Raw genomic sequence first — 288,358 nt, 5'->3', positions numbered from 1 at the left:
AAATGAGAGATGCTAGCACATACAAAGCGCTTCCAATATGAAAGGTAGCGTTCAGCATTTCTAATTACTTTTTCCAGTTACTCCTTAACAGGTTAAGAAATAGATGCTAAATGTCTTGATCAAGAACATTGGGTGAGTAAGGTAGGAAGTCACTACATAAACCCAATCTTCATGCTCCAAAGACCATATTTCAATTGCTATGTCTTGTACTTCTTGATATTCGCAGAACCTGCTATAGGATTTAGTAAATATTTGAGGAAAAAAATAAAAATATGATGTAGTCAAGTGTGTGTATCATTACGTCAAAATAAAACATCACTATTATATATAACTATAATGCACTAGAAACAACTTCAAAACAGAAATTACTGCCAACAAAATTGGGAAGAGGAGAAACACAGCTCCCCTCTTTTTCAGAGAAAAGAATGATCCGATAATAAACAATGACAAATACCAGAGAAAATACAGAAAGGAAAAAAAAATCTACCTGTACTCTCTGGAGACTAAACAAAACAGTAAAATTTGAAAGGTTATCAAAACTTGGGTGAAGAAACTAAAAGGAGTTTTCAATGTCTGCTCCCATAGCTTGAGGACAAACCGCAGTCATGACGTGATAAAATGTATTAGGGTGGCTAATTTTCTGAGAGAAAGCCTTCCATCTTGGTCACCTAAGGAGCAGAACAATGGAGTCTGGGAAATCCAGTCACCAGAAAGTGAGGGGCTAACCTCAGATGGTAGAAATCTAAAGAAGAAGGGTTCCAGATGATGGGTAAGAATTCTAAAATACATGTGCTGGTTCCACTCAAAGATTCACATAAAACTTAAAGAACTCGTCTGAGATCTAAATTTTCACCACAGTTGAGACAGGCTTTCTAGTCTGAGCGTAGCCAAGGTAAGTGCCTGCTAATGAATACTCTTTAGAGAATTAAAACAGTATACAAATTCCCAACATATAAACACACAATGTGCAGGACATAATCCAAAATTACTCAAAGAATGAGGAACCAAGAACATGTGAACCATTCTCATAGGAAAAGACAAACATCGGAAGTCAACCACCAAATGACCCTATTCTGGGGGTTATCAGACAATGACTTTAAAGAAGCTGTTATAATGCTCTATAAGATGAGAGAAAAAAAATGCTTTAATGCATCAGAAGAAAGGATAGATTTCTCAGCAAAGAAACAAAATAAAGAATGAACCTAAACACCTGAAATGAAATTCATGGAAAAAGCTTAAAACCATAAATGGAAATATCAAAGGCAGTATTCGGTCAACTTAAAAATTAATCAATACATAAATTTCTTCCAATCTAAAGAAGAGTGAGAAATAATGCAGAAAGCCTCCAGTACTGGGAAAAATCTTGAAATCTCTAGAATATGCATTCTTTTAGTCCAAAAAAAGAAAAGAAAAGAGAGACTTGAGAAGGAAAAACTATTTAAAGAAAGAACAGCTGAAAACATCCAAATATGGTAAATGAAATACACAGTGATTTCCACAGATTCAAGAACCTCAGGAAACACTAAACAGTGAAAGTATGAAGAAAACCACATCTAGCATGTCATAGTCAAACTGCTGAAACCAAACATAAAGAGAAAAAAACTAAAGTCAACCAGAAAATAAGCATATAGTGGAAGAAAAGAACAAGGAACACAGCATAATTTATTTGGTTAAAAGAAAGCTGTCATCCTGGAATTCTATGTCCTTTAAGAATGAAGGTGAAAAAGCTACTTTAGTATAAAATAAACTAAGGGAATTCACAACCAGATCGACACTAAAAGATAAGCTTGCTAAAAGGGCATTTCTTTTTTCAGACTGAATGAATTTAATTGCAGAGATAAACACAGACCTTTAAGAAAGAATGAAAAGTGCCCCCAAAGAATCAACATTTGGTAAATTTTTAAAATGAATCTTAATGTTTTTTAAAATACACAAAAATACTTCATGCAAATATAGTAGTATATTCTTGCAATATATTTGCCATGTGATCCAGCCCCCCATCTCCTAGATGTTTACCCAAGAAATGTAAAAACATGTCTAATCAAAGACCTGCCCCAAAATGTTCTTTGCCCACAATATTAACAATAATAAAAACTGTTATTCCCTTTATTAACAATAATAAAAACTGGATGCATGTGAAGCCCCAGTCAACAGGTGGCTGGACAAAGGGTAGTATATTCTTACAGTGAACTACTACTCCGCAATGAAAGAGAACAAATATCTGATACATGGAACTACATGGAGGAATATAAAAACACTTTACTAAGCAAAAGAAGCTACACATGAAGGGTACATATGGTGATTCTATTTATATAGAACCCTAGAAAAGGCAAACTGATCTACAATGTCAGAAGCGGTACCTAGAGCAGAGGCACAGGGAAGACTGGACTGTGAAAAGTCCTGAGGAAACATTTCAGGGTGGTGGGAATGTTCTATAACTTGACAATGGGACCCCTGGTGTCAAAATTTATCTAGGTCTGAAGTGCTTTAAATTACTGTAGGTATTGCATATAAAATATACTTCAATGAAGTTAATAAAAATTTTTCAACTAAAATAAAAGTAGGAAGAAATGAGTTGAGTCTAAGAGAGTATATATGAGAGAGATGGTTAAAATGAAAATTACTGGGATAAATACAATGCTGTGGCTTACATGGGGCCTTAAGACCAAATAAAGTGTATTTGCGGAAGGCAAACTCTTACATTCCTCAAAAGATAATCTCACATTTGACTGCTACATACTTTTAGGTCAATGCTTTTCTTGCACTTCTAACCCATATTTGTCTACGAATAACTGCTGACTCAGGATAAAATTCCTTGTACAAAAATATCCGGAAGTCAAAAAACTCTTGGAGATTTAATCACAAATTGCATCATAATTGTAGTTAATGTCACCTCAATAAAATTATGTTGGATGAGTTAATTTGCTTAGCTGACAAAATGACTTGACTGAAAAGCACAGAGTACTGAGATTTTTAAAAATTAGCTATACCATCTCCTCTAGCAATTGTACTTCCTGTTTATTAATTAAAAAATAATGAAACCATCTCTGGAAGCACATTTACAAGTTCAGCACATCTGTCCACCATTAGCTTTGAATCTAATGGAAAGATGAAAACAGCAAGCAGCTAACTTAGCAGGAAGATTTTGCTCTTTAATATTAATATTCTTTTACTCTCTGAAGTGCTCCAAGGTTTGATCCAACTACACAAATGAAAAAGAATTTGGACTGAATCTGAATTAAATTTTTATTAGAAAATTTTTGAACCATTTCAATCATTCAGTTTTATTAAAAATCCTCCCCTATTTCCTACTTTAGGAACACTAGAAGAGAAGGGTGTTTGGACTACTGCAGGGTAAACTGTGCTTTCTAAAATAGAAGGAAGAAAATGAAAGAGAGAACAGGCTAGGGAAGGAGGCAGAGGAGGAGAAGGAAAGAGAAGAAAGAGTGAGTTTTAAATATTTCCTTCTTATAATTGTGTCTTCAGTAAGTCCCTCACGATAGAGTCAGAGTAAATGTAACTAGTATATGTCTTATGGGATTTATAAACTTATTTTGAAAGAAAACATTAATAATAGGATCAAAATGGGGAGGTATTGTTGTGATTTATGTGACTTTTCAAGGCTACATAGAACTATCTGAACCTAAAATATAGAAAAGATACATTTGACTAGAGACTCCAAATTTAATAAAATAAAATAAGCATACAGAAACCCTGGTAAACAAGAAGTGACTTAGTAAATAGTTACATCCCCATCACAATATGCATCCTTCTTAGACCTTTTGGCTGGTCTTGCACAAAGTTAGAGTTTCCCTTAATGAAGGAATGGTGAACACCCCTTCAATTAAAGGAAGTCAAGGAAGGACTCCAGAGGAAAAGAAAATGGTTCCAGCCTCCAGAGTTAATTCTCATACTTGTTTCTCAATATCACCTCCTAACTCAGTGAAGAGTTCCAACATTCATTCCATTGCCCAAACCCACAACCTGTGAGCAGCAATCTATCAATAAATGGGATGCCATCGAGTTCAAAAGCTTCTGCACAAAAAAGGAAATGATTGAGAGTGAAGGGAGAGCCTACAGGATGGAGAAAAAATGTTGCCAGCTACTCCTCTGACAGGGAATTAATATCTAGAATATATTAAAAACTTGATGCCAAAAAAACAAATTGCCTACTTAATATATGAGCGAAAGAATTAAACAGAAACTTAAAAAAAAAAGAACTTCTCTCTCACTCTTGACAACAAAGCATTCACAGATCTCTTTGATCCTTTATATAAAATAGTGCTTGATCTGAATGCCCCACTGTCACTTTCCAAGTACTGGTTCCCATTATGGCTCCCTAGACCAATGTAATACCCTTCCTCCAATCTTATGTGGATGCCTCTGATCCACTCTTGCCTTGACAGCCAGAACAACTTCTAAAACGCAATTCTAGCTGATCTTCGGCCAATAATACCCATGCTGCCTACCATTGTTTTAAGTCTTTATGGTTAATACTGTGCTACCTGCTCAATATCAAGCATCATCCTGACAGCTGAGCCTTTCACTCCTTAAAATCATTCTCTTACTCAAAATTTATTACTTCTAGGATATAGTCCAAACTGCTTGGCAATGTAAAGAAGTAATCCTAAAATATTATTATTTTTTTTTATTATTTTAACTCCATTTCCTCTTAATGCCGGTTTTAAACTATGGCCAAGTTTTGCAATCACTTATTTTGCATTAGGGATTTTGCTTAGAGTAAATTAGAAACTGAAATGTTTTATAAATGTCTAAATCTTTTGGAGAAATTTAATTATATCAGACCACCTGGAAGATGAGGAGGATAGAGAAAATGATGGTGTTAAGAGAAATAATTAAGGACATTGGGATAAAATAGAGACGTTCATGAACAACAGACCCCCCATACCCCACAGCTCAACCATGAGCAGAAAGATGGAGAGACCTTAGATAGCAAGGCAAATGGACTACCCAAGGAATCTAATTCCTACACACTCGCCTTCCCACCTTAGCAATGATTCCCACGGGTGACTACAAACACAGATTTGCAAGAACAACAACAAAAACAAAAGTCTAGAATAATGTGTTTCCGTGATAATCACTGTGAGCAGATACCTCATCCCTACAGGGCCTTGAGAACACAGAAATCTCCAAGAATAACAAGAATGATGCCTTTCTCACAAGCTACTAAAGTGTTCAATCATGGCAATAGTTACTATTTATCAGTCCAGGAGCTGACAAGCTTTTTTTATAAAGGGCCAGACAGTAAATATTTAGCCCTAAATTGTCACCAGTACAGTCTTATCAGTGCCATTCAACTCTGCTGTCATAGCACAAAATAATCAAAGACAATGTGTAAATGAATGGATACCTCAGTGTTCCAATACAACTTTATTTATAAGAACAGCAGTGGGCCAGTTTGATCCAAAAGCCATAATTTGTCACCCCTAGCCTAGCACATTTAACAAAAGCTTACTGAGGTCAAAGATCATGTTTCCTAAACTAGCAAAAATTTATGGGAATTTACCAACTCTGAAAGGCTAAGCATTAGGTTTATAATAAACCTAAATACGAGAAAATCGGTGCTTTAATATAGCTTGGATTCTAGTAAGTGTGAGACACAGTAAATAAAATCAATATCTGAGAAGAATCATTATTATCCACCAATGAGCAATGTTCTACTGCCCAGCACTGTATTTAGTACCCAGGAAGTACTGAATATATATTTGCTGAAAGAATCTGCCTGACACTTTAAAGTCTTTGTCTAACCGTTGGCTTTCTTCTAAGTAGCCAGAGGACTAAGGTGCTGAGGCTTTCAGAAGGAAGCAGAGGCAAGCCCTAGAGTGGTTCCCTCCAACACTCATCATTTAGTGGAGCCACAAGTAGCTCCTGCATCCAGCTCCCACCAGAGGAGTGGGAAGGACCAGGGGCTGAAATACATCTTTAGTGTAAGTGATTCTGCCAGGACACTGTGCCCTCTGCTAAAATTACAGGGAATGAAATGCTCCTGTGGTAGGCTGAATGATGGCTCCACAAAACGTCCACCTCTTACCTCAGAAAATGGAAAGATCTGCCATGTTCTTGGATAGGCATAATTAACATAGTCAAAATGGCTATACTACCAAAAGCAATATATACATTCAATGAAATCCCCATCAAAATACCAATGATGTTCTTCACAGAACTACAAAAAGAAAGTTCTAAAATTCATGTGGAAGAATAAAAATAAGAAGAAACCTGGAATAGCCAACACAATTCTGAACAAGAAAAGTGATGCAGGAGGCATCACAACATTCAATCTCAAATTACACTACACGGATATAGCATCAAAAACAGCATGGTATTGGCATCAAAATAGACATAAAGACCAATAGAATAGAAGACACAAGAACAAATCCAAATTTTTATATCTATCTGATACTTCACAAAGGTGCCAAAAATATATGTGGAGAAAAGACAGCCTTCCTAATAAATGGTGCTGGGAAAACTGGATGTTCATATGTGGAAGAATGAATTTATATCCCTATCTTTCACCATGCACAATAACCAAATCAAAATGGACCAAAGACTTAGAAACCTTGCAACTGCTAGAAGAAAACATAGGGTCACTCTATCATATAGGTACAGGCACTGACTTCTGCAATAAAACCTCTAATGCCCAAAAACGTAAAACCAAGGATCTATAAGTTGGATGCCATCAAATTAAAAAGCTTCTGCATAAAAAAAGAAAATGATTGAGAGTGAAGAGAGAGCTTTTCAGAATGGGAGAAAAATGCTGTCAGCTACTCCTCTGACAGGGTATTAATATCCAGAATATGTTAAAAACTTGATGCCAAAAAAAAAACAAATTGCCTACTTGATATATGAGCAAAAGAATTAAACAGAAACTTTTAAAAAGAAGAAACACTAATGACCAAGAAGTATATTTTTTAAAAATATGAAGAAATGTTCAACATCTCAAGCAATTAGGAAAATGTAAATCAAAACTACACTAAAATTTTATTTCACAATTGTCAGAATGGCCCTTATCAAGAAAACAAATAGTAATAAATCTGGCAAGGATTTTGTTGGTGGAGTTGCAAAGGAGTACAACCACTCTGGAAAACAGCTTGGAGATTCTTCAGAAAACAAGGAATGAAACCACCCCATGACCCAGCTATCCATTTATCTATTATGTATATACAGTGAAGTTTTACTCACCCATAATGAAGAATGAAATAATGGCATTTGCAAGTTAATGTACAGAAATGGAGAAAATCTCACTAAATGTAATAAGCCAGACCCAGAGAATCAAGGGTCAAATATTTCCTCTCATATATGGATACTAAGGCAAAACCAAGGACAGGAAGTGGTTAGGGAGGGGATGGGAAAACATAAAGAAACAGGGAAGACCAGAGGAGCAGAAGAAGGAGGACAAGAGCGAGGGAGGGAGAAAGAAAAAGGGGGAAATTAATGTAATTAATTTAACAAAATTATGTTATATTTATATATAAAGGTACCAAAGGGGAATTTCATATATATATATATATATATATATATATATATATATATGAGAAAAGAAGTTTAGTAGAGGAGGGAGAATGGAGGGGAGGAAAAGTGTAGGGGGGAGGATAGGACTTAGTATCAAATTCTTTGCATGTATGATTTTTCCAGAATGAACCCAATTACTATATATAATTATGATGACTTAATTTTTTAAAAAGGGGGAAAAATGTTGTTTACCTCTTCATTCCCTGAATCCGTGAATGTGTTATTCTTCATAGCAAAAAGGACTCTGCTTAGGGCTGAGATTGTGGCTCTGCGATAGAGCGCTTGCCTCTCACGGGTGGGACCAGGGTTAGATCCTCAGCACCGCTTAAAAATAAAGGCATTGTATTGTGTCCATCTACACCTAAAACAAAATATAAAAAAAAAAAGACTCTGCAGTTGTGGTTAAATATTTTGAGACTGGGAGACTTTACTAGATTATCCAAGTAGGTCCAACATAACCACAAAGGTCTTTATAATAGGGTTGCAGGAGGGTAAGAGTAGGAAGCAGAGGGAGAAGAAGAGGGAGAAGAAGTTAAAGGGATGATTTGAAGATACTAAAAGCAGCCAGGAGTCAAGAGTTGTAAATGGTCTCCATAAACTAGAAAAGGTAAGGCATTTATTCTCCACTAGAACCTAAGAAAGGAACTGATACCCTGCTGACATCTTGATTTTTGCCTCATAAGACTCATTTCAGACTTATGACCTCAAAATCTGTAAGATGATAAATTTGTGTAGCTTTAAGATATGAAACTTCATTACACTGGCAGTAGGAAATTAATATATTCCCTCACTCCTGATCTGGCACAGCTGAAGAGGCCTGCAGGGCCTTTAAATTTTGCTGTAAATGCCTTAGAAACCTTGCAACTGCTAGAAGAAAACATAGGATCACGCTATCATATAGGTACAGGCACTGACTTCTGCAATAAAACCAGATTTGATACTGCAGCCCCCTCCAAGAGACAGCCAGGCAGAGAGGTTACTGAAGATGGCCCAGGATTGTTCTCCAATCTGCTCTTTTCTTCTCTCTTAATGAACTTTCTCCAGCTGCTCTACCAAACCCAGCCAGGGTTCTGCAGGAATCTTCTACTCACTATCTCTGTATCCAGACTTGACTATCTCCTGGCCAGCAGGTCTTCCTGTGTTCTTGATGGGAAGGTGTTCCAAGGAATATAACTGACCACCCAGGACAGAGAAAACACACCTGTGTCAATTGTAAAATTTTAGATACAAGGAAAAGAACACTTAGAAGGTGATGATGGTGAGGTCTGTAGCTGAACAGGCCTCCTCATCTGGATGTAAAGAAGAGTCCCTATGGCTCTGCTTCTCTCTTCTTTCATCACTGAAATGACAGCTTTTTCTTTAGTGTAGGCATTAGCTTGCAGATCCTCAGAAAGGAACTAGATGGCTTTCTAAGGGGCCATTTGCTGTGCCAAGATGTGTGAGTCGCATACTCAGGACTAAGAGAAGATTTTCCTTAATGGAATTAAGGTTCTTTCTACCACTGGACTCATAGCATTGAGACTTTCTGTGCCAGACTTCTTTCCACAAAATCTTGAGAAGCCTCTATAATTTACAGGTCCAGCTTGACTGGTAAGGTCAAGATTGTCTTCAAATGAAGGAGAGACATAGAATCCCTACTACTCCCAGGTTCATATTCTTTTTAATTGGCTTTATTTATATAAACCTAAGCCTGTATCATTTTAGCTGGATTTATTCTTTGAAACTTTGATTCTTTTTGTGTTAACTCTTAGAGTGTATTTGTAGTGCCTTGGTTTATTTCATCTCTTTATTGTTATTTATATTGCTTTATTGAGAGTTTGCTTGGAGAGTCTAGCAGCAGAGCACAGCTACACTTATACCCTTGACTGAAGAAGGGCCCTCCTCTACTGGAAAAAATTTAGGTGGTCTTCTTGCAAGGAGCACACATCAGGTGGGATGCACATGGAGTAAGGGAGGAAGAAGATACCCACCTAGCAGCCAGATTAGCTGAATCAACTTGGTGATATTAACAGGGTGACAAATGTGGCAACCAGTTCACCCTCACATTCTTTATATTGCTTTCTTACCCCTGTTCTTCCCAGGGCATGTTCAGGATTCAGATGTACTTGTTTGGTTCTCTTTTTACTTTAATTTTTATTTTTTTCCAGTCAATTTCTTCATCTTATCTTTTCTAGTTATCTAAGTTATATAATTGGAAAGCACAAATCTTAATCTTCAGAAATACTCCAGAGTCTAAGCAAGAGAAGTCAAATATTTTCCCCAACAGGGACCTACCACTTTGTCTCTGGGCAATTTTTAGATGTCAGTAAAAATTGCTAGGGATGCAGCTCAATACTAGAGTGCATGCTTAGCGTGTGTGTAAGGCCGTGGTTTCAATCTCCATCTCAAAAAATAATAATAATAAATTAAATAAATAAATAGCAGTCTGCTCTAGGTCTTGGAACTAAAACAAATACAATAGAATTTCTCTGAGCATTAGAGGCTAACATCCCCCTGTTGGTGGGAGAGAATCCTGATTTGTATTAGAAAAAAAGAGTAATATCATATAATAGCCCTGTGCACTTACCCCACGGTTGCTCTTGGGGAGCTCAAAGTCAGCAAAAAGCACTTCTGAGGCTTACAGTCATGGAAGCCTTCTGGGAGGAGTCTATCCTACTACTACTTTACATAAACTGGCTTGCTGACCAACAGTTGAGGAGGGGTTTTATTTCCTTATAATATAATGCAATTTTATTACATTGACCTCTATAACAGATCAACTTTAAAAACTATTTTTTGTTGTTGGTTTATTGTGATACCAGGGATTGAACTCAAGGGCACTCAACCACTGAGCCGCATCCCCAGTCCCAACTTTAAAAACTATTTTAAATCTATTTTTTTTAAAGTTGCAATGCATCTATGTACATTAAATTTTAAAGCTCCTTTACACATAACAGGAATACTTAAAGATGAGCAGTATATTCTTGGAAAATATATCCAGTTCTAGTGCTATGTCACTGGTGCTTCGGAACCTTATTTTTTTTTTACATAATCTTAGTTTTTATTTTTTTCATAAAATTCTCTACAAGCTTCAAAATCAATATTTATAGTTAACAGATATGATATTAATAACTATGCTTGACTGTTTTAGTAGACCATTATAATATTTAATGAGAGACTATTCTCTGTACAGGTGTTAAGTTTACCAGAAAACTCAAAGCAATTTCTGTTAAATGGAGGACTTTAGCATTTTTTAATATTATTTGGTTAAATTCAGCCCAAATATGCCCAAATTCACCCTGTATTTCCTCTATTTAAAATATCTTTATCTAATAAAATAATTTACAAAGCATCAATTATTAAAATAGTTTTCTCAATAATTTTCTTCATTGTGTCACCAAATTTAAATGCTACAAAATTATAGGTCTCTTTGTTTTCATTCTGTCCTAGAACAGAATACAAATATACCTAATTAACATTAGGAGATCCATCAAAAGATTTGCTAAATCAGGGGCTAGGGATATAGCTTAGCTGGTAGCATACTTACCTCTCATCCTCTCATGCACAAGGCCCTGGGTTCAATCCCCAGCACCACCAAAAAAAAAAAGAAAAAAGAAGAAGAAGAAGAATCTTCCCTAAATCAAGGTATTCTTAACTTCCCATTTGGGGTATTGAGTCCTTGGCCAAGATTAAAACTGCAAGTTTTAATCTCTCAGCACTGTAAAACCACCAAGAGCTGGGCTTCCCTCCTCAACTTTTTTAGATGCAGCTTTCACTCACCTTCTGCTCCTCTCTACCTGGCCATTTAGTATAGCAAATGCCAAGAGAAGAAAAGCCATCAGAATGCTTGCACTACCCAGTAAGTTTCCCTTCCCTCTCGGGTCTTGGCACCTGAAGTCCTGACTGCCTTAATAGCAACCTGATTATTGAAACAGATTTGTCAAATGTTTCCAATTTTTCTAGTGTTTTCTGTAGGAAGATTGGTCAGTTGTAAGTTAATCATCATAGTCTAGGACCTAAACCTAAGAAAAAAGCATGCATTACTGATAGGCAGAGACTGAAGGTTAGAGAAGTCTTAAGCACAGCTCTGGAGGCCAGGAAGTTCATGGTACTTGTTATGGTTTAGATATGAGGTATCCTCCAAAAGCACATATGTGAGACAACTAAAGAATGTTCAAAGACGAAATCATTAGATTATGAGAGTTGTAACCTAATTCATGGATTAATCCACTGGTGGATTAACTGGATGGGTTAATCCAGTTAATCCAGACAAGTTCAAAAACCATCCATAAGCAAATAGGGTATGGTTGGAGGAAGTAGGTCACTGAGGAAGTAGGCCTTTGGGATTTATACTTCATACTTGTGGAATAGCATAAAGCAGAGAGTGGAATTCTCTCTCTGCTTTCTTGTTCCCATGTCCTAAGTTGCTTCCCTCCATGCCCTTTCACCATGATGCTAAGCATCATCTTGGACCAAGAGCTATGGAGTTGGCCAACCATGGACTTAACTTCTGGAGCTGTCATCCAAAATAGATTTTATTTTTCTCCTATACATTGTTCTTATCGGGTCGTTTGATCACAGTAACACAAAAGCTAACTAAAATGTTATTTATCCTTATACCTATAGGAAAGTAGATTCTAATCAGGCTTAAGTATGTGGGAAGGAGCACTGAGATCCCTTGATTAATTTTTCTCAGCTTCTATACCACACCCAGCCAGGGTTCTGCAGGACTATCTCCCCTTTCACTCCCCACTTCTGCATCCACCTTGAATTGCCCCAGGCCAGCTGTACTTCCTGTGTCCTTGATAAGAAACCACTGTTCTTGGATACCCTTCCCCTCCGCAGCTCAATACTCCCAAACAACCCAGAGAATGGGTCCAGGGGATATAACTGACCACCCAGAGCAGATCGAACACACTGGAAGCATCTAGACAACATAGACAAGTTCAAAAACCAGACTGTTTTAGCTGAAGAAAATTTGGGGCAGGGCACAAAAAGTTTAAAATAGATTAGTTGGCAGCATGTAAGAGTAATCTCTCAATCCTCTCCTCACAACAACTCTGAATATTGTCCCCACACAACAGATGAAGAATAGCATTTTGAGATGATAAAAATTCTTGCGTAGGGCTGAGTGTCTAGCTTAGTGGCAGAGCTTTTGCCTAGCATGCACAAGGCCTTGGGTTCATACCTTTCACTACAAAAACAAACATGGCTAATTATCAGTAGCACTAAAATTAAAACTTGGACCACCGGACCCCAAATGGGTTTTCATTACCCCATAGTCACCTACATTGATGAAGACAACATGACTTTCAGGCACTAAAAAACAGATGATTCTACTCTCCTCTCTATTGGACAAGCATTACCCAACATCTACCCTGAGTCAATAGATGGTAAAGAGAAAAAGAAGGTGACCTAGGACAGAACTCAAGGGAACACCAACATTTAGGGGCATGCAAGAAGCTAGGTGAGCATTAGAAGAATACAATGTCCTCAGCTGGATGAAGTCAGTGGCCAGATGCAGAAGCCAGTGAATGAACCCTATCACTACTACCAGATCCTCCAGGATCTTGGACATATGTGGTATAGCAGGCACATATTTCCTTCTCACGCAGTGACTCAGTTTTTTTCTGCAGGAAATAATCTAAAGAAACAAACAGATTACCCTCATGAGCTTAAAGCAGGAGTCTGTAAACACAGTCACATTCATTCTCTTATAATGACAGAGATTAGTAGTTACAACAGAGATAGGTTTAAGCTAGGCCCACAAAGCCCAAAACATGTATTACTATCAGATCTGTATAGGAAGAGTTTGCCAACCCCACCCAGACAAAAACATTGTAGGAGGAAATACGTATTCCTTGGATGATACAATCTAACTAATCCACATGACTCCTAGCACTCTTTAGGACACAAATAAATGAGATTTTATATAAGTAAATAGGAGAAGGAAAAAATGGAAAGGATATATGGGCAAGTTCTGACGGATAGATTCAAGGAAGAAGCTACAAGCAGCTAAGGATAAAGAATGGAGGGGGAGATATAGCTTAAGGTTTAGAAAGTTCCAAGTAACAAAATTCTATTCAACAACTCCAGAAGAATTCACACGTACCTCACAGGTGCTAAGGAAAGGAAGTCACACCTTTCTCAAGAAGGGAGGAATCCTGACTTAGACCTTGAGAAACCAAAGTTGTACTACTACTCCTTCCAGGATGGCAGTCATTTATTTAATCTTCTCCTTCTGTGTCTATTTCCCTCTTCTGTCTCCTCTGTTCTCCTTCTCCTCCTTCTAAATATACATCTCCTCCATATTCGTCTTCTTTTTATTCATGTCTCCCTCTCCTTCTCTCCTTCCCTCTCTCCTTACTGCTGGTCTCCTGTTTAACGAAAACATAACAAGAAACCACAGTTCTGGCGCTATCTAACTTCCTAACTCTCCACAACAACTGATACTTGTTTCTATAACAAATCCCAATTCCTGGAAGAAAAAAAATTGCTTCAGTTTGGTGCAGGTGGTCCCTCATCATGCTTATCCTGGCTCTCCTGCCCTTTCTCTGCTTTGTTCTGTACCCCAGGGCCAGGCCCCACAGGAAGTGTTTCCCAAGCTCTCCTGACAGCTGCCTCTGGTGAGTCCAGCTAATGGAGATGGGGAAGCCAAGGAAACAGAAAGCTAGGTAATTTTCCCTTCCTGCTCTGTCTTGAGTGGCATCTCAAGTAGGGGATATATCTTCCCATGGTCCCATTTAGTGCTGTCAGGCCTTCTGTGTCTGGTAACCCCTGTTTCTGGCCTCAGGTAATTCTATCTACTCCCTTGGTCCCTTTCAGCCTGGGGGGTATAGTAATGACTTCTTGCTATTGTGAATCTCTGGGTTGCCTGACTGCCCTCTTAGGCTTCACAGCCTAATCTATCCTGGTCAATCTCAACAGAGTCACCAATCAGCTGGGATGGTACCAAAACATTGTCCTCTTGACAGTCTTTAGTGGGGTATAGAAGAGGAGACAAACTGACAAATGTTCTCTACTCCTGATGCAAGAGATGCAGAGATAAGGGAAGTCACACACTGGCAGGGATCCTAACCCAGCATTGAGGACACTGGAGAAAAAAAGTCTTTGTCCCCCATTTTCTTTCAGCCACCTTGACCTTGGTCAATCTAGCAAGGTAAATTTAAGGCTACTCAGTGTCAAAGTTTCCCCAAGGCTAACATAAATGTAGACCAATTATTCATCTGGTTGAACTAGAAAACAAATCATTCTTTGTCAAATGCAAAGTTGTTATTTTCTTAAGCACAGAAGAGAAACAGGCAAAGCCTGTGAATGGTGAGTGGACCTATATATCTCAAGTGTGAAACTTCATTTGGTGGAAATGTCAAATACTTGTGAGTTTATAGCTCATTAAGTCCATCTGTACCATGCTTCAATGAATGGAGTTTTATTTTCAGGGTAAATGCACACTTGTTTCTAATGATCCTCACAACACAAAATAAGGCCGGACTCAAGTACCACAACCATGGAATAATCAATGAGAGTCAGAAAAACTCACCTCCACCTCCAGTTTTTGCAAGTTATTTTACTGTCCACTTAAGCTCTAAATCCCATACTGGGAGGATTACTTATATTTACAGTTCCCTTTCAAGGAACAAAGAACTCTTTTCAGGACACTTAAGGCTCATAAAATGGAGGATAAGGACAAAGCTGGCCATTCCGACATTCAGAGGAAAAAATGTGTTGAAAAAATTAAAAACATTCCCATAGTTATCTAAGTATAATGAGCCATAGTGGACTGAGTGACCCATTTTTTGTGGCAATCTCTGAGTAAAAAAGTGGAGAATTGATGAAATACTTTAAAAGGGACTGTGCTCCACAACAACAACAACAACTAAAGATTACAGAGCTTTTTAGTAGATTGTAGCTTCACCTGGTGCCCCCAATTCACGTTTTCAGCTGGATACAGATTTGAGTGACTGAGCCTCTAAGCACGTTCTTTAGGCAGGGCCTCCATCTAGTGGTTCACCCTAGAAATTAAACTGCAGCCTTTACTAAACACTTTTTCCTTTCATAAACTTTATAAAAATATAAAAATAAAGCTTCCTGGGATAGCCTGACAGAGGGAAATCTCTCTCCCAAACCCCCAAATCCTGATTCTCCATTGCCAAGAGAAGCAAAAAACTTAACCACTAGATTTTGCCATACACTCTCCATTTATGGAAACCTAATATCCAGTGTGTTTCTTTGCACATAAAAGAAAAATGTGATTTCTAATCATCAAAAGGAACAAAGCTGTGTATGTGGTATGTGTTGGGTTGGTTTATGCTTTGGAAGAGCTTAGTTGTGGAATTAGAGAGGACAATGGCAATTGCTAAAGTTGAAGGCATAAGATCCATATCAGGAAGAACCAATGAAGGTTTGTTGGACAATGAGATAAAAGCAGATGCACAATCTTACAAGGGAGGAACAGTGTGGTACCCCCAAAGGACCAGGAAGAACAATGTGGTCAAAATGAGACAAATATCAGATGGGATATGTATATCATTTATGGTCCTGAACAAGTGATCTCAGGAGAGTTCTGCTGCTGCCAGCATGCAGCCTTGAACAAGTTCTTCTCCATTTGAACAGTCTTTATCACTGTATCTTAAAGCCCCTTTGGACAAAGATTCCCCCCAGGGACATTCTTCTTCTATTTACATGAAATTTCATACACAATCTTGATGGTTTAAGGACATCCCCAAAGCCCATTCCTGATCTCTAGATTCATTATTACATAGAAAATAGGCCTGTGACCATTCTTAGATTGGTGAAGCTTCCTCCATTCTTTAAGTTTCCCTTGCTTCTACTTTAAATGTCTTGCAGTGTCTTCTCTGTGCTCTCATACACTATTGGAAGGTGTTGATTCTGTTTTCTCCATCATTGTTCATTTTCCCTTGTGTTTTCCATTACTCATTTGACTCCTTTTCTCTCCATCTACAATTTTTCATTTGACATGTTCCTTTTCAACCACACTAAGGACAAACAAATTATTTGCTCTTAGCAAACAAAATAAGGAAAATATTTATGCCCATAAAGAGAGAATCAAAAACTATGATACAGGACAGCAGATGAGTGATAGTGTATAGGAAGGGAATTATTTTTAAAAAAATGTGATGATGTGAAAATAGAACAGAGGTGCAGAGAGACACCAGATCAAGAAAGACAGTTTGATTTTAAGGACAGCAGCTTTCAGCTTTGGGGAGGTTACCGCACATGTTCAAGTATTAGAAATCTTGTTAGCATAGGTGAATTTGTGGCAGCATATTTTTTCCTCAAAGATGAACAAAACAAACTCATGTTAAAATGGGACTTGGCATTCCACCCATTGAAGGTGTGTCCCCTCCCCTTGAGTTTGAGTGGTCTGTGACTCATTCATGACCAATACATTGCAATAGAAATAAATTCCAAAACTAGGTTAGAAATTTAGGGGACCCTCTGTCTTGCCCAAGTGAAGGCTTGCACTGGGAGCATTATTTACCTTATAAGCCCTGCTGTGAGGAAGCTGGCTAGTTCACACAAACAGGCCACACACAGAAGCCCTGCCTCTGCCTCCTGAGCTACAGGGATCACAGTCTTGTGCCACCCCCACTGATTCAGCTGCCAATAACTGATACAACATAAAAGACCCAAGAACATGGCCAGGCATGGTGGCACATGCCTATAATCCCTGTAGCTCAGGAGGCAGAGGCAGGAGAATTGCACGTTCAAAGCCAGCCTCAGCAACTTAGTGAGATCCTGTGTCAAAATAAAATAAAATAAAGGCTGGGCATGAGGCTCAAGGGTTGAGAGAACCTGTGTTCAATCTCTGGTATTAAAAAAAAAAAAAAGAACCATCCAATTGAGCCTTATTCCATATCACTAACCCAGAAAACCCAGAGAAATGATGAAACAATCATTGCCATTATAAACCACTTAGCTTGGGGATAATTTGTTATACAGCAATAGGTAATTGAAACATAATAAAAATTTTAAAACTAGTCTGAAATCTTTAAAATGTAATCATCACTACAGATTCATTGTGTCTTGCATGGTCTATAAAAATATTCTCAATTTCTTCCTGGGATTCCCCATAGCAGGGCTCCCTTTCGAAGAAGCTCAAACTCCACGAAACACTCTTTCTTTGGTCCTGGTTGATGTCCTTTTCCCAGCAATATACACTGCCAACAATATCTCCCTGACCAACTCAGCGCAGTGCTTCATTTATCAAACACTAACTCAATAGCGGGACTATTTGGAATCCAAATCCAGTGGCTCACCCAGCACCCAGATATTGGTTTCCAATACAATTCTCCAATGAAAGGAACCAGGGCCCCTTGGAAAAATGGCTGCTTCAGGGTGGGGAATGATGATCACAGGGCATCATTCAATGCCAGAAACCAAGAAAGTGCTCAAAGGGCAAAAAATGGTCAAAGATACTCAGGAGTCAGCCTGAAAGAACTCCCATGGGTCAAAGCAGAGAAAATTTGAACAGCAAAATAATATTGTATCTGAGTATTATCCAAAGTACAAAAAGGTCATGAGTCCCCCTTTTATAGACAAGTTAAATAATAACACAATGAATAACAATAATTGTTTTTATATATTATTGTGTTCTAAAGTGTTCAAAACACTTTGTCTATGTTATTTTAATTCTTATAGCACCCTATGAGATATATACTATTTTTATCATTACTTTACAGCTGAGGAACACAAGGCTTGACATGTCAAAGCACAAATTAAAAAAAAAAAGATACCATTTGTACAGCATATTGAAGGTACTGGCAAGTGTAAGAAACCATCTGGGGGTCAGAGTGAGTGGGCACTGGCCACTTGGGGCCCTATTCAGTCATTCAAAGAATTGAAGGAGCTGGGTGTAGTGGGACACACCTGTAATCTCAACAGCTTGGGAGGCTGAGGCAGGAGGATCACAAGTTCCTTTTGCCAGTCTCAGCAAAAGCAAGGCGCTAAGTAACTCAGTGAGACCCTGTGTCTAAATAAAATACAAAACTGGGCTGGGGATGTGGTTCAGTGGACAAATACTCCTGAGTTCAATCCCCAGTACTCCCCCCAAAAGAGTTGAAGGTAAAGGTATTAGTGAACTGTTTTAAAACACATAAAGAAGCTCTGATACCATTCCCTAAATGTTCCACAGCCTAGGCGAAATCTAGATTTATCTGGCACCAAAATTTGACCTCTCGAGTTCTCTACTCTAAAATCAAAATAGTAAATGCCAGAACTATGATAATATTAAGATTATACAATCATATTAAGATTCAATGTAGAGTATCAGAAATTGTAGAGTCTGTCAGTGCCCCAAAGAATATCGAGTTGGTAACTTATTAAGAGTAAAGTATCTGCCCAAGCAAGAGACCCAGGACCAACTTGCTCAATGGAGAGATATAAAGCCTCTCAAGCAGAACCCAGCCAATCCAAACTCTCTGTTCCAAGAATTTTAGCTGAGTTCCACTTCTAAGAAAAGAAACACACGAGGGAATAAGGTGAATTCATTTTCCTTGAACTAAAACAACATCCAGAAGGTTTCTGGGGTCAGAACAAACTCAAAGTCCAGCATCCAACCCCCTCCCTCCTCACATGTCGTTACAATAAAGAATAATAACACTGAGAAAGAGCAGAAAACAGTACAGAGAGGAAGTCAGGGGGGGGAATATTCACTACCTAACACCTGCTATGTGCTAAGAACTGTGCAGGACACCATCCAGCACCATTTTATTGCTTTTCCTACATTTTCAGAAAAGTATCAGTAACCTCATTTTATGCATGAACCCAAGGTTCAGAGAGGCACAATAATTTACCTAGGGTCACTCAGTTAATAAATGATGAGAGAGTACTGGAGTCCAGTCATAACTGGCTCCAAAACCCAAGTGTGTCCTTGTAAAACCACAACCAAGGAAAGACACTTAAGGATGTAGGCAGATCCCGAAGCTCCAGGGAGGCCTATATCCTAAAGAGAGTGATCCAGAAAGCACCTCGTGGTTCAATGCTGGAATACAGGTCCCAAACTCCATGTTTATAAGAAGGGATCAATCCACAAAGAGAAGCAGATGACACATCCTTCCAAGTACAGTGTGTAAAACAGCAGAAAATAGCTCAGGAAGGATAATCAGAAATCAGTCATGAAGGCTGGGTTACAGAGGCAGACTTCCTGTCTTGGGGAGCAGAAAATGAGTTTCATCAATTTCTCATTCCTCGTGATTCCGTGGATCAGGAATTCAGGTATGGCTTAGATGAGAGGTCCTTCTGCTTCACATGGCATAGCTGGAGTTACCCACGTGACGACACCCACTGGTAGCTAGGTCTGGCTGAATGAGTCAAAAATGCTCTGCTCACCTGTGTAACTCCTGTAGGCTCCTCTCTTTGGCTCCCTTTCTCTAGGTGCTCTTTCTTTAAGTCTAATTTAGGCATCATCTCAGAACAGCAACCTCAGGATGGTCAGAACCTTTTTTTGTTTGTTTATTTGTTTGGGGGGTTTTGTTTTTTCTTTAAACTAATTTTAGACTTAGGGGAAAATTACAAAAAAATAGTACAGAGAGTTCCTGTATGCTCATTACCCATATTCCCTAACGTTAACATGTTAGACACCTTACTTCATCATCAATCCAAGAAATTAGCACAGTACAATACCATTAGGTAACTTAGATTTCCTACCAAATTTTAACTACGAATGATCTATTTCTCTCTCAAGGTCCTCTTCATGATCACACATTTGTATTTAGTAGTTATTTCTCCTTAGTCTCCTCCAGTGGACAGCAGTCCAAGAACTTCCATAGTTTTCCATGGTCTTGACATTTTTGACTGGTATTTATCTGTCATTTTTGTAGAACTTCTCTCAGTTTGGTTCTGACATTTTGTCTTAACCAGAATGAGGCTATGGTCTGACTGTTCACATGATGCGTGCCTTCTGAGAGAGGTGAGGGAGTTTCCTCTCCTCCTGCAGCTTGAATGAAGACACTTGAGTTGCATTCTCTTGGTCAAAGCAAGGAATCCAGACAGCCCAAAGTCAAGACTCTCTCTCTCTCTCTCTCTCTCTCTGAATGTGAGAATGAGATCAACCTCCAGGAATAGGAGCAATCGATGGTGTCCATCTTGGAAGATTTTCTATTACCACTGGGTTTTCAAAATACTTTAAAACCCACTTAACAAGATAACTAAGAAATCTGGAAACCTGCCACTACCACACATATTATTTTTAATTATATGAAGCTTGAAATAGCCCTTAAGGGCCAATAGTTCCTGCTCTGCCTACTTCAGGGAGCGTGACAGGCACCGAGTGTGACAGACAGCAATTCACTGAAGAAGAAGAAAACCGCCAGGAGAAGTATGGTTAGCCAATAGCTTCCAGCTGCCACATTTTAATGATCTGCTATTAACATTCATGCCAGGGCCATACCCCCTCCTCCCACCAGCACCACAGGTTGTTTCTTCCCAGCAGCTGAGCGCCGAACTAGAACCAAACCATTTGTGCATGTCACAGGATTCCTCTAATGAGCAGGAGCTCCTTAATAGCCAAGCAGTTCCTACCCAATTCTCCTTTCTCCTCTTGTCTTTTCCTGAGTGTCAGACCTGCACTGGACTTGAAGGCTTTCCCTGCCTATTTCTGCTCCCTCTCCCCTTCATTTTTATGCATTTTGTTTTCTAAAGTTTCATTTTATTTTTACTATTTTTTTTCATTTGATGATTTTTTTTATTAGAGCTTTATAGTTATCATAGTACTTTACGTTCATCCTGACAAACTCATATATGCATGGAATTCAATTTAATTGGGCACATTTACAGAGTACAAAATGTTGACTTGATACATAGATACATTGAGAAATGACCGAATTAGACTAATTAGCATATCTATAACCCTAAGTATTTATCATATTTTAGTGAGAAATTTTTTAAAATCCTCCCTATTAGCAATTTTAAAATGTATAATGCATTATTATTGACAATAGTCATCATGCTACACTATTCTACATCAAAATTATGACTCCTAACTTTAGTTTAGTACCCAGTGACCAACTTCTTTTCATCTCTCCCTTCCCTCTGCTTTCTCCAGCCTCTGGTAGTCACTTAACTTTTTTGGCTTTCACATGTGAGTAGATCATATGGTATTTATCTTCTGTGCTTGGCTTATTTCACCTAACATAATGACCTCTAGGTTCATCCATGTTGTCAAAAATGACAGAGTTTCCCATTTTTTAAATCAGAGTCATCTTCCATTCTGTAGATATAATACATTTTTTAATTCTTTCATCTGTTGCTAGACACTTGGGTTGTTTCTAAACCTGTATACTCATCACCTTGGCTATCATGAACAATGCTGCAATGAACATAGGAGGGCTGATACCCCTTCCGTATACTGATTTCAATTCCTTTGGGGATATAGCCAGAAGTGAAGTTGGCGGATCATATGATAATTAGTTTTTTGAAGAAGCTTCATACTATTTCCAAAATGACTGCACCAATTTACAATTCTACAAGGATTCCCTTTCCTCCATCTCCTCAGCAACACTTGCTATCTTTCATCTTTTTGATAATAGTCAATCTAACAGGTGTGGGGTGAAATCTCATTGTGGTTTTCATTTGCATTTCTCTGATGAATAGAGATGTTGGGCATTTTTTTTTCATATATCTTCCTCTTTATCTTTCATAGGCATTTCCCTCAATAAATCTCACACTTTTAATTTCATCTTAGCATTTGCAGCCAGGAGGACCTCATGTGGTACACAAGGATATCTTGAGGATCAAATAAAATTATGGATATAAACATCTTTTGAAAACCATGGAGTGAGAAGTATTATTATTTAAAGAATGCAAGCACAAATTGTTTTGAGTAAGTAGCCTACTAAAACTCATCACCCTGTTCATTAATTAATACAAATATCCTCAACTATACCCTGAAGTTTTTCTAAATGTTGTATCAAATAGTCTCCAACGTAACGTAAATTTGTATTGAATTGAAAGAGATTTCCATTAGAAAGAGACTTTAGTTCTTCAAGGGATAATGTTTAGTTACCTTGGATATCTAGAAGTCTTTTGTGTTTAATTCTCCCCATGGAATACCACATTTTCTAGGAATTTGGCGAAAGCTGGCTATTTAGATTAGAAATCTTGACCATGAAGTCCCCACCAAGAGCTCCTGAGATGATAAATTTCCTTCCGCCCCTTTTGATTGTAATAATCCACAAAGCAGGAATCCCCTACCTGTTGCCTCTTCTGTGTATCCACTAAATTTCTTCTAGCTACCATCCAATCTATTCTACACTCAGCATCAAGGACCACCCTTCCTCTGTTAATTAGCTTAATTAGCACATTGAGGTAAAGTCAAAATGTTTTAAGATACTTGATCTGATGATAGGCTACCACTTGCCACCTCACCCTGACCCCTGCAATACACACACACACCCTGTCTGTTTCAGCTATCTTTCACAATCTTTGAGAGGCATATTTTTCTAGTTTCACACCTTTGAGTCAAGACTCATCTGAAAATCAACGTAGAATAGATCATAGTTGCACCTAATTGTTTTGGCTTTACATGAACAAACATGAAAAACGCCAGCTTCAAAACTGCCAGAATGGGTGTTAGCTGGAAAGAAAATACTAGAAACAACTTTGGACCACCTTTTAACCCCTGGAATCGAATAGTTGTGGGGAGGTCGTGGGGGGACCTTAAGCAACATTACCCAAATGGGGATCAAGAGTAAGCTACTTCCACATGCTCACACAATGAGTTTAAGATCTCAGCCCCAGTGGTTTTTCATTCTTCCGCTAATTATTTTAAGAAATGCTGAGTCTCTGATGCTCTCAACCATGTTGCGTGGAAATGCATGATGTAATTATCTCTGAATCAAAAAGCCCTTCAGAAGAATTTGACTCTAAAAGAGAAGTTTCGGTATACTGAAAGCAAATTACATATATGTTTATCTTGCTATGTTTATTTTGCTACATTTGATAGTGTGTTATATGATTTTTTAAAAGTATGTCCAATTCAGAATAAAATGCTCTTTCAGAAAGAATTAAACTCTAAATGATGAAAAAAAAAACAATTGTGCTATAGTTTGACTGGCAGTAGCTTTTTTCTTCTTAGGTGTGTATGATATAAGGCAAATCTTAAAATCAATGGTGTCTCAAAGTAGAATAAACAAAGCAGAACCATTTCATTCTTTTGCTCTCTCTGAAGTCTGAACTTGCATGTGTTCTGCTCTCCTTCCATAGAACACATTTGTCTCTCCTCTTTGCCTGATTAACTCCCACCCAGCCGCTGGGTTTGGCTTAATTATCGCTTCTAAGCGGTGTTCCCTATCCCCTCACCCCCACCCTCAAACCATATGAGTGACTCCTGCTTTGTACTCCACAGCGCCCCATACTTCAGCTACCACAATTATCCTTTACTGTAACTGCCTGTTTAATTTTCTGTCTCCCCCACAGGCTGTAAACTCCTTAGAAACCAGGAACTTGTCTGTCTTGTTCACATCATGCCTGGCAAAGTTGGCAATCAGGAGATATTCACTTGTCAATGAATACATTAAATGAATATGGGTCTCTATTGCACAGCATATGGAAAAACTTGTGTGATTTTTGAATGGCAACCCAATAAGAATTTTTTTCTCATGGATGAGTAAACTGAGACCTAGACAGTAACAGATTAATTAGTGACAGAGTCCAAACTAAAATTTCTCAGGGTTTTAGGTAATAATGTTATGCCTGACATTTATTTAGCAATTACTAGGTAACTGCCACTGTTCTGACCTGGGTATGTAGACCATCTCAATTATCACAACTCTTTTAGGTGAATATTGTGAGTATCCCCATTTTATCAAAAGGAAAATTGAGGTACAAAAAGATATTAGAATTTCCTAAAGTAATAGATGTAATAAATTGTGCAACTGGCATGTAAACCCAGGGAAACTCCAGAATTTTCACCCTTAACCACATTGTGACAGATGCTGGTAAGTTAAGTCCAAATATTTATCAATAGTAAATACTAGTAGTCACTAGCAAATCACTTCTTAAGAATGTGTTTTCAAGCTGATCCAAGACAAATAGCTTTATTTGTTGGATATTGATGCTAACAGAACCAGAAGTAAGACCAATACAGTTGAAACAATACCATAAGATTAAGAGACCTGGGTTCTATACAGTCCAGTCTTTGAGTGGGTACATAATCCTAGGTGAATACTTTCCTAGCCCTTCATTTCTTTACTAGTTTAAAAAAAAAAAAAAAAAAGGTCAGGTAATGCAAATGAACTCTTACAATCCTTTGATAGTGTTTGTCACCTTATCTCAAAGCAATTAACAGGTACACCAAGTGGGGAGAAATCATCTACGCCAAATATTGAATTTGAGGATGTAACTTAAACTCCAGTGTTTGTTCTACAAAATTCAAATAATGTTTGGCAAGGTGAAGGGCTCTTGATCCTCCACCTGAAAGCTAGCCTTTCAAATCCCAGCCATCGACTTTTTTTCCTTTCCTTCTATTGACACTATTTGCCTTGGTGGGGAGAGGGAAGCCCAGACTTGTGTTGACAGAGTCTGACTGTTGGGGAAAAGTACATACCTGGAGGGTGAATGGTGTTTAACAAGAAATAAGGCATCAGTCTGCGCCTGACTCATTCCAAGCTTGGCCTCCCTCTGCCATTGCTTTGTTCCAACACTAGATCAGAGGCTCATGTGGAAACTTGCTGAAGTCAAATATCACAAAACTCCAGCCCAGCTATGCTGGGGAGAAAATCAAGACTCTCGCCAGATGAGTGTTGGAGCCAAAGCTACTGAGAAGAGCTAGAGAATCAGACCAGGCCTCTTGGTAGTTATCAGCCCTAGCACTGAACCCTAACCATTCCTCATTCTTCGGGGTTGCTGAGATTATTCTTATTTATGCAAACCTTTTAGAGAGTGCTTTTCTAATAGGCAGTGGTACACATTCTCTTTTCTGCACCTGGTAGGAGGTGAAAGGTTATAAGCTATTCCCAAGCTGTGCCTGAAAAGCTATATTCCTGTTCCAAAGTCATTAAATATTTTCAGGCTTCATGATGGTAGTCAAAGCTACACAAAGCCATTCACTCAAATTAAACTCTTAAAGGTTAAGTTCCCTTGCCTATAGAACAAAAAAAATAAAGTCCACACTTAAGGATTCAATAAGCTAGCAAGTGCATGTGGCACAGTATGCTTAATAAGAGGGCACTCTTTCATGATTCCTTTCAAGAAGCTCACCTAAGGTCAGCCATTTTTACACCTTCTACAACCAACCAAATTTGGGGAGGAAGTTCTCATACGAAAATATTTTCTGAAGATTGTCTTTCTAAGGCTTACAACAATTCTTCACATAATTAGAATTTTAAAAGTATTAATGGATAGATGGATATGAGAGAAACAGATAAATTATATTGCCTATGAAGTATACATTCATTCAACAAACATTTAAGAACACCAGACTTTGAAAAAGGTAATAACTGCTTCTTTGGGGGGATATATGACCACTGAGCCACATCCCTAGCTGTATTTTGTGTTTTATTTAGAGACAGGGCCTCACTGAGTTGCTTGGCACCGCGCTTTTGCTGAGGCTGGCTTTGAACTTGAAATCCTCTTGCCTCAACCTCCCCGAGCTGCTGGAATTAGAGGCGTATGCCACCGCTCCCAGTTTAATTGCTTCTTTCTAAAAGCACTTTTGGCTTTCTTCATTTTACTCAGTGAAGAGTCAAGAATCTGTATTTTCCTCTTATAGGTGGTAGTGACCATCAAAAAGAGAAACATGGTGGGTGTTATAAAACCACAGTCCTCAATATCAAATAAGCCTGGGTTTGAGCCCTAGGTCTAATAACAGTAGCATCTCCTTGAGAAAATTAAATTTTTGTATTTCATTCACCTTATCTGTAACATGGGAATAACATGCCAATCTAAGTATACCAAACTAAGTAGTACCTAATAAGGTACTCATTATATATGCTGTCTAACATTCAGTGTAACATTCTCAGTGAGTGATTATCAGGATCATTAGAGTTTTTAATTATTTTTTAAGGTCATATAGCTGAAATAACAGAATGGGGATTAACTTTTTGCTTGCTGACTTCCAATATTTTCTGCAAACAGTTTTCAAACATTTCAAAGCAACAAAGTCTCTCCTTAAAGAAGCAATCACATAATATGGCACATCAGCATGTAACAAAGGAGAACTGCCCTTATTAGAATTGGGAGAGGGGGACTAAAAAGCCTTCTGTCCACTCTTCTTGGCCACAGATAAATGTGGCTCACACACCCCACTCCACTTACTACCAAGTCAGATGCGTGCAATTATCATTGCCTGTGATTCCCCAGGGACTAGAGCTCACCAAGTTAAGAGGACAGCTGGGCACCAGTGCTTCCATGTGCCCTGTTGTTGGTGCCATATGTTCCCTCTCCTGTTTGTCTTCTCTTGTTCCTTATTTCCCAGCAACCTATTGGGGCATTGACCAGCTACCTTTTCCTGATTCACAAACCCATTGACTTTATCAGTTCCAGACTCTTTTCTAGGACCTGGTTCACAGAGGGTCACCTGACTTCTCATCCACTGCTGCCCTTAGACAATTAAGTCTACCACTGCTTGCCCATGCCATGCAAAACACTCCAGCCCCTTCTTGGTTCCCTCTGATCTTTCAAGAGAGAAAATTATGAATACTATTGACAAAAATTCTAGATCATTTCTCATGTCACATTTTTTTCAGGGCTAGATCACTGTGGTTCAAAGGTCCAAACCCATCTGTGCCTTTATCTCCACCATATGGTTGGGAGTATACATCAGCCAACCGTATCATATTTACACATATGTGCCTCTGTACAGAACTGAGCTGGTCAGAGGCTCAAGTTCAAGGTTTTAAATTTTAAAACCCAACTGAATCTTTATTCTTGTCAGCACTTTTCTCAGAACTTTGTATTGAAGGTTATTGAGTGCTCACAGGTCTAATTAGATTCCCATTTAGCTTCCATTCCCTAACTATTTCCCTCCAAAGATCAATAAGAAAGAGAATTTACTGATGAAGTAGATGTCTGTGGTCATTCCCTGGAGAACTAGGACCTGGAAGATAGGCCTATGCTCCTCCAGGTCCTGAGCTCAGAATTCTTTCCCTGCCTTTTCTCTATGAGATCCTACTGGCCCTCAAGGCTTGCCACAAATCCCTTCTCTACCTGAAGGTTTCCATGGTCCCTGTTGGCATGAGTTGTCACCTCTGGAACACATAGCATTTACTTTTTCATTCATTTGTGTCACTTATTTCATTCTACCTCATGTTCCAAGAAGTTGTTTATAACAGATCAGTCTTTCCCATGAGACTAGGAAAAACTCCAAAGCTAGGAGCCTAGTTTATTCGTTTCTGACTCCCCACTACCTGCTTCACTCAGCCAGCCTCTATCATCATGCTTTGGAAATCATGGTGCATAATGTATGTATATGTATTGGTCAGCTTGAAGTGTTCAAAGGTATTAGAAATTCCAGGAACACTGGACATTGTCTGGGCCTTCTAAAGAATGAATGGAAAACACTTTGCCAAGAGCAGGAAGAAACTCATCAAAGCAGCATCATCTTTGGCCTGCCTGGGGCTGCACTTGTTTTCCTGTTTTTCTCTCATTTTTAATTACGATCAAGCTGCCCTGTGAGTTTCCTTTTTCTCCTACCGGAACACACTGTTAGTGAGCTTTGGGTGTTGGTCCAAATATTGATTCAGGAAGTGCTGCTCAGCAATTCTGAGCTTTGGTTCCAGGCATGCTGAGGGATTCCAACACCCTAAGCCAATATTGAGACTTCATTAAAAGTTCTTGCTTCTCCCAGAAGGCCTGGTGAGGCATAGGGGAGAAAGCACAAGGTGCAGAGACTAAAGATGCCACTCAAATTTTAGACTTGCCACTTGCTTCTTATCTGGCTTTATGCAAGTTGCTTAACCTCTTTGAACCTCAGCTTATTCATCTCTAAACTAGCATCAGTAAGGTTTGAGTTCATGTGAAAAAAGTAAGCCTGAAAATATTTTTTGAGTCTGAATTTTTGGAAAGTGAAGGTGCTATCTCATCAGGCAATTCTGTCTGCTAGAGAAACAAATGTGTTTCTTCCAGGAAGAGGAAGTGCCAAAGCCCAGTTCGGGGTGAAGGATAAGTAAATACTACTAAAGGACATCTGGAAAGAAAAGGTCAGTTATTGTGTCCTCTAGGAACTCACCACAAACAAGTGATCAGAGACTGGGAAGTGTGTCGTTTTGTAAATAGGTTGCTGCTCTCTTCCCACTCTTGCTCCAAGATTCATTGTCAGGTTCGCTTTAAGAATAGAAACTCCAAGCAAAAAGGAGTCCTGCCTCTGGGCACCTCTGCAGAGACTGCCATGTTGCTATTGGCTCCCCTGCCAAGGATATTCTGTCAAGTTCAATTATGGGAGCCCCAAACAATGAGCCTGTGTTACCATCCAGCATTTCTTCACTTGCCACATGCAAGCAGGGCAGGAGAGCCAGCAGCCAGCAGCTGTGTTTACAACTTCCCAGCATCCTCATTAATTAACGAATTCGTTCTGGGCGTATTGCTCACTCTGAGTAAGCTTTTGAGGGCATGGGATGACTACAGGTTATGCCGACAGGACAGCCAGGCAGCGTCTGAGCGCTGTTCTTGATTGGGGGGAGTCCAGGGCATGTCCTGGGAATGGGAGAAAGGGTGGCTGAGAGAATATAAAGCCAGAGTTATGCACAAGGGAAAACTATTACCTTCTCCCACTCGGTACCTAATCAAGTTTAAAGAGACTCTCAGTTTTAGTGTTCATGACTTTGAAGACATTGGCTCCCAAATTACGAATGTGCAACACATTTCAGATCAAATGCCAAAGGGGCCCTGAAGATATGATTCAAAATTATAACTACTTCCTCTGAAATGTCACTTATTCCATGAATTGTAAAATGACCCAATAAGCCTGATCAGAATGATGTAAAGAAGTAGCTACCAGATCCCATGGCGATTCCATTGGAGAAAAGAATGCTCTCTTATTTTCTAATAAGTCCTACTTCATAATAGCCTCCATTCTCGGAAAGCCCTAAAATGGGAAACAGGGGAATTGAACTAGAAAACAATCTCAGTATTTACGGTCTTATTCTCTGGAAACAAAACTGTCTGTTTGTGTAATGACAAATGGATTATATCCTCAAACCAGGCTGTTCTGTGTGACTGGAGTCCAACAAAAATAATGTAAGGGAAGAGAAGCATCATCAATATATTCATGAAGTCTTTTAAAGTTGCCATTATTTTAAAAGTCTTTGTGTGTGTGTGTGTGTGTGTGTGTGTGTGTGTGTGTGTGTGTTTTAATAAGACTATTTCTGTCTTCTGAGTGTAATTGTTCTATCAAGAGAAATAACCTTCTGCAATATGGAATGTTTACTAAGCACAATAGAACCCAAAGTTTTGCTTTCTACTTTGATTATATCACCAACCAGCTGTGTAACCTTGACTAATCCTTTTCTCCTCTAGTCCTCACTTTTCTCATCTGCAAAAGGGTAATAAGGATAACTGGCCTGGATTTGGGGATGTTGATTTCACAGGGATGATGGATGGGAATTTTTTACTTAAAATATGAAAGATGAAGATAATAATGAAAATTATATTCTAGGGCAGAGTTACTGCTTTCTTTCTTATAAGACTCCTTTTTGATAATACTCCTGTGGAACTCTTTGTTTCAAAACATATTTTTTAAAAGAATGTTTAATTTTGTCCCACTCTGTTTGGTAGATGGCAGCCAGTGTTTGAGAGTTCCATCGAACTCTGATTTACAAAAGACAGAAAAGGAATATCAACCTTTAAAAAATGTTATTTAAAATAAGAAAAAGTAAAGAAAATGTTAGCCTAATAAAGGAATATGAATGAGCATTTTATGAAGTAGAGCAAATACCAAATAATAATAATTCAACGTGACACCAGATTGAGTGTCTGGAAAGAAAACTCGGGATCCAGTTCACACCTAAAGAGCACAGACACCCCTGAGGGATTATACTGACAGATTCCTAGCATAACTTAAACTTGACATTTAAGTGAGTGAAATCACCATCTTCCTATGGAGCCACAGAATTTTACTAAATGGTATTTTCTTTATATCTGACAAAGAACAAAATACACAATTAAAAACCATTTATGAAAGGCATTTTGTCAAGTTAAAGAAGCCAGTCTCAACAGACTACCCACTGTGTGCTTCTATTTATACGACATTATAAAAAACCTCAGCGATTGAGAATACATGGTGGTCAACCGGGGTAAGGACGGAGGAAGATGTGTCTATAGAGGGAGAGCAGGAGAGAGGAGTTTTGTTTTGCTTTGCTTTGTTTGTTTGTTTACTTGTTTGAGTTATTGAGCTGTTCTGCATCTTGATTGTAATGTGGCTCCCCACATCTATACACATGTTAAAAATTATGGAACTGTACACACAGAACTGTATTAATGTCTCAGGTTTGGGTTATTATAAAAATGGTCATTCAGTAGGTCTGAGATGGGGCCTGAAGGTCTGCGTTTCTGTAAACTTGTCCTTGCTTCTGTAGCTACAGAGAACACGGAAGAATCTGTAAGCTTTGCAGAATTTCATTCATTTAGAGCAATTATGGTAAATATGTGGCATCATGCCAACTGCCTCTCTCCTGCATCCATAGCAGAGATCACTGATTGTTCAAACATGAGTTCCTCCTGAGCCCCAAAATGGAATGCTTCAGAGGGCCACTGCTGCTTGGCAGAGATGGTTATGCTGTTAGGCTCTTCATCAGCATTACAAAGAAATGCACTTAGAAAAAAAAAACACAGGCCTTGGAGTCTTGTCTCAGAAAACTCTGTGTGTCCTAGAAAAATGGAACATATATCTTACCTTCCAAAGATAAGTAAACTCGTCTTTCTGATTAGGCTGAAAATTACTTGAAGGCAGGGACATACATCTACTTCCATTAGTAACTCTCTTCTTGCCACTTTGAGCCTCAGTTTCTTCATCGATAGATAAACATAATTGTACTCTCTCATGAGGTTGTTGTGTGAATTTATAAGATAATAAATATGGAGCACTTAGAATAGTGTCCTGTGTAGAGTAAGACTCAGTATTTGGTTACTGTCATCATTATTCCCCCAATAATGACCAACATGGTCCCACTCGTAGTGGATGCTCAAAGCATACTGCTATAGGAAGCCAAGACACAGAGTGGAACAAGCACTGAATTGGGAACCGAAAAATGTAGGTCACAGAGTCATTCCAGTCCCTCTACCTCTGAGTACTTTCATTTCTTCTTAGGTATAAGAAAAAAACTAAATAATTTTTGTGGTTAATTTCAGCTGAGACATTCTTAGATACAGACACCATGACATAAAACTACTGTGAAGCATCCCAAAATTTTTTTAAAAATCTGCATAGAATCCTGAATTGAGGATAGAAATCTATAAAGAATCCAGTTGCGAGCAAAAGAAAAAGGACATTTCCGACATCCAGTGTAAGTGAGAATTGAGTTCTCAACCACCATTTGAGTTACTGGTTTTCTGCCACTGGAGGGCGAACTGTGCTTGGTTGTAAAATCTTCTAGGTTTTAACTCTTGCTCAATTTGAGTCAGTTGCTTTGGAATCAGAGAATCAGAGAAACCATCTCCTTCATTTGTCAGGGTTGATAGCTGAAGAGGCAGAGTCCAGAAAGAGAAAAGTTTACTTAATCTGCCTGACGATATTTCTGTTCCTCCCTAGTATTAGCCCCCGTCAGAAGCTCATGCCACATTCTCTCTTCACTCATTTCGAGTCCATCTCTTCTCCTCACTCCTGGTTTCTTCAAGTTCCCTTGTCATTTTCACAAACCTCCATCAGAAAGTAAAGACTGGTTCTTTTGAATGTGACCCTAGCATGCTAAATGGACTTAGCTCACGGGCAGCCAATACCCATTTAGGGGGCTCAGGTAGATCTGTTGAATTCTTGGTCTGGGATGTGGATGGTGCAAAAGATATAAGAAATGGTGTTTTCCAGTCAGACAATTTTCAGCAAAACCCTAGTTGTCCTTAACTTGGAGAAAAGGGGGTGATCAATGGAAATGAACCATACTCTCTTCCTTTAAAAGGCTCCCAGACTAATTAGTATAACAAATATAGAATGAATGGGAGGGGATTCAGAGAATGAAACACTTTGAAGAAAAATATAGACTTATTCTCTCTTGCTACATGTAATCAATTGCCTGAAGTTCTATTGTTTAATTAGGAAGGTTTTTCCCAACATAGAAAGAATGAGTTTTGTAATCAATTATTCATATCTGCTATGAGCACACAATGGAGTAGGATATGTATATCTTTACCAACCCCGATTTCCACTCCACACCTACATGTTTTTGTTGTTGTTGTTGTTGTTGTTGTTGTTTTTCCATTTGGGAAAGCCAAGGCACACATAAGGAAAGGAACCTAGTCAAGATCACCCACCTGAGAGATAAGAGGTGAGTTTTTTTGCATTTGTTTTATAGATGCTATAAAAATGGAATCATGCTGTTTGCACTCTTCTGAAATTTTCACTAAAGTTTTATTTCAAAACTTTTCAAAGTTTATTCGCTTTATTACTATGCAGTAATCCATTGTGTGAATATGCCACAATTTACGTATCCATTCTAGTGTTGGTAAATATATTTTAATCATTTCCCATTTTTAATTAAGAATAATTTTGCAACGAATTTTAATGTTTCGGTAAATACTAGAGCAGTGGTTCTCAACCCAGGGCAATTTTCCCACTTGCGAAACTTTTGACAATATCCAGACATGATTTGGGTCATCATCCTTAGGGCGCCACTGGAGAAGGGGAGCAAAGGGCTATTATTGGCAAGGGGCTAGCAGGCAGTGTGCTGCCAGTCTACAATACACAGGAAGACCCTACATAGGCCAGAATTATCCCAGCCAAACTGTCAAGAGTGCTGAGTTTATGAAACCATGCTCAAGAGCATAATCAGGTGAAAATGCTGAGTTATAAGCACGTCCAGTTTCAAATTTATAAGATGGTGTCAAATTGCCAAGTTGATTGTACCAATTTTTGCACCATTCAGCACTTTGTCTCATTTTTCCATATTTTATCCTCTTTTTAAACATCTTACTGGCTAAACCAACTGGAACAAAATGGGTAGACTATACTGTTGACTACCAATGATACTGAACTACTGTCATATGTATGTTGGCCATCTATGTTTCCTCTTTTGTGAATTGCCTGTTCATGTCATTCTCTTAATTTTTTTAACTCTTCACATCTGTAATTCCGTTAGTTTATTGATGTAGTTCATATAAATTTTAGGGGTTACTTTTCTATTTTATATATTAATCACAATTACTTGTGTCATAAATATATTCCTGATATTACTCTTATCTTTTTAAGGATACCTTTTGAAGAAGAGATTGTTAATTTTAATAGTAATGTGATTCAATTTATCTCTTCATTTTAAGTACTTTGTGACTCTTGTTTAATAAACCCCTTCAGACCTTGAAATCACATGGATCTTCTTCCATATTTTATTCTTAAAGTTTTAAGGTTTTTTCCTTTCACGTTTAATGCTACTGGGAATTGTATAAACTAATGCTACCTGGAATTGATATAAACTATGGCCCGAGGTAAAATGGAATCTTTCAAAGCTGTCCTGAAACAACTTCTCAAGGCCAATTGAAAGCTCTTTCCCTAGGACAGATAAGCCGTGGGCTTTACTCAAGGACATCAGGGTAAAGAGAATCTGTGATCTCCTCTCCCAGCTCTGTCAGAGGGCTCACTAAATTGCATGTTGTAAGAAATGAAAACACTGACCCCAGATCATCTCTCCAACCTTCTATAACCACTTAGTGCCTTGGCTGCTCTCTAGACCCTGCCAACTCAGGACCTTTCTCTCCAGTCTAGAAAATGAGCCCACGGGAAAGTACTAGAAACTTACCACTCCCAACCCAACAACTCCCACTTTCTTAAAGAACTACAGACAGAGAAGAAAGAATGTTAATGGTAAAACTCCAGGCATGGATAAGGGGAGTTGAGAAGGACTGTCCAGACCTATTTAGAAAGAACAGGAAGCAGCTTGCTATGTGTAAGAGGGGAGGCCCAGTTCACTATAGGTCTTGTGGCTGTAAAGGAGAATGTGACAGATCAGCCTGGTTCCATTCCACTGTCCTCTGTGGCTCCCACAGCCCAGTTTTCAATAGCTGGTCTGGTAGCCAGAACCACTGGTGAATATAAGATCAATGGTGTGATTTGCTGGTAGCACAGCTTGAAATCAGCCATCATTCTATCATTCGCAGCACAGAATGGACAAACATCACAAATGCAGCCTTATCCCTCCTCCCAGGGCCTGCTGTTAAACATTTACCAGCGCACCACTGAAAACCCTCTCATCCTACCTATCCAGTGCCTCCAACTGCCATGTTTGCTCAGATAATCTCTGTTCATGGGACTACCTCAAGTCCAAATGTGGTTTGTGTCCCCTTATTTAGCCTTAGATCCTTCAAGGCACAAACTGAAGTCATTTTTCCCCCTCGAACAGGTAGAATATAGCTCCCAAGCCTTATGTTTTCTTCTACTTACATAGAAGGAGTGGCCTTTCCATTCAATTCTGCCCTGGACCTTGCCTCCTTTATCTCTGGGACACTGTGACTAGCATACCTAGGAGCTTGGAATAATTAACTCTGAAGAGGAAGTGTTTATCTGAGGGGCGCTTATCCTCCTCCCAGAATAATTCTGAACTGTATTATAATAGGTGATATATGATATATTTTTTTTCTTTTTCTTTTTTTTTTTGGTTGGTTGTTTTGTTCATGCTATGTTTTATGGTTGTTTGCTTATTTTTAAGGTAATTTATTCAAACATGTGTATTTTGGTGAAAAGAACATCTGAGACAGATGTGATTCTCATCCTTAACCACTAACTCATTCTGCAGTCTTGAAACCCCTTTCTGTCTGTGTCTCAATTTCCTTAATTATCAAGTGAGAAGTTAGTTTAAATCAATGGTTTTGCCCTGATTTTGGACAGTAAAAAAAAAAAAAAAACCCTTTTATAGAATGCCAACTTGTGCCCAATTCCAACAATTGAAAGAGAAAAATGGATAATGCTAGGGCTAAAGGAAAAGCTGAGTTAAGGGTTTGAAAAGGAAATCAAAAAAGTTTACTGAAAACACTGGGAATGTAACAATATGTTTAAAAAAAAATGTATTTTCCAGAATTCTTTCTAGCAATACAGCACATTTTTGAAAGGAACAGTATTCATAATTATAAGCGAAGGAGGTGAGCTCTGGATTTCTCCAGTACACATTAACAGCCAACATTGCTAAACTACTTTCTAAGTTGCATGAGGCCTATGACTTAAAGTTTTCTTTGACTACACCAGTTTGCAAGTTTGAGGCCAGAGCAGAATCACTCATGAAAACAGAGGAGAGGCTAAACATTATGTCTAGGGCTTTCTTCCCCAAAGACATGGCCCTCTCTCATCTCTGAACGATGAACGAAAATGTAAAAATATTTTATTTTTCAAGAGATGTAACATTATGAGCCTATCTAAGATGCTCCAGACCGTGATCCAGCTCTGGTTGATTGGAGGCCATAAAGGTAGGTACTTTACCTCTTCAGTTCTCTATTTCCCTGACCACCCTTGATGTACTTCTTCTGATCCTTAGGGCTTCACACTACCCAAGTTGAAAAATACCAAGTTTCCCCAGATTCTCTATTGCAACTTCTTCTTAGCCTAAACCACCATAGTTTCTTTCTTGCCTGAACCACTATTGTAATGGCTTTGTAACGCATCTACCTGTTCAATCTTTGTGCCTTTCAGTCTATTCTCCACATTTTCCTCAGTCTGTCTCTTTGAATCTTGATCACAATATTTTTTTTTTATTTAAACCCTCCAAGGGTTTTCTACTGCACTTGAAACAAAATCCAAGGCCCTTATTATCAGTTCCCAAACCTCTAATTGATCTACCCTTTCCTATTTCTTCTAACAAATTATCTACCATTCTCTTCCCCTCTGTAAGTTCATCCACAAGGACTTTCTTTCCCTTTCTTAAACTTTCTGTGGTCTTTGGGTTTCAGTGTCCTGAGCCAGGTACATTACCCCAGATCTGTATGTGGCTGACTCCCTCGTATCTCAGTATGAAGGTCATCTTCTCATACAGGTCCTCCTTGATTAACAGTAAAATTCCACCAATCCCCACTCCCACAAGGCATTCTCTATCAAGCACTCTGTTTTATTTTCTCCCCATTCCTTATCACTAACTGAAGTTATATTATTAATTGCCATTCACTTGTTTCTTGTCTGCATTTTCCTCTTAAGAATTAAGTGTTATAAGGTCAGAGACCCTGTCTGTTTTGTTCTAATCTGTGTCTCCAGCATCTAGTACAATGCTTGGCACATGATAGATGCTCAATAAATATTTGTTGAGCAAATGAATGAATTTAATGTTGTTGATATAGTATCTTGCTGTGAATGGAGGCACCAGGGCTCAATCATGATTATCGGGGATTTTCATATTTCTTATTGCTGTTATCCTCCCACTGAGAGGGTTCTTCTTGGTATTTATATTTCTATCCCCTGAAAGAAATGTTAATGGCACCCTGGACTGACTTTAAAAATTCAGAGAAACTCAATTTACCTTACACTGCAAATAAAACTCATTTGCCTTTTTTTTCCCCCTTCCTTTATAGAACACCAAAAGGATCTGAGATTTAATCAAACACAATGATTTATTCTCCATAAATGAAGCTCCTCTGCTCAGAGAGCTCCAGCATGTATTCTTTTCTCCACAACATATTCTCCCACTTCAGGGCTGCAAGCTTCTCTCTGTGTGACCTGTGCTGTGTTCTCCTTCTACTTCTCAAACTATGCATGTGTGTCCCTAGCATTCTGCAGCAATTGCCAGAAATCTTTTAATCTTCTTTGGATATCAACTCCTGTTCTATTTTAGTCCTCAGCTTCCCCCTCCCCCAATTTCAGAAGAAGCCTAAATTGAGCAAAGCAGGTTTGGTTTGTATATTTTCAAGTTCACCTAAAAGGAAATCTTGGTGCAAATCAGATTAGAAGATGATAATCTTCTTTCCTCACTCTAAAAGAAAACCCCAGTGCCTGGTTGTGACTCTAAGAGCAAGATCTGGCTTTTAATCCTAATACAACCTTTAGTCCCCTGAAGATCTCTTTGTTTATCAGCTTTTAAAACACATTGTTAAAATGGAATGAATCTAACCTAACATTCCGATTTACATATACAAATATGCCACAGTGAATTTCACCATCATGTGTATCCACAGATGCTAATTAAAAAAAAATTTTAAAACTAGAAGTAAATAGCAGAAAGATCAGTAGATGGAAGGGAACAGTGGATGGGAGGAAAGGAGGAGAAGAGGAAGTACTGGGAATTGTATTAGAACAAATTATATTCCATACTTTTGTAATTATGTCAAAATGAATTCTATTGTCATGTATAACTAAAAAGAAACCAAAAAAATATTTAAAAACACAAATAAATAACAAAGAAAGTGCCATAAAACTTTACTGTGACTATAAGGACAATATACTCTGCCCGATGCACATTGTTCTTGATTATGCAAAAAAAAAGTTTCCTTAATTTTTTCTCTTCCTCAATTATGAAGCACTTTGATAAGAACATTGTGTTCTGTGTAAAAGGTCCATTAGGGCATCTTGGCAGTCCCAACATTGCCCCAAGTCTCTCCCCACTACACTAATAACCTCGATAGGTTGGAAAGTGCTTTGAAACAGCCCTTAACCTGGGTGTGGTGGCTCATACCTATAATCCAGCAGCTCTGGAGGCTGAAGCAGGAGGATCATGAGTTCAAAGTAGCCTCAGCAACTTAACAAGACCCTAAGCAACTTGGCAAGAGACCCATCTTAAAATAAAATACAAAGTGGGCTGGAGATGTGGCACAGTGGTTAAGTGTCCCTGGATTTGATCCCTGGTACCAAAACAAAAGCAAAACAAAAAACAAAGAATAAAACCCAGCCTCCTACACTAAAAACCTACATTAGACCCTTAATAGTTGCCTAAATATGCCTTAAAACATTTGTAATTCCTTAACTTTGAGACTATCCATGGCAGATAAATGTATATTTAACCTTGCAATGAAATCCTTGTCTTACTTCATCCCCAAAGTTGTAATGGACCACTACCTTCTCTTTGAAATATTTTCCCTGTGGTTTCCATGTGTGTGGCTTTCACTTAGTTTGTTTTAATCGGCTCCACCTCATCCCCCATACTGATAAATATTGGAATCTTCAAAGCATGACGCTGAGTACTTTTTCTTCTCACTGGACATTTCGACCTGCAAAACCCAAAGGTACTTCAAAAATCATGCATTTGCCAATGACTCTAATAATTATATCTCTATTCCAGATAGTTCATTTGATCTTTTTTTAAATTTTTATTTATTTATTTATTTTAACTTATACAAGACAGTAGAATGTATTTTGACATATCATACATACAATGAAGTATAACTTCCCATTTTGGCGGTTGTATATGATGCTGAGCTACATGGATCATGTATTCATATAAGAACGTAAGAAAGTTATGGTTGATTCATCCTATTCTTTCCTATTCCTATCTCTCCTCCCTTCCCTTCACTCCCTTTGTCTAATCCAGTGAACTTCTCTTCTTTCCTTCCCCCACCCCCACTTATTGTGAGTTAACATTCACATATCAGGGAGAACACTCAGCCTTTGATTTTGGGGGATTACCTTATTTCACTTAGCATGATAGTTTCCAGTTTCAGCCATTTGCTAGCAAATACCATAATTTCATTCTTCTGAATAAATAATGACTTGAGTAATATTCCATTGTGTATATGTACCACATTTTCTTTATCCATTCATCTGTTGAAGAGCACCTAGGTTGGTTCCATAGTTTAGCTATTGTGAATTAAGCTGCTATAAAAGTTGATATGGCCATGTCACTATAGCATGCTGATTTTAAGTCCTTTGAGTATATGCTGAGAAGTAGGGATAACTGGGTGAAATGGTGCTCATTCCAAGTTTTCTGAGGAATCTCCATACTGCTTTCTAGAGTGGTTGCACCATTTTGCAGTCCCCCCAGCAACGTATGAGTGTATCTTTTCCCCCACATCCTTGCCAACATTTATTGCTATTTATATTCTTCACAATTGCCATTCTGACTGGAGTGAGATGAAATCTCAGTGTGGTTTTAATTTTCATTTCTCTAATTGCTAGAGATGTTGAACATTTTTTCATATATTTGTTGATCAATTGTATTTCCTCTGTAAAATTCAGCTCCTTAGCACATTATTGATGGGGTTATTTGTTTTGTTGCTGTTATTGTTGTTTTTTGTTTGTTTTTTTGTTTTTTTTTTTGAGTTCTTTATATATCCTGAGATTAATGTTCTATCTGACATGCAGGTGGCAAACATTTTCTCCAATTCTGTGGGCTACCTCTTCATGTTTTTGATTACTTCCTTTTCTGTGAAGAAGCTTTTTGGTTTGATACCATCCCATTTACTGATTATTGATTTTACTTCTTGTTCTTAATTTTAGAAATCCTCATTGGTTTGTACACCCAGTTCGATTCCATTTAGCCAAAGTACCTTATCCATATAGGTATGTGTATTTGTATATGCAGTTTTGTGCCATGGGCAAGCTACTTTAATTTATGACCCTGAGTTTTCTCATCTGAAATAGTCTTTGTGAAGCATTTGGTATAGAAAGCCCTTAAGTTGATAGTCATTATTAGGAAAAAGGAAGATAAGATTCATAACTAAATCTCCCTCTTTATATGTTACCTACTTTCTCCACATTCAAGAAGATCTCACTTTGCTATTACTAACAGTCAAGATTTTAGGTTTGTGAGTACTGTATAAATCTCCTTTTCCCACTCACAACTTTGTCCTCTCCAAAATAGGCATTCAGGGTTGGGCAGTGGTTAAGAAGTCACCTGGTCACGGTAGCGTACACCCAAAATCCTAGCTCAAGAGGCTGAGATAGAAGGACCACAGGTTCAAGGCCAGATTCAGCAATTTAGTGAAGCCCTAAACAACTTGCTGAGACCTTGTCTCAAAATAAAAAGGGCTGGGAATGTGGCTCAGGGCAAAGCATGCCTGGGTTCAATCCCTGGTACCAAAAGAAGAAGAAAACTACTCATTCTGCTATAAGACCATGCTTTGATGCCTTGCAAACGTCCTCTTTGGGGACATAAATGCTTTTAAAACCGCATGTTGTTATCTCAAGGCCTGGCTCCTGAGTTTTAGATAAGCAGGGACTTTTCATCAGTCTCCATTCTGCTCATGGTAAACATCACTTCTTTCAAAGGGTGCCCTGTTTCTCTTGCAGTGCTCCATACAAGTCAGGTATTCAATCAAAAAGCCCTGACACTGCCACAAAGAAGGATGACTCTGGAAGGGATTTTCCACATTACATCAGATTTGAAGGTCAAAGGTCAACTTGGACAACTTAGACCCTCCATCAATAATTTCATCCAGGACAGAATCATCAATTCCCTTCATCTCAACCAAGACCTCTGTTCAGTATGTTGGAGACTGAGCCAATGCCCTTGGTTGATCCGACATTCTTTCCTTTACTAGGTTACCCTCAACACATCATGGGCCAGTAGGATTTAAGGAAAGTTGGGGAGTTTCCAGCTATACGTACAAAACAATTTTTTTACAGTATGAGAGATAAAAATCAGGGGAGAGGTAGGACTCTGTGGAAAAATTTATTGAGCGTTTTTAAGGAGTCATGGTTAAGAGGTTCAAATGTCTCCAGCAGGAGCCCAGGGGAAAAAAATCACCTGGATATTCCTTGGTGTTCCATAATTAACTTAAGCATCAGATCTGTGTAAACAAATCAGTCATAAAACAACAAAAGGTAAAGAATGACCCTTCCATTTTTAGCAACATGAAAGATTTATGCTCGAAGATTATGGTCCATTGACCAAACAACATAACCCTATCAGAAATTTTTTAATATAATGATTATGTCACTCCTGTCTTTATTGCTCATTTTAAAACAGCAGAGTTTATAAAACACCTGGTCAATATGTAAAACGCTACAAAACCAGTCAATAAAAACTCTGTACCAAAAGAATCTCTGGTAAATCTGGTTTCAGTTATTGGGGAGCAACAGGTGCACACATGTGAAATGAAACAAATGTAGTCTGTGACTTTGGAGGAATTGAAATCAGAGATATTTAGGGAAAACCATTTGTCATCTGCACAGCAAGACTGGTGCAACACGTGCCACTTGGGATTCATTCTGTGTTGGTGACAACATGAGAGAGATGGGGAGTGTTACCAGGAGATTTCTGTCCTAACAAGATTACTGCTTCCCTGAATCTTGTTTGTGTGTTCATGTGTTGTTTTAAATTGATCTAAGGAAAAGAAAAATGATTTTTTAAATGCTTTTATTTGTTAAAAAAAAAAAAGAAAGAAAGAAAATTTTACTTTACAGAGCTCTTCCATATCTCTTCTTATTTCATCTCCTTTCCAAGACCTAGCTGAAGACCTGTTTGTGAACTGAAAGACCTAAAAAGCAAGTAAGGCTCCTGGTTTGGGATTGGCCCAATATGGCCACCTGTCATGGCTAGAGTTTTGTGTCTCTTCAGTTACCTTCTACATGATCCCAAAGAAAGGAAAACAGAGTTACAAACAGAATTTAATGTTTTTATGAGGTTGCTGTAAGTAACATTTTGTTTCTAATAGATTATGCAGAGAGACAGAAAGTATCCTCAAAAAATATTCTGGAATAGAGCTAGAGGTTTAGCTCAGTGTTAGAGCACTTGCCTAACATTTAGGAGGCCCTAGGTTCAAATGCCCAGCATCACAAAGAAAAACAATAATAAAGTCAAAACTATTCTCAAATATTCTCAAAATGTTTTCTGAATACTGAAAATTTGTCTCAATTATTCTGAAGCAAGAAGCCTTTGCTTCAGAAGAGGAGTTGGAGAAACACGTTCAAATTTTCAATTTCCCTTATTTATTCCTTCACCTCTTCCCCTTTGATTTGTCCTTTATTTTGTAATAGCCAAATCTCTAAGTTGTTAGATTTTTAACTATAATATATTTTTTCAGAACTGTACTGTTAGTTTATCTTTATGCATAACATTTAATTTCTGAAAAATAAGGTCACATTATTTATTTAATATTCTAAATAATAGTTTTTAATGCAAATAGGAAAATGTGAATCATTTTTTTAAAGTTTTTTTCCAAAATCAATCTTCATTTTTTTTACATTCCAGAGCAGAAAAGATGAAATATGCTATTAATTTTGCATTATGAGATGATTATCATTACTGGTTAACTCTCTGTTTTATTCTTAACTCCCCAGTTTCCACATGAACCCTCACACAACAGGATAAATCTGTATCCTCAATTTTACCTTTAAGAAGTAAATAATGGGGCTGGAGATATAGCTTAGTTTGATAGAGTGCTTGCCTCTCATGCACAGGCCCTGAGTTCAATCCCCAGCACCAAAAAAAAAAAAAAAAAGAAGAAGAAGAAGAAGTAAATAATGCAGACACAGGCAACCAAGTTTTATCTCAACCCTCTTTTCTTGCTTTCCAAAGGCAGCAGAAACAGATAATAAAGAGGAGAGGGTAACAGAAACCTTTCCAGAAAATCAGATGTGCTCACAATGTTCCCCCTTCAAAACCCCCATCTCTATCCACAGCCAAGAAAACAGCCAACCCTTTAAAGAAGAATTCAGAGGCTCCACACTCTCTCTTCTTTCTCTGTTCCATTGCCCATCCTGCGTTTTGCTCCAGCCACACCAGGCTGCTAGTGCCTCTCCAGACACATTCAGCTTTTTCATGGCCAATTCTCTCACCATTCAGTGGGCTTCTTGTGCACAAGGGCTGGTCTTGTTAGCACAGTCATAACTGCAGGATATGTGAATTTAACCAACCTCAAATTGAAAATATTTAGAAAAAAATATCACATCAGTACTGAACATACATAGAATTTTTTCTTTTCATTATTCCCTAAATATGCAGTATAACATGTAAATCATGAAGCATTTACATTGCATTGGGCATTAGAATTAATTGAAAGTACACAGGATAATTACATGGTTACATGCAAATGCTGCACCATTTTGTGCAAGCTTATGCACATTTTAGTCTCCAAGTGGGTCCTGGAAACATACCCCATGGATAACAAATGGTGACTGCATTACTATTCTCACCAGCTTGCACAACACCTTACTCAATCTCATGAATGTTTACCAAAATGAAATTCCTGAACAGTATTCAAAGTCTCCAAATTTGTCAGTTTTTTCAACCTACTTCCTATTAGAAAGTTAAGACCTCTCTGTGCCGGTTAAAGTATGGAGAAATGCCCACTCTTGGAGAAAGTGTAAGTTAGTATAACTTTTCTAAAGAGGAACTTAAGCATATATTTTCAGAAGTGACCTGGAAGTTCCACTTCTGAAAACTCATCCTGGAGAAATAATCCTTATACAAATAAGCAGGTTTACCACAGCAATGTTTACAATATCAAATCATAAAAAAACAATCAAAATTCTCAACAACAGGGGACTCATTAAGAGATAACAACTCATCTGTCCAATGGAATGAGAGCATGTGCTCAATAAATGTGGAACCAGGAAAGGACAAGTGAAGTAGAAGTACTCACAGCCTTGGAAAGATGATGAGGTTATATTAAGAAGTAAAAACCTTAGTCTGCATAATATCCACCATTTTTTGAAACAAAAGAAATGTGTTTTATTAATAGAAAATATTCAAAAGAACATGTGATTACGTTTAATTACTTGAGTCACTATGAAATTTTAAAAAAGTAATAAGATACTGTAAAGTCAGATAAACACTAGATTGTAATAGGAGCATATCAAACAGCCCTGGGCAAGCTTTCCTCCTCTGAGCAAAGCAATCAGGAAAAAGGCCAATAGCCTCATGTGTCATAGTTTGCAAACCATTGAAAATTCTTGGCCATGTCAGTGGGCCAACCCAGGCACATGCTAGAAGACTTCCCACCATGTACATGATATCCCCATTGCATAAGCAATAATTGTCCTTATATCAACTAATGCATTTTTTTAGAGAACTGAAATTTTATTGCTTTTTTTTTCAGAACTTTTCTGACTGCACCCATCTCACCACCCACATTCTCAGCTCATTCTATTCCATCAAAGGGAGAATCAACTGTTTTCTGATATCTTATCCCCCATTCTCATCTCGACAGAGTTAGTTTGAAACCCATTCATCAACCAGAAAAATCTCAACTGGTACATCTTAAAAACATACAGAGAAAGATAAACAGAAAACTTAATTACAATTTCTTGGACATTTCAACCCCCAGTGAGCTTTCAAAGTCCATTTTCGGTCGTTATTGGGTAGCTTCATTGATTCACTACTGACCAGTCACCCCATGGCTGAAAACAGAGCTATGGTCTTGAAGAATGCAGATGTTATCACTGAGAAGGTGAAGGGGCTGGAAGACAGCTGGTTGCTTTTACAGGGACTGATGTATCTGGAAGGAAAATCAGCCTGGCTTCTGAATATAAACAGGAATTAGTAAAGTAGAAGTAGAACAAATAAGCACAGTGATTGAGAGACCTTTCCCAAAGAGCAGGGCCCTGTGAAAGAGTGGGGAAAACACTCTCAGTCCTCCCTGAGCTTTCCAAAGACTCGGAGTCAGAAGGAGTGCGGGCTTTGGAGCTGACAAACCCAATTTAGAATACTGGTTCGGCCACCCATAATGGAATGTGCTAGGCAAGTTACAATATTCTCTGTAGATCTTTTTTTTTTTTTTTTTTCTGCTGGGAAAATGGGTGCAATAATGTCTACCTCCCAGAATCATTAGGAATAATTCAAGCTAATACAGAAAGTTAAAATGCCCAGCCCACTGTGAACACTAAATAAATGACGATGTCTTTATTTGAGGAAAGGAACAGAAGTCAGGTGGGATGTAGGGAACATTTTTAAAGAAAAAGATTTCTCAATATTCTTTTAACTCCAGCAGAACAGCCAGCATCCAACAGGCAGAATAGGAAGGGCCAGTTAAGCTCACACTGTCTTCACCCAGCTAGAGGTCAATGTTAATCCAATCTTTCTGGGGAAGAAAACAGGGTCCTATTTTTAGAGACTCTGTCTGCTTCTCTAGTCTCACGCTCTTTGTTGTCTTTTCTTACAATTTCCAGAATGGATTCAGCATCATGGGTAAGTGTCCTCCACGTCCCCAGAAAATTTAATCAAACCCCCACTGGTAGCTGTGGTTTGAGGGATTTTGAGGCATAGATTTAAAAAATAAAGGAGGAAGGGATTGAAGAGAACAAGAATTACCAGTTAGAACTGGCATTCTTCACGGATGGTGCATTTGAGTTATTGGCGTTTAATCATAAACCCATCATTTGGAGATGCAAAACTCATTGATGTTCATGGGCTTGACAGTTTGCATCAGACCCACTCACTCCCTGACAAATGAGAGCTCACTTGCTTGAATGAGGCAAGCAGGGAACCAAGGATGTTTCCAGGACCCTCCCTCATTTCCCATCCCCTTGCATACTAGGAAAAACTCTCTCTCTCTCTCTCTCTCTCTCTCTCTCTCTCTCTCTCTCTCTCTCTCTCTGTCTCAATCTCTCTCTTCCCTCTCCTCTCTCTCCCTCTCTTTCTCTCTCTCTTCACTTTCTTCTCTGCCCCTCTGTCTCTATCTCTGTCCCTCTGTCCTCTCTATTATCTCTCTCTGTTGTCTCTCTCTCTCCCTCTCTCCCTTCCTCTCTCTCTCCCCCTCTCTCTTACACACACACACACACACACACACACACACACACACACAGAGCCACAGTTCCCCATGAGAATGATAAAAGCAATGGTTAAAGCAAAGTGACAAACAGCCTTCCTGAAGCAAAAGGCTCATTGGCCTGGAAGGAATCACAGACATCATGTCCCCTATCTGTCTGATAAGATTTCATCTAAAATCCTTCCCGGCTGAGTGGAGATCAGGCCAGTCCAAAGGATCACCAGAAAATCGATCCCCACACACTCATTCATTCACTCACTGCAACGGATAATAATAGTAGAGGCCAATATTTATTTAGCCCCACCCCCACCCCCCGCTATGCTTAATAAAACAGCATATCAAAATAAAACCGCTTGGACAAAGCAGGCAAGGTGCATAGAACTTAAGGCTTTCCATAGGAGGAAGACATCAAAGAAATAACTAGAAAGAAAAGTACATAATCCATTCTCTTGGAAGGTGAAGGAGAGGTTCAGAGAGCTCTTTGAGTGTCCCACATGGAAACCCAACTGCACCCAAGGAAGATGCATGTGTTCAAGAACTAAAGGAAGCCAGGGTGCTCAGAGCGGGTAGTGCAAGAATCTAGAAAGGTGGGTAGGGCTGACCACACACGGGTCTTACAGAGCATATAGGACTTTAGCCTTGATCTTGGAAAAGTGGGGAACATATCCATGGAATAATATCTTAAAATAAGTCAGAGAGCACAGGATTCATGCACATCTGCTTCACCAGAACATAAGCCTCTAGGGTCTACGGCTGCAACTGAGTCTCCCTTAAAGCTAAATAGTGTCACCCGGAGATTACATTCTATATGCATCCCCATGCCAGACACCCTTTCTCAGAGGCTCTATTAGTCTACAACCATTTGAATCTGTCACATTTATTAAATCCTCCCCACCACCACTTTCACCCCACACTTGGTGCTTTGTTGGCAGCTGGGGAAAGGCAAGTAGTCAAACGAGACATGGATGAATAAGCAAATCCAAGGCAAAATAATATGGGTGCTACAAAGAGGTACTGCAAAGCAGTCATGAAAGGCAGTAGGGTTTGACAGAAAGAAACAGGAACTTGGACCCTGGGTGAAGTGGTCACTGTGCCACTTACCAGCCCTGTGACCTTGGGAAGACACCTCTGTGGATCTGTAGTGTTGTGTGTAGAAAGACTTTTGAGAAATTTATCTTGGATTTTTAAATTAATAACCATTTATTAAAGTTATAAAGTTAAAAATATTTTCTCCCTGGGTTTTAAATTTAGCTTACAAATCTTACTCTTCTATCTATAACTAGAGCAAATTTAACCATCCTTGTTAATCACTTTTAAAGGAATCTCAGCCAGTGTTTGGCTACATTGGCTACATTAAATTTTAAAATGCATTTATAAATTAAATTTTGTTTTAAGGACATTTACTGTCTGTTCAACAAACATCTTCAAACACTTAATCTAATAAATTATGTTTATAAATATGCTCAACATGAATTTCCAGTTAGAGTTTTGTCTCAGTAGTTTGTTAGTTACACATTTTGAAGAGTAACACAAATATCATCTTAAGAGGTCAGGTTCTCTAAAGTGTTACAAATACATAGAAATACAAAACATAGCCTAATTCTTAATACAAAAATATTTACATTATGGTTTTGATTATGTTAAACATTTGTGTATATATATTCTAATATTTAAAATTTATATCTTAAGAAATTTAAAATGTTTACCAAGGGGGAAAAAAAGGACAATCACTGTTTACAGAAATGACCATGCAACAAATTATTTGATTAAGGCTTCCTGGGAGATGCTTTCTACAAAAACTAAGATAACTATTAAATCATCCAAAGAGATGTGGGAAGTTGTCGTCTCAGCATTCTTGGTGTTTCTAATTATCAAAGATTTTAATGACTTTGACGTGACACACCAAGCTCTCTTTTAGAAGTTACATAAACCATTCTATAACTTCAAAAGGGGAATGCCACATCTTCGAATGTAAGTTATGTAAAACCCTTTATTGTTCTGTCTTCTTCCTAATGTCTGAAACTACAGCCCAGCTTGATTTCTGAATTAGACTACATATTTTCTTTGGTTCCTAAGATCTCTGCATGTCTCTTCCATCGAAGTTTATAGATTTTGAATGTAATACAATCCGAAAATAGATGAATGTCTTTTCAGTGTAACTCTAAATAACTTTGGCCTTAATGGAACTCCACCTTGTTTGACTACTGAATTTTGGATATCAAACGTGACTTTAACTTGTAATCACAATTTATGAAGTCACAATTTATGAAGTCAATCTACATACAACCTCTTGTCTCTGAAGCCCTAAATTTAGTGCCATAGAGTTGCTGAGAATTGAGAAAATGCACACAAAAGTCACTTGTGAGCCATAAAACACCATAAAAATAATGGGGCTGGGGTTGTGACTCAGTGGTAGAGCACTTGCCTGGCATGTGTGAGGCACTGGGTTCAATTCTCAGCACCACATATCAGTAAATGAATAAAATAAAGGTCCAACAACCACTAAAAAATACATATATAAAAAAACAAATAGTAGTGTCTGTCAGACAGTAAAGCATGGAATAGGCATTTAGATAGATAGATAGATAGATAGATAGATAGATAGATAGATAGATAATAGGCAGTCATTAAAGAGAGGAAGATGCTATGATTTGAGTGTACTATGAGAACAAGTGAAAATTAGTGATTAGTTCCAGCTGGGCCTACAAGGAAATAGTCACTGAATATGGAGCGTTTGGACGAAACTTGACAAAGGTATAGGATTTTAATTGACAGGCAGTAATGCTGGGAAGCCAGCAAAAGTCCATTTGGAAATATTTACAGCATTCAGCATAAAGCTAGCATTCACTTTCAGGAAAGGGTCAGGGTTTCTCACAGCATGCAATATTCTTCCATCCACCACCTTTCTGGCTCTCCTACACGTCTCATTTCCTACATTTTTTAAAAAAATATTTTTCTTTAGTTGTAGATGGACACAATCTCTTTATTTTATTTATTTATTTTTATGTGGTGCTGAGGATCGATCCCAGTGCCTCATGCATGTAAGGCAAGAGCTCTGTCACTGAGCCCCAACCCCAGCCCCTCATTTCCTACATGTTAATACAGTTTTATTTCCATGTCTTTACAGCCTAGGAATTCTTCTACCAAGTAGAAAACTCTGACAGCAAGACTGCCATAGGTCAGCAACTAAGTGGAAATATTCTGCATTCATTTATATCATAGGTGGTGTTCATAGGTCTAAGGAAGCTCAATTGCCTACATTTACAAAAGAAGGCAAAAAAATGGGTGCTTGGGAGTTCCCTGAACACTGGCTAGTACGGGACTCACTCACTGCAGGCTTCTTTTTAGAGTGATCAGGCAAGGAGCTGCCATTGTTCTGGGGGATACCCTAAATTCCTCAACAGGAAAGTCATTTCTCTAGGGCTATCCAGTTTCCTTAGAGAACAAGACTTCAATTGGCTTGCCTTGGGGATAGGCACCGAGCTGCCCGGAGTTCCAGTGCAAGGCGGAGACCACCTGTTCCAAACAGACTTTCCATTAAAACCTTTCTTTTCAACACCACTTCTTAGGCCTACTCCTTATCTACCTATGTATTTTTATGTGGTGCTGAGGAGCGAACCCAGGGCCTCACACGTGTAAGGCGAGCGCTCTACCGCTAAGCCACCACCCCAGCTCTCTGTATTTTTTTCATTTCCTGATCTTTGTCCAGGTTCTGCATGAGCCCCCTTCTCAGCTGAGAGGTCTAGGCTTTGGCTTCCTTCCTTGTATCTTGGTCTCTCTTACACCTTCCAGAAGCATGTTCTCATTCTGCCCAGAGATTGCCTGTCAGATGCTTTCCCCTCCCTCAACTCTTAGCTCAAATACCACCCCCTCAGGACAGTCTCCACATCTAAAGTAGCTCCATCCCCGACCTCTTCTTCATATGGCATTTACCATGGTCATTTATATCTCGTCATTCATTCGGTTATCTTTATCCCCTCAGCAGAATTCAAGTTCCAGGAGAGTACAGATCTTGTCTGTCAAATTCTATATTGTGGCATCAGACATTAGGCATTTGGTAAACAGTGGGGCTTTCAATAAATATTGGTTGAATGCATAAAATCACCCATTTATTTGTTTAACAACTATTTATTAGAAGTGTATTAGGTGCCAGGAATTGATTGTGTCTATAAAGAATTTCAGTTACTTATGAAAATTACCATATGAATAAAGTAGTGCCTTCCTGCTCCTCTACACTTCCTGCCTCCAATGCCTCTATTTCTACACACACACACACACACACACACACACACACACACACACAGGCAGGCTCTGCCTTTGCTGCCTTATGGCTGGTCCAAAAAAACAAAGATGGAGTGACCCTGTGCCCATAGCCAACTGCAGTCCAAAGCAGACCCTGGCTTCCAGCCACACAATGGAAGCCGCAGGCTTCCTGGGCCCAGCCTCGTAAATATTCAGCTGTAATAAAAGCCACGGTCCAGTGAGCAATTAGAGAAAAAGACCCAGGTGTCACTGGAGAGGGAGGTTCTTATTTACAGGAACACATGGGGCCTGGCAAGGATGCAGCCCTCCTCCTTGGCCTTGACTTTATCACAGCAAACAGGCCTGACCCAGAGCTTTCCTCCAGACACTTGCAGCTGGCTGGAAAATGAGCATGATAGTAAACACATGTTTCTTTGCTTGTGACCTGACAAATCAGATTACCTGCCTCAGACACACGCAGGGGCTTTATGGTGAGGCAATTTGGAAATTAAGCTCTGAATGTACAACTGGCTTATTGTTGTTGTTTGTTGGGGTCTAAAATTACTCAGAATGCCTCGCAGTCACGTGGAACAGAATGTCTCTTATTTTATTGTCCCCTCTTCCAAAGGAGCTAACACCAGCCTTGTTCTTGTCAAGGAGCCCAAACATTATCATTCAAAGGCTGTATTTACAAACGGAGTGGGGTGGCCATAAAACTGATGACCTTGCTGCTTCTGGAATCTCATAAAAAGTTTCCAAGCTGCTCCTCCCCAGAGCAAATAAGGGTGTTGCAGTTGCTGGTCCCCTGGCAGGGTTCCAGCTGGGGCTATTACATTCCTCCCTCATAAACTTTCCTCTGAGCTCCAAATACAGACTTGTCTGCTTGTCCGGGTGGTTAACATGGGAGGTGCTGCTGCATTTCGAGCATTTAAACCCAGAGGCAGGGTCTGTACAGAAGGAAAAACAGGGAGAGAGAAAAGACGCAACCTCGATTGAGACGCTGTTATGTGCAGGGCTCTGTGCAAAAAATTTTTCATCGATTTCTAATTCAAGCTCAGTGACTGATTCATAGGCTAGTTCTCAGTGGAGGCTTTAACCTACATTCCATGTATTGAAGGGTGGAAAGTATATGCCAGCTAAGTGCGGAATTTTTCTTGGAGCCACAGCAAACATTATTTATTAAGTGTGTGCGTGCTTGCATGCGTCCGTGTGTGTGTGTGTGTGTGTGGTTTCCCAACAGCCTTGGCAATAGAGGTGACCAGGTGATACAGAGGAGGGTGATGAGAGGCAGTGGCACAAAAATATGGGTAGGGCTTCCAGGGATCTATTGTTTTACTGATAAAAAGAACGAGGCTTAACTGGCAGGTGTCTTTTACCCTTTCCCCTCTTGATTCTTTGGATGCGGATGTGGAGCTTAGAAAGTCAGTACCTATCCTATGATCAAAAGGGTGAAAGGTGGTAAAACAGGAAACATGTCACATGGAGGCCTCCTGGAGATGCTCCCTCAAGCCCATTCTGTCTGAGACAGCCTTCTTGTTACCATGAAAACTAAGCCCCTTCTTTGTAGTAGAAAGAGACTAAGGGCACTGCCATGGTCCCCATCTACCGGTGGTGATGTATGCACCACTCCCTTTGAATACAGGTGGGCCCTGTGACTGGCTTTTAACAATAGAAATAGCAAAGGTGATGGAAGATCACAGCTGTGATGACATCATGCCGTATAAGTCCTTATCTGAGAGCAGAATTATCCTAGAAATTCTCCTTGCCAATGAGAAGGGAGGCTTCTAGGTGCTGAGAGTGGCCTTCGGGAGCTGAGGATGAGCCTGTAGTCAACAAGAAGCTGTGGTTGTCCATCTCACCGCTGCAAGGAGATACGTTCTGCCAACAACCTGCACCAGCCTGGAAGTGAATTCTTCCCCATCCAGGCCTCCAGATGACAATGCAGCCCTGCTGACACATTCATTGTGCTGAGCCTGTGAGACTCGGAGCAGAGGAATCCATTAAACCATGCTCAGACTCTTGATGCAGAGAAATCTTGACATAATCAATGCACAATGCTTCAAACCACTAAGTCTGGGGCAGTTTGCAATGAAGCAATAAAACACTAATATACTCCTTCACACTACTCTAGTCATCTTTCTGTTATGTGCAGCCAAAATGATACATAGTTGGTGGATACACAGGTGACCATCTAGGAAGACCTCAAAAAAAAAGTGTTGGGGGATGGGAATTGATGTCCAGAGCAGGTGAAAGAACAGGGATTGTTAGCTGTTGAAGAGGAAGTTGATGGATTGGGTTTTTCTCCAAGTAGAAATGAGTATTTTTATTTGAAAGGCTTTTAGCTGCTTCCCAAAAAATATCATAGGCGATTAAAGAGTGGAATAGAGAATAATTTGTTAAATAACGGTTTGAGGTAAGTCTTTGACCTAAGGCAGTAGAGCAGACTATATAGTCCTCTTTTTAAAATTGTAAGTTTTGCTAGATATAGTTTTTAATCTGAAAATAAAAATACCATCTGGCATCTCTTTGCACCCTGTGCAAAGTACTGCATCAAGTCCTTCACTCTGATTGTCTCTTTAAACTCCTACAAGGCAGGAAGGAGTATTACTCCCACATGATAGATGAGAAAACTGAGATTCTGAGAAGTTCAGTGCAGGCCAGTAGGGGGCAGAATTCAAATGCAGGTAGTCTGTCTCCTTTTCCTAGGTGTTTCAACTATGTTGCTTATTCAGTTATAAAAGATGGAAAATAGAAGAAAATAGTCATAAGAAAGGGGAGGAAACTCTTTCCCAGACTGCAAGCACCTAGAAACAACCAGAAATAACCTTTTGATACATTTCCCAGCAAGAGAAATTAAACTAAATATACAAATGTGTGTCTTGCACGTTTGTTCAAGACACACATTTGTATATTTAGTTTAATTTCCTGCAAAGTTCCTGCAAGCACTGGCAGTCTCACAGTTCATTGTCTGGATGTACCATAATTTACTAAGTTCTTCCCCTAATACCAGACAATTTAAGATGCTTTCTATTTAGGACTATTATAAATAAAGCTACACTTAGTGTCTTTGTGCATAAAGTGCTCGGTTTGGTTTGGTTTTCCGCATTTTGAGTTTCCACCTTAGGACAGAATCCCCGAGGTGGTATGATTGAATCATAAAGGATCTGTACACTTAAGGGTACTGACACTCCATGCCTTGCTTGGCTGTAGTTCAAAGATGCCACCATGAGACTCTGGAGACAAAGAAGAAAGACCTTTATCTCATGAACAGGAAAGAACTTTTCCATGAACATTCCTGTGGATTAGTCTCTTCCAAAGAGACATGAGGTGCTATTTACCTTTGAGGGCCAGATTTTTATTGTCGTGTGGAATATAGTGCTTCTTCCAGAGGTTATAAAATTCAAACCTAGTATTTGGTAAACTTCCTTCGTGTTTATGTGTTATGAACTCTCACAGCCATAGCCTCAGCCCTTTTCATATGTTCCTAAATAAACCTGGGACCTGCACATTGCCTTCCTGAGTGAGTAGACCCATCCTGCTCACCTAGCCTGCTGGTTCTCATTGGTACCCACCACAAGCCCCATTTGTTTTTCCCTCAAGTGCTCAAAAGAACAAAAAAGTATTTAACCTCATAAATACAAAAATATGATATGTGTTTTTTTAAGAGAGAAAATAACTTTGAAAATATTTTCATTATGATGGCTAAATGTCCCAGGAAAACCAGTTCCATTTTCTGCTGATCTGTTTTAAGTTAGGATAGTAGTCTAGATATTAAAATGAAAAGAGACTTTAGGACACTTGACAATAAAATAACTAGCATTTGCTGAACCCTGACTGGGTACCAGGATCTCAGCTAAGTACTTCACAAGAATTGTCCCCATTTTATAAATGGGGGAAATGGAAGGAGAGAGAAATAAGAAGTCATACAGCCTTTTGATTTACCATTAAAATTGAAAGAAGGGGCTGGGGATATAGCTCAGTTGGTAGAGTGCCTGCCCCGCATGCACAAGGCCCTGGGTTCAATCCCCAGCACCAGAGGGGGGAAAAAAAACACTGAAAGAAATCTGAGGTTTTAAACCCTGCTCCAGAACTATAGAGACCATTGTGGGGCAAGGGCTATGCAATAAAAGAAAACCAGGGTGAAAAGCTGCTGTGCACTCACTTTTCTTCCTCTATAAAAGTAAGCAGAACAGTGGTGCTCCAATAATATCCATGTTCTAACCCCCAGGGCCTGAGATGTGTTGTTAATTTACATGACAAAAGATATTTTGCAGATATGATTAAATTTTTTAAGGCACTGAGGTCGGGTGTGGTAGTGCATGTCCGTAATCCCCGTGGCTCAGGAGACGGAGGGAGGCAAGAGGATCCAGAGTTCAAAACCAGCCTCAACAACTTAGGGAAGTCCTAAACAAGTCAGTGAGACCCTGTCTCTAAATGAAATTTTAAAGAGGTGAGGTGGGGGCTAGGGATGTGGCTCAGTGGTAAATCATCTCTGGGTGGGGGCTAGGGATGTGGCTCAGTGGTAAATCATCTCTGGGAATCAAAAAATAAAATAAAAGAACCCTGAGATGGGGAGATTACCCAGAATTATTCAAGTGAGTCCTATGTAACCATACAGGTCCTTAAAAGTGAGGAACACCCACCTCGTGGGCTGATGTGATCTGTAGTTCCAGCTACTTGGGAGGCTGAGACAGGAGGATTCTTTGAGTCTAGGCTTTTGGGGCCAGCCTGGGCAACACAGGAGACGGGTCTTATAAAAAGTGAAGAGAGCGCTTCCCAGCTATGGGCTGAGGAACATGTGATGATGGCAGAATGATTAGAGAGATGCACCTTTCCAACTTTGGAGATGGAGGGAAGGTCATGGGCCTCTGGAAATTAAAAAAGACAAAGAAATGGATGATACCATAGAGCCTCCAGCAAGGAATCTTGGTGAATCTTCCCTGCCAACACCTTGATTCTCACCCAGCAAGACTCATTTGTCCTCTAACCTACAAGACTATAATGTAATAAATCTGTGTTGTTTTAAGCCACTAAAATTGCAATGGCTTGTTATTACAGCAATAGCAAACTAGTGTACCCCTGCCTCAGTCCAAAGACCTCCACAATTATATGTCTGAGATTGTCCTTTAGTGTGATATTTCAACTGAGAAAGAACCAAAGGGGACTTTTCCTTTAAAAAAAAAAAAAGTTGGAAACTATTTCTTCTTTTTTTTTTCATTACTAAAGAAAAACATTTTTGCTCCAAGAGAGGATGTGTTTTCCCATCATCAAAGAGTGACAGGGCAACCTGCCTAGTGTTTTCTCCACTGTAGCCCATACAGTGCCCAGAAATCTCCTCTGAGCCAGGTCTGTAACTCTGGGCTATGCCATGTGATCCAGCACAAAATATTTGACAGAAAATTTTGTCACTTAGTCATTCAACAATATCCACCGTGATCGATTAGATGCTACAGCAAGTATTAGACTTGAAGGACTGAATGCAACCCTGGGCTCACTGGTGGTGGAGGCGGGTGGGGGAATTCCGACAGACACTTCAGAGAAATTCGAGCTATTATATGCAGGATGGGAAAGATCACAGAGAGTCCTGGTGTCAAAGAGAGGGTTTTCTAGAGCAAATGACACCTAGGCCTAAGGGTAGGTGAAAGTTGACGAGACATGGAAGACAAAGAAGAATGTTTTGTGCAGTAAGAATAGCAATGCAAGGATAGAAGAAAAGAAAGAGATGACTTCCACACGTTGAGAATGGAGGGAAGGATGGGTTCAAATGGAAGGTGGTGGGGAAAGGTCAGACTGGAGAAGTAAGCTCTGGTGGACACCAGGGGCCTGGCCAGCTAAGTTTAAAATTCACCTGAGTTTACCATCTGCAAATACCAATGACAATGAGAAGCCATGGGGGGGTCTTCCTACACGAGGACAGAAAATGGACACAATAAATATCAGCTGATTTGGAATTTATTTAATTTATGTAGTTAAAATGTATACAAAATGCAGTGGGAAGCAAGGAGGAGGGACTGGTCCTCTCTGCTTGAAAGGGATGGGAAAGTTCACAGAGAGGGTAAGGTTGACCTGGCCCTTGAAGGATCAGCACAGCAAAGGGCATGTTAAATAATTTCATTTCCTCTGCAATCTTCTATTAGCCTACAGGAGAGTTTTTAGAATGGTCACATCCCTAAAGAGCTTCACACCTTGGAAATCCTGCAAATTCACACCTCTACCCCTGGGTTTATATATTAGTGATGTGTCATAGAACTATGCTGGATGCACTTCCTAAAGGTATGTGGTAGAGACCACCCCCTTGCTCCCCCACACCTTTTCTTCCTTAACAACAGAGTATCAGTCTACTCAAGACGACAAGGTACATAGATCTGCGGGAGCTGAAGCCTGCTTGGTCTAAGTCAGTCATGGCTGTTTCATTCACATTTGCCAGACACACTGTCCCAGGCTTCCTTGCAGCTAATGATGTTCAAGTGACCCAGTTCTGATCAATAGTATTCTGATCCATTAGATGTAAGTCATCCAGGAAGGCTGTGTGCCTTCATTGACTAAATGATAGTCATTCCAGGAAAGGGATATTTGCCACTCTACATCCACATACCCTGCCGCCTTCCTACCTTTGAATACTATTGTGGTGTCTGAAGATGCAGCAGGCGTTTTGTAGTCATGGGTCAATCAACCAAGGGATCAATGACCTATGTAAATACAGAGAATAGGAAAGTGCACAAGGAGTCAATGATAGTTGAGCTGCTCTTCTCACTTTTTTACCTGCAGATTTCCTGTTTTATAACATAACCATCTTGATGGCTTAGGTCACTATTAGGTTTGGGGGTATTTATTCACTTGTGGCTGAATAAATCCTAAATTATATAAGTGTTTTCAAAAAGAGGACAATTTTCTTTCTCATCATAATTATGAAACTCAAAGACTATTAACTAGTCATAAAAAGATCCAAGATCATGTTCCCCCCAATTATGAAAGCCTAAAACTTTCTTCCTTCAATCTTCTCTTCCTAATGATGATTTTTCCTTGTCTGGGAGGAAAGATTTGGTCCTCTGATTTCATGCCCCCAAACATCACCCATTGCTTCAATACCCTGTGCTTTGGGGCAGGCCCTTGTTCATGGTGGTCCTGCTAGAGGGCCAGGCTGGTTAGGAAGGTTAAACTTGTCAAAAATCAGAGTCAGATATTTCTTGGCAACTGCAAAGGTAAGCTGTCACCAGCCCTGTCAACAGTCACAGCAGAAAGAGAGCTATTTATGCATCTAAGACCTTCATGAGTCACAGTCTAAACATTCTGCAAACCCTCCCCTGGCAAGTCGTACCCTGCCCTGGTCTCTGGGGAGAGTGCTTCCCACCCAGCACCACTTCAACACAACAGACTCTTGGCTTTTGGCTGTCTGATCTTTGGGCTGCACAAGTGGTCATGTTATTAATGACTCTGAGTCACCACATAGGGCATTCCATCTGGAGTGTGTGTGTGTGTGTGTGTGTAAAGAGGAGAATGTTGGAGGCCTACTGTGTACCAGACAAAAAGTGGGCCTTCCTGGCCAATGCCTCTGCTTTAATGTACAACTTTTAAACTATCACCATTTCTTGCACGACACGGTCTCAGATCTCTCTCTCTCTGCCTCTTGGCCATCCCTTCTTTTAAGACCCTTTTGTTTGTCAGTGTCAATCAAGGCTCAGATAACTGACCCATAAACCAAGTGGGTCTTCCTAGTGCTGAGAGTGAGGAAGGTACAAGAGCAAGGGCTCTGATTTGTTTTAAATTTTGAATGTGAGTTCTCCACTGGCCATTTTCAACATTGTTTTAAATGTCTGCTCATTCCTAACACACACAGCAAAAGTCACTGTCTCCTCTGGAGTAAGGAAATGCCTAAGCCTTTCTGGCACAATTCATCGAAAGCGGTACTCCTCACCGACTCCTCACAAGTGTGGACATAGTTTAGTTGCTACTTCTTTCGGGAAGTCTTCCCTGATTACATCAAATGGTGATCCTTTTATGAGTCCTATCACACCTGCTACTTCCTCAATGCTGGTAGTTCAGTCACCCCCGATGAGACTGCAGGTCAATGAAAGGAAGGTCCATCTCTGGTCAGCAATGTCTACAGCATATAGTAGGCAGTTCTTTGAGTGAATGAGATAGAAGGAAGAGCTCACCCTTTACAATCTTCTACAACTGGAAAGATCTCAAAAAAAAAAAAAAGCCTCAGGCCCCTAGAAAAAATGGGGACAGAACTGATCAAAGGGCTGTTTCTCATGTCCTATTATTCTGTGGCCCTGACAACAGCAATATCTTAAGGACATGGATCAAGTCTTACACTTGTCTATCCAATCACAGGGAATCTAACCATCCTACTTACCTCTAAGTGGCCTTGACAGCAGAGTTTGACATGTTCTTTTGAGATGACAACTCACAAGACCTTAAGTGAAATGTTGCAGAGGACGTTGGGACAGACAGCCTTCCTCCACAGTGCTGGAATAAATGTCATAGAACATGGGTCGGTGAGTATTAAAAGGAAGACCTCTTGATGGGCAAGAGAAGATTGAGTCAAAAGAAGAGAGTGAAAGCCTTAAGGTTCTGTCCTAAAATGCCATTAGTTGTCCTTAAATGTCCTGTGTGTGAGAGACCCTGAATGGTGCTAATCTAGGATCATAGAGCCTAACCCCAAGAAATCTGTGCCCTCTTGAAATCCTAACACTAGTTGGGGAAACCGTCCCCAGGGGCAGGTGACCAAAGTCGGCAGATGGAGAGGAGGCACAGCAGCCATGTGTAAGGACCTCCAAGCAGACAGGAGGCAAGAGCAAATTGTTACCACTTAGATCATCAGAGCCTTCCAGGACCCCGCCAGGGGAAAGTCAGACATGGATGTAGGAAGCTTAGGAGCCCAAAAACATGCTGAGAGAGGAAGCCACAAGGTGTCAGGCATAAATGGTCCAGACCTCCTAATTTCTGGCTATTTGACCATCAATTAGTCATTCCCAAATCCTGAACCACAGCTGCTTCATTGAGAAGGTGAAAAAATAGGCCCCAATATTATAGGCTTGCTGTAAAGGGCCGAGGAGATCGTATGCTTACTGTTTATGAGCAATACAAGTCACAGTGTGTCTACAATACATGCAACAACTTTTTATCCCAAGCTAAGTAGGGACCAAGAACCAAAGTCAGTTTCCCTTCCTGTAAATTATTACCCTCTTACCTGAGTGTTTGCTGCCAGTCTGGTGTGGCCAGGGAATTCCAGATTCTGTCTGACTATCCTCCAAGGCCTAAAATGCCACCTGACTTTAAATCACTTTGCACTCTCACACACCATGTATCTATCCTCTTGCCCACAAATAGGTTATACATATCCACTACCTGGGGTATCTAGAACTTGGATCTTGACCATCTCAGCATCTAATCTAGCTTTTAAGATTTTATGTACAATCCCAATCCCTCCTGACTTCACTGGACTTTGCATTTGGATTCTCAAATATATGACTCCAAACAACCCCCATGGACCTCCTGAGTTTATCTGCTGATGTCCCTAGATTTAAGCTTCCTTCAAAGGAAGTCTTTGTCGGATCCTCAAATCCTCAACCGATGCCACCAAACACCCCAAGTTCAGACACCCAGCATGAAAAATGGCACCCAGGAAAGTGTCCGACAGCTAGTGGCCTCTTGTTTCACATTTACTTCCTCAGCTCATCACTTGAATGGCCTGGGACCCTAAGCTGTTCTAACATAGGTAACAGCCCTCTGCCTTAGACCAAAGGACAAGAAAATTGCTCATTGCTAGTTGGCAAGTGCATGTGGAAATGAATTGTTAACACTGTCAACCACGCTGACCTGAAAACCCTTTCAACATAAAATGCAGCCTATCAGAAGAATCCAGAGGATAAACATATCCCAATCCAGTTTCAGGATGTGATTGACCCCAAATAAACTAATTTTCTTAGGTTCATGATAAAAAGGGAGAAGCTTGTCCTATGCCAGACATTATTCTCATGTAAGCCACCCAACATCCTGTGACCTTCAAGGTTCCATTTTTGTGGTGAGTTGTGAAACTCAGCAGATTAGCAATTTGTCCCCACAGTTACACACTAAGTGGTCAGATGGATTCAAGTCCATCCCTGCCTCCAGGCCCAGAGTCTCTCTGCATTATCTATTCCAATAAGAACCATCAAAGTGTCAAGCTGACCTTCTTGGGGACAGTTACCATAGACATAAGACATCGCCCTTGTAGCCGTTCTCCCCTTTTCTCCCCACTAAAGGCTGCAGTGGTGCTGGCCAGCTACCAAGCAACTGAGATATATTCTTTTGACAGCAAAAGGCAGCACAACACACTCATTAAATCTGCCTCCAAAGCCAGGCAGACTGTGTTCAAATCCTGGCTCCACCACTGACCAGGCTGTATGACCTTGGACAAGGTGTTCAGATTTTCTATGCCTCAGCATCCTCATCTATAAAGTGGGGGAAATAATAGTAATCCATCTCAGGTGTGGCTGTGAAGATTGACAGTGTTCATGAAGGGCTGACACATGTCAAGGCCTCCATAAGTTTTAGCTACCAATGTTACAAGTCGATCTGATAACAACTGGACAGGGGCTTTTTTTTTTTCCTCTGTCTCATTAAGCAGAGGGCACCGAGACAGAACAGTTAATATCTTGACCACCATCACACTGCTCCCCAGAGGCAAGGCCAGGATTAGAACAAAAGTCTCCCTACTCCTCATCCGGGGCTCTCTGGCCTCCAGCTCACTGATGTTGATGCAACGCGTCATCTCCTCTCCCTGAAGTTCACCCTGTCACATGAACCACAAAGAAGTCACCGCAAACATCCATTTATTTATAAACCCACAATGTTAACCTCTTCACTTAAAAGCCACTTGGAAACTTGCTGGTTAAAAGCATTTCAGATTCTGTCAGAGAAACAAGTCCACACTGACATCTTGTCTCCATATGCCTTTGAAAACCTGTTCAGAGTCCCCTAATCCCTCACCCAGGAACGTTCCTAGGCTCTCCATTCTTCTAAGGCTTCCAAGGCTGGGTGTGGGTACTCTCTGAAAGCTCTCTCCTTTGCAAAAATTCTCCGTGCTTTGAGTCATGCCAAAACCAGAGGGAAAGGAATGCTGCCAACAGCTTCAACATTTACATAAGCTCTTAATCAGCCCTCCAGTTCATTACAATGGGACATATCAGTTTCACTGCTGTCCAGGCAAAGGAATGGGATCTCCCTCTGAGTCTGCTGTTTCGCCTTAGAGAATGTACAGGGACCTTTGAGAAGCATGCTCTCCAAGTCTTACTTAATTCTAAGAAACAGGTTCCAGCTTCTCCCTCTCTAGGAGTTTGATCGAGGGCCGTGCCTGGGTTTATCCATTCATTTAGCAAACGTTTATTGGCTTCTGATCATCACGATAAGTGCTGGGGATCAAATAGCAAGTAAAAAAAGATGTGACCCCTAACTTCATGGAGTTTATAGTCTAATGACTGACAGATAAAAATCAAAATAAAGGGTCCTTTGGGTATGGTATAGAAGGGGGAAATAAGTTGGACGTTATCTGACGTTGAGGGAAGCCTTGCCCTAATAAATGATGATTCATCTGTGATCTGTAAGTTTGCAGGCAGAAACCTCTAGGCAGCGTGTGGTACAAACCAGGCTCAACAATGCAGGGAGAAGACACCAGGGAGCCAATCACATCTTTATTGTAGAGCAACAGAAAACTGCAGAGCAGTTGGGGTCACAGTATCTAAGGGCATCATCTTCCAGGTTGTTATAAAATATTTTCCCTTGTATTATGTTTATGTCTCTTTAATCTCTTACCAACAGTATAATAACTGTCATTTTTTCTAGCATTATGTCTTTTATGCTCTTTACTCTCCATATATTATCTCAGTCAATCCTCAACCAACCCTATAAAAAATGTGCCATCATTATACTCATTTTACAGATTAGAAGAGTGAAACTCAAAAAAGGCGCATAGTTTTCCCAAGACTACACAGATGAGATGAGATTGGAATCCTCACATCTCTTATTCTAAAGTCCAATTTTTTTTTTATTTGTTCTAATTAGTTATACACAACAGCAGAGTATATTTCGATACATTGTACACAAATGAAGTACAAATTCTTATTCCTCTGGCTGTACAAAATGCAGAAGCTCACTGTTCATGCAATCATGCATGTACATAGGGTAATAACAATGTCCAACTCATTCCAACAACATCTTTCTTACCTCCACACCCTCTCCCCTCCCCTCATTTCCCTCTGTCCAATCCAAAGTTCCTCCATTCTTCCCTACCCTACACATACAATTATGGATAAGCATCCACTTATCAGAGACAACACTTGGCCTTTGGTTTTTGAGGATTGGCTTATTTTGATTAGCATTATATTCTCCAGCTCCATCCATTTACCTGCAAATACCATAATTTCATTCTTCTTTAAGGCTGAGTAATATTCCACTGTGTATAGATACCATGTTTTCATTATCCTTTCATCTGTTGAAGGGCATATAGGTTGGTTCCACAGCTTAGCTATTGTGAATTGAGCTGCTATAAATATTGAAGTGGCAGTGTCACTGTAGTATGCTGATTTTAAGTCCTTTGGGTATAAACCAAGGAGTGGGATATCTGGGTCAAATGGTGGTTCCATTCCAAGTTTTCTGAGGAATCTCCATACTGCTTTCCAGAGTGGCTGCACTCATTTGCAATCCCACCAGCAATGAATGAGTGTACTAGGTCCAAATTTGTAATAATTCAATGTTAAAAGCTTCCTGCAGGCAGGAGGGGACATTTCTGATTTTGTTTGAATAGCTAGTGCCCTGACCCATGGTGACTAGAGGTGTCTGTACCAGACTTGCTCACTTCTCCAAACCTCCTGTCCCCCCACTCCCTACCTATTCATAGATGACACCTCTTAGGCACTTACTGAATACCAAGTAAGGGTCTCAGCCCTTCACACTCATGAGCCCATTTGAATCTCTAACCAACCTATGAGGTAACAACTGTTACTTTCAGTCTTTCCATTTTATGAGAAAGAAACTCAATTATAGAAAGGTTTATGGTTTGGCTGAGGATACAAAGTAACAAGCGGCCCAGCAAGGACAGAACCCGGGCAGGCTGGATGCACAGCTGACTCGACCACTAGAGGTGTTTTTTGACCCAGCCACTTGGGCCTCTTTATATTTCTTGGAAAACACGCCTGCTTTTTCCCCTCCAGCCTTCATGAATGCCAGTGTTTCTCCCTAAGCATTCTCCCACCCCCATCATCCATCCTCATCCTCCAGGACCCTTGGAGAAGATCAACTGCCCATCCTAAGTGTGTCCCATCACCTGGCTTCCCCTCCCTGGCATTCTGCATATAAATCACCAATTTCACGTGCTGGGTTGCTGCCTGCCTCTCACGATTGACTGGAAACTGCTAGAGCAGGGTCCAAGCTGCCCAGGCCCTGTCGCCTCCAGGGCTCAATCATTATGAAACGAGGAGATAATTCTATAAATAAATATTGAATAAAAAAATATATATTGAATAATTCTTTTTGGCACCCCCATGGGTTTGGCACATAGAAGGTCCCATTCAATGCTTCTAAATGAATAACTGAGAATTATTTTTTTCCTTGTGGTCCTTTTTTTTTTTTTTCTCTCTCTGTTTTCAAAGCCCCAAGAAAAATGACATAAAAACATAGTTTAAGCACTGATTGGTTTAAAGAAAGGGTAAAGAGCTGAGTATCCAGATTTTTCTTCCAACTTCAGTTGGGGGTGGGTGTAGAATAACCTGCTTGGACCTTCAGATCTCTGAGCCGTCTGAGTCATGGCCACCTGAAGCTGGGAGCCTACAGCAGCAGATCCACCCGGGGGCTCTGCTGAGTGTGCAGGAGGCCCTGAGACGGAGCACAGCACGGAAGCTGGCGTGAGCTGTGATTGTTCCTGAGCCGCGGGGACAGTGGCTGCTCTGGGCACTTCAGGAAGTACTTGCTCCAAGAGGCCCTTCCAGCTATTGTTGCCAGGGCCAAGCATGCTGGGCTGGCACTGGGCAGGACGGTCTGCCCTCCCCAAGCTAAGGGACTGTCCAGGGCACTGAGGGCAGGAAGGTGAAGGGGCCGGGTGGGGGTGAGGGGTGGCAAGGGGGATGTGAACCAGGAAGGAGTCTTGAGTTCAGTTTTCTCTTTTCTTCAGCTGTTAACGCCGGGAGCTGCCCGCCTCTGGGTTTATTTCTGTCTCCTCGGGCCACGCATCGCCCTGATGGATGGTAACTCAGATGCCACTGAGGAGATCCCCATCTGGGCCAGCAAGAATTTTCCAATGCTGTGAGAGGGACAGAGGTTTTGGAGTTGCAGCCCCTGGGCTGGAATAGTGGCTTAGCCTCCATGTGTGCCCTTGGACACCTCTGAATCTGCTCTTCCTCTTCCTCTTCCATAAAAAAGGAATGATAACCAGCTTGAGAAGTTATGAGGATGAGATAAGCTAAGATTGATGAACCTGTCCGGTAGACAATGGCAGTGGGAAAATGCTGGCTTCCGCCCTCCTCCTGAGCAGCTGGACAAGGGAGGGGAGCCTGTGGGGAGGTGCTGGGGCAGCAGATGTCACATTTCCCGGTGTTCCTCCCCATCTCAGGCTGCATGGCCTGGGCACTGAGCCACTGCAGCCTGAATGCTCCTGACAGCTGCCTTGCTCCTCTGTGTGGCCTTGCCCATGACTCCTGGTTGAACCTAGAAAAGCCTCTGCTTTGCTCTAGTGAGAAAAAAAAAAATAACCAAGAATGATGTAATGCATGTCTTTCAAGGCCACCAGCCGTGGAGCAAGGCCAGGCTTCTAGATTGGCACCCCCAATCCATGCCAAGCTTGCAAACCAATCCCCTCCTGTCCCTTGAATCTTGGAAACTTCAGTGCCACTTCTTTACCTGGCTGAAGCTCTGTCACCCCTTTGGCTCTTAAATGAGGCCAAGCCCTGCCACCAAGGTGCAAAATCAGTCAGGAGCAGTAGAAGAGTTCTTAGATAGTTGGTCCTTGCACACCAGCCATTAGTAATAATAATCAGCAATTGCTGAGCATAACTTGCCAGAGGCTGTTCTAAGCTCTTTACATGAACTCAATCTTCACAAACACAGTCTGAGGGCAATACCATTCATATCCCCATTTTATCAAAGAGTTAACTGAGTCTTAGAGAGTTTAGTCAATGACCAAGGTCACAGAATTGACGAATTGCAGGTAAGATTTAAGCCCATCTCTTATCTGGTGTCTTTGGTTTTCCCACAATGCAATAGGCCCTCGCACCAAAAGAAACTGGCAGCCTGGATTCTGTCCCAGAGACGCTGCAAAGTAGAACTTCCCATTCTAAACACACCTTTTAAGACCCCAAACCAAGTTCAGAGAGCAAAATAGGAATCTGAGTGCTCTTCAAAGGGAGAGAAGGCTAGATGTAGTCACCCTTCCCCTCCTGTGCACTACAGGTATTTTCCTGGACTCTTTTGTGTCCCTCTCCAGTCCTCATCTATAAAAGGAGAAAATAAAATTAATTTGGCTTCAGATGAGCTCCCTTGCAATCCTGGCATTCCAAGGCCCTATGAAGAAAATACCATTTATGGAGATTCTCCTCGGGTCCAGAGACTGTGCTACATATTTCATATAATCATGGCCAGCATTGAGGAAGCACTGACTCTTTGCCAGACTCTACTGTAAGTACTTCCCACCCTATATTATCTCATTTAATCCTCAAATAGCACTCAGAGGAAGGTATTATTGTCCTCTTTCCATTATGTTTTGGATCTAAAATGTCCCCCTAAGGCCATGTGTTACAAGCTTGGTTACCAACCTGTGGCATTATTGGGAAGTGAGAGAAACTTTGTAAGGTGGGATCTTGTTGGAGGAGATGGGTCACTGAGGGCATGTCCTTGAAGGGTGTATCTTGTCCCCAGCCTTTCTCCCCAACCCTATCTTTCTCTCTTTCTTTCTCTCTCTCTGCTTTCCAGCTACCGTGAGGTAAGCAGCTCTGCTCCACCAAGTACTCTCCACCATGATGTTCTTCCTCCCTCAAAGTCACTCCCACATTGGGCCGAGTAACCATGAGCCAAAATTAATCTCTCCTCCTTTAAGTTGATTGTCTCTGGTATTTTGTCATAGCAAGGGAAAACTGACTAATACTCCCCCTCCCTCACAGCAATTGAAGGCTGAGAATGACAGTATGAGTCCATCCAAAATCATCCCGCCAGTAAGTGAGGTTTCTGGGGCTCGAATCCAGATTTGTCTAACTCCACAACCCAGGCTTTTAATCACCGTATCATTTACAGTGCCTCTTCAATGTCAGGCAAGGACCCACGCCAGGAGCAGGCCGTGTTGGTTTTTGTTTGCCCACTGGCCATCCATCTGCAGTTGCTTTTTTTCCATTCCAATAATCAATCACAGTGTGACTTAAATGGGTCAGGGAAAAGGAGTCCCCGGCTGCCAGGCAGAGCTGTAGCAGCCCACTGCCCTTCCTGTTGGCCCCGCAACAAGATCAGCAAGAGTCCTACCTTTGAAAATAAACCGATCTGGTTGGGGGCAGCCTCCCCGCCTTATTTATTTAGTCATGGCTCCCCAAGGCTAAACTGCTGGCCTGGCAGCTCTGAGTATTTTCTCTGAACGGAGAAGCCAAACTCCAAGTGCTCAGGGTGAACAGGTTGGGAAATCTGAGAACCACACAGACATCAGGGAAAATTCCGTGAGCGGTTGCCTGCCGTGAAAGGACGATGTGGCCCTAAATTCACTCTCCCAGGGATAATTTGGAAGCTGTTCTTTTTCTCCGACTCCTCTCCCTTTCCAAACTAAGAAACCAGGAAATTTTAGGAGGCATCCCAGCCTGAAGGAGAGGGCTCTTCCAGGATGGCGAGTGGAAGGGGATATGCCCAAGGTATATTTGAATCTCAAGGGAGTGGGTCACAGAAGTCACTGACCAGTGTGCCAGGGCCAGTCTTGCTGGCTCAGGAACAGATCCTGCTAATCCTGTGGGCTGAACAGCCCCAGCTGACTGCAGGATGGGGTCAGAGATGGAGTTCTTCCCAGTCGGGGAAGAGGTATCCAGCCTGATGGTCAGGGAGAGCTGTGGAAGCACAGTTCTTGGAAGAGCCGTCCAGAAGCAGGCAGTTTGAATTGAAAGAAACTTCCCATAAAAATACCTTTCGGTGAGGTCACTCACCTTGTGCGTTCACTCCCTGGAAACAATCTCTTCCATTCATTCAGAACCTTCTCAGACTACCAACTGAATTTTTTAAAATAAATAAATAAATAAATAAAAACAGTGATTTCTGAATCAAAACCACAAATATATCCACTTTAGAAAGCAGTGTGGGCGTGTCAAGCATTCCATGGCTTGCCCACGGGCGGACTAGCCTTGACACCTCAAGTTTTCTTTCAACTGTACAGCAACATATCTATCACTTGGTATGTGTTGACTGGCCTTCACTCGTACTGGTATGGTCTTATTTCTGGGCCCTCGGGGAATCTGGAGTGACAAGGGTCTGATTTCAAACCCCAGCTCAGCCATTTTTTATTTCTTCAGTACCCTAAACAAATCACTGGTGTTTCCTGGGCCTTGACTTTCCCAACTACAAAATGGGACTGGTAGTAGTACTTACCTCAAGAAACTATTATAAGACTCAAAACGTGTATAGGAAACATCGGGCTCACAGCGAGGGCAGAAGAAACTTAATTCTCTCCCCACCACCCTTTCTTCTCACATTGGACAAAGGAAATACTACAGTAATGAAAGACAAAAGAGAAAAAAAATTTCTTGCCCAAATCTCATTTCACTTGAGATTTACTATATTCCATCAGTTTTGAAGTCCTACCACCTATCCCCAAAATACCCATCCACTGGCCCCTATACTAAGAAGATGTCTGTAAGTTTTCCCCTCCCAGGGACTCTCAGGGTGGCTCCTTAAATGCACACCAGGGCAAGGATATGAGTTGGGAAATCCCTGTACACAGTGTGCGTGTAGCCTTCACACAGATGTCTCTGTCCATTGCTATCTTAGTGACACCGGGGTCAGTAATGGTGACATCTTACTCCTGGATGCCACATCCTCTTTGGATGACCATTGCATTCTTTCTCAAAGAACATCCTATCTATTTCTGCCCAACTCCATCTCTTACCCCAAGAAAGACATTAATACCACAAAGAAAGACATCTTTTAGCAAACATAAGTGAGCATTCAGTCTCTGAAGTGAAGCAGCCTCAGTTTGAAATGTGGCTTCTTGAGAATTTATTAAAATCCGTCATTAAAATATTTAGCACTGAACCTGGAACATAGTAAACACATGGTATACAACTGTGTTTTTATGTCCCGGCCATTAAAGATTTATGCACCATTTACATTTGAAAAGGAAGCATATTTTTACAACCCCTCCACCAAAATAGAAGAAGGAGGAGGAGGAGGAGGAAGAGGAGGAGGAGGAAGAAGAGGAAGAGGAGGAGGAGGAGGAAGAGGAGGAGGAAGGAAGGAAGGAAGGAAGGAAGGAAGGAAGGAAGGAAGGATAGGAATGATAAATTTTAAAAAGGAAAAGTTTCTAACACTTTTTTAAAGAAAAGCACATGGGTCTCTTAGGTTCTTCTCTAGGAGCTGTATATAAATTCTTACTCAACCCTCATCAGACCCTGTAGACTAAATATTTCCCCACTGGAGGGGCAAAGAGAGTGACCATTTGAGAACAGACTACCTAAGTCTGAACTCCGATTTGGCCACTGAGCTACATGACCTGGGGCAGGTCATTTAACCTGGGCAAATTTCTTTGTCCAATAAAATGAGCACAATGGTAGTCAAAAGGATTAAATTAGTTAATATATACAAAGCAGTAAGAGTGTAATGCAAGCAGTAAAACTTGCATTACACTCTTAGGCAATTATTACCTTTTACAGAAGTTAAAACAGAGGTTCAAAGAGGTCAATTCATCTAAGCTTAGAGGCTGCCTGGTAAATGGCAGGAGCAGAATTTAATTCCAGGTCAATGTGATTCCAAAGTCAAAGAAAGGTTTATTACATTACTCTTTCTCACCTTCCTGGCTAAAATATATATGTGTGTGATGTGTGTGTGTGTGTGTGTGTGTGTGTGTGTATGTTATATTAAAATATTTTATATATATAAATAAAATATTTTATTATATATATTTATATTATATATATATTCCCCCCCCCCAGGATTTCTTTTCTAGGCAGAAAATATGAAAGCAAAAAAAAAGGGGGGGAGTCTAGGCATGAGAGAGAGTAGTGGTTTTTCTGCCAGAATTAAGAAACATAGAAAAAGAGAATGGGTTTGGGGGGAAAGGTAGTCAATTACATATGGCATCAGAAGCCACCTCTGCAAATAAAACACTGTTTTAGGTCATATTGCTGCCTGTGAGTGTAGCTGGCATTCACGCTAGCTTGAAAACCCTCTTTTGGGAGAGTTCCAGAGAGGCTGTTTAAGTTCTGTGGAGGGAGGGGAGGAGTTGGGGCGGCGTGTGTTTTGTGGAGCTGGTTTTCCTGTACACAGACCCTCCCTGGGGTCCAGCCCCCGGGGAGGCATGGTTCCAAAGTACTAAAGCAAATATGCTCACACTTCTGCCAGGCACAGTGCCTTCAGCTCACAGAACAGGAGACCCTGGAGCCCAGGAACAATGCAAACCTGAGAGGCAGCAGGCCGCGAGGCCCAGTGTGAGATATTTACTCAAAGACTTACTTGGGACCATCATGGGCCGTGGGATCAGCAGTGATTAATTTTTCTCTTTAGTGTTTGCTTGAGCATTGAGCATATATGGCTTTGGTGATTAGAGATGAAGTTGGAACAACACAGTCGAACAACTGCTTGCGGTCATCTCTGGGGTGTGGGATGATGGGTGATTTGTGTGGCTGCTTTTTTTTTCTTTGTGTGTTTTCTGTTTTACCACATCTCCTTTGAACATGTAATGCGTTAAGGTTTAAAAGAAAGAAGAACAAACATCATTAAAACCCAAACAAGAGTGATTTCACGTGAGCCTGAGCTCTGGCCTCTCTGGCTCCTGTTACGACATGTCGGAGACAGAATTAGGTAAAGTCCTCCCTCAGCGAAGCAGGAACAACCTTCTGGAAAGAGTAGCTGCTTTCCTAGGGTGTCATGCACAGGCAATTCATTCCCCCTAACAACCCTAAACTGAGAATTGACAGCATTTTTAAAAATTATTGTTGCTGTTCAACTCACTGGCCAGATTATTTTTTACTGCATTAAAAAAAAAAAAAAAAAAGTGTTTCCACCTGATTCAAATTCATGTTGTGTCAATTAGTTCCATTCTTCAAACCAGGAAGGAAATGTTCATGTTCCCTGGAGAAATCTTTGAGGGCTATTGATTCAAATGTGTACATATATGAGCTTCTCGGGGGTATAATTTCTGCCAGGAACGAAGAGACTGGGCCAAAGTCAGTGCTTTTATTTTTGCGGGTTTTTTTTTTTTTCTTTTTTTGGTGGGGGTGGGGTGCAGTTGTGAAAATCAAGAAGAACAGTGTGACAATTAGAATCTAATGGTAAAATCCGGCACAAAAGGAGCCTAAAAAAATGGCTCTTTGTATCCCTCTCCTTTTCCACATGAGAAAGCTAAAACCCAGAGAAGTTCTGTAATTTACCCATTTCACATAGCTATAGGAAAAGAGAAACAAGATTAGAAGTCAATTTTCCCAATTTGGGGCCTGGCCCACATTGAGTTCCATCCGCTTTGGCTTTGGGTGCAGGGAGGTATGTGTGTCTTATCCGGTTCATTACAAAGGCCTTGACATTTAAAGGATCAAACATTTGGGTGATGCCCTGGGAGTATGCCTTCAAAGATAGTTCTCTCAAAAGAGGTGGATCAAAGAAGGCCAGTGGCAAGAGGGGTCTGTATCGGTCACAGTGCTTTCAACTGCCCGCAGCAGAGGAGCTGACTCAGACTGGGGCAAGTCATCAAGGGGATCTTGTTGAAAGTGCAGGGGTATGGCCACCTTCAGGGGACACTGTTCTCAGCATCTAAACTAAACCACCAATAATTCTGTTTCTACCACCTCCTTGCTCTGCCTCGGGTGATGTCTTCCTTCCCCTCTAGCCTGGGCTCAGAAGCTCACAGGACAAATCATGTTCCTTTCCTGAACTCAATTCTCTGGCCTGGAAAACCAAGAGTCAGTAACTAAATGAAGCTTTGGAGCTCTCCCATCTCTGACAGTGTTTCTTACCATGTGTGGATGTGTGTGGATGGCTGGCGGGTTCTTTGTCTCACAAATTCAAAGAATGAAATCCACAGACACTGGGGCAAAAGCAAAGTAGCAGGATTGGTTACAGTAATAGAAAGAAAGAAAGCAGAGAGGGTTGCCAAGGGGTATCTGTTGCATAGGGGTTTTCATGGGCTTGATCTGTCCCTGTATAGGATAATATCTGTCCCTATATAGGTAAATATAGGATTCAGAAAGGGGACCCAATCAACTCTATTTTGTCTTCTTAGCAAGTCTAGAAAAAAAAAGTGATTTTTTAAGCCTTAATAAGGCTTAAAAAGGGTGGGGGTGAGGATCTATTGACATAAGAGACAGTACTTTTTTGTGGTTGGTCTTATCTAGAGGTTATTAAGGAACTGTCCTTTGGGCTGGGGATAGCTAGAGTCAGAAGCTTGATTTTCCCATCTCTTTTCCTCCTTTCCTTCTCCACAACCCTTTTCCTAGCTGCCTATGGGTGGTCTTCTCTTTTCTGTCTTACTACAGCCATACAGAATGACCACCTAGGATGTGTACTCCAACTGCGTTGCTACTCCTGGCCCAGCTTCACTAAATCACAGTCTCCTGGTAATATAGGGACCTGTGGTTGGAACAAGCAGACCCAAAAGGTCCTCGTGCTTAGTAAAGTTTGATAAGCATTTGTTCCCAAGGCAAGGGAGCCCTGAATGGGGGCAAACCACACCTGCTGAGCCAAGTATTGCTGGAGAGTTAAGAATGGCTTTTAGGTTTTCAAAAGATTGTCCAGAAAAGCAAAACAAAACACAAAACACCAAGAAGACTGTGAAGCAGAGACCTTAAATGGCCTGCAAAGCCTCAAATACTTACTATCAGGTGTTTTTTTTTTTAACATCTATTTTTAAATTGTAGGTGGACACATATCTTTATTTTATTTTTATGTGGTGCTGAGGATCAGACCCAGTGTCTCATGCGTGCTAGGCGTGCGCTCCACCACTTGAGCCACAACCCCACCCCTACTATCAGGTTCTTTAGAAAAAAAAGTTTGCCAACCTCTTGCCTAGAATATTGAGGTGACTGGATGGTGAAAGAAAAGCAGAGGGTGGGGGCTGGGGTCGTGGCTCAGTGGTAGAGCATTCCCCTAGCACGTGCGAGGCCTTGGGTTGGATCCACAGCACCACATATAAATAAATAAAATAAAGATACGGTGTCCAATTACAACTAAAAAAAAATAATAATAAATACTTAAAAAAGAAGAAGAAGAAGAAGAAAAGCAGAGGGTGAATCTGAACAATTTATAGGCCTGATGAGGCCAAGAATTCCTGGGAACAGGAGTTTTCAATGTTCTATCAGCTCCCTGGAGAATCAAACAAACAAAAAAATAAAATGTCTTCAGTTGTGGAATTTTGTTTAAAACCCATTTTTCCCCCCTAGGGACCTCCTGGGGTCTACCCAATATCTAAGATTAGCATAGAAGCCAGCAGCAAGGCTAGAAAGATTCAGGAAGGACGGGTGGGGTTAGCACTATCTCTTTGCCCTGAAAGCCACCAGCCAGTTCTCATCGGTATCAAGAGCACTTTCAAGGACCAGCCTGTTGTGGCTCTTTTTTAAGCCTTCCCTCCAGCCACACTGGTCAGCTAAAGATAGGGTTCTCAGCAGGCCAAACTGGGCCCAAAGGGTAATTTCCCAGGCATTTGACAGGAAAAGATCACAGTCATTAACAGACCGTGAATGAGAAAAAAATCTATGGTAGAAGCAAGAGTGGGCAAGACTGGCTTTGGGAGTCCTGTTCCCCAGTTCTGACATTAGGCCTGCACTCTCTAAAAAGGTAACTACTACCTTCATGTGGTTATGTATATTTAAATTCATAAAATTAAGTAAAATTTAAAATTTAATATCTCCATCACAATAGACACCCTAGCTGTCACCAGTTAACTCACTACCTGCAGGAGACCTGTGGCCATCACACCAAAATAAGCAGACACAAAATATTTCCACTAGCAGAGACAACTCTCCTAGACAGCACTGCTGCAGGCAACCGTCTGACCTCCTGTTTGGACCCATCCTCTGTCTGTCTTCCCACCATGCAGTGTCCTCATTATTTTAGACTCCAATGATTTGGGAACAATTTTCTCAATTGCAAATGGCCATAATAATTTATCTGTTGACATCGTCAGGATCACAGAAGCTAGTGCAGATAAAACAATTAGCACAAAATGTGGTGCATAGAAATGGCTCAGTAAACAGCTTTTTCTGCTACTGTGCACAAAATCTCATAGCCTGTTGTTGCTAATACTCTCATCTTCCTCTAAACAAATGGTTCTCAAACTCTAGCATGCCTGAGAATCACCTGCAGGGTTGGTTATACTCCAGAAACCTGGGTCCTTCCTCCACATTTTGTGATTCAGTAGGTCTTGGGGTGGAGCTTAATAATCTGCATTTCTACAGGTTCCTAGGTCTTACAGATGAGGCAGTTTCAGGAGACACCTTTGAGAGCTGCTTCTCTGGGAGGCTATTCATAAGCCACCACTGTTTCCTTTGCAAATGTGTCCTTTCCTGAACATACCATGTTAACTTATTCCCCCGGCCTCCAAATGAGCAATCTCTCTACTTTTGAGACCCCCCCCACCCCTTTGCCAATTTTCCAACCCTAACTCAGACTGCTAAGACTGGCCAACAGCATCCTGTGTTGGTGGTTCCTTTCTCTCTGCTGCCTCTGACACTTCACTTTGTTGTTTGTTTGCTGTAGCATAACAGTCATTTGTTTCCCTGTCTGTGTTTCTCAATTGTAGGAGGTGTTCCACTGATGGTACCTGAGGCAATCTTTTGTGGTACATCAATAATTTTTGATGGTACAAAGAGAAACAAGCAACAGTAAACCACATGGCAAGGAAATTATTGTTTTCATTTCTCTCCAGACTCTACTGATTACATCGGGAGAAAACCTCAGTCTAAAGCTAATGTGACTTTACTCCCTTACTCATAACCCACCAGCTCAGAGCCTGAGTCAGGTATCATCATCATCAACATCAGCATCATCATCATCAAAACAGTGGTAGCTTAACTCCACATAGGGTTTTCTGGGTACCTGGCAGTGTTCTCAATGCTTTACATACATTTGCATACATTAATTCACTTAATTATGGTTGTGAGGACAACCCTATGAAGTAGACAGAATGAGTCATTATTCCCAATTTATAGATAGAGAAACTGAGGCACAGAGAGGTTTTATAACTTACAGTCACGTGGCTGGGAAGAATCAGGATTCCAGCTGCATTTGTCTACTTATTATTGCTGTAATATCTGAGTAAAGCAACTTAAAGTAGAAAAAGTTCATTTGGTTATATGGTTCCAGAGGTTTCAGTCCACACTTGGCTGACTCCATTGCTATGGGCCTATGGCCAGGTAGAATAAGATGATAGGGAGCACATGGTAGAACAAAGCTGCTCACCTCAGAGTGGCCAGGAAGCAGGGAGAAAGAGAGGCTAGAGAAAAAAACCATACCATTCAAGACCTTGTCCAAATTCTCCAACGAGGCCCTACCTGCTAAAGTTTCCACCACTTCCCAAAAAGCCCATTAAGTTATGAACCCATAAAAGGATTAATCCATTTATAAGGTTAGAACTTTCACGATCCAATCATTTCCCAAAGCCTCCAGCTCTCAATTCTGCTGAATTAGGGTCATCCATACTTTCCACACAGGAGCCTTTGGGGAACATTGCAGACTCAAACCATGACACCAACCTAGCAGAATATTCAGGGATGTGCTCTTCACCATGGTGACACTGAGCTAGTGTTTAACAACATGATTTTGTTTTCATGTGATTTATTTTTACCCTCATCTTATATTTTTGGTGTCTTAGTCCATTTGGTCTACTACTAAAAAAATTCTATAAACTCAATAGTTATAGAAAACAGGACTTTATTTCTCATAGTTCTGAAGGCTGAAAAGTCCAAGATCAAGGCATTAGCAGATTCAGTGCCTGGTGGAGGCCCGGCGCCGTTCATAAATGGCACCTTCTCACAGTATCCTCATGTGGTGGGAGAGACAAGCCAGCTTGTGAGGTCTCTTTTATAAGGTCATTAATCCCAATCATAAAGGCTCAACCCTTCTGGCCTAATCACCTTCCAAAGGTCCTGATTTCTAATGCCATCACGTGAGGGTTAGGATTCCACATATGAATTTGATAGCGTGGGTTGAGGGGCCACAAACATTTAAACCATAGCATGCTTTCTATGTAATTGGTAATAAAAAGTTTATTTTTCTTTTCTACCTTTTTTCTTTTACCTGAATTAACGTATGGTTTTAAAAAAAAATGAAAAGAAATTAAGTACATCATAGTTGCAGAGCTTGTTCTTGGACTTAATCGCATGAGGGAGATATGTACCTGACTGATGCTTAGAATATCTAATTTAAGTGGTCCAGAAGCTTCTCGAGGGCAGGTTCTTATTTGAGCCAGTCAGGCTCCAACTAGGGGACAGAGGACCTATGCAAAGTCTTAATTGGGAAGAGTGCAAGGAAGGCAGTATTTACAGAGCTGTGGGCAGGCAAGGCAAAGAAAGGGCCAAGATAGTGAATTGCTAGCAACTAGCTACAGAAGTAGTCTGTTACCATCAGTAAGGGACAAAGGGGAAAAAATGATTTCACCAGATCATGAGGAAGAGTTATAGCCAGCTGTTATAGCAGAACGGGGATCATTCAACAGAAGCTGCAGCCAGATCAAGCCAGCTACAGAAGGGGAGAGCCAGTCTGTTTCTGTTCCAGTCCTCCATTCTCCTTTCTCCCAACACCTGCTATGGATGGAGTCCAACCGGAGGTCAGAAGGCAAAAGAGCCTGGGACGCCATCCATAAAGATCAGCCTCAAAGCAGCCCCAAGGAAAACAGGAATGGATCTGAAGTGGCCAGCAGAGGAAAAACGAGCACAATAGCTAAGGCAGCATGGTACACAAGAGGGAGGGTGCTTCTAGTAAGGGCTCAGCACACATTTGTTCCTTGGAACTGAACTCAACCAAATGGAGAAATTGATTGCAAGAAAAAGGTGCTGCATATAAAGACAACTGGACCCTGGACCTCTAGGGTTTCACTTCCAGCTTATCTGAGCCAGTGAATCATCAGATTTCACTGCCCTCTTGGGATTTGAGTCACACATGTGCGGGAGGAGCTGTGTTGCTGGTGCATGTAAAGGGTTTCAAGCTGTAATTATATCCTCCACCTCCTCAGAGTGTCTAGACTAGATTGCAAGAGCTAAAAAAAAAAAAAAAAAAAACTGCAGCAGCTTTCAGTGGCCCTTTGAACCAGTAAGAATTCCTTCTGGGGGCCCTTTTCTCAAGTCCACAGAAGAAAATCCCCAGAAACATCAGCAGCCTCTGCTCAAAGGATGAAGATAAAAAGGGAATGAAGGCACCTCCTTTAAAAGTCTCAATAGGAAAGAGTCCTATCAAGAACTGGCAGTCAAAACATGAAGGAATTCTGCTGGTGATCCCCAGGACAAGTTTTTATGTGACTTAGCATTAGCAATATTACTTTTGTTTATAGCACACATATTGTGTGCTGAACACTAGAGTAAGCACTATATATAAATATATGTGTGTATGTGTGTGTGTGTGTGTATGTGTGTATAGTAGCATTGAATCTCTACAATATCCCTATGAAGTATCAATAATCTTATTTTTAAAAAGAAAAATTATGCTTAGAAAAGTAAAGAGAACATAGTTTCAGCTATAGTTGATTAAACATTTGATATGTGCCTGGTACTATTTTAGGTGATTTTTTTTGGGGGGGTGAGGGTACCAGGTATTGAACTCAGGGGCACTCGACCACTAAGCCACATCCCCAGCCCTATTTTGTATTTTATTTAGAGACAGTGTCTCACTGAGTTGCTTAGCGCCTTGCTTTTGCCGAGGCTGGCTTTGAACTCTTGATCCTCCGGTCTCAGCCTCCCGAGCCGCTGGGATTACAGGCATGCATCACTGCATCTGGCCATCTTAGGTGATTTTATTAGGGCTAGGTATCACAGAGATTCGTGAAGTGACGCTCATGGGTCTCTCTGGGTGCCCAAGATCCTTACTGGGAACCCACAAAGTAAAAAGACTATTTATAGTAACACTAAGCCATCATTTGCCTTCCTATTCCGTTTATATTAGGACTGATGGTCTGAAAGAAAAGTTGGAAAAAGCTGTCGGCACTATTGTAGGAAGCAAGATGGCACAGAAAGTACACCAGTGGTCATAGATTTCTTCAATGCCACCCACTTGGAGTAGAAAAAAGTGGCAGTTCACTTATGTACATCTTTGATGAAGAAGAATAATTACTAATTTTATTCCATCTCAACCCTTGAGCACACCTCTTTGTAAGATTCTGCATGAGGAAATCAGGAAGAACTCACAATGCACTTCTACACATGTCTAAGTGCCACGATTGTCTTGAGGAGAGACCCCTGCATGATTGTTGAGTTGCAATCAAACCAAAGTCTTCATAGATCACCATTGTACTTGACAGAACAAATGAGAAACCATAGCACCTAGGTTTGGTGGTTGACAGTGAAACTGTGAAACTAAGTGAAACTGTTACTTCCAGAAAAACTACTGACAATGTCTCTTGTTAATCATAACATTTGAGATTTTAAGTAAAAATTACAAATTTGGAAAATATATTTGTCACTGTTAACTTGCTGACTTCCCAATACTTGAAGATTTTCTGAGCTGGATTGTTCAATTCCATTGCCTAGAAAAGGGTGAAGGCAAGACCTGAGTTTGATCTCCAGCACTGAAAAACAAAACAAAACAAACAAACAAAGAAAAAACCCACAGAGACAAAAAAAAAAAATCTGTGACTTTTGATAATATATAAAGAAATGTATCAACATTTGGAGAATCTGCACAATTCCATAAACCACTATTTTCCAAATGTCCAATATGTCTTGTTACTAAATCATGCACATGTAAATCATGGCTTCAAAGTAAAAATTAGCCCATGGATTTTCAAATAACATAGTATAAATTTTCATTAGAATGATTTCAGATTCCACAATACAAATAACTTTTTAAAAGCTAGTGTGTAATTTCCAATATAGCATCAAGAAGTCTATAAAATATAGTTTCTTTTTTCCAACTACAGATATGAATGAAGCTAACTTGTTTTCTTAACTGCCACCAAAACAATATATGGCAACACATTACATTCCAAAGAGATTATGAGAAATCTGTCTTCTATTAAGTCACACATGAAAAAGATTTACAAAAATGTCACTTTTTTACTATGATTTTTTTAAACTCATAGTTATTTACGTGAAAACTGTTAATTATGTAAAATATAGTCAGCTCATTATTATTTTTAAATAAATTTAATAATAAGCTATTTAAAAATTTCTCAGTTGTAATTTCTGGTATAATCATCATTAATTAACAGAGCCTATATTTTAAAATAGAAATCCTTGAGATCCTCAATAACATTTTAAGAGTATAAAAGGGTCTTAGAGCCAAAATCTTTGAGAGACACCATTGTGTCAGAACCTCAGTGGGACAATGAAATTCCAGAGCTAAGAGCGTTTCAAGGACCCAGAAAATATATAAGACTCAGGCAGAAAAATAGTTGCTGGCTCCAGAATTACAAAAGAAAACAATAAAAATTAAAATTAATAAATGTCTGATTAAATGTCTACAAAAAAGGCACCAACATGCCTACTTCATTAACTGTTCAAGTTTGTATTCATAGAGATTTCATTACATCTAATGCAGTTTATTGGATCAGTTTTCTCAACTTTAATTTCTCACAAATCTCTTAAAGAACACACAGTGATTGTCGGGAACTCTTAGCCAATCATAAACTAAATGAAAGTTACATAGAGCCAAATAATTTCTAAAACACAAACATCAAAATCCTTACAAAAATTTTAGAATGAAAAAGTATATGTAAGGTAGAATATGGGTACAGTTAGTAGGCTTGATAATGTTTTGTAGAGTTGAGCCTCCAAAAATTGGAATATGTAGGGGACACGAAGGCCCAGCTTTAAGCACAGCATCTCATTTCCTTTAAATTATTCCCCTCTTGAGAAACATTTTGGTGAAAGGAGATATCTTCACTAGGCTAGGAGATGTCTTCACCAGGAGAAGCATTTCCCCCACCTATGGCAGGACCCAGGGGAAGAGAAACACATAATGAAAATACAATAAGTGGGTCAGAAGAGCAAGAAAAATCATAAGAGAAAGAGAAGCCAGATGCTGTTCTTTGGGTCTGAACAATGGCACAGCTGGCCGGGCCTAGGTCTCCTAGACAGAGAGGTTAGCACAGTACTCAAACCCAGACTCTCAGTGTGATGCTTAAGCAAGGCAGGGCTGATAGCTTAGAAGAGCCCTGGGCAACCCAGGAGGGGAAGAAAAAATTTGAAAGCGAGGGCTGGGAGTGCCTTCCAAAGGTGGCTGGCTTGAGGCAGACTCACCCAGCAGAGCTCCCACCTGTTCTGGTCAGCCCTTGCCCTGGCTCCAAGTGCCCAGGATTGCAGAGGCCTCTCTTGACTTTCTTGTTGAGGGAGGACAGATTCACTTTCATTTTCTGGAGCTGTCTAGTCTACTAAATAAATAAAACTAGAAAAATGGAAAAAAAAAAAAAAAACAGAATTATAAAGCATGCAATTTATTTGAAACATTTAACAAATCAATGTTTTCAGAATGCCCACACATGCAAAACCACAATACAATAGCATTGCTCAATTGACGATATAATTTCAAGATATATGAAAAGCAAATAGTGCGTTGTGAATACACTGTGTACACAATGGCCAGGCAAGGAGTCCAAACTGTAGAGCTCTATGGATGCTCCAGAAACTGGAGTGAATCTGTGCTCTCCTGACAGAGGAGATCTGATTTTGATGCAATAAAAGCTAGAGCAATGTGTGATTAATAATAATGGAAATTATTATTTCTTGAATATTTATCAAGAACTGATAACTTTACTTGTATCTTTTACTTAAAAAAAATAAGGTGAATGCATTTATAGCAGAAACTATAGAAAAATCAGATGAGGAAGAAAAGTAATGAGGAAGAAAGTAATTTACCTGTGACACTGCGGCAGTCATGTTAGTGAAGCTCTGTGTCTCAATGTTATCATTTTAAGATAAGAACAAAAGTTCAAAAAAAGTATTTTATTGCCAAATTGCCTTGTTAAGACACCTCCTGTTTCTGATACCACCACCAGGTTGATTGCACCATTAGCTTTCATTCCTTGTATTGATACCAGCATGTTTTCATGCAAACGTCTGGCTTCTGAACCAAAGTAAAAGAGACTGACACTCCACTATGATTTTTGATTTTTGTAACACTTATTGAATTTGGTGATATTTGGTGAATATCAAGTTGTTGTTTTAAAAAAATACTAGCTGATAGAAAAAAAAAATGTACTTCTCTCCACTACAAATTCATGTTTTTCCTTTACCCTCCCAATTTATATAATTTATGTAATTTCTGGAGACTTGCCATCTTCTCCAGGTCCACTCTATCACACTGAAGGAGGGATCAAACCAATCTATTTTCTTTGCTTTCTGTCCAATTCCTGTTGAGTAAGGCTACTACCCCTTTCTCCTACACCCTCCCCAGAAGGCAAATATGCATCTCTTGGCAGCTGCTCCTTTTGAAAATGGTTCATGAGGCTGACACCTCTTGGTATTGTTATTTCAGTTGATCCAGTTGTGAATAAGGCATCAGATGCTCTTTCTCTGAACATTTAACCTCTGATCACTGAAAACCCCTGATCATGTGGATGATATCTCTGGCAAGAATTCTCTCCCATCTGCTTCTAGTTCAGAGCTGGCCTTTGACAGCCCTGCGTCTCACACCATGACTCTAAATGGGTGTGGAAACTGCTTGGGTTTCTAGCAAGTTGAGTAGGTCCAAAGAGAGCTATTTACTATTCCTAGCAAGAATTAGGAGGGATTTTTCTGTCTCACCATTGTGTAGACTTAAGCTTATCACCAATTTTTACAGAGCAAGTGTGTCTGGTTTGACATAAAAGAGGCTCTGTTATCAGGAACAAAGGCCTTTTAAAATGATTTTGCTCCAAAGGAACACAGTAGTTTTAAAGATTGAAACAGCTGGTGTTTCCATACTTCCTCTGAGGCTATCATAAAAAAAGACGTGTCTTAACCTTACTATTTCTTCATCCACTCTTTTTAGCTGAAGCTATCACTATTTCCACTCTCCTGCTCTATGTTGGGTATTGAACCCAGGCGTGCTGAACAAATGCTTTTTATTTTGAGGCAGGGTCTCATTAAGTTGCTGATGCTGACCTCGAACTTGCAATCCTCCTGCATCCGCCTCCCATATAGCTGGGTTATAGGCATATGCCACCATGCCTGGTGTGCCTTGCTCAAAGCCATCAATTCTTGAATAGAAAACAATAGCTTCCTAATTCATATCCCTTCCTCCACTAGTGTTCCTTGCTGTCTTACCTCTACTTGCTTCCAGACTGATCTTTTGGAAATACAAATCTGAGAACCACCACTGCCCTTGCTCAACTAGCTACATTAGTTCTTTGTTGTTTATAGGAGAAAAGACAAGTTTCTTAACAAATATCCAAGGCTTTCCAGAACCCCCCTTACCCATCAGCCTCCATCCCACACCTAACCATCTTACACTCTCCAGATCATTCTATGCTCTCTGGCCTCTTAAGAAGCTATAGTGGCAAATTCTACAAGGACCAAGCCAATAACCAGTGTGAAAACTGGAGGAGATAAGACAATAGAAACTGATGGAGTCTAGAAACCAAATTCTCTCCGACCCTGTGGGACAAACCCACCATAGCATATTATAAATTTACCCGATGGTGACAATTGAAGACTCACCCTACCTTTCCACTCGTGCTACTCCAGGTGCTTGGAAGGGCCTCCTGTGCTCCTCCCCATTCCTACCTCTTCACTCAGGGCATTATTTATGTCACAGAGCTCAGTTCCAGAGATGTTTCCTTCAAAACTGTTTTTGTGGTAGCAAGAGTGGGTCAGGTGTCCTGTAGCTCTCACAGCTGTCTCCAGTCCCTCTGCAGCAGTGGCAATCACCCTGTTGCTTATCTGACGCTGTGCTTGCCTCACTCCTCCACTAGACCAGACTTCTCTACTGAAAGTGAATGGCCTACTCCTCCCTGAGTAAGTGCACAGAACATGTGCTTACTGTGGACCTGTGTTCTGTATTTCCAGGACTCCTCTTCCCTTTTCCTGGAAGTAGCCACTGCTATCCTCCTTTTGGAATTGTCCTTCCTCTGCTCTTTTTGGTCTAGGCAAAGCTGAGAACCAGACTACTCCACCTCCACCTAGAGGAGAGCATCTGACCCAAGATGAACCAATCAAATTAGGTTATGCAGGGATGAGCAGAGTTCAAAAAGAGAATGAACTATGTCATCTGGTGGTGCTCTCTAAAGGATTCTATTCTTAAGGTTTTTATACAAGTGCTCTTTTGCTCTGTAACAAGTAATCCCAAAATTTAGTGACATAAAATAATATCCACTTATTTATCTCAAAATTCTGAGGGTCCAAAATTTGGACTTTTCTAAGCAGGATATTTCTCCTGGTCTTAGAGGGATTTACACTTAACATCTGTAATTGGCTGTAGGTGAACTGGAGGCTGGCTGGTCTAGAGTGGCCTCTGCTAGGATTTGCTGTTTTTCATGATGTCTCATCTTCCAAAATTCTAGCCTAAGCTTATTTGCATGCAGCTGGGCAGGGTTCCCAGAAAGGGAGTAGAAACACACAAGGCCTGTTGAGGCCCAGGCTTGAACTTGGCCTGTCGTCATTTCCATTGCATTCCATTGGTCAAAGCAAGCCACGGGATCATCCCAGTTCAAGGAGGTGAGAAGTAGGCTTTTCTCCTTTATGAGAGGAGCTACTACAGTCCTGTCGCAAAGAGTGTGGACATCAAGGGGGTGGAAAAGCACAGTCAAGTCTGCAAACTATCACAGTTTGTTATTCAGTTGCCTTTTCACAATGTATTCCTTTGTAATTAAAAGTTAATCTAAGCTTCTATTATTTGCATTTTAAAAAACGTAATGTGTACCTGCTGGGGAACAAATGAATGAATGAATTGATAGATAAATAAGAACATGATCCAAAGAGTCAAACTTCATTCAGGGGAGAGGCAGGAAGGGAGTCAGATAGAAAGGTGACAGACATCATCAGGGGGTGAAGGAGGTGCAGAGCATGCTACATGCTGACTGCCTGTGAGCATCTCAGAAATTAGGATACCACTTCCCTTCTGGCTTCCTGACTCACCCTATGGTAACAGCCCCCAATAGCTTCAAATTGCTTTAAAAGCCAGACATGGAACAATAAGCCGATCAGTTGGAACTGCTCTCTTGTCACTAGTTAAATGGAATTTGAGACCTTAACTGGTGTTTATATTAGGTGACCATCCTCAGGTGGTATTAATGCAGCCAAATATGATAGTCCAAATTGGCTTAAATTCAAGACTTAACTTTTTAAGAAAAGATATTATAAGCAAGCAAAGGTCTTAAAGCTGAAGAAATTCTAAGATATGGTCCAGCATTTCCCAATTGTGGTACTTCTCACCCCCATTCCAACATCTTTCCAATGAAAGTCTCCATTCCCTAAGGGCCAATTCCCAGAAGAAAAAAGAAACTAAGATACATGATGAAATAAGACTAAAGTAGAAATGAATGATATCTAACATGCTTCATTTTAGAAGATAATTTACAACTTTGGAGAGAAAATTTCTTAACTCAGAAAAATCTTCTGTATGCAGAATCCTAGAAAATATGAAGGTGACATTTCTCGGGAACTACTGGCAATTTCATTTTGTGGAATCGGTGATGGTATATATAATGAAAAATAGCGTCTGATTATAAATATGACATTATATTTTTGTGATATTTAGAATTTTCATACCCTTGAAAAATATGGTTACCTTGGTTTCCAAAAAAGTTCTAGATGCTAATCATTGTGATAAGTTCTAATAAAGAAATTTTGATGAAAATGGAAACTTCTTAAAGTTTTTGCTATCTTAAGCCCAACATGTGGGTTTTAGGCAGTACCCTCGAATAAAGCAGAGCTCCTTCAGTTCCATGAGCATTTCTCACCATCTGTAAACCACAAAGCCATCACTCATGGTGCTGAGATTCACATCTTTGTGGGTGAGACAAGAAGGAGCCATATCTGCTCTCACCAAGTCTCAGGCTTGGGCATGTGCCAGCATGGCCAGATAGGATCTCCAGGGCTGAGCAAGATGGTGTGATGTTCCCTATGTGGGAGGCCTCCCAGGGAGGAGAGTGGTGACCTCACTGGGAAAATGAAAACGGTTCAATAGAGAACACTTATCTTGGAAATGATCTGCCTGAATTTGAGGCCAGTGGAGGGATTGTATTTCCAACACCCTTTCAAAGAGAAAAGTTATTTTCTGTTAATCTTGTATTGGAGAGAAATCCTACAGCACCACTTCTTGACTGAGAGGTCATGATTCAGAGAAAAAGGATCTCAACTCCAGCTCTTTCTAAAGACACATCAAGGGAATCAGCCCTTAAAAGAACCAGTTATATAAAACTTTTTTATTTCCCCCAAAATCAGAGCAGAGTGTACTCCTGGGAAGTACATCTCTGGGGAGGAACCAGCCACACAAATCACCTCAACCTTTGACCTCTGATATTTTCCTCCTGGCTTAGTTTCTTTTACTCTGCTTATGACTGAATACCCCAGAGCAGGTAATGTATAATGAACACAATCTATTTCTCAGGTTTCTGGAGTCTGGGAAGGTTTAAGGGTCTGACATCTGGTGACAGTATTTGCTGCATTAGTCCCAGAGCAGAAGACAAAGGGCAAGAGAGATTCACATGAGGGGAACAAAGTTGAACCCAACTTTTTATTAGGGACCCACTCCCCAATAATGGAATTAATCCATGCATGAGGGCAGAGCCCTCGCAATTTAATCACCTCTCAAAGTTCCCACCTTGCAACACTATTTTCAACCATGAACTTTGGGAGACACATTCAAACCTTAGAACCTTCCCTTCTGGGATGTCTCTCGTGATTATTTCCAGTGCTGCCTGTAGCGTCAACATGTCCCTGACACTGCAGTCTAAATGAAGACAAAGAAACTAAGGTTAGACATTTCACAAGAGCCTAAGGTACAGAAACACAGTCGGAAGATAAACCCAGAAAGTGTGGAAGCAAACAGATTTCCAATTCCTCCGCGATTGATCTTTGATTCTATTCTATCCTGAGCCTTATTCTTGCCTAAAGAGCAAAGAGTTGCTTTTCTTAGTCCCCAGCCCTTGGCTTTATATGTCTCCGGATTAGGAATATTAAATCTAGTGGTAAGCAGGCTGGTGGGAATGTGTTATTCCACCACCATTAATGCAACTTAATCACCTCTTCAAGTGATATTTATGGAAAATTAATGTAGCCAGACACATTAGTGGGGAACATCAGAGAACTATCATCTCTTCTCTGTTTCCTTTTAACAGGTTTGGCTGCAAGGCCAATTAGCAGAGGGATATAACTAGGAGGACCCTAGACAGTGTTGTTTGACCAAAAAAAGAAAAAAAGAAAAGAAAAAAAATAAAGTAAAATGCCACTAGGAAAAAAAAGAAAAAAAAAGAAAGGAAAATAAAAATAAATAAGAAAGCCAAAGTATTCTTAGACTTTATTTGAAGTCTTCTCTCTTCCCCTAAATTTCTCAGCTGTTGCAGGCTACAGATAGTTTTGCCCACAAATTAATCAACAGCATTTTGTCTTCCACAACAGACCCAAGGTCTATGTGTTTCACAAACATCTATGGAGATGACAAACTTTAAAAGTCTCCTAACTCCCTCTTTGTTTTCAGAGCTAGAAAACTCATTGCCAAATTTGCCATGGACCTCCCACACACACACCACCATCATCTTGGTAGTTGTACAGGCTTTTCAGGTATCAATTTCTGAATTCTAACTTTACCCCTGGCTCTTTTCCCTACTTCCTTTCCTCTCTTAATTCTCTTTTAACAAATTTTGTTCTATTCCCAATTAAGTGCTTTTTATTACAGCCTCCAATTCAATTTTTTTAAACCAATTCAATATCAGAAAAATTATCTAAAGCTTAAATTTACTGGATATTCTCCCAGTGCCGTGCTAGTCTTGGCAATCTATTATCTGGGCTATTTTACACCTCTGTTGGGACAGAGGTTAGCTTAGATAATTTTGTACAGTAGAGTTGGAAAATTTTCATTCCCATGGAACAGATAATCTCATAATTATGGCTTATGGCCCTCTTGGACAATAACCAGTTGATATCTAACATAGCACTTTTATCCTAATATTGGATACCTACCTTCTCAAATGTTCTTTGGACGGGTTTCAGTATTTTACAATTCCCTTCAGTAATTAATGAGCTAAGTGTAATTTTGATACATCTTATACTTGTATGAATATAATATAATGTATGGAAAAAAAATGAAACTTCTGGGAAATGTACCTTAATAGCAGATTCGAAAAATAAATGGGCAACATTACATAGTTGTCAAAAATCCATAAAACTTTTCTTCAGAGAGAATAAACCTGAAATGTGTGCAGATTAAAAGTAAATCTTTTAGAAGTTAGAGATATCTCAAATGGAATGCAGAAGGTGACAAAATAATTAACTGTACTGCCAAAGCATGAAACAAGACTCCCTGAAGAAGGAAGGGAGGGCAGGTAACCCAAGTAACTTTGGAAATGAGCAGAGTCTGGAAGACTAAAGGAAAATGGAACTTACATAGTGCTGGATTCTAACTAACAAAGTTGTTAACCAAGGGGGTATGGGTTGGCAATTCTACAACCATTGTACATGTAAACCAGGACTCACAATTAAGTAAAGGAATGGCAGAGAGTAGGATCCAGGTTTCTTACTTTTGGACACAACCTACAACTAACTAAGAAGAAGGGGCCTGAATTAGAATTAGACATGGGGTATTAATTCATATCAGGCTTAATATAAATATAGATGGTTCCATATAGAAATCTTAATAAATATATGGGTTAGCATACACATGTGTACTATTTCCTCACCCAGTTTAAAGAGACTAGAAGCAACAACACCCTAGTAGCAATGAGAAACCTTGCACCCAGATCCTAGTTCCTAACACTAATCTCCAATTAAAAGAGCCAGGGTTTCTTACAAAAATGACTGGTTTTAGAATTGGGGCAGAAATTATACAAACTAAGTCTTATAGTTCCAGAAAACCAATGAAATAAATAATACAAAATGATAGGGCTGTGTAAAAGGGACACAGGAGCCAAGTGAACTCACAAAACTGGAAAAACTTGAGCAACAAAATAAGTAAAGGACTACTGGATTATCACCCAAAGTATAAAATAAATATATAAATGATCAAATAAACAAATAAATGAAAGAAAATAAGACAAATAATGTATGCAAAAGAATTCTAAATAATGCATATAGATGCTCTGCCTTCAAGGAGGTGGAACATTACTCCCCACTCCTTAAATAATATTCTTAGATATATAACAGTATGAAAAGGGTGGGGAAGTGGCAAGGAACTTTACAGTGGAGGCCAGGGTAAGATGTCAATATCTAAGGACATAAATTGTGTTGATAATATGCACCCTTTATTTGACATGGTAAGAATAGCACTTAGCATCTGTATTCTTCCTACCAAAAAAAATCATAACCCCAATCTAATCATAAGAAAAATATCAGACAAAAATACCATCTGACAGAAGGAGACATAGCAAGTAAAAGTGTATTGCATTTGGTTTGTAGCCTGAATGGAATCCCAGAACAGAATAAGGATACTGGATTAAAACTAAGAAAATCTTTATAGATAACAGAATTTAATTAATAATAATGTATCAATATTGATTCACTAATTATGATAAATATAATAATATAAGATGTTAATAATGAGGAAAGCTGGGTGTGTGGTGTGAGAAACTATGTTCTATCTTTATGATTTTTGTAAAACTTCTTTAAAATACTAAAACCACTATAAAACAAAACATTTAAGTAAATCAATAGATGCATTAAAATAATCAAGTAGAGATACATTCTACAAAGTGTCTGTCATTGCCACGAAAAACAAAGTAACACTCAGAAACTGTCCCAGATCCGAGAATTAAGGAAACATGACGGCTTAACACCATGTGATAATCTGGATTGAACCATGGGACCAAAAAGACACTAGTAGAAAAAGTGGTGAAATACAAATGAAGTCTGTGGTTTAGTTGACAATATTGTACCAATATCTGTTTCTTAGTTCTGACAAATATTCCATGATTTTTTAAGGTGTTAGGGAAAGGTGGGTGAAGATATGTGAGAACCCTGATGCTAGCTTTCCAACTTTTCTGCAAATCTGCAATTATTTGGAAGTTAAAAGTTTCAAAACATAATTTTGGCTAGGTACTATATGGTTCCAACTGTATGACATTCTGAAAAAGGCTGAAAGTGAATGGCCTACTCCTCCCTGAGTAAGTGCACAGAACATGTGCTTACTGTGGACCTGTGTTCTGTATTTCCAGGACTCCTCTTCCCTTTTCCTGGAAGTAGCCACTGCTACCCTCCTTTTGGAATTGTCCTTCCTCTGCTCTTTTTGGTCTAGGCAAAGCTGAGAACCAGACTACTCCACCTCCACCTAGAGGAGAACATCTGACCCAAGATGAACCAATCAAATAATGTTATGCAGGAATGAGCAGAGTTCAAAAAGAGAATGAACTATGTCATCTGGTGGTGCTCTCTAAAGGATTCTATTCTTAAGGTTTTTATACAAGTGCTCTTTTGCTGTGTAACAAATAATCCCAAAATTTAGTGACATAAAATAATATCCACTTATTTATCTCAAAATCTGGGAACAGCAGAGAACAGGGAAGGATGAATGAACAGAGCACAGACATTTTTAGAGGAGTGAAAATATTCTGTATGATAGTGTAATGATGGATATGTGCCATTATATATTGGTCCAAACCCACAGAATGTATACTACCAAGACTGAACTCTAAGGTACACCATGAACTTTGGGTCGTTATGATGAGTCTATGTAGGGTACCTCTCTGGAGGGGTATAATGATAACAGAGGAGATTCTGCATGCATAGGACCCATGAGTATATTGGAAATCTGTGTGCTTTCCTTTCAATTTTGCTGTGAACCTAAAACTGCTGTACAAAATGAAATCTATTTTAAAAGTGACATTTTAAAAGATAGATCAACCCAAGGAATAGCAGACATGTATGCACTAAAAGTATAACACTGCCATTTTCCCAGTGGAAATATGAAATTGCCATCATGGAAATGAATGGGTTATTAAGGAAGAAATGACCACTAAGAACTTAAAGAAGACTGCACAAGTCATAGTGATTCCCCAGTGGAAATGGAAAGGTATAAGAATTCAGACAATAAATAATACATTAGCAATTTTTCTGTGTGCACTTCCAGTAAAAGCTCAGAGAATTCTGCTTTTCTTTGAACTCTTAGTGGCCAAATATACCCTCCTAACATTCTCAACAAAAGTGATCTATGTGATCTATTCCAGGCATTGGGTGTCAGAGATAGGAACTTAACCATTGAGATCTCCTTCCTACATGGTCCAGTCATCTGCTCCCTCTATATGCAGGAGGCCTGGGAGCTATTCCCTCATGAGCATAACAAGCTTTATATCCTGGACATTGAGAAGGCCAGTCTCTACTGTGTAGCCATAAATAGCAGAGATTCTGCAGAGGAGGGAAGAGCTTCTGATCCTTGCTGGGCTGAGCTACTCCTCCAGGCTTTTCCCAAGGTAGCTAGAAAGAGATTTCCTGGAATTATTTATGCGGATCCCAGGAGGTCAGCCAGAGTTCTCAGTCCTGATAGTCATTCATTCCTCCTCTAATAACAATGCCATATGCCATTTCAAAAGTGCTACTCACACATACTGAAGACCTGTGCCAACTACAAAGGGAGGTGATGAAGAATAGGGAGTAGATTCAGAAAAAATTAATGATGATGATGATGATGATGATGGGATAATATGCATTTCTAACAGGTCAAGCCCTATGCTACATGCACTCACTCATTTAATCCTTAGAATAACAAAATGAGGTTGATTTTATTTATCTCCACTTTACATGTGAGGAATCGACTTCTCGCTTCAGCAGGCTGAAAATCATAATAGCTTGTCTAAGGTCAAATCAGAAACATAAAAATGATCAGGAACATGGCTTTTGAAATCCAGCAGACCTAGAATCAAAGACTTATTCTGTCTCAAATTAGCTAGGTACCCTTGGACAACTAGTTTCCCCTCTTTATCAAGTGGTCAATAAAATCAGCATGACTTTATTGAGTGTCTTGGCCCATTAATAATGTCTGCCATGAGTGTGGGGATGAGAGCTTCCTTGCATGTTGCCCAGAACCTGCCAGATGTGCTCAGTGTCTTACAGGTATGAACTCATTGTATTCTCACAACACAACATGAAATAAGGACTTATTTTCTCCATTTACCTGATGAGGAAACAGAAGTTCAGAAAAACTTAACCCACTTCTTGAGTGTTCCAGCCACAGTTTGAGCTCATTTCTGACTGTCCTCCTGCCCTGAGTCTTACCAACTCTGCTCCACCCACTCAACATTACAGAAATTACAAAATGAGTTCAATACTTTCCAGATAATATCTTTTTTTTCATTTCAATGAGGCCCGATCCAAAAGATTGTCTTAAATTATGCAGATTTCAGGCTGAGGAGTTCCCAGCTGGATTAAAGGGGGCTTTTCATCACTGATAGTGGGATTGCTGGTAGCAGGCACCTTGGACAGCAGAGAGCCTTCCGTGTAGGAGGCTAGGATACATTTGGGGCGCAAAGGAAGTGTGGAGAGAGATGGGAGAGAAGAAGGAAGGCACCAGAAGCCCGAAGGCCTAGGAAAGAGGTTCTTTGGGATTTGGAAACAAACCTACAATTTACCCAATTAACCTGCCGTTGGCCCAGCCCCTATCAAGAAGGTAATGCCTTCTGAACCTCGGAGAAATTTAGAGCAAGGACAAGAAGGCTAAATAGATTCCAGCCCCAGAATCAACCCGGATTATTGGTAGTAGCTGCCAGAAGACAGAGTTGTATTAAGAAGAATCATGATTCTTCTGCCCAAGTTTGGCTGGGGGTGGGGGCGGGGGATTCTTGGCCTTTTAGTAATGTCTACCACAGTGAGGCAATAGGAGGAATCACACTCTTAACCAGAATTTGCCACTCCTGCTCAGGGAATGTCACAACCTGAACATATTCTGTGGGATAAGTTAACTGGATTCAGATTGAACTATGGAGCCAAAATGTCCCAATGGCACCCTGCTTCCGCCTCCCCTCAAAAACAAGGGCAAAACACCATTGACAGCAAAAAAGGACCTAATTTGAATTTCTTTGGTTTTAATTATTTTGAAAAGAGAAGCAGGCCACCAATGCCAAGACCCTTTAAGAAGAACTAAAAACCAAAGAGACTTGGGCCAGCTGGAGGGGGCGGAGGGGTACTTCCAGCCAATTAGCCTTCCTTTGTGACATGGCCACCCTTTATCCCACCCTCCTCCGGAAGCCTTAATAACACTCGTGTCAACAGGACCTCAGAAGAGGGGAAAAAGCGGTGAGCCAAACCTCAAGAGTGAGAAAGGAGAAAAAATGCAAAATGTGGAATTTCAGCCCCAAACTGGACCCCTGACTGGCTTAACTGCTGTCATTATTTTTTATAGATCCCTCACTGGGCTTCCCTAACCACCAGAAATGAGGCCTCAGAGCTCTAGGGGCCTGGTCTTCCCTCTGCACTTCCTCGCCCAACAGGCCAGTCCACCATCTCAAAGCTTATAGTCTTCTGCCTTCAACTTCCCCAAGTGGGTTAAACTTTCCATGGCTAGACTATTAAAGGGAAAGCAAGCCTACTGTTTCCTTTAATGAGCAGCTTTTATAGGGTGCCAAATGCCCTTTAAGGATCCCAGAAGCCCAAAGCAGTCTCCTGGGTTCCAGAAACCTCAGCCTAACTCAGAGGCAGCAGGAGGCAGAGACATAGACCCAGAACCAGTCAAATTAGTCTTCAGGGAATCTGCTTGATTCAGGCTGCGAGAGAGCTATGAGGTACTGGCTTTACCATTAATACTGATCCCCAGGCTCTGCTAGGTCCTTTCAGGGATAGACTCCATTTCTCCAGGGCTGTGGCCCCAGAGAAGGTAGAGCAGGAAACTTCTACCACCTTCTTCTAAACAAGGTGGAATCTATTCAATGGAAAGTCATGTTGTTCTGTTGAGCACCCAAATTGACTCAGATATGTGAAAATGGATAAGAGACAGAGTTTGAAACCAGGGGAAAAGAGAATGGCTCCACCTAATAGAATTATAAAAATGTGGAGTTTGAGGAACCATCCAGGACACAAGGTGAAAGTGATCCAGAGAGGAGAGAACCTGAAGTTAGGGTAAAGCCTTCAATGCAGTGTCTTGAAGCTGTGGGCTCTAGAAACAGGAGTGCCTGATGCTCAAGTTCAAGTTCTCTGCTTTTTTGCAAGTATTCTTCTACCTCCCAACAATATCTCAGATTTTCAATACAATCTGGTGTGAGTGTGTGTGTGTGTGTGTGTGTGTGTGTGTGTGTGTGTGTGTGGAGAGAGAGAGAGAGAGAGAGAGAGAGAGAAAGAACCCAAATGAACTTTATTTGCCTAGGGCTCAAGAAAAAGGCAAATTCAGAAAAGACCTGAGTTTCACTTCTGGGTCAGTCTGAAAAACAAAATAGTGTGTTCTGGCAAATGCAGATTGCAGGGGTTAGGGACCAGGATGACACTGGGTTCAACCCTTAAGAATTGATCCAATCTCCTAGTGACTTTCCCACTTCATTATAAATGGAAAGTGAATTGAATCGGAAATTGAATTGTAAGTGAATTGATCCAATCTCCTTCTCCCTTTCACCTTTTCTGTATGTTGTAGAAAAATTAGGACATTACTAAAACAGTAAAGAGTACAAATTTAGAATTTAAACAATATGGGTCAGAATTCCAGATCCATTTTACTGGCTGTGTATTTCTAAACCTGAGTTTCCAGATGTTTATTCAATGAGAATAAACAACATGTTTCATTTAATGGTCATTCCCTGTAAAGGATGAGTGAGATCCTCCAGGTGATATGTCTGATTGGCATGTAGTGGCACTCCCTGAGTGGTGTTTGCTTTTGTTCCTGTTAGTGGTGACCATGATGGCAGTGGCCACTCTGACAATGACAATGCCTAATCGCAGAGCACCTAAGGTTAGGGGAAAGGAAGAAGGGCTGGTCAAACAGAGTTTGAGACAGAAGGAAATAAATTCTGCAACTCTTCTCTACTGATCTTCATTGGCCTAAGCAGTGAGCTTGTCACTGAGATGTGAAGATTGTTTCTAATCATGATTTGCCTATGTGTTCTAACACAAGCACCATTTCACATTGGCCAAGTTTACTTGAACTATGGAAATGAAGGCATTTGGTGAATTGAGTTTCTACAAAGAGTAAAGTGAATGATGAACCCTGTCTAAAACATTATCACATCAAAGGTGCTGAGATGGCTTTAAACTCCTGTGTCACCCAATTCTCTTTCGTTCCAGGTACATGCTTTTTCTTCTACATATATATTTCATGTATATTTTTCTTCCATTTATTCTTTTCAAATTTGAATGCAGTTAATTTCTACCTTTTTACCCTCAGTGTACCTTTTTGGATGAAACACCAATCCTGGTACCTGTGGCCCATCTCCTTCTGACATAACTGCTTTGTGCTTCCTCCTCTGGTCCGTTTACCTTAGCAGAGACTTGAATGGAATTCAGCATGCACACGTTCCCAGGTTATCTTTGTCTAGGGTCCATCATTTTGTTTTTAGTCTGAAAAATAATACCTCCCCCAAGCTATAGGAGCCAAAAGGAATTTATTTCCTTCAAAGAAGTTTCAGGAGATCCTGTCTTGCTGGCTTAGACAAATCCAGCTTGCTGACATGTATTGTCTCCTTGTCTCCCCTCACACTACAGCCAGGTTTTTAAAAGAGGGTTTAACATGAAACTGAGATGTTCCAGTTTCACTTTTTTCCATCTCACCCTCAGCACAAAAGCCCTACCTTGGAAAATGAGAGTGCAAATTGTTTAGTTAATCATAGGATTTCAGATCTTTCCAGGGGCCTCTAAGGAAAATGAAAACAAGAATCAAGGCTTAAAGACAACTCTGGATACTAAAAGGGAAAGGCCCTTGAGGCCAAAGGAAAAAACAATTGGCTTTAAAAAAATAAATAAAATATGAGTGACAAACTCTTTTGAGAGGGGAAAAAAAAAGTAGCCTATTTCATGGCATGATTGGCACGACATTGATAAATGTTCTTTTTACTGTCTAAAGCCCTTTCTAGGAGATTAATTTCTTTAAAAACAAACCTTCTCAATACTCCATCATCACTAGAGTATTTCAGCATGTTTTTGCTAGCTATTAATCTTACTATTTGTTCTCTCCCTTGAAACTAGGTGGGAAACCTCATTTTACACAATGATGTGGGGGGGGGGGAAGGCTTTCAAATCAGACCTGGTTTTGGAATCACAACTCTGTTATCCAAACTTTATTATGTTTTATTTTCCCCATATGTAAAATAAGAAAATGCCTACACGTGGAGTTGTTTTAAGGATTAAATGAGAAACCATATTTATGATAGTAGCTAACACTTGTTATATGGAAAGTGCTTTAGATATGTTGATTTATTTAATCCCCCTATAATCAATCCCATGTGGCCCATGCTATTATCAACTTCCTTTTGCAGATTAAAAAAAAATAGACACAAAATAAGCAACTTGTTCAAGTTTAAACACCAATTGTCAGAGAGTGCAATGGAATGAAAGCCCCTCAAGATCATATCTCAAAATCTTAACTCTCAAGGTGGCAGAATGGGGAAATGAGACCTTTGGAAGGTGATCAGCTCTTGATGGTACACCCCTCAAGAGTTGGAAGAGCAATCTGTCACCTCTCCCACCACATCAGGACACAGCAAGACAGTGCTCTAAAGGCAGTGGACCCCCACCAGGCACTGAATCTGCCAGCACCTTGATTTTGGACTTCCTAGGTTTCATACCAGTAAGAAACAAATTTCTGCTATTCATAAGCTGTCCACTTTAAGGTGTATTTATTACAGCAGCTCAAACAAACTAAGACATGGAGGCAGTCATGTTCAAAGGGGAAATTGAAAATGTTAATAAAAGTGGGAACAGAATTAAGGAAACAGGGATAGAAAGAGATCCAGGGACTACATACTAGAGTCTTTATCGCCTTTTAGCCATCAGGGACAATGGGAAAGACTGAAACCAAGTGATAGCTGTACGTATGGGGATGGTGGTTAGGTAGAGAAACCTTCTACTGCTCAGACCACAGCTCAACAGGAAAAGAGGAAAATCAAAATCCTAATTCCTCTCCCACCCTATAATCTGCTGCCAGTACTTCCCATTTATCAGACTCAACTAGAAGTCAGAAATCAAGGGAGCCCAGCTGACAGTGCATATATTTAGAGGTCAATATCAGAGAGCACAGAGTAAAGCTGAGAACAGACCAGAAAGGGGTCATGGAGAAAACCTAAAAGATGGTAGAGAGAGGATTCAAACGCAGACTTTTGACCACTAGCTCCATTGTCTCTTGAAGGTAACTGAGGTGCTGACTTTTCTCCTTCACATCTGCAAAGCCCAGAGGTCTCAACTCCTTGTCTACCTTAAAAGCTAACCAACCACCCTCTCACTGAAAGTCATGACTTTCAGCAGGAGAATTCAGGACACAAGAAGTACACTCAGGCCACCTAAAAGAGATTTATTCCCAAGCAGCTCCTCCTGTTTCTAGCCACTGAATGCCCGTTCCTCCCCTCCCCTTACAGTCCACATTCAGAAGTTCTGGGATTTTGTATCATCTCCTTTTTCTCCACTTTCTTTTCCTTTTCTTTCTTCTTCTTCTTTTTTTTTTGTTTGTTTTTGCTTTTGTTTTTACAATCCTGGGGATTAAAATCGGAGCCTCATACATGCCAGGCAAGTACTCCACCACTGAGCTCCATCCCCAATGGCTTTTATTTTATTTATTTCGACATAGTCTACCTTGCTAAATTGCCCAGGTTTACATTGAACATGTAATCCTCCTGCCTCAGTTTCCTGAGTAGATGGGATTACAGGAGTGCAGCACCACACCTGGCCCTTGCAATGGAACCTAGGGCTTCCTACATGCTGGGCAAGCACTCTAACACTGAGCTACATTCCCAGTCTTTATATTTTTTTTTTTTTGAGGTCTCGCTAAATTGCTTAGGCTGGCCTTGAATTTTCAGTGCTTCTGTCTCAGCTTTCCAAGTAGTTGGGACTATAGCTGTGCACCACTGCACTCAGCTCCCACTTTCTTTTTATTTTTCTTTTTTTTTTTTTTTTGGTGGTGCTGGGGACTGAACCCAGGGCCTTGTTCATGCAAAGCAAGTACATTACCAACTGAGCTATATTCCCAGCCCTCAGCCCCCCACTTTCAATACAAAGAATGTTCTTTATTTCTAACCCTGGGCCTGACCTGACCTGCCACTCCCAGGCCCCAGAGGCTTCCTTTCACATAAGAATGGATGTAAGAAAAGAAAATTTCAGCAAAGGGTATCTCTCTCCAGAGAGAAGTCTCACATCATCTACCTAGAAAACGCACATTCTCTATCAATGTCTATCTGTACATGGCATAGTACTTCCATGAAAGAGAGCTCATGAAATAGACAATGCATTATTACTGTTATTAGTATTGTTAGTGTTAATTATTATCAATATGATTAGTATTATTATTACTATTATTAGTATCCTTGTCACTTTGTCAAGCTTAGAATCACTGTGAAGAATTATGAAATTCCAAAAGAGCAAATCCCAGGCAAGAGAACATGCTTCTATGGGAACATCCAAAGTGCTCCCTGGAAGCAGCACAGCCACCTCTGACACCATAAAGCATTTCAGCTCAGCCTCCTCGACACAGCTTTTGCCAACATTCCTGGGACTGCTCTTCTCCAGGATCACTCTCCTAGGCACCTTCGACCACAAGGAGATTTTTTTTTTCTTTTCTTTTTGACAAGTTACAGATGTTCTTCCTTTCCTGAGAAACACCCCAATGCATATTATTTTTCATAATGCTGAGTCTCATGCCATGAAAATTGTATTCCTGGCTTTGGGTTAGCATGATATAAGAAACTTGAATAACCGTGACCAATGCAGGGATAATCTCTTGTTTTTTAAGTTTTAAACAGACATTTTTGACATTGCCCATAAGTCTCTGACTCTTTCAGACATTTGTCTAAACTGAAATTCATTTTCCTGTCCAAATATATAGCAAGTTCAACTTTATTCCCATTACTTCACCTTCCTTTGCCTCTATAATCTATCAAATGTATTACACAAAGAAGACATCCAAGGCAACAGGGACCTGATTGCAGACCTTTAATTCTTGATCAATTAAGTTATTTTTATTGTATATATTTAAAGTATATACAATGTTTTGGTATACATCTACACAGTGAAATGATTACTACAGTCAAGCAAATAACATATCCATGACCTTACACAGTTACCATTCCCTCTTCTTATTTTATTAAATAGCCGTTCACAATTTTCTTGCTTTAACTAGTAAAGTTTGCATAAGTGGGCATGACAACAGAAAAAGGGAATGAAGATAACATCACAGAGGTGAGGTGTCATGAAATTAGTGGCCAAGCCTCACTGTGGAAATATAGACATTGCTTTCCATTTGCAAATTTTCAGTGAGTAACTTTGGGGTAATCCATGGCTCTGTCCAATTGTCCCCTCACCACTGTCATCTAAATTTGAGCTCCCACTATGTCATCTTGAACTATCTCTTATACTGAGACCTCTTAAGTGTGACCTGCCCTTACTATGCCTCCACTCAGTGCTCCACAGAACTCCTGCTCTGCTGCTTGGAATATGTGGATTGCTCAGTCACTCTGCCTCATGCACAAACCTGGCAAGGTAAGGGAGCTAGCACTCCAGTAGGGGTGACCTTGGACCAATGGGTGACAGGAATTGAATAATTCAGAGTTATCTTTCCTACCTGACCTCTTAGAGAATCTCCGGATGGCTATAGAATTTATCAGCATCTTCTACATCTTGCCTCTTTTCTTATCTGACATTTCTTAGTTGATCTCCACTTCTGTTCTTTTGATCAACCTCCCCAAACGTACTACCTACCACACGCCCTCATTTCCATCTTGGATTTGTAGAGGAACCCAGGCTGTCACTGCCTTCTCATTTTCCCCTGCTATCCTTTTGAATCTTCTATAGACTGTTCTACAGAGTCAATCTTCTAAAATATAAACTACACTATGTCATCCCCTTGTTCAAAAACTTCTAACAACTTTCATTACACTCATTAAAAATCCAGGCCCTTTCAATAGCTCCCAGGGCTCAGCCAATCTGTCCACCGGTCCTCTCTGACCCTGTTTTAATTTCCTACATATCATGTACCACCACAAGACATTATCTTGTGTATTTGTTCATCTGTTTGTGGACCATGGTTGGAAAGCATTCTCCATGACAGCAGAGACTCATCCATGTTAGGTATCATCATCTCCTCAGTGCTGAACTCAGAGCCTGACCTTAGGTAGGCATCAAGAAATATAGGTTGAATGGGGCACATGATTTTCATTATGCACATGCCAGAACCAACATTATATCAGACAAGAGGAAAGAAAATCTTGTTGTCAGCTTCTTTGTTTGAGTGGCTTTATGATATGTTTATCCAACAATGGGTGATAAATGTGATAAAAATGGCTAACAAGTCTGTGCCAATAATGGTCTTGGGGAGGATAGAAAAACAAAAGCCATTCCTCTTGATCAAAAGCTAGATGTAATCAAGGCTGGATTTGCCCGGGGATATTTAGCTTTATGACTCTAGACTTAAAGCTATGAAAACATCAGTACTATTGAAATGTGTGCAGGCAAAATTACTATATTATTGTGAGTAAGTGGTCCGCAATCCTCAATCCTCTATTTTCTCTTTGAAATAATTATTTTTAGAGTGATTTATATAAAGAGGCTCCTCAAGAATGCAATGATAACAACTATAGGACAGTTCACACCCCTGCCCAATGAATGAGCTACCTCTCATCTAAAAAGAAAATTTTTCCTTCGCATACAAAGGGAGGAGCACACCATGGCAAAGTACTCAGAAATCACAGCTTTTTTTTTTTTTAAACAGGGCTTTATTTTTAAAAGGAGGTAGAGAACTTTGAAAAGTATCCCTGTTAAGGCCATGATTATTAAATAAGAATGGTCAACAACTCCAAAGGGTCATTGGGCATATATTTGGCAGCCACCAGGGTGGCCAGCCCCCAGGTGTAACCCCAGATCTGTCACTGACCAGCTATGTGAGCCCAAATCAGCTCAATCTTTATGTTAAACTCTCTTGAGGGCCAGGGCAGACTCGTTCATGTTTATCTTTAACATCCACCACTGCTTGGCACCAAGGAAATGCCTGGTCACAAGCACTGAATGAGTAGGTTGGCAGGACTAGGAGGGGTAAAATTTGTACTCTAAAAAAGTTAGTGCAACTTTTAGCAAGAATCATGATAAATTATTTCATCATTCTTTTTGAAAATACCATTTGTAAGCACCTTGTTTGCCTTCCCTGGCTAGATTACCTTCTGGTTTCAGTGGCCAAAATGATGCTTGTTAGGGTGTTTTGATTATTATTTGAAATTAGAAATGAATCTCATTCAGTCATTTTATATATATTTGTAATGAATTGGATGGACATTGTGATGTGATTTGGGTTTGACGTCCCCTTGAAAACTAAAGACAGTTTGATGACAATTCATAGAAAAAGAATTGGGTGTTGAATTGGGTGATGTAAACAAATAACTGTAGACAAGTTACTTGCTCTTTCTGAGCTTCAGAATTTACATTTGTGAGTTGCAGGCTTTGGGAGGTGGGTGATCTTTTCCCAGTCAAACAGTGACTATCGTAAGCACCAGGATGTTTGGGGAGACATCAGGGGATGTGTCCATTTGGTTTGTCTGGAGGTCTTGGAGGAAGCAAGGAAAGAGGTTATACATCTATAAGCTATTTCCAAATATAGAAAATGTACCCAAATTTAATGTCTTAAAATAACAATATATTGTTATATTTCCCAGTCGGTGAGTGGATTGGTGTGGTTGGGTGGCTCACTTGCTCCAGGTAGTGGATCGGAGGTCACTCAAATGCTGCATTCACCTGTGAGCTCAGTTGAGGTAGGAATTGTCCAAGTTGGCTCTCATCCTTCTGGGTCTTTCCACATGATCTTGCTTCACTCAGCCATCTATCTTGAGCTCCTTTTAGTAAGGATCCAAGATTCCAAGAGGAACCTTTTCCAAGAGGATATAAGTGCTTATTAAAACTCTGACTGCATCACATCATTATGTTCCCTTCGGCTAAAGCAAGTCCCTTGGCCAAGTTCAGAATCAAGAGAGGGGATGAGGACTACACAAGGGCATAAACACCAGGGAGTATGGCCCCTAGTAAAAGCAAGAAGTGCCAAATAGGCACAGTACTTTGCAGAGTATGATGTTTCCACAAAGTTTGATCATCATCTCCCAAAGAAAGAAACTGCTTCCTAGTTCCCCAGATTCTGCCAGGCCATTGGAGGTTGTTCCAACTGGGTACAACAACTTCTTGAACTCATTAGCATCTCCACCTCCCCAGAAACACACCCATGACATAAATGAAAATTTCATCATTCCAGGAGTTATCTGGCATTTCTTCACACATGAAATTTTTGCCACCATGTATCAGATTCACTGCAATAATCTTGTGGACCAACAAGGGAAGCTACATGTCTGAATGGCTAAAAGAAGACTCAAACAATGAAATTTTAATTTAGCCTCTGGGAAGTTACAATAGCAAATATTTATTGAGTCCCTACAATGTATCCAGAACTGTACTAAGCAATTAGAATACAAGTATAACAAAACTTCAATACATCAAACTATGACCAAAGAAGTCTTAATTTTTGGCATTACATACTAGTAACAGAAACAGCAATTATTACTGGGATTACTGCTACTATTGGGACTATTTTACTTACGAAAAAACTGTATTGTGTATTTTATATGTACTAATGAATTTAAGCTCACAGCAATCCTATAAGGAAAATGTTAGCATAGCCATTTTATAAATGAGCAACTAAGCAACTTTTTAAGATCACTCAAGAAATTAGAGGCAAAGGTAGAATTCAAATGTGTCATAATTTGTCCAGCCAACAAATATTTACTGAAGGCTTTCTATGTGCTAGATTCTGAATTTTAATTTTATATTTTCACCTGCTCCATGTCCAACAGCAGCTTCTCAAACACACACTTAGAGGAGTTCCAAAGAGAGTGGATGATAGATACTGAGGGTCAGGGATGACCACAGTGAAGTGAGTTTCTACCCTTAATCAAAAGGTGAGTCTCTGGGATCCACCATCACAAAGCACCAGCCTTTGCCTTGTGAAAAGTTACATATGGCCTACTCTCCTCTATGAACACTCAACTCTTGACCTTCCTGACTTGGGGCTCCTGCTGTCCCTGCTATTGTTGCCAATTATGTGGTTAGGTCCTGCTGCGACTTGACTTTCTTTGGCTTTACTGACATCTTCTTGCATCATCACTTTCACCATCACATTGATTAACTTCAACAACTCCAGCGTTGTTGATGACTATAGGTCAGGTCTTGGGGATAAAGATGGAGAGAGATGCCTAAGGATCCTATATTCAGTTAAGTTTTGGAAATGAGAAACCTTGTCCAGAATTCTGAATCTGTAAGCATTTCAAACACTCTTCACAATATTCTCCTGACTTTATTATGGAGTTATAAATGAACAATCAGTTATCTTGGAGAGAGTATAAAAACGTCAGATTAGTCTTGAGTGTATATTCACAGTAAGATGCAACAGCCCTAAGGCCTTCAAGCATTCTCCCTAAATGAGATTTTCTTGAGATTTGGCCCTTGCAGTTGTGTCTAGATGAAACACTGGCCATCTTTATAAGAAAAAACTAAGGAAAAATACAAGGCTGGAAAGAGTCATGCAAAAGAGACAATAAAGTCTAATAGGAATTCAGAGGAGACATAGACTAGCTGGGTGGCCTGTCCCTAATAAACATCAGTGGGAGCTGGACAGCTGCCTAGGAGTGGGAAGTGAGGACTGAGATGAATAATTGAATGAAAAAATAGGGGAAGAGTATTAAGTTCTTCTCCACATGGGATCCCCATGAGAAGGGATGCATTTCTAAGATGGAGTAAGTGGCTGTTTGTTGGTTTCATTTGAAGAAGACAAACAGACCCTTCTTCCTGGTCTTCCTACAAAAATTCTTGCAAAGCCCTATTACTGTGAATTAAATGTCCACTAATGAGCCACTCCTCGTAATTCAGGAGTTTAAAAAGTTTGAAAACACACACACACACACACACACACACACACACTCTAAGGCATTGACACCCAGAAACTTACCAAATGTCATCCTGATATATGTCTTTTTTAATGGGGCTTTCCTAGATGATTGAGCAATGAGTGATATCTTCCTTCTTTATATTTTTTCTGAAATTTATCAACTTTTATGATGATCGATATCACTTTTAGGCCCAGTACAGTGGCACATGTCTGTAATCCCAGTAGCTCAGGAGGCTGAGACAGGAAGATCACAAGTTCAAGGCCAGCCTCAGCAACTTAGTGAGGCCCTATGAAACTTAGTGAGATACTGTCTTAAAATAAAAAACTAAAAGGGCTGGTTTTGTGACTCAGTGGTAAAGTGACCATGGGTTAAATCTCTAGTATTTTATATATATATATATAAAATACTATATATATATTTTATATATATATATATAGAGAGAGAGAGAGAGAGAGAGAGAGAGAGATAGATATAGATATAGATATCTCTCTCTCTCTCTCTCTCTCTATATATATATATATATATATATATATATATATATATATATCAGGGTCTCTTAGTGCATATATAAATATATATGCTTTAGAGTATGAGGAAATGGAAATTAGGGTAGGTTAAGCTTTGCTGAATGTCGTGAGAGTTAAAGAGAAGGTAAAGTTAAAAGTTGTAGTGGAAACACCGTGAAAACAAGCAAGGTACCCGAGGACAAAAAAAAAAAAAAAGGTAAAGGCACAAGGAAATTTTTTAAATAAACAACTTTACAGATTTCACATTTATTTCCCCTAAGAATAATCTTCAGAGAAAAATAGTGCTATTGAAAGAAAGGAAGCATAAACCTGGAAATGGGATCTAAGTATAATTTTAAGTCCTCTGAGAGATTGAGATACAAGAGGGTTGGGCTGGGAGAGTCACTCAGTACTAGAGTGCTTGTCTAGCATGTACAAGGCCCTGGGTTTGATCCTCAGCATCACCAAGAAAATGGGGAAAGCAGACAGAAGGAGTTGATTCTGCAAATCCCAAAATGATTGTATGTCTCCTACTACCTACAAAGCATCTCTTGATCCCTATTTTTTTGAGAAAACAAAGCTTCTTAATAAAATGTACTGATTTTTACCAGAAGAATATAAGTATTCTTTTCTTCTTTTTCTCTTTTGGTGCTGGGGATAGCAAGAATTCTTATAATCGTATGGTTTTCATTATAAATGTGAAAAACACATATTTCAAAAATGGAGAAGAAAATTTGCTCATAATTTGGCATTGTACTTTTTCCATACATAGCAGAATCAGTACATTGCTGAATAGTCTTCATGATCACCATTTCAATGTACCATAATTTGCAATTTTCGTTTTTAAAATATTGAGTACATAAAGTGAAACATCCACTTGAAAATGTCATCTAGACAACTCCAAAAAACTTTGTTTTCTGGTTGAAGCATCCAACTCTTTGCTCTCTAGTCAATGCGAGGGTCTCTGTAATTTTTACTATGGGCTCATTCTATCATCAATTTCTGAAGAAAGGAGTTCTTCCAGCTTTCTAGGGGCATCCAACATATTTGTAAATTGGATGAGAGCATTCATTTGCATGTTTATCAAATTTATAAACGCCCCACAAGATGGGATGCATAACCATTATGGTAGATGACAGATTATGAAAATCAAAAGAATTCAATAGCCTGCAAGAACAATAGGATGAATCAAACAGTATCTCGTTTTAGATGGTAAGAGCTGAGAGAACTGGGATGTTTAGACTCAAGAAAAGAAACCTTAGAAAGGACAAGATAATACTCTGCAAATATCTGAGGGGTGTTCATTTTGAAAAGCAAATTCCCAAGAGAACTGTGATAAGAAATAACCATGACCGTAACCTTTAAATGAAAAACTTACTTCATAAAAATGAAGCTGTCAGAGTATTTGCCTAGCATCAGCAAGGCCCTGGACTCAAGCCCCATCACACACATTCGCACACCAAAAAAAAAAAAAAAAATGACAGATTGTATGTTACAAAGTAAACCATCAAAGGGACTGGAATAAAGGTTAGGAAGAGCAACCGCCACATACAGATGGTTAGGAAAATCTTTTCAGAGAGGTGACACTTTAACTTGAGACCTAAAGGATGAAGGGGACCAGGTTATATAAATAATAATGGAGTGTTCCATACAAATATCTGAGGCCAAAAACAAACAAAAAAGAACATATATGTGTCCTAAAATCTAAAAGAAGGTGAGTGGTACTGGAGCATGGTGTGTGTGTGTGTGTGTGTGTGTGTGTGTGTGTGTGTGTGAACAGATTGTGAGAGAGAAAGAGTGACTGACAGAGAAAGGGGCAGAAAGTTGAGCCTTGCAGGCACAGTAAGGAGTGTGGATTTTAATCCAAAGGCAACAATATGCTATAAAAACTTAGGCAGCAGCTTACACTTGACGGTTATTGCAGAAAGATCACTCTGGCTTTAGCAGTAGAGAATGGCTTAGAGAAAGACTGACATAGAGGCAGAAAGACCAGACAGGAAACAATTCAGTGATCCAGGTTAGAGAAGATGGCAGTTTGAGCCAGATGGTAGCAGTAGAGATAGAAAGAGATGGAAATAGATCCAGGATGGAATCCTGGGAGGGAGTGTGTTCCAAGTGCCCGGCAGAGTTCAGTTAGGGCTGGGACAATCACTTCTCAACAGGATCTACAGGGGGTTCCAATCTCTTAAAGCCCTTTCTGATTTCATGACTCTTGGAGACAGGGAAGAGATTCTAGGAAAGACATTGGTGTGAACAAAACCCCTCGTGGGTTTGAGGCATTATTCCCATTGATTCACAAGCACAAGCCCTACTTTTTCTGAAAATTTCAGCAATGAAAGACACTAGGTTGGACCAAATTCCTCCAAAGAGTTAATTACTGGCCCGTCCCCAGGAGGACTGGACTGAAACAGGAGCATGTGGAAGGCATCAAGCTTACAACGTGAACATGAGCAGCACTAATGGGAGCGGTCCACTGCCAGGCACCGTCCCCATAATGCTACAAATTAGCCAGAGCCTCAGGAATCTCGGTTCTGCAGCTGCTGAACAGATGTGTGCTCAGCTCTAGGATGGATGGAAGCAGAGAAAGGAGGTCTGAGCATAAAGAAGGTCCCGGTCAGACAAGGCATCCTAGCGTTTAAGAAGATGGCCACCGTTCCTGTCTCCACAGTATAACCAGAAAGATCTTTTCAAAATGAAAACGTGATCACATCCTGATTCTTCTCCCCGACCTTGAACCCTGCGGTGGCTTAGCATTGTTTTTAGGATGAAGACCCAAATCTCTGGGGTCAGGGAGGAGGTTCTGTAAGCAAAGTGAGCCTATGTCCTGGTTTGCTCAGGAGAGCTCAAGTGTATGTCTATGTTGGTAGTCATTGAGAGCCCCTCATTTTACTCTCACAAGTGTCCAAGTTTAGACAATAAATTCTGTGGTTGCCTTACCTATAGAGTCCCACGTGGTCTTTCAGTTGCTGATCACTCCAACCTTATCTCCTACCATGCTCTGAGCTGCAGCCCTCTAAAGCTTCTCCTGGTTCCTCCAAATCTCCACCATCCTCCTGCTATGGGGGGCTTGACCTAAGTTACCCTCTCTGGCTGCAAAGCGCTTACACAGCCCCCACTTTCGCCTCCATTGTGCCTCCTTCAGGCCCTCCCCTCAGGAGCTCTCCCTTAGGCTCTCCCTTAGCTCCAAGGATGTTCCTCTCCTCCACAGCATGTGTCTTAGTGGGTTCTGAGATTTTTTTTTGTTTGTGTTTTGTCTTCACATGTATTTAAGTGGTTCTTTGATCAATGTTGAATTATCCTTCACATTTGAATGAAGGCAGTGACTATCTCTTCTTTACCGTGGAAAGTTGGATTACCAAAAAAAAATTTGACTTAATGAATGAACAAATTAATGATGGAAAATAAATAACTGATTAATTACTGGCTACTCCTGATTGAAAAAAACAACCCTACATATTAGTGAATTAAAGAAACGGTGGGAGGTGACCTGATAGAGATCTTTATATGTTTATTTATAACATACATAAAATATATTTGTATTGTAGTCTTGAAGTAAGTATTGATTTCCATAATGGTTATCCCTTAAAACTGGGCTCTTGTCCCAAACACATGATAAGAATTCAGTGTATTTTTAAAACTTTTTGGGACTCGTCTGAAAAAAATCTCAGTAGTTTCTAACTCAATAATGGCAAGATTTTAATTTTTGGAAAAGCAAATGGCTTTGGGTGCCATGTCTGATAAATAAGTTTGATACCAGGCCAGAAAGGGTTGGTCATGTCAAAAATAAGGTGAAACTTTAAAGAGAACAGATATTCCTCTTATCTCCTAAACGAAGCAAGTCTAAACACTCTCTGAGCCCTGGCAGGAAATATGGAAGAAAGAGGCAAGTTTTAATGTGACCACTTTGAAAGATAAAGTTTCTCTGGTTGTTAAAAATATGTGAGGAAAATCAACCTCCAGTAACAAATTCCTCTGACTGGCAATCCCACATCCCAGCTGGGTGGTGTTTTCCCCTTGTAAAGTGCTTTCCCAAAATTGATCAGAGACAATCTTTTCCAACAACTGAAACATGAATTCTAAGAGACTTTGCTATTTTCATTTTGGAGAACAAGGCTAATGGGGTTGAGGAGGTAGAGAAGCAGAATCTGAGCTCACATAGAATCATGGGTCATGAAGCCTTTAGAGAAATCTAACACCATCCAGGACTAAGGATGACAGAAAAAATAAATGCCATCTCTCCAATCCAGCCCCAAAACAGGTTCTGTTTTGAGTAGACACCTCTTCAAGAGCCCACCTGTTTGTGCTCCCTCACCCCAAATTTGCCAGGGCTGCCCCAGGATTGACAAACAATATCTGGCTCTGCAATTCCCTTAGAACTACCAAAATATTCACTTTGTGTGTTCCAGGTGGGACAAGAAAATAAAAAATATTTCCTGAGCTCCATCTTAAATATGCAAGGGCCAAGTATAAGGAGCCACAGAGCCTATGGCTTGGGATCATGTGATCTGCTTCATAGCCTTCAAACATAGTAGGAAGGATAGAGAATGAACATGCTGGGGGCTCTGGTAAGGTTGTACCTCAAGGGGTCCTCACTTTTCCACTTTGAACTGTCTTGTGTTGAACTTAATTTCAATTTCAGAATATTAGTGCAATTCATTGGTCTAAAAAGATTTGCCTCCTGTTAGCACTCGTATTTGAGGGGGAGGGGATGGCAGAGATTAAACTCAGGGGCACTTGACCAATAACCCACATCCCGAGACCTATTTTGTATTTTATTTAGAGACAGGGTCTCACTGAGTTGCTTAGCACCTCACTTTTGCTGAGGCTGGTTGTGAACTCGTGATCCTCCTGCCTTAGCCTCCCCAGCCACTGGGATTACAGGCAGGCACCACTGCGCTCAGCTCCGTGCTAGTACTGTAATTGGCTTTCTACTTCCAGCTTAGAACACAAGTCATTTCACCTGACTGGAGCACTATCAAGGGTGTTGAAAATTCAGTCTGATTGTGGCTGGAGGCAGCATGACCAGAAAGACAACCAAGACTGAGAAGTCAGAGATCAGACCAAGATTGTAGGGCCTGATCTTAGAACCAGCACCAATCTTGGAATTACTCAAAATATGCCAGGTTTCTTACATATTCTGGAAATTAATCCTTGTTGGATGACTAGTTTGCAAATATTTGTAGAGAAAGGGGAACTCTTAAAACATTGTTAGTGAGAATGTAAATTGGTTTAGTCATTATGGAAAACAATATGGGCTCCTCAAAAAACTACGAGTAGAACTACCATATGACCTATTAGTCCTACTACTGGCTTTCCTCTGGCAATATCCTCTGGATATATATATTCCAGGGAAGTGAAAACAGTATGTTAAAGAGACATCTGATCTTACGTGTTTATTGTAGCACAATTCACAATAGCCAAAGTATGGTATAAACTACATGTCAATCATTAGATAAGTGGACAATGTATATGTGTGTGTGTATATATATTACATTATATATGGACAAAGAAATATATATAAATATATAGAGATATATAATGGGTAAAGAATATATATATATATATATATATATATATATATATATATATATATAAAATGGAACATTACTTAGCCATTAAAAAATAATGAAATTCTGTCATTTGTAACCATATTGGCTTTATGTTAAGTGAAACAAGTCAGAAACAGAAAGACAAATACATCATATCCTCTCTTATATGTGAAAGCTAAAATATTGATCTCAGAGAAGTAGAGAATAGCATAGTGGTTATCAGAAGCTGAGAAGGGTGTGGAGGAGGGAGAAATGATGAGAGGGTGGGTTAAATGTTATAGAGGAGCAGTTGTAAAGGAGTAGTAGTTTCTAATCTTCACTAGCATAATAGAATAACTGGAGTTGACAATTAATTTAATATTTCAAAATAGTTAGAATACAAAGAACTAATGAATGTCTTCATTGACAGATATGCCCATGACCAGGTTCTGATCACACATTATATATATATATATATACATACATACATACATATATATATGTATGTATGTATATATATATATATATATATATATATAATAAAATATATATTTATATATATATTTATTTTAATTGTACATATTCATGAGATGTATTACATTATAATTAAAATAAATATATTAAAATTCCTGTTGATCAAAATGTTCCCAGATATCTAGTATCAGGGCCATGGATTGTACAGGAATCTTTTTCCCAGTTCTGGACAGTGGCATCATATAAAGGCAAGTGATATTTATTGCTCCAGCTTGTGGATTCATTTTTGTTCCATCTCTAAAAAAGACCAGCATCTCCCATGGCATTGATCAAACTCAGGACCGACACAAGTAATTATCCATACTGAGACAGTTTTGAAAGTGAAATTGACACTGTTAATCATTTTTCTGGGAAATGGATATTGACCTATTTCCTGTCTTAGGAAATACTAGACTGGGTCACCCTTCTTTGTAACAGATATATTCCCAGTTGATGACCTCCAGCTCATTCTGTGTTTCCCAGGGAAGGAAAACAGCAGAAAGATACCCCTGTCTGAGCCAACTGAAACTGACATGTCCTCAGGCTGGCGTCTTGGCAACATGCAACTGGTTCTGAAACCACACACCACATCACCTACTATTATTTGATAAACAAGAAGAGACCTGATATTTATCAAGACAGCCAGACATTTGCCTCCGTGACTCAACGTCTTAGGGAAAGCCACCACCTCCCCATCTAGTTATCCAAACCTCACTTCTCCACCCCTCACTGCATCTATTTTCTAAAGGAGTGGAAAGGCTTCTATAACCATGCTGAAGGGAAGTATCTGTAGATACAGGGGCTTAAAGATTTAATGACAGATTTTCAAAGGATTGTTTTTAAGATGATCAATGCTTTAGTGGTGCTTCTCACACTTGACTGTCTATAAGAATCGTGCAGGATCTTGTTAACATGCAAATTGTGTTTCAGGAGGTCTGGGGCAGGGCTTGTGCTTCTCTCTTCTAACAAGCTCCCATAATGATCAATGGGCCACCTTTCAAGTAGAACTAGGTCTCAAGCATTTAGTTGAAAGGCTAATGATAGTTTAGATAACTATGGTGCTAATGAAATGAGGGAAATTATGCTGGCTGACTCTGTTCCCCAAAGATAAGGTGGTGGGAGAAAAAAGAATAGAGGGGGAGAATATAGAGGAAAGAGATCAAAAGAAAAGTGGGAAGGGAAAGAAAACAAGAAAGGGAAGAGGAGGAAAGTCAAGAGAGAAGAATGAAGAGAAAATAAAAATACACTAATTAGGGGTTGAAGAAAATAAATAAGGGTCAAGTGGTTTCTCTGGCTCAGTGAGACAAGCCAGTTCCATCATCATTGCCATTAGCACAGGAAGAAGGTATTTCCATTTCTAAAAGTCCATTGCAAAACAAAAACACAAAAACTCGAGTTCCTTCATTTTTACAATTGTTGACCAAACACTTAGACCCATAAAATGCCATGAACGTCTATAAAGATTATTGAGTCTTCTGTTCCAGTGACTTTCAAACTTTTTGCCCATATCTCACTTGAGAAATACACTTTATACTGTCACTCCATATGCACACACACTCTCTCCTCAAATGTGCAAAAAGATATTTCCAGTTAAATTCAGTGTCATACTCTAACCTACTCATTTTTCAATCCATCAAACTACAGTTCCAACAAGTGCAGGTTGGAGGCTGGTTGGTACCCAGATAACCTCCACTCCTACCCACTCCACCACTATTTGAAAACACAAATGCCATAAATGAACTTAAAGACAAGGTATCAAACAATTTGGATTATGTTGAGGGGTAAGATTTTTTAAAATATTGATAGTTTCCCTGTCTTATTTTATGCTTCATCATCTCCAGCCCCCACCATCCAAGCAATCGAGATATCCATGTTTGTTGTCTTCGAGAAGGGATGAGACTGTGCAGAAAAGTAGAAATCATTTCTGGATACTTCCCTAACTCTGATTTCCAAAGGCCCAAACCATTAAGGGAATATATAGAGTTTAACCACAAAGGTTAACTGTGTTGGAAGACAGACATCTCAACCCCCAGGTGAGGGTGAAGTGAGGAGATGAGAGACAAGAAGGAGTGAATGGCAGGAGGGGTACAGAGGGCTCCAGAAGGAAGAGTCCCGCGCCTTCTTTCCTATATAGGATCTCAAGGAAACACCTGAACCCAGAGACTACAAGGAATACCCCCCAAAGAGAATAGCAACAGGGTGCAAGATGTGTGCAGACAGATGGGTCCCTTCTAGCCTTGCCCTATGACCCAGAGAAGTATCTAAGAGGTGGCAAATAGCTCTGAACCTAAGGGCAAGGCAGATAGGAAGAGAGGATGTCTCTGCAACAGTCAAGGTACATGGAAAACCAGGCAAGGCCCAGATGGCTCCAGATGAAGGTCCCAGGGACTTGGCTAGTTGTAAGCTCACTCAGAATTTAGACACAATGTTGAAGAAAGTGAGGGATACCCACAGCAGCTCAGATTTAGTTTCTAACCCACAAACAAATCAATAATCCAGAAAACATTAACATGTAACCTCGCTCGCCTGGCATGCGTTTGATCCTCAGCACCACATACAAGCAAAGATGTTGTGCCCGCAGAAAACTTAAAAATAAATAAATAAATAAATATTAAAAAATTCTCTCTCTCTCAAAAAAAAATATGCGAAAGTTAACAGGTATCCACCAAGAAAGTGTTATTTCCCCCTACTTTGGGGGGACACAAACATTCATTCCATTAGCAGTACTTAACAAATCATCCCCAAACCTAGTGCTTCGAGGCACTTGTTACTAACGCTGTCGGTTCTGTGGTCTGAGATCTGCCCGTGGTTCTCATTTGGAGTCTCCCGTGCAGTTGCAGGGCTGTGTCAGCTGGATGTCCAAATGGTTCATTCATATGCCAACAGCTGACTGTCAGCTGGAACCTCAGCTGGGACTGTCAACTGGATTGCTTACATGTAGCTTCTTCAGTGACCGGGGCTTTGCACAGTGTAGCAGACATGGCAATTATGGCACTTGTATTCCAAGGTAAAGTGGCCCCAGAGCAAGTGTTCCAGAGGGCCCAGGTGACATTTCCTGTATTAGATGCAGATCCTTGATGAGATTCAGACTCTTGTTTTTTTGTTTGTCTTTGTTTTGCTTTTGCTTTTTCAATACCGGTGATGAAGCTCAGGGCTTCACATATGCTAGGCAATCAATCTACCACTGAGGTACATCCCTAACCCTTTTAATTTTCTTTTGAGACAGAGTCTGATCAACTTGTCCAGGCTGACCTTGAATTTGTGATTTCCCTGCTTCAGCCTCTCAAATTGCTTGGATTACATTTATGCGTCACTATGCCCAACTTGGCATCCTCTTTGGCTGATATTGTTTTATGACGTCAGAAAGATTTCCATTTCAAAAAAAAAAAACAATGGAAATAAATAGCCCTTAAGGATTAACAAAAATTTCATTTACTCCAAAACCAGGATAGGTAACTGGAGTACAAAAATAAATATCTGATTTGCTCAAATGCTTGCTTTTTCTTTTCTTTCCCCCTTATTTTTCCTTCTCTTTTCTTCCTCCACTCTCTCCCTTTCTTTTTCCTAGAATATAAGAAAATATCTTTAGCTTTTTTAAAGTGCTTTTTTACAAGCACTCTAATAAAACAAAAGCACTACATTCTTGTTCAGAAGTTTCCTGAGCTGAGGAGTAAGTACCCATTGCAGTAGCATGATCAGACTCCTGCAGGAAGGTCAGATTGTATCTCAATGATGACTCAAACCCCCTAGGAAGCAAAGCAGCAAGAAGGCCAGAACCAGGGATTTGAAGTCTGACAGACCCCGAGTGGGTTCCTGTGCCATTCACCTGTTAAGGTTCCAATCAGAGGGTTGCTCCTCAGGCTTTAATGGGAAAACTGAACTCCTATGAAGGCTGTTAGTCTGCAGAGTCTGATTCTGTAGTTTGGGGGTGAAGCCTGAGAATCTGCATTCTGACAGGCTCCCAGGTGATAACCAATGCCGCTGGACTATGAAACATACCTGGAGAGCCAGCCTCTAACATGCACAGGGGCCACTGTTTCTAGTCTTTAAAAAAGAGTCAATCCTCTGCAAGTTTTTCCTTTATGGAATGTGTTCTCCCGATTCAATCATCAGTACATCGAGTGACCCTGTCACTGCCTTACTGATCCTTTTGAGTTGAAAATGTTTCCCGGTAACTTTATAATAAATGGCATCAGTGACTTCCTTGGCCACAGGGTATTTATGGTAACTCACTCTAAGTAATGCTGTGTGTGGAAAAAGAGACCTGGCACTGCCCAGTGCAAAGAGCAGGCAGCACGAGTGTTTGGAAGCCCACCAAGAAGCAATATTCTTGTCTCTGTCCAAGAGAAGCCAAGCTTTGACCACAGAGCAGAAGCCTGGGTGGCCTTTTGGGTTTCTAGTCTGCATCAGAGGCGAAAAAAAAATTATGATAATTAGCCCCCACAACATGCTTTCAAGGGAGGAATTATTAGACCCATGTTATAGGTGGAGAAACTAGAGACATGGGGAAGTTATTTTGCTCATCCAAGGCCACCCAAGGTGCCAGGAATGAAAATGAGGTTAAGAACCAAAAATATGGGGCCATCTGTCCCCAGCCTTGAGACATTTTCTATGAGGAATGTGTGTGTATACACTAGTAGAAAAGTCTGTATTGAAAGTGAAGGGTAGAAAAGCACAGAAGGGCTCTCAGTAAACTATTTTGTTATTGATTTTACTTTGCTGCAATTTTTGAACTTACTCATTTAACATAAGTCCTTTTCACAGGTCTTCTTTCTTTCTTTTTTTTTTTTTTGCCGGGGGAGGGGTACTGGGAATTGAACTCAGGGGCACTCGACCACTGAGCCACACCCCAGCCCTATTTTGTATTTTATTTAGAGACAGGGTCTCACTGAGTTGCTTAGTGCCTTGCTGTTGCTTAGGTTGGCTTTGAAATCAAAATACTTCTGTCTCAGCCTCCCAAACTTCTGGGATTACAGACGTGTGCCACCGCACCCGGCTAGGACTTATTTCATGAGTGCCTTTTATTGTTATGTATAGACACATTATTTAACTTCCTTGTGCCTCAGTTTTCTCACCTACAGGAACTTCAGCAGAGGCCAGTGTGTGGCAGCATTATAGAAGCATTAGTTGTTATTTTCCTAGCAGACAGGGCAAACCATCTCTCAATCATGACCCAAATTTGTACCTGGCAGGAGCCACAAGTTTTCTGTGATACTGAGTGGTGCTGAACTCAAGAGTAGGCTTAAAAAGTGATTTCCTGTCTGAATCCCAAAATTCTCTGAACCGCAACTCCCTTCCCAAGTTTCTTACTGTGTAGGCATACCCCTCTAACTTTTCCAGAATGAATATTCATCCTTAAATACATGAGGTGCCTAGCTCTAGGAATATTTTCTGATTATCATGATTTCCTCATATTTTGTCATCTTCAAAATGACTACATAAACATCATCTCATGTAAACCTTACAGCAAGCCATTAGATGAAGAATGCAGAATACTTTTTTGAGATGGGGTCTTGCTATGTTGCCCAGGCTGGCCTGGAACTCCTTCACTGGCTCAAGTGATTCCCTAGCCTCAGCCTCCCTTGTAGTGGGCCTACAGGCATGTGACACAGTGCCACACTTGAAGGCAGAATCTATTATATGAATGAAGAAACTGAGATCCTCTGAAATAAAGTAATTCCCTTGAGGTCATACTGATGAATAATAATAGTTACTACTACTAACATTTTAAAGACTTAGTATGAGTCATGAAATGGTTGATAATCTACCATTTTTAATCTATCAAAAAAAAATTAATTTCATATTGTTCAACCAAAATGCTAAGTGTATGTCATTTAATCTTCATATCAATCCATCCATTTTATCAGGGGGGACAAAGGCTCAGAATTGAAGACACGTGCCTATGGTCAATCAGTGGAGCCAAGATTCAAGTCCAGGCTCATGTGACTCCAAAATCCACACATGTAGCAACTCTAGATTACATGGTCTTTCTATCATATGGCCAGAGTTTGTTTAGCTACCCGATTCCCTGATTGTTGATGCAACATTTTTAGTATTAAAATTATGGAATTTTTACACTCCCTTGACATAATAACCACCTAAGGAAGAACAGATTATCCCCATATTAAATATGAAAAAGTTAAGGCCAGGAAAGGTTTAATGACTTGATCCATGTCACATAGCTAGTAAGTGTTGGAGTTGTGATTCAAACCAGGTCTGTACACCTTCAGTTTGGGCTCTTGACCATTACACCACTATCCTCAAATCTCCTGGGAATCTCTTAAAACTTTCAAAGCTTTCCCAAACCAAATCACAATCACTCATAGAGGAACACAGAAATGGGGAGTTTCTCAAACTCTGCAGGTAATCCCACGTGCAAAGGAGCTTAGGAACCACGGTTCTCACTACATCCCTTCGCACGCCAACCTACTACCTCTTCTACCACTTCCCACTTACGATGTCTGGCCTAAGGTCTCTGCTGAAGGTTAAACCCCAAAGTAGTTACCCTAATCATGTTTTATGCAGTGAATTCTTATTTCCCAGACATGAATTCTGCAGAAAACTCACAGCAGCAAGCAAACTAAGCCACAGCAGTAGGACAATCACAGTATCTTCCAATTGAGAACAGTCAGCTATAAGTGAGGCTGATATGGAAAAGATCTTATCAAAGGAGACCCTCAGCTCTCCCAGGTGTGGGTCTTAGTAGGTCACCTTAGTAGGTAACCCAGCGGAGTCTAGCTGGGGAGAAGGCAGAAGGCTCTAGCCAGCCTTGCTGAGTGGGGTGGACTTGATTACCATTCACATTGACCATGTCAGGGTCACAACTGTGCTACTTAAGGTAAGCAGGGAGGTGTGCATTCCCTCCAACTGTGTCCAGGCACCCACCAGCTTGGAATACTTCTTCATCTTTATAGACTTATTTTTGAAAATATGTTTCTTTGATTCCTGCAAGCCAAACCCATGGAAAAATAACGGAAACCAAATGCCAGGGAAATGGAGCCAAGGCAAACATGTTGAGCCCTGAAATAACAGGAGATAGTGTGGTCACGCCTGACCTTCTGAACTGTGCTATGGGTTGAAGCAAAAACAGCTCTCCCTGCCGCTTAAGGGGTGCACGGTAATAGTTCATTTATAATGTGAAAGAGTTTGGGTTTAGAGAGATTGCCTTGTAAAACTGTAGGGACTCAGCCCAAGGGCCAGAAATAATATCATTTTGAGGTATGTTTTTGGAAAAAAAATGAGCACCCTTCACCTCTGTGATCTACATAAACCCAGAATCATCTGATCTTTATCTGTTAAATGATGAATATCTAAGACCTCTAGAGTTTTTACAAATGTTTCTTTTCTAATCACATCATATTTCAGAGCCGTCTCATGTTAGAGGTCCACAGTCGGCAACATGTAAACACAGAAGGGCCCAGATAAAAAAGTAAAATGATGACCCAGGGTCAAAAGGGAGTATGGAACAGGCTCCTGGTTTTCATACTAACCAGTTCAACCCCCAGCAATGTGGCAGCAGCATCAGACCCCCTGGGGTTTGCCAGCACTTAAATTCCTATGAGACACCAGTAGCTGCATTCTTGGACACACAAAGCAAGTCACCAAGAGGAATTTGTTCCATGTTAACATTACCAAGAAAAGACCACAAGCTACAAAGTTCACACAAACGAAGACTGGTTCCCATAGAAGAGATGCTTGTATTAAGATTACTGCCAACTTGTTCTAAGAATGAAATTCTCATTTTCATGTTGCGTTTTTCAGATAACAACCTTTTCCTTTAATTGCATTATTTAATGCATACCTAGAAGACATTCTTTTTCTTTCTGAAAGAGAAAAAAACACACCATAAAATTAGTTTTGTTGTAGTTATTGAGGGGAAAAGTACTCTATATATGAAATAATAGCAGAAGCCTAGTAGATTTACTATGTGTTGCAGCACACAAAAGCTTAGCCGTCTTTCATGAATAAACATATGTAGTTCTCACAAACAGTAATTGCCATTATTATCCAGAGATTTTATTTTTTAATGGAGTTATATTTATCAGTCTTTTTGTCTATGCTTTCTTTGGTTTAAGAACTTTTTTTTTAACTCCTCCAAATAATAAAAATCTCTGGTAGTATGTTTTTCCTGCCAGCTTTACATATTCAATTTTCAAACTAAGGTTTATAATTTATTTGGAAATTACTTTGGTTTGGTATGTGAGGTCACAGTCTAATGTATGTTTTTCCAATGGATAACCAATTTTTCTAGTATTGCTTGTTCCCAAGACCACCATCCTTTCCAGAGTGGTTGTGTCACACCTATCATCTGTCATGTTTGGTTATCATGTGGATTATCTTCTGGGCTCTGTTCTGTCTATTCTGGTCTTAACACCCACAATCTTAATTATGAGAGTTTTATAGTAACTTCATATTTAGTAGGACAATTCCAACACCCAACTTCTCTCTTTTTTTTTAATTAATCTATACCTTTTCATAGCAATTTTAGGTTCATCTGGTTAAGTTCCATGAAAACTATTTGGAATTTTTTGTAGGTAACTGGAGGAATCGATATCTTCTTAATAACAAGTCACAACATCATTGAATATGGTATATTCCTCCATTTCTTTAGCCTTTCTTTTGTAATTCATTTAGAAATGATTTTTATAAAGGTCTAGTACATTATTTCATACGTATTCCTAAATGCATTGATTTTTATGCTTATGTGATGGTATGTATTTAAATTTTATTTTATTTTTCCAATTGTTGAATATTGTTCATTAATAATTTTTCCAGAAATCTTGCTGAACTTTATTAGTCCTAATAAATCATCTTGAGTTTTTTATGGACATCATTATATTGCCTGTGAATGAAAAATGATAGGTTTGTCTTCTTAAATTATGTTTTCTTTTTCCCATTGACAGAAGGAATCTTTGTTTTGTTCTTGATTTTAAAGAAAAAAGTTTTAACATCATATCCTTTAAAATGTTTATAGTAGGTTTTCAATAGATATAATATCTTTCTATTCCTATTTTGCTCAGAGCTTGCTCAAAAAAGCTTTAATCATAAGTAGTTACTGAGTTTGATCACTTGCTGTTGAGAAAATTCCATGGCTTTTCTTTAATAGTTTTAATGTCCAACCATCTTTACTTTCTTACGTTAAATCAAAATTTAATACACTTATTAATTTTCTAATCTTTGGTTTACTTATGCATTTGTAATAAGTAAGTTTTGTTTGTAATCTTTCTTTCTGAGTTAGAGAATATTCCTTTATTTTCTATCCTTCAGTAAAGTTGGCACCAGCATGGTATTAGCTGTTCCTTGAATGTTCAGCCAAATTCATCTGGGCCCAGTTAATGGTTGTTTCCTTTTTTGTAATTGATTAGAGTTCTATTCTTGTTTCTATTACTTCCTTTATTTTAATCCTTTAATTGTAGATGAACACAATACCTTTATTTTACATATTTATTTTTATGTGGTGCTGAGGATCGAACCCAGTGCCTCACAGTGCTAGGCAAGCGCTCTACCACTGAGCAACATCCCTACCCTCTATTACTTCTTGAGATAGTTTTGATAAGTCACATTTTCCTGTGACATTGATCATTTCTGCTTTTTCAAACATTTTGCCATATCATCTGTATGGCACCATAGCTATGACCCCTTTTTCATATGTAATATAATTTGTGATTATTGACCCTTCTTTCAGAAAGTTTGGCTACACATTTGTCTATCTTATTCATTTCTTCAAAGAATTCCAGTGGGCATTGTTTGTGCTGCATTCAGCTTCTCTGGGGCCCTTTTACTCTTTTTTGCAAATTCAGGGTAGTTTTGCTTCTAATCAACAACACGTAAAACTCAGCTTCGGAGGACTGACCTCAGGCTACTGGAGCCACTTTGCCCACCTATGCAGATAACTGACATCTGTGGGAATATGGAAGCCCCTGAGTGGAATGTGTCTCATGTGTACCTCTTACTTCAGAAATCCACTGTAGAATAAGGATCAAACTTTTATCTGTGGGACCTGGTCTGAAAGGGCATCCTTGCTGGGCTTCTTTTGCCCTGACCACCTTTGACTATCCCCTTCCATGCTTCTCCACGGAACATTTTCTTAATACATTGAGTAGTTATTCATTTTTCATCTCAGAGTCTCATTCTGAGAAACCTAACAAAAAAGCAGTTTTATTTCTTATTTTTATTCTCTATATTGTGTTTTATTTTCTATTACAGTTTTATTAATGCATCTCTTTATTCTTTTTCCCACTGTTGGCGGGATATTTTCTTGAATGAGATGGTTAGCTTCTTACTTTTCTTTCTCTTTTTTCCTAATATAATCATTTAACAGCATAATTATTTTAAATACAAGCTGTGACATGTTAAATTTTCATTATTTTAAATGAAAATATTTCCTCATTTTCACAATTATTTTTTCTTTATGATAATCATTAGTTCTGGTCCTGCACTAATTAGTGTTTTTTTAGTCTTGTCCCTATCATCTTAAAGTCAGCCATGGGAATGGATGTGTTTGAGCCAATAGAACATGAGTAGGATATGATATTTAGGACAGAAAACATAAGATCCACATGCCATCTCTTCACCACTGCAACTGGTAATATGCCAGAAGGCCTTATCCACCAGTGTGGGGCCCAACAGGAAGAAAACATGGGATGGAGTTCCAAATGACTTAGACTGGAATTATACTATGAATGGGAAATAAACCTTCATTGCTTTAAGATGCCAAGATATTTCAGGCCTATATGTTATTGCAGCATAACTTATCCTGACAGTTGTACTGACCAAATAATCTTTAGAAGTATCTTTTCTTTTTAATCTTTAAGTGTAGAGAGTAATTTCAAGCACTTTTTTCAAGTTCGCATTTATTGGAGTGTAGTCAGAGAATATATTCTGTATGTTACTGAATGTTTGGTATCTGATGAGATTTCCTTTGTATTATAACAAGCAATCAGGTTTTTTTTTATTCCATATGTGTAAATTAGATTAAGCTATTTAACAGGTTGATTTGAACTTTCATATCCTTATTAACTTTTTAAATTTGTTCTAATTAGTTATACATGACAGTAGAATGCATTTTGACACATCATACCTAAATGGACCTGTAGATCAATGGTACAGAATAGAAGACACAGAGACAAACCCACATAAATACAGTTATCTCATATTAGACAAAGACACCAAAAACATACATTGAAGAAAAGGTACTCTCTTCAACAAATGGTGCTGGGAAAACTGGAAATCCATATGTAGCAAAATGAAATTAAACCCCTAACTCTCACCCTGCACAAAAATCAACTCAAAGTGGATCAAAGACTTAGGCACTAAAACAGAGACCCTGCACCTAACAGAAGAAAAAGTAGGCCCAAATCTCCACCATGTTGGCTTAGGAACTGACTTCTTAACAAGACTGTTTATTAACTTTTTATGTTTTAATCTATATTTGCAAAGAGAGTTTTTTAAAACCCACTATGTACAGATTTTTAAATTTCTCTTTATAGTCCAATTGATTCCTGTTTTAAATACATTTAAAGTCATAATATTAAGTACATGCTAGTGGCAAATTGCTTATAGTAAATGGCCTTCATTATCCCTAAGAATGCATTTTTATTTTAAACTCTATTGGTCAGAGTGGTTACTTCTGTAAGGTGCTCCAAAGTTATCACTCCCTGGGCTATCACTGGCCCAAAGTAAATTTTTAATATTAATTTCTCAGCTCGGGAGTTGTAGTAGCTAGTGGTTCCAGGGCCATGCACATGATTTAAAATCAAGTTCCAAAAATATGTAAGATATAACTAACTTCCTTTTCATTTCATTTTCATGGATGGTAGATTTTCTTTCTAGTCACCTTTTAGTGGAGGCCTAACCTGCTGACAGTTTCAACTTATGAAGGAATCTCAGTTTCAACTCTTCCCCTCAGGGTGGTCCACAGCCTCTCCTTCCACCCCTACTCCTAGCCAGAGCATAAGCTCAGCTCACTTTCTTTCTCCTTGGTTTTCAAAGCCTCCTCCATCTCCTTCTTCTCTTTCTCCTTTTCCTTCTCCTCCTTTTCTCTGCTCCTGGGGACTCTATTAGTACTTTTTAAAAGGAGTTTCACAGTGAGAGATAATTTTACATTATCTGGTACCAGCATGCCTGGAAGTTGTCTTAATTATATTTTTATAACTGCATGTCACTAATGCTTTTGTCTTTCTGAGCAAAAAGATCAGCAAGGTGAAAGCAGGATTTTGATAGGAAGTAGGAAGCAGATAAGGGCACTATGTTCTTGTTCTTGGGAAGATATTTTTTAGTCTGCCTACTCTAATTAAGATGATAATCACCATTACACACACACACACACACACACACACACACAGTTTTATTTTGTCCTTATTTCTCTATTTATCTTCTTCAGGGAGAGAAAACTCTGGGAGCTTAGAAGGTTAATCATAAATGATATGATAATAATAACAGCATTGTGATAAGAGTTGGCATTTATTAACATTTAAATAAGCCAGGGCCTGAGCAAAGATCTTTGCACAAATTCTTTCATTGAAGCCTAAAGACCCTGTGAGTTTCTGGATCTGACAAATGCTAAGCAACTTACTCAGGTTCATACACCTAGGAAGTGGCAGAGATCCAACCTCTGTCAACTGAAGCCAGAGTATGCACTGGCCTGTACTCTCTCTTGAATATTCCAGTTTAAATATTTAGGTTCTCATTCTTTACTTACCACCCCAATGTCTCCATCCCCACACATAAGATCCACTTAGTTGTTTACTCTCTTCTCTTGTTACAAAGCAGAGGGATATTATGTAAATACAAATTTCTGGAGGCTAACTCCTGACTTTGCTGCAGAGCCCAGCTCAGAGGACACCTCCCCCAGGAGGCTTTCCCGGATGCCTGCAGGCTGGTTAGGTGTTGCTTCTCATGGCTCCTAGAAGTGCACTATGCCACAAGTACTTAATTCTATGAATCTCTCCTTGTCTTTGAGCTATATCTGAGGGTGGATTCAGTCTGTTTCTTGTTCTTCTCTGTTGTTTCAGTCAGCTTTGTGCTGCCATGACCAAAAGACCTGACAAAAACAACGAAGAGGAGGAAATGTTTATTTTGGCTTACAGTTTCAGAGGTCTCAGTTCTTAGATGGCCAGCTCCGTCGCTCTTCCACCATAGAGTGTCATGGTGGAAGGGCATGGAGGAGGAAAGCAGCTCAGAACCTGGCTAACAGGAAAGGGGTGGTGGGGTGTGCATGCTCTGATCACTAGGGCAAAATAAAAAAACCCAAACACCCCCCACCCCATGATCCACCTCCTGCATCCACTCCCCACCCACTTACATTTACCACCCAGTTAATCTTCATTACTGGATTAATACACAGATTCGATTACGCCTCTTATAACTTACTATGTTTACCTCTAGACTTTCTTGTATTGTCTTACACGTGAGCTTTTGGTAGACACCTCATATCTAAACCACAGTATTTGAGTCCCAAACATGTAATACAAATCCTGATACATGGAGGGCCTGTGTCACACTTTTTTTTTTTTCTTTTTGGTACTGAGTATTGAACCCAGAGACACTATCACTGAGCCACTTCCCCAGACTTTTTTATTTTTTTATTTTGAGATAGGGCCTCATATTGCCCAGTTGGCCTCCAACTTATAATGCTCCTGCCTCAGCCTCCCAAATTGCTGGGATTACATGTGTCTGCACCCAGCTCACATGGTTAACCTTTGATGAATAAATGAATGTATGAGTCAACAAATTAATAAATATTATCTTTCATGGATAATAGAGAAAAACTAAATTTATTTCCAAGAATAGAGATGTTTCTTTATTAGTCTTAAAACATACTAATTTATTCTACTTGTGATCTGAAAATATGCAACAAATCTCTCTGGAGATTCATATTTTTCTGATAATGTGTCTGTTTCAAAATTGCTAAAGTGTCACAGAACAAGAACAAATACATCTAGGGCCCTGCAACCTTATTCAGCTCACATATTCCTAGGCCTGAGGAGATCTCTCGCTAGTGAGTCCAGTCTAACTCTGTGCCTTCCCTCTAGGCATAAGGAACATTCTGTTTGCCTTGTGCTCAAGCACTGTGCTCTCCCGTTGTGACAGCGGGACAAGATGTTGCTTCCTCTGTGGGTGGCCACTCTGGGAAACCCTGTAAATTTATTGCAAACTGATGCATTTATTCCCAAAGCAGTAATTTGGGTGTCTTTTTATTCCCTCTGTTCCAAAAGGATATTTTCAATGGGAATGTCCATTTAAAAAAAAAGTGTAACCAATCTAGGCACAGGTACAAATCCACGTACTAGGGCTATGCTAGAAGGAGACTTCATTTCTCCTACATTAAAGGTGATGGACTAGCTTGCTTTCTCAGAAATAGCACAGAGATGTCTCAGTCACCTGGCTCCTATTAAACCGTGCCATGTTCATGGGCCAAAATGTTGCTGGATCTATTCCCCTCTTGAAAAAAAGAAAAACCACATATACTCAGGAACACAGTTCTTTTTAATTAGCCCCAGATGGGATTTGTTAGTATGCCTCCTCCCATTCCATAATAAATCCTTATAATTAAATAACAGATACTTGTTATTCTTGTGCATGCAGAAGCCAGAAGCAGCTTTTCTCGGCAGAGAAAAGTGGGGAATTGGAGAGCTGAGAGGAAAGAGAGCAGCCAGGGGGTCGGGTTTTATACTTAGAGGAAATTGGGAGGCTGTGTGCAAGGTGGACACAGCAATGCCCATCTGGGGAGTCTTCCTGATCCTAGATGTCTACTCTGCTGGTTGATGGGAGAAAAGAAGGCTATGTAGGCTTCAGTTATACCCACTTACCTCACTTTGAACCCTGTCTCTCCAACGAAGTAGTTATGTGATGCTAAACCAATTATCCAACCTCTCTGAACTTCAGTTTGCTCATCTGTAAAATAAGAAGAATTCTTCCTACATCACAGGATTGTTATGTTGAATTAGAAATCTGTTAAGCCCTAGGCATGGTACCTGGAACATAATACATAGATATAATAATCACATGTAATCAGAGTGATTATTACTGTTATTAACAGAGAACAGTACTAGTACTATATAATGAGGGAGATGTGTGATGTGAAGTTGTGTTAAGGGACCCACAGACCAAAGCAGTTTTCTTATCCATGATCTTATCATGATGCCTATCCTCTCCCACCCCCCCACTATAAAACCATTACCTAAGGGCCACCTGGAAACACTTATTTAACAGAATTTTAAAATAATGGTGCAGAGGCAGGCAGATAAAACAAGGACTATCCATACATTATGAAAGATTTACTAAGGAGACCAGAACCTATTAGCAGCCATGGTCACATTGGATAAAACCAGCTGTTGAGAGAACTCTATTATCCAAACTTGAATGAGGGAAGAGGCAATGTATGGCCCGAGGCATAGAGATATACTGCACAGGGTAGCCTGAAGGGTAAGATCACCCATGGCTTAGCACAGGAAGGGTAGAGAGATTTAAATGGGGGATAGAAAAAGGAGGAATAAAGACCAACTTGGCCAGTTTTAAATTTTTTCATTAGTTAAGAACTAAAGAAAGAAAAGAAATATTTTAGAAATTGGAGCTATTACTAAAATTGCTATTGAATAATCTGGTTGTGTGAAAAATTCATGAGTAATCATGAATCCTTATCCTGCATTTTGCTTAAGGATTAAGTAAAAAAGAAATGCAGGAAATTGTAAACCCCTGTAATCAAGCAGGGTAGTCTTTATGAGCAGTGATTGCCCTACTTCATCTTGGCTCGTAGAATTTCTGGCAACGCAGCTTTGAACCTGGCATCAAGTTGATTCTTCAAGTCAGGAGTTGAAGGCTTACTCTGCTGCAGGAGGCAATGCCACAACACAGAGAACCCCATGTCCTGGGCTTGAATCTCAAGTCATTTACCCAACAGTGTGTTCTGTCTATAGTCTATTTGAGACAAGGGAATTGCCTCCCATGAATAAAACTGGGCTAGTGGACACAACACCAGAGAGACAACTCCAACTCAGTATTAGGAAAGACATCCTAACCCTCAAAACTGTTCTATGAGAAAATATATAAGTACAAAATCCAAATCACCAAATGTATGTCAAGCAAAGGCAACTTACAGAAACACAAATACTAAAGAGGAAATGTGACTCATTGAGTTTAAAGTTCACTTTCAATTTTTCAGTCCTATAAAGGAGAACATGTAACCTTCAACTACAATGAACTTAAAGTTTAACCAAGAAAACAAACTGTGGACATAATGACGGATCCAAAGCTACAGAAAATGAGCCAAATCAATGGTCTAAAAACAGTACAGAAATTCCAAAAGGCAGCTGTCCTAAAAATATTTGATGAAAACCTGAAATTTCTCCACACTTAAAGAAGTTTCACTCTTTTGCAAAAGCAATTGGATTGGGTTCCTGGAGGTGAGAAGAAAGATTAAATAAATCTGGAGCCAAAATATGGGGGATGGGGTGTGAAGTTCGGTGGTAGAGAGCTTGCCTTGTATGCATGAGGCCTTAGGTTCAATAACCAGTACTGGGGAAAAAAAAAAAAAAGCAGGGTGGGAGGAGAAAAAGAAGAAGAAAAATTGGCACACAGACTCTCATGCAGTCCCCATAATGTTCCTGCTTAAATGTAATACAGAGCATAATGCTTGCCAACAATAAATAACCATGAATAAACAGTTGCTTGGCAATTTCATGAGAAAAACCAGATCCGTTTAATTCTGTTCTCTGTATGTCTGTGCTCTAGAGATCTAGTCTCAATATTTTGATTTGCAATACATTAGAATTCATTTGCAATGACTTAGAATTCAAAGACACGGCTTACCAATTAATTATTAATTCAAAAGACACAATCTGTGACCTCATGATTTTCTATGGGCTTTGAAATCATTACTTATTCATCCTTCATTTCTGAGAGTGTTAGAGGATCAGATTAGAAAAGGAATTCTTCATCCAACTAACATTATGCATCAGCCTGAAATGGGAAATAGAGGTACATTACGTAGGGCCTGCCACTCAGTGTAGTCTAAAGACCAGCTGCAACGGGCATCATCTGGGAGAGCCTCAGCAATGCAGAATCTCAGCTCCTCCATCTCCAACCTCACTCCCAGACCTACTGAATCAGAATCTGCATTTTAACTAGATCCCCAGTGATCCCTGTACGTATTCAAATTTGAGAAGTTCAAAACTAAGCAACAGTGACTCTGTTGCCCACCTTCAAACCTTCACCACCTCAAAGCCTTTAAGAAGCAGCAGCAGTTTCTGGGGGGGGGGGTGGGAAAAAAAGAAGAGAAAATTACTCAGATTGTAATCATTCATGGAATCACTGATTAAGGTGTTTGTCTTAATCAGTGTCCTGTTTGTCCTGTTGCTAACATGGTACAGCCATGTTTAACATGGGCTGGCAGAGCCTTCTGCTGTTGTGACCCAAATCAGCTGATTAGTCTCAGTTAGTTACTAGACTTTGGGGGAATGGAGAGGAGAGCCTTAGACCCAAGTCTGGGCAAGGAAAAGCAGCTGTTTCTCATAAACTGCAATGAACAAGCCTAGGAGGGCTTCAGCATTGGTAACCTGAAAACTCCTGCCTTTCTGTCAACAGAGAGAAATCCCTTCCTGCTGTGGTGATGTTGGAGATACCAAAAGCTGCAGTGGAAGCTCAAGCCTGAATTTAGCCGCGAAGGGGAACTTTAGGGGCATCCAGGTTTGAGGAATATACCAAACAAAGTATTTCCTAGAAAACTTGCTCAATTCAAAAAGACCCTTGATTACAGGAAATGACATGGATTTCACAACAGCTTCTCAGGAGGAGTGGCCAATGCTTCTTTAAATGCAATGCAGATATATCCCTATATTCCAAAAAGTTAAATAAAGTGAGGGCAAGGTTTGTGGGAGTATATCTTAAAATCAGGAAAACTTGGTAGATTAATGCTTTGACAATTTCACTGGCCAGTTTGCTAATGTATATTAGCAATTTAGTTTTTACATGGCTTCCTGCAAATGCATGTTAAAAAAAAAATGATAAGTGATAGAGTGCCAGGGATCCCAGCAGCCTGCAGCAGGGCCCGGAGATCCAGGCCAACTGATTCGCATGGCCTGCCCTGCGGCTACAGAAGGCGTGGCGCCTCAGTGAAGCCATTAATTGGCAAGCAGGGAGGTTAGGGAAGGCCATTAGGTGGAATCCCACCAGCCAAGCCCACACGGACCCTTGGGCCGAGCACGGGTTCTCAGAAGGGGAAGGAAGCGGTACAGTCCCATCCCCCACAGCGGACACCCCGCCGAGGCAGTCAGCGGCCACCATCCGGGAAAGCTGAAGGATACACCGCAACTCTCCTTCAGAGTGCGACATCAAAACAGGTCGGTGTCATTCAGCTCACCCCCCAGACAGCGGGAATTCGCATAAAATCTCTCCTAGGCTTGCCGGGAGAGGGAGTATCAAGCTGAGCCTCCATACAGGCTAGGGGGAAACCAGAGACACCTGACCTCCAACCCCTCCTCCCAGTAGCAGCCAAAAGGAAACCTGGCTAGCCAGCGCTGGGGGAGGGGCAAGCAGAAAAAATCAAAGTGATAGAGTGCCAGGGATCCCAGCAGCCTGCAGCAGGGCCCGGAGATCCAGGCCAACTGATTCGCATGGCCTGCCCTGCGGCTACAGAAGGCGTGGCGCCTCAGAGAAGCCATTAATTGGCAAGCAGGGAGGTCAGGGAAGGCCATTAGGTGGAATCCCGCCAGCCAAGCCCACCGCCCACGCCCGGAACAGGCCCAGCGATCTGCCAGCATTGTAGTCACGACACCCCAATTGGAATAGGGACAGAGCAGAGCCGCCTTCCACTCCCGGAACAGGCCCAGAGAGCCGCCAGCGTGGTAGACACGTCACCCCAATTGGAGTAGGGGCACAGCCGCCGCCCGCACCTGCAAGGGAGACTTTTCAAGTATACAAGAGCAACATAAATAGGGGGTAAATTTCAAAACACAACAGTTGCACCAAGCAGAAAGAAACACGAGCAGTATGAAAAGACGAGGAAAGAAAGGACCACAAGCAATGCAGGTCAACTCAAATTTAGAAGAGGTAATAGCTGCAACAGATGGAATATCAGATAAAGAGTTCAGGATATATATGCTTCAGATGATCTGGAGTCTCAAGGAAGACATGAGACAGCAAAATCAGACAATGAAAGATCACATTGACAAACAAATCCAGGAAGTAAAAGATCAATTTCACAGGGAGATAGAGGTAATAAAAAACAAACAAATTGAAATTCTAGAAATGCAGGAAACAATAAACCAACTTAAAAACTCAATTGAGAATACTACCAGCAGAGTAGATCACTTAGAAGAGAGAACATCAGACAATGAAGACAAAGTATTTCAACTGGAAAAGAACATAGACAGCTCAGCAAGTCTGCTAAGAAACCATGAGCAGAACATCCAAGAATTATGGGACAATATCAAAAGACCAAATTTAAGAGTCATTGGGATACAGGAAGGCACAGAGCTCCATTCCAAAGGAATAAACAGTCTATTCAGTGAAATAATACGAGAAAACTTCCCAGAATTGAAGATTGAGACAGAATCCCAAATCCTAGAAGCCTACAGGACGCCGAATGTGCAAAATCATAAGAGATCCACACCTAGACACATTATAATGAAGATGTCCAACATACAGAATAAGGAGAGAATTTTAAAAGCTGCAAGAGAAAGAAAGCAGATTACATTTAGGGGTAAACCAATCAGGATAACAGCTGATCTCTCAACACAGACTCTGAAAGCTAGAAGATCCTGGAATAACATATTTCAAACACTGAAAGACAATGGGCTCCAACCAAGAATCGTGTATCCGGCAAAATTAAGCTTCAGGTTAGAAGATGAAATTAAAACCTTCCACAATAAACAAAAGTTAAAAGAATTCGCAGCTAGAAAACCATCTCTTCAAAAAATCCTTGGCAAAACATTACAGGAAGAGGAAATGGAAAACAACATTGAAAACCAACAATGGGAGGTAGGACAGTAAAGGGGGGAAAGTAGTCAAAGAGGATAACAAATCAGGTTTAGTAACATCAATAAACAAATATGGATAGAAGAACAAACCATATCTCAATAATAACCCTAAATGTTAATGGCTTAAACTCACCAATTAAGAGACACAGGCTAGTAGAATGGATCAAAAAACAAGACCCAACAATATGCTGTCTACAGGAGACGCATTTGATAGGAAAAGATATACATAGACTGAAGGTGAAAGGTTGGGAAAAATCATATCACTCATATGGACCGCGGAAACAAGCAGGAGTGTCCATACTCATATCTAATAAAATAGATTTCAAGCCAAAGCTAATCAAAAGGGATATAGAAGGACACTTCATACTGCTCAAGGGAACCATACACCAACAAGACATAACAATCATAAATATATATGCCCCAAATAATGGTGCAGCTGTATTCATCAAGCAAACTCTTCTCAAGTTCAAGAGTCTAATAGACCAACATACAATAATCATGGGAGACTTCAACACACCTCTCTCACCAATGGACAGATCTTCCAAACAAAAGTTAAATAAGGAAACTATAGAACTCAATAACACAATTAACAACCTAGACTTAATTGACATATATAGACTATACCACCCAACATCAAGTAGCTACACTTTTTTCTCAGCAGCACATGGAACCTTCTCAAAAATAGACCATATACTATGTCACAGGGCAACTCTTAGACAATACAAAGGGGTAGAGATAATACCATGCATCTTATCTGATCATAATGGAATGAAACTGAAAATCAATGATAAAAGAAGAAAGGAAAAAGCAAGCATCACCTGGAGAATGAACAATAGGTTGCTGAGTGATCAATGGGTTTTAGAAGACATCAAGGAGGAAATTAAAAAATTCCTAGAGTTAAATGAAAACACAGACACAACATATCGGAATCTATGGGACACATTGAAAGCAGTTCTAAGAGGAAAATTCATTGCTTGGAGTTCATTCCTCAAAAAAAGAAAAAACCAACAAATAAATGATCTCATACTTCATCTCAAAATCCTAGAAAAAGAAGAGCAAAACAACAGCAAAAGAAGTAGAAGGCAAGAAATAATTAAAATCAGAGCTGAAATTAATGAAATTGAAACAAAAGAAACAATTGAAAAAATTGACAAAACTAAAAGCTGGTTATTTGAAAAAATAAATAAAATTGACAGACCCTTAGCCATGCTAACGAAGAGAAGAAGAGAGAGAACCCAAATTACTAGCATACGGGATGAAAAAGACAATATCACAACAGACACTTCAGAAATACAGAAGATAATCAGAAATTACTTTGAATCCTTATACTCCAATAAAATAGAAGATAGTGAAGGCATAGATAAATTCCTTGAGTCTTATGATCTGCCCAGATTGAGCCAGGAGGATATAGACAACCTAAACAGACCAATAACAATAGAGGAAATAGAAGAAACCATCAAAAGACTACCAACTAAGAAAAGCCCAGGACCGGATGGGTATACAGCAGAGTTTTACAAAACCTTTAAAGAGGAACTAACACCAATACTTTTCAAGCTATTTCAGGAAATAGAAAAAGAGGGAGAACTTCCAAATTCATTCTACGAGGCCAACATCACCCTGATTCCGAAACCAGACAAAGACACATCAAAGAAGGAAAACTACAGACCAATATCTCTAATGAACCTTGACGCAAAAATCCTCAATAAAATTCTGGCGAATCGGATTCAAATACATATCAAAAAAATTATACATCATGATCAAGTAGGATTCATCCCTGGGATGCAAGGCTGGTTTAATATACGGAAATCAATAAATGTTATTCACCACATCAATAGACTTAAAAATAAGAACCATATGATCATCTCAATAGATGCAGAAAAAGCATTCGACAAAGTACAGCATCCCTTTATGTTCAAAACGCTAGAAAAATTAGGGATAACAGGATCATACCTCAACATTGTAAAAGCAATCTATGATAAGCCACAGGCCAGCATCATTCTGAATGGAGAAAAATTGAAGGCATTCCCTCTAAGATCTGGTACAAGACAGGGATGCCCTCTCTCACCACTTCTGTTCAACATAGTCCTCGAAACACTGGCCAGAGCAATTAGACAGTCAAAAGAAATTAAAGGCATAAAAATAGGAAAAGAAGAACTTAAATTATCACTATTTGCAGATGATATGATTCTATACCTAGCAGACCCAAAAGGGTCTACAAAGAAGCTATTAGAGCTAATAAATGAATTCAGCAAAGTGGCAGGATATAAGATCAACACGCATAAATCAAAGGCATTCCTGTATATGAGCGACAAATCCTCTGAAACGGAAATGAGGACAACTACTCCATTCACAATATCCCCCCAAAAAATAAAATACTTGGGAATCAACCTAACAAAAGAGGTGAAAGATTTATACAATGAAAATTACAGAACCCTAAAGAAAGACATAGAAGAAGACCTTAGAAGATGGAAAAACATACCCTGCTCATGGATAGGCAGAACTAACATCATCAAAATGGCAATATTACCAAAAGTTCTCTATAAGTTCAATGCAATGCCAATCAAAATCCCAACAGCATATCTTGTAGAAATAGATAAAAGAATCATGAAATTCATATGGAATAATAAAAGACCCAGAATAGCAAAAACAATGCTAAGCAGGAAGTGTGAATCAGGCGGTATAGCGATACCAGACTTCAAACTATACTACAGAGCAATAGTAACAAAAACAGCATGGTACTGGTACCAAAACAGGCGGGTGGACCAATGGTACAGAATAGAGGACACAGTAACCAATCCACAAAACTACAACTATCTTATTTTTGATAAAGGGGCTAAAAGCATGCAATGGAGGAAGGATAGCATCTTCAACAAATGGTGCTGGGAAAACTGGAAATCCATTTGCACCAAAATGAATCTGAATCCCTATCTCTCGCCGTGCACAAAAGTTAACTCAAAATGGATCAAGGAGCTTGATATTAAATCAGAGACACGGCATCTGATAGAAGAAAAAGTTGGTTATGATCTACACGCTGTGGGATCGGGCTCCAAATTCCTCAATAGGACACCCATAGCGCTAGAGTTAACAAATAGAATCAACAAATGGGACTTACTCAAACTAAAAAGTTTTTTCTCAGCAAAAGAAACAATAAGAGAGATAAATAGGGAGCCTACATCCTGGGAACAAATCTTTACTCCACACACTTCAGATAGAGCCCTAATAACCAGAATATACAAAGAACTCAAAAAATTAGACAATAAGATAACAAATAACCCAATCAATAAATGGGCCAAGGACCTGAACAGACACTTCTCAGAGGAGGACATACAATCAATCAACAAGTACATGAAAAAATGCTCACCATCGCTAGCAGTCAGAGAAATGCAAATCAAAACTACCCTAAGATACCATCTCACTCCAGTAAGACTGGCAGCCATTAGGAAGTCAAACAACAATAAGTGCTGGAGAGGATGCGGGGAAAAGGGCACTCTTGTTCATTGCTGGTGGGACTGCAAATTGGTGCAGCCAATTTGGAAAGCAGTATGGAGATTTCTCGGAAAGCTGGGAATGGAACCACCATTTGACCCAGCTATTCCCCTTCTCGGTCTATTCCCTAAAGCCCTAACAAGAGCATGCTACAGGGACACTGCTACATCGATGTTCATAGCAGCTCAATTCACGATAGCAAGACTGTGGAACCAGCCTAGATGCCCTTCAATAGATGAATGGATAAAAAAAATGTGGCATTTATACACTATGGAGTATTACTCTGCATTAAAAAATGACAAAATTATAGAATTTGGAGGGAAATGGATGGCATTAGAGCAGATTATGCTAAGTGAAGCTAGTCAATCTTTAAAAAACAAATACCAAATGACTCCTTTGATATAAGGGGTGTAAACAAGGACAGGGTAGGGACGAAGAGCTTGAGAAGAATATTTACAGTAAACAGGGATGAGAGGTGGGAGGGAAAGGGAGTGAGAAGGGAAATTGCATGGAAATGGAAGGCGATCCTCAGGGTTATACAAAATGTCATATAAGAGGTAAGGAGGGGTAAGTCAAGAGAATACAAATGGAAGACATGATTTACAGTAGAAGGGGTAGAGAGAGAAAAGGGGAGGGGAGGGGAGGGGAGGGGAGGGGGGATAGTAGACAATAGGACAGACAGCAGAATACATCAGACACTAGAAAGGCAATATGTCAATCAATGGAAGGGTAACTGATGTGATACAGCAATTTGTATACGGGGTAAAAGCGGGAGTTCATAATCCACTTGAATCAAACCGTGTAATATGATGTATTAAGAACTATGTAATGTTATGAACGACCAATAAAAAAAAAAAGAGAAAAAAAAATAAAAATTTATATATGAAAAAAAAAAATGATGTTCATTGTTTTCTGCAGACACTCGTTTGACTACAGGACTGAAACACAACCCTAAGAGCTATATGGAAGAGAAACATCAAGGCTCCAATTTTTCCTAATAAACTTGGGTCGAAAATTGGATAAATGTTAAGAATTTGTGAGCCTACAGAACTTTGCCTTTCATGATGTAGGTCCTGAGTCTAGGCACCGAATGTTCCACACTTAACGAAGAAACCCCAACAAGACCGTGGGTTTGTATGTGAAACAGGATGTTGTTCTGAATCAGAGAGAGAAACCAAAACCCAAGTGCTACCAATACTGTTCTCAAAATACACAATGAATCCATAACATTCTGATTGCCTGACATACAAATTGAGAACATTTCACCCTGTTACACCACCTCCTTGGGACCATTCTGGCATCCCTGGTATTAAGTCACAATTCCTTTCACTCTAACCCTAGCATGAGAAAAAGCACACCAGTTAAGAACTTCAGACGGCACCATTAGGAAACCCAAAGCCAACATTAGATAAAGTTCTTCTCCATCCTGCCTGGGTACAAAAATCTTCAAACAACATTTCCATGGGTCAGATTTTATAATGAATTATTTTTGCTACAAGAAAAGTAATTTCTTCCTAGGAAGCCCTTATGGATAGTTGAGTTTTCTCCTCCCCCTGCGCTCCCCCCCCACACGTTAAAATTGATTTAACATAAACATTAAGATCTCCTATGAACTAAATTTACCATAGAGAAAATTATAAAGAGGAATCCTGTGGGCTAATTAGTGGAAAAATCTGCCACAAGGAACTGTGATCATATTTTCTTTTTTTTTATATGTTTATATAAATTTTAAAAATTCTAAATGGGTATTTATAAAATGCAATTTTTTAAAGAAGTAATTCTTTTTTATTTATTTCTTACATACATGACAATAGTTTAATCCATTACATTCATAATTATCCATTCACAGCACAGTTTTTCGTAACTCTGTATATAAAGTATGTTCATGCCAAATTATGCCATTATACATGAGCGCTCTTTTTTTTGCATTACAATTCTTAATACACCTTTATACCACAATTTGTCATATCTCTGTTTGTATATAAGGTATGTTGACACCAAATTCACATCTTCATACATGTATTTTGTATAATGATGACCATCACCTTCTTTCATTGAGGCCTCAAGCTTTCAAGAATAGACATCTTTGACTTCTCTTTCCCCTGAGTCCTAAAGCTCCCTCTAGTGGCCAAGAATATACACCAAGTACAGGTATGGAGAGCACACATGTTCTAAAGCCTCTTGTTTTTAGGTAACACCTTGTTTCTACAGCATTTGCACATAGATCTGACTTTTTAATACAAAAACTTTATGAACTATGGTTTACTCCCATTTCAAAGTTAAATAAACTGAGGCTGAGATGAGGCCGAGTCTTGTACAAGGTCATGTAGTTGGTGACAAGAAACTAGGGCTGGAGACTAGACTTGGTGACCCACACCCAGGAAGGTGTTCTGCAGCTCTGTCTCATGTCCTACAGTAAGTATGCAAAGCTGTACATGAATATTCTCATTGATGCTACTACTCTTTTCACCTTCATAGAAGCACTTTCAAGATGAGAATTATGAAGCCATATTTAGCAAATGTTTCCATACAATATTAAGGAAATTCATGCACTACCTTAAAAGATAGCTACTGACTGCCCTACCCTACCCACACCCTGCCACCAGGACACATCAACATTTACTAGATACAATCTTCACACACCAAGAACCCAAAGAAGTTGAACTTTGAAGTTCTTTACTCTTTCCCTTAATTACAATGTTTTCCATGCCTATGTAGTTATTCCTTCAGCCCATTATCCAGAGTATTTAAAAGGATTAAACAAATTAGTATATATTTGCTAACATTTAAGAAAAAGCTAGTGGATATTGCCACCAAGGCATTCTAGCATTCCCACAGGCATGCCTAGGATTAGTGGCAAACTGGGATGTTTCTAGGAAAGTAGCAATTTGGAAGCTTTTTTTTTTTTTTTTTTTCCAAATGTAAGAGCACACCACAGTCTAACTGGCTGGCTCAGTGAAATGCCTAAAGAAGCAACATAGTGAATACAGAAGAGGTTTTCTCAGTGAACAAAAGCCAGTACTGTCTCCAAATTCTTACTCTTTTCATTCTGGCATTTCCAATGGCTTTGGAAAAGCCACAATGAGCAGCCATGGCTTACTAATTCACATAAGCCTCTTTCACGACAGTTCCATGAGGATTGGTACCACATCTACATTGTTCAGTCACATTTCAAACACCCAACACTGCCTCTGGCAGTAGTGTACATTCCAAATGTTTAAAGAATGACTGTGTCAACGGTCCTTATTGAGCCAGCCCCTCTGGGAACCTGCTCTTCCCTGTCCCCAAATAATCAGTGGCCTCTGGTTACCTGGGACATTTTCCTCCAGTCCTCCACAGGCAAACTCGGGATCTGGATACTTGGCCAACCTGATGAAAAGCCCTGTTCTCTATTCTGAGACCCATTCCTGAAGTCTCCATTAGGTGCCAAACACACAGAAGCAATCATAAAAGCTTCCTGCCTTAAACCTCCCAGGAAGTGTATCATAGTGCAAAAGGGCTATTTTTAAGTGTGTAAAAATGCCAGACTCTGATGACTAAAAGAACATTTCAGCATCGAGACAGAATGCTGAGCGTTCCCCAGAGCTAGGAGAGCCATTTTGAATTACCTAACACCCATTTTCCTCAGTTTGCCTTTCTGTGTCTGAGCTTGGATCAGATCACTTCCCTCAGGCTTCTGACAGACACTGCCCACCTAGTGAAATGTCACCTCAGAAATGTCTTCTCCAGCTCCCACCTGTTTCTATAGCGGAGCTCACACCTTTATGACTGTGCTGACATGATCATGATTATTTATGTCTTTTCCCCCTACTTCCGCATATTGCAGTAAGTCCAATAAGAGAAGTCGAAGATGCTGAATTAAAAAATGACCTATAGTGGCACATGCTACTCAGGAGGCTGAGGCAGGAGGACCACCTGAGCCCAAGAGTTCAAACAGCATACATAGTAAGACTTCATCTCAAAAAGAGGAAAGGAAAGGGGAGGGTAGGGGAGGAGAGGAGAGGGGAGGAAAAAGGAAAGTATCAACCATGAGGTTTAAGCCATGATACCATTATAAGATGAACACTGTCTTAGGTTGAAAATACATTAACTATACCTACCAACATCATAGCTTCACAAACCAGTCTACCATAGTGGCTGACTATGAGAGAGCATCGTACATATATTGCTAGCTTGGGAAAAGATCAAAATTCAAAATACGGATGCTCATTATTTTCTCACCATCATAAAGTCAAACAATCTAAGTCAAACTATAATAAGTCAGGACCCTTTATATGCCTCTCACTCTTCAGTTTATTTTTCTCTTCTTAATTCTGGCCAAAAGCCATGCTTTTTCTTGATTTTGTCAAATCCAGTTTTTTTTCAGCAGTTACCGCCATCAACATCCTTATGAAGCATAGAGGTTTCTCCATGAACTAGGAGAGTCTGAGCTATAAGACAGCTGGGGTTCAAATACCGTTCACCAGATCTTATACCCAAAGTGCTCCTCTTCCCCAGTCATCCTGTTAGATATCTTATTTAAATCAAATTTTTCCAAAGTGTAGGTGCTTGGGTACCATCTTCATGATTTTTGCTACAGCTAAGTAGCAACTGAGTTAATATTTACTGAATATATTTCTTTACATTAACTAAGTTTTAAAAAATATTTTTTGTAGTTGTACATGGACAGCATGCCTTTATTTGGTTTATTTTTATGTGGTGCTGAGGATCAAACCCAGAACGTCATGCATGCAAGGCAAGTGCTCTGTCACTGAACTACAACCCCGGCCCTAAAGTAACTCAGTTTTTTTTTTTTAAATATCACTTTCGTAAATAATATTCATAAAATATTAAGTTGGAGGTGTTATTTTTTCCCAATATGTACTAAATACAAAACTATTAAAATGAAAAAAAACGCATTGAAATAAACTCATAACTTAAAATTTTTGAAAACAACTCTTGTCTACATGGCCATGAAAATCACCCCCAAGTAACATCCATAGCATAATAGCCTCACTTTGCAAAATACTCTTCTAAGCCTCAATACCCTCTTCATGCCTTCTAACCACTCCTTCATTCTCAGCAGACTACCTCACTTCCACCTGACTTGGATTCCCTCAACTTGCACCTCACCAAATCTCCCATCCCATAAACATACCTCAGAGCATTCCTTCACATGTTCCCAAACTTGTGTCTTCCTCTTCTGCTCTGAGGTGGAGTAGCCCTTCTTTTTGTCCAAGAAATGTAATTCCCTTGTATTCTGCAGCCTATTCCAAGGTATTGCCCTAAGGATCCTACTCTACAAATTAACTTCCCTCTTGCTTGTATTTATCTTAATTTGAATTGTGAAATATATAATGAAAAACATATCAACATATCTGTCAAATTAAATAATAAGAAAAATATAAGAGCATGTATGTCCATCACCTTATAAAACACTCTTGATATCTTCATTTACTTTTGCTTAGTCTTAAATTTTATGTAAATTGAATAATATTATATTTTGGAATTAGTTTCTTTTTCTCAATATTGTGCTTTACAGTTTATTTCATTTTAGTGTTTAGCAAGTTTACTTCTGTTGAGTATTTCATGACTAATTCACAATTGTTCCTTCATTTTCATTTATGTAGACCATTTCATTACATGATTAATCCACAATTTATCATGTTACTGCTGTTGGATATTTGAGCTGTTTTGAGCTTTTTGTTATTAAGAGCAATACTATAATAGACATTCTTGTAATTGTGTCCTGGTGCATATGAGCATTTCTCTTGGGAAGTGGCTTTCAAAAATTGTTGAATACAACTCACAATAAAAAATACATTTTATACTGTAATGACACAGCCACATCAATGTTCATAACAGCTCAATTCACAATAGATAAATTGTGGAACCAACCTAGATGCCCTTCAACAGATGGATGGATAAAGAAACTGTAGTATATATACACAATGGAATTTTACTCAGCATTAAAAGAGGCATTTGCAGGTCAGTGAATGGAGTTGGAGAATATTATGCTAAGCAAAGTAAACCAATCCCAAAAAACCAAAGGCCGTAAGTTCTCTCTGATTAATGTATGCTGATCCATAATGGGAGCAGGATGTGGGGAGAATGGAGGAACTCTGATTGGGCAAAGGGAGGGAAAGAAGGGGATGGAGCATGAGGGCAGGAAAGATGGTGGAATGAGATGAATATCATTACCCTAGGTATATGTATCAATGCACATGAGGCATGACTCTACATCGTGTATAACCAGAAAAATGAAAAGTTGTGCTCCATTTGTAGAGACTGAATCAAAATGCATTCTCCTATCATGTATTGGAACAAATAAAAAAGAAATACATTTTATATGTAACAACAAATCCCATTAATATGTACAACTGTAATGCATCAATTTTAAAAATGTGGGGAAAAAAATCCCACTTAAAACTAAAAAACAAAACAAAAAAATTAGCCAGACATGGTGACACACACCTGTAGTAACCCCAATGAGTTGGGGGCTGAGGCTGGAAGATCGCAAGTTCAAAGCCTGCCAGGGCAACTAAGTAAGGCCCTAAACAGTTTAGCAAGACCCTGTCTCAAAAAATAAAAAATGAAAAGGGCTGGGAATTCATTTTAGTGGTAAAGTGCCCCTGGGTTCAATACCTGATACCAAAAAAAAAAAAAAAAACCAGAAAAGAAAAACTATATACATTTTAAACAACCCAAAAAGATTAATAAAGCAATAAAAACCTTACTATTAGCAACCCAAAAGATTAACAAAATAATGCACATACTTATTAACAATTCATTATGATATTTTCTGTTTCTATTCTATTCAACTGAGGCCTTTCAATATTCTGTTCTAGTTCTTTTTTTTTTTTTTAATTGCTGGTTCACTCACCTAACCTGATTTTAAAAACTTTTTTTATATACCCAGGATAGTGATATTGCTGGTCTGCAAAACACTTTCATGTTTTAGCTTTCCTAGATAATGACAAACTGTTCCAATGGCAAACTCTAAATCTATATTCCCACCAACAGAAAATGTAAGGTACATTGTTCCAGAGACATGGTAACTTGATGACAAATGAACTTTTAAATTTCTTTCCTATTGGTTGGTATTACATTTTTCATTGTGGTTTTAATTTGCACTTCTCTGACTACTAATGAGGTGGAGCATTTGCTGTGTTATGGGCCGTTTGTGTTTCCTTTTCCGAGAAATGCCTGTTCATATATTTTGACCACTTTTCTATATCTTATATATTTATAAAAGTCCTTAATATTTTCTGACTGCTAAAGAGAATCATTGGCTAAGTTATAAATGGGGATTACTGAAGGGACACCTCTTTGTGATTCCCTCTTCCATCTATCTTCCATCCTGCAACATGGACATGATGACCAGAGCTTCAGCATCTGTACTGGAACAAGAGATGACTTTGGGGTTGAAAGTTATGCACCAAAAGGATAAGGCATGAAGACAGGAGCATAGGCCCTTACTGACCCTTAGAGCCAAATCAGCCAGAACTATTGCCTTCTGGACTCTTCAGGAATGAGAAGTGAAACCTCAGTGTTTAACTCTCTTTTTCTGAACAAGAGGGGAAATATTGGAAACAAGAAGTCCAGGCCCAACTAGCACATCTCCTAGTTCTGAAACCTCAGTCATCCTAGACTTTTTATTCTTCCCTGATCCCAACACCAAACAAATACTGCTGAATTTGACTCCTAAATGTCTCTCAAATTTTCCCTGATCTCTAATTTCATGCTTCCTGAATTTAAATTTCCAGCTTTATTTCTTGCTTAGAGTAACTTAGTAGCTGCCGAAATGAGTTTTCTAAATATAGGCTTTTCTTTTCTCCTTAAAACTCCAGTCTCACCACCTATGGAATACAGTCTATGTATCTTAGTACTGCATCCTTGGCAATTCACAACCAGATACCTATTTTCTTTGCTTTCCCTTGCACACAACACACAACACACACACACACACAGAGGTGTATATATGTGTGTATATGTATATACACTTGTGTATACACACACACACACATATACACACACATCCGAAGTGGTTTCACGCCCACATGCCTTCACACAAATTGCTTGCTCTTTTGTTTGTGTGAATCTTGTCATTTAAATTCCAATTCATGTTATTAGCTCATCCAGCTAGTTTGCCTTGATACCTTTCATCCCTCCCCTACGTTTCTTCCTAAAACCATGTGGTGAATAAGTGAAAATACATTTTAAGGAAATTAATAAGTGAAGCGTGATAATTCAAATGACTCTCAAGAAAGAATATTCCTCTAAAACTGAAGAGCTGTTTGATAGTGTTTAAACAAATTTGACATGGGGGTGGGGAGAAATCACCAGAAAGAAAATTTAAAAATTAGAACCCCACCCTCAAACAGTGGTAAGGATGAATTATGTGAGCTATGCATAACCTTGCTAAGGATTTAGCAAGGTGCCTGGAACATAGTAAATATCCCGCTAATTTTAGCTATCACAATAATCACTACTATTAATTTGTGTAATTATATTATGAAACACCACAAAAGCTTGTGAAGGTTACAGAACTCCTTGAGTGGTAGGAGGAAACCCGAGACAGCCTTAAGACAACGTGCTGCAAGGAAGTTCATTTCACAAATGTGAAAAAAAGGGGATTTCCTTCCTAAAAGTGAAATAACCATATGGCTTTCCTAGGTAGCAGATGTTGCTTGAGAGTGGAAGGCAGCCATTCATTTGCATGAGACCATTTGACTGTTGAAATTGGAGCCATGAGCTATGTGACCTTCCTTGTTTACCTGGATAAGGAGCCAAAACTCTGAAACTATTTCAAGAACTCAAGCCCTACAAGTTGAGCTTGGATGTTTATATACACTTTGTATGAATATATGTATAAGCAAGGCAATGTCTTAGCAGGATATGGTAGGAGTGTGCGTGGGAATTGGAACAACAGACACATTGTCTAGATTTTTCTTTGTTATGAGAGATTAAAGGACTGATCATAGCTTCACACATACTGTGTGTTTGTGCAGTAATTATGTTTTACAACTCGTTTTGGTTTCTTCATTAATGCCAAAGATTCTTTTTTCGAATGTGATAAACCTTTTTGGCTCCAACATACTGGTTCCAAAAATTCCTTGGCCTCTTTGTGCTTAATGGTGGAGTTTTAAAAGCCTACTTTTGTGTATCTGTTTGTGGGGGAGTCATAGGTAGGGCTGAGGACAAAGGAGAGGAAAAGAGAAAGTGGATCTTAGAGGACTGGCTATATTTTTAAAGTAAACCCACATGGCAATCATTTATCATCAGAAAAGATAGTAAAACATGCAAAAGAAAAACAGACCTAATACATAATTTTAGGATTCTAAATTCATTTAGATGACAACAAAACCTGATTACACACAAACCTGTGGATACATATCCAGAAATAATTGTATATTATACCTCATACTTTGCTGAGATATGTCCATTTAACTTGTTCCATTGATAAAAAGTAGCAGTAACTATTTGAATGTATCACTGCAACAAGGTTAAAATCAAATGTGCCAAAAATTAATTTATTCCTTTCTGATTTCACTCTGATGCATAGTTTAGATGACCCCAAATAGGCCCTATGAACCCACATATATTTTGTATCCTTATCCCTTTCCAATATTTATTTGTAAAGGTATCATGAGAAAATGAAAGATTTATGAAAGATTGTCATTCTGTATAATACATGTAATATATATCTAATATGATATATATATCTAATAACATATCTAATTTATGTACTATGTTAGGTATCTTGAAATCCAGTTTTGCTATTAACTAGTAAGTTAGCTTCTCTATGCAAATGTTTTCTTCTTGGTAAAAATACAGATAATAAGAATATCTGAAAAATATGGTTATTGTAAAAATTTATATTAAATTCTTAGAACAATGCTTGATACATAGTAAATAATAAGTATCCAGAACTATTATTATTTTATATTATTTAAATTAATCCTCAAAACCACTATTTGAAGCTGACATATTCATTTTACAGATGAGGACATTGAGATTTAGAGTATAAGGACTGTGCTTACTTATTGAGCAAATAAGGGTCAGAGTCAGACTTGGTACCCATTTCTGCACACTTTGAAGCTCATGCTCCCTATTCCATTGCATTGCCTCCCCAATCTGATAGATTTCATTCTTACTTTGGCTAGGGAGTCTTTATTTCTGTGCTTCTATCTCCTCATCTATAAAACAGAGATAGCAGTGCCTACCTCCCAAGGCCATTAGAGAAAGCACTCACTATATTATTATTATTCTGAGGTTTGTCCTAATGGCATTCCTTTGTAGAACTGAGGGCTATTTTAAGACTGTCATACAAATTAAAAAAAAAATGGTTACACAGTCAAATGATGACCAATTTTAACCTCATCTTTCACCCAGTGACATGATCATTATGCTAAAGGTCCTTTTAATGTGTTTAACATTTCATTTCTAAATTTTTCTTTGAACCTCTCTTGGAAGAATCTTAACATCTTTATGTAAAAATAACAGACTCAAACCACCTGAAATAACAAAAGTAGGGATTTTTTAAAGGAGATCTGTTTGTTCTGGAATACCATGAAAGAAGTCAGCTAATTCAGCAGATTACTAGCTTCAAAGTAGTTCAACTTGACCAACTTGGAAGCCAAGACAGTATTCATAGTCAGCATACAAATGTGAATTTAACGACTGGACTGACAAGTGCATTGTAAAAGTTGAATGTAAGAGAAAAGAATAAAGTGGGGGCCAGAAAGAGAGTGACTGCTTCGTTCTTAATAGGAGTCCCGTTTATGAATGCTAACTTGTTATTTCAACAGTTATAATTAATACTTTATGAAACCCAGTCAGGCTCAAGTTGTTACTCCCAGTAGGACTCCTCCCTCCACCCCAAATATGACTTTGCCTTCCATGTCTCAAATGGCTAAGTATTTCAAATGACATTCTAAAACCCAAAAGACTGAACATGGCATTCTGTAAAAATAGTTCTTGTTAAAACTGACAAAATTCTACACCCTTAAGAGAATTTAAGTATCCAGTCTTTCACCAAAGGATTGCTTATCATACATGGCATCATCAGCTCTTGATTATAAACACTAGCAGAGGCAACCAGTGGCCCAGATAATCCAAAAATCATTTATTCAATTTTGGAATGTGTTTTCATATTTGCATTTGATCTTGGGTGTTATCTGGAGTTTTTGGAATTGGAAATTGAAACAAAATAATGACGTCACACTATTTGACTTAAAGAACCAGGGAGAGCAGTTCATATTTTCTACCTTGAACTTGTCCTCAGCTCTTTCGGTTTCATCAAAAGTTGAGACTTCATATGCCAGTCCACCAACCTAAATAGACACTTTCCTTTTTCAGCCTGCAACCTTTGTGGCTTACATCTGCCATTAAGTGAGGGAGAAAGTTGCAATTGGGAGTGGAAGAATCTTCTTTACTGGTGCCTGCCAGCAGGGCCACACAATGTCAAAATATGAACAAACAGATTTTGGATGATCTGTAGTGGATTACTCCCTCTGCACCCTCAGTTTCTTTTCCATACAAGCAGGTCATGGTGAGGGTTAAATGAGATAGTATGACAAAGTACTCAGCCTAGGGCTTGGCTTGTATTTAATTTTGCATAATTGCTTGATTACACAAGCTAGAGGTTGAAAGAAATGCTCCCTCTGCCAAGTCACATGGTGAATTATTTTATATAAGAATTAAATATTATCCCATAAGATAAATATTTTTAACATCTTTACAGAATAAAGAAAAAACATCAGTGCTCTACCACCCAATGACAACCTATATAAAGTAACATGTTGAAGAAGTGCAAAATATCACAAGGTCAAGAGCAAGGAAAACAAGTACATGAGGATAAAACAGCCAGGAAACTCTTGATTTTTCTAACCAAAAGCACTTCTTCAATTGTCTGCAACTTATCGTCTTATATTATGGCAAGTTATAACAACCTGGTTTCATTTCAATTACTTACTACCAGCAATCAATGTACTATGGCACTTTTGATTCATGATAGTTTCATTATACTGCTGGATTACTTATTAATGGTTTGCGCTTAACTCCTAGTACACTTAAGTCTGCAATACCTGAATCAATGCCTTGAAAAGCCTATTCAACCCATTGCAGAACTTTTTTATAATAGCAACAAATAATATAGAGTATTTTTTTAACTTTAGTAAACATTAACTCAGAAGGTATTAGGCAGTAATTGTTTTTCAATTATACCTTCAGCTTTGGAAGAGAAAGTAATATTTTGTTATCTACTCTCTATGTTCTTAGGAGTAACTTACATGTTAATCATATACAACTGCTTTTCAGTGGTTTTATTGTTTCATCTCAGTAATTCTAAGCTTAGGTGGGATTTGTCAAATTTATAGGATTTTAACTCTACATCATTAAAACTATATAACATCAGTAAAGTTCATTTGTAGATTACTAAAGATATTAACTTCCCAAACATCAAACTGAAATTATTATTCATTAATAATTTATACTATTTATTTTCCCCTGTACAACTTAAGTTGAAGTTCTAATGCACTTGAATCATTCCAAATTAAGGTATAATTTCTTCAACAATCCCAGTGATTCTCAAAATTTAGAATACATAAAGGCTCCACTCCAGTTTTTAAAAATACAGATTTCTAGGCTCCACCAATAATACAGATTCTTGTATTAGAGTATAAATTCAAAGTTGAAATTCAAGATCCTACATTTTTAAACGATGCCAAGGCAATACAGATGCAGATGAGTTGTAAGAAAGATTTTTAGAATCATCAACATACATGAATACATTTGATTAGATTTGAAAAATAATTTAGTTGCCTTAACATAACAGTTTGTATTTCCAATTTACTGTTTATTGATCCTAATTGTGAGTATTATACTAGAAAAATTAATTAAAGACTTTAAAACTTGTTCAACTTTTTAATACTGAGAAATCAGGCACAATGTAAAGGGCCATATTTTGGTTTGGTGAGTCACTAATTCAAATATTTGCACATATTCTATTTTTCTGCACTAAAACATTAAAAAAATAAACAAAAAAGTTGATTCTGTTCAGTAGGCCTTTACAATCTAATAAGGGAGGTAAGATACAACCATACAGAAGTTAAGTCATGTTAGTTAGAGTAAATGATTAAATGGTAAGTAATGAGAAATCAGAGGGGTTACTAGGAGTATGGGGGCAGAGAGGGGGAGGTAAGGCAGACCTTAAGACCAGGTTACAAAAAAGCTGGAGGAGTCATTATGTATTTGAGTGATTATACTTTTGGACTGCCAGAAAGACATGACATCTCAGCAATGCATATTTTGTCTCAGAATCCAGAGATGCCAACTATAATCAAACCCAGACATATATACAGTCACTGATTAGTATAAAGGGGACAAAGCTTTATCTCTAGTTTTAGATCTGAAACTGTACAACTTTTTAAATTCAAAAATTTAAACAAAGCTCATCTGTTCTCAGTATTTATCAGAAAATTACCACTTCTAGGGAGGAAAAAAACAAATCTATTGTAGAGTTAAAATAAAGTTACAGTAAATTTAAGTAAAAACTTTTATTAAGTTTTATACTGAACAAAATTGCAGGAATTAAAGGGAAACGGTTATGCCCATTCCCATTATGTAGGTGTGTTGGTCAGCTTTTCATCCCCAAGATCAAAATACCTGACAAGAACAACTTGGAGGAGGAAAGATTTTGGCTCCTGGTTTCTGAGGTTCAGCCCACAGCTCCAAGGCAGAAACATCAGGTGGAGAGTATATTGGAGAAAAACTGCTCAGCTCAAGGAGGTGGTGGGAGTGGAGAAGTGGGGGAGGAGGAAGAGACCAGGGCCAGATAGTTTTTTAATCTTTTTTTTTTTTTCTTTTCGCTTAAAAAACCCTTCCCTGAACCTTGCTGCATGGGGGATCATGCTTTTACCACAAAAGCTTTTGGGGTACATTCCAGATCCAAACCATAACAGCAGACCAGATCATGTAAATGTATAAGCTTACAGGGGCAGGATGATAAAGTAATTATCACTGCCTGGATGGGAGGCAACAGGCAGTGTTAAGAACTGTGTGTCTGTGTTTGTGTGGGGGGCTGGGCATGGAACCTCTGGCCTTGTGCACATTAGGCCAGCATTCTACCACTGAACTATATCACCAGCCCTGTGTTTTTTAAAATAGAAGATACCATGACATAAACAATAGGCTGGTTTTTTTCCCCTCACTGACACCATGAAATTATAGTTTCTTTTCATGCATTTAATGTGAAATCATGCATTGTTCTCTATGAATAATATTCTATTGGAAATATTTCAAACACTAGTTCTGTTTGGCAAAAGCATTATGCAGGATGAAACATAGTCACCCATGCACATTTATAACCTGTGTTAGCCTTGATAAATTATTCAGTTTGGTTTTAGTTCTATTTAAGACCTAAAAATAAAGTTCTTTCTTTAAATAAATTCCATTTATATCTATGTGTAAATGGTCTTCTACCAAATGACAACTTATCATATTAAAATAAAAGAATACCAAAATATCCAGTATTTACTAGAATCAACAAAGCCTAAATCTAAATTTATGGATTTTGAGGCAGCACTTTTTAACTTTTTATATGAAAATAAATTTAGTCTTACAACAGTTGAACACATACTATTATTGAGAGTTTCCCTGCACTTTCACCCATATTCCTCTCAGTTATAACTGTGGTGCATTAACACATAACCATGTATAAACATTTATATAACCAAGGCACATTTATCAAAACTAAGAAACTAACATGGCACAACACTGTTAACTATAGACTTCATTTTAATTTCTGCAGTCTTTCCATTGATGGCCTTTTTCTACTCCAGGACCCAGCCCAGGATACTACACTGTCTTTATCTTCCTCCTAAGTCTCCTTTGATCTGCCATGGTTTCTTAGTCTTACTTCTGGATTCTTTGTACTATCTAGATGAAACATTGTTTCCCAAAGTTATTTAGGTTAAGTCCTTTCTTCCATGCCTCTTCCAGAGAGGTTATTTTTGTAATACAGTTAGATCCATATGTTAGTCTGCTTTCCATCCTGGTTAATTTTTAAAATTTGCATGCAAGAAAAAGTACTTTGGGGTATAAAGTTCTATGTGTTTTGAAAAATGCAGAGTCATGTAATTCAACAGCATGGCACCAGACTAGCCCATCACCCACAAGCCCCCTTATACAATGGGGCAGGATTTTTATGTAAACACTTTATCTCTTTAAAAATCAAATATAAAATTGACTATAATAATTACTTCTAGACTAATATTCTTTCACATTCACTACATTTAGTTTTTTTTTTTCACAAAATATCATATTCCACTTAAAGGAATCTCCATGTATCAAATGACAATTTTAGAATTTTAGAGAATTCTTAAATTCTCTCTTGAAGAGATATCAAGACTTAATCACTAATGACACATATAGATCAAATAAACACACTTAGAATCCAAAAACAATTTCCCAACACATCTGACTTCACTCTAAAAATAGTTATTGCAAAAATATTTTTATGCTAATTCAGAGAAAATAAAATCAGAAAATACATACTAAAACAACTTCATACTATAAATCACAAAGATATTTTTTATTGTCCAGTTCTTTGAATTTCCCACATCACTGCTCTTTCCTTGAGCTAAGATTGACAAAAGTTGACACTGACTCTGCTCCCCTTTCCTTTAAAAAATTAAGCAACTATTTTTCTATTTCTGGAAGCCAGAATGTTTCATTGCTTTCCTAAATTCTTTAATTCAAAAAGGGAATAAATGAAGGTGAGTCATTTAAAAGAAGGGGTGTCAAAAGCCAGACATGGATGAGGTAAATTATTTGCTGTTTAAAATTCTAAAGGAGACCTCTTAGGAAGCCAAGGCTTGTAGAACCACAGTAGCTAGATGCCTAAGTTAGTGACTTGGTTAGTCAATAGGTAGAAATCCAGAAAATGCTCAATCGGCTGGCTGGAAAGACTAGCAGGCACCAAGGGATACTTCTTCTCAGTCCATTGCTCCTTAGAAGGGTAAGGCAAAAGAGGATTTCTCCTAAGGCCTCCATGAGTTTAAACCTACTAAGGGTTGAACAGAGATAATAGTTCTTAATCCTCAAGCATATCACCTGTCCTCAGAATCTAAGCATTGTTTGTGATCTGATGGTGGAACCATGCTTGTAATGTGGAAGTCCATTTAAAAGCTTGAGTGGGGATGGTTTAGGGGTAGTGGTAGAGTAAACCATGAGAAATTATAAGTGAAATTGCATATGTATGTGTACCCACGTGCATTTTCCTAAGGACAGTCATTAGATTTCATGAGATTTTCAAAAGGTTGTGTGTCTCAAAAAGGCCAAGAACTACTTGGGTTTAGATTATGGCATAAATTTATCCAGTTTGATTCCTGGAGATGTTGGTTCCTGCTCTGTGGATGCTGTTTCCCAGAGTAGGTGTCACCAGAGAGAAACTTCACAAGACCCCTTGTCACCTGAAATACTAGTTCCATCACACCTCTGCTTCTCAAAACACTCCTTTTTCTGGTTTTTATACATTATGCTGGCTCTCCTTCTACAAATCTTTTGTCTACTTAACTCCTTAATCTCTGCTTTTAGAAGGCAGATGTTGCCCCTATAAATACTTTATTTTTGGAGTTTCACCTACCTTTTTTTATTAAGTTCTCCAGGATATAGTGTAATTTCATATTTTAAAAACATGTTGCAATGTTTCCATTTGGATAGATGGCACCCTCCCCAAATTCAGCAAGTATAAACACACTTTTGTGATTGAACAAAACAAATTACTTTTGTTTTAGGTCTGTCCAACCTAAAACAGCTAATTTCATAGAAGTTGATAGTAGGATGGTGGTTACCAGAGGCCAGGGAGAGTAGGGGAGAGGAAAGGATGGGGAAAGTTTCAGATATTAAGTGCCATTTGATAAGAGAAAGATATTCTCATGTGCTATTGTATAGTAGTGTGACTATACAATAATGTACTATACATTTTAAAAAGCTAGAAGATTTAAATGTTTTCACCATAAAGGAATAGTAAATGTTTGAAGAATAGGTATGTTTACCTCCATTTGAACATGACACAAAGATTATATGTGTGTGTATGCGTGTGTGTGTGTGTATGAAAACATCACATGGTACCCCATAAATATATATGGTTTTATATAGCAGTTATAATTTATTTAAAAATATATGAAATTCTTTTCAATATTGACGTATTTTGATGTTAGCTTCTGTTAAGAATAATTCTCTGAATTTCTTGAGGTCAAAAGACTAAATGAAATCAAAGTATTATAAAATTTTCAAATCTAGAGGACACAGGTAAAAATTATAGACCTATTAAAACAATTAATTATAGTATAACACAGCAAGCTTAGTAAGAAAAATACATAGGAACCTTGATAATAAGAGTCCTAACCCAGCAGAGTTAAGGAGTCAGAGAAATCTCCAAAGAGATAATCCCCGCATTGAGAGATTTGCTGATTGCTTTCAAAACTTCAAGCTTTTTGTTGTTGTTGTTTGTTTGTTTGTTTTTAAGAGAGAGCACTGGAATGGGCTAGGTTGTGGCTCAGTGGTAGAGCACTAGCGTAGCATGTGTGAGACCTTGGGTTCAATTCTCAGCACCACATATAAATAAAATAAAAGGTCCATTTACAACTAAGAGAGAGAGAGAGAGAGAGAGCACTAGAGAAGCTGAAAAGGTGAGGCATTCTAAAAAGACAGGAGAGAACTAAGCATAGGCACACAATTTAGGAATAATTGGTCTCTTCTGGAAATTTTCAGAAGTTTGGAAATTTTCAGAAATTTTCAGAAGTAACAAAATAGACCTTGGTGAAAGATGAGATTAGAGAAACAGGGCTACTTCATAAAGTGGCTTTGTATTCCATATTAAGGGTCAAGCCCTTTGGTAGAAGAATATGTCTCAGAATGGAGAAAAGGGGGCAGGGAAAAAAAGAAATGGTGGAGAGAACAAAGAGTTTCTTTCCCAAGATTCTAAACACTATACCAAGGGGTATACATCCAAGTAGGCTGAAAATCACCATGTACAATACTCATCGAAGGACCTGCCTGTGTTATATTGGTAAATGTTGTGGAGCCAGGAGGTAAAAAAGGATTGAAGATGTTGGAAAAGATAGAGGCAGAAGCGTTTGACATGGTCATATTTGTATTGCTGGAAGACCACCAGGTTGCTGTGGGGAGGATAACTATGAGGGGTGATTAGAAGCACAGTGACTGAACAGGAAGTAATTCAAGTGACCTGTGACTAATATCATAGTAGTGGGTATGGAGAGAAGTCATATTTGAAAAATTTTAAGACAGTGGTTTCTAAACTTGTCTACACATACTACTCAAACTGGCATTCAAAAATCTTAACATTCTGATTCCAACTTACTTTTCTAGTCCTACTTTCTATTCATACCCAGTATGACACCAATTTTTTGATAATTTCCCAAATATATTTATACTTCCTTATCCTCTGAGCCCTGAATACTCTACCTATACCCTGCAAGCCTACCATGTGCCTTTTTCTGCCAAGCCAAAATCTACCATCTTTCAAAATCTAGGCCTGGTGCCTGAGGGTTTCCTTGGCCACTCTTTAAGAAAGTAATGTCTTGGGGTTGGGGTTGTGGCTCAGCGATAAAAGCCCTCACCTAGCTGGGTTTGATTCTCAGCACCACATAAAAATAAATAAATAAATAAAGGTATTGTGTCTAACTACAACTATAAATAAATAAATAAAGTAATGTCTTTACTTTTTGAAACCATATAGTACTGCAACATTAAAGCCCTTCAGTATCTAGCATTCCAAAAGATGCTCTTAAGTACATTCCTCTCAGGAATCTGGAGAGAAAAACTGTACAACTTTTTTTGTCGCACTTTCATGGCTGGAAAGAAAAAGAAGAGAAAAAGGAAGCCTGGCAGTGACATTAAAGGTTGGGGGCATGGTGGCTGGAGTCATCTGTCCTGATAGGGTGAAGTATTTATCAGTGATATCACTTAGAATTGCCAGCACATGGTGATAATAAAAAGACCAGAATATTTTAGTCAGCTTTATTATTTTCAAATTCTCTACACAGAAATTGCCCCTTTAATTCCTGATCCCAGAGTGGACCCAGCCTCAGTTTGCAATCATAAGTGCTTTTGAAATACTCTCAAGTATCTCAATAATTTTGTGAACCAATAGCTGAGAAAATATTAATTACACAGAACATAAGACTGTAACATAGGCTATGGGAATCAATAAAAGTGTAGTGGCCATGGAAATGGGAGTCTCATATCTACTGCAGAAGCATAACTGTCCAAAGGTCCCAAATGACGTGCGGTGAATCCACTACTGTATTTTATCTGAGGCCACCCTGCCAGTGGCCTACTTCTAGCTTGTGGTTCAGCACAGAAGGGATTCTAAAGCAGGCCCATAACTGCAAGTGGACACCTCTGCAATTTTGGTTGGAAAACTCATCAGACTGGTGGAACTTTTCTTAGAACTGCACTGTAATAAGACTTTTCCTACCCAAATGTAATCCTTCTCTCCTCCACAGGGGCCAGACTTGCATCATGGTCTCTTGGCATTCACTGGCTTCATTCCCATTTCCCCCAGGCGATGACCCAAATAACCTCTTGCATGATTAATATTATTTTAGTGTCTGTTTCTTAGAGGATTGAATCAGACTTAATAAAGTAATAACTTTTGAGAAATTTTTCTAATTCATTCTTATGAAATGTGAGAAATAGTTTTCCTTCATTTACACCAAAGACAACTTACGTAAGTTTCCAAGAAACATATTAACCAAGCATCAGATTTAATGGGGTAAAACAACCTATCCAGAGAAAACCAAAATGTGCCTGAATTCCCTCATGGAATTCAAATGGAAGAGTTCTACAAAATAAAAACAAACTGGTTATACTAAATGTTCTATCTACATCATTAAAAGATGGTCAATCCTTAAAGCATCACCTATTTTTCAGATAGATATCTGATCATGCAACTTCCAAAGACCCAATGTTTTACAAAACAACAGCAAAATGATACTAGAATTGAGTGAAGAAAATGTCAGTGTCATACAATGGCGAATTCTCTGTAACTATACAAAATATTGGGAAAATTGTACATGGGTATAGTCTGGTGAGCATTTTATTGAGAGACTTTCTCTTATTCACCTTTTAGATTTACCTGTGTGGGCACTTTGCATCTCAGCCTATACCAAGGGAGGAAAGCCTTTGGCTGAGAGAGTGGGAGCTACAGAAAGGTAGGTGTTAGGTGGTTGTTTTGGTAAATTTATTCAAACTAAGAAGGGTATATACTACTTCCATTATTAATAAGTACAGTCAAATGACATAATAAGCAATTCCATGTGCCAAATATTGTATTAGGTACTTTACATGATTAATCTTTGCATCCACCTATGGACTAAGCTTTATTGGGCCCATTTTTTTAGAATTAACTGAGGCTTAAAGGGGTTAAGACTTGTCTAAGTCCCCACAAAACATGTACTCAAACTCTGGTGAGTGGCTACTGCTCTCCTAGGTCCTGCTTCCTCCCAGCAGGAGCTGGGCATGGCCCATAGGAAGACTCCCTGAAGGAAGCTGTTTTTATTTCACATACCTTTCTACAAAGGAAATGATTCTGCTCTCACTATCCTTAGTAGAGATTAGTAACCAACATCTGCACCTTAAAATTACAAAAATTAATCACTCAGAATAATAAAGTGTTAGCATACAAAAGAGGTTTTGAGATCAACCAGGATAGGGTCTTTATTGAACAGATAAAACTGGTGAGCATTTTACTAAGAGACACTTTCTCTGATTCACCTTTTAGATTTATCTGTGTGAGCACTTTGCATCTCAGCCTACACCAAGGGAGGAAAGCCTTTTGCTGAGGGAGTGGGAACTGTAGACAGGTAGGTGTTTGAGGTGGTTGTTTTGGTAAATTTATTCCAACTAAGAAAACATTCCGCTCCCACACCACCCTGTGTTGCCACTAAAAAGGAACAATGAGAGATTCCATCTCCCTCTGGCCCTCAGGTGTTTCCCAGGGCTGTAAAAGGTAGGCTGGAGAGGCTTCTCCTTTTTCTAAGTTCTGTGCTGATTCTATCAGCTAGAAGAACATGAAGGAGAAAAGGGAAACAAGGTGGGTGGAAGGGCTCTGCAGTTTCTAGGAAAAAAAAAGGGTAGCGTTCCTTGCCAACTTTTGCCCCTGCACATACAGCACAGCTTTCTTATGGTTGACAGATAATTGAATGTATTCTCAGTTTTAAGAGGAAATCCATGACACTGCTGTCCTTTCTGAAAAATATTTTCTCTCAGGCAGACTGCCATTATTAACAGTAGGTAGGTAAAGTAGCTTTGGGGGGGCCAGTTTTTCTCAAGCCAACATTTGATTTAACTTAGGATATTAATGGGCAATAGTAAGAACACAAATATTGTTTTCTGTTTGAATAAAGAAAATTTAGTTTTTAGTTATAAAGTGTAATTGGTGTAAACTACTGCATACTTTTGTTATTCACCTGGGCCATGGGTATCATAATAAGCAAGTCGATGAGAGTGTAAACACTGAATTGCCAATTCACTGGCAATTTGTTTTTCAAATAAATAGCCCATTTTTGTCACCTCAGACTTTGAGGTCACAGAAATATACTATTTATATTTACAAAATATACTATTTTTAACATCAAAAGCCTCAAAGTATATTTTCCCATGAAATGCTTAAGATTTTCTTTACAAATGACTAAGAATTTTCAAATTTCCTTTCTAATTTTGTATTAATGTGTCAATGTGTGCAAACTCTCTGAAAATCCCTTTGTTGTTCAAAAGCTAACATATCATCTCTGGTTGTTCTTTGAAAGAAAAAAAGGTTATATGTGGAAATACACCTGAGTTCTGAGTCTATTCCTAATTCTTCAAAGTTCTGGGTGGCTCATCCTGAGTCTGTTTAATCACTCTGAGGGCCACCTCCTCATAGGGCGAGTATAAGATTAATTTTTGTTATCTCTGCTGGCATGTAATAAGCTCTTACAGTTTTCAGATTAGGACAGTTTTGTTCACCCAGAATCTAGCACCATGCTAGGGATTCAGTAAATAGTAGAAGTTCTCACTCACTCATTCTCCCTGAACCTTAGCTTTACTTGATGCTACAGAATACCTTCTGCTCACCCTTTCTGAAAGTACCCACTCTCACTATAGGAGAACTCTCTTCATGTCCTCCTCCCACCACTTTTGGTGCTCTTCAATGGCTTCTTTCCCTCTGCCTTACCTCTATGCTCCTTCCTCACATTCCATCCTAGTCCGACGTCTTCTTGCCAGCACACAGTGGACGCTTGATAGTTACATGTTGAGTGAATAAATGAAATAATGTCATGCTTCAGACTCCTTGGGATATGCTTCAATAATTATGTTAATCTGATTAGGTCTAAATATCTATCACTAAGTGAAATTTCTCAACTCTGGCAACAAACCTCTATCTCCACAAGCATAAACATAGCAGATTAATCACACACAAGGATATCCTTTCTGTCCCATTCCTTAGGATGATAGCTAAGAAATGTCCTGAAGGAAAAATATACAAATTTACAAGGACAAAGGGAACAGAAGAGAATACAGTGGTTAACTAAAAATTCCAACAAACTTTTGTAAGAAAGCAGATAGAGGTGAAATGTCTGAATTAGAAGTCAGTATGAATGCAGTATTTTTTTCTCATCTTTAAAGACATTCCAATAGTTGATTTTTTTTTCTTCTTTTTAATTAGTTGTTTCCACTGGATGCCTTTTTCCTTGTTTTTCTCATTAACCATCTAAAGTTTTCTAAGCATTGATTACTAAAGGAAAGAAGATAGGAAAAGGACGAGGGGGAGGAGAAGGAGAAGAAGAACAACTAATTCGGCCTATAGAACTAAGGAGAGCACAGTTTATGCACTGGCAAGACTGAAACCCAGATAAACTGACAGTACATAATGTATAATGAACTCTGAGACACAGAACCACAGTTCATTATACGTTATGGACTGTCAGTTTATCTTATCCCAGGCCCTGGAACCAGGCTTATGTCCCCCTAGAAAATTAGAAGCTGCTTCTCTAAGAAACTTGACAGCCTCAGCGGGAATGACTTGTAACACTTTAGAGGTTCCACAAACAACAAAAATATCCACCACTGACAAGTCCTACCTATGCCCACACGGCTTCTATTCAGCTCTTTAATGACCTGTTCCTAAATACCAACAGGGATTCATATTGTGAATATAAAGTCAGACAGAGATTAATAAACAATTGAGGGAAATTTCTGAATATGATAAAATGAAAGGTAAAAAGGTATCCAGAGCAAACAGAGCCAATTAAAATAGAAGAAAAATTATAATTAATGTCTTTAGAAATGATGTTATATCCATAAATAAGTATAGGATGCTATGAAAAAGGAATAAACAAAAGAACGCTTGGAATTTAAAAATAAGGTACCATAAAGTTATCTAAGGGCTGGGGATATGGCTCAAGCGGTAGCGAGCTCGCCTGGCATGCGTGCGGCCCAGGTTCGATCCTCAGCATCACATACAAACAAAGATGTTGTGTCCACCGAAAAACTAAGAAATAAATATTTTTTAAAAAATTTCTCTCTGTCCCTCTCTCTCTCTCTCTCCCCCCCCTCCTCTCTAAAAAAAAAAAAGTTACCTAAGAATTTGAAGATAATATTAAAGAAATCTCTCAGAAAATAGTCCCCTCACTAGGTAGAGAGTCATGGTGATAGGAGTAAGATAGAAGAAAAGCAACATTTAAAGTACAGAATTAAATCAGAAAGACCGACAACCGCCAAACAGGATTCTAAGGGGGAAATGAACAAAAAATATTATACGAGAAAATTACCAAAGAAAAAATATATAATATCCTCCTGAGAGAAGCATTAAGAGATACTGAGAAGTGAAACAAAATACTGTTTTCCTAACAAAAAAAAGTTAGTACTATTTGACTTAAAAAAAAAAAATGCTGGGCACGGTGGTGCACACCTGTAATCCCAGCAGCTAAGGAGGCTTAGACAGGAGAATCAAGAGTTCAAAGCCAGCTTCAGCAACACCGAGGCTCTAAGCAACTCAGTGAGACCCTGTCTCTAAATAAAATACAAAATAGGGCTAGGGATGTGGCTCATTGGCCGAGTGCCCCTGAGTTCAGTCCCTAGTACTCTCCCCCCAAAAAGACCTTCAGTTTCCTCCCCCCAAATCTGTCCTTCATTTCCGTATTCTCTTTCTCTGACAATATTATTACCAGTTATCTTACCAATTTGTTCTAAAACAGCTCTGCAAGTTCTGCTTCTGATGGATATTTCAAACATCTCCCTCCAACCCTATTGGCCTTGTCTGATCCTCACTCACCTCTCCCTGAAATAGTTCCACAGTCTTATTACTGGTGGCTCTGCCTTTGGTCTCTACCCATCCAAACCATCCCACTACAGGCATGCTTTTGCAAGTTGTTCATGCCTGTAGTAACCTCCTGAAAATACTATTTTCCCTCTGAAACTTTGAGGCTTGATACTGGTAGACCGGTGTCTTCCCCACCTACCTTGTTTCCAATATTATTTCTAAACAACTTCATCCCCCCTTCTTCCTTCAAAACTGCCAGATATTCTGAAGATTATTTCATCTGTCCATACTAGCCCATACTGTTCCTCTTCACTGTCATTTGGCTAAGACATGACATTGATTCACTGAAATTCTAGTACCTAGCTTACTGTCTTCCTCTTTTCCACTATTTGTGCCACATTTTCGGCAATTTTAGTACCCATCTTTAAAAATAATCCTCTCCCTCATACTGTGGCCTCCCAAATTATTAAATTTCTCATCTCTCTCTCTCTCTCTATATATATATATATATATATATATATTTTTTTTTTTTTTTTTCTATCTGGACCACCCATTGCCATGGTTATACTTTGGATACAGTCACTGCCACTCTCTACCACAAGCTCCTACCTCTCCAGCCTCCTTCCAGTTCACCCAACCTTTGTGACATCCTAACAAACACTTTTCTATTAAAGATCTCCTCCTCTTTTTCACCCCTCTTTACCCATCCTTTGTGAAACATCATGTTCCAGAACTATAATCACTTCCTGAAAACTCTTTAACTGCTTTGTTCCTTTCTCTCCATCCAACTGTCTATTTATCTAATTCTGAATAAACCTTACTCTGGGTCTAAATCCCATAGCTAAACTCTTCTCCAGAAATGGAGAAAAACATAATAAACAATGATAATTGGTTTTACCCTATGACCAAAAATATCAAATGGAAAGCACCATTGCCAATTGGCTCTTCTGATATCTCTAAAAATTCTGTTTTTCCCTCTCCAAAATGCTTATTTCTCTATTACCTTTTCCTCCAACTTATAATAACCTATTCAATTTTTCTGCAGATGATCTTGCCTTTCCTTCATACCTCACAGAGAAGCAAGAAACCATATGACAAGAATTACCTACATCAACTTCCTATAATTCTCTCAATCCAGCTACATTTGAATCTATGAACAATGTGCTCTCTATTAAAATAGAAGAAATTTCCTTACTTCTATATAGGCCACCATTTTTGCTATTTAAGAACTGCATTTCTCAAATCATCCCTAATCTCTCCTAAATCTTCAAGTCGCCTTTCAACTATAGCATTACCATCAACAGAAACACACTTAATATCACCCATCTAATACAAAACAAACAAAGTGACCTTGACCTTACATTCCCTTCCAGCTCATATCCCATTTAGCTTCTCCTTTCACTATAAAACTTTTGGAAAAAGTGGCTTTAACTTATGGGCTCTGCTTTCTTACCTCTGATTCTCTATGAAGTCTATTTCATTATAGTTTCATTCCAGTTTTTCTTCATATTTATTATACAGGAAAGGAAACAAATCTGATTGTAAAGCTTGAACCTTAATCTCTTGGGCTCTGATCCATATTCTGTGATTTACTATCAATAAATGCAATATAACTTCTCTGTATCTCAGTTTCCTCAAGTATAAAATGAAAATAATGAAAGTAACTATCTCATAAGATTGTTGTGAGGATTAAATAGTACATATGAAAGCATAAGAATACCAGGACTGTAGAAATAATTCAATACATGTTCACTATTGTGTTCAACAGAACCTTCCTTCATCTTACCAAATCCAATAATGAAAGCTCTACCTTGTCTTAGTTCTCAAGAGGCAGTAGAGAGAGTTCACAACTCATTTCTATTCATGGCTCCTGTGATATCACACTCTCTTGGGTTTCTTCTACTCTACTGGCTGCTGATTCAGGATTTGGTGACTGTTTAACGTCTAAAAATTGGAATATTCAGCCCACCCTTCTTACTATCTAAACTCTTGCTAGGTATTCTGATCAAGTTTCATGTTTTTAAATACCATCTATGTGCTGATGTTGCTCAAATTTTATCTCCAATCCTGGCTTTCTTCTGAGCATCAGACAAATATATTTAACTACCATCTCCACTAGGATATTTAGTTGGTACTGAAAACCTAACAAATCAAGAACTGAATTCTTAAAGACCTCCCTCTTTCTTCATCTCAGCCCATAAATCTGCTCTATAAATCTTTCTATTTCTGTTATAATTATCATTATTTATATAGCTATCAGGCCAAATAACTAGAAGTCATATCTGATTCTTCCTCCTTCTTAATCTTCCAAATAATAGCACCCCTGTTTGCTCCATCTCAAAAATATAACTCAAATACATCTCTATTTCTTATTACTGCTGCCATCTTAATCCAAGTTATCATGATCTCTTTGCTAGATGATAAAAAATGTTCTAAACATTTCCCTCCTCCCATTCTCCCCTCCCCCCAATTAAGTAATTTTCTTCAGAGCAGCCAGTGTAATCTCAGAGAATAAACCAGACCTTATCAATTCACTGTTTAAAATCTTCAGAGGCAATTACAATTAAATCCAGGCACAATGGTGGACAGCTATAATTCCAGCAACAAGGGAGGCTGAGGCAGGAGATCACAAGTTTGAGGCTAGCCTCTGCAATTTAGTGAGACAATGTCTCAAAATAAAAAAAATAAAAAGGGCTGTGGATGTATCTTAGTAGTAAAGCACCTGTAGGTTCAATCCCCAGTACTAAAAAAAGAGAAAGAATAAAATTCAAACTACTGATATCTATTGAACTCAGGATATACACTAAAATGATTAATGACTGAATGAAAAGTCTTGCTAGAATAGTTACAGTTAACAGTTAATCTCAGCTGTGAAATAGAATGTTTATTAGATACAACAACTACATGTGAAACCCTCAGAAATTCAGATATACATGTCTCTCTCTCTCTCTCTCTCTCTCTCTCTCTCTCTCTCTCTCTCTCTCACACACACACACACACACACACACACACACACACACACACACACAGAGTTATATAAAGCCAAAATTGCTTTTATAGAGAAAATGCACTTATATTTTTTAACAGAAAAATATTGCTACCCTGAAAAATTCTACATTTTCTCTATAAAGGCAAATTTACTCAAATACAACGATTATCTGGAAGTTTTACTATTTCAAGAGTTCTAAGAAATATGGTCAAGGGTCACAGGGCCAGAAACATAGCTCAGCATAGCTCAGTGAATGTGAGGCTCTAAGTTCAATCCTTAGTACTGCATAAAAACAAACAAATAAACTAAACCTAAATCTCACCAACATTTTGACTAAACAAACCCTACTGATTGCTAACAAATTGTTCTATGCTTAGAAGTGCATTTTTCTAAAGTTGTGATTATATGAATACACTTTAAAAATTCTGTTGTCCTTGCATTGTCTAACATACTACTTGATCACTAGAAACTTGGCCAGTGACTAATCTGACAAAAATATGGAATATATTCTAAATAGAAATCACTTTAAAATGAATAAATTTTCATTTCTTTCTCACGCCCTAAAAAAGATAACAGGCTTTTCCTAAAAAGCATATTTAATAAAATTTAATACAAATTGTGTGCTATTTTAGTAATCATTTCAACTTTTATCCTTAAAATGTGTTTATTAATAAGATCTGTGATTTCAATCTCAGCAACATAAAACTTAACAATTAACATTTCAATATTAAAAAATAATGTAATGACAATCCTAATTTCAAAGCTAACAAAGAAGTACAATTAATGTGTGAGTGTTTTTACAAAATAAAGCACAATATTACTAAGGTCTCAAGATTATGACACATCAATCTAAGATGCAGAACATAAAACGATGTATTTAGATTTTCCTTTGAAAGTCCCAATTCTTATTTCTGTAACAAAATAAACTTTTACTCAGTTATTTTTAAAATATCTAAATGGGAAAAGTACACTAAAAGCCATCAACAAAGACTGTTTTTGATTATTTTTGGTTTCTAACCCATTTAGAAAAGCATGCAGTTTAGAAATGCATATTTGGACAAATTAATCTTAATGTTATGTTCTTGAACATAAACATCAGCAAACAATATAGAGTATGAAATAATACAGGAGAAATTTTTGGTTTTATGGGTATTACAGTGTGGTTTTAATACAAGCTAAACATAAGCACAATTGTTAGATTTATCATACAAAACAATATGCCAAGATCAATCTTAAAAGAAAAACCAAAACATAAAAAATACTTTTCTCAATTAATACTTCAGACTCCATATAAAATACAAAAATTAGTATGACAATAATCACATCAAGTACTAACTTGCTGATTGAGAGGTAAAAAATCTTTTTGATTTCAAAATTAAATAGCTTCAGGTAAAAACATAGTATTTTCCACATATACTATCTTTCTATTTTGCACAGAGTTCCAAGGCAAAGATTGCTTCTGGCTTTATGAATTACCAGAGATGACCTGTGTGGCTGACTTATAACAGGTCTTTTATTCTTCTTTCCTGATAGATCCTTAGCTTCTTTGGGAGGTGGCATATGAATTGGTTTCCATGGAATTGGATTACAAAAGGCTGGTTCTGGATAGGAAGTTCCACTGTAAAAACCTATAATCATTGAAAAATCAGAACAAAACAAAACAACTAAACTTCTTGAGAACAATTACTTATTTTAAAATTCCTAGAAAATGTTAAACTGTCAAAAAGGCGAATTATCACTGACACACCAAGCTAATCTGAATACTTTTAAAAAACGAACACTTTCAAATACAGTAATGTAGTAAAAGATAATTCTGAGAAGCCAAACAATATTGTTAAAACATATACAAAAAATAATGCTGAAAACCCAAATAATATTGTTAAAATCTATGCAAATAATAATACCTGCAAAGGTTTTACTATGGAATTAATTTCAGAACCATAAAATTGAATAAAACCTTCATTTCGTAACTCTGTCTAGGAAATGACTTATTTGTGAACCAGTTTCCCCTTGTCAGAGACTAAAATTTACAGAAAAATTTATTTTGCTTATACAGCTAAAGTGAATCAAGATTTTCGTTTAGAACCAGGGAATTTTGATTTATTGTTATTCAAATAAGATTTCACAGAATCAGTATAATTTTATTACTAATTAAAGAGCATCTTTTGATGAACACACTGTTTAAAAATTGTGATGCCTGACAATAATAACTATGTAAAGGAAGAACATTCTGTATATTATCTTCAAATCCTTTGGTCATTATAGGCACACAAATTCCTTTATTTCATAATTTATAAAAATGATAGGATAAAGAATAAAGACTTAAGGGAAGTACAGCATGCAGACAAATATGTTGCTTATTAGAATGAAGGGAAGGGATGGGGATAGGAAAAGAAAAGAGTGAAATGAATTCAAAATAATTTTCATATAAATGTATATAAATACACCATCATGTACATCCATAAGAATGGGGTTCTAATTAGAATAAGATATGTCCCATATTTGTGTAGTTATATCAAAATGAATTCTACTGTCATGTATAACTAAAGAGAACCAGTAAAATAAAAAAGATAAACTCATTTAAAAAGCAAAGTAATTTAATAAAATAGTCCATTGTTTTAGCAATTAATTTCTAGTCAATATGTATATTCCCATCTAAAGTCTTAGCTTTACTATCTAATCATTAGGTAAAAATCACTTCTTATTGACCTTTTTTTAAGCAAGAAAGAAAGAGAGGGAGGGAGGGTGGCAGGGAGGAAGGTGGGGGTAGGAGGAGGAGGAGAAGGAGGAGGAAGAAGCCATCCTCAGTAGCTAAAATGGATTAATGGATATAATGGATGACCTCTACGACATATAAGAGAGGCCTAATCCTGACAGCAGGAATGTGTCTTTCAGACCCTGGCAGCCCACTTTGACTGCATAATATGTCAACACATACTTCACCAAGGTGGTCAAAACAAAGTCTGGAATATGTCCCATTGTGTGAACAAAACAGAATGGGAGTATTTTTAATAATAAATCATTTAAACAAGTGAAGGCAGCTGTCATCAAGGTATGAGCTTTCAACATAAAGCACAAAGAAAAACATGCAATGCCATTTATCATCAGACCAAGCCTAAAGGCCAATTGGTTCTGTTTGGTCATGTGCTATCTATATCCCACCCTGTAAAAAGAATGTGCCAAAGACACTGGAAGCTCTGCCTTAGAGAAGGTTAGAAAAAGGGTAGGCAAGATGAACCCTTAAACACATCCTGAGTAAATGATCCTTTTTCATCCAAGAATGTAAGAGCACTACCAGGGATGCTAGCAATTGAACCCAGGACTGTATGCATGCTAAGGACATGTTCTGTGACTGAACTACATCTCCATTCCTGAGAATTTAACTTATTTCCTAATGTTAGAAATCATTGCTTAAAAGTATAAGTTTGCAGTTTTACAACCATTACCTTTATATATTATTTATGGAGAATGAATAAATTCCTACCAACATAGTATAATTTTCTAAAAGACAGTAATTTGAAAGAAAAATAAATTTTATAAGTTTCTATTTCTGTGAAAAAGAAACAAAATGTATAAAATTTGCTTCTGCAAACCATACTTATGTAAGCCACATAACATAAAAACTAACCTGTAAGTTTTCCATTGGCATAACCATAGCTCTTTACAGCTGGACGAGGTTTACTTTTTGCGTTTTCCAACCATTCCTTAAACTTTTTATCTGCTATTTCCTTTTTCTCTTGTAATTCGACTTGCCGTTGTTTTTCTTTTTCCTTAAAATGACAAGACCAAAGCATTTCCAAGGATATTCTATAACTAAACATTCCATTCAAATTCTACTGAGTCTTTTCTCCCAGTTGTTTCCTCTCTCAATGGCTTACTGGCCACAATATTGAATTATATTTCTATAATTTGAGAATAAAATTGAACATGATCAGGGATGTGATATTAATGTGTCTTCCTCTAAACAATAAGATATCAAACCCAAGAAAAAAGAAAGCAATCCGCCTTCTTTTTAAAGTAATATATTATACAGTAATATGACTAGATAAAAGTATATTGAAAAATATTTAAAACAACTAACAACAATTTTGAATATGACTGAAAAAATATATAGGCTTATTGAAATTACTCAATGTAAGGAAACCAAAAATATATATTCATTTTGAAGCTTAAAGACAGCATAATATAAGTAAGGATAGTTTCATATCTTTATGCTATGATACGGTCAATTCTCTAATCATATACTTTTTTCTAAAATATAGTTGGCACCTATGAACACCAAAAACATATATTCTAACTGGCTACTTTAATAAAAATACCTTTTCTTTCTTCTTCTTCTCACATTCTTCAGCAATTTTTTTCTTTAACCATTCTTGATATTTTTCTTTTGCTTTTTCTTGCAAATGTTCTTTCTCTAGTTCTTTTGCTGCTTTCTCCTCCATTTCTTTATTCATTTTTTGTTCTCTTTCTTTCCTTTTCTTAAATAAAAATAGGAATTTTAATTGAAATACCTGTAATTATTCTCACATAAGAAAGGATTGTTATATGCAATAATTTTCTAAACTTCTATTATTCTTAAAATAAGTGGTGTAACAGTGGTTGGCACAATATGGTTTATGAGAATATATTACATACTGCAATTACCTGTTCAATGTCAATAACAGGTATTACTGCTTGGCTGTAAGTTTCATTAGGACACTGACAAAGATCTTGCTCACCAATGTATACCTGCAACTGGGATAGTGCTGAGTAAACAATAGGTGCTCAATAAATATTCTTTAAATAAATTAGTGAATAAATATTACTATCTGTTAGACTTCTGAATCCTAGTATTTTTAATGGATGTTTACCCTCATGTATATAAACATTTCCTAGATAGATAACTTGTCAATACAAATACTTAGATAAGCATTCACCATAAGTGAGTTATAGAGTTCAAATAAATAATGCCTGATGAAGATTTCATATAAGGACATAATTGGGCAAATCTTTAGGTATACTGTTTTATATAGATCAGAGGCTTGCAAACAAGGCTAAATGTCAAATTCGGCCCACAGGCCACCTGTATTTGTAAACAACATTTTATGTAAGTATGGCCAACTCATTTTGCTTATATATTTGCATATGGTTTCTTTTACTCTATAAGAGCAAAGTTGAATAGTTGCCACAGAGACTGCATGGGCAGAAAACCTGAGATATTTAAGATCTGGCCCTTTTCAGAAAAAAAAAATTATTTTTTTACATAGACTATAACTCAATGCTTTTCTTCTCCTTACTCAAATGATAACCTACCAATTGTAGTTAAATTCTAAATAAATAATAGCATGGATAGTTCTCTTTATCAAAGTTTTAGAAATTAATCTGAAAGGTATAAAAGGAATATGGAATACAAATATATATAATGTCAGTTTTCATGGAGCAAAGAAAGATGATCCAAAAAGAGAAATTCCTTCCCTGAAAGTATCTTGTAAAATACTGTAATATAAATTAACACCCAATTTTTACATACAATATATGTCCTGTTCAGTGCTGTGCAGCACAAGCAAGTCTTGAAAATCAGGGCTTGCACCATTCCTCAAGTTGATATATTTCTTTCTTGCTGTGCAACCAATAGTTGTGAAAGGGAATCTTTTCATAACAAAACCTCAATACCACTGGAACAATAACTGATTTTAATTACTCCTCACTGGCAGAAAATCTACAAACTGAAAATGGTCTTGGAATATATCTCTCTTAATCTGTGTGATTTATGACTCTCCTGCCTAACCTCACCAACAAGAAATCATCTAGTACCTATAATGTTTTCAATGACAGAAACTAACCCTTCATTGGTATCTATACCTCACACTATTCTATGTACTTTATTATATATATGGACCATCAGTTAATTCTTACAATCCCAGTATGAGGTAGGTACTATTATCATCCTATTTACAAAGGAGGAAAGGAAGGCACAAGAGGGTAATTTGCCTAAGATCACACAGTAAATAGTAGATCAATATAGATCACAAAGACTTCGAAATGGAAGAATGCTAAAAATAATGTTATGCCAAAAAATTTAAACCAAAGTGAAATGTCAAAACTCCTTAAAACATACTACTTCTCAAAATTAATTCAAGAAGATATAGTAGCTAGATAACCATTTATTATAAAACAATTCAAAATTTAAAAATTTATCACAAAGTACTCTAGCTTCTGATAGCTTCATTGGTAGTTTGCAATATACATTTAAGGAAGAAATAATACCAAATGACTACACAAATTAATTTTATGTTACAAGATAATATCAGAAACAAGGCAAGATAACTGCTCTATAGCCCAAAATGTGAAATAATTAGAAATATATTTAACAAATGATGCATAATACCATCATTAATAACTAAATAAAACTGATGAGAAATAAGACAAATAAATGGAAAGAAAAAACATATTCATAGATTTTAAATTTGATATTACTAAGAGCCATTTTCTCCAAAATGATCTACACATTTAACAAAATCCCAGTAGTGCCAGGCACTATTCAAGCAGGCATAATTAACACACCTGAAAAGCAGATGCTGAATTACATATAGAAAGGTGCAAAGGAACTAAAATAAGTTTGGAAAAGAAAACAAAAGTTGATTTATATTATCTATTTTTAAAAAACCATAAGTTCAAGAATTATAGAGCTGTAGTAACAAGTCAGTACTGCTGACACAGGATATAAATCAATAGAAGAGAATAGAATTCAGAAATAGATCTGTGTGTGTGTGTGTATGTGTGAGTGTGTGTGTGGTCAATTGATTTTAAACAAAGTGCCAAGGTAATTTGATAAGGAAAGGATTATCTATTCAATTAACAGTGGAACAATTGAATATATATATGCAAATAAATGAACCCCAACCTTTAACTCATCCAGACATTAAAATGAACTCAAACATACAGGTAAAGCTGAAGTTAAAAATCTTCTAGAAGAAAACAATGAATAATTTATACTCTTGAACTACACAATGTTTCTTAAATAAAGACATACAAACCATAACCATAAAAGAAAAAACTGAAATATGGAATATCGTGAAAATGTAAAACTTGTGCTCTTTAAGCTGGGCACAGAGGTTCATGCCTATAATCCCAGTGAATAGGGAGGCTGAAGCAGGAGGATCGCAAGTTCAAGGCCAGCCTCAGCAACTTAGGGAGGCCTTACACAATTTAGCAAGATAGTGTCTCAAAAAAAAAAAAAAAAGGATAGGGATGTATCTAAGTGGTAAAGTCTACATGGTTTAAATCCTCAGGGAAGGAAGGAAGGAAAGAAGATCATTCTGCTCTTTAAAATATAGTATTCAGAAAAATTAAATGGACCATGAGTGATAGCACACACCTGTAATCCCAATGACTCAGCAGACTGAGGCGGGAAGATCTCAATTTCAAAGTCAGCCTCAGCAACTTAGCAAGGCCCTCCTAAGCCACTTAGCAAGACCCTGTCTCAAAACAAAAATTAAAAAACTGGCTGGAGATGTGACTCAGTAGTTAAACATCCCTGGAGTTAGTCCCTGGCACCAAAAAAAAAAAAGAAAAAAGAAAAAAAAATTAAATGGGAGGAAATATTTGCAGTGCATTTATCTGACATTGGACTTGTGGTCTGAATATATAAAGAATTCTAGGATTGGAGATTACTCATCGGTAGGTATTAGACTAGCCTGAGTAAGGCCCTGAGTTCAATCCCCAGAATCACATTAAAAAAAGAAAAGAAAAAGTGAAGAGAAATGTACAAAATTCACCCAGTGTCACATGTACCTATATTCCCAGCTACTTGGGAGGCTCAGACAAGAGGATCACCTGACAAGCCCAGGAATTTGAGGCCAACCGGGGTAACACAGTGATATCACTGAGATCCCCATCTCAAAATAAATAAATAAATAAATAAAATAAAAAGAAAGAAAAGAAAGAATAATTCCTACATGTCTTTTGGCAGGGAGAGGAGGCTTGGTGAGGACTGAACCCAGAGCCTGCTAAGCTTGCTCTCTGTCGCTAAGTTTTACTCAACTGTGAATTCTTACAAATTATTATATCTTAATAAGAAGTCATATAACCCCTTCAAAAAATGGGCAACAGACTTAAATCGACACAAAACAAATCCAAAAGAAGCTAACAACAAATGTAGCTCAGTTGTAGAGCGCTTGCCTACCATAGTCAATAAGTATAATAAACTGAATTGTGTCCCTTCAACTCCTATGTTGAAGCCTAACTCCCAAGTGTGAGGAGATAAGACCTTCCAAGAGTAAATCAAACTTAAATGAGGTCCTAATCCAATAAGACTGATGTCCTTATAAAAAGAGGAAAATACACGAAAGATATGTGTGCACAGAGAAAAAGCCAGAAGACAAGCCATCTGCAGGCCAGAGGCCTAAAGAGAATCCAAATCTACAGACACCTTCATCTTGATTTCCAGTCTCTTGGGATGTGAGAAAATTTTCTGTTGTTTAAACCACCCAAGTCTGTGGTATTTGGTTATGTATCCCTGAAAGACTAATACAATGAGCTTATAAAAAGATGAGAAACAGCATTAGATCTCAGGGAAATAAAAATTAAAACAATGGCATATACTCTACACACACTGGAAGAACTAAAATGAAAGACTGACAATATAAGGTTTGCCAAAGATGTAAAATATTTGGAACTTTCATACAATAGTCATGGGAATATAAATTGGTATAAGCACCTTAGAAAATACTTTGGCAATTTCTCATAAACATATTCTTACCACATAGCCCAGCAATTCAGCTCCTAAACATTTACCCAAAACAAATGAAAACAAATGTCCACAAAAGACTTGTATATAAATGGTCATAGAATTTTATTCATAATATCTCCTAATGAAAAACAATCCACTGACCATCAACTAGTGAATGGATAAACAATTTGTGCTATTCCATGGGAGACTACTCATCAATAAAAATGAATTAACAATATATGAAATATCAGGATATATTTAAAAACAAAAGAAGTCCAACACATTCTTTCATTCTGCTTTTAAGAAAGTATAGAAAATACAATCTTATATACAGAATAGAAAGATTACCAGGATATTTGGAGCTGGGGCTGGCTATGGGAAGGGAATAGGGGTTGGATGCGAAGAGAACTTTCTGAAGTGATGAAAACGTTCTTGACTGTGGTGCTTATTAATTATACAGGTATGTACATCTGTCAAACTCATAAACTTAAAATAGGTGTATTTTATTGCACAGCAGGCAGTCAGAATAGTCACTGCTACTGAGAGAGCAGTCAGCCATTAAGTGGCTTCGGATTTTCTAGCACACTGGTTCTATATCACAGAGGAGAATAATTAATCTTCCTTTTCTAAAATGGTGCCCTGAAAGAACCTTTGTTTTTTACAAGTAAAAGAAATGAACAACTGGCTACTTAAAGTTTTTGACTTTCTATTTTAATTCCTCTAATAGGGCCTACTTGGCACATAGAAAAAGTTAAGTAAACATTTGTTGAAAGTATGAATGATACACTGATAACAGTGTTATCAATTATACACCTTGTTGATTTGAATTAAGTCTTTCAATAAAATATCAGTGTGTTTTGAGAATTAAAAACAATTTTATTTTTAAATAACTTTTTAAAACACTGAAAGTAGAGGCCTTTTTCAAAATTTGTATTAATGTGCAAAAAAATTAATCTGGAAAATAAATTGGCATAGCAACACAAATATTAAATGTACTCAATGAGATAAGCCATTTGTTTTAAAAGGATTTCACAATTTACAGTCATATTAGAAGAAAGCAATGTTGCTAATGTATACATAAATTCTTTTGTCTGATTTTTTGATAAAACACAGTGAAAATGACTTAGAGAAAATAGCAGCCCAAGATACAACTAAAATGAAGCTGGAGGCAGCAGAGGACCACACACCATGAAATGTAAACAGAAAGCTAGATGCCAGACAGGAAGAGAAGAACCAGGAGAGCAGTCTTTACAAATACAGGTAAATGTAACTAAGGCTGAATAAGAAATCTGATAGTTTTTAAGAAAAAAAAAAAAAAAAGGAGGGAACAATTATTCTTTAACATGCACAAGAATGCTGCAGAATAGGTAAATTAATTTTTCAGGGTTCATCTCTGAATCATTTTCTACCTTATGGAATCTTGCTTTCAATAATTAGTGATTTATGTCATGGCAAGCCACTTACTCCAAAAGAATTTTTTCCTCAAAAATAATTGGATTAGGTCTACTACCACTAACTAAAACAGTGAATATATATCATATATCCCTCAGCAGTATCTTACATTCTTAGAAAAACAACAATTATGTTTGATTGGCATGGTAAAATTAGCTTAATGAAGTTAGAAGATAAGAGAAGCTTCTAGAGGAGAGAGCACACCATACATGGAGAACTATTTTCATATAAACTTCAAAAAGGTGTCAACCAAAATTTTGTAATGGTCATATAGACTTATTTTGATTGTGACATTTATTCAAAGTACTCTTTTGGGGATGAAGTAAACAAACACAATCCATAGTAATTGATTTCTAAACAAACACAATCCAAGTAAGGATCAAATACTTTTATGGTTATAATACACACACACATACACACAGACACCTCTCTAACCAATTTCCTTCTTCTAATGCCTGGATGATGAAGGTTATGTTATCTTCGACTTACTGAAATTATTTGATACTCATAATAATATCACTTGGCAGCAGATTCAACAATAGGTAAGGACAAAAACTATAATTAAAAATTTAAAACTTTGTCCTATAATTTGAGCATTTATCTAAATTCACAGTTAGATTTTAATAATAAAATCAGTATCATTCTAAACATACAAAATCACAATAAAAAACAAAGTGATAGCAGAGTAATTTTTTTTAAATGGGGGTTGGGGGGCAGTATTAGGGATTCTACTCAAGCCCTCGTGCATGCTAGATAAGCAGCCTATCACAGAGCTACACCCTCCCCTAGACCTCTTTTCATTTCATTTTGAGTCAGGGTCTCAGAAAATTGCCCAGACTGGCCTCAACTTTGTGATTCTCCCATCTCAGCTTCTGAAGTAGTTAGAGTCAACAGGCATGTGCCACTATGCCCAGCTATTTTAAAATTTCTAATGTATCAGGCTGGGGTTGTGGCTCAGTGGTGGAGCACTTGCCTTGTACATGTGAGTCACTGGGTTCGATCCTCAGCACCATATAAAAATAAATAAACAAAATAAAGACCTCTTTAAAAAAAATTTCTAATGTGTGGTCCAACATAAGAATGTATTAAAATTGAAAGTAGGGATATGAAGGATAGCTCAATGGTTGCATGCTAGCCTAACATGCTTAAGGCCATGGGTTCAATTAGCAGCACAAATTAAAAAATAATAATAATAACAACAACAACAATAAGAAAGGAAGAATAGGAATATAGCTCAGTGGTAAAACCCAGCATGAGTGAAACACTAGTTTTGATCCCCAGCACTGCAAAAAAGAAAAAGAAAAAAGAAAATTCATTCACTCATTCAATTAACAAATGCTTACTATATACAAAGAATTATAAACCTTGTAATGGATAAAAAATAATATAAAAAAGAATTATTGTTCTTAAAGATCTTAAAATTACAAAGAAAGCAAAGGGATGTACATACTACAAAACAGCCATTTTTTTTCTTTTTTATAAAACATACACAAAATACAAAGCATCATATGATAAAGTGCTATAAAAGAATATAAATTGAACAAAGATTCACAGGAAAGAATCTCTTAACATGTGAACAGCCAATCTGCATGTAGGAAATAATCTGAGTTAGATGACAAATGGAAAAGTAGAACAGAGGATATGATGAGATTCCATCCTGATAAAATACCATATGTAAAAATTAGAAAATGAAAAATAGTAAGAAGATAAGTATTCTCAAAATTTCTCAAGAATACATACTCTTGAGGCCTGGGCAGTACAGCCGAAAGCTCAAGATTTCTAGGAAATTTATTTATATGTTAAAAATAATGTAAAAAAATTTAGTGCTCTCTTAGTATATGCAAGGCCCTGGGTTTGATCATTAACACTTTGAAAAATAAAATAAAAATAAAACTTACAGTCTACTTCTTTATATACCTATGTTTGCTTTACTATAAAAATATAACATTTTCCTCTCAAAAAATTTCCAGTAAAACTAATACTCCAAGAAGATGGGGAGCGGCTGTGATTATCTTGTGTGTGCTCCCTAAATAATCCCAGTAAAAAGAATCAGCATAGAATAAAGAGAAAACAGATGGTAGACATGGCTGAAATGCTACTTTGGCTCAGGGAATAGAGTGGAGGCTCTTTAACCAGTCAGTCTAGAGTTGTTAAAATCTCAGTCAGAAGACAGTACAGGTGTGGAACATGAAAACAATTTTTTAGACTTAAGGAATGACAGTCAGATCTATTCAGCAAAGATTAATCTGGCAGAGACATACAGGAAGGGTTTATTCATTTAACACATATTCCTGGGTACCTCTAATGTGTGGTAATGGATAAGCTGTTGGAGAACTGAAAAAAAGAAGCAAAATTCCTGATCTTATAAAGAACTTATATCCTAGTACGGAGAAGTAAACAATAAAGTTGAAGGAAGTAATGAGACCATTCAGAAAATAAAAGAGCAGCAGCAATTATATATAGTAAAGGAAGGGATGTTTTGGAGCAACAGAATTCTTATTGTTCTTAAGTGACTGAAGACACAGTAGAAGTAATAGAAATAAAGGAAAAATAGGAAAGAGTCTATGAAGAGAAATGGGGCAAAGGTATTTTTTTTTTAGGTGTACACATTTGGAGTTGCCTGCTGATCTAATGGATAAAAATCCAAGACTCAAAAAATTCAAGTCTAAAGATTCAGACTTGGTGGGGCTGGCATTGTAGCTCAGTGGTAGTGCGCTTGCCTAGCACATGTGAGGTGCTGGGTTCCATCTTCAGCACCACATAAAAATAAATAAATACAATAAAGGTATTGTGTCCATATACAACTAAAAAAAATATTTAAAAAAATATTTAGAATTGCTGAATGCAGGCAGACACTAGTAGAGGTCACAGGGACAGAAAAGAACAAAATCAGAGGGTATCCAGGCTCTGTAGTGCATGCCTTTAATCCCAGTGACTCAAGGGGACTAAGGCAGGAGGATGGCAAGTTAGAGGTAGTCTCAGCAACTTAGTGAGACCCTGTTTCAAAACAAAATAAAAAGGGCAGAGATGTAGTTCAGTGGTAAAGCATGCCTAGGCTCATTCCTTAGTACCAAAAACAAAAGAAGAGTAAAGGGCAAAGGGCAGAAGACAGAGACTTGATAAATATTCATGAGGGTAGGAGTAAAAAACAAAAGCAAAACCCCAAAGAAGAAAGAACCTAAGAGAAATATAAGAAAAACCTAGCTAAGGACTAACTGGAAGAAAGACTTTGAAAAGAGATGTCAGGATATGTGTATGCATTTTTTTCCTTTTTACCTGTTCATTCTTTTTCTGAACCCATTCCTTGTGCTTTTCTTCAGCAATTATCTTTCTTTTTTCACGTTCTTCCATTTTTTTTCTTTTTTCTAGTTGTTGATTTAATTCCTGTGGATTTCATTTAAACAAAAGGCAATGTTTAATGGAAGTACCCAAATCACATATTTTAAAAAAGGCTGAGCTTAACCAAATTAAACAAGAATATAGTTTCCATTATAGAATATATACCACTACTGATAATAACTTACTTAAGTAACTAGTCTACAATGAAAGAAAGCATTGGTAAAAAGTATAAGTCATTTTTTAGAAATGCAAATAATTGCTTGGCAGCAAAACACTAGTTTCTTAGACTAAACTTCAGCTAAATTACCCTCATTGAAATCAACTTTCCCACACATAAATTTTGGCACTACTGTAAGCTATTGGCAGTAGCTCAAGAGAATTGCAACTTTTTTTTTACAGTTATAAAAAGCTTCAAGATTCTTGCTGAAGATAAAGAATAGGAATTAAGTAATCCCTAAATTAAAATTTTAATTCAGAGTTACACCAAAGAAGAAACGTAAAGAAGGTATTCAGTTTTCCATAGAGAAAAAAAGAATCAGAGTTTTCTTCACAGATTTTATAGCTGCTGGGATATAAAACAAAACCACATTCATACCCCAGATTATTTAACTGCCTTGCTGTCACCAGAATCTACACGTCTGGGCATTTCCTCAGGAGAAAGAATGTGGAAGGTATGGCCAAATAAAACTACAAGTTGAATGCCACCACTCTGTCACTCATCAGCCAAATTATGGCATTAGTTGAGAAAGCTGTTCAAACTAGACTTCTCTAGGACTCTACAATCATAATTACTGGTTAGTTTTCTTCCTTCCTTAGATACTAATAATCAGATACATTTATGAATCTTCCTTTGGTCCCCCTTTGTCCTTCCCATCTTTCCTTTCTCCCCAAACACTTACCTCAATGGGCAATTTTCCAACTCTCAGGTTAATTCCAGGATCTTAAATGAAAATAAAACTTTACACCAAGAACATATTTTTTTGCACTTTAGAATAACTATTCAAAAGATACTTGTTTACTTCTGATCTTAAAATTCCACTGCAAAGAAAATAGTTGTCCTATCTCGCTTAGAAAATCTTCAAACTTTGAAACACCATATCCCACAAAACAAATATCCACCTTAATAGGATTCTTCACTACCTCATAGCTATTATTCCTTCATTACTCACTCAATACACTTTAATTGAATGCCTTCTATTGATCTAACAAGAACTGTGCGTGTGTACACACACACACACACACACACACACACACACACACACACACAGAAAGATGAAATCCTAGAAGTCTCTCATCTAATCTTTCTCTGTATACCAAAGAATAAAGTGCTACACTGTGAGTTATTGGGTATAAAAACAGGAGTTTGGAGAAAAGAACGAAAAGGGAAGACAAAGAGAAATGGTTTGAACCAGGATAGTCAGAAATGAGCAGTTTCTTAATATAGTGAGAGAAGATGACTTTAAAAGAAGTGAAAGATGTGGGTGGGGATGATAATTAATTTAAAGTGTGGTACTAATTTCCTCTTTAGATAGAAAGAGGTTTTTTGAAGACAGAGTAAATTGAACACTATGATGAAGAATACAAGTCAAAAGGGATGATTTAGAGCTCTTATTAAGACTGAAGGCTGAGTTTGAAATGATCAGTACTATTCTGAAGGAGATTGACTAGAAGGTTACTACAATATACTCTATAAGGGGAAGACAGTCTGGACTTGTGCCAGAAAACAAGTAAAAGGAGAAACACACAGAGTGTGTGTGGGTGTGCAGATACACATGTGTGTATGTATGTGTATATACATGTGTATAAATATACATATAGTAAAAGGCTAGATATAAATCTGACAACTATACATTTGAAATTTTCCAAACTAGTTCTAAATTTTCTTTTAAAGAAAAGTTTAAATGTATGATTAAGCATAATTGATTATATTTATATACTTTTTAAGAGTCTTCCGGTAACTCAAAAGGAGGAAAATTACATTGCATTACTATTTTATGAATGCCAAATTTTAGTTAATGTTGATATAGGGGATAATAAAGAAAAGATCCAAAAGTACCTAGAAAATGCTACCACTGACCTGAATAGTACTGTATTCTTAGAATGTCTAAGTATTTGCCTACCCAGAATACACATCACATTCTCAGACACCACCCTCTCTTCCAAGGCTAGCTCCTCTTAGAATTTCCCATGCTGAATGGCTCCATCTGTTCACCACCGAGGCAGACCTCCTCTAGGATACAGCAGGAGTCTTCTTTCCAAAAGCCCCTTCGTGGTCTTCTGGTACACCACTGAATTTCAACAGGATTATAGCTATTTTCCCATACAGCAAACATTTGGTTATGGAAAACCAAACTCCAAAGAGGATCCTAAACATGCATCATTATTTCAATACATTTGCCATTTTCAAATAATATTTTACTATTGAAGGTAACAAAAACAAAAAACAAACTGACAATTTTGAGTTTCACCAACTCTATATCCTACCCTATTCCTTCCTTAAGGGCTGATAAATTAAATAGCTGAAGATTAAATGGTGAGGTTAAAAAAAAAAAAAAACAGGAAAAAAAGTACCTGGAGTAGTCACAAAATAAATAATTTTTATAATTTTGAACAGATTATATTAAGTCAAATGTTAAAAATTAGAATTAGCCAAAGACCACAGAGAACTTAAAAGAATTAAAGAATTATTTTAAATAATAAAAATGTAAATATTTTAATAACCTACAAAACCAATGTGCTAGCTTGCATAATGTCAATGTTAATTTTCAGTGTTTACCATGTTTATCATTTCAACAATATTACAAATGTATAACATTTTTAATAGGGTAACTGTAAAGGGTTAAAACAATTTTTTAATTCAATCTCACAGAGATGTCTAAAACAAATTTAAATGTCTGTTACTGAAATCAAATTTATGAATGAAATGAGCTTTTTAATGATTCAACTATCCTTTAAGTTTTCCTTTAAGTGGGGCACAGTGCACTCGCCAGTAATCCCAGCAGCTCAAGAGGCTGAGGCAGGAGGATTACTAGTTCAAAGCAATCAGCAACTTAGTGAGGCCCCCAGTAATTTAGTGAGACATGTTTCTAAATAAACTACAAAAAAGGATTGGAGATATGACTCAGTGGTTAAGTGCCACTGCGTGGTACTAAAAAAAAAAAAAAAAAAAATCCTTTAAATGTTAAAGGAAGAAAATAAGAAAGCAAGAATAAGTTCAAAAGCAAATACTAACTCTGATCTATTTATTTCTAAAATATTTCTTGATATCGTGGAAAAAGCACATAAATTGGAAATCTAAAGAACTTAATACCAGTTTCAGCTCTGCCACTAACCGAAACCTTGGCAAAGTTACTTCTCTGGCCTTCATGCTTCTTAGCTTTAATAGGTATCTGAAATGAACCATTCCTTATGGTCAAAAATCTGTGCTTTTAATGACATGGTTTGTAAGCAAATTAGGGAATAGAGTAAATAAGGACAGAAAAATAAGGGAAAGCATGACTTAGGAAATAAAGAGAAAGGCATGAAAATCCAAATAGATTTTGGCTGAAGTTTATATGATAAGCCATCTTCTAATTCTGCATTGTTTTCTACCAATATCATCAGTCCCCCAACACGAAATGTCTCTTGTATATCCTGCAAAGCAAACTGATCCTACTTCCAATGGAAGTACCTCCAATTTACACTTTCTGGATGACAGAAGTTAAACATTTTTTCTGCAGAAAGCTATGATAGTTTTCAGCAGTATTCTTTAAAATAAAAAAAATAACGTTTTCACTCAAAAGAAATAAAATATAAAGACCATAACAGCTCAAAATAAGCTAACAAAACATTGAGTAGATGACCCATATGTTATGATTGATAGGTACAATTCCTTGGCATGACTGATAGGCAAGATTCATTCAAAAATATCTTAAATTTCTTCAAAGTTAAGTAATGAAGTAGTCATAAGAAATGTCAAATTACTCAAAACATGAAAAGGCTTTAATCCATACAAATAATTATATCCTTCTATATGCTTAATGGTTGTGGTAAGGGCTTTATATTTATTATTTTAATCTGTTCTTGAAACAAATCTTCAGAGTAGTTATTATATACTTTCATATTGTAATAACTAACTCATATTGAGTTCTTTCTATATAGTAGGCCATATCCTGATATTCATTTAGACCTCATAATAACACTAAGAGGTAAATATTATTCTCCCCCTTTCACTGATAAAGTGACTCTCCTTACAAGTGACTTCTATAGTAGCTAGAAAAAAAATGCAAATGAACTCTGCTTTACCACTAACTTACTCTACCAGTGTTTTCCAAATTGTGAGTCTAAAATCAATTTAACAGATTATAATTGACTTTCATAAAAAAGAATACCATGTTTTGAATAAATTAAGATACTTTTTCAAATGTATATGTATATTTACATCTATGCACAGGTTTATATTTATGTACAACATGAAAAAAATAGATTTCTCACTGTGAACAAATATTTTTCAAAAACACTACACAAGGACTGATGAACAGTGGTAGAACCCTTGCCTAGCATGTGCAGGGCTCTGGGTTTGATCCCTAGCATTCCAAGAAAAAAAGAAGCAGGAAAAATAAAAGCCACACTAAACATTGGAACTAGTAATGTTAAAAGAATTAGTAATGTTAAAATCTAAAGTTGAGGTAAAGGGAAGAGTCTGGGATCTCAAAAATAAACATTAATTCTGAAAACAAATTAAAAAAAAAAAAAAACCTTTTCCAAAGGCTATGACTAGCAATGATAGAAATGCCAATACCAATAAAAAACAAAATCGGCTATCTTTATACTTTGTTTCATTTAATCCTCACAAAAATCCTATGACAGGTACTATTTTTCCCACCTTGTCCAGATGGGGAAACTGAAGTATAAAAGTCTAAATAACTTGGCTAAGATACCCAGCAAGTAAAAAGACTAGAACCAGAGCTTTTATTAAGCCTGGCTGAAACCAAACCACAAAGTCTTTTTCAAGCCCTGTGCTTGCTAAGAGGAAATAAGTACTACTCTCACAGTGTATATTTCAAGGAATAAATTTGTATTCTAGAATACAAAGTATCATGTAGAAGGGAAATGCCAGAATATACTAATTTATACAATCATTTGAATCATTCCAAGTCTCCTGAATAGATGATTGCCTACCTGGTAGAAATCCATCACAAAAATAACAACTAGTTTCAAAAGCAATATGAAAAATTTCAAGGAAGATCATAAAGGGCAAAGAAAGTACAAAGCTTTAGTCCCCATGATTTTTTATAATATCATGGTTACTAACAGACTAGAATAAACTAAAACATCCAACCATAGTGTACCAGTTTACTATATTTTAATATACATTAATACATTTTAAATATACTTTGATAATAAGCAATCTTTTTCTTTTCTTTCTTTCTTTCTTTCTTTCTTTTTTTTTTCTTTTTTTTTTTTGTGGTGCTGGGGATTGAACCCAGAGCATTATGCATGTGAGGCAAGCACTCTACCAAATGAGCTATATCCCCAGCCAATAATAAGCAATCATTTTAAAGTGATGTTGAAAAATATTTAATGAGGGCTGGGGTATAGCTCAGTGGTAGCGTGTTTTCCTAGCAAGCACAAAGCCTTGGGTTAGATCCCCAATGCTACTCCAAAAAATAAAAAATAAAATTACATGGAAATATATTAATAATATAACAGGCAAAAAAAAGATTGAAAAAGATTGAAATTATTTCATTAAAAACAAGAAGTATCTTTCACCATTTCTGTGATGAAAAGAAATCAGAGAGTGAGTCTGGATAGGGAGCTTAGGAGATGGCAAGTTATACAAATCTATTTACTTGCTAGGGCACATGCTCTTTGGTAGGTAGAATAGATTCCTGTCTTTATTTCAATTTTTCTCTTCTTTCTTAAAACTTTTCCTGAGTATATAGTTGAATTTACCTAAGTTAAGTGCAAAATTCTATTGTATGTCTCTCTAGATATACATTTGTACATGTAATCAGCCCTCTGTATCCATGGGTTCTGCAACCATGGATTTAATCAAGCATAGATTGAAAATATGCCAAAAAAAAAAAATACTGTGCCTATACTGAGCAGGGACACATTGTTTTCTTGTCATTATGCTGTGAGAAATACAGTATAATAACTACTTAGGTAGTGTTCACATTGTATTAGGTGATATAAGTAATCTAGAAAAGATTAAAAGTAGATGGGGAGATATATACGTTAAATGCCTTTATATAAAAAGACTTGAGCATTGAGTATTTTGGAATCCAATAAAGTCCTGGAACTAAACCTCTTGGATACTTAGGATGACTGTTTTTATTTTTTAAAAATTTACATAGAAGAAAGTCTAGAAGGCTATATTCCATAATATTAACAAAGATTATTATTAGGTGGTGAAATTAAAAGAGCTTTTCATTTTCTTAATTATATTTAGCTATATTTTCTGAATGTTCTTCTAATGAACATATTGCTTCTATAATTAGATTTATTAAAATTGATATAGTAAACAAATACAAACAAACGCATACATATTGTTTTCAGGAACAATAAGATTAACATTTTAATTTACAACAGCAACTCTACTTTGTGAGCTCAGAATCAAATAGAAAAAATACTGTCTAGTTGTACCTCTAGAGCTTTCTGTTGCAGCCGGTCACGTTCTTCTTTTTCTTTGCCAACAAACCACACCTCCCATGGTGTCAGGCTGCTTTCTCCTAAGTGCACCTGTTTCTGTTCTTCTTGGTTATCTTCTGATTCAACTTTACTGCTATGAAAGAAAGGATACTGTAGAACTTCTACACGAAATACTTCTCTTAGTAGTCAAAAATCATTTAACTATACAATGAAAACAAAATCTAACATCATATTTTCAATACTATTATTTTAAAAACATGAATCAATTATATAAAGCAAAAATATGAAAAATCAGGAAAAGGAAATCTAATTTTGAATGACTTTACTCATTTAGTTAAGCCACTCCCTTCAAAAAGCAAATTATTTACTATCCCCCCTCCCCTCCCCTCCCCTCCCCTCCCCTTTTCTCTCTCTACCCCTTCTACTGTAAATCATTTCTTGAGTTCATAACTCACTTGAATCAAACTGTGAAATATGATGTATTAAGAACTATGTAATGTTTTGAACGACCAACAATAAAAAAAAAAGAAATGAAAAAAAAAAAAAGCAAATTATTTAAAAACCCAATGGAATAACTTGAGCCCAACCTACGTGCCTCAAGGTCACTTGAGGAAATTATTTATTTCTAAAATTTTACTTTTTTATTCCTAAAAATTCTATCTATACAAGTAATCACTAATTACTACTAGTACACATAATCTTTTGTAGGTGTGTGTGTGGTACCAGGGGTTGAACCCAGGACCTTGGACATGCCCCTGAACTATATCTCCAGCCCCACTACCACATACACACATATACACATAACTTTAATCAGATCCTGGGGCAGACTTTTCCCTTTCCCTCCCTTATATAGCATAGAAAAAAAAAAGTAATGTGTACATATATACTGAGAGAATGATGAAAAGCAAATAATTTAATAATTAGGAATTCTGGGTAAAGGATAAACAGAAGTTTTTTATATTCTTTTTTCTTTAGATTTGAAATTATTTTGAAGTAGAAAGCTATAGAAAAAATATACCCTTCTCTTTTTCAGTGCTGGGAATCGAAGCCAGAGCCTCATGCATGTTAAGTATACTCTATGCCAACTGAGCTACACCCACAACTGCTGTGGCCTTTTCTCCTTCAACATTTAATATTTTGTTTGACGACCTTTTGCCAATTCTTAGAGTATATATCTCCAATCTGGTTATTTCTTATTGTCCTCATCTCCACTTTGTACCTTCTGTCAGCCTGACTCTTCCGGGTATACAGAAAATTAACTATATGAGTAAATAAAGAACAGAAGGACTTGGCTGGATACATAAGCCTCAAAAAACTTATGGAAAACTTAACAATCAGCACTCGTGGATAGGAAGATTGTTCAGTACCCAACAAAGCTCCAGGGGCAAGTTTATTATATAGAATCAGGTGTGTGTATCTTCAACATTGTTCCTTCTAACAAACAGTTGCCTCACAACTGCTTTGTACCACTTTTTCTACCTCATAGATTCAGTTTCCCTAATTTTTTTGGGGGGGGGTATGTTATTTAATCATCCATTCATGTCTTTACAGAACTTGTATTCTAAGTGGAAAAGAGACATTGTTAATATAGTATTTCTTAGGCACATCTTTCCTTTTCAGTCTTGCATTATGATCTCATCTATTCTCAGCTTCAACTATCACTATATGCTGGTGATATCTGGATCAGCTATTCTGGGCCAGATGTCTATCTTAAGTTCCAGACTTATTTCCAACCATTTGATAGACAGCTCCATGATATTGAACTCAGTCAGTTGAAAAAAAAAAATGTAAGCATTTTCCAGCATCCACCCCCCTCTTTCTTCCCCACTAAGAAAAAGTTTACTCCTTTTATAATCCTAAGTGAATGTTACCACCATCCACCCAGTTACCTAATCCAGAAATCCAGATCTGACTCCACCCGCTCCCCCCTCCATGTCTGACTCCCCCTACCCTCATGCCCATATAATCACTAGTCATGTCAATTCTACATCCTTCAATTTTCTCAAGTGATTCTCTTCTCCAACCTTTCAATCACTCCAAACATAAACAGTCTCTAGCCTTCCCTTTTAAATCATTCTCTAAACCTGTTGCCAGATTTGCCCCTCCAATGCATCCTTTTATCATGTAACTTCTCATCTCAAAGTTCTTCAGGGGCCCATTTGCGCACAGGATGAAATCCAAACTCCTGACATCCATAAATTGACTCCTGTCTTTCTTTTCATAAATGGGTGATCCAGACTCTACATTTCAGTCATGTTGAACTTCTGTGGGTTGGTAAATGCATTATGGTGTTGTGCTCTGCAGCTTTTGCTTAAAACTGAAATGCCTTCCTCTACCTCCACATATGGCCAGATTAAGAGCTTACTTTTGTGAGTAAAACAGCCTGGGGATAAAATCTGTATCTGCTTCTTCCTAGCTTGTGCACATATTTAAATTTCTTTTAAAAAGAGATCTCATCTGTAAAATGGAGATGACAGTAGTAGCTGCATGAAGAAGCTAAAGCACTTAGTATAGTTCTGGGTCCTCAGTAAGTACATGGTATGCCATTTATTATAATTATTACTATAACTGCTATTCTTCCTTCAAGATTTTATTCTGATACTATGTTGTCTGGGAAACTTTCTAAAAAATTCTGGATTAACTGCCTTGGGTTTCTTGTCACTGGTCTCCCTCTGCCACAGGCCATGAGTTCCTTAAAGAAAAGAACATGAATAAATAAATAAATAAGAACATGGCTGGTTGTGATAGCTTAGACCTGTAATCCCAGCAATGTAGGAGGCTGAGACAGGAGGATTATAAGTTTGAGGCCAGCCTGGAAAAATTAAAAGGTTTAGGACTGTAGATTAGTAGGCTATAGATTAAAGCACCTTGGATTCAATCCCCAGTACTGGAAAAAAAAAAAAAAGGAAAGAAGAAAACCAAATATGTCTTGACTGAGGGTCTAGATTATGAAACACTGTCGAAAGAAGAAATTAGTCAAATCAGTTTTTTTTAGATAACACTTAATACTTCCTGCCTTAACATTTTTAGCAAACATGTTCAAAATGTATAGCATATAAACTACTAGCATATAAACTACAGGTATACCCATAATAAAGAAAGGCTTCATAATTAGCTATTTATGACAGGAAACTTATTAAGGCACAACTTTCCTAACTGTAGTTATATGAAAGTCAGAAAAGAACTAAATAGATAAGCAGTAGGCCCAAAGCATATTATAAAAGACTCCAGAAAAATACTTTTCATTATCTTTTCTTGAGGTCATCTTTGATCATCTTCTCAATCCCAGCCAATACACTTGAAGGTCAATCCATCTTTTAAGCACAAGTCTATTTGTACTGAAAATTATCTTGAGGGATTGGGGTGTGGCTGAGTGGCATAATGCTTGCCTGGCATGTATGAGGCCCAGCATACACACAAATCTGAGCACATAGAGAGATATGTGCAGCCAATGCCTGAGTCTATCTCAAAGAAGCCTTACTCTACTGGTATGCCACAATCAGATGTAGCTGGTAAGGCACAGAGAGAGACATAAAATCCCAGAGCTCTTGGTTTCTCTTTACAGAGGATGCTGATAGCCCAAAACAATGGCTGGGCTATGACTCAAGCTCCCTTCCCTCATCTCATCCCATACAAGCTATCCAGAACAACAACTAAAGGAACACAGTAATCTTCTAAAGGAAAACAAGTGCTAGTTTTTCTGAACCATTTGAGAATAATCATGGTATCTAACTATTCTCCAGGAAGGAGAAACAGGAATTCATTCAACACACATTTACTGAGTGCCTAATAAGAATCTGACACTTGTCATACACAAGACCTAACAAATTCTCTTTCTAGACCCACATCCTCAGTATTCTTTTGACTCATGGGGAATGAAATGTGCTTAGGCAGCCTTAGCCCTATTAGCTCATTCAGGCTTTGGGTGAGACATAGATAGGTCTGGCTCCTCCCTTGGCAGGTTCCGTTTGATTAGCATTTTGGCTTGTGGAAGCTCATGCAGGGTCTCAGTAGTTGAGCTGCAGTTTTTCATGGCATTTATTCCTCAGGCTGATAAACTATGTCCACATTGTTTAGTCCTGTTAATTATGCTCAGAAGGTATTTCACAGATCTTTAAAATTCATTTTAAAAATATCTAATACCAACTAAGTCCTAAAGAGTCCCTACAAAGCATATATGAAAATGGTCTCCTAAAACCCTAACTCTTACCACTGAGTCTATGGGGTTAATACGAGATGGCCTCTTTCTTGTTTTTTCAAGCAGCCTGGACAGCCTGCGTGGTTACTCTTCCTGGTTTCCATTCCCACCAACATACCTCTCATCTTTAAAAGAATAACTTTTGTAACCATGTATGGGTCATTTCATATGGTTCCACATTCCATTCATTCATTCCTTATATAGAGAGGGGCCATCTTGTCACTTACACATAAAGTATGTGTTCTCTGGTCTGCATTTTTTAGGTCTCCTGTATTGTTCCTTATATAGTTTGATGATCAGAAACTTGTAAATTGGCTTCTGAAGATGATGTTTACCCCCAAACAGACCTACAATATTACATATTCCTGCAGTGATAGGCCTTTTGCTTCTATTTCTATACACCCCAAAATAGTCATGTTGTATAAGAGGGAACCCTGATCAGTTTACCTCACTACTAGGCCCAGGTCTGCTAATAAGTTGGTGTATGCCTTTGAGTCAGTCTTTTTATTTGTGTTCTGTGATACAGTTTTATCACCTGTAAAATGAGTGGACCCAGATGGGCTTTAATTTAATAAAATCTCGTATATTTTATTTATGGTCCCCAGTACCTAAACTAATATGTGACAAAACATAGATGTTTGCTGACTGAATCACTGTAGAAATAAACATTATGATGGTTTTTAATAATCCCTTTGCTTCAAATATTCTTTGATACAACAATAACTATTCCACTGAAAGTTCGTCCTCAGATCAGACACAACCCTGCCTCTGCATGCTGTCGTGGACTAATCTCTGTGCTTCAGCTCTTTACACTATTACAACCTACTACATAAAACACATTTTGGAACTAAGATCATGGACAAGAGTTCTTCAGTTCACCATCTGGATTTCTGAGGATTCGTAAAACTCCTGAAATAGAAGCAGTTTTGTGTGTTCGAGACTGTATACGGGGCATTTTTAAGGAAACTGAGATAGCAGCAATTAAAGGGCTAAGAATCAGAAAACACGTCATCTTTAAGAAATGGCCCAGGACTCTCTGCAGAAAGGGCTGCACTTAAGAATGCAGGCGCCTGCTCAGCCTCTAAAGTGGAAGACAGGAGATTGTTTTGGTTTGCTGAAGGTACTTGGAAGCGTCCAAGGAACCTTGGGACCGGTTGTATCGGTCGGGCAGCCTCAGGTTTACCTGGCGCGCCCCGGCAACTCCGTTCCTCTCAGGCTCAACACCTCGGCCTCTACGTCATGGGTATCTTCGTCCACATCTTCCTCATCCTCTCCGTCACCATGTTCATCGTCAAACGAGAAGCTCTGGTGGCCAAGGGGAGACAACAGTGACATGGTGGAATTGCTGCAGCTCTGAGGCGGCGGAGACGAACAGATAGACGTCGCCACCGTCCCCAGCCTCTGCCCCCGGGGACCCGTCATGAGGACGGAGAAGGAGGCCACGGAGGGCTGAGACTCGGAACTGCAGTCCGCGGAGAACAGGATGCCGGGAGGGGAAGAAGCAACACTCCACCGCCCCACAGCCCGCATCTGGCCCGCCAAGTTCAAACCGGCGGAGCTGCAGCGAGGACGTGCTCTCCCAGCAGGCCCCGCGCGCGCAGGGCCCGGCCAATCCGGGCCGGCCCCGATGCCGCGTTGCCATGGCGACGCGAGGAGGACGCGAGGGCTTTGTCCGGGCCTGTAGAGCGTGGCTTCCTCTCCGTCTGCCCTTCTTCCTGTGTCTGGAAGGTGCCTGTTGCTTGTGAACTTGTTCAACTCTGCGTCTCTTCCAGCTCACACCTTCGGAGGCCTGGCCTTTTTTTGAGGTGTTGTTGCAGACCATTTGGTATTTGAAATAACGTTATTACTGAATAAAGCAACTCCTTTTAAAGGGAAAGAGGCAGAATTAAGGACTAACGTCCATCCCTCGCCCCCACCCCCTACCCCAACACACACACACACATAAGGTCAGGATTATACGCACCAATCTTGATTTCCTTGAACAGGTCATTTTTTTTTTTTTTTTTGAGGGCGGGGTAACTAACTTTACAAGTGTATCCAAGAAAGCGGGTTTAGGTGGCCTGGGGATGTAGCTTAGTGGTAAAGTGCTTGCCTAGTATGCATGAGGCCCTGGGTTCCATCCCTGCTACCAAAAAACAATGTAGGTTTAGGACCATCTTTTAGTGTTTTGATACATCTTGTTTGCCTGGCGTCTTAAAGGCAACTAGTCTGTCTACACCTGTGAATTGTTTTTACTTTTTTAAGCCTCTATTATGTGCTAAGCCTCTAACCTTTGCTAAGCACTGGGGTAAATGATACTGTTACTCTAAATTCCTCAATTTTTGGTGGCGACAAATATAATTAAAATATGCTGTGATGTGTATTTTATGAGGAAAGAATATTTTGTGGGAACTCAGGGATTGGAGATGGGGATAAAAGTAGCAAGAAAGATGACAGACATTATAAACCTGGATGCTTTATTTATACTGACAAAACTGCATACACTGGTGTAAATTTAGCTCTGTCCAGTTCATAATTTGTATAACTGGTAGAAGTATCATGTGAAAACGGACAGTGGCTAAAAATAGCACATAAAGTTGTTACTGATCAAAGAGTAATACAGAATCCTTGATGAAGTTTAGATCTACAAAATTTGACACAGGACAATGAGATATGATAAAATATAACAATCAAAGACAATTCTGGAAGCAGAAGTTATAATAAAATATGATATGCCAGCTAGGGGCATAGAGCATGTGGGACCCTGAGTTTGATTCCCCTACCACAAAAAAATAAATATGCATGCTTAAAACTTCTTAAATGGAATATTTTTAAATTTTAGTAACAGTGAAATGAAGAAAATCAGAGCAATCCAAATGAGTAATAAATTGATCAAGGAATAAAACTTATTTAGTAGAGTTTTTTTTTTTATTCTCTACCCCAATAATTCAATATTGGCATGTCTGGCTAAAACCTTTCATTAGAACATTTTTAGAATCAGTAATATCAAAAGACCCTAAACTGTTTTAGGACTTCACAAGGAAGAATGCTTTTGAAGCAATTTCCCAATAGACATAACCTAATGCAAGCATAGTGGAAAACTCACAGGTTTTATCTATGAAAGAAAAATAATTTTAATCAATAGCTTTTCTCTTAATAAATTTCCATAAATAAGCTGTTGACCTTTCTGATCCTAATTTACTCCTCTATAATATTAAGGAAATAATCTATCTCACAGTCATATTATCTAATTAATCCTCAAAATTTCTAGTTCAGGATCTGACAGATGTAAGAGTAAATTGTATCACTTGAATGCCAAAGCTTTTCCACTGTAACTTTTTGGTATGGGAATCTAAGATGTTATATACTTCCCTTCCTCCTTTAGATGTTCTATTTAAAAAAAAAAATGCTTTATAAAGAAAGCCCTTTCCTTCATGCTTCAGGATCATCATCATTATATTATATGTTAACAATACTGGAGACCCAAAGACTATGGGGCGGTTCCATGCTGTGGGTACACGTATTTGAAAGTAGTCAAGTCCTGTGGTCTCTTATACTGCCTTTACATTATTGGGGCCAAGAAGTCATAAAGAAGGGTATAAAAAGCATTAAAAGATGTTTTTCCCATAAGTTTTAGGATATTACTTAGTAATGTCTTTTCTTTCTACTCATTTATTTTCACTTTCATGGTATATTTGAGATTTTTTTTTTTTTTTTTTTTTTTTGCTGGTTCTGTAACATGTAAGTGTGTAAGTGAAGAATGACTTTTCCTTACAAATTCCTGTATGACATTGTTACAAAAATCATGCCATTTTTAGTTAGCTTTAAAAATAATTATTCCTAGACATTTACAGATGAAACAATATGTCTGGATTGCTTCAAAATAATCTAAGAGGCAGAAGGATTGAGGGGGCTAGTGAATAAAGTGAAGATGAAACAGGGTTTACTGTGTGTTGTGGTTTTGGGTGGTGGGCATGGGAAGGGGAGAGGGAGAGGGGTACCTAAACCATTCTTTTTGTTGTGAAAATTTCAAACACATATGAAGTTTAAAACGGGAAGAGGCATACACATTTATTAACACATACAAACACATAAAATATGTCCAAAATTAAGAGGAAATAAGTTTTGATTGGGATCTAATTTGCTATGATTCAGGGATTCACTTAAATTTCATTAAACCCTTTGTTTTCTCATTTTTCCAAAGAGAGCTTGGAGATTGTGATACTACGTTTCTAGGCAACTGACTACAATTAATATCATGTAGATATTTTTAATCACTTGCTTTTAAATAAAGATTGAATTGATGGTATTCACTTACATTTCACAATATGTTTTCCAAGATATAGTTCAGATTTAAGACAGGATAAAAGTTTTTAAGTTTCAGCCAAGTGTTCTTAAATATTTACAGATAACTATCAAACAATATTTTCTAATGGTTACTTCCAACATTTTTTCTAATACTGTCTTTTCTATTTAAAACTTTTTAAATTTGTCTCCATAATAGTAAGGAAATACATTAACATACTTAGTTACAAATTAAGGCAAAATAGACTGCTTTCTAGAAACTTTAATAATTCAAAACATAGAGTACAATATTGTATTTCATACAATATATAGCACAGTTTACCACAGATTTTATATATCTGCTATTCTATTTTTAAATGAATGAAAAGTTTTCAATAACTTGAATTTTGAGAAAACAAGTTTAATTAAGATTCTTACCAAGTTATGATTTAATATTTATCAGATGTGTAAATATACAAACCATGATAGCAATTTTTAAAACTTGTAAATAGTTGGCCTTACAAATTACAACACACTGTAAATAAATCCCTCCCACATTTTATACAAACTACATGATTTTGATATACAAAGATTCTGTTTTTACACTGACAATGTACAACCGAGACTATTTACAATGAAAAAAGTATATAAACCACAATTTAACATTCTGCTACTGGCAGCCACTATAGGAGGTAGCTTTAATTAAACGAAATGAACAGAAGCCATGTTTCCCAACTTGTGTTCTAAAAATAATTTACATAAGATAAAAATTCATTATATGCACAGTATGTACAGTTTAATTATTAAACTGCAATCTAGCTTAATTTTTTTTAGTATATCCAGGATAATAATATGGCAGTGGGTTTGCTATTTAGTACATTGTTCAAAAAACATATCGAGCAATTATAACTTTAAGACTCCACAAAAAAAACATGGCAGAAGACCCTAGATGAGAATCAGGTAAAATTTTTAATTTTCAAAGACATAGGACTAAGCCTTATCCTTTTCCCCTCCTTAATGATATGTCTGTCTAGTCTAACCAGAGCTCAGCATATGAGCTATTGAATAGGTTTTTTTGTAAGTCATGGTATGGGAAAATTTTATAGAAGCTTCCAAGTAATAACATAAGTTTAGGAGAATCCAGTTCACTAAGAAATAAATTTAAGTGCTTTGTGTCATAATTATTTTCAGCTTCCTCCAATTACAAAAAAAAAAAAAATGACCCCAGTTTACTTTCTTTATAATCCAAACTATAAATAGATGACATACCAACAAAACTGGAAAATATCAGTAGAACCAATGATATTAAGAAGCATTTATTAATGGGAACATTACATGGAGCCATCAAATCCCTTAGGTACTATTAAAATCTCATTAGTAAGTAGTGTAGCCAAATCTACTTAAACTCACACATCAATTAGCCATTTATTTTGTACTAGTAGTATAATTACAAAACAGTGAAAATCATGGTGAGCGAAACAAAGCAATGTAAAATGACCCCAAACAAATGTACTGACTTTTTTTTTATTCTAACAGCTGTTAATATGGTTTTTAAAACATCTTCAGGTTTATATAGATTTATAAAGCAATTGAATGAAATTTATGATTCTCATGTAAAAGTGGAAATAGAAAACAATGACACCTATGTGTACTCTCACAGTTCTAGTTGGGAGACAATCCCTTTTTTTGGCCCTGTAGTAAGTTGTCCTGAGATTAATGATCAAATATTAGGTAAAATTAGCAAGACTTTTTTGTCAGTTATATAAAGTCACATTTTGAACTACCTTTTTAAAAAATATTAACAGCTGTCCTTTATTTTGTGCTTAATTCAGAAATAGATATAAATTTGCTCCTTATGGATCTGAAAAATCTAAAAGTTATATTGCTATACCACACCCAAAATCCTTTTCAAGTTCTGTTTCAAATAGACCACACATTCCTTGGACATTGCATTTTTCACCAATTAATAATTTAGGCACCTGTTCTTTGAAAAATGTCAGGTTTGAGAAATAAACTGCCACCTTCCCCTTCTATGTGACACCAGGCAGTGATTACAGAAGTGCTTCCCAGATGAAAGAACAGAATAGGGTTCACTCTATAAACACTGTGAATTTGGTTGATGGGGGAAACAGTTACAAACACAGTAGTTCAGTCTTTAACTCTTGGTAGATTGTAAGCGTAGCGCACCAAAGGGAATCCCCGGCTCTGATAGAAGCAGGCTCGTCCACACGCCTGCACTTGGTCAGAACTGTCTGAGACAAAGGAGTCTTCTTCATCTGCATAGTCAGAGTGGGCTGACTGTGTGCCACAATCAGACCAATATCCCTCTGGTCTTTGGCAAGAAGCCACTGCCAATGCAGGACAGCTGTGTGATTTTATTAAGTGTTTGCATGATACTGGCTTTGTCAAAAGAAAAGATTCGCAGCAGTCACATACAGTCAGGTTACCCTGCAAGTGTGAGTACATGCCACAGTCATAGTAGAAATCCTGTTCCACACAACCACCTTGGCTACTGATGGAAACTGAAACTGATCCACTTTTCTTGGTAATGCGTCGTTTTAGTAACTTCCAGTCTTCTTTAAATTTTGGATTGAAGAAAACATACAGGACCGGATTTAGGCAAGCAGGCAATGGGAAAAATATCAGAGTAACAGACTTCATTATTTCAGGACTGATAGAGATTGCAGTGATCAATGGTGCAAATGAGAAAAATGCAACAGGGCAAAAAAAGATGCAATTGGTGAAAATTAGCCAAGCAACATGCTTAATCATGCTAGATTGTGAGTTTTCTGAGAGGTCTTCTTTTTCCAAGTTGCAGTAAAGTTTAGTGTAGACGATGGCCATTAATAAAAATGCTAGTGAGTTTAACAGCACTAAGGTCACAGTAAATCCTAATGATGGCGTCTCTCCTGTGGGAAATGGCAAGCACAAGGGTGATGCAGAATATTCCCCTCTATGGAAAAGGGGGAAACAGCCTGCTACTGCAGCACCCAGAAAAGCAAAAAGGGCCGCAATCCGGAACTGCTTGAGATGATTGCTTTTCCCATTTTTCATGATATTTTTTGCAGATAAGCTTCTTTCAACAGCTGCTAACATTAATAAAAATATGGCACTTTCTGAGGAAAAAACTGCAAGGAACCCAGCTGCTTTGCAGCCACTGCCAGTCTCCCACCAAATGCCAAATTCAGCAAATCTGCCCCAGGATACGGCATCAAGAAAAGTTAAGATGCCAGTATAGATTCCCATGAATAAGTTAGACACAGAAATCAAGCCTATGAACAACTTGGAGGAAGGCAGTGATGTACAAGATGCGAAGGTTGTTAAAATGACTAGCAGGTTGAAAAACAATGCAACCAAGAAAATGAACCACACGGTGAGACGTATCATCCAGCTTCCCAGTAAATATTCACAGGGCTTAAAAGCACCTAACATGAAAAAGAAACAGAAACATGAAAGACAATTTAGAAAATACCATATTTCATATAATATGCTTGATAGAATGACTAATGATGGTTGAATCTAGAATAAATCAGCTACCTAACTGAATTGAACCAAACTGGAAAAAAATATTGCTTTTAAGATATTTCAGTCACAGACTAGGCTATTTTAAAAATTAAGCAGCTTAATATCTGGGTGTAGCTGGCACACACCTATAATCCCAGGGACTCAAGAGGTTAAAGCAGGAGGATGGCAAGTTCAAGGCCAGCCTCATTAACTAAGCAAGATCCTGTCTCAAACTAAAAACATAAAAAGGGCTCGAGGGAGGGTACTCAGTAGTAAAGCTCCCCAGGGTTCAATCTCCAGTACTAAAACAAAACATAACCAGGAATAGTTTCTTTTATTATTTGGTAAGGTCATATAGAGATATTTCCAAGAAAATTTCTACTTTTTCTTTTTCTTTATTCTTTTTAAAATTTTTTTTTAGATGTAGATGGACACAATATCTATTTTATTTTTTATGTGGTGCTGAGGATTGAACCCAGTGCCTCACGCATGCCAGGCAAGCACTCAACCACTGAGCTACAACCCCAGCCCTCTACTTTTTCTTATACCAAATATAAAGCACAGTATCTAGCACATAAAAGGTACTTAAAATACTGAGGGTCTGGAATCAGATGGTTTATAACTTGCTACTCTTACCTTAAAAAAGCCACTTAAGCCTAATAAGTTGCATTTTCTGATATGTAGATAATAATGCCTACTTAATACAGTTGACAGCTTAAGTAAATTTGCATACATAAGTACTTAAGCAGGCTGCTGGGCACATAGTGGAACTTTAGTAAATATTAGCTTTCTTTTTTTCTTCCTTCCTTATCCCTATGTATTTTATTTTTTAAAATATTTGTATTAGTTGTTGATCAACATTTATTTGTTTGTTTGTTTGTTTATATGTGGTGCTGAGAATCGAACCCAGTGCCTCAAACGTGGCAAAAGCTTTACCATTTACCACTGAGCTATAACCCCAGCTGTCTATATATTTTATAACTGTATATGTATATATATATATACACAGATTTGTAACATTTTAAACCCAATTTCTTATGGCATTCAACAGCAACCTGCTGAAGTTGGTTATGGTAGATAATCATGTTAACTATTCAGACAAAGCTTGGCACAAAACAAAACCCCTATACAATAATAAAACCCCTATAAATATATATAGGATTGCAAGAATACACTTAGTAGCTGAATTGATAGTTCTAATAACTGACTTTGACATGCTAGTAATGTCACAAATGAAAAATATTTCATTTATAATTAAGGAGTGAAAATGTTTGACTACAAAGAATGAGAAAACTATGTATTACAATTGCCTAAAAGATATGTTTTAACTTTCTGAACTGTCATGAAATTTGACATATACAGTGAAACTCCAGTTCTGCACCATTTATCTGATTTTCAATGAACAAAAATTTTTTTAATCAAATTTCATTTCACTCCGAACCCTCAGGAAGTACTAAAATGGAAGTTCTTTCTCATATTTTATTTGTGGGGAGGGTAGTCCAGGGACTAAACACCCAGGGGTGTTCTACCACTAAAATATATACCCAGCCTTTTTCATTTTTTATTTGGAGACAGGATCTCTCTAAATTGGCGAGGGTCTCATTAAGTGTCTGACACTGGCCCTGCACTTGCAGTCCTCCTGCCTCAGCCTCCAGAATGGATCCAATTACAGGTGTGTTCAGTACTGCAAAAGAATGCTGTTTCCTGCCAGGTGACGTGGTACACACCTATAATCCCAGAGGCTCTGGAGGCTGAGGCAGGAGGATCATGGGTTTAAAGCCAGCCTCAGCAACTTAGCAAGGCCTTAAGCAACTCAGTGGTACCCTGCCTCTATAAATAATATATAAAAAAGGGTTGAGACTGTGGCTCAATGGTTAAGCACCCCTGGGTTCAATCCCCAGTACCACTGCCCCCTCCAAAAAAGAATGTTTCCTTCTCACTGGATCATCAGTTCTGTGTACAATCTCCAACACTTGAATCCTTCATGGGCAAGAGAGTGAATTGCACTCCTAACTGTCAAAAATTAATATCTGCACAATAAAATAAATTACATAAATGATTCTTGCTAGTTGCACCTACTCATCTGTTAAAATTAAGTTTGTTCTCCACACAAGGAAATGGGTTAAATATTCAAAGCATACATACATAGGCCCTTAAGAAGCTCACAATTCAGCATCAATCATTAGTGATTCACAGCACTGATGATTCTAAGTTATAAAATTAATGGCCAACCCAGGCATGGTGGCACACACCTGCAATCCCAGTGGCTCAGGAAGCTGAGACTGGAGGATCGTGAGTTCAAAGCCAGCCTCAGCAACACTGAGCTGCTAAGCAACTCAGTGAGACCCTGTCTCTAAATAAAAATATAAAATAGGGCTGGGGATGTGGCTCAGTGGCCGAGTGTCCCTGAGATGAATCCCTGGTACCCCGTCACCCTCCTGCCCCCAAAATTAATGGCCAGTTCAGCCTGTGACATCATACTAATAGGAATCTATTTGGTAGATGATTTAACAAAAAATATTTAAAACCTTGCCTTTATAGTAAAAGTATAAATCCCAAGTTCTCTGGTAGGCAAGGCAGAATATGACATTACAATCAAATAAATATTGGCATCATTTAATAACTTTCCTAAAACTACAACTTCAATGAAGTAAATCAGAAAGAGTAGACAAGATTGCATTTAAAAAAATAAATTGTAGGTGCATGCTTATAATCCCAGTGGCACAGGAGGCTAAGGCAGGAGGATCACAAGTTCAAAACTAGCTTCAGCAACTTAGTGAGGCCCAAAGCAACTTAATGAGATCCTGCCTCAAAATGAAAAAGTAAAACAGGTTGGTGATGTAGCTCAGTGGTTAAGCAACCCTGGATTCAATCCCTGGTACCAAAAAATAAAATGAAATAAAATAATAAATAATAATAATAATAATAATTAGAAGAAGAAGAAGAAGAAGAAGGTGGCTGGGGACAAACCTCAGTAATAAAGCACAAGCTTTGCATTCTGGAGGCCCTGGGTTCAATCTCTGGCACCACAATAAATAAAGAATAATATAAAAAAAAAAAAACTTTATGGACCAGTGACTTATTTCAGAACTAGTTCTAGACCTAAAGGGCCATCAAGAAATTCCTTCTCCAACTTGATGTACATGACCCTCACCTGGAAGAGCTTGTTAATATGCAGATTCTGATTCAGTGGTATGAGCCTGAGATTCTGCAAGAGATGCCTTCTGAATCAGAAGGCCTTACAAGATCATCTAGTTCCACCCTTGTAAAATAGAAATAACATCCATCGCCAGGAAGATTAGATATATTTGCCCAATGTTTACTTAAAGTAAAAAATTACAGCCAAATGGATTGAGCATTACCTGTTGAGGGTGTACAATGGATAATTATTTGACTGTGCTCTTCATTTTCAGCACTGCTGGTGACATTTGCTGCATCAGTGGTACCTGAATATACAATAAAGTATGCTGAATTAAAAATGGGAAGTTCAAAAAACAAAACAAAACAGATGTTCCCACAACGTTCTCTCCTCTGCATGATGTTAACGTTCAGTGTATACAAATGTGGCTTGATAACACATTAAATATGCCAGTAACACAGGAAAGGCTGTTTTTCTCACAGACTTCATATTGATCCTTCCCAAACTGATTACAACACATACATTTTGATTAATGCCTTAGGGAGTGTTCTGTTTCTAAAGGTTCATGTACTTGCCTTTCTCCTTTGTCACACTATGGTCTTGAAGGCTGTTATCTTCTATGTTTAAATTTGCATAAGAGTCACAGCCCCAAAATGCACAGCACTGATAAGCATATGGTACTGATAAAGACCTGGGGAAAAAAATTGTAAAATACATTCTGAGTAGTAACTTCATAGACATAATTTTGTTTTGTAAAAAGCATTTTAATCTTTGAAAATCCCAACCTTTGGGTCAGAAAAGTCTTAAGTATCTTAAGTATACTTTAGTCTTGACCATTTATCCTCTAGGAACCTTATCTATGTTAAACACTCTAGTAAAGCTCATAAAAATGATCATAAAGATACACCACAAAGTTTCTCCATTTCTATGAGGTGTCTCTTAAGAAAGGTGGATGCAAATCAAGTATATATAAAGTTTCATAATAATACTGCAATTTAAAGTAAAACCGTTGCCAGGTGCAATGGCACAGGCCTATAATCCAAACTACTCTGGAGGCTGAGGCAAGAGGATCATGAGTTCAAAGTCAGTCTCAGTCTCAGCAACTTAGCAAGATCCTGCCTCCAAAAAAAAAAAGAAAAAAACAGGCTGAGGTTATGACTCTGTGGTAAAGCGCCCCTAGGCTCAATCCCCAGTGCTATGACTTCTTTTATAGGTCATAACCAGTCAAATTTATCATAAATTTCACTATGAAACTGATAGTTTCACTTAAAATGAATACCCTAGATAATCTGTAACTTTACACCATCAAATGAATTTACCTGGTTCATATAAATGTAGTAAAAGTGTTTATTCTCTTATCTCACAATAACATTCCCAAGTCCTTTTTCTACTACATTTAATAAAGGACCCCCATAAGTCTCTGAAGTATTAAAGGATTGTATCAATTTTTCTGTAGGTTCACACTTAAGTGGCTTCTGGCATCTTGTTGCTCATGACAAGTCCATTATATTAAAAAAAAAAAAAAAAGTTCTGATGAACATTTACCTGGTACTAACTATTTGAGAGCAATGAGAGCTTTATGTCATGTTCTCAACAACTATGAAACAATGCTCATGTTCTATTTTTCACCAATTTTGCAAGAGTTAGAAAACTCTTTTAAATTATAGCACACCAGAAAAATCTAGGAACCACAGCATAAAACCAGGTCAATGTATAATTTGGGAGCCTACCATAACTCCAGTGAAAAAGAAAAATAAGCAAAAACATACCTGAGATTAACAAAATCTTTTGCTGCTAAGGCTTCTTTCAGCTTGAAGTTGCCCACAAGTTTCAGCTGATTTAGCCCATTCAGGCCTTCCGTAGGGAATGAAGTTAATTCATTGAAACTTACATCTCTAAAATGTGAATAAGAGTTCAAGTTAACTCCCTAAGATGCAACCAAATAAAAACATCCATACCTATATTAACATCCTAAATTTTAGACTCCTAAAATGAAGTTTATGGATGCTAAAATGATAGATCTAGAATGTGTCTTTTCATCCAAAAAACAGTTACTGCATCAATGCAGCTTAGCATTTATGAAAAGGGAACCATTAAACAGAAAAACAACAACAACAACAACAACAACAAAAAAAAAACATTTGACCATGTTAAAACAAATTTCTATAACACTGTTTACTGTTTTCATGATATTATTGAATATAATCATTTGTCTACTTACAGGTTAGTTATTGGCCCAAGCTTCGCAAAAGCTCTGTTGTGAATTTCATGGATCTGGTTTCTACTCAGATCTCTGCAATTATAAAAGTAACACATTAATCTTTTCAAATAAACACTCAAATGCCAGTTAGTGACTTAGACCACACTTTAGAATCTGAGGTACTAACACCATATTGTTGATATGATAACAAAGATTCTCAACCATTTGTCACGTTTATGTTGACTGCCTCTCCGTTACAACAATCTAGTTCTTAGAATACACTGTTGCACCTGTAATTCTTGCTGGCACCTATTTCCAATCAGTTGTGAATTTTCGCCACTTTATCATTTTGACCAGTTCAAAATTAGAAATGAAATGATATCCTTGGCAGTATTAACCAGGGAAGGAAAAGCCCAACTCTTGACAAAGCTGAAAATAAAAACTGCTTCCTTATTATTTGCCTTCTCAAAGGTTAGTGATAAGGCCCTGAGGGAAGACAAATAATCAATTAGCAAACAAAAGCATTCCAGGAGGCTTCAGATATCATTCTTTCCCTAAGCAGGAAATAAAAATCATTATCAATAGCAGAGATAGCTCTACCTTTAAGAACACACCCTGAAGAATTCTGATATTACAGAATTAACAAAGCGAAGAAACAATCTGTAACCACACTTAAATTGGGCCTGAATGGACATTTAAAGATTGGATAAATTTATTCCATAACACATTTCAGGGATAACAGAAAAACTTGATTGCAAATCGTGAAAAAACCAGTTTTTCATTGTTATATCTTATCAGTGCTCTAGAAGTGATGGCAGTTAGGAGCCAGCTGGTTCTCAGGCCCACAGAAAAACTGACCACAACAAAGAAAAGTCCAGAAAAAACCCAACCACCAATTAAATGTTTTTCAGCAGAACTCATGTTTTTCTTTCTTTCTTTTTTTTTTTCCTTTTCGATTGTTTGTTTCTTTCCTATAGTGCTGGGATGCAACACAAGGCCTGTGCATACTAGGCAAGAGCTCTACCACGGAGCTGCACCCCTAGTCTCTTATCTCTTAAATGGGATCCACTGGGAAAACAGACAATATATAAAAATTTCTTCACTTTCAATTTTTCAAATTTTTTTTTCTATTTTAAAAAGTAATATAGTATATGGTTTTCTGCACTGAAGTTCTATAAAGGCTGTTAGTGACAAGTTTTGTCTTAGTTACTTCTATATTACCAGGCTTAGAAGAGTGCCAGGCACAAATATGTACTCAAAAGCAAATAATTTTCTTAAATTAGTACTTCTGCTGTTTATGAGCTTTATTTATCATGAAAGATGTCCTGGAAAAGGGGTCTGTGAACATTGGGGTCTGGCCCTGTGGAGGGCCAGAGAGTAAATATTTTTACTACTCAACTCTGCCACAACATGACAAAAGCAGCTTTTGATAACACTTCAACACAAAGCCTGTATGAGTTCCAGTGAAACTTAATGTATAAAAATGGGAGGCAGGGTCTGGGGTTGTAGCATAGTGATACGGCTCTTGCCTGGCACGTGTGAGGCACTGGGTTTGAAATAAAATAAAGGTATTGTGTCCATCTATAAAAAAAACAAAAAAAAATTTTTTTAATGGGAGGCAGGCTGGATTTGGCACACAGGCTGTAATTTGCCTATCCTTACCCTAACGAATTGATAGACCTCACTAATATAACTTGAAAACAAATAAGCAACATCGCTTAGGTTACATACACTGTACTTTTTTCACTCACTAATGTACAATATCATCAATTTGCTAGAGTAAGGACTACTGAAAGTAGATATTTATAAAGTACCAAGTGGTAGAGTTTGAAAAATACTATTTATGTAATATAAATCATATCTTTACATATAGCTATTAAAATGGGATATTCCATTAACATGGAAATCATGATATATTAACTTGTAGCTTGACAAAAATTTTGTCTTTAATAATCATAGAAAAACTTACAGAATCCTTAGGGATACCAGGCCTTGAAAAGTACCTTCCCTTATTTGGTAGATTTGATTACGTTGCAACGAACTAAAGAGGCAAAAAAAAGAAAAAATTTTAAAACAGAAAAAAATAATTTCTATTTTGAAAAATAATAACCGTAGTTAATCTTTTTCTAAGTTTAAAGAACCATTCATATGTAATATATATTAATCTTGTTTCAAGTTAAGAAAACTTCTCTTTCCTCATTTGTAAAATGAAAAGGTTAGACTAATTGACATTCTGTCCCAAATTATACTGAGAAAACTGATTCACTATTTAAATTCCTTAGGAATCTTACTCAAGTATGAGAGAAGGAAGATGACACAGTGAGAAACATCCAGACAAGACCATAACAAATTGCACAGGAAGTTGAAGAAGATTAGAAAGGGGAGAATAAATGCCTTCCTCTCCCTCATCTTTCAACCCAACTTCCTCCAGAGCTGTCACTCTCTCTTATACACACACACACACACACACACACACACACACACACACACACAGTACCAGTATTCATGTACAATTGCCCTCAATAGCTGGGATAAGTTTTTCTGTGTTTGTTTTTTTTTTAAGTATGACCACTCTCCTAGAGAGCATTTAATAGAATACTTGATAAATTCTGGCTCTATGCAAGCAACTGGTACAATTTGACATTTTATATATGGGAACACCTCACTATATAAATTTCTAATTAAAACCATTTATTTAAAATAGGAAATGTTCAACAAACTAAGAATACATCACAGTAAAAAATCAGAGGCCAACTTACATTTCTTCCAGGGCATGGCAACCATTAAAACTTGGGAGATCTCTTATGTTATTGTAAGACAAGTCCCTTAAAACAATAGAAATTAACAAATTAATGTAATGTTATCAGAATACTCTCTCAAAAGTCCTTAAAGCAGCATTAAGATGTCTAAAAAACGATATGACTAACAACAAAATCTCATCATTACATATAACTATAATGTACCAATAAAAAATGTGGAAGGAGAAAGAAAAAATATGACTGAGGAAGAAAAGCAAACTATGCTGGGCATGGTGGTGTACACCTGTAACTCAGCAACTTGGTAGCTTAGAAGAATTCCAAGTTCAAGTCTAGTCTTAACAATTTAGGGAGACACTCAGCACTTAGTCAGACTCAGTCTCAAAATAAAAGTAAAAAAATAAAAAAGAACTGGGAATGTAGCTCAGTGGTAGAGTATATGTGGGTTAAATGCCCAGTACCAAAAGAAAAAAGAAAAAAAAAATGAAGAAAGAAAATCATCTGTTGTTCTCTAAGACATAAGTTTCTAGAAAAATTCAGTTACAATAGGCTTAAGATTTATAAGTTCAAGTATATACTGTAGAATATAGACAATATAAACAGGTTAAAATATATTATATAAAAACATATAGGGGAGGGGAGGGGGGATAGGGAGGCCAGTAGAATACAACTGACACTAGGATTGCTGTATGTATACACATGGATGTATAACCAATGTGATCCTGCAATCTGTACACGTGGAAGAATGAAAATTCATACCCTATTTGAATCAAATGTATGATATGTCAAGATCATTGTATTGTCTTGATCAACTAATAAAAAAATCATAATTTTGTTTTTCTACAAACAACACAGAATACATGCATATATAGTCAATGTACATATATGTATGTCTTTGAAATGGCTAAAGATCTTTTCTTCAAGAAGCTTAGTTTTATTATAAGAGAAAGAAAGCCTCCTCAGAAACATCCAGAAAGTAGAATTAAATAAAGGAAATGGAAAATAGTTAACATTAAAAAATTCATTTTAAAAGTTAAAGCATCTAATTAATAGATAGGCAAGGGAAGGAGAAAATGAAGTGGGAAAGAAAAACAAAACAGGAAAAGTGTCCAGAACTGAAGGGCATGAGATTTTAGATTGAAAAAGCATCCAGATGTCCAGGACTATGAGTGAGAAATAAATCTATATCAAGGTACATTATTGTCAAAATTTAAAAGAACATGGGTAAAAATAAAATCCCAAAAGCTTGGAGAGAGGAAGGGAGAATATATAAAACATACAAACATAAAAATTTTAAGTGGAAAATTGCAAGTTTTTTTAAAATTTTGTATTTTTCTAAAGTTATTTATGCCCATAAATAATTTCTATGTTGTTCTTTAATTTAAAAGCTATAAGAGGAATGGTATGCTTACTCACATTTTTAAAAAATCATATTAAATGAAATGCCAGAATAACTAATGCTCAACCCCACTGCAGCTCTCCCTCATGCTCACGGCAAGTCTGAGACTCCACTACAGCACTTAACTACTTGCTTAATCCAATCTGTCACTTGCCTTGTTATTATCTCCTGCCACTGAATACTTATTAACAACTTAGTAACTTAAGCATGTGTCCTGGTGAAACTTTCACAATACTTATTTATTTTTACTTTCAAGGTCAGCTTAAAAGTTTTTAGAAAGTTGCATATTCAATTCATTTCAAATTTAAGAAAGCTTTAGGCTCTGCTTAGGTTACTGATGAAAAACAGGAAGCTATGGGGAGAGGACACCCATAGGGAAACTAGAATAAGGACAAGGAATCAGGATATGGCAGGGGAAAAAAAAAAAAAATCAAGGGAGAAATTAGCTTGGTTTTACTTTGTTCAAAATAAAGCCATAAGATATATGATATATACATAATCCCAAAAGCAAATTCAAATGCACATTACCTCCCTGATTACCAAAATGCCTGCTCATTTATACAAAAGGAACAAACAAGAAATATACCTCAAAACCTTGACAAAAGAGTTCATTTAAAAAAAAAAACACCTAAACATTTGTAAAGTACATAAAAGAAAGGTGGGGAGAGGGATATAACTTACAAAGTTCTAAGCATCTTTTGTTCTTGGCACAAATTATCAGGTATGCTGCTTATTTTTGTACCTGTCAAGGTCCTGTGGAAAAACAATGTTCATCTAAGAAATAATCCAAGTCAGGATAATAAGCAAAATAAATACCTACATATTCACATATGGATAGAGACTTTGCATTCCACTGCCTAATTAATTACCTCTTAAAATTAGGCAGGTGGGAAGGTGAATTAACCCTCAATACTGACATCATTTTCAGAAAAAATGAAAAAAAAGCTTGTGACACATGATGTTAATATTGTCCAGATGATGGGCTTGATTTCCCAGATAGACCAAGAGAAAAACTTGAACTCACAGTCACACCCTGGCCTCAATCACCTCTAAGTTTTGTCACCTTCTCATAACCAACACATTTAAAATCAACTTAGTATCCTACCCCAAATGTTGTTTCTACTGAGTCAACCTGGCTCAGCATTCTGAAGTAGTCTCTTACTTTCCTCCCTTTCTATGCTACCATTTGCAATCAACAGTTCCTGTTGATTCTTGGTAGTGTTCTAGAATCTAACCTTTTCTCTCCATTTTTACTGTTACTATGCAGATCAATGGTGAAATGTTGCTGAGAGGGATGAAGGAATCTGATAAACCATACTATATGTCCTGGGGCAACTCCAGTGACTGAAGACCTGGAGTCTCACAGTTGCACATGTGCATCTCTTTGTGTTACTTGAAAGTACGATAATTTGGTCAAGTGTTCACATCAATAAGAAGCACTATAAATTTTCAGAGTCATTCTTTGGACTTCTGCCCAAGAGGGGAAAAAATAAAAGATTTTTTTTTGAAGCTACAATAATAAATTCTTTTTTTTTTTCCCATTAAAAGTTAACTGTTCTATCTCTAGTCTTTTCTCCTTGCCCTGCTCAAACCACCTGCTCAAACCTTCTCAATACCAGCAAACTGCATTATGGGTCAAGTTAAAACTCCTTATCTCAGGACTACCCAACTTTCTTTTATTTTTATTTTTTGTCTGGGCACATGTGAAAATCATAATGTTCATATGGCACACCATGGTAAGACTCCCATAGTTAGAGAGCCTAGCTACTTCAGCTGCCCCACCCCAACCCCACCACTCATCTGAAGGGCTGAGAGCAAGATTTAGATGACCTTGTAACCTTACATTCACAGACACTCACAGGGAAACTCTGCCATAACCAAATGTTTAGTGTTCAAGGTCTGTCATTTAAAAATCTGATCCAAAACAATTTTCAAAATCTCTCTATAACATACTTCATCACATTATAAACATGTAATTCTTAGCCATGTTTGATCATCTGCATGCCATTCCTGAAAATATCCTTGGTACTCCCAGTTTTACTGAATTCTGTCTTTCTAAATAAAAGACCTAGCTCTGAGAAATCTGACATATTCAATTTTCAAACACTTTACCTCCCCCATGAAACCTTCTTGGATGGTGTACACTAATTGATCCCATTTCTGAATTTCTAAAGCACTGCTTCTACTTTGGCACCTTATATATAAGGTCTTATATATTCAGTGAGACTTTCAGATCTTCTGTCCACATAGTAGGCTTATCCTCTTATTCTTATTCTCCTTCCTTTATATGCTCCCATTTGCAATCACCAGTTCCTGTTATTTCTTCTTCTGTAATGTTCTAATATCTGATCTTTTCTCTTCATTTCTGTTGCTAATATTGCAGGTCAGGGGTGAAATGGTGCTGAGATGAAAGGAATCTGACAGGACATGCTATATGTCCTAGAGCTGAATTCTGTCTGAGCTGACTGACCCCAAACCCAAAACATCCATCTCTGTGCATGATAGTCACAAAGGGAATCTGGAGAATGAGCACAAACCCATCATGGTCACTAAAAAGCAATGGCACTCTGCTAGCCACCTTGCAGTATTATCTTGGCACAACCCCTCTTCAAAGAACCAAACTTACAGACTCTCCAGATGGACAGTTCCAGTCAGATTGGGGAACCACTGCACCTTGCTTGCACCACGAATGACTCTGAGAAATTGGGAGGGGAGAAAGTAATTCAAAATAAAATAGTTTTCATCATAATATTTTCATTATATCTTTTTAAAGAGTTTAAAATTAAAGTACTATCTAAAAACAAGCTACTTTCATTTCTTTATGTTACTTGAAAGTACGATAATTTGGTCAAGCGTTCACATCAATAAGAAGCACTATAAATTTTCAGAGTCATTCTTTGGACTTCTGCCCAAGAGGGGAAAAAAATAAAAGATTTTTTTTTTGAAGCTACAATAATAAATTTTTTTCCATTAAAAGAACTGTACAAATATTCAGGTATGTTTTAAACTTGCATAATACTTACAAGGAATGCAGATCAGATAGATTGTGAAATGCTGAGTTCCCCACAAAAGACAGAGGATTATCATACAAGTGTCTGTAACAAAATCCCAGAAAAAGTCAAGTTTTCATATGTTCACCATCATTCTAATACTAAATCTATGTTCACAATGTATGTGTATCTAAAAGCCTGAATTTTCATTCTTCATCTAGATGTTTGACTAGGTACAGACACAGATTCGCATGATTTTATTCTAAAAGAAACTTTCAAAAATACTTACATAGTTCTTAAGAGTGGATTACCACCAAATGCTCCATCAGGGATAACAGAAATAGAGTTACTATGAAATCCCCTAAAAAGATAAGAGAAAAACATTTGAAATCTGTATCGCCTGTGAAGTAAGTTAAAACTTGAGTATCTACTGCTGCTCAGCATGACATAAAATACTTCTGATAACAGCTACTTAAACATTTTCAAGAAAGTGGGAAATCTGAATTAATTCCACCTCATCTATTACCTAATTCCTCTTAAACCCACTGCTTGCCTAGAATCTATCTGGTACCTCATATACATTTATATATTGTTGCATCATTAAAGAACATCATGCTATGAGAATCATAAGACATTCTAGTCCCCAAATCTTTCTTATTGTAGCCTGCAATATGTCTTTAGGCAATGCATGTTAGGCTATTAGCTGTCAACTCATGACACACAATCTCTATTATGATATCTATATACATTATTTCTATTTCTGCTCATGACAAGCCCAACATCCAAAATTCTCCTTTATGCCTTTCATTTGTTTAAATATTTTCATTATTTCAAGTCTGGTCAAATTTCTTTGCTTTAGTGATGCCTTTTCCAATGACCCCAAGCCTCACTGAGGTCTTTTGCTAGAATGATTTATTTATCCTACTCATTCAACACTAATTTCTACCTAGAAACAGCTATCTATCTGTCTTCCATTGTCTGCCTTCCTAATGAGACTAAGACTCCAAGCTTCCGAAAAGGCAGAGATCCTACTGTTTTGTTTCAGCAACAGAATCTAAACTGATATAGCAGTCTGCTCAAAACAGTTAAACCAGCCAACATAATCTGATCTGTATGAGTATGCATGTGCTTGGATGTGTGTTATGGATATATGTAATAGGACAAAGACATTCTAAAATCTCATTGTTAGAATATTAAATGGCAAGTTCTAGAGATATTAAGACATAAAATAAACAAAGCAATACTCACAGTTCTTTTAGGCTAGGAAGTGCTTTAATAGCCTGGGGAAATTCCTCCAAGTTATTATAATTCAAGTCCCTAAAAAAAAAAAAAAAGGTAGAAAATATGTAGCAATAGTGAAAAATGGTCACAATTTATAAGAAAGTTTGGCACAAACCTACATTAAAAAAATCACAACCTCTGGGGCTGGGGTTGTGGCTCAGCAGTACCGCTCTTGCCTGGCATGTGTTAGGCACTGGGTCTGATTCTCAGCACTGCATATAAATAAATAAAATAAAGGTCTATCAACAGCTAAAAATATGTGTGTGTGTGTATAAAAGATCACAACCTCTGATTAATAATATTTCTCCACCAACCATATTGTCATTCGAAACCCTATAGAACCTTAACTATGTTTACACCTTATTGTAAAATGTTAACCAGAGAAAAACCAAATGCTTCTTCTATGATGTTTATAAGAAGAATTCTTAGAATCATGTAACACTGGAGGATTAAAAAGCAAATCATACAAATGATACTTTTCAGAAAATTCACTATACAATAGAATTTACAAAGTGTCCATTTGTAGATGAAAGATAGGAGCATGAAAGCGAGGCTTCCATTTGGAGTTGAGGGACTTCCTGAAATTCTGGTATTTGGGAGCTGATTTCAGCCCCATTGTCAACACAAGGACTTAAGAGAAGAATAACCAGAAGGACCAGGGTACATTGATTCACATTATTATTGTCCTTACGCAGGTTATAAATTATTTAAAATGTTATATTAATTAGTAGCAAGATAAACCATAGTAGTCTATAATAAAAGGTCTACTTCTTAGCATGTTTACATTTCAATTTCTCTTAACATAAAGAGCAGGAAGGCATGATTCACATGGTTGATTGCAGGATGAGAGTAAAATAAAATTCAAAGCCCAGCTCCTTGGAGAACTATTTTGTTTTCCTTCACAGAAGGAAAATAGCAAGTAAAAATTAAACTAACTGGGAAGAAGAGATTTAATTTTAATAATTTGAATAGCACACATGGTCTACACATTATCCTTTCTGTCACACCAAAAATTACACTTAGCAAAGGAGGCTTGAATTTGGATCTATCTTCTTGAGAATGCTGAACTTTAAAATATACATTGATGTCTTATCTTTTCAATGTTTAGAGAATAAGGTGGATTAATAGGATCCTGTAAGATCTGAAGTCTTCTCAGCCACTGACACTTAACCAGAAATTCTGGTTAAACAAAACACTACAAACCTAAACATTTCAATCAGGCTTCACTCGCCCATCCAATTGAGATATTTTCTGAATCAATTTACTACATCACAATGACAAATATTATGTTATCTGTGAATAGGAAATAAATGTACTCATATATACAAAAATAAACATTCTACTCTCAATTACACACAGCGGCACAACGTCTGTTAGATAAGTAGTGGTATGATGCACAGCTAAAACAGGCACAGTCCTGAACACTACAGCTAGTGGAAACAACAAGACTATGGTATGCAAAATACAAAACCTTAACTTGTTACACTGTAGTATGTAGTATGCAGATACAATATTCAAATCCACTGTAAACAACCAGCAAGGCAACTGAGATTCTGGGGAAAAAAACAACAAAACTATCTAGAATTCATTTTAGAAGCCTCAGAGTTCCAAAACCATCATAAATTTAACAAAATCAACATTTTTGGAAAGATAGAAATCTCTCCATATCGAGCTGCTTTTAATACATATTTTGGGAGTAGAGGCATGAAGTACACATGTAATTATACTTTTAATCATAAATGTAGATTCATAACCAGGTTATTTGATGGCAAGAATTTAGTCATGTATTAAAACAAATTGATAATGGATTGACCCAAGAACAGCATCTTTTTTCTGTAGTGAAACATATAATTGCACTGTTGATATCACAGTGTGACTCCCCAATAAGCAAATATACTTACAAGGTCTCCAGGTTATCTAGTCCATCAAAACAGTGTTGACTCAAGCTTTTAATTTTATTGTTATGAAGATGCCTATAGAAAAAAAAAGCATCAAAATGACTTTCACATCTCCCAGTAGCAACTATTATAACTGTTTCATAAGTCTAAATTGGGATGACTTAAAGGAATCTTATAGCTAAATATTTCAACACTTGTCTATGGAAAACATAATTGGTTATGTATCTTTTTATCTACATTGCATGTATTCACTGAACACAGAACACCAATAGAAAAGGAAAATGTCTCTAATGGAAAAATGATACACATACTAAATATTATTTAATATCAACATCGAAATAACAGTCTTGATTAGCTCAATTTGCAGGAAACAAATTTTGATGATATGGAAGAAGCATATAAGTTTGTATCAGTGAGGTCTGTAAACAGACTTTTTTTTTTAATGCCACTTTATTATATCTGAGTATTCAAAGATTAAAAACACAGAAAATCACATACTCTATGAATAGAAAAGCTGGGAAAATATGAAATAACCTTGGAACTTATTTCTGTGAAGATCACATAATGATTTCACTTCTTTTAAGAAGAATAAATAAATTCACTTTGGGGACACAAACAAAAGCTGTATGAGTGTTTGCTAAGTGACCTAATTTTTTCTCTCATGATTACAAAGGACCATTTCTATCAGGAACATTCAATAGCCATTACCAGATATTAATACTCTGAATTCTCCTATTTTATATTTCAGAAAGTCATCACCGTTTAACAAAACAGCAGTTGGTCCAAACACTGACTATTCAGAAGCAGAATCCGTGAATACTTTCATAATAACTTTTCACAAGAAACTTGTTTTGAAATTAACAAAACATATGGTATTAAAAGGAATGAACAGGGCTGGGGCTACAGCTCAATGGCAGAGCATTCGCCCAGCATGTGTGAGGCACTGGGTTCAATTCTTAGCACCACATGAAAATAAACAAATAAAATAAAAGCATTATGTCCATTTACAACTACAAAAAAAAAAAAAAAAGGATGAATACTTACAGAACCACCAAGCTTGACAGGTTGGTAAAGGCAAAGTCAGGGATGCTGGAGATTCTGTTGAGGGCCAAGGTCAGCGCCTGCAGGGTGGGCAGGTTGCTGAGGGGACGCATGGGTACCTCTGTCAAGCTGTTGTCATCTAGCCACAGATGCCGTAACTGAACAAGTCCTTCAAAACTGTCCTCGGGGACTGAGGTAATATGGTTGGCATCTAAACGCCTGATAGAAACAAACAACCACCATGTTCAATAACAAATTCTAGTGAAATGGAGTTGATCTGATACAGACAATTCTCAGAGCTTTCGAAATGAAAAGGAGTAATCAAAATGACCAAAGACATAAAATCCCTTACTTCTTCACTGTCACTAGAAGACCTCAAGAGAATCTGATACCTTTTCCAAGACCATGTATAAAAGTCAGTTCTTTCCCTTTCTTGGTGAGAGAGTGATGTATCCAAATGGAAATGTTTCAATTCTCTTTGGCTAAGAAGTCACTTCTTAAGAGAAAGATATACTTTGAAAAAGAAAGAAAGAAAACTCTCACATGCTCAAGTTGGAACTTGAATTTCAGAGTATACAATATCAAGATACAGGAAACCAAGAATAAAAACTAAGCTAGCAAATAAGTTACTTTACATTCAATGTTACATTGTAAATAATATTATAAAGTTTAGTTGCTACTCTGATTTGGGATCAAAGGGGAAAAATTAGAAAATATTTATAATTTTTTAAATAGCAATAAACCACCTCAACAGATTCTCTATTACCCTTACTTATTACCACCAGACAAGTTAAAAATGTGTCACATTTTAGCAAAGCAACTTCTCTTCTTCTCTTAGCACTAAATCCTTTTGAAAAATTAGTTTGCCAAAATTAACAGTTACTTTAAAAAAGGTCAAATTGTCCACAGGAAAAAATTAAGCAGCTCCTCCAATTGATGTTACTATGACTTTAAAACTTCAGTTTTTCCAAAAATTTTGGAATTAAGGAACACCTTACTAATAGGATTACTCATACTTAAAATTAAGTCCCCATCTGCAAATTTCTGGAAAGTAGGTCCTAAGTGGTGTTGTTGGCACAACCAGCTATAATTGGTGGAATAATCACTTTTCAACACAAAAACAACCTGATATTAATATTAATATGATGAGGGACAGTCTGTGCCAGGCAGATCACAACTTTCCTCACAAATCCCTTGTTGATATTCATCACTTACATTCATGCTTCACAGCTTTGGATTTTTCTGTCAAAATTAGAGAACAGAAAAAACTGATAAAAACTCAAACTGACAGTATATTTCTAAAAAGATAGAGACTGGCAACTGAAATTGTAAATTCCGAGTTTTAGAGAGGTTTTTTGTGTCTCCTATTGTCATCCTACTCCAACTTCACTTCCTGCCATAATTGTCCCTTTTTCCTGTGGTCAATTCTGGGATCCTGCACCCTACTACTGCCCTAAACCCCAGATTCATTCTCTCTCCCAGAGATAGGAAGTAGCAGGAATTAGTAATCACTGATCCTGGTGAGTATCTGAAAGACACTTTCCTTCACATAGAGTCAAGAGAACTAAAGAGCACTAGAAGTGGGGTGGGGGAGGGGCATAGGAAACTGAGTAGCTGCCTTAAGAATCTGTCTAGTAACAAAGATTTTTAGACTGATATATTCCTTGGGCTTTCTAGAACTTAGCCCTGAAAAGGAACCCGTATCCTCTATATAACAGACTGGCAAAGTAATGGTTACAGAGTTGTTTAGGAGATACGCTTTAATGAATAGATAGGAATGTGTTCAAACACACTGATATAATTTGCAACCTCCTGGCAGCTTCCATTCTTAAGAAGAGACACTAAACATATAATCACACAAATTAACCATATAATGTAACTAAATTATACTTGTAGCTAATTTGATTATCTGCAACTCAACATATTTAAATTGAGCATCTTGTTAGACACACAGGATAAAATGGTGAACACATAGGCCAGAGGCCTGTCCCCATGAGACCAACAAGGAGTGTTTACCAAGTGCCATGAAATAAACAGGGAACAGAGATAAAGATGGGTGGATGCTAATGGGGAGAGAAGCTACTTAAAATGTACTTTGTCAGACTAGGGTTGTGGCTCAGTGGCAGAGTACTTGCCTAGCACATGTGAGACACTTGGTTCATCTACAACTTAAAAAAATAAAATAAAAGTACTTTGTCAGGAAAAGCATCTTTAAGAGACCTAAAAAACACACAAAAACAAGTGGAAGCAGGAACTGGCATGGAGAATATTAGGTAAAAGGCAAAGGCAGAAACCAGCTTGGTGAGATCCAGTAACTCCCAGGTCAGAGAGATTAGAGGCAGGAACAAGGGAGTAGAGAGCCTGGTGGGACAGTGCTGGGGACACAAGTAGGTTCCAGATTATGCAGGTCCTTATAGGTCAGGCAAGGGGATTGGACTGTCTTTTAATTACAATTTTTTAGTGTTATAGCAGTTTAAAAGTTTAAATTGCTTATTTTAATCATATTGATGATAATACATATATGTATACACACACACACACACACACACACACACACACACACACACATATATAGTCCTATCAGTATAACAATAAGCAAAGTACCCCAAAATACATACATTAAAGTCCAAGAAATTAAGTCTTTTCTATAAAAGTGTTTCATTAAGATATGGTAAAACACTCTAATAAAGAAAGTTGTCCATACCTTTCTAACATAAATCCAGTATTATATACACTATGCTTCCTGTGAATTCTGTGCCATACCATCAAAGAAAAGGGATAGCTTTAACTTATAATAAGATAATGAAGTGAATTTTGAGCAAAGATAGAGATGACACTATTTTTGGTGGGGGGAAGAGGTTACTGGGGATTGAACTCAGGGGCACTTGCCCCCGAGCCACATCCCCAGCCCTATTTCTATTTTATTTAGAGATAGGGTCCCACTAAATTGGTTAGGGCCTCACTAAATTGCCAAGGCTGGCTTTGAACCCAAGATCCTCCTGCCTCAGCCTCCAGAGTGGTTGGGATTACAGGTGTGTACCACCACATCCAGCTGAGATGACACTATTTTCTATACAAAACAATAACACAACAATAAGAAAAAAGACACAGTTTCCCCTGTATCAAAAATTTTCCCAAACTGTAAACTTGTACATAAGTTAAAATAAAAAATGATGGAAAAACTTAAATAAGAAAAAGGATTTGTGGAGGTAATTCAAAAGATTAATACATGCACTTCAATTCACATGTGAGCATTGGAGACACACCCATAAATGTTAAGAGCCCATGTTTACACTGAGATCAATGCTTCAGAGAAAAACTGTCTTGGAATCCTGGCTTGGTACCAATGACCTGCACTATTAATATTCATCCTAACAGACCAAAATAATATTATAATCAATTCCTTTAGAAGGTGCTAAAAAGCATTATATCTCATAAACTGGAGATATTACAGGAGCTTCTTTAGTGTATTCTACTACTCACACTCTATACAGTAAGAGACAACTATTACTTTTAAGTACAATTTTATTATGAGAAGGATGACATGGTATTAACCCTGACTCATTTTTATCTGGAAAATGTGTTCCTATTCCCTGTTCTCAAAAGCCTATTTTACATTTCAAACAAACATTTTTTTAAAAAAAAATCTTGTCTCAGGCTATGGCTGTGGCTCAGTGGTAGCACATTTGCCTGGCATATGTGAGACATTGGGTTCAATTCTCAGTACCATGTATAAATAAACAAAGGTCTATCAACAACTTAAAAAAATCATAAAAAATCTTGTCTCAGATGAAATTACAGTAAAAAAAATCCTATATACATATATTTAGGTTGAAAGTCTATGTTATCAATAAATCCTGTGTAATCAAAGGTTTCTTTTTCTCTCTACTTCTAACTTAACAATAATTTAAATATAGTTTAAAACACTTTAAAATTATTAAGGAAAATCTAAGAAATTTAATCTTTGAGATGTTTTAATGTTCAATATAAATGTGATCTAATATAAAGAAAAACTTCTGGTGGAACTAATTCTTATATGTCATTTTAATATCCTGTTCAGGTAATTCTATAGCTATGTGGCTTTAGTATAGCTGTTATGCTATCTTTTTATTAATACCAACAATTCACTATCAGATTTTATAGAAATCACAAGCACATAGCTTGTATCAAACCACTTCTGTTCGATTTCAACCCCTAATGAACTTTGTTCTTTTTAAGCACTATTCAAAACCACAAGGAAATCTTTCATGTAATTCAAGTCTGAAGATCAGATTTTCAAACTGACTCAAGTGCTGATAAGATGGTTTTACACCACAACAGAATTTCAATTATATCTAACTTGACCACTGTGTCCACTATGCTAACAAATCCACCAACACTTCCTTCTTATATAAAACAGTACTGACACATAGCAGTAGCTCCTTCAGTTTCTACCACACATGAAAACAGACTAGTGCCTTTAATAACAAAAAAGTTTGTTTTGAGTCCACTCCTTACCTCCATTGCAATTTTGGAGATTATTTTATTTTGGGGTACTAGGACCTTGCTAAGTTGCTAAAGTTGGCCTTGAACTTTGATTGTCCTGCCTCAGCCTCCTAAGGCACTGGGATTACAGGCATGTACCACTGGCTGGAAAGGAGATAATTTAAACTAAGCAAGCCACTCAATAAATGATGAGCACATTATGCTTTTTTAAAATGTTGTTTTAAATGGGGAAACCTATGTTTTCTGTGGAAAAATAACACTTTAAGTCATCTATATTATTAATAAATGTCACATACATTTTAATACACTTACTGGTCATTAATTAGAATCTATTTGTATGTTTTCAGTTTCAGTGGGATTTTTTTGGTTTTGTTTTGGTAATTCTTCTGTTCCAAAATGGAAAATGAGATTTTAGTTCTATTTTTGCTTTCAAATTAGATCAAATATTGGTAATTGGATCATTAAGTATTGGGAAATTATAATCCCATGCAAAGGTTTCAAATAAATGAATTTAAGGAGCCAGGCACAGTGGTACATGCCATAATCCCAGCAGCCTGGGAGGTTGAGGCAGGAGGATTACACATTCAAAGCCAGTCCCAGCAATGGCGAAGTTCCTCTGTAAATAAAATTAAAAAAAAAAAAAAAAAAAAAAGTGTGTGGAGTGGGGGGCGGATGGCTGGGGATGTGGTTCAGTGGTTGAGTGACCCTGAGTTTAAACCTCAGTACTCCAACCCCCAATGAATTTTTAAAAGCAAAGGAAAACAAAAACTATTTAAAATGCTTAAATTCAGGTCTGTGGGAGATCAGATAGCTCCCTCTCTGTATATCTGCCTGAGGTAAAAGAGAGCATAGACTCAGCAAAATAATTATTCTGTAAAGAAACTCACTTTAAGAGTCCATTTGGAACTTACCCTCTTGCCTTTTTTTGTAAAGTGAACTACTTAATATCCTCTATCTTAAACTTCTATTTGAACTAGAAATTACATGGCCAATACCTTGGATATTCCTTGTTTATGACAGATACTATTTAAAGTTTAACTTTTACAACATATATTTTATTCGTACATATTTTTATTTTCATATTCACCTCCCATTAGCTACTAGAATATCTCAAAAGTTCATATTAATTAGAATTCTGAAACAGGTTTATCTGGTTTTGAACCCCTACTCCATCCCTAAAAGCTATGTGATGCTGGACAAGTTATTTAAAGTTCTCCCTATAGTCATTTGCTCATTACTGGTCATGCAAGAGAAGCACTTACAATTTATATAAAAAAATAAATGTTTTATGTATAAAGAATGAAAAAAATAACAAAGTGCTATTTGAAAACGCTTTTAAAATTTGTACCTGTACAAGGAGAAACAAGACTTAAAACCTAGAACATGCCACATAAACACTGAACTTTTTTTTTTTTTTCAAAAAAGAAAAACCTGGAAAGGAGGCAGCTCAGGCAATTAAGTGACACCAACATGGATTTGGTATGTTCACAGGAAGGAACTATGATTAATTTGTTCTGATGATCATTACCACCTGGAACAGAAATGTCACTGTGACTATCAGGGTACAAAACACTAGGCACACTTAATTCTGGTTCCAAAAAGATGCAACCACTAGCCATGCACACAGTTCATGGAAGGACACCCAGCAGCTTTCTCTCAGCCTCTGTGAGAAGAAAGGAGGTAAACCACACCACCTCCTTTTTCCCTCACCAAGGATGTTATAAAAACATCATAACAGCAACTGGTCATACCCATTTTTATCCCAGAGGAGAGGATAAATCTCCCCTTTCCTTGGGATTCCAGTTCTTCACACATTTAACAACCAGAGTGGTTTCCTAATAATTCAGGAATGCAGAAAACCAAAATATTACTTACAAAGACTGCAAAGCACTCAGTCCTCGAATGGCTTCACTAGGTACTGTTTTCAACTGGTTATTCTGGAGAGTTCTGGAAGAAAATCTTTAGTTAGTGATGAGAAAAATTGGAGCCATTTTTTTCTCAAAAATATTCCCAACGGCACCACATGGAGCAGGGTGGAGGTAGAAAGCACCCAGTATAAGAGAAGTGCAAAATTTCAAGAAGCATTTGTTGTAAAGCCAGAAATGAAACTTAATGCTGCTATCCCATGCCACCTCCTAACGTAGTCCTGCAGGGTAATCCACATTTCCAGGGTTTTTTTTTTTTTCCTTTCTGATAATAAAGGCACCCTAGTTAATGTTCATCATCTTAAGTATGGTTAATGTTAATTGGGAGGTATAACAAGTTAATTGGGAGGTGTAATAAGCAAACCCAATGGTATCCCTAATGCCTTTCAAACTGGAATAAAGCAGAGCCCAAAAACATGAGCATTAGGAAAAGCCAATTTTGCCAGGACAGGAGCAAAACCTGATATAGGGACTACCAAAGATGTTATCAGTGCCATAGGAGTCGGGCAGAAATAGAGCCTTAATCAGGGCCTGGAGATCAGAGGCATTTATCCATACTGAAAACAAAATCCTTTTTAATTTTTGCCTAAAACCATTCCTGTCACATGAATAAAATGACTGCCTGACATGAATCATAACCACAGAAGAGAAGAGAGAAAGGACTCATCTAGCTCACAGGACCAGGAGCCTGGTGACCTTGACCAGCAAGGTTGTAGGGAAAATGGGAAAAGTGGGGGTAGTCAGTTCACCTGTTTCTCAATCTGCCATACTCCAAGCTCCTGACCACTGTAAGGAATTTATTTCCTAATCCCTTCCTGGCTCAATAAATCATGGGTATCTCAACTCCTTCGGCTCTAAAATGATTTTAACATTTGAAGTTCTTATAAATCCCTTTCCCTTTAAGGTTGGCTAATTCAGAAATCTTGTAGCTATAAAGTAAGTAGAAATGAAGCCTATCCATAAATTTTGATTCAATACATTAGCAGCACAAAAAGTCAAATATTCAACTGTAATACACTAGAGACCAGAATACCTATTGTTTGGAGTTTTAACTTTCGTTATCTAGACTCAAACTTGCCTAAATCAATCTCTAGCCTCCCATACTAACCATTGGCCACTCCTTAAATCTTTTAATCCTGAACTAAAAGAAACTGTGCTTAACCTAGCTCCAAGCATGTTGACTATGCAGAAAGAAAATACACAGCCAGCTGTGAAACTCTAAAATTGCATTACTTACAGAACTTTGAGTTCTTTCAACCCAGACAAGGCCTTTGGGTGGATAAAAGAAAGGTCGTTGCCAGCCAATTGTCTAGAAAAAAAAAAGTAGCAAAAGAAAAAAATAGTAATTCAGACTTAAAATTCAGAAGCCACAATAACCTAATCTGCGATTAAAGTTCTATGTTAAACATTTCTCAAGTCATCTGACATTAAACATGGACTTAAACCTTTGCTAAAATGATCCCAAGATTCTTCCAATGAGATGAGTGTCTCTAGAATTCTTTTTTTAAACTTCCAATGCAATAATTTAAGCAGGCACATTTTTATTCTGGTGAGGTCAAGCAAGCCAAAACACATTAAGCCAAATTAAGTTTGCTATTCACGGTCACTCTCTGCAGCTCACAGTGTTTTCCAAGGGCCTCATAAATACAGACTACTAGTCAGCAGGCAGTAGTGTTTATACAGATCAGAGCAAACCAGTCTGTCAAGGAAGAATGCCTTCGGGAGGCAAAGTCAGCCTGTTATCTCAGCATAACGAAGGAGCAGGTTCTGTGCAAAATGTGAGATTGTTGGAAGCTTGGCTTTCCAAATAAAGGCTTACATGTATATTTTTCAAGTAAATATTTTCTTAAAAAATTTTTTTGAAATGGCAAATTTCAGTGGAGGTAAGGGTAGAGTAAGGAAAGACAGGAATTCTTTGGGTCCTTTTGTAAGAAATCTGAGCACATAATTCAGAGACTCACTTTTCCTCTCATTGCCACAGACAGAGAAATAGGAAGAAAAGTTGAACAGAAGGCCTTAGGAAGAAAATGCTAGAAACAGTGCAGCAACTCACTTAAGTCACTTATAAACAGGTTAAATGAAGAAAATGGTTTCCAAGCATGTACTTAAAAGGGATAGTTGAATGTCCCTATAATCAAAAACAGGATTCTCAGTTTCTTAGTTCTGTCAGGATAGTTTCTCAAACAGGTAGATTCAGTAACAGCAACTTTAAGCAACTTAAAAAAAAAAAAAAAAAAAAACTCTCTCCTTTCATATCTTAGGACCACACAGTCATGAAGTACCCCTTTAAAATCCCTCCTTTGGGCAGGGCATGATGATGCCTGCCTGTAATCCCCACTACTTGGGAGGCTGAGGCAGGAGAATTGCAAATTCGAGGCCAGGCATACAACATCCTCTCCTTAGACTACAGGTTCCCTTTTCCAATCTGTTGCACTCACACACCCTTTTACCACGAACCCAAGGAAGGATCCTCTGCCAGTCCTAAAACTTGAAGTGGATGAAGTCTGAAACTCTCTTTGTCTTGAAGCTTTGACCCAGTAAAAAACGCAAATAGCCTCAGGAAGGATAAGAACTGCTTTTCCCCTAGCATTAACAAAGTTGTTAGCATAGATGTATATACTGAAGATGGGAGATGGAGTGAAGCAACTTAGAAATCAAAAAATGTAAACATGCTGAATGATTTCTTCAAGACCAAGGAAAAACAATGCCGAATTCTCAGGCAACACTGCAAGTTAAGCACAGGGTTCACTACCTAGACTCACCATGCACTTTGTTTCTCATAGGACATTCTAGCATCTGAGTGCTATACTTAATACCCTCATACCGGTGTGTGTGTGTGTGTGTGTGTGTGTGTGTGTGTGTGTGTAAGAATACTAATTATACAGAGTGGTAAATTTCACTGTGGCATATTCATACATGTCTGTCACACAGTTTGATCAGTTTTGCTCCCCAATATCTTTCATGGCTTCTCATAATTGAGGTTTCACAATGCGTTTCTTCATACCATCTGCCATGTTAATGAAATTAAAAAGGAGAGTGGGCCCAAGGAATCGGCAGATAAAGTCAGTTAGCCTTCCTAAGTGACAAAAACCTTCCTCAATTTGCAAACATAAGCAAAACTTGAACTATTTCTTGTAAATGCCTACATTAAAACAAAACAAAACAAACAAACAAAACCCCCCAAAACAGTCCTAAAGTCCAACCAATCAAGAGCAGCCAACAAACTTATAAGGCAACTGCCTAACCAAAATCCACCAAATATTTTCTTTTGTTCAGTAAAATCTTTTCCCTGGCATTCTCTTGGTAAAGTTATGGAGCCACTTCTGGTTTGCAGCTGCCCAATTCATGAATTATTGTTTGCTCAAACTCTTAAAAGTTTTACTCTGCCTCAGTTGACTTTTTTTTTGGGGGGGGTGGACCAGGGATTAAACTCAGGGGCACTCGACCACTGAGCCACATCCCCAGCCCTATTTTATATTTTATAGAGAGACAGAGTCTCACTGAGTTGCTCGGTGCCTCACTTTTGCTGAGGCTAGCTTTGAACTAGTGATCCTCCTGCCTCAGCTTCCAGAGCCACTAGGATTACAGGTATGCACCATTGAGCCTGGCTTCAGTTGACTTTTTAAAAAGTCTCTTGGCCTTGTATCTCCCAGAGTTCACTGTATATAAAACAAGAGATTGAAGAAACCGTTCAGTGCTTCCATGTAAAAAGTTCTCCTTGGCAAATCCTTTTGGTTCTAAACCAGCCAGCTTTACCTCCATACCTCTTAACGACTTCACCTAGCAACTTCATTTTTCACCCTTAAATCCCCAACTGCAATGCTATTTTCCTTGAAAATGTCAGTTCTTACAAGCATGCCTTATTTGTAAATACTTAGGAGTACATAAATGAACTTGGTGGTAGGCTACTTTCTTTCAACTGGTTGTTCCTTGCATATACTAGTCTTGCAGGCCAAGTACAAAGGCTTCCATGAACAGGGCAAGGATCTCACACATTTGGTACACCCATCAATGTCAACTCATCAGCAAAAACCACTTTCTCAGAAGTTCCTCCTAGAAAATGTTCACTATGTTAATGCCACAGAATCCTGCAGACTACCTTGGTGCATGCCCAGTACAAGCATTCTCAAGATTTCTACACCCCAAGCTCACTCATCAAATTCAAATGATAATGCTTCCAGCTATAACACAGAGGTCTCATTTTAAAAGACCAAATCACAACATAAGGGGCTTAGGAGGCAGTAGTCATCTTCTCTCGGGGCCCTAAGTAGTTATGTGACTCTGCTTCTCCTAGTTGTCAGAAAGACCAGTGTTAAAATGCTAGAGTCCAGCCAAAAAGAAATACTATAAACAGACTGAGGCTTTCCAGGATTCTTATCTTTTTGTCTCTAAACAGTTTTTAATGTCTACAGGCTTTCCATGAGGAGTTCAGCGTATTGTGCTGAGCTCATGAAAAAGAGTATTTTATAAAGTAAGAAAGGAAGTGGCAAAATGCAGAACACCTGATTATCTAAACTTGTCAACAAAAAAGACTGTTTAACCACATTAGCCAAAATATTTGCTTCCTTTCTCCAAATCTCTGTCCCCTTGTAAACCATGGGAAAACTAAAGTAACTTCAAAAAGCATTCTCTTTCTCTTCTACTTATCGTTAATATAAATGACAAAATGAGCTCTCTGCATGAGGCTTATCCTGAAAGGCAAGCCAACTCTAATGCTCCACAAGAGGACACACTACTTTGATTACTTTCTTACAAGGGTAAACATAACATGCTGGAGCCTTCGGACTTTATCTACCTAAGTTTACCAAACTGCCATGTTTCATGAACAATAAACAGCAGTTTGGTAAGGGTTCTGCAGCTTCAGCAACTGCAACCTCCAGAGCCTTGTTAATATTTTGTTTGTTTTATGAGCCAGTACTTCTTATAGTAGACCATGGGGATGTTTCATGTCTAAAAGTTTGGATCCAGGAAAGAGCAAAGTGAATAAATAGCAGCATTAGGGACAAAGTCATAAAATCTTTGGAAGGGAAAAAAAACACACACACACAAAAATAACTATGAGCCCACAGTAGGTTACAGACACCATAAGGCACAGTAGGTACATAGACATTCTCTAATTCTAATCATCTCATGACAACAACCATGCTACCCAAGAGTCTAGGTGACTTAGCAAGAGTCACACAGGGGAAGAGTAGGAGAACCAGCACTCCAGTTCTTTTCTGGATGGTGACTGTCTGTCAACTTCCTCCTGAACTGAGATGCCTCTGGGGTGTCTCTAAGAGACTGGGAAATTAATCCCCAGAGAGAAGAGGTGGAGCAGAGTGAACTTGGGCAAGTTAATAGCCTTGTTTGAGTATCAATAGCCTTCACCCCACAGACCAAAGCCAACATAACACACCCATGCTTTAGGACCTTTGACCTGCAATTATGAAGAAATTCCCAACAGACCAACAGTGCCATCCTTCCCATTGCCAAAGACAACTGGTGCCAGGAGGGTGAGAACAAGATCGCTGATGTCCAGGCATAGCACCTCTCACTGGGACTCTGCTTAGGACTAGATTTTAAAGTATCAAATGCTAGAGCAACAACTTTCTCTCAGCATATGCTGGAAGGATTTTGTTTTTAAAGGAGAGGTAAGGAAGGAATTAAACATGGAAACACCAGTCTACATCAACAGTAGTATCTCAAGACAGTTGGTACTCTGCACATGATCATGCAGAATTGAAATAACTCTAATGGGACTTCAGATGGTGACACAGTCTACTTTAACACAAATCCTTTTTACTCTGCTTGCTACAATAGTCCCAGAAGCAAAGAGGGCAATGATAGAGAAAGACCAGAGAAGGCAAGGGTGGAGGAAAGGGGAGTAGCAATCCACTAGATTCTCACTGGCCCACTGGATTGGGAACCATGACAGGAAACGCGATATAAGCAGCTCTGGGCATAATGTCTGTATGAAACTGAACGTTTATTATTCATAAGAACTATGGATTCACCTTAGGGGTTCCTTCTAGGATAAGCTCTTTGAGAAGCAAGAATTTTTAATTATATCCTCAGGTAGTATAAGGTATACACTACATGAAATGCTCTATGGGTCATCCCTCCTGTAGGGAAAAAGCAGAACCTGTGCTGGTTAAACACAGGACACTGGTCACTGGTGGATATGAGTGAGTAAGCCACATTTCAGAAGATAATCTGGGTCAGAGAGCTAATATCCTCATGAAATGAACACAACAGAGCCGTGATTTCTTCACCAGGGAGCGACTGAAAGAAGAGGCAAGGATAAAACAGAGAATACACCACTAGTCTGAGAAATGTCTGAATTTGGTTGTTTTTTCTTTCTTTTTTTCCTGGTCTGTTACATAACTTTCATTGAAGCCTTTTGGTTGGAATTCTAGCCAAGAATTAGGGGAGTGAGGAAGACAATATAAGTACTGACTAGATGTATGTACTGAGTTGGGAAAAAGCAGATGGGAGCTCAGTAGCTCCCAGCAGCTGTTGTAAGGAGACATGGGGAGGAGAGGCAAAGGCAGGCCACAGGAAGGCAGGAGACATGCCTTGCACACAAACAATAGAGAGCTTCACAGCTGACAACTTCCCTATCACATTATGGAGAGGCTGGCAGTAGGTTATACAGTTTCCCATCCACCCTGTGTGCTCACCTTCATTTTGCAGAGGTGACTACAAGATGGATTGGCATTGTGCTATATTGTCAAATCCTGACTGAAAAGAACTCTGGGCACCGCCCTTCTCTCTAATCAACATTTATCTACCCCTCAGCAATGTCCTCTTCTCCTCCCTGGCTGTTTCCTTCTATACTTACTTTGAAGCCACGCACATAAAAGTATCATAGATCATACCCAAACACGTCTGGGCTGCCTCTTCTGTGATGCCATTAAATTCCCTCAAGTGGGTGGATAGCCACAGCGTCATGCTACCTGCAAAGCACAACAGGCACAACCACCAGCCCGTGACGATGCTTCCCTCAGAGAAGGCAGTTCCCAAACTGAACCTGACAAGTAGGGCTACAGGAAAGCATTTAACAGGAGGTGAGTGACGTAATTTTGCTAAATATACTTTGAAATCATCAGGATCCAAAAATTTGATAACTGTTTTCAAGAGCAAAATGCTCTTCTATTATATGTACTTCTATTATAAATTACATGTACTTCTATTATAAATCCTAAGCCATATGCTAATTTACATGGGAAGGCCTACTGTGTGCTCAGAACTATACCAAAAACAAAGACTTCAAGAGGTATACTGCTTCCCATTTAGAGTTATTTGTATTAATACAGATAATAAAAATATGAATATTTGCCTAGCATTTGCATTTTCATTATCCTATTATATTGACCCTTAAAACAATCCTGTTGCCATAGGCTGGCAAGCTTATCATCATACATTCTTTGTGTGTACATGTGCATGTGTGTGTGTGTGTGTGTGTGTGTGTAAGTATGTGTGTTGGTTTTGGGTTTTCCTCTTGTTTTTTAACAGATAAGGAAAAAGAATATAGTTTCTCTATTCTAAGTGCTTACCCAAAGTTCTAATGTAAATCCTAGAAATAAAATAATGTAAGTCCTAGAAGTAGAACAACACTGTTTTGTGTTATTTTTTCTACCACTGATTTTAAGAGGCACAAAGAATGTGGTTATTTTCTTAGTAAATAAAGAAGGCCAAAAACTAAATAGCATCCATCCTAGTTCCCTTTGGACATTCTTCCTACTGGGGTGAAATCTCATCTGATACAGTGGATCAAAGTGGACCTGGATTAACTAGCAACATTTTGCTTTCTTACCCTATCTCTTTGCATACCAAGAAAACCTTTTCATCTCCATACAACTCTTAAGAAAGTATATGTGAAAACAAAATATGTTTTTAAAATATACATGTATTAACAAACCCTTATCAAGGAAATTTATTTCCAAGGTAGTCTTTCTTTGCAGAAAAGGGGGGAGATTATTTCATATATGTACCATATTATATATTTCTATTTAAATGCACAGAAACTAAAGTAATAATGCTAAACAAAAAAAAAATATGTTCCTGCCAAAATTTGGTATACAGGCCATCTAGAACTCTTCTATATATTAAAGAGCCTTATTTAATTCAAAGAAATATAAAGTTCCACCTGTACCAACTGGTCTTTGTGTCTCCCACTTCCTGTTATGGTAGGCCATAGAAGACTTTATTTTAGAAGTGAATCAAAAAATAAATAAAAAACCCTGGCAATAGTTAAGATTCCTGAGCAAAGTCATCCTAACAATCTAATCATTTCCCTCTGGCAATAAGCACATGCAATATCCACCCATAGGAGGAAATGATATGTCACAGCTTTAAAACACTTTACAACTAACATCAACTAACAAATATTTATTGAGTTTCTACCATAGGCCAAGTGTCACAGGCATGAAAAAGGAAGTACTGAGCTTACCCAGGATATTTCTCATTCATTCATTCATTTTATGGTACTGGGGACTAAATCTAGGGGTATTCTGACATATCTCCAGTAGCCCCCCAACCCCACTGCCCTTTCTTAAAAGTTTTATTTTCAGACAGTCTCACTAAGTTGCTGAGGCTGGCCTGGAATTTGCAATCCTCCCGCCACAGCCTCCAGATCCCTGGGATTAACAATGTGAGCCACCACACCCAGCTCCTTTCTCCTACATAAGGACAATCCATTAATCATAAACTTCAATGGAATTTAGTTTTTATATAGGCTGATAAGGTTTCTTGCATCAATAAATTCAAAATGAAAAGAAATCCTTTGTCTTAACCCCTCCTTCCATTTCAAGTTAAAAAATGTGACCATACAAAAATGTACTGTCACTCAAGGTCATACAGAACTGTGACAATAAGCATTGCCTTTAGAGAAAAGTCAATGAACTCAAGAAGCCAAGTCCACACTGGGGCACAAAATAACAAGGCAAACAATCCAGTGAGAAGGAATAAGGACTAAAGAGACTACAAGACGAATTTGGAAAAGAAAGACCAAAGAAGAGTGTATAAAATGGGTAAGCTGTGAACAGTATAAAGAAAATGTGGCACACAGGATTGGTTACCTACTAATCACTCATTCACACCTTTCTGGAAGACCTGAGTCTGTTCAAATATCCCTCCTCCTCATAACTCAGCTCCATGAATAAATACCAACTGGCTTTAAACAATCATGGTGGTCTCACTACAGTAACTGGTTTCTGGGTAGACCTATGATCCTAGAGAAGTCTTCTGGGGATTTTGGGGAAAGATCAGAGTTTCCCCCTCAATGAGGAGACATGATTTTCTTTGAAATATGCATACAGCCTAAACTAGCTAACTCCCCTCTTCTTCTGGACACCATCCTGTCTGAAAACACTATGAGAAATGACACTAGACATGATACAGCACTTACTGGGGACAGCAGAAAAGGAAGAAAGAGAAAACTTGGGTTCTAGATGATGTGGCTAAGCCATTCCATGAATAAGCCCTAGAACAGTTCAACTACTTTGTTATGCAAGATGATACATTTCCTACTATTCAAGTCACTTTGAACTGCATTTTGTTACTTGAAGCTAAAAGTTCCTTAATTATTTGCCTAACCAATAAACATTCTTCTTTTCTTACCTAGCAATAGAACCTTAATTTCAGTACAGACAACAATATGCCCACTCAATGGTCCTATTTCCCAGCATCCCCTGTTAATTATGCCATGTGACTGTTCTATCGATGAGTTGTAAGCACAAGTATTATATGGTACGTTCAAAATGGGTTCTTTAAAGCTAGCTGCTGGGAAATATTCCCTACCCCCCCTTGCTTCCCTTCTTTATCCCTCTTATTGCTGAGAATTGGGTTTTGACAGCTACAGCTGCAATGGACAGTCATATAGTGATCTGGACATGGAAGCTCTACATAAAGAACTGCAGAGCAGAATATCAAAATCTACATCTCTGCTGACTTTGTGACACACAATAGTAGTTCCTGGTCACCAAGCTGCAGATTTCATATATATATGCAAATAAAACAAAGCTTTGTGTGTTTAAGCCACTGTTATTTGGAATTTTCCACCATAAAGGGTCAAATCTAATCCTAATGAACAAATTTAGGAGAAGAGCACTTCAGCTGTTAACCAAAACTACACAATATGAATACAAAAAGACTAGTAGGTTAAAAATATTTGTAAAAGTGCTGTTTATAATTACAAAATAAACATCACTTCTTAGCCTTTTGGCTAAGATCAAGTGTATAATAATAAACAAATACTGATCAGTAAGAAATTGGTTATGTAAAATGTGAAGCATCCAAATGATAAAATATTACATATTCATTAAATGATGGTAAAACTTAGATCTATCAATATGGAAACATTATAATATGACAAACAAACTATAGTGGTATATGTGAGAAGATTCTATTTTTAAAATTGTACATGTACTCAGACTGTCTGGAAGAATATTCAACAAAATGACATCCTTGGTTCTCTCTCTGTGGTGAGATAAGGGGTGGTTACCCTTCTTCTCTTTTCCATATCTTTCTACATTCATATTTTTAAAACTAAGCATCCATTAACTTTATAATATTGAGAAATAAGCCAAGCTTTTATTAAGCACTTTTGCATTTTATCATTAATTTTTGAAAGCCAAGTGTGTCTATGATACAAACATTTCTCGCACCATCTCCAACATGATTTTCTTTGAAATATGTATACAGCCTAAACTAATAAGTAGTAACAGAGGAAAATGATGAACAAACCCTAAACTATTGTGTAGAATAAGCACAGCCTGAGAAAGAATGGACAATATATGAAAAAAGTGACTTGACCTATTTCCTTGCTGGAAAACCTAATCATGCTAGTAGAAAATCAAGTACATTGTCATTAACTTATAACAACAATTATATTTAGCCAAAGAACAAATAATCAGCCTTGATTAAATAAATAATTGAACCAACAAACTGTGGTTTTATTTGCCTCTCTACACTTTCTGAATACCATGTCAAAAACTTTAACAGTGAACTGCTTGATTCTCCTGCTTGATTTGCCCTAGTCCCTTATTAAATTCTGATTTATGAAGCCTAAATTCTGACTACATCACATCTTTCATTACCCTCCACTGTTGGGCTGAGCACTATAGGACAAAATTACGTATCCAGTTGGGTACCACTATTTACAATTTGTATTATCTAGTCTTTTAATGAAACTTAACTATTCTTCAACAAGTCTTTGTTCATTTCAGATTGACCCAATTTAACAAACATTTTCCACAGCTGTGCACAGTCAATAGCGTCTAGTGGGCTTTCTTTCTGCCCAACATGTCTTCTTGTTTCTTTCGCTCTCTTAGGGGAATCATTTCTCCAGTCTGAGTAGTTCTATTGAGGATGAATCCACAAACCAGGTTAGACCCCACAGCATCCTACAAAGAGTGGTCAAGGACAGGCAGAGGTCTCAAGATGCAAAGATGTACTTGGTACTTCTAAATGTTATATTTCCTACTATGAGGAGACAAACTATTTGCAACAGAAGGGAATAAAGCAAAAAGACAATCAAAGTGGATACAATCAAAGCTAAGAGACGAAGAGCATGAGAAAACTCCCCTAACTTTTTAAAACCCTGAGATCCAGTATCATTTGAACTCAACTCCACCTCTGGACCTTATACTTCTATAAGAAATAAGAAATCCTCTATTATGCCTCAGCTGGGTTTCTGTCTCTTAAACTCAGTGAATTCCTAAAGCTTTCTCCACTCTCCAAATAACAGTCTTTAAATATCTGATTCTTGACAAATTTCTTCCCCCCACCAAGTTACTCACACAACCCTACTGAAATGATCCTAAAAAATATTTAAAGAAGTCAAGACCTTTTTTTCAATGCCTGGCCATAGACATCTCTCTCCAGCATGTCACTTTAGATTCCTCAGTCCTCTGTGAAACAAAACTCTTCTCCCAGAGCTCCTGGGGCAGAGTTCTGCCCTAGTTCTCCTCTGGCACTTGGTCTTCTTCCCACACCCTGATTCAAGTGCTTCCCAAGGAGTTGTCTTTGGCCTTCGTCCCTTTTCTTCTACCCTCTCTCCCTTGGCAAGCTTTGTCAATTTAATGTTTCCAGTAATCACCTCAAAATAAAAGACTCCCAAATCCATGCCCATGATACTTAATTCTATAATCTATGTTCATTAATCTCTCTTCTGGAGTCTACCCCTGTATTTCCAGAAGTCCCTGCCCATATGGCACTCAAACTTAGCAAATCTACTTAAAACTATATCTGGTCTCTTCTTTTCTGGAAAAAAAAATTCCTCTTTCTGTATTGTCTCTAATCTTGTCAAGGCTTCACCAAACTCTTAGTGGTCTCTAAGTGTTACTGAGGTCACAATCCTATTTCCTATTTAGACAGGCTCTCAATCCTATTTCCATATACCCTTTGGCATTCTTTCCTCCGCTCATTGCCTCTCGTCTGCCCTAATTCAGACTCTCATAATTCTCCCTTGGACTACAGCTATTGGCTTCTTCATTTATCTGTTGGCCCTCTTTCAACGCCAAGCTCCTATGAAATTGCATTTATTGAAGGCCATATCTGATCAAGTTATCTCCTACCTCAAAAAAACTTCAACCGTCACTCAAGAGTTTAAAGTCCATTATTCTGCCAAGAAAGGTCCCGAGTCTGGGCCCCAATTCCTTTTCCAGGTCTTTCCCATAGCTTGCTTTCAAAGACTCAACACAGCAAACCAAATCTAATATTTTGACTACCCAGACGGTCTCCCTATCTTTGCTCATGCCCCTTTGCACATCTTTGCACATTTCCTTATGAATAACTCCTACCACCCCTCAAGGCTCTCCAGAAATGCCAACTCTTTGATGAGGTCTTCTTTAATCTTTCTTGCTAGAAGTAATTTCCCGTCTCCTTTGAACTCCCTTAGCTGGAATATACTGTTCTTCTCCCTTGAAGGCAAGAACCTCATTTAATTCGACACTGAATACAGTGCTTTACCTGACAGGTTTGTCAAATTAATGAATGGTCTAGTTAGACTTTCCTCAATCTCTACATGCACAGGAACCTCATCAGTAAAATGGGAATAAGGACAGCTTAAGAAGTTTTATGGGCTAAAACCAAACCAACAACAACAAAAAAAATGTTTTAGGAGGGTCTATCCAGCACCCAATTAGTACAAGCTGCCTTCCCATTTCTCCCTTACTCTAATCTGAGAGCTCTCCAATGGCTCATTATAGGGAAATGAGTGAATCAGACAAGGAATCTCTCTCCATGTCCTCACTATGCACATCCCAACAGCAAGGGCAGAGATATCCAAAACCGGGTCACCCTACCAGAGGGCTACAAAGTGAAACCAGAGAATGCTTCCAAAGAACACTTTTAACTGTCAAACATCACCAGGGCAACTGAGGAACTATTTTGCTTTTTCTGAGAAATTTATGAAGTCAACAGGAGTTTATCTAGAAGGCTTCACCAAGGGAGTAAAGGTTAAGTGAGTCAAACTAGTTTGGATGCAAAGACAATTCCTTGGTGGTGCAATATTAGAAGAGAACATTAGTCAGCTACTTCTCCATCTCTAAATTGACCCAGTAAGGCTATTTGACAATAATTCATTTTAAATTCATAAAACTTTTTTTTCATAGTCTTTACCTGAACTAATGCTAAGAGTGAACATTGTTCAAATCTGGCAAAGAGAAATTACTTTAGGGTAAAATAGGTATAAGGGCAGCCAACATTTATTAAGAGTTTATTATGTGCTTTATGTGCTAAAAACTTATCATAGTACTCAATTTAATGCTCACAAAGCTCCTGTGAAATAGGCTTTATTATTATGGATTTACAAATGTGAACATGGAGGCTTTAGAGAAGTGAAAATCCTCTCTGTGGTCATATATCTTGTATTTGATTTTAAACCTCCCTGATCAAGACTGCGGATATAGCTCAATGGTAAAGCACTGGCCTGGCATAAGGCCCTGGGTTCAATCTCCAATATCACAAAAACAAAAAACAACCTCCATGTTCAAATTATTTACGAGCTCCCTTTTGAACTGCTTAGAACTGTCCTGAAGATGATCCAAAATGAAAAGTAATCTTGACTCTGTGCTCAGAGACCCAAGTTTCACTTCAGCATTGTTAAGTCTTCCAAAGTCAAATTATGTTTTGAAACAAATGGAATTATCCCAGTCATAGAGTGTGTTAAACAATAACTGACCGAGTGCCAAACTGACGATGGTTTCTACTGCCATTGCCACATCCCAGTAGTATCTACAGGGCTTTTCAGGACAGCCTAGGGAAAATTGGTTTGTATTCCTTCCTCTGTTTCTAACTAAATCACTTTTACAACTATATTTCAGCCATGCCCCTTTAAATGGGTCCCAAAGCCCTTAAAAGTCTAAAGGAGAGACCAAAACACTTGTGGTCAAAGCATATCATGCAACACATATTGCCAGTGCAAAATGAATATCTTCCAAAAAATCCTGGCTTTCCTTTCACATTACCATAAGAGATACCTATATTGACCTACTCCAGTTCCTACCCTGAGGCAAAACCACCTCTCCTCCAAATGTTTCAAGAAGAAGAAAGATAGCCATGTCTGTAATAATCAGTGAAAGTTCCCTTCCCTCACATGAAAATTTTTAAGGTCACAAAGCATTTTTATATATATCATTCCATACCTTCTTAAAAGTAGTCCTGTGAGGAGACTCATTATAAAAACTAGTGAAGTGAGGTGCAAAAATCCAGAGACTTTCCCAAGACTTTAGAACTTTTCATGTATTGCATTTACAGCCAGAATCTATTGTTTTTATATTCCCAGGGAGAGAAGGCAGGTTGGGGGGGGGGTGAGGATCACTGGGTAATATTTGTGAGCTACAAAACTTTCAAAAATAAATGTAAAAATAAAACTGACAACAATATTATCTAATACATATCACATACATTGAAAAAGTTGGATGAAATATTTCCCTAAGAATAAATACACATCTCTAAAAATAAATGCACTTCTCTCAGAGCATTGTTCCAGCAAAATGAAATATCAGGCACATGAACTTAAAACAGTTCAGTTCTATCTTTGCAAAAGCAACTTTCCTCATGGTTGTGAAAAAGGACTTCCGTGTACTAAAGCTCTATACGCTTACTACTAACCACCATGTCTTCATAAAATTGAATTCTTTGGGCTCCAAACAGATTGGCTCTCTGTGTTCCCAGTCTCATCAAATGGCATACAGTCATTCAAGGCAAAAATTCTAGTCTCATCCTATCAAATTAAATTCCTTCAGGTTAGAGTTTAAACTTTTCAGCTCCTTCATGATCTGCCTCGTCTCCTGACACTTCTCTAGATTTGCCTGTCAGTCCTGCTCTAACAAGCCACTTAATATGTCCTTATACTTTTACCTCCATGCCTTTGCACACGCTAGAGCTCTTCCCAGGGCAGCCTTACCACCACACTCATCTGGCTAATTCCTATGTGTCTGCAAGACTCAGCGGAAGCTATTCTGGGAAGCCTTTCCCAAATCCTACAGTCTCAAGTAAACATAGTGCTTTAGGCTTCTGCTTGCCCTGCAACACCTCCTCACCATGATGCACAAAGTGTTAGTTTCATCTTGCCCTTAACATTAGATCAAGGTTATCCAATAAAACTTTCTGCCATGATGGAAATTATCTGTATCTGTGCTAATATAGTAGCCACTAACCACAGGTTGCTATTGACCACTTGAAATGTGGCTAGTTTGAGGCTGGGGAATGTGGCTTATGAGTAGAATGCTTGCCTAGAACAAGCAAGGCCCTAGGTACATCCTCAAAACCAAAAAAAAAATAAAATAAAATAAAACAAACAAACAAAAAACCGAAAACAAAGCCTTGTAAAATGTGGCTGGTTCAACTAAGGAACTGTGTGTGTGTGTGTGTGTGTGTGTGTGTGTGTGTGTGTTTTAAACTAGAGATTTAACCTAGGGACCTTTTACCATTGAGCTACCTCCCGGACCTTTTTAATTTTTTTGTATTTTTGAGATAGGGTCTCACTAAGTTACTTAAGAGCTTGCTAAACTGCTCTTAAGGCCTTGAGGTTGGCTTTAAATTTGTGATTCTCCTGCCCTAGCCTCTCCAGTTGCTGGGATTACAGGCATGTACCAACATACCCAGCTTGGTAGAAGTATAATTTTATTTGATCTTAATTATCCTGAACCTAAATTTGAATAGTGATCTGTAGCCAGTGGCCATGGTACTGGACAATGCCACTCTAGGAAGGCTGTCCACTCTTCAGATAGGTATCATGGATACAGACACAAGCATAGTCCTATCACAAGACCTGCCAGAAAGTAGGATTCACTGTTTATTGAAAGTGTGTGTGTGTGTATACACACACACACATACATACACACACACACACACATACATACACACACACACACACACACACACACACACACACACACATCTTATATACTGATAGAAGTGATTCCATCCCAAGCACCAAGCATTCTAGGTCCCTATATCCAATTTGGCCAAACTCAGTCACATTTTATAAAAAAAACACCTCATTAACTAACATGGAAAAAAGCCCTCAGCAAATCACTCATTTTTCAGGGCATTCATCTTCACAATCACTCTTAAATGACTTCCAGATGAATTCTGGATGAAATGGTTATGCTGTTTATGAGATTTTACAATAGTCATAGCAGCATCATCTGGGAAAGTCAAAATCAACTACACTGTTTTATAAAGAAAAAAACAGACTTCTACCATGTGTATATTAATATGGAAAATAAATTCTTTTGAATGCCTAAAGTTTTGCCAGAGTATTAAAAATTATTTTGGATTTTTTAAAAATATTACTCAGCTTTCCTAACTAAATTTATTTTGGAAATTCAATACCATATTTGGAGAAGGTATACCAACTTGGCTTCATGGACTTTGTTACTGTGATAGGATAGAGAGAGAACATGACCTAGCTACAAAGAACTAGTAATCCAATTCAATTTGGTTCCAATTAAAAGTCTCGGTTGACAGAATTCATGAGGTTGACATATGCTTGGTCATTTGAGATCTTATGAAATCCAAGATGTGAACTTCACAATGCAGAGATTAGCCAGGTCTGACTCCATATCCAAGTCCCCACTGCAAATCCCTTAAAGGATAACCGGCAACCAAAGGTATCAACAAAGGTGGTCTGCACACAGTGAACCCCATCCAGAACAAGAGGAACTTCTCTATTCCCTGTCTGGTCCATCACACATCCCACAGAGGTTGTACAATGGCTGAATAACCAATTGTTAGTGCCCTTTCACTACATAATTACTTCTGTAAAAAGAGACTAATCCTAAAGCCTAAAAATACATGTGAAATAGAATGGAAGAGAGAAAGCATCATAAAGCTTGATTAGGGGGTGAAAGTGGAGGCTTCAAATGACAGGTCACTCCTTTTTAACTTTATTCAGAAATTTAACCAAGAATAACATTATTACAAAGCAATTAATGTTCACTATAGAAGGCAAAAATACAAAATACAACTAATTCTATTGCCCAAAGATGGCACTTCATATATATTCCACCGTTTTTCTTAATGCATTTCTAAAATGATAAAATAAATATTAGATAGCATTTACACAACATTCTGTATCATGTACTGTCCTAAACAATTAACATACATTAATTCATTCTGTCTTCACCAGAATACTATAAGGGAGGGATTATTATTATCATCCACACCTTATAAATAAAGAAACTCCGCAGAGACAGGCTAAGTAATTTGACCCAGCTCACAAACCTGTAAGTGACAAATAATCTCTGTTCCAATTTTTCCTATGGAAGCATTACGTTCAACTAAGTAGTGTGGGAAGAAAAAATTCTCCTTAACTTTTTAAAATCCTTAACTGCTATTTCAATACTCTGTGAGAAACAGGGAGTACAATCTACGTATCTTATTTGGTTCCTATTCTCAGTTCTAAGGGAGAAGCCAAGATAAGACAGGAGACATTCACTAACTTGGATCTGATACTCAATAGCCGGAATGTATGATGCAATCTGAATATGAATTTAGATTCCTTCAGAGCTACATCTTTCTGATGTTCTTAGTACCAAACTGTCACCTTACTACCTCCATTAACTTGGTCTCTAAAACCTAATTAATTTGATCCAAGTCTGATTTTGTTTTTTCACCAGGATTCTTAAAGTCTAATACAAACTTTCCAACTTTTTTGAAAATCAGAAGTGTGTCTTTTGATTATTGACTTCAAAAACATGTTCAGAAAGCAACAAAATAGAGATTAGAACAAGCCAAATTTTTTTTCCATAATGAAAACTGTTAATCAAAAATGTGAAGTGCAACTGACAAGTTCAAAAACCTACTTAAAGGTATTCCCAGGGAACTGGCCAATGTCCCATGCCTTCAACCCCGTCCCCAAAGGTCACCTGCAAATGACCAAGGGGCTCTATAATCAGTTTCCTGCTCTCTGCTCGCATGCTGTCAGAGCTGTCTGTTGCATCATGACCCTGAAACACCTTTTGTTATTTTTTATGGTTCTGTTACCCATACAGCAATGCCTTTGGCAGCAATGGTAATTATGCAGCAGCCTTGTTATCTCAGGATAACACTATAATTAACTTGTGTCACTGCAGCACTCGTGGTTATAATAATTGTAGCCAAAAAGGTCCTATAGAAATAGCAGTTTTTGGTTCTGGCTTTTAAAAATAACTTCAGTAATTATACTGCTTTAAAAAAATCAAGTTTGTTTCCCCCTAGAAAAATATGATTTCCTTTGCAAAAAAAGCCCACTGAAACTAAGCTTGTGAATGTTCCCAACAGGAAATCTTAGTATCTCTGTAGTGAAAGCTCCCAAAGAGAATAGTGGTGAAAATATTCACAAACATTTCTCAAAGTAATACTTACAGCTCTTCTAGAAAAGGAAAGTTCTTAAATGCATCTTCTGGTAATTGTGTGATGTTGTTCATACTGATATCCCTGAAAAACATAAAGTTAAGAATATTGTTAACTAAGTGGTTAAATAATTTAACCTGATAGAAAACTAATTCCATGCTGAAATTTTGTGAAGAAGCAAAAGGGGAGGGGCATAGAAGAGGAATGGTCATAATTTGGCTTTAGAATGCAAAGCTCAGAAAAAACAGAAAGTTAAGTCTTTTATTATAATTTTTGTCTAAATTATAATTTAGAAAAATACCCAGATACTGGAATTTCCCTCTTCAAATGTCCTTAGAAAAAAATGTCTCAGACTATTAGTGAGCCAGTGTAGCTGTATCAAAGTATTGAACCTAATCAAAATAAGCAAATAGATACTGTAGGACTTGATCTAATAGATTTGCAGTCTTGGGTAGCTGCTGGGTTTACTGTATCAAAGATAAAAAAGCATGTCCTGGCTGTCACCCAGTTACATTTTCTTTAAAACCTATAAAAGACCTCCAGGTAAGAGTTGTAAGTACATTTCATTTTTAGCCTATGAACAGATGCAGGCTAAAGACAAGTGCATACATGATAGGTATGCAGTCCATTTCCAGTTTTCCCTCTGAGTGTCAGCAGAAAGGAGGGAACTCACTCAACAATATAACTTAACAATTAACTAGTTCAAACAGCCAAAACATATTTTATTAACCATCCCTCTCCTCCCTGGCAGCTGCTTTTGAATTGACTTTCTCTTGCATATGCCACTTCCTATCAAGACCATGAAAGACAGGTTAAAGGAGTCTCAAAAGGGAAGATCCCAGAATGTACTGGGTCAGCTGAGCAGCCTTCTTTGGCTTCTGCTGTATCTTATTTGGGGTCCGTCCGTCCTGTGGCTGAGCCCTCAGGCCCCAATATTATTTTGCATAAATCACCATGAAAGTTCACATGTGCAATGTTTCCATTACTAGATTATATGAACTGATAAAAGGAGGCAGAAGTCAGCTAACAACAGTAACACATTTATTGTCATCAATTCCGTCAGGTAAAATCATTCTTCTCTTTTTTCTTTCTTCCTTTTTGTACCTGGGATTGAACCCAGTGGCACTTAACCATATCCCCAACCCATTTTTTATATTTTATTTTGAGACAAGGTCTCACTAAGTTGCTGAGGCTGGCTCCGAACTTGTGATCCTCCTGCGATCAGCCTCCTGAGCCGCTGGGATTTCAGGCGTGTGCCACCGTGCCTAGCAGGTAAAATCTTTTTGAGAAGGAAAAAGCTTCAGTACTTCAACAGATGAGTAATTTAGAAGTGGAATGTGGTTTCCCTTCTTATATCCTTTCCCAAAGCAGGTCTGGAAAACTTCTTCGCTTGGTAATAGCAGGAACGAAATCAGCAGGAACAGCAGGCAGTAACATGGAGCAAATCCTCCAAGATAAGACTGCACAAAAAAACTCACTTTACCAATGGGGAAACTGAGGCTCACTGCAGTAAAATAACCTCCCCACGGCCATTCAACAAGTGATATAACAGGAAATAAGAACTCCAGAGACCATGATCTTAACTGCAAACTAAGGGCCTTTACTTATTTATTTTTTTAATCCTATGATTCTCTTCCGGGGTAGTCAAGGTAAAAAGCAAATGCGTGTTCAGTGGTAGAATGCATACAAAGTCCTGAGTTCAAACCCTAGTACTAAAAAAAAAAAAAAAAAAAAAAAATCAGGAGGAATAGTGTCCCCAAGAGCTTGGCATAATCATCAATGATTCTCAGGAGTGTACTTTTTGCTTGACAGATAAGGAAGGAAGGAAGGAAGGAAGGAAGGAAGGAAGGAAGGAAAGAAGGAAGGAAGGAAGGAAGGAAGGAAGGAAGGAAGGAAGGAAGGAAGGAAAGAAAGAAGGAAGGAAGGAAAGAAAGAAGGAAGGAAGGAAAGCTGGCCATTTGTTTTCACCAATTAAGGAACCCAAGTTCACAAAATTTCTCTGAGCAAAAAACTTCCCTTTATATAAATCTTATGACCACATAGATCCACAAGCATTCCAAAATTTTATATCCTGAAAAACAACTCAAGTTCTTCAAATCACTTAAAGGAAAAACAAAACTAATATGCTCCTCCAGGTTTTTGTTTGTTTTGTTATCAGGGATTGAGCCCAGGGGTGCTTAACCACTGAGCCACATCCCCAGTCCTTTATATTTTTTATTTTGAGACAAGGTCTTGCTAAGTTGCTTAGGGCCTCACTAAGTTGCTGAAGCTGATCCCAAGTTGAACTTGGGATCTTCCTGCCTCAGCCCCTGGAGCTGCTGGGATTGTAGACATGGGTCACTGCACCCAGCAGGATTTGTTATTTTTAAATAACAGGCCCCAGTATTATTTTAGCCAGCAACATCTAGGGAAGGGAAGAAGGATTTCTTTATTTATCATAAGTACTTGGGCAAGATACATGAGAAATAGCAAAAATAGGGATCAGAAAAAGCAGGGCAGCTCATACCACTAAACACAGTGGGTTCCTGGGCCTCAGTTGCTCATCTGTAAAATGAAGGAACTGAGCAGGTGGGTTAGTTGGGCTTTCTGGCCTGACATTACATTCTTCTATGATTCACCTTTTTCTGAAGTTTTTTTTTTACAAAAGGGCACACCCTTTCTGATGAAATATATGAAGTTCATTTTATGGAATGTTTCTGAACAATTTATTATAATGCAAAATGTAGAGACTATTAGTTTTCCTTTATAAAACCACTGAGTCACTCCTGCTGGAAACACACTTGGCCTTCACCAATAAAATCATTCGTGAGTATACAACAAAACTTTTAATTATATTGAAAGGCAAAGCAATAATCTGATATGAGCAAACAATGACTCTGCAAAATATCACACAATATTGGTGCTTTTTAGTCATGCCAATAAAGGAGGGAGAAAAAAATCCAACAATAATTTATTGCTTTACAAAATGAGGCACTCCATGTAGTTTCCTCTAAGCTTGGCACACTTCAGTTCAGGTATCACAGCAACAGAAAAACTGATTAACTGCTTCATAAGGAAAAAGGTCTAGGGAGAACTGATTAATTGCCTCACCAGAAAAAGACACATAATTAGAGACAATTTACACCACACTATTCTCTGCATTCCAATTTTTAAAAACACACTTACACATATATAACTCTCATTTTTTTCTCCTCAGAGAAACAAGACATAACAGGTAGTTTTGCTGTGAACTCTAAATGCAATTAGTGGGATTCCATATTTACAAACTAATACATGTTAAACATTCAGATTTTGTTTCAAAACTGCAGCAATACTTATTTCCAAAATTTTCTACATTTCATACACTCAAGAGGTTATCTCTCTGTAGCTGTTTCCCCTCATACCTTCTGGGCTTCAATTACAACACATTTATGAATAAACTAAAAAATACGTATGTGTTGTGGGGGGTGGTATGCTACAAGATATTATCTCCAGAGAAGCTCTGGAAACATGTGGTTACAGAGTATAAGGTGGGTGGGTACTCATTTAAAATAATGAGGGCTAATGGTGATAAACAACCTACAGACAGTCTTAAGAGTATATTCTAGACCTGACATCACCAACTCTCGCAAGAGAATCCAAGGTACTCAGACTTCATAAATAAAAAGTTAGAAAGGGTGTTGGGAGTGATCAGTTAAACTGTAACAGTTTACAAATGGAAGCCCTGTGCCAGCAATTACAAATGGAGGGGACTTAGGAGCCACATAAATTGTTAAGAACACACCAGCAAAAGAAAGCTGCTTAGGAAATTTTCAGCTGGAAGATGGTCCTACAAATCAGTACCTTCAAATTCACATGAGCAATGTGATCTCACTAGGGACATCAGTAATTAAACCCAGCAATTCGCCTTTCTGGATTCCTACCAAGAAATAAATATAAGAGAAAACAAAACAACAAAAATCATACAAGGTCAGAGCACGACCAACTCATAAACAACTCTGAAGGGCAATTTCAAAAGAGTTGATGGCCTTCCTCCGAGCTGGACTTGCACAATTAGTACAGGCTTTAGAGCCAGACAGGTATGGATTCACTTCACCAGTGTGAACTGGCATTCTGTTCATCTTTCCTGAGCCCTGACTTCTCCATTTGTAAAGTGGCAGCACTAGTACCTGAATATTGAAATTTGCTGTGAAGATCAGAAAATGTCAAGTCACATATAATAAGATCCCAAGTAGTAGATATTTACTTATTTTGCTATTATTCCTAGAAGTCATCTGAATTCAGTAGTCAGACAGGACCAAGAGGAAGCTCGGGAGCATACTGCTTTGGTGACCTTCCCAGAAAGAAATTACTTTTATAAAGAGAAGTTATAAATGCTGCACAAGAACTACAGCAAAGAATTGTTCCTAAATACTAAAGGAAACTCTAGGAGCTAAAAGAGTTTAAGTTGGAAGAGCCCTTCAAGATCCATATGCTTGATTTAAAAATTTTTTTAAAAAGCCCAGTTATTGATAGAGTCATGCACTCTTAAGAAGAAATTACATTTTTACAGGAAATTTTTAGAAGGATGAGGAAAGACAGAATCCATAGAATCTGGTCTCAAAAAGATAGGATGATTTCAAGCAATTTAATGATAACCCTGGGAATAAAAACTAGAACTTTTGCTTAGTGAGGTGGGGTAGAGGGAAATTTTTTCTATACAAATTTATTTTCATAACAGATATCTTTAGTTAGATCTCAAGATACACCAATGAGTACAGAGCATGGGTCCGCATTTCATACTTACACAGCATACTACTCTCATCTTTACTACGGAGATCAAAACTAAGAGTACAGACGTGAATGCCCAAATACCAGCCGTCACTGATTTCAACAAGAAGATTTAAAGGATCCAATTGTTTAATTAAAACTGACAAATCTCCCCAGTGGTTAAACTCTCATCTTTTTGCCCCATAAAATTCACGAATGCTGAAGTATCTACAGAGAAAAGATCATGTTTCAACAAGGCACCTTTTAAAATCCCCGTAAAATGCTTGCTAAGGGAGCCTAACCTGTTTGCAGACAGCCCAGAGTGTACCATGGCAGACTCTGTCACTGCATCCTCTCAGGGTCTGGGCCTTCTGCCACAGAATTATTTCATTTTTTATCTTGTGACTGGCCCAGTGTTATCTTAATTTGAATAAGCCCTGTTATTTGTGTTAGATAAAACTGTACTACTAATGCCATATTGCTGATTATATCTCAAATATTACCTGGCAGATTAAAAAGTCACTACATTACATATAGGTTTTAGGGAACATGGGGTTCTCTAGGAGAAGAAAATGGTTATGGTGTCCTTAAGCTCAAAAAAAAACCACATGCTGATAATGACCAAAAACTAATCCTTTCCCAATGACTTTTCCAGGGTCTTTGGTAATCAACCAGAAATTTCAGGCCAGTCTCCAGCTAACAGATGTCTACAGTGTGACCAAAAACAACAACAACAAAAAAAAACTAAAACTAATTTTGAAAAATGCCTCCAATGGAACAAATCTGAAGGGAAAAATCTCTCATCACCAAATTTCTAGCCAAAGCTTATTAAGAGTTTAATTTCTGACACTATTTCATACCTTTAAGCAAGTCATCTTTTTCTCTCCACATTTTATAATTGCAAAAGTAACCTATATTCATTGCTTTTTTAAAAACTGATAATATGGAGGAAACCATCTACTATTATCAATACCCACAGACAATCATTGCCATATTTTATGGGTATCCTTACAGATGATTTTTCTATAAGTATGAAATCATAATTCTGAAGATTCCTAAGATTATTCATGTGCAAAACAATTTTTTTAACCTAGTACTGGGGATTGAACCATTTGCTAGGCAAATGGTCTACCATAACCTATACCCACATTCCTTCTCATTTTAATTTTGAGAAAGGGTCTCGCTAAAGTGCCCAGGTTTGCCTTGAACTTGGTGATCCTTCTGCCTCAGCCTCCCTCCCAAGCAGCTGGAATCACAGGAATGCTTCACCATGCCTAGCTTAAAAAATTTTTTTAATAAAAGTATAAGTATCAAAGTGTAATGTATAACAATATTATCATGGGATGGAAACATTTTGCTATTGAAGGCAAAAACAAGTAAGATTGTATGCAACATTCATTAAATTTAACTTTTGAAAAGCTCTACTATTTCATTATTAAAACAATAACTACCACATATCCAAGAAGATACTTTCCACTACAAAAATGGGCCCAAAATAGTACATATGCCATTTTAATCAGACACTGCTCCACAGATATTTTTATGACACTTAGCACTCCTAGAATCCAGCTAGATGTCACAAAAGACAGCCTTCTAACATCTTGCGTAACATTTCTACTATGAACAGTTCGGGGCAGCTGTATAAACTGGCTCCTTGCTATCTGGCATCTTCCCTGGTGTTTCAAGTACCATGGCTCAGTGCTTCCCACTGAAAGGAATCCAAATCTTGCTTCTTTGCAGCCTCTGAATCCTTACAAGGACAGCTACCAAAAGCACCATTTTGATACTTAAAAATAAATATAATTACTGCAGAGAAAGTTATCAACTTGTAAAGCCCTTGTGTGAGATTACTTGAATATACTAAATATATAATTTTCCTTATAACTCGAAAAGGCTAGAAAATATGCCAGCTTCAAACCTTGAAAAAATAAAAAACTTCCATTATCAGGGATAAAGAATGTCTAATTCACTTCATGATTATCTACTTTTATGGATTAAAAATCTCTATTTTTCCATTGAAGACTTTCAAAATTGAATTGTCTCTGTTAGATACTTCACCAAAGAATATACACAAATGTCAAACAAGCACATAAAAAATATTTAATTAGTAATTAAGAAAATACAAATTAAATCAACTATTAGAATGGCTGAAACTTTTTAAAATAATAACTGACAATACCAAGTGCTAATGAGAATGTGGAACTTCTCAAACTCTATTCCTTGTTGGAGACAAAGCAAAATGGTGAAACCACTTTAAAACAGGTTAGTAGTTTTTCATGAAATGAAACATACAGGGCTGGGGATATACTCAGTTGGTAGAGTACTTGCCCAGCATTCACAAGGCCCTGGGTTCAATCCCCAGGACCACAAAAAAAAAAAAAAAAAAAAAAAGAAAGAAAGAAAGAAAAGAGACATACACTTATGACCATATCACCCAGCAATCCTAAGTCTAAATAGTATATAATTGCCAAAACCTAGAAACAATCTAAAAACCCTCCCACTGGGGAATGGATAAAGAAATTCTAGTGTGTCCATTTAATGGAATATTATCCAGCAATCAAAAGGACCAGGCTATTGTTATAAACAATGTGAATGAATCTTAAAGCAGCCATATCCAAAAAATGAACCTATAGAGACAGAAACCAGATCAGCAGTGGCCAATAGCTAGAGAGTGGTTTTAGGAAAGGCTAGCTACAAAAACACATAGTAACTTTTTCTGGGGTGGTAAAATTGCTTTATATCTTGAATTTGGTAGCAATTACATGATTGTGCAGTATTTCCAAAGTCTTAAAATTATATATCTAAAAGTGAAAATTTTTACTGTAGAATTTAAGCCTCAATACCTCTTTTGTCTTTTTGTAAATGAGAGTGTGTACAATAGTGTGTCCTTACAGACCCCACCCGGGAAAAAACAATTCATCCTATGTCTAGAGGTCCTCTCTCCAAGACCTACCTAAAACCAAAAGTGCGATGGACAGCAACAGCCTGAGAATCAGAAAAGCTGAGGCTTTTTGTTGTCGAGCGCTCATGGGTTGGGGTGGGGGGAGTGGATTTCTATTAACCTGTAGCAGGACATTGGGTCCAACTTCTTCATTCTTTCCCTACTGAGCATCTATTAGGTTTGTGCCTCTGAGTCCTGGGCTACACGAAACACAGCCTTTGCCCTCAAGAGTTTTAAATGGAAGTGGAGAGATAATGACAAAACAAGTAAATGTCATGAAACACGAGGCCCAGCAAGAGAATATGATCCCATCAGCCCTGAAGCTCAGGAAAGGCTTCTAGCTGGATACAGGAGCACAAGCCTATAATCCCAGCTACTGGGAAGGCTGAGGCAGGAGGATCACAAGTTCAAGGACATCCGGGCAAATTAGTGAGATCCTGTCGCAAATTAAAATAGGTTGTGTGCATGTGTGACTACGTAACAAGACTGCATCATTATGTACAACTATACTGAACCAATAAAAAATGTAGAAAAAAATTTTAATAACAGTCTGAAGGATGTAGCTCAGCAGCAGAGCACCCCGAGTTCAATCCCCAATATCAGAAAGAAAGTCAAAGTCTTCCAGTAGGGCTCTTGTATGTATTAGAAAGGACAGATATTACTTTATAGAGAGCTTTATTTTGATCTGTGGCCTCACTCACTTCATTGGCAATGTTTCTCAATAAATATAAATAATATTATAATAAAGACATAATAAAAAATAAAGATACAATTAACATGCGAAACAAGAAAATCCTTCTTATTTATGACCATCCTGCCCACTAGGGTGTTTGGCATCCATGTCCCCAGCATACTAATCTTTATTTATTTATTTTTTTAAGAGAGAGAGAGAGAGAGAATGAGAATTTTAATATTTATTTTTCAGTTATCGGCGGACACAACATCTTTGTATGTGGTGCTGAGGATCGAACCCGGGCCGCATGCATGCCAGGCGAGCGCACTACCGCTTGAGCCACATCCCCAGCCCCCCAGCACACTAATCTAGTGCAACTGAAAGCATTCCATAATGCTTAGCTTGGTAGCGTGGAGAGGTACATGAAATCTGTCTAGCATGTGGCAAACAACATTTTTTAAAAGAATACAATGAACAACTAGTATCAAAGTTAAGTTCATCCCATATAATGACAATTTAGATTTCTGTGTCATAAATTATATATTTTGTATATGGTTTGCACACACTTATATAAATGTGTATGGTCATGAACTAAAATACAGTCCACACTTATGGTTAAAGAGGCAAGCCTCTGAACTAGACAGCGGGTATCCTGGGGGGAGAGGGGGTTCTAGAAAGAGGGACTATCTTGTGTGAAAACGTGGCCAAGGAGATAAAACTATCACAGAATTAGAGAAGTACAAGTAATATGGCCAAAAAAGATAAGACCCTGAAGGAATCCAAGCACTGTATGCAGTATGGCTGCAAATGACCCAAGGAACTACCTGGAGGAGCAGAAAGTGCACCCCCCAAGGCATCCTATGTTGCCTTCAAGAATGGAACTTCCTCTGAGAGCACCCAGGGTTTCCAGTGTTTAAACAGGTCAGGTCTGCTATAGGAATATCATTCTGGAAGTCACAGGACGTCGGGGCAAAAGCTCAGAAGAAACCCAGCCCCTTGGAATTTCAGCTTTCTCTAGCGTAAAACATTTTGTACTCACTAACTTGTAAGGCCCCTTCCAAATCTATCACTATGAGTCCTATTTTGGCATTCTTGATTCTGCACCTTCCTTGCATAATTAATAGAAAATAAGAAACCCTCAGATTCATGTTTTTCCCCTCTGTGTAGGCATCCTGCTGGTGTTAGCAAGTGTGTGAATGAGTGCAGACTTAAACACACACACCCCTTCAGAATTACAGGAGTTCAGCAATTAACAAGAACGCATGACTTCACTTTTAAAGGTAATATTTTATGCTGTCATTGTTTATGCTCTTGATGAAGCAATACAGTCTATGAGACACTGAAGGGTGTGTTCTTTGGGGAGATGCAAAACCCTATAAGTGAGAGAAGAGAAAGAATAAAACACCAGTATGTAAATACCTCACCACAAGGAAATCACATGTGGCTTAAATGCCACAATCTTCAAAGGGTAATTTTAAGAAATCAAACTAGTTAGTCTAATTCAGCATTTTTTGATAGTGAAACAAATTCAGCTTCTTTTTTGTTTTCTTTTTGTCTTTTTAAACGGAAAGTAGTCTTCAAGTGTGAGATGTGTTCTAAAGAGAAAAACAAAAAGCTCTAATTCTGGAGCAATGTTTATTAAATGGCAAAGAAAAAAGAATGTCAAAGACACAAAGAACATTACTTTCTACAATCTGATCAAGTATCATACCATCTGGCATCACATGGAGCAGATAAGGGGTCGACTATAATATTCCTTGTTTTCTGGGTGTTCTCAGGCATTCTTTGGGTGTCAACAGCTGTTCTGGTAACCCTATGATGACAAAACAGTGTTCACTACCAGCCAAGACACACAGACAAAATGCTATTTCAATAGTCCATTTAACATCAACAAGAAGTATTGTAAGGATTATCGTCTGGACAGATTGGAAACACTCAATTACTTCATCCTAGCAGACAAAATGCACTATTCATAAAGAAACCAACCCAGCAGCATGTATTATGGTAAATATTCTAATTAACTAAATGGTCTATGTTTTATTATGGCTACACTTATTAACAGGACTGATAGGAAAACATTACTTCATGGTCCTTGCCTTCAAACATGCACACCCACAAAAACTTCTGTTTAGACGTGTATTTTTTAAACTTCAGCTCACAACCAATTAATGGGTTGTGAAATCATTTTAATAGGTCACAGCCAATTAAAAAAAAATAAGATAGGAAAGAACAGAAGAGTAAAATGCCAGAATGTACCAAATGTAGCAAAGGTAATGAGCATTTCAGGAAATTTTGTTTCAGCACACGTGCATTTCTCGATTCTGACAATGAACTCTGAAAGTCCTGGTTAGCCTCAAGCTCACAGAAGTTTGTGAAACAGAGCCAGGAGTTTAAGCAATTGGTTAGTCAAACCAAGGACTTCTTTTTCCTTTATCTAAACTGAATCAAAACTACAGCTTTCCCAGCACCCTGAGCTTTTCCCAATCAATTTCGTAACCATCAATGTCTCCCTTTTCCTTTGTCTGTAACCCAGTACTTCCTTATTTTAGTGACATCAGCTCTCTGAAACAGACAGGAGCAGTATGAGAGAATGCCACTGAGATCCATGGGGTATTTAAAATACTTTGGTATATTATTACTTCCAACTGTCTCAACAGAACTGGTGATAAGTTGGGCGAGCTAAATTTCCACTCGGCTATGCTGGGGGCTCTGTTGAGGTTTTTAGAAGTATATGAAAACATCATGACATTTTTTTCACTTGTTGCCTATAAATGTTTGTAAATAACCTTGACAAAGCCATGCCTAGATAAGAAAATGACTTTAAGATTAAAAACAAGCAAAACACACACACACACAAAAAAATCTATGCTCGCAGGCTGGGATTGTGGCTCAGTGGTAGAGTGCTTGCCTCACAAGTATGAAGCACTGGGTTTGATTCTGAGCATCGCATATAGCTAAATAATTAAAATAAAGGTCCATCAACAACTAAAAAAAATATTTTTAAAAAAATTATGCTCAAGTAAATCACTTTTATTATCCCAAATCCACAAGGAGCCTCCCAATAAGCAATATTTGTACATCCAATACTTGGCCTAGGCAAGAGCAGCTCTAATTTCCAAGACACTGAGCCAATGACCTCATTATGTTGAGGCAAGAGGAAAATTCTAAATGATGAGGCCATCTATATACCCTGAAGGCCAGCTGCCAACGGTCCAGGCCTGAACCCAAAGGCAGGCACAGTCTCTGGGATTTCACCATCCTCATAATGCAGGCTTGTGGGGCAATCACTTCCCTTCAGGCCAGGAAGCTGCAAGACACTTCTCCCAGACACATACACACAGGCACACACACACACACACATACACCTAGCACATTCTCCCTTCTCTCCGCTGCTCTGATGACTGTTTTTTAAAAAGCTTATAAAATGTATTCTATCCTTAAAGGAATGACTCAAAAATTGTAACTGGGATGACTCAATCATTTCTGTTAACTCTTATGAACAACAGACATTGATGATGATGGTTTATAAAAAGTCATTCAAGATATTCCCTTGGGAAAGACCTACGACTCATTAAAATCATTAATAATTTATTCAGCATAGAAGAGGCTATGTAATCAAATCACAAGGTCCTGAATCTAGGGAAGCAAAGATTCTCAAACCCGGTTTATAATACTCCTGGACAGCTCCATTTGCGACATGTCTTTAAGTTCTAAAAAGTTCCAGAAAACAAAACCTTTTAATTCCTTCTAATTTTTGCAACCAATATGGGTCACATGGTTATTTGTTTCTTGCTCTAGAAAGAATACCATGCTTTACAATGAAATTTGCATAATAAGAAAAAAAGAGATCCACACAAATTTCAAGGTGGCACATTGTTTTCTGTCTAGGGAAAGAATACTGGCATGATATTCATCTAAGAAACTCCCAAATCTGTAGTTGACTTGATGTTTTATTGAAGCAGTTTTTGTTACTAAATTGGTAATCGGAGGAGAAATGTACCCAGCAAAACTAAGTATATACTTCTGAATCTCTCTCTCTCTCTCTCTCTCTCTCTCTCTCTCTCTCTCTCTCACACACACACACACACACACACACACACACACACACACACAAAGACCTTAATCATAATGAAAGAATGTTAAGATTAGAAGCTCATTTAGGTACCAATAAGTAAGGCAACCATACAATTCCAGTCAGCCTGGTACAATACCAGTTTATACTTATAGTCCCAGCATAAATATTAATAGTGTGCCCATTCACTCTCAGAGCTCTATTAGTTTTGGAGGATAAAAGAGCCAATCATTCCATTAATGGCAATAGGTATGGCTGAATAATGTTGGAGGGGGTTGTGATGGGAAGTGATGGATGTTTTAGTTTGGATTACCTTGGGAAAAGGCTTAAATAAAAGACTAGTTCCTCCTCTGTATGAAGTTATGATGGTAATAATCATATAATAGACCAACATTTATAGAGCATTCAAAGAATTTGTCAACATCTCTTGTATCAATTTCCAGCTCATTTGCCTGGACTCTATGCTCCATTAGGGTAGGGTCTGTGTTTTGCTCACTGCTGTATGTCAAGCCTCGAGCACAATCTTTGGTCATAGCATCTGTTGAGGAATGATCCAGGCACTGCATTAAATGTTTAACATAGCAATTATAGTATAGGCTAAGCACTTCCAAAAAAAAAAAAAAAAAAACCAGGCTTGGCAATTTTCCAACTCTCCAAAGGAAGTCAAAGGCCTGGTTGCAAAAGGAAAAAAAGGAGGAAGGACATATAAAATATGTTTTTGCAAGTGACAACTGATCTGCTTCTTAGATAGATACTCAAGAAAACATTTCTCAAGGACAGCAAAGAATATCAATGACACAGATTTTCTCCCCAAGTCTATCACTACAACCAAATAATAACCTTACATGCAAACACATTTGGGAAAAGCAATAAAAGAGACAAAACACGTTACTGGATTTAAAATAGCTTGGGAGGAATGATGTAAAATTGGATTTCAGTAAAACTAATTTTTCTCCTTCAAAATTTCAAAATACAGGCTACGTCCTATAAATAGCACCTCACAGAACCACTAAACTAGAAAGCATGGTGGTTAAGAGTTTCCTGCAAAAGCCAGACCCACAGCCTACTTACTCACTCACTAGCTGTATAACCCTGGGCAAGTCCCTCAGTCTCCCTGTGCCTCAGTTCCTACAAGTATAAACAGAGGTAACAATCTGATTTTAGAAGTTCGCTGCGAAGATTAGATGACACGACCTCTGGCCAGTGTCTGGCCACAGACCTCATAGCACAAAGTCAGCTACTAAAATTTTGTTCTATTATCATCATCACTCAATCACCATCTAATCTAATCAACCATTTCATTTCAATAATGAGGCAACTAACACCCAGCAAACTTAAGTAATTAATAAATTAAACAACCAAGATCAGAATCCAAACGATACACATAGAGAGCACAACTTTTCATATCTCTGGTTGCACAGTCTGGGGTTCTTTCTACTACCTCAAGCTATAGTGTATTGCAGTTATGTTTTAGGAACATGTTCAGAACTTGAGAAAACAACTCCCCCAGAAAGAATGGGTCACACGGTGCTTAGACTCTGAGGCTTAGGATAGAGTTAGCTGAACTTCTCACTGTAGCTAAATGAATGAATTATTAACAAACAAACAATACTATCTGCATTTAACCAAGTAATTACATGGAGTATCTTCTAACTTATGAAGAATATTGGTCCTTGAAGAAGCTTAATGAGTTTAAAGTGAGATAAAAATTCTAATGTGGGATTCTGGATACCTTTAAAAGGGGTGAATGTATTAATATATTCAGTTTTCTAAAAGAATTCACAGTTTTCATGATTGTTTTGTCTTTTGTTTTTTTTTTGGGGGGGGGTTTCGTTTTATGTGGTTTGGTTTGAATCAAACCCCAGGGTCTCCCATATACTAGATAAGTGTCCTACCAGTGAGCTACTTCTCCAGATCTTTTTGAGATTATTAATCAATGAATCTTTATTGGCATGATGAGTAAAATATTCTCTCTGATCTAGAGGGGAGAAATAAATAGCTGTGTTCAAGTGGAAGAGACAGTCACGAAAAAGGGCAGAGGGAAGATCCTCCAGAGCTAGAGGATAGCTTGCATGAAGGTATATCCAGGGGACAGAGCCATCAAGGGAAGAGCAATAGACAAGTCTAACTAGGATGGAAGGTACACATGGACACATGGAGGCTGGGATTGGAACAACTTGGAAACATACCAAGGATAAACATTCATAATAAAGGGTTTGAGGGGTAGAACAAGAAGCTACAGATGATTTTTTTTTTGGGGGGGGGGCTACTGGGGATTGAACTCAGGGGCACTTAACCACTGAGCCATGAGTCATATTCCCAGCCCTTTTTACTTTTTACTTTTTTTTTTTTTTTTGAGATAGGGTCTCCCTAAGTTGCTGAGGGCCTTGCTATGTTGCAAAAGCTACAGATGATTTTCAAAAGGTCATAAACAAGGCTATTTTACAAAGAAGTACTGGTGAATGGGCACAATTTTCCATTCCCTACCACTTCTTTACAACTATGTTTACTAAAATGTATATATTGGCACTCATGGGTGTACACTGAGTGATATTGAAGCAGCAGCCCCATGAAACTAATTGCTCTGAATATTATAAGAATGCAAATGAGATTATTATTCATGAAGTTACACAGAATTCCCTTTATCAGAGCCCTTAGGGAGAAAGTCCTCTCTGACCTCAATTCCAAGAATAGCTGTTTCTCCTGCACAACTTGTCCTCTTTATCTCATGGATGGCATGGAATCACAGAAGTGGCTCTTCTTTCCCTCTTCTATCAGCTACCAAGATTCTCTGAGCCAAAGCTGGAACCCACTGTTTACAAACACATTTGTTCTGTGGGTAGTTTCAGTAATTCCTGTCTTCAGTTTATCTTTCCTTACCCAGTTTGAAGCAGGTGGTGTCTCTGGTCTTGTCATCTAATTCATATTTTATCTCATGCATTTTTTTTTTTTGTAAGCTATCTTGAATTCTCTTTGGAACCAAGTAGATTTGGATTCCTCTAGTGTCTTGCAAGCACCCTCTATGTGCCTAGAATATGCAAACCAATAAATGCACAAGCATATATATTTTGCTTAGTAGTAAAAGGATGATTGCGGATTAGGAAGGTTGAAGTAGAAAGGTCATTTAGAAGAGATAATGAGGTCCTGAACCAAAACAGCCACACAGGGGACAGAAAAGATAGATAGATAAAAGCCCCTTGAGAGGCAGAGCCAGAGCCAGCAAAACTTTGTAAGTGATTAGAAGTTGGGGGTGGGGGGAGTGAAAGTGTTGATGACACAGTGACTTTGTGTCCCTGGAGTTCCTAGAGTGAAACTGCCATCACTTACAGACACAACAGGAGGGAAAGTGTGGGGGTGTGTTGGGGTGTGTTGGGTCATATAGTAGTAGTATTATCCAGCAAAGAGTTGTCAACTCAAGCCCTGGGCCAAGACAAAATCTCAGAGGTGGTAAGGGGTGGGAGAGGGTGACAAGGAAAACTGAAACTGCTGAAGCAATGGCATTGCCCAGAGAGGAGGTAGAGAGAAGGGAAAAAAAAAATGGCAGAGAAAACATCTCTAGAAATAACTAAGAACAGAAAAGGAAGGGCAGGAGGGAAGCAGGGATAATGGGGAAGACAGGGAAGGACCCAAAGGAAGAGGTACTAGGAGAGAATGTGCTCTGCTGCCTAGGAATCAGTGAGTGGAGGAGCCTGGTGCCTGCATCACCCGTCAATACATTTATCACAGCTTGAATCTCCCATGACGAGAATATTTTTCCTCTTATTTTGGCACCAGAATAGAACAAAGAAAAGGAGAGAATTTCCTGAGGTAACTGGGCAAGATTTAAAAGAGCAAAGGAAAAGAAACACAGGTTTTAAAAAGGATGTGTGTAAACATGAGAAAGAGACCGCCTGAGGTGGAATTGCCAGGCGGGAATCCTGGGAGATAGGAAGAGGAGAACCCTGAGACTGTCCCCTTGCAGGGGACAGGCAGGGTAGGAAGGAAGCCACCCGGCCTGTGCAGATGGGGCTCCCAACTGACCCCACCTTGCCTGGTAGACGGGGCCTAAGACGTGTGCAGACAAGCATCTGTGTCCTCATCCTGAGTCCAGGATAATTTATTCTAGGCTCTCTCATGTTGAACGTATTTCTCTCACTCCTACATCACAACTATCTCTTTTTTTCCTGGTGTGTTTTCCCAGCTCTTTCTCAGCTATAGTAATTAATTCAAATACACCATCACTTAAGTGCCAATCAAAGCTCCATCAAGATCTAAGAAGAACAATAGTACGCTTATATGCACAGTCTATTAATTTAAGTTAGCAACCAGTTGAGTCACTACATGCCAAAAATTAAGCAATGACACACACACAGAGATTATATTCCATGTTAATATACTAAAGCAGAGGACGCAGAGAACAAGTTGTCCTAAGACACCCAAGCTTTCCAGACAGCTAGAGGCTCACCCTTAGGGGAACCGAGCAGGGGAAGACCACACTCAAATAACTTTTGATAATGACAATTTTTTATAAAATGTTCTTTGTAACTTCTCTACGTCGTAAAACAGCACATATAAAAAATACAATTTCACCTTTTCATGGGCCTCCATGATGAACATTTGCTGCTGTGATAAATCACTAGATACAAAATCAGAAGCACCCCCCATTTCTATTTCTCCACATCCTCTGCCCCCACCCTGATCCTCACCATCCCCAGCTCTCCCTGAACCACTACAGTAGCCTCCTCACTAGTCCCCCTGCTTCCATGCTTACCCTCTCCAATTCAACCTACACATGGCAGCCAAAGCAATCTTTTTAAAATTAAAAACAAAACCAAAGTTTCTGACACTCCTGCCCTTGGCTCTATATGCTCTACTTCAAGACATACCTGAACTCACCCCTGCATCCTTCCCAGCCTCATCTCACTCCATCCCTCCCTACCCCCCCAGGGGGTTCCCTTCCATTTAACACTGGGATCCTTCCCTTCTCTAGGCCTTTGCTCTTGTTTTCTGCCTGGATTGCCTTCCCTGGCTCTTTGCAGCTTCATTCTTGCCTCCAGTTTCATCTAAATATCACCCCTTCAGATGGTTTTTCCTTAGCCCCTTTAAAGCAGCCTCCAGTAAACTCAATCTTACCATTCAGTTTATTTCCGCTTTGTTGCTCTTGTCTTCTGAATTATCTTTGTTTCCTTTTACTTTATTAGAAAACCACTTTCACACAGCACCTACCGCCAGCCAACACTAATCACTCAAACAGGGCTTCTCAAAGAGTGGTTCAGTGTCACCAGGGAATTTGACCATACTCCAGGATCTACTAATCAGGTACTCTGAGTGGTGTTAACAAGGGCTCCAGGTAATTCTGACGCATGCTCAAATGTGATGCTGCTCTCTTATGTGCTAATGGTCTTCCCCATTGACAAGGGCAAAGATCTAGTGTAGCTTTTTGTACATTTCTTCTTTTGTGACTCTTGGGTCACTATTTTCTTCCATATATCTCAATATTCAGACAAAAAGATTATCTATGCAAGATGACCCATCCTCAGAGTACCCCATCCTTACTGGCAGCATTCCGGTCTCAAGCACAACAGAATGAGTGACAGCACTGGCTTTACAGCAAGGCTGCCCAGGGTCAAATCCACTACATGCTAGCTGTGTAATCTTCAACAAATTAACTTCTGTATTTTATCATCCTTATCTAAAAATAATAAATAATGGAACCTACCTCATGAGATTGCTCTGAGAATTAAATAAGGTAATTCATGTTGAGTGCCTGGATCATACCTGTCATACAGAAAGCACTTCGTGCACACTGGCTATTGTAGGTCACACTCTGCTGGTTATTATCTTTAGATCTTAGGCAGGTTTTTGACCCTGGTGGCTCAGGACTGAAATGCTGGTCTATACCACTCACTCCTAGGCAAAGAATTTAAAAAAAAAAAAAAAAATACTACTAGGAGCACCAAATAGGAGCACTAGGACTAGTTTTACAGTTCCCTAAATCCTCCTTCCCAATGTTTTCCTACTGTATTCCAGTAGACTTGTCCACCTAAACACCCTCTCTCTCCAATCTTGTCTTTGGTCCTGCTTTCAAAATGCTCAGAAACAAAACAATATTTGTTTCACAAATGAGTCAGTTTCGGGGACAGGAATGCAGTTGAATGCAACTACACAGATGTGGTAAAGCTCTCAGAGGAGAGCAGGAAACTGGCTGACCTACTCTGAAAAGAGTCCATCCTAGAGAAGGCCCAATGGCAAAATTCAAAGAGAAGAATACAGCAAAAGCAGTCATTTCCACTCTATGAATGGCATACAAGGAGGAAACTGAAAAAAAAAGAAATCATGGAAGGACAACTAACATAAACACAAAATTTTCAGATATACACAGAGCTTAGAGATAGCAGCAATTATATTAAGAGTTATCAGAAGTGCCCAGGAGTTATCACATAAGCCTGAGAACTTGTAGAAGCTCCCCAAGTTTTACTTGGCCCCTGGAGTCAAGCAAAAACTCCTTCCCACTCCCTTGGAAGGACTCAAAGACTCTCCATCAGATAAGATGATTTTTCTTAGCTGTCTCTTTCTTCCATGCCGTCACCTGTACTCACTCATCTGCTCTGGTTGGATCCTCCTCCCACCACCAAAGCTGGCTACTTCCGAATTCTGTGCATACTAGACCAGCGTTACTCAAAACAAGGGGCTGGTCTGTAAACTGTTTCCAGTCCACAGTGAGACAATCAGAGATGGTGAAAAGTTCACATCATGGAAACTTGACGGGAATTTTTTTTTTCACATCTTAAAATCAAAGAATAAAAGTCTGAGGTTTATATTAGTATATTTTCTTTCTTTTTATTGTTTTCTCAAAATTAATCTTGATTATATTTTACAAAAATAATTGGTCATGCTGGATCAGAAATTTTTAGCAACCTCCCCTGCAAATTGGCCCATTACCACAGGTATTTTAAGAAGCACAACCCTAGACAACTCATATGGAACACTCTTCTATTCTTCCACAACCTAATCTAATTTTCTTTAAGTTGGATTCCTCTAAAATATCCTCTCTGAACAATCCCACTAGGTAGGATTTTTTTTTTTTTTTTTTTTAGTTTATATCCCCATCAGTCAAGATGCTGAAATTTGTTTTACGGAACTAAACAGAAAAACAAAACAAATCATTCACTCTAATCCTGTGCAAATTCCTTACACAAGGAGCCATGTCTTATTTGTTCATACCTCTCTTCATCTGCTGCACGACAGAGGCAGTACAGAACCATGGTTCAAATTCCAAGTTAGAGTGGGTCTTAAAAAATTCCCTAGGGCCATAGCCAAGCTGTGGCCATATGACCTAAATAAGAAAGTCCCTTAACTCTTTTGAGATTTGAATTTCTCTTCTGTGATGTGAGGCCAACACAGTATGCAAACTTTTCCCAACTCTAAAATTAAATGATGTCTATGAGTTCTTAGAAAGGCTCTCAGGTTACTCATGGGCGAATGGGGAAACATCTTCCCTACCATGAGGCTGACGAAGCAGAAGAGCACTTTCTCAACTAGAGTCCTCTGTGAACTTGAAGGTGTCATCATTACTTTTCTGCATGCCCATGGAGGAGGCATGATTAAGTCGACCTGAAATAGCATCCAGAAACATCATGTATTCTGCCTTTAGAAACAGAAGTCCTGGACAGTGAGAGACCTCCATGCTCAAGGTAGGGGAGCCACTGAAAATAAAGGACAACTCGTCTGGAGAAGCTGAAGAACTCTCCTGTAGATAAGAGAAGATTGTTATAGAAGAGCAAATTAGGTATAATGAATACACTGTAGATGGGACAGAAACTAACAATTCCTAAGTGTCTAATATGTGTTTAGTGTTTACATCTGGAGCTCCTTTTAATATTCATAACTCTGGCTTTACTCACCCAAAGTAAAATAATATTAGGTGGAGTAAAAGCCTATGATCTTTTCCACTACACCGAGCTGAGAAGTCAGTTATATCACCAACAGTAACAAGAAAAAACACTGTTGTACGGCCTTAGAGCTGTGCCGTATTAAGAAGCTGTGCCCTTGTCACTGGAGATCCTTAGATCTCTAAAGACCAGAGTTATGCCAGGCACTGTGACAAATGACTCACATACCTTATCCTCCTTATCCTCACAACAATCATAAGAAGTAGGCTCCACCTCATCATGTACATCCATAAGAACAGGATTCTAACTAGAATAAATATTCCATGCTTGTGTAATTATATCAAAATGGATTCTTCTGTCCTGTATAACTAAAAACAACAACAACAAAACAGAAGTAAAGTAAGTTCCATTGCTATTCCCATGTATCAGAAGTGAAAATTGAATAGCCCAAAGGTTCCTAGCAGAAATATCAAGCAGAATCCTCACACCCAGGCAGACATTTCCAAAACTGTCTCCTAGATCACTACCCATAATGCTTAACAACAATCGTGTGAGACATAAGGGAGATTTCAATTATTGTTCTAAAACCACTTACTTGCTCTGAAAATTTGTTTTGTAACCATGTGAGTTGCATTTGGTTGGGAGAAGTGGGGAAGCAGAAGAGCACTTTCTCAACTAGAGAGTCTTCTGTATGTCTTCTTATGTAACTAAAACATACATTTAACAGTTTTTCCAACCTAGTTTTTCATCATGTATGAGGAGGGGAGGGAAAAAAAAAAACTTGGGAAAATAAACCATGATAATAGTAGCAATGTCTTTCTTGTAAGAGTTCTGCAATTTTTATAATTACAGTTTACAAAATAGGTAAAGAAACACTTGCTCTGGTTGCAGGTGTTAATACCATTTGTTCATAATGTTATTTACAAGTATCACACATATGTACATATTTCAAACTTGTATATTCTGGGATAGGCCTCTCCCTTAGCCACACCTTACCCAGTCTTTGCCATTGCAACAGGGAGAGGCTGGAGGAGTCTGAGGAAGTAGGGATGAAAAACCTGCATCTGCCTATTTAGTACCAACTAGTTTTCATTTCGAATAGCCCCCTCCCCATTTTACTTTGGTTTTCCTGTTGTTTCCACCCACTATTTAGATAGCAACATGAGCCATAAAAGTTGAAATGGGTCTAAAATTTGGGAGAAGGCAAGCTAAAAAGCTTGGCCCAGAACACAAACTGCCACTTATGTGGCCGGACCAGAACAACCAACGTAAACATGTAAGTTAGTCCAAATATACACACATCATTTTTATTTTAAAACTTATTTTGCATCTCAGTAATTTTTTCCTTAAAAATAGCCAAGAAACCCTACTGTTTTGGTCTCTCTCTCTCTCTCTCTCTCTTTTTTTTTTTATAAATTGCTATTTTGAAAAGAAATCATAATTATCCATGTGTGGTAGATAGACCAATGATATGCTATTTCCTAGTGTTGAAAAAATGTTTTAAAATGCTACCTAGAAGTAATCATTGAAAGTAATGTATCTCCATAAAATATACTTGTTTTCCAAAATGCTTTATAAATAGTGAGTTAAAATTAAGAGAGAGAGAGGCTATTTTTACTGAGGGCCACCAGGTCAGGTATTTTCTGCAGGAATAAGAAATACACTTGTCTTCCAATCCTTGCCATGCTGAACACAGAAAAAAAAAGGGGGGGGGTTCTACTTTTTTTTTTTTTTTTTTTTTTTTTTACAGCACTGGGGATTGAACTGGGCAAAGGCTCTACCACTGCGCTATATTTCCAGCCCAAAGGTGATTCTACTTCCAAAGTCTCTGTGGATTTTTAACTGAGTCTGCATTAGAATTATGTATATGTTTGTGTGTGTGTGTGTGTGTGTATTTATAGTAAAAGAAGCTACAGAAATGATATAGTTTATGTTAACCCCACCTACATGGGCCAATTCTTTTAATTAACTCAGTAAACACACACACACACACACACACACACACACACACACATATACTGCCTACTAGTTTGGCTAGTAGAAAACCCAGACTAATATGGGTCCCTACAACAGAGAATTATCCCATCCAAAATGTTAATGCCAAAGCTAAGAAACTGAGAATATAAGTATACTGACATTTTCATTAAAAAAGTGTTATGTTGTATATAAGATTTTCCATTTTAAGTGTACAGTTCAGGGGTATTAAGTATAGTCATACTGTCATACAACTATCACCACTATCTATCCACAGAACTTTTTTCACTTTACAAAACTGAAACCTTTATCCCCACTAAATAATTCACTCCCATTCCCCATTCCTGCCAGCCCTTGGCATCCACCATCCAACTTTGTTTCTATGAATTAGACTACTCTAGATGCTTCATATAAATGAAATCACACAACACTTATCCTTTTGTAACTGGCACATTTCACTTAGATAATATTTAAGGTTCATCCATTTTATAGTATATGTCAGTATTCCTTCCTTTTCAAAGCTGAATTATATTCCATTGTATGTGCATACAGCACACTTATTTATCCATTCATCCATCTGTCATGGACACTCGGGGTTCTTCTATGTTCTGAATACCGTCAGTAACTCACTATGAGGAAGGTGTGTGAGTATTTCTTCTAAATACTGCTTTCAATTCTTTGGGGTATAAACCCAGAGGTGGAATTACTGGATTATATGATAATCCTGTTTTTAATTTTTTGAAGAAGCACTTTACTGTTTTTCACAGACCTCTGGTACATTTTTGATGGAAGAGACTCCAAATAACATATTTTCTTCTGTCTACTGATCTACATTCCTCCATTCATGAAGCAAGTAATGAGCCAATACTTTAAAAATTGGTGCACCCTTAAAGGAACCCTAGAAAAATAATGTTTTAATATGAATAGTCACTCTAATTTACCTTGAAGTGTAATTTCTGTAATGCATCTTATCCAGGGTGAAAATGTATGGAGAGGTATGTAGAATGTGGGAGGAAAAACACCTGCCTGCCCGGCAAATGACCCTTCTTCAAACCAATCCTGAAAGCTACCCCTGACTCCCATCTACAAAATCTGATAGAAATAATCTCCACATCATCTTGAATTTTCTATGTGGTAACGGTTGGTATTCTTTGAGAAGGAAGGTCTTTTTTGCATTTGACATCTCTTTACTTACACGCACCTTGTGGGAAAAGAGTCTGATTTTACAGAGTAAGTACCACCATCAAAGACCTTCAAAACAGGTTTCTATGAATTAATATTGGGGGCAATATAGTTTTACATACTTATACATAGGACAAAAGTAGATCCAGATGTTCCGAATGAGTTTGAATTCAATATATTTGCAAGTTTCTTCCCACAACTTTCTTCCCTTAGGCTTATCTTTATTTTTTTTTTACCATAAAGTATGATTGCCATACTTGCATGAAGTATTTGAAAGAGAAGAAGGTAATATCTCATATATCTAAAAATTCTTAAAGCAGTGGCTCTCGAAAGGTAACCCCCCAGGATTAGCAGCATCCATATCACCTGGTAATTAATTAGAAATACAAGTTACTGAGCCCTATCCTAGATCTACTTATGTAGCAAGTATCCTCAAAGTGCTGGATGAGGCAACTAGAACTTAGAAAAGGCTAAGTGATCTGAGCAAGATCACACATATTATCTTAATAGAAAAAGGCTTTCAATCCTCATTCTCCATCAAGCCATTAGATCCAAGCAGGCAGCCTCTGCCAGTTAATTATCTCCTCAAGGGATGAGTTGCCCATGGTAAGAACTTAGCTTGGTACCCACTAGGGTATTTCACCAATAAAGTGGCGCAGTTAACCAAAGAGACTGACCTCAATGGGGTAATAGGGTAAGGATATTGGTGAGAGAGGATGAAGGAATGGAAAGCAGAAATTAATCTAACCAAAGGAAAGCAATGAATACATGATGGAGACAAAGTAAAAGGACTTAACAAAGGCTTAAGAAGGTTGAAAATTTTCTGCAGTAAGAGAGAAATGAAGCTAGAAAGAAAGAGAAAAAAAAGGAAAACAGAGGTTGTGGTCAAAGGTATTTAGCAATGACGGGTGTTCACAAGATTGAAATGTGACCATGAGGGGAAACAGCTAAAGTGGAGTTGAAACCTGGCTCACTAGTGCGATGCAGATGAATGACTTGAGAGACAAAGATGTTGGAAGGACTGTCCATGTGAGGTAATTGATAGGACTGATAGGGACAAGGTGGCAAAAGTGAGAGGACCATCAGCCTGTCCCTTAATTCTTCTCTAAAACGGACCAACAGAGAAGGCAGTAGATAACGGATTTGTGAGGGGTCAGAATGCACAGTCCTGGACCATGAAAAAAGCAGGGGCTGTGCAAGAAGAAGGAAGCCCAGGGACCTACAGGCAGCACAAAGGGTGGTAAGAATTTCAAAACTACATCCTGGACAGCACAGCGAGATGAGCAGCCTCTACCCAAAAGCCTGCAGGGAGAGAAGTTCCCCTGGAGAGAGCCACTGAAGAGGCTGAAGTTGTAGGAAGGTGTAGCAGCCCTGAAGGAAGGAAGGGTTTCAGAGAACAAGGAGCAAGCAAGTGTTGGGAATGGAGGAGAGAGGAAATCCAATCTGGGAAGAAAAGACACACAACTCAACTCCAGTAGCATATTTTTGGGGAGGGCCACAGATAGCAGGCTTACTTTCTCTAGGGATAGGGTTAGGGCTAAATGAACTTCAATATAAAACAGCTTCTTCAACTGATAATTGAGGCCTATGCAGCTACAAAACTACACTTTGCCACAACATTTTGTCTCACAATTTTAAGAAACTGTGAAATCTACAGAGGGCTTAGAAACTACCCATGACGTAATCATCTTCAAAAGATAACTGAATTAAGTGCTACCAGTATGCTGCTGCCTGAGAAGACTCTGAAGTGAGTATATGCTTCCCTGTGTAGAAGAGCGCCATGTTGGTCCTGTTCTAGGATAATGAAGGAGAGAGGGCTGCCGAGAGAAACCATTTATTCTCACTAAATGCAACCCTCTGTTACTTGAAAACATGGTAAGAACAAAACTTAATGGGTTATGAAGCAAAGAGCCTGGACTCATTTAGGTAAGAATCGCTGCTCATAGCAAGAGAGAGAGGAAGGGAATCGGCACTCACCAAACACTTCCTCTGTCCCAGGGACTGTATGCTCACTCACTTCATGAAAACTTCTCACAATCATTCTGAATGATAGATATCATTAATTTCAACCAGAGAATTAAACAGAAGCTCAAAAATGTTAAGAAACTTGCCCAAGGGGACAGCAGGCAGGGCCCCTTGTTCATTGTACCAGGATGTACCAGGATGCCTGGAAAGATTATGAATGAAGGCTTCATCTTGCTGAAGGAAATCATGGCTAACTCCAGCTCCCCAGTTTCACCTTCTGCCCACAGTCCAAGAACACATCTGGGTAGAGTGGACCCTGTAAATGGAATCTTGTGCCCTCCCACAGCCACACCCATTCTTACCGATTCATGATATGAAGACACAAGGGAGATCTTCCCAAGTTCATTCTCACCACTGAACTCCAGAGAGACCAGAAGTCTGCACTAATGGGTAGGTAGCCTCTGAGCCTCATTTGTCCCACAGAAATAGTCTGTATATCAAAATAGCTTGAGATTCAGGCTGGATCATTCTGCCTTTCATTCATTAATTTGCAAACTTAATAAGTTACTAGAGGTTTTCTATAAAATTAGAATAAGGAGAAGTTGAAGCAGCTTGCAAGTGGACAGTCAAAAATAGAACTTAAATGTGGAACTCAGAAATACATGTTATAATATGAACATATGCATTAAATACATACACAATTTAAAAAGAGAGAGTTATAAAACAGCTAGAACATAAAAATCACCCTTTCATGATAAATTCCAGGGCATACTCATAACAAGAGTCAGACAGATTTTGTTTTCTATCACATAGTTCTATAAAAATAAACTGTCATCACAACATCCTTGCGGTAGTAAAAGGCCATATTTGCCTGCAGTTAAATCCAACAGCAGCTGCTCTATGGAAAAAGACTGCCCAATAATTGGCTTCTTTCACCTCTGTTAATCACGAACAAAAGTGTCATTCAGTTTCAAAATGAACAAAATGCTCCAATGGATGGTCAGCTAGCTGAGCCAATGGGGTGGAATAACAATAACCCTGTAGCATTTTCCTTTTTCCTTTTGTTTGGTCTTTCAAAGCCCTTAATTAAGACCTGCACAAAGCACCCCTACAGGCTTTTTTCAATGAGGCATTACACGCCTGTTTTCTTGTATTTAAAGAAAAAAAATAGCAGGGATTTTCTGAAACACATTAAACAGAATACACAATTTCCATTTATTTGCAACTGAAATACTGTTAAAATTTTAAAGCTTAAATATTATCATCAGTAACAAAGCAAGTTCTTTCCATCTCAGGCTTGGGGAGTGGAGGGTGAATGAAGGGTTGGTTGGAAGGAGGTGGGAAAGCAGGAGCTGGGGCAGGGGAGGGGACTGCCAACTCACAAGTGTTGTTAAACCATTTCTCCAGAAATAAAACCATGAGCAGCGTAATTTAGAAAGACCTAGATTGGTCTTCTCAACCTTTCAATCACTTAATACATACAAACTGAAAAAAAACAGCAAAACACGTGAGATTCTTAAAGCAAAGGCCTGGACAATTGAAACAAAGGTCAATACAAGTTAGAACTGAATCTGCTCCTTAGAAACCGACATTGAAAATCACAAAATCACACTGAAAAAGATAAAGTATTGTTACAATTAAACTGTCTCTGTAAGAACTTTGTATAGTTCTATAATTAATTTCTCCTTCTATCCTGGCCTGAACAAAGCTTCATATAATGATGGTGGATAAGAATCAGAATGTCTAAGCTTTAAAAATATCCATAGCCTAATTAACTTTTCATTATTCAATTTTCTTTTTGCACAACTTTAAAAAAAGGCTGTTGTGTTCACTTTTAAATGCTATGAAATATAATCTTTCCGGGTTTTAGACTGCTCTGAAAATACCTACTTCTGCCTATAATTTGTTCTTCCCTCCCCCCTCTCACAAATATCCTGAGTGACAGCTTAATGTGACAGCTTTCTTGCCACAATTCACCAAAGGGGAGTGGCAGGTAGGGTTCTCAGAGAACAAATACCTAACAAAGCCATCATTCTGGGGAGTTACTTTCAATCTGTCAATCCAATCCATCAAGTGGAATGTGCCCCACTATTCTCTTGTAAATGTGCTTATTTCAAACAAGGCAGAACCTGGCAGCTGCCCGCAGAAGACTAAATGACCCAGCTCAAATGTCACCTTGGCTGTGAAGCCTTCCCACTCCCCAAAGCAAAGTTCCTTTCCTTCCTCAAGCTCCCACACCCCTTTGTGTTCATTCCCCCTGTATGGCACTCTTATACTGTATTCAGTTTGTGCTTATGTTATCTTCTCCAGCAAACCATATCACCTATGGACACTTGTGAGCCAGAATGACTGCAAAAGGCCCTAAAGGCTCTGGGGTCAGACTACCTAGGTTCAAACCTGGTTAGAAGTGATAAACCACGATCCTGGATGTATTTCCAATCTATTCAACTTGGGGGCATTTAAACATTTTGTGCCTTGGTTTTCTCAGCTTAAAATGGGGATAATCAAGTCATCTAGCAAATGGAAGACTCTTAGCACAATGCCTGGCACACATGAAGAAGCTGGTAAGTGTTAAAACAAGAAGCACAGTCTCTAAAATTCCGTCCAGTCCACCCTAAATTAGCTAACACACCAGGAAATATGGTAGGTGTGTACAATTAAGCATTCATGGTATAAACTCTTGTTAAGCAACTTAACTAATATACAGAAAATCTCTATAGTGTCATTTCCAAAGGCAATTTCCCCATGTCCTTCTATTTATTAACATCTAAGAATACATATGTTACATACAAAGGAAAATAAAGGCAAGGGCAAGACTAAAGAGATGCAGAGTGAGACCTGATTCTTGCCCTCAGGGAGCTTATAAGTAGTGATGTGCTGAGGGTCTATAATGATCTGCTGATTGTTTGGATGCTGGATGTTAACACTGTTACAATATACTTGACTAGTATGTAGTTTCTCAAAAGTGTATCAAATCTTCAAATATTTTTAAAATATAACGACAACCAAGGGTCTTATTTCACTAAAAGAAGACAAAGAAAGAGGGTTTAAAGATGTTGTTTTACTTTTTTTGTGGTACTGGGGATTGAACCCAGGGCCTCCAGTATGCTAGGCAAGTGCTCTTACACTGAACTACCCAGGATGTCATTTTTAATATAATTCACTGAACCTTTAATTCTCACTAATGTTCCACATTAATATAGGACCATGCATGTGTTCCATATATACATTCTGTGGTTCTACGGTTATAGTTATTGCTCTCGGTAGCACTGTAAGATTCAAAACTACTAGGTCATGAAAGAATTTGAGTCATGAAGAAATATGTAGCAAGATCACTTTGCTTTCAATAATGCTCCTTCTAAGAACTTTACCATGAAATGCAGGAATACTTGATTAAATGTAACTATTATAGTAAGCCCTAATTTAATGACATAATTACTAAACTAAAACCCTTATTCTTTTAAAATAAGTCATCCCAAGTTTTAGTTGTTCTTTAGCTGAAAACAATATTATAGAAACAAAATTATTTTGCTGCACATTTTTTCACTGTCCAAATTATTTTTTGTCCAAATTAATTTGTCATGAAACACTAATTTCATGAGAGTCTGCATTATGCATTAGAGCTGCAAATATACATATTTGCATTTGAAAATGTCCAGCAGATTTACTGCATCCCATTTTCTTTCAAAGAGAATGACAGAATAACATAAATGAGCTCCTTAAATCAGCCATTATAGCAACCCCCCTGAGGACTGGGTGCTACTGCATTCTGCCTATATGCTAGACCACTAACACATGACTTTTCTCACTTGTGCACTGATACTAACAAGTCAAACTATGTCTAGAGCCTCATTACATTCAAAGATGAATGTAGATGGTAGTGTCCATCATTTACACACTGCCCAGAGTTATTAGCTGGCTGTGAAATACTCAATGCTCACTTAAATATAATGAATCCTCAAAACCTCCCTGAGTTTTAAAAGGATAATAGAGAATTTAATGTAGTGCCAGAAAAAAAAACTTGGCAAAAATTAATAATCAGTGTGTAAAATGCTAAAAATGGAATTATTTGTGAGGAAATCTCTGTTGCTGGAGATACTACTTCGGAAAAACAAATGACACACATATCTATACTAGGCTGAATACCTTAAAGTCTTTAAAAAGTATCTCAGGTATACTCTCCCCTTGTCTATCTTCAATTTCCATTGTCCATGGTTTCAGTTATCCGTGGTCACCCATGGTCCAAAAATATTATAAGGAAAACTCCAGAAATAAAATTCTTAAGTTTTACACACTATTCTGAGTTGTGTGGTGAAATCTCATGTCACCCTGGATCCATCTCACCCAGAATGTAAAGCATCCCTCTTATCCATGCTACTACTAGCCGCCTAGAAGCTGTTATGACACCAACTGTCACGGTATCACAGTGACTGTGTTAAGTAACCCTAATTTTAATTGATGACAGCCCCAAAGTATGAGAGTAGTGATGCTGGCAATTCTGAAAAGAAAAAGTCATATGGCTAAGAAAAGCCATAATGTCCTTCCTTTAAGTGAAAAGCTGAAAGTTCCTGACTTCACAAGAAGGAAAATCATACACTGAGGATGATACAGACTGTGATAAGAATGAATCTTCTATCCTTGAAACTGTAAAGAAGAGAAAAGAAATGCATGGTAACGTGGCTGTCATACCACAGTCTGCAAAAGTGAAGACCACTGCGTACACAAGTGCTTAGGAAGGAAGAAGTGTTGAAGTCATATAAATACGTACAGGAGGAAACAGTATACACAAGTTTTAGAACTTCAGGCATCCACTGGGGGGGTCTCGGACTGCTGTATCTCAGGGAGGGCTTCAATTGTTTCTTCGGGTCAAACCTTAAATGACTGGAACTGTTCTATTACCTACATCTCTTCACTAAGTGTTCTGATATTTCTAAAGTGAAGAAAATGAGCTGTTTCCCCTAAAAACTGATGATTTAAGGTAATAATGTCCGATACGTACGGAAATTAAATGTGGAACCCAGCTACATAAAACATCTCCCTCAAAAACACCTTCAATTAAGTCTAATAAATCCAATATTCTGCTTTTTAATGGTATCGCTGGGCTCCAACAACAGGTTGGTTTACAAGTATTTTTATTGTATTCAATTACCTTAGCATGCCATTGTTATTCCAGACTCCCTCTAACAGCAATGGAGTCATTAATATTGTTCAAGGAAATGAAAAGGATAGAATTTTGAAGATGGATGACAGGAGCCTTAGAACTTAAGCTCTAGAGCTGGGCACAGTGGCACATGCCTATAATCCCAGGGGCTCTGGAGGCTGAGGAAAGAGGATGGCAAGTTCAAGCCAGCCTCAGCAACTTAGCAAGGCCCTAAGCAATGTAGCAGGACCCTGTCTCAAAATAAAAAAACAAAAAGGGGGGAGGATATAAGTCAGTGGTTAAGAGTTTCTGGGTTCAATCTCAGGGGCCCAAAACAAACAAAACACCAAAACAAAACAACAAAAAAATAAAGCTCTAAAATTATGCTGTCAAAAAAGTTACAAAACAATATTCAATAAGCCTTATAAATTGTCTATAGATTGCTGGGCATATAACTACTTGAAACAAAGCCCTGGTAGAATTAAATACTTTTAATTCCTCCTGGCAGAATACTTCTCTCCTGACAGAAAATAAACACTGTCAATTCTACAAACTTCTACTGGGAAAATGAAAAAGCAGAACTTACTATAACGCTGTTGCTTTAAAATAAAAAATACTCTCAAAATTTTGCTCTCATCTCCATTCCTTGCTCTGAGGTTCTAAATGCAATGACAACTACATTTTAAAACTAAACAAACAAAAACATCTTTTTGTCATCCCTGCATAGAAACCTCTCTACCTCATCCAACAAGTCTAATCTTTCTGTTTGCAGAGTAACGTACAAAGGCATAACACCTAACAATCTAATCCATGCTATATAACTAGGGTTTCATGGGATTGCCCTACAAAAACACTTAAGTACTGAAGTCTGTACTATTCAAAACTAATTTTTAAGACCCAAAACTAAAATTTAAAGAGTCTATTCTTATTTCCAAAGTTGGCATACTTTTTCACCTAAAATAAGAAAATGTTAAATTTTAAAATAGAGACCACCAGAGAAGTATTTAGTACCATTTAGTCAAGAATGGCAACTCCAGACCAATGCTTTACACTACTCCTGTAGCGAAGAACACCCACCAGTCATCACTTAAAAACTGAGGCCTAAGCCACTGTGTCAAAGGTATAAATTATGTTCCAAAGACAGCTCCAGGCACTACTGAGCTTGGAATTGCTTACTGAGCAACCATGTTGTTCCAAACAAACTAAATGTTTAAGAGGCTAAAGGGCAGTGGAGGCAATTATTGGAAGGAAATTTCTCACTAGGCCAGAAAGGAATAATTAAGTCTTTGCATGCTAAATCACATCACTGGAGTTAACAATGAAGTAATCAAGTGTAAATGGTGACAAAGCCCATCTATAGGACTCATGAAAGGAAATTAAGGTTGTGGGTAATCTAGACTATTGTTGCTTAAATACCACAAAAATTAGTCCCTAAAACTTCATTCATTCATCCTCTCTTTATACAAATGTGTGTGCTTTTTGTGGGAGGCAAGAAATTGGTTAATCTAGCAATTAAGGCAAATATACTGAATCATCAGAAGTAAAACACCACTCAGCTACTAATTCACAGGCAGAGATCCAACATCATTCCCCATACTACTTAGGCTGTACCAAGTGCTCAGTAATGAAATACTTCCATGATAAGAGGTGCATGTGTATTCCATTCAAAAATATGACTAGAACCATTTAAAACTATACATCTAATATATACTTTGGATGTTGAACTTCCTGTACTTCAGAACACAGAATTCACACACATACACACATGCATACACATACACTCTTCTAGTTGTGGGAGTGTGTGGATAGGAAGCTGGGGAAAGATACAGAAGTTGAGATTGTGGCACCTCAGAGTCTTCTCTATTTCAGGGGTAAATTCAAGACTAGAACTTGAACTCAGGACTCTAAGCTGACCTGGTAAGTTTGTTATTATTGTTGTTGTCTGAAATAAATTTAATAAGACTCACGAGAAGTTGCAAAAATAGCACAGTGAGTTCCTGCCCACCTTTTATTCAGCTTTTCCTAATGGCAACATCTTACATAACCATAATACACTAGCTAAACCAAGAAATTCACTTTGGTATAGCATATTTATTAAACTTGAAACCCTGACCAGATTTTACTACTTTTTAATATGCGCTCATTTTTTTAAAATCCCATAATGGCTTCAGGTACCACCACTGTAACAATAAGAAACTGCTCTGTCACCATAAAGTGCTACCCCTTTATAGTCACACCACCTTTGTACCTCTAATCCTAGCCACCACTGACCTGTTCTCCATCACTACAGTTTTGCCATTTCTAGAGTAATATACCTAGAATCACAACAGTATTTCTCCCCTCGTAAATGGAAAACCGGAGTCAGATCAATTATATTCTATCAGTTCTTAATAGAAGTTCAGTGAGAAGGGAGGCAAGATCTGAAAAATATCAACAAAAATGTGGTGTTAAAATTTATGTAATTGAAAGGTTTAGCAAATATCTATGAACATTCAAGTGTAATATAGGCCCTTGGGGAACATGGACTTTTTGTATCCTCCATGGAAAACCTTCACATCATTAAATAGTGTTTTTCTGTGTCCTCTTTAATGGATGGTCCATAACACACTAGAGTTTTAGGTCTACTATATGAGGTGACCTTTAAGATCCCCTCCAAATCTATATCCTAAGGAGCTGAGAATAGTTTTAAGCAAAGGACAAAACAGACTTAACTTCTCCAGAACTAATTCCTCATCATAAAATAAGTAGTTCCTACATCTAATATATGCAAGATGGATTAAGGTGGCCTACATCAAGGAAGAGCAATGAAGGATACTTGTTGTATAACTCACACAACCAAGTAACACTAGTCTAAGAACACTAAGACAGAACCCCCAACTGCAAAACCCTACTTTTTACCTCTGGTAATTAGACCGTATTCCCCATGGTTTCTCTCTCTCTAAAATGGGAATAATAACAGCATGTGCTTTAGAGAGTTGCTGGGAGGCTTAAATAGAGACCACATGTAAAGCATGTTGCTTGGTGTGTGGCACTGAATAACATTATTAGCAACTAAGTTAATAACAGGATGATGGGGATGATTTGACTAAAACAGCAAGACAGACCATAAAGCTCTTCATGACTAACACTGCAACATAAGTGAAATGAAACAGCAAAACACTTCCAGGAGAAGGCAACTTTTAGAATCACCTAGCAAATGACTGTCCAGGATGGGGCTGGCTATCACCAGCACATTGAAACTATGCCACAAATTCAATCATGAATAGCCCTACTGCTAAAGGAAAAAGCACACAGATCCAAATAGGAACTCATGAAGTCTGTAAAATATTAACGACTTAATAAACATCAGCTCACACTATCAACAAACACAGTGTTCAAGTCAACTGAAGAGTACCAACTAAATTAATACCAAGTTGACTAAATGAAATGCCTCAAGGGGAAAAAAAGGCTCATGGGTGATTCACTTTTATGCTGACTTCCCTATAAAAACATCTTCAACAGGAGAGGCAGGAAATTCCAGTGAGTGAAGGGGCAGCTATATAGAAACCATCATACTGCACACTTGCCTTTTTTAATCTGCACGTTTGGGTTTAAAGAAGAACACTTAGAAATTTGCTCCTAAAGAAACAGAAAAGTGAATCTACTAATAGGTCTGATCATCAAATACCACATAAGTGAATTCCACAAACGGAAGAAAAAGCAAGCCAAAAAGAATATGACTGATACTTCCCTGACACAGAAATAACACTATTTAATGATGTGAAGGCTTTTAGATGAAGAGGAACAAATAGCAGAACTCAAAGGCAAAAGAAAGAAAGAAAGGAAGGAAAGAAGGAGGAGAAAGAAAGAAAGAAAGAAAAAGAAAGAGAGAGAGAGAGAAAGGAGGAGGCAGGCAGGGAGTCTGGGAGACTAAGAGATATTTTTCTTAAAAAAAAAGCACTATAAATACTATAAATAAAAGAAAACTTCATTTTACACCTTGCACAGGCTTTTGGACATTAGTCTATACTAAACCAAGTCAGTTTCCCACAGAATGTGCATATGTAGATGTGTGTATGCTTATGGGTATGTTTTAATTTTCTGTTCTGATTTTTTTTTCTTTTCCTACAGTTTCGCATAATGTTGTTTATCTCACGTCTTCTGTTTATTCGAGCCAACTATAGGAATGGACAAACTTAAATATAGAACACCTGAGCTTCCATGACAAACTGCCATCCACTAACTGTGGGATGTTTGAGCAAGTTCCTTAATCTTTTCAAATCTGAATTTGCTCAACTATTAATGGGAACATGCCACAGATCTACAGTGGTTTATTTTGGAAACTCTAGCTAGCACATGTAACATACGTAATACACCAATGAATCCAGCAATTCCTTACCAAATATCCATGTTTCTAAATCAGCCTTTCTAAACACAATATACTAAAATTTGAAGAAGTATTTAGAGAGTTGCTGGGAGGTGTTTTCACTATAACCAAAACGTCTCACACTGGGACCATTTCTACAGGAGTCTTTAGGGGTATAATAATAACTGCTGGAACCAAAAAGAAATCTAAGAATTCTACTCTTTTAAAAGTACAGACTTTTAGCTGGGAGAGGTGGCTAACACCTATAATCCCAGCAGCCCGGGAGACTGAGGCAAGAGGATCACAAGTTCAAAGCCAGCCTCAGCAAAAGCAAGTTGCTAAGCAACTCAGTGAGACCCTGTCTCTAAATTTAAAAAAATACAAAATAGGGCTGGGGATGTAGCTCAGTGATGCAGTGCCACTGAGTTCAATCCCTAGCACCCCCCCCAAAAAAGGTACAGATTTTTAACAAAATCAATTTTTAACAGGTTTTGTTAGTACTACATTTTATGCTAACCATATACAGAAGTTGTGAGTAACTGGTGATAACAAATCTCACTACAGTTCTAAGACATGAAATCAAGACCAACATTTTCTTACACACATACAGTTAGCACAAGGCCCAGGATAGAGGCATTTATGCACATGAAATAAAAATCTGTACTTGTACAAAAAAACTCTATACGACCTCTATAGTAGCTTTACTGATAACTGCCCCAAACTGGAAAGAAGGCATAAGTTCCTCAACTGGGGATTGAACAAGTTGTAGTACACCCATGCAATGAAATACTCCTTGGCAATGAAATGAATATAGTATACTGACACAGGCCAGCAACACGGGAGAATCTCAAGTGCAGTGTCATGATTAGAAGCCAGACACAAAAGACTGCATTCGGCTTCATTCAGTTTATAAGACTTTCTGGTAAAAGCAAAACTACATGAAGTAAGAGACTCAGGGTTGAAACAGTTCAAGAGGTGTGGGCAGCCCAGAGTGGGGAAGGGGGTTAAATACAAAAGGGCACAAGGAAATGTGGGGGAGTGATGAAAATATTCTAAATCTTGACAGTGGTGGTGGTCACACAACTGTAATACATTTCAAAACTCTCAGAACTGTACATTAAAAAAGATAAGTTTTAACATGGGGGAGGCTTAAGACATTTTCCCTATGAACATACAGCTGTGAAAGTCAGTTAAAGTAAGGAAGATGTACATTCCAGGATGAAACCATTTATTTTAGGATAAAAAGATGGAGGCACTAAAAACAGGGGTAAAGTCAACAAAATTTATTTGTGAAGAACCCTAAAATAGAAACCTTTTAAAAATTAAGTCATCTTAGAGTCAGCAAATTAAAAAAAAAAAAATCATCATCACCAAGAATTACAAAAGGGTTTTACATTTACAAGAAAAAATGTGAAAGGCAATAATTTCTATGAGCATATTATTACATGGCTTATGTTCATTAATGATATAAGAACCATCAGAAATATCTTTTAGATAAGATGCATACAACAGTTTAATTAGATATTTGGTTATATTTAGGATTAAAGATTACCTCCTTTAGATGAATCAGTCCCTGTCAATGCCAATTCACATATCTGAGAAATAATGAAACCATAAGTTCAGGCTGGGATGACTTTTGGGTTGGACCCTGAGATATGGATGCCATATTCCCTCTTTGAATATCGTAAGGTTTTTTTCTTCTTACTAAAGGGTACCCCAGCTAGGTGGTGCCAAGGACAAATTCTTTTTTTTTTTTTAATATCTTTTTAAAATTGTTGATGGACCTTTATTTATTAATTTATTTATAAGTGGTACCGAGAATCGAACCCAGTGCCTCACACGTGCTAGGCAAGTGCTCTAGCCACAACCCCAGCCCAAGGAAAAATTCTTTTAACACAGAATAAAACCTGAGAAAGATGGGAATTAACTTACACCTCTTTTCCACTTTCTTGGTCATCTCCTGTCATACCTGCCATCAAGCCTCCACACTATAGACTGAGATGGTACAAAGCGAATCCTTATTGTTAGCAGAAGGCTAGTACTACACAACAACAATCTGTCTAAGCAGCAGGGTTTGGCTAACATGAGAATGATCAATTGATTGTTTTCTGTGGACTAACAAAAGAAGATAAACACAAAGGCAGACAGTCCTCCAGGCTTGTTGTACTTGGAAGCTAGCATCTGCATTCCCAATACATACCACATATCAAATCTAGAACAACAGCAACCAAATGCCCTGCATACACATATGCATCTAAATGAGTGCACACACTAATACATGTACACACATGTCTGCAAATCCCCTTTGGTGAAATACATGACTCAGAAACCCACCCCCCACCCCCGCCACATAAGCAGACCACACAGACTTCATTTAAACTGATATTAGAAACTGGCTTATCCAAAACACAGGATTTCCTTTCCACAGAGTACCCAGGCTTTGGAAAACACAGTTTGATTCCCAGCAGCAGAGCCTGTGGTTAGTGCACAAATTTGCCAACCTACCATGAAGTATGAAACCTTCTGCTGCCTGCCCTCACAGCCCCAGACTCTGTTTGCAAGGGATAGGAATGAAATATTCCATATGTTTTCTTTGTCAGTGACATGGCTATTGAAAGCAAGGCCACGGTAGTTTCCCTGCTGAGGGACTGGGTCAAGCTATTCATGTGTAACCAGGCAGATGTCAAGATGGTAATGGGAAAAACATCTCAAACTTTTTTTTTTTTTTTTTTTTTAAAGAAAGAGACCCTGGATAGAAAATGTACAAGTGTACTTGAACCACTAGGCCAGTCTAAATAGGTTACCAGTACTACTGCCACTGTTCCACTGTTGTGCTGGTTTTCCAGGACATTTTAAAATCAGGTCTGAGTCAAAACCCAGAAAAGTTTTTAAAGTTTCTGGAAAAAAAAAAAAATTAACTTTGCTTAACAAGAATGGCAGGGGCTGGGACTGTGGTTTAGTTATACAAGGTCCTGGGTTCCATCACCAGCACCAAAAAATAAATAAGAATGCTATGTAAATTTTCAGAACTATAACAAATTTTCAAGAAAGGATTTTAGTTCTAAAATTACTTTCAAGAGAATAAGTTTTTCTTTATCCACAAAACATGAGCATTAGACTCAAATGTAAAATACATATGTGTGTATATCTAATAACTAGTTATATAACACTGTCATAGTACTTATAAGAAAAAGTTCTCTCATAATCTGAATATTTCTAGAACAGAAGGATGTGAAGAAATAGCAGCTAAATTGTCAATCCTGAGAAAATTCTTTCTATGCTCAGGTCTATCCACGGAAAGAGACCTGAGGAATTCTAAAGGGTGCTCACTAGCTTGAGAAGAGTGTGCCTGGCTTAATGAAAATCTTCAGTGTTGCAAAGTCCAACTGTAATGAGGAAAGTCACATGCCATTTGCTCTGAGGAGAAACACTGTGTCCCCCTCTCTGGTCTGTACCTTGTTACTTGACCAGCTATCTGAGGAAAGCAACACCAAGACACAGAGACAAAGGTAAAAAAGTCTAATCACCCCTGGGCTTTCTCTGCCAGATTCTATCCGTTCCCACCATCAGGGTTTCTTGTTAGAAAGACAAGGAACACCAACTGCAAGAAGGTTATCTTCATAAACCCATTAGCACTCCTGTTTCTCCATCGAGATCTTTATGGATTTCTGCATGGATTTTATGGATCTGCCAGCTGAGTGGTCTTTTTCCATTAGTAGCTCACCTGTGAAGTCCAGAATAGGTTTGGAAACTGATATACATTCACAGAACCAGAGAAGAAGAATTCAGAACTTTAAATCACAACTAACATACATGTAAAGCTGCTTAATCACTCCCCAAAGAAATAACAACAAATAGGGTCCTCACTCTGTGTCAGTAAAAGAAGGCATGATGAAGAGAGCTCCTAGGTGAGACATGGACATAAAGCAAGATCCCTCTTTTTTCAGATGGGAAATCTGATATCCAAAGTGTCTGTCTTTCCCAAGTTCAAGAACACTTCCTAAACTCAGGGGTGTTGATTCCTTGTGCCAGACTCTCAAAACATAAAATATTATTATTTTTGAAAGTCAGTTAATAAAAATATTCCTATAAAGGAAGACTCGAGCATCAATAGGGACATAAAATGCTGGGATTCAAAATGACTATGGACTTAAAATGACCTTGGAGAACTGAAGGCCGATAAGAAAATTTTTCTTCGTAGGAAACTATTAAGATTAGAGAAAACTAATCAAATAAGATGAAGTAATAGAAATAGCACGGAAAGGATGATAACCAGGATAACATTAAACTGCTAAGTAAATATGTTAGTAAACTCCAAATGTGTAATTTTTAAAAGATGATACTAAAATATTTGAAAGAAATTATATTCATTTAAAGTTACCTTATAAACTCAGGTCTAATTACAAGGGAATTCTATGAATATTTCAATTTAATGTGAGAAAAGGCGGGCTTGAAGAAGCCTAAGGGGCAATTATGACATTTAGAAAATGTAAATATTAATTTAGCACCCAAAACAGAAGACTGAAAAGCACATGGGCAGTCTTTGAGAAACTCGAAGGTCCATAGTTGATACTATTTGTTTTCTAGAAGTTAATAAACTTCAGGGCAGAGTTGCTAAGTGTTAAGTTATCCCAGAGATAGGCCTCTCTCATTCTCTGGACAATTCTCTTGCAAAAAAGCAGCTCTCTCAGCCAGTTTGCACACATGGGAAAGATGACAATCAAGAACAGAGTGGCAACCGTGGATCACCCCTCTCCTGAAAATATCTGGTCTACCAACATGTGATACACACATAGTTTCCTCAAGGGCTCCTGTGCACTAGTATATTCCTTAGAGAAATGGGGGTTTGGGAGGGCATAAGTTAACCAAGGTCATAGCCCAACTATGGCATTTCAGAAGATACCACCAACTTGGATGCTCACCTTCCTCTCCACACCTCCAACGCCAGAAACCTGAAGTTAGTGAGAATGATAAAATTCATCTCCCTTCACATGAAAACAGCACTAACCATGCTCTTTATGTGAGTTTCAATGTCACCACTTGTACTAAATTACTCTGTGGTTTACACCAAGAGCTACACCAGGGAACCTCAAAGCCTAAAGGGAGTGGAGAAGAGAGACCTGAAGCAATTCTAGGCACATTCCTTAGCCAAGCCTAGAATAGCTCCAAGGTAAAGGAGTCATCTCCCTGCCAAATTTATGTCACTCTTCTGAGGAAGGAAAATTTCCCCAAATAGAACTTTAAAAATATAAGGGAATGATTTTTCTGGATATTTGGTTCTACATTCTGATTCGAATACAATACCATTGTGTCATCAGGGTGCAAGGAGACTTTCATTCTCTCAATGGTTGACTTTGTTTTTTAAAACCCTGTATCAACAACAACAAAAAAGTAGCTATATTCTTCTTGTATAAAAACAAAACAATCTTCTAAGGGGGCTTTCACAGGCTTTTATTTATATTGATTTATAATACTCAACTAAAAATTAAATATGAAGGATAAAGAGGTCACTAAATATACTGTATATATTAAATATGATTCCTCCACACGTTTTCTCACCAGCAGTCAGACTAGCCCAGGATCCAACCATATACTCAGCTGCCTCCCCAAATATCTATGGTTTACATTTCATTACAAAGGATATTCTTATATTGTATGGGACAACATGCTGTCATAAGAGTGTAGTTCAAGGTTTTATTCCTAAGACCTTTTAGTACAGAAAGCTAAAAAATGTATTTAAAAACATTTTTTTAATGTTCATTTCCTGGGCCTAGAACATCATAAAGTATTTCCCAAATCTTCACCACTTACATCTAAAATAAAAGATGCATAATTCCAAGTCTTGAGGTGGGAGAGGACCTGACTACAGCTCTTGACAATTAAAATAAGTCATGGTACAAAAACACATTTTATAGACTAAAAATAATGAACCCAAACATTTGTAGTTTTAATTACCTGGACATAGTACACAATACTTCAGGAGACTTTCAAGAATCTTGCTAAAAACAGTCCAACCATATACAAAGTTTAATAGCAAATATTACCCATGAGTCAATAGAATATAATACTACCCCAAAAAAGGGGGTATTTGAGTACCAAATTGCTAAAGTTGTTAGAAAGCTGATAAGTTATTGAGCCTACACGAACTATAAAATCATGATCTGCTTCATGCTGAGACTGATTTCTAAAAATTTATGAACTCACCCAGTTTCCGACAATAGAATTGACACCTGGCATACAGTGTGACCATCAGGTGCTTGAAGGCACAAAAGAAGTGTCAAGAGGGCAGACAAATTAGCCATTGTACAAGAATACTGATTTGCTAAGTGCCCTAGATTTCTTTCCCTCACTGACAGGATTTAAAATTAGAGCATTTTATCATCTTCAATCAAGCTTCATAAAAAATATCACACTTTGAACAGAGTTGGGGGAAAAAAGGGAAAAGTTATCTATACATATAGGAAAACAAGCCTTTAGCATTGTCCAAATTGGGTCACACAGGACAGTTAAAGAGCAAGCTGAACAGAATATTTCGAAACCTGAAACCTTGAGATCTAATTTTAAAAATGAAAAGACAAAAGCCATCTTATCAAGAACACTCTAAGTTGGATTTGTTCCATTTTGCAGACCTAATGGCACATTTGGCAGGGTTTAGCTTTTAACCCAGGTATACCATCAAATAATGTGATTTTATGAATATCTCTGCTTTATATAGACAAAAAGTGGGAGAAGTCTTAGAAAGATTTGAATGAACCATTAAACTATTCTTACAATTTTATTTAATATTTTATACAGAGTCACAGAAATTCAAAACAAAGAGACATTGACCACCATCTAATCCAAGATCCATCATTATTGAAAAGAAAAATGAGAATAAAAGAGACCAGATACCAAAAATCTAAACTTGCAGACTTTCAGTATTTCCACTATTATAAAGATGACTAAAATAAAAATCTAAGAGACAGACAGATTGACAGAGACAGAGGCCAAGAAAATGCCTAAACTTGCCTGGACCCACCTACTAGTACAGATCTTTGATCTTTCCTGGGAGATTAAGCTGTCAAATGTTGCCTTACAATTCTCATGTGAAGAGCCAAGTACCTGGACATTAAACATGCAATACCATAACTGACATAAGCATTGAGTTCAAATGGAAACCATAAAATATTATTGGTTACTGCAAACCTTAAGGAGCACAGAATAAGAGAATTACTAATTCAAATCCTAAGTACTGTTCCAGCCACATTTAGCATGTTGCTTTGTGAGAAACTGAGCTTCCCATTCACTGGAAATATTCAGTTGAAATGAACAGCTGGGAAGGGTCTCCTAGGAGAGCGAGAGTTTCCATGGTTTATACACCTATGATTCACTGAACACAACAGAGAAGGCTTAAAAGTACATGAAAATGAAAAACTGGGCTGGAGGTATAGCTCAGTGGTAGAGTGCTTACCTAGCATGTGTGAAGCCTCAGGTTCCATCCCCAGCACTATAAAATACATATATACATTTAATTAAATAAAAAATCAAACTAAATAGAAAGTTCTTGTTATGGGGCTGAGGTTGTGGCTCAGTGGTAGAGTGCTTGCCTTGCAAGCGTGAAGCACTGGGTTCAATCCTCAGCACCACATAAAAATAAATAAATAAAATAAATATATTGTGTCTATCTACAACATTAAAAAAAAAATTTAACAGATGAGGAAACAAAGGCCCCTGAAGATTTAGGCACACCATTGCCTCAAGGTCACTCCTGTGAATTATTGACAGATCTGGACTGAGCTCCCATATTCCCAGCAGAATGCCCTTTCCTCTCGAGCATTTAAAGAGAACCAGTAGTTCACCAGTGTGTAAGATAAAAGATCTATATTGAAAAAGGCTCACATATTGTCCTTTTTTTGAACAAAGTTCACTTGTATATAAAACAAACACATCTCTAAAAAGACACACTGGGCTAAACACTGAAATTACAAATAATTCAGAAATAAAATGACATCAAAACTCTTCTCTCAATAAGGTATATTTAGCCACTGATTACTGATCTGACCTGCCAGGGAACATATACAGTAGATGTTGGAAAATGTTTAAGAAAAAACTTTAAAATGATACCAGTGAAAGAAAGGTATTTGGTGTACTGAAAAAAAAAAAAAATACACCTCGGAGAAGAATCTGGGATGATGCATCCAAACAGAGAAGGAAAAGCAACAGATTCTTTAAAAAAACACTTCAAAGCCTTTCAGGTAACCATCAATTCTATACAAAAATCTCAGCAGCCTGCTTATGTACAGGATACACACACTGTGAAGGTTTGGGCGATTATGACTAATTACATGGAAGTAAGGAGGTTGAGTAATTTTTTGTACAGTATCCAAATTACTGAAACAGAGTGATTTTATTTTGCAAGTGTTAAGCCATACCCACAGGAAACAAGCAAGGCTTTTCTACCCTAGCAAAGCTCCTTAGCTACCATGCATTCTGCAACAAGTCTCCATGGCAAATTTCCTAACACACACTTGTAAACACAAAGAACTCCTCCAAGTGCATGTTAAAAAACAGGCTTGTGTGACTTCAACTAGAAGAATATTCTGCTACTCATGGGATCATTTCATGAAAGGAGCATAACATTATCATCACCTTGCCATCCTTAAATTGTATAAGAATTACAAAATCATAGAATCCTCTAGAAGCAAGAAGCAGCCTTAGAGATAATCTAAGGAATCCAATTGCTTTATTGTTATGATAAGGAAATTGTCACCCTCCACACATCTACAAAAAAAAAAAAAAAAAAAGTGGAATGACTTGCCCAAGGCCACACAATTACTCAGTGGTGAAGTAAGGACTATGATCACAGGCTCAGATCTACCACTCTCTTACAAAGCCACAGAAACAGACTTTATAATCTTAAAATTACGTGCCAGGCATAATCTAGGATATGAAAATTTGTGCTCTGGGTCTACAGGTCTCAAACTTTATAGTTGTGACACATAAACCAGATGACACATGTACACAATCCCCTCCTTAACATCATTGCAACTTCCTCTATGTCTCCCCTAATCTTGGAATGTAGCTGATACCACTAACATAGGAATGACCTTGAATCCTTTTGATAAAATAAACGTTGGAATTTTAATATTAGTAAAATCACTTCCTTTAACACACCTCAGGGTGAATTTGTGACACGGGATTCAAAATTGCTGCTTGGAAACATAAATAATCACTACAGGTGCAGCAAATGGTGTGAACACAGGAATCCCATCAGCAGTACTGTGGATTACATCTGACTCTGTCCCCAGACTCTGTTACAGCAGCTTTCAGCAGGAAATAGACAGTTTGACTAAACAAGTTCAAACGAGCCTAGAGAAGTAGGTATCCTCTCTCTGGGGCCTTCTCAAATCTGGGCAAAAGGGTAAATGCTAAGAATGCTGAATTGGACAAACTTGTGGGAATGGTATCTCAATTCCAAGTTCCAACTCTGCTTTTCAATGTGGCCTTGTATCTTTATTTATTCACTCCAACATTTTAAGATTTTATTTTACTCAAGATTTGAGTAAAATAAAATCCCTGATCACTCTGTCCTCTGGTCTCTAAAGTGGGATGAATACCTCCCTCTCCACAGGAGGTAAAAATACTATCACTTGGAAGAGCCATTGAGGAATAAGAAAAAAATAAAGAACTTTGATTAATAATTATAGTCTCATCTTTTTAACTTCTATTTTTGTGTTTGTAATTAAGAAATTAAGAATACGTGAATGAATGCTTTGGGACCATGGACCTAATCCCTTGATATGTGTGTGTCACTGTGGCTCACCAAAGCTGTGATGGGGCAGCAGACTAGAAGTAGTTGGAAAGCCACCCCAGATAATCCCAAGTATTTTGTAAAATGAGCAGCATGCATAGCAGACCTGTAGCACCTGCCCCTCCTCATGCAAGGCTTCTGAGCATTAGCTGGGTTGCTCCTGAGTCAAAAATGCAAACATACTGACTTAGAACCTCCTTTAGAGAAGAAAAATAGTAAACAGTATATACTTTCTGAGGATGAAATGAGGAGTACAAGGGGAAATAAGAAGCATCGAATGTACCTATAGGTCACAAATCAAGGAAGGAAATACAACAACACATTTGCTCACCACCACAACCCAGAAAGGGCTGTCATGATGCTGGTTTAAGCACTCTAATATGGACTGGAGCCAGTTATTTTCTGTTTCCCAAGCCAAGAACGTAACTTTCCTAAGGCTCAAATTGAAGATACAGCATTTCACTGCCTCCAGTGAGTCGAACAGGAAGATGCCTGATGCTCTCTAGAGAGAAACATACTCTCATAAAAATGTGAGGTTTCTTTCTGACTTTAGATACTAATGTAAAACAGGTACTTTTTCTTATAGGGCAAGTTTGCTCATTAAAATTCAAGAAGTCTGCAAAACAAGATCTTCACAACTTGTCTAAATAGTAAATCATGCTTTTCTATACATGGAGAGACTTGGAAGAAGTTTGGGGAAGGCACCTCTCTGCCTCAATTCTCCCAGTTTATCTAAAGGCTTTGGAGATTTTTAAGAACGCCCATTTCTTCTACCCATACCTTCTTTTTCTGCTCAAACTTTGCCACAGCACCTTTGTGAACAAAATGTTCCATGATGCAAAGTTAACTTTTTTTTCTTTTTTTTTTTTTATGAAAAGTTAAACTTCACCATGCTGCAGGCAAATGATTTCAAACAACCAACAGCTAACACCTAAGTCAAGGAGTGGTGGTGTAATGGGGGACCAAGCCTACTGGACAAAGTAAGGTGAAGTAGAAGAATGAAACAAGTTTCAAGGCATGGGCCCTTGGTGCTCACTAAACCCCAACCTGAGAGGACAAACAGAACAGTTTGTCACCACCCACCTGGAAATGAAGCAATGCTCTGGCCTGCCTAAAAGGGATTTCTTAATAGGATCTGCTATTCCTTTAAAACTGTCTATTTCTAAGAGGTCCCTTTCAGTAGCTATAAGGTAAAAGGAAATTCCCTTCGTCCAAGGGCCACTCAACCCCTTCCTCTCTCAAACAGTTCTTTCACTACTCCTGATTTAATCATTCAACCAGCCACACAACACAAGAAGAACAAGAGCATGCTACAAGCCCAGCACTCAATTACCCTATTCATTCTCTATCAGTGGCATTTGCCAACACCACCTCCAACACCTATTTCGGATTCCTCCTTTTCTAAAAGGAGTGTTTAATGCTCAATTTGAGGAGGGAGGTTTTGGAAGTCAGAACTATTTGAGTGACTTTCCCGTCAGGTACCTTGTGGACTGGGCTTAGCATATATACTAGAACTTTGTTTCCCTTCTAACATCGGTACCTCTGGTCAACATTCCTTCTTTAAAAGCTTTGTTGGGTCAGAAGAGTATTTTCACCAAGAGATTCCTGTAATTTCTCCTCTCTTGTTTTCTGCGGCTCCCTGCGTGCTCCAGAACCCTGGCATGTGTGGATGAGCTCAGAGCAAATCTGGGCCGGCCGAGGAGCCAGGACTCACTCACTACTCTAAACTGGACGGCAACTTGCCCCGACTGAGGTACAGGTGTTTCTTCTCCTCGCATGCTGGAACCCAGGGGGACTCCAGGACTGCCCCCACAGAACAAGTCTTGTTCTGCAGTCAATGGCCAAGTTCTCAGATCCCTTACCCACGCCAACAGCGAAAGTTCCGCCAAGACAGCAGGGGCCCGCGTGAGAAGGGGAAGTCGCGGCAAATGGGTGCCAGGCGCGAGCATATCCAGATTCCTCTTTCTTGACCCAAGATACATTTGAGATTTGGTTGGGGGGAGGGGAGGGTTGTGTCCGAAAACTCTGGTAAAGAGCCTCTTGGGGCTCGGACCCGGACTGGTAAAGTTTGGAAAGCACGCGGCGCAGCTTTCCAAGCACCCCACGCACAGGTGATCTGCGTACCCGCCACACTGGGGAATGGGGGTGGGGTGGGATCGACCACCGGCTCCGCCCCGTAGCACTCCCCGCCAGCCCCCCACCCCGGAGCCCCACCGCCCGCACTCACAGCGCTTGGGTGAAGGCACTGAGCCCCTCCGGTACAGCCGTCAGCCCCTTCCCGGAGCAGTCCACCCGACGGTCGCCGTCGCAGCTGCAGGGCGCTGCGCAGAGAGGCGGCGCCGCGCCGCTGGGCCCGGCCGAGCCTAGCAGCCCCAGGGCGAGGAAGCAGAGCAGCCCCAGCGGGCCCGGCATTGCTGCGGCCGCCTCCCGCGCCGGCCTCTCCCGCGGCGCTGCTCGCTTGGCGCGCCTCTGCTGCCCTCCGACGCCCCCCGCCGACCCCGGGCAGCCGGCCTGCGGGCTGGGGCGGGGGCTGTCTCCTTTGGAGGTCCGCGTGGGCTCGGCCCCTTCAGCAGTCCGCCGCAGCAGCGCAGGGACTCAGCGCTCCGAAGTTTCGCCTTTCCCGCTGCTCCATGGAAGAGCAGAGGCAGCCCCGCTCCTCCGGCGGCTCAGGCCAGCCGGCCCGGCCCGGCACAGCTGCCGGGGCCGCGCTCTGCCATCGCACCCGCCTCCCTGCCCCCGGCCTCCAGCCGCAGCCGCTCTTCAAGGTTGCGGAGCGCAGCCTTCAGCCATGCCGGCCCCTCGCCCCTGCCCCCGCCCCGGCTCTCGCACAAACACCAAGACTCTCGGTCTCTCCCAGCCGCGGCTCTAGCTCTTCCCGTCCTTTTCCCTTCTAGGGTTGCACGCTCCGGTTCCCAAGCCCCCGGCCGCTGGGTTATGCAAATCACTTAGGTACATGCAAAACTAACCCTTCTCCCGGAGCGCCATTGGTCCGTGGAGGTCTCGAGCTTATTACTATGCAGGCAGGGGAGCCTCCATTGGCCAGGAGTAGGACAAGAGGGGCGTGTCTCTCAGGCGTGAGTGACAAGGTGGTGGTGGTGGTGGTTCCAGGCAAAATCCCTTACTTGGCTCGATTTGCGTGTCAGGTTGTGGATTGAAGGATCGGAAGGCGAGGAGCCTGGTTTTTCCCTCCCCCACTCCGTCTTTTTCTTCCACTGCGGAGAAATTGGATCTCCTAAATTGGATGACCTGAAAAGTAAAACTCGCCTCCAGCGTTCAGTTAAGTTTCAAATGACTCTTCGCTGTTCCAAAGGGCGAGGACATTGGGAGCTATGCAAACGGAAAACCGATTTAGGGAGACAAGGGGTAACGTTTCCTTTATTCTGACCCAAATCTTTGGGTTTTAGCTATGTATTAAAACACTGTACTCACTCCAGCATCTGACTTCAACTGGGATCTTTATACCCTTCTTCATGTACACTTGGTATCTAAGTCTTAGCAACTAATCATCCACAATACAAATCAAACTGCTTTCTCACACACTTTAAAAATCCTAAAAATTAGTGATGTTGTAAAGATCAACAGGTGATGCTTCTCAACACTGGACAATTTCTCCAGACAACAAAACAATCATTTAAGTGATACCTGACTACCCTTGAGAAGCCAGAGGAAACCTTGGTGTTAGGTAATTCTTAGCATTGCCTCCTTTTCTGGACTTTGATTCCCCATGGCCTAGCAGAATCCACAGAATCATTATCTGTATGAAATACAAGTTTATGGGTACCTCCCTTCCTGATTTCCGCTTTGTCTTTGGGTTGCTTTACTCCATATTGGAGACACATTTTATGAATCCATTAAATTAAAGCAAAAAGGGCTTAAAATGTCACCATCATATAAAGTTAACTAGTCATCTCATGTAGGTAAAATTAAAGACAATGGAAACAAGTTGGCGCAGACCTATAAGTTGTTTTAAAATGAAAATTTTCCATTATCTTTGTGTTCAAGAGTTTACCATAAAAATAATGCCAGGTTGGGCAAATGACTAACATACTATAAATTTATTCTAGAGAGTCAATAAATACAGACATGATTTCACAGTTTTAGGAATGATATATTTCTGCTGAATGTAGGGCTGAAAGAGAACTTACAGCAACCCTCTGAACTCTCAGATACTGTGCTCTGCCCAAGATCATCACAGGCAGCTCCTGACTCCTTGTCTGGTGTTCTAGGATCCTTCTCTTGATTTGTCTAAGTCATTTCTATTATTTTCTGGGAACATTCATGAGTAAATGAAGTGAGGAGAAAATTCTAAAATTTCTTTTATTTAAGTCCTCTCTTTTCTGTTTTCTTTTTCACTACACACACACACACACACACACACACGTACACACTTTTTGTGTGTATGTTGTTCTAGGGATTGAACACAGGGGCACTCAACCACTGAGCCACATCCCTAGTCTTATTTGTATTTTATTTAGAGACAGGATCTCACTGAGTTGCTTAGCATCTCGCCTTTGCGGAGGCTGGCTTTGAATCCTTGATCCTCCTGTCTCAGCCTCCCAATCCCAAGGGATTCACAGGCGTGCACCACCACACCCGATCCAGTCCTTTTTATATCCATTTTGGGACAGGTTCTCACTAAGTTGCCCTGGCTGACTTCACACATGAAATCCTTCTGCCTTAGGCTCCCCAGTAGCTGGGATGGCAGGCCCTTTTTCCTCTCTTCCTTAATAATGCTGAAAGATGACAGAATTTCTCTTGCAAAGATATCACTTCTCTCTGCTATTTTAAAATTAACAATTATAGTCTATACTGATTAATTTTATTTCTACCAAAAAATTAATTTTTTTTTTTAGGTAGTGTTTTGGGGCTAGGGATGTAGTTCAGTGGTAGACCACTTGCCTAGCGAAAAAGAGGCCCTGAGTTTAATCCCCAGAACCACAAAAAAATTAAAAATAAAAAAGTAATATTTTTTCAAATTTTAGTGATCATAAGAATAATATGCGAAGTTTAATTTAAAAAAATACAGAATGATTTAGTAGGCCTTGGTGGGGCTCAGGAATCCACATTTTGAAGCACATCAAGTTAAAGTGATACAGGTGGTCTGTGATCCACATTTGGAGAATGTTATTCTTTCCTTTCCAGGAATAAAATTTTATGCCTGGAAACTTGGATGAAAGGAGACATTCAGATTTTGAAAAAAAGAGATGTAGATTTTGTTAAAGAATAAATTCCTATTGTTTATAAGATGAAAAAGTTAAGAAAAAGGGGATATAAATCTGTGCCTTAGCCAAAAAGACAAAATATTGGAAACCAAGAACTTTTCTAGGGAAGAAAAATGTTAAGATTTATTAAAGAGTTATTATTTCTTACAGTTGCTATATTATGTAAGCTTCACATTAATGATAAATTGACCTATTAGTCTTCATCTCTTAAATAAGATGTTCCAAGACAGCATAAAAACAAAAAACAAAACCAAATTAAACAAAAGTTCACCTTAATCTTTCATAAATTATAAGGAGTAGAAAGATTTGAGGATGACCAAAATATTAAAAACAAAATCAACACTGGGAATTGAACTGAAGCGTGCTCTCACTGAGTACATCCTCAATCCATTATATTTTTATTTGAGAGTCTCAATGAATTGCCAAGACTGGCTTCAAACTTGCCATGCTCCTGCAAGTCACTGGGATTATGGGTATGCACCACTGCATCTAGCTGCTATTATTAATTAATATTTATTACTATATTGGATTCCATTTATAAAATATGCCCAGGTTTTACCAGAGAACAGAATCAACAGGACATGTAGAGATATATGCAAAGAGATTAATTAGGAAGCATTGGCTCAGGCAATTAATGAAGTGAGGTCACAAGATCTGCCATCTGTTTGCTGAAGGTCGGTAACCTAAACCCAATAATCTAGTGCCAATCTAAACCCAAAAGAACCAGAACTTATAGCTGAGTTATAAGTTCCAGACTGAGGGAGAAGGCTTGAGAACCAGGACTGCAGAAATCCACAGGCAGGAGAAGATGGGTGTCCCAATTAAAACAAAAAGAACAAATTCACTCTTCCTCCAACTTTTCGGTCTACTCAAACCCACAATGGATGGGATGCCTACCTGCTCAACGAGGGCATCTTTACTCAGTCTACATAGTCAAATCCTGATTTCTTTTAGAAACACCTCCACATACAGTGAAACATAATCTTTTACCAGTTATCTGGGCATCCTTTCCCAGTCAAATGGACATAATAATAAATCTTCACCACTATTTATTTATCAATCCTCTTGGTTAATAGTGTTTATTTTATTTTTTCTAACAATACAAGTAGGAACAATCTTGTGTATATTTCATTGCTCACATGATCATATATGAAGAACTTTTTCTAAAATATCTATATTTCCTTTATATGATACCATATTGTGTGTATGCTCGCACACACACACACACACACACACACACACCCATCACACACCCATGAATGTATGTATGTCTGCTAAGGGGATTTTCTCTATCATAGATTGTATACATTAACCATTACTAGATGTTTCTAAATTACCCTAAAAAAATGACTGTACTTATTGATACTTTCCTCAGCAGAGAATAAGAATCTCCATTACTCTACATCTTACCACCATTTGGTATTGCAAGACTTAAAATATTTGCAAATCTATCACATATAAAATGAAATCTCTGTGTGGTCTACATTTGAATCTCCTGGATTACAAGTGCATCTTTTCCATATATTTGTTGGACATTCCAGCGTGCTCTTCTCTGCATTGCCTATTTCTTTTCTTTGCATGTTTCCTATTGGACTGTTTATATTTGTTTTTATTGTTTTATAGTAGAGGTCAGCAAATGTTTTCTGTTAAGGTCCAGATAGTAAATATTTTGGGCTTTGTGGGCCATATGGTTTGTGTCAGAACTTTTCAACTCTGCCATTGCAGCATGAAAGCAACAATATAAAATATAAAAGCAAATAGATGTGATGTGTTTGTTCTAATAAGATTTTTTTTCCATAAAAACAAGTGTTGGACTAGTCATTGATCATAGGCTTTGTCTGCCAACTGTGCTTGCAATAAAGGATGCTAATTCTTTATTGAACTCTCCTGATTATTTTTGAAAATCTTTTACAAATTATGTAAAATTCAGAGTGACACTCTTCAAAGGTGACCATCTTTTCTGACAACTTGAGATCAAGCAGTTTTAAACTTTTGATATCCTTGGTGAGCTGATACTTGAAGATACTATTATAGGATGCACCAAGAAAAACCCGTGATGAGTTTTATTTTTATTTATTTTTTAAGACTTTTTTTTTAGTTGTAGATAGATACAATTACTTATATTTTACATATTTATTTTTATGTAGTGCTGAGGATTGGAGTACCTCACACATACTAGGCAAGCACTCTATCACTGAGCCACAACCCCAGCACCCCCCCACACACCCCCATGAGTTTTAAAATACCTCTCTTTCCAAAACAAATGGCTCAGAGGAAGTCCTGGGCACTTAGAATTTACCTTACTCTTTATCCAAAAATCATACCAAATATATTTAACATAATTGTTCATGATATAATTAGATAACCTGTTGAGAAATAACTGTTGAGTTTAAACAAAAACACAGGTGCCAAACTGCCATCTGAAATTAGAAGCTGAATATGTGGAGTAAATATACACATATATACACAAACACAAGTACAAAAACATTTCAAACTAGGAGAGATTCATAGAATAAAGAAAGACTATTGGGTCTAGTCCCCACGGACCTAATATAGACTCTAATAATTGAATATTCAAGATAAGAACTATTTCCCTTATCAATTGCCATTGGATTGTCTCCATGCTGTGAGTCTCTGCACTTGTATTCAGGACTCTGGAATAGTGAGGCTCTCACATTAGGCCCTGAAAGCTAGCAGTCATCCTCTCAAGTCTTAAGTAAGGTGCTTTTTCTCACTTGTCTTCTCCTTCTGTGTCTCAACATCTCTTATTGTTCATAGGAAACAGCATTTAATTTTTTAAGGCTAATTTAAAACTAATTATTTTGAAGGACAAAAAAATTCAGTAACAATGTAAAATTGCTGTCAAATTTAAAACATCCTTTTAAGCTACACACTTGGCTGAATTTGGGCTTCTCTTTATTCTAAGGATTGAGCGTGACTGGCAGCCACACATACCACCTGTGCATAGCTTATGAACCTTTTGGGATGAGAGGGCTAGTAGTGAGGCTTATGGCAGGACTGGCTTGAAGTCAGCCCTTTTTCAAAACATCACCAAAAAAGCTTCTTACTCTCTTGACCTGGTTGAATATCCTGAGGTCAGATATCCTTTTCAGTTCTTCTAAAGACCCATATTGACCCCAGATTTCAAAACAGTTGGTTAAATATCAGAAGCATTCTCCTATTCTCACCTAATCCTTTCTAAATCTGATTTTCTTTTCTTGATCTTTCCTTTTCAATTTTAACACAAGAGGAAAATGCAACCCTAGGAACAGCTTCTGAATCGCAGAACCACACGTGGGCTCCAACATCTGAGTGTGTCAACTACTGGGGAGGGACAAAACTAGGTAAAAAATTCAATGAGTGTTAAAGAAACCAGATATTGTTGAGAAAGAGTAAAGGCAGGAAACATCAGAGTAAAACCCAAAACAATTACTACATGGTCTTGCTAAGAATTTGTTAAAACCAAAATGCCAACACAAAGTTCAGTCATGGAATCAAGGACATTTCCATTCCTCTGGAATTCCAAAGAAAACTTTAAACACTTTGGAAAAACCATTATTTTAGGGAGCTATGTGCAAAATCCATGCATACCACAATGTGCATACTGAAAACCAGCACTTGGGGTAGAGCATCCTGGAAAGCTCTTCCTTATCTGCATATTTGGAAAATCTAGAAAAGAAGTAGGTAACAAGAGATTTAAGAGAGAAATCTTTTGGTAAGATGAGGAGAGAAGACTTCACATTCTGTCTCTCTTTTTCTATACTGGACATAATACAGTCTCAAAATGACACTCCTAAATACTTCTTGGGTAATTCCCAAACAATTAGTTATTTTTAATTTTTTTTGGTCTAATGTCTGCTTACTATGATTTTTCAAAATAAGAGAAGTGACAGAATGGAAAATCTAACATTCCTAATGTTTTTGAAAATGTCTTTCAGGAACTAAAAACAAAAGATTCAAGGGTGGGCAGCTGGGGATGTGGCTCAATGGTAGGGTACTTGCCTGGTATACACAAGGCCCTGTGTTCACTCCCGAGCACCACAGTAAGTAAATAAATAAATAATCATGAGGTAATTCTTGTAAAAATACAGCAAACTACCAATTATGTGTAATTTTCAGATTATTTTGGAAAGGAA

At 38.1% G+C, this 288,358-nt stretch overlaps 2 protein-coding genes across 3 annotated transcripts; both read right to left on the bottom strand.

Moving 5' to 3' along the window:
* Window positions 1–161,003: 161,003 nt before the first annotated feature.
* On the bottom strand, window positions 161,004–186,153 carry Ccdc34 (coiled-coil domain containing 34). Of its 2 annotated transcripts, none has more exons than XM_026412271.2 (6): window positions 185,794–186,153; window positions 180,407–180,545; window positions 173,717–173,824; window positions 164,598–164,756; window positions 163,907–164,048; window positions 161,004–161,906 (listed from the first exon to the last, which is right to left on the bottom strand). In XM_026412271.2, the coding sequence occupies exons 1-6, from the start codon at window positions 186,138–186,140 to the stop codon at window positions 161,695–161,697; spliced, it is 1,107 nt and encodes a 368-aa protein (XP_026268056.2). In that variant the 5' UTR covers window positions 186,141–186,153; the 3' UTR covers window positions 161,004–161,694. The 2 variants fall into 2 exon arrangements, with proteins under 2 accessions (XP_026268056.2, XP_077653625.1); XM_077797499.1 differs by having other exon boundaries at window positions 180,407–180,542.
* A 2,576-nt stretch (window positions 186,154–188,729) lies between these two features.
* On the bottom strand, window positions 188,730–281,856 carry Lgr4 (leucine rich repeat containing G protein-coupled receptor 4). The gene is made up of 18 exons (XM_026412270.2): window positions 281,228–281,856; window positions 234,332–234,403; window positions 216,729–216,800; window positions 215,442–215,513; window positions 209,085–209,300; window positions 208,044–208,115; window positions 206,110–206,178; window positions 205,151–205,222; window positions 204,895–204,966; window positions 204,498–204,566; window positions 202,553–202,624; window positions 200,476–200,541; window positions 199,686–199,757; window positions 197,738–197,809; window positions 197,286–197,411; window positions 196,092–196,207; window positions 195,740–195,823; window positions 188,730–192,298 (listed from the first exon to the last, which is right to left on the bottom strand). Exons 1-18 carry the CDS (start codon window positions 281,410–281,412, stop codon window positions 191,022–191,024), a joined length of 2,856 nt encoding a protein of 951 aa, XP_026268055.2. The 5' UTR covers window positions 281,413–281,856; the 3' UTR covers window positions 188,730–191,021.
* Window positions 281,857–288,358: the final 6,502 nt, after the last annotated feature.

The sequence above is a fragment of the Urocitellus parryii genome, chromosome 4, assembly GCF_045843805.1.
Source record: "Urocitellus parryii isolate mUroPar1 chromosome 4, mUroPar1.hap1, whole genome shotgun sequence".
NCBI lineage: Eukaryota > Metazoa > Chordata > Mammalia > Rodentia > Sciuridae > Urocitellus > Urocitellus parryii.
This window is presented reverse-complemented; position numbering and strand designations above follow the sequence as displayed.

Excerpts from the sequence above, each read along its gene's own strand:
- Ccdc34 (XM_026412271.2), bottom strand. The coding sequence starts at position 186,140 with ATGCGGGCTGTGGGGCGGTGGAGTGTTGCTTCTTCCCCTCCCGGCATC. Across the intron at positions 180,546-185,793 it reads GAGTTGCCGGGGCGCGCCAG|CAGTAAAGTTGAATCAGAAG; the intron begins GTAAACCTGAGG and ends TTTCTTTCATAG. Across the intron at positions 173,825-180,406 it reads TGCAACAGAAAGCTCTAGAG|GAATTAAATCAACAACTAGA; the intron begins GTACAACTAGAC and ends TGAAATCCACAG.
- Lgr4 (XM_026412270.2), bottom strand. The coding sequence starts at position 281,412 with ATGCCGGGCCCGCTGGGGCTGCTCTGCTTCCTCGCCCTGGGGCTGCTA. Across the intron at positions 216,801-234,331 it reads TTTCCTTTTCTAGAAGAGCT|ACAATTGGCTGGCAACGACC; the intron begins GTAAGTATTACT and ends TTTTTTTTCTAG. Across the intron at positions 215,514-216,728 it reads TTGAAAGAACTCAAAGTTCT|AACTCTCCAGAATAACCAGT; the intron begins GTAAGTAATGCA and ends ATTTTCTTCCAG.